The sequence below is a fragment of the Bufo gargarizans genome, chromosome 3, assembly GCF_014858855.1.
Source record: "Bufo gargarizans isolate SCDJY-AF-19 chromosome 3, ASM1485885v1, whole genome shotgun sequence".
Lineage (NCBI taxonomy): Eukaryota > Metazoa > Chordata > Amphibia > Anura > Bufonidae > Bufo > Bufo gargarizans.
This window is the reverse complement of record NC_058082.1, coordinates 90322780-90579310: the sequence shown is the minus strand read 5'-3', so window position 1 is coordinate 90579310 and position 256531 is coordinate 90322780. Positions and strand designations below refer to the sequence as shown.

General features: G+C 44.6%; 1 protein-coding gene across 1 annotated transcript; it reads right to left on the bottom strand.

Moving 5' to 3' along the window:
* Nucleotides 1–91590: 91590 nt before the first annotated feature.
* Nucleotides 91591–213125, bottom strand: ARHGAP20 (Rho GTPase activating protein 20). Its single transcript, XM_044287347.1, has 15 exons — nucleotides 212546–213125; nucleotides 173839–173924; nucleotides 164607–164777; nucleotides 158519–158668; nucleotides 144402–144443; nucleotides 137289–137373; nucleotides 122445–122522; nucleotides 119677–119743; nucleotides 113726–113905; nucleotides 106776–106954; nucleotides 103646–103807; nucleotides 101825–101934; nucleotides 99902–100091; nucleotides 99265–99379; nucleotides 91591–95950 (listed from the first exon to the last, which is right to left on the bottom strand). Exons 1-15 carry the CDS (start codon nucleotides 212645–212647, stop codon nucleotides 94119–94121), a joined length of 3549 nt encoding a protein of 1182 aa, XP_044143282.1. The 5' UTR covers nucleotides 212648–213125; the 3' UTR covers nucleotides 91591–94118.
* Nucleotides 213126–256531: the final 43406 nt, after the last annotated feature.

The following is a 256531-nucleotide window of genomic DNA, read 5'->3' as shown; positions in this document are numbered from 1 at the left end:
GTTTCTTTACAGCTGTTGGCTTGCCCATCGGTCCTTTCATGCGCCTCACTGTACTCTTATGGTCTTGAGCTTAATTATTTTCCGAAGGTCTTCTGAGAGTCAGGAGTCTTACAACGACTGGGAGTTAAGAGCAGTTCTTTGTGTTCTGAGCCAGTGGATTTCACAAATAGCAGGGAGACATGTAAAAATCTTCCTAGACAGTGCAACAGCGGTGGCATTTGTGGACCGGCAAGGGGGGACCAGGTCGCCCTCTCTCATGACCATTACTCCCTTTCAACAGTCGATCTCAAGGGGTTGAAGAACATCTGTGTAGATTGTCATCACACTGTCAGGGAGAGTGGTGATGAAATCAAGAGGTTTTCAATTGGAAGAAGTGTTTTTCGGGTGTTCCCTCCATGGATTTATTTGCCACCCAGAAGAATAGCAAATGTAAGAAGTTCTTCCTGAATCCCAGGGACCGTCCATGGGAAGTGTTTGTCCTGTCTCAGTCTTGGGGGGGGGGGGGAAGCCTGAGCTTTTCCAGGCTCTTGGCTAGCAAAGCCATCTGGGTATTCTACAATACTGGGGATTTACAAATTCATTAATACAGTGCCTTGCAAAAGTATTTACCCCCCCCCCCCCCCCCTTGACTTTTTTCGTATTTTGTTACATTACAGCCTTAAGTTCAATGTGTTTTTTTTAATCAGAATTTTATGTGATGGATCAGAACACAATAGTCTAAGTTGGTGAAGTGAAATAAGAAAAATATATAAATAAAACTATTGGTTAGAAATAGAAAACAGAAAATTGGCATGTGTGTATGTATTCACCCCCTTTGTTAGGAAGCCCAAAAAAAGCTCTGGTGCAACCAATTACCTTCAGAAGTCACATAATTAGTGAAATGATGTCCACCTGGGTTCACACCTGAGTGTTTTACAGCGCGTTCCTACGCGCTGTAAAACGCTCAACAAGGAGAAACCAATGCTTCCCTATGGGAATGGTTCTCACCTGGGCGTTTTACAGCGCGTACGATCGCGCTGTAAGATGCCCTAAGAAGTACATGAGCTTCTTTGGGGAGTCTTGTCGCGCATTCCCGTACATAGACTTCCGGGAACGCACGACAATGGGCGTTCGCTTGTCTCTGTATGCGCGATTGCAAACGCGAACGCTCAGGTGTGAACCCAGCGTAAGTGTTACATGATCTGTCATTACATATACACACCTTTTTTTTTTGAAAGGCCCCAGAGGCTGCAACACCTAAGCAAGAGGCATCACTAACCAAACACTGCCATGAAGACCAAGGAACTCTCCAAACAAGTAAGGGACAATGTTGTTGAGAAGTACAAGTCAGGGTTAGGTTGATAAAAAAAATCCAAATCTTTGATGATGCCCAGGAGCACCATCAAATCATAACCAAATGGAAAGAACATGGCACAACAGCAAACCTGCCAAGAGACTGCCGCCCACCAAAACTCATGGACCGGGTAAGGAGGGCATTAATCAGAGAGGCAGCACAAAGACTGAAGGTAAGGCTACTTTCACACCTACGTTAGATGCGGATCCGTCTGGTATCTGCACAGACGGATCTGCACCTATAAATGCAAACAATGGTATCCGTTCAGAACGGATCCGTCTGCATTCTATGTAAAAAAAAGTCTAAGTCTAATTGTTAGTCCTGACTCTACATTGGAAGTCAATGGGGGACGGATCCGTTTGCAATTGCACCATATTGTGTCAACATCAAACGGATCCGTCCCCATTGACTTACATTGTAAGTCAGGACGGATCAGTTTGCCTCCGCACGGCCAGGCGTTTGGTGTCCGCCCTCCAGAGCGGAACGGAGCCAAACTGATGCATTCTGAACGGATCCGCATCCATTCAGAATGCATTGGGGCTAAACTGATCTGTTTGGGGCTGCTTGTGAGAGCCTTGAAACGGATCTCACAGGTGAACACCGAAACGCTGGTGTGAAAGTAGCAGAGTTCCACAGCAGAGACGAGTATCTGTACATAGGACGACAATAAGGCGTACGCTCCATAGAGTTGGGCTTTATGGCACAGTGAATGAAGAAACGGATATGCTGGCTCACTCCACAATAACAAGGAAGGTGCTACAAAGTCCTATTGATCCACCACATTAATAATGAAAATTATATCAAAACAGCTAGTATGGACCAAGCACTCACATCCAGATTTCAAGGTAAAATAACAATTTATTTAAAAAAATAATAATAATTTGTTTTGTTTTTAATCCTATGCCTTCAAGTCTTTTGTCACATCACTGAATAACAATCCTATAGGTCTAAGACTTACCTACGAAATAAATGAGAGGGAGATCTCATTCCTAGATATCAAAATTTCGAAAAGGAATGGAACACTGTATACTGAAACATTTAGAAAACCGACGGCCACCAATAGCCTTCTACACTGGGGTAGTTTTCATCCGAACCCAGTAAAAAGAGGCATCCCTAAGGGCCAATATATTCGGATCAGGAGAAACTGTACTGATACCCCCACATTTATGGCACAGTCTAGGGACCTTAGGGAAAGATTTCTAAATAGAGGCTATCCTGACGTGACACTAAAAAAGGCGTTTAGGCATTCCCTCACACACAACAGAGATGATTTTCTGAACCCTCATAAAAAGGATGAAACACAGAACCAAGTCATTAGGGTTATTGGAACGTACGATGACTCTCATGAGAGGATATTTGAAATCTTGAGAAGGCATTGGGACATCCTCCGAACAGACAGAGATCTTGTAGATGTGCTCCCACCCAAACCAGGGATCACTTTCAGGAGGGGAAAATCGATAAGGGACCATTTGGTTCATAGTTTTTACACCACACCGAAAACCTCTGGAACCTGGTTGGATAGGAGACCGGTGGGAACATTTAAATGTAGTGGTTGCATAGCATGCCCATTCATCATTACATCAAAATCCTTTAAAAGTGTCACAACGGATAGAACTTTTGAGATAAGGGACTTTGGTAATTGTAGGAGCTGTGGAGTGGTCTATCTCATAACATGTACTTGTCCCTTAAATTATGTGGGTAAGACTAAAAGGGAGTTGAGGAGGAGAGTGGGGGAGCACCTAGGGGATATTAGACATAAACGAGACAAACCAGTGTCGAATCATGTACTTGAGTTCCATGGGGGTGATCCTAAATCCCTGGGATTTCAAATCATTGAAATCATTCCTCCCTCTCCACGTAAGGGAGATTGGGATAAAAAGATTTTACAGAAGGAATGCCAGTGGATATATAGATTAAAAACTTATAGTCCACATGGCCTCAATGAACAATTATCGTTCGGCTGTTTCCTGTAAAATGGGTGCATCCTCCGTTCCTGACTTTTCCCACATAAATATAATTATGGAGTGAGATATACTATCCACAACTCCCACTTAACTACGACTAGAATTCATTCTTATAATCATCGCCTGTTCAGGGCACTTATAAAATCACTCTCTTTTTTTCTTGCTCATCCGCCCACTCTGGCACGACTATTAAATTCTTTATGTCCGGCTGTATATGGGGTTCACCTCCTCGGGTGGCCCCCTTCTCTTTCTTCAATTAAACCAACTACCAATGGCGACTTTATTGCTATCATACATTCTGTCATAAAGTAAAATATCGGATCAGAATTGATCCCATAGTAATTATCATGGTGCCGGAAGGGGGTGTATTTTGTAATTTCTTTCCCCCCTGATGGCTTGTTAATATCTGGTCCAGTGGAACCTTGTCAATATATAAAGTGTCTTAATCCCTATTTTGGGTTGATCCAACTCCCTCCAAGCCTCCACCCTGTGTCCCATTCTCCCCCCCTTCTTTACTGTTTGCCAAATGTTATATCATAATATCCACTTAATAATTGATTCCGGTGGAAATAATATACGGATAGCAATGATACATCAATAAACATGCCATTTATAATGATTGAAACATTATGATGATCGCAAAGTAACTGCACAGCCTCATTGAATATTCAATCGCTTGGTGGAACGCAATTTGCGTTCCAAAACAACTTCCGGGTATCGGGACAGCACTAGATACGTCACTTCCGGTTTCGGACACTACTTCCGGTCTGTGGAACGCATATGCGTTCCAAACTGGCGTTCTGCATGCTGTCTATATGGATCATCAACTGTGAGGTAGTTTATGACTATATAATATGTTTTTCACGAAATGTGCTATCACCATGACTAGGGGGGATGTTAAACAATCCAGGAGAGAATACTCTGAACATCAATGTTCATCTATCTTGGTAACCTAATTATCTAAGAGGGGAGGGACTAATTGGGGGTGGACACTTTATAAGGCGCTGTTTTTGAACAGGACTTGGGGACACCGGTTATTTTTTTGCCTACATCTGGGCTTCTATTCCTGGAGGGTCTTGATTGAGAGACGCCAAACTTGAAAATCTCTATCATGAGATATTGCTGATGGAGTATTGGTCTCCACTTCCCCTGACGAACCAGTCGGAAAATATATGGACTGGGGAAACGTAGCGTTGGGATTTGTATTTTTGTATTTGTTTTTCTAGTGTGTCTAATATGCCTAGCTTTTGGCAATTAGGATAGGGTGATAAAGGGAGAGCCAGTATAGGCACGAGGACAGGGAACCTCTACCCTTAAGGGGTGTCCCTGGGCTGAGTCTATGTAGGGTCATGAAGGGACATTCATAGGATAGGATTATTTCTCCTACTATTGGATATCACAGTTGTGAGCTGTATTATTGCTATCACGACCCACAGACTACCACAATCATCATTAGTGCTTAATAATCATCGTAACGCTTCCTCTACCAGCACCAGATCTCCATCTAGTTATGGAGCACTACACCCCTTGACGACTGAGCTAACCATCTGATTCCATCTGCCCTGGGATTTCAGCAATCGTGAGTAACCAAGTAACCCTCTGACTCCATCTGTTCTGGTATTTCAGCAAATCGTAAGTTACCAAGTAACCTTTGTTGTGGTTCAACAATATGTGAATATTCACGATATACAGATTCGGTAATTCAGCTAACCGTGAACAATCACTGAATGTGTATTATATTTCAGCTAACCGTGAACAATCACGGAATGTGTATTATATTTCAGCTAACCGTGAACAATCACGGAATGTGTATCATATGAACCTATGCAATAAGATCAATATTGGACTACAATATATTGGTTTCCTTAACGATTTCTCTTGGTCCTCAGCTGTGCCCTACACTCAGAGTACCCTGTGTGGGGGTAATTAAAATCCCCAGGATTGCTTATCAGTCGTGTATTTTTACCTATATATAGGTGTAACTGTAGCCATTTTTTGCCATTATAGGACATTGTTTGTCGACCTTCCTTGTATGTGTAGTCCGGCTGTAGGCCAGATTTTAATAGAATATTATTAAAAGGTATATTTTAATTGGGAAGGTGTTCCAGTATATATTATATTTGTTTTTAATCCTAAAACATATATAACAATTATCACTAAGGAACGATCATTCCAACAAGAAACCGGAGGTAATCACTGCAAATTCAAACAATGGAAATAATGTTGCTGCAGGCACATACAGGTGTATATAAGATGGCAGATACAATTTTATCTAGAGCAAGACATTATGTTTTGATATTTATGGCAGAGTGGTGAGAAGAAAGCCATTACTTTCAGCTAAAAACAAAAAGGCATGTTGTGAGTTTGCGAAAAGGCATGTGGGAGACTCCCAAAATGTATGGAGGAAGGTGCTCTGGTCTGATGAGACTAAAATTAAACTTTTCGGCCATCAAAGAAAACTCTATGTCTGGAGCAAACCCAACACATCACATCACCCAAAGAACACCATGTTTTTCAGCAGCCGGGACTGGGAAACTGGTCAGAGTTGAGGGAAAGATGGATGGTGCTAAATACAGGGATATTCTTGAGCAAAATCCGCATGGCTTCGTGAGGGATCGGTCATGTCAGACTAATTTAATCAGTTTTTATGAGGAGGTAAGTTCTAGACTTGACAGCGGGGAATCAATGGATCTCGTATATCTGGACTTCTCCAAAGCATTTGACACTGTACCACATACAAGGTTAGTATATAAATGAGAATGCTCGGACTGGGAGAAAACATCTGTATGTGGGTAAGTAACTGGCTCAGTGATAGAAAACAGAGGGTGGTTATTAACGGTACATACTCAGATTGGGTCACTGTCACTAGTGGGGTACCTCAGGGGTCAGCATTGGGCCCTATTCTCTTCAATATATTTATTAATGATCTTGTAGAAGGCTTGCATAGTAAAGTATAAATTTTCGCAGATGACACTAAACTGTGTAAAGTAATTTACACTGAAGAGGACAGTATACAACTACAGAGGGATCTGGATAGATTGGAGGCTTGGGCAGATAAGTGGCAGATGAGGTTTAACACTGATAAATGTAAAGTTATGCACATGGGAAGGAATAATGCAAGTCACCCGTACATACTAAATGGTAAAACACTCGGTAACACTGACATGGAAAAGGATCTAGGAATTTTAATAAACAGCAAACTAAGCTGCAAAAACCAGTGTCAGGCAGCTGCTGCCAAGGCCAATAAGATAATGGGTTGCATCAGAAGGGGCATAGATTCCCGTGATAAGAACGTAGTCCTACCACTTTACAAATCACTAGTCAGACCACACATGGAGTACTGTGTACAGTTATGGTCTCCTGTAAACAAGGCAGACATAGCAGAGCTGGAGAGGGTCCAGAGGAGGGCAACTAAAGTAATAACTGGAATGGGGCAACTACAGTACCCTGAAAGATTATCAAAATTACGGTTACTCACTTTAGAAAAAAGACGACTGAGGGGAGATCTAATTACTATGTATAAATATATCAGGGGTCAGTCCAGAGATCTCTCCCATCAGCTATTTATCCCCAGGACTGTGACTGTGACGAGGGGACATCCTCTGCGTCTGGAGGAAAGAAGGTTTGTACACAAACATAGAAGAGGATTCTTTACGGTAAGAGCAGTGAGACTATGGAACTCTCTGCCTGAGGAGGTGGTGATGGTGAGTACAATAAAGGAATTCAAGAGGAGCCTGGATGTATTTCTGGAGTGTAATAATATTACAGTATACAGAGTATGGTGGCTCTCTATCGCCTATAACTATGAATGGGTGCTACTAAGCCTAATGACTCACCCGGTCAAAAAGAAGTAAATATAATATGTAGAGAGGCTGAGCACTCTCCCAATGGACCACACAGAAACTGTTCAAAAATTATTATATTTATTACACCAATATATAGATCTAAAATTCAAACGAAATTACAATAAAACTGAATATACAGTAAAAATACTCTATAAAAATACACTTTAAAAATATGATACGAGGTTATACGGATTAAGAGCATAAATGGTTAAGTAGCATTGGCTTACAATTGCATAATATATCTGACTTTGAAGGAAAAGGTATGTCCTGGTTATACAAGAAAATCGATGATGATTCGATGGTAATTCGATGTTTAAATATTCGACAATATGAAGATAAATAATCAACTGTATGATGATATTTTCGAATAAATATTCGAATGAATGTCCAGACTGGAATTAAATGTTTGCTTGCGATAATTAATATTCAGTCAGTATTCCCTGTATGGCAATTTAAAAGAAACACTTACTCTTGCAGACAGCCGTCTGACTATAGCACACGGTGGCGTCCCACGTGGCTAATGGAGTTGGATTCGGCGGTGTCTGTTACTTGCAGTTCAGCAGGAGCAGTGTGAGCGATGTGGCGCTCCGTGTAGAGATTCTTTGGTGAAGAAATTCTAATTGTAGCTCTACTTCAAGGGTCTAAATATTCGCTTTATGCCATCAAATTCCTCAGGGTAAAAGGATCGATTCAGATTGTTAAAATCAGGACGTCCATCAGCTGATGTGCGGGTCTTTTGAAACCAGACGCGTTTCGGGGTCTTTTCCTAGCCCCTTCCTCAGTGGTAGCCCGCAAAGGGGAATAAACCCCTTTTTATACCCAAAATCCTCCATAATTCGGCAAGATAGAAAATCTGGAGTGGATCTAGCGACTTGTTTCAGCCAATCGCATATAAAATCCGGTGTGGAATAAAGGATGAATATGCATGTCAAATATATCTGTAGACGCTAGTTTTCCAAAGATGACTCCTATAAAGAACTTAAATGATATCTCATAAGATTATACATACACATACATTTCGATTTGTGGAACATCTGTACAATTTTCTGAAAAAACGCAGATGCGGTTTGTTCAACTTTTATGCGTTTTTCATGCGTTTTTTCAAAATCTTGTATCTACAGGTTGTGAATATATGTGAGGTACCAATTTTCAAAGAAAACTTTCCCCTAAAAGTGTTTAACAGTATCTTATATATCTATATGTGGGTATTTGTCACTGTCTGTGACCCAACAGTATGATTTTCTAAAAAACGCAACTGCGTTTTTTTGTAACCAATGCGGTTTTCGTGCGTTTTTACATGCGTTTTTGTAGATTTTTGTAGATTTTTCTCTTTTAATTCCACATATGTATATATATTCCATGTGATAATAACAGACATCTTAAATAATTATAACGTATAATATTAAAAATATATCATATAGAATAAATCTTAACATTAAAACCTTCTATATATCAGAGTTTAATGAATTAAAATTAAAATTTTAATTCATTAAACTCTGATATATAGAAGGTTTTAATGTTAAGATTTATTCTATATGATATATTTTTAATATTATACGTTATAATTATTTAAGATGTCTGTTATTATCACATGGAATATATATACATATGTGGAATTAAAAGAGAGAAAAATCTAGAAAAATCTACAAAAACACATGTAAAAACGCACGAAAACCGCATTGGTTACAAAAAAACGCAGTTGCGTTTTTTAGAAAATCATACTGTTGGGTCACAGACAGTGACAAATACCCACATATAGATATATAAGATACTGTTAAACACTTTTAGGGGAAAGTTTTCTTTGAAAATTGGTACCTCACATATATTCACAACCTGTAGATACAAGATTTTGAAAAAACGCATGAAAAACGCATAAAAGTTGAACAAACCGCATCTGCGTTTTTTCAGAAAATTGTACAGATGTTCCACAAATCGAAATGTATGTGTATGTATAATCTTATGAGATATCATTTAAGTTCTTTATAGGAGTCATCTTTGGAAAACTAGCGTCTACAGATATATTTGACATGCATATTCATCCTTTATTCCACACCGGATTTTATATGCGATTGGCTGAAACAAGTCGCTAGATCCACTCCAGATTTTCTATCTTGCCGAATTATGGAGGATTTTGGGTATAAAAAGGGGTTTATTCCCCTTTGCGGGCTACCACTGAGGAAGGGGCTAGGAAAAGACCCCGAAACGCGTCTGGTTTCAAAAGACCCGCACATCAGCTGATGGACGTCCTGATTTTAACAATCTGAATCGATCCTTTTACCCTGAGGAATTTTATGGCATAAAGCGAATATTTAGACCCTTGAAGTAGAGCTACAATTAGAATTTCTTCACCAAAGAATCTCTACACGGAGCGCCACATCGCTCACACTGCTCCTGCTGAACTGCAAGTAACAGACACCGCCGAATCCAACTCCATTAGCCACGTGGGACGCCACCGTGTGCTATAGTCAGACGGCTGTCTGCAAGAGTAAGTGTTTCTTTTAAATTGCCATACAGGGAATACTGACTGAATATTAATTATCGCAAGCAAACATTTAATTCCAGTCTGGACATTCATTCGAATATTTATTCGAAAATATCATCATACAGTTGATTATTTATCTTCATATTGTCGAATATTTAAACATCGAATTACCATCGAATCATCATCGATTTTCTTGTATAACCAGGACATACCTTTTCATTCAAAGTCAGATATATTATGCAATTGTAAGCCAACGCTACTTAACCATTTATGCTCTTAATCCGTATAACCTCGTATCATATTTTTAAAGTGTATTTTTATAGAGTATTTTTACTGTATATTCAGTTTTATTGTAATTTCGTTTGAATTTTAGATCTATATATTGGTGTAATAAATATAATAATTTTTGAACAGTTTCTGTGTGGTCCATTGGGAGAGTGCTCAGCCTCTCTACATATAATAATATTACAGGCTATAGCTACTAGAGAGGGGTCGTTGACCAAGGGAGTTATTCTGATTGGAGTCGGGAAGGAATTTTTTATTCCCCTAAAGTGGGGAAAATTGGCTTCTACCTCACAGGGTTTTTTTTTTGTTTTTTTTCCTCTGGATCAACTTGCAGGATGACAGGCCGAACTGGATGGACAGATGTCTTTTTTCGGCCTTATGTACTATGTTACTATGTTATCAGGGGCGTATCTATCACGAGGCAAACAAGGCATTTGCCTAGGGCGGCACTTGCCAATGGGGCGGCAAAATGCCTTGTTTGCCCCTTGTCCCATCAGTCTCATCTGCCTCCGGTATATTCAGAAGATCCGATGGTATATTCTAACCCCCAGGCGTTCCCATGGTGACAGGGACGCTTGCCTGGGGGTTAGAATATACCATCGGATCTGAGTTTTCACGCTCTCAGTGAGAGCGTGAAAACACAAATCCGATGGTATATTCTAACCCCCAGGCGTTCCCATGGTGACAGGGACGCTTGCCTGGGGGTTAGAATATACAGGGCCCCGCCGCTCACAGGAAAACATTTAAAAACGAATCAGTAACCTAAACTTTATTCATTAGTGATGTCTTTACTGTATACCTTACTCTGTCTTTCAGCTCCGGTAACAGCAGGCAGTGCGGGGGGCGGCGCTCACTCACTGACGTCACGCGCCTGTGCCGCCTAGTGGGAGGAGCAGGCGCGTGACGTCAGTGAGTGAGCGCCGCCCGCCCGCACTGCCTGCTGTTACCGAGCTGAAAGACAGAGTAAGGTATACAGTAAAGACATCACTAATGAATAAAGTTTAGGTTACTGATTTGTTTTTAAATGTTTTCCTGTGAGCGTCAGGGGGAGGAGGAATCTGTGGATGGCACCGTTTAGGGGAGAGGGGGGGGGGGGATCTGTGGATGGCACCGTTTAGGGGAGGGGGGGAATCTGTGGATGGCACTGTTTAGGGGAGGGGGGGGGGAAATCTGTGGATGGCACCGTTTAGGGGAGGGGGAGAATCTGTGGATGGCACCGTTTAGGGGAGGGGGGGAATCTGTGGATGGCACCGTTTAGGGGAGGGGGGGTCTGTGGATGGCACCGTTTAGGGGAGGGGGGGGATCTGTGGATGGCACCGTTTAGGGGAGGAGGGGGGGATCTGTGGATGGCACCGTTTAGGGGAGGAGGGGGGGGATCTGTGGATGGCACCGTTTAGGGGAGGAGGGGGGGGATCTGTGGATGGCACCGTTTAGGGGAGGAGGGGGGGATCTGTGGATGGCACCGTTTAGGGGAGGAGGGGGGGATCTGTGGATGGCACCGTTTAGGGGAGGAGGGGGGGATCTGTGGATGGCACCATTTAGGGGAGGGGGATCTGTGGATGGCACTATTTAGGAAAGGGGGATCTGTGGATGGCACTGATTAGGGAAGGGGGATCTGTGGATGGCACTATTTAGGGGAGGGGGATCCGTGGATGGCACTGTTTAGGGGAGGGGATCCGTGGATGGCACTGTTTAGGGGAGGGGGATCCGTGGATGGCACTGTTTAGGGGAGGGGGATCCGTGGATGGCACTGTTTAGGGGAGGGGGATCCGTGGATGGCACCGTTTAGGGGAGGGGGATCTGTGGATGGCACCGTTTAGGGGAGGGGGATCCGTGGATGGCACCGTTTAGAGGAGGGGGATCTGTGGATGGCACCGTTTAGGGGAGGGGGATCCGTGGATGGCACTATTTAGGGGAGGGGGATCCGTGGATGGCACTATTTAGGGGAGGGGGATCCGTGGATGGCACTCTTTAGGGGGGATCTGTGGATGGCACATAGGAAGGGTGGGGTTTAGAGAGAAAGGGGTTTGGCCTTGACAGGAAGGGGTGGGTCAAATTTATATTAGGGGGGTGCCCGAGTTTAGTCTCGCCTAGGGCAGCACAAAACCAAGATACACCACTGTATGTTATGTTAAAACCTGCACCACTCTGTGCGTGATTTGAGGCTAGGACGGACGTTCACCTTCCAGCAGGACAATGACCCCAAACACACGGCTAAAGCAACACTTGACTGGTTTAAGGGGAAACATGTAAATGTGTTGGAATGGCCGAGTCAAAGCCCAGATCTCCATCCAATAGAAAATCTGTGGTCAGACTTAAAGATTGCTGTTCACAAGCGCAAACCTTCCGACTTGAAGGAGCTGGAGCAGTTTTGCAAGGAGTAATGGGCAAAAATCCCAGTGGTAAGATGTGGCAAGCTCATAGAGACTTATCCAAAGCGACTTGGAGCTGTGATTGCCGCAAAGGGTGGCTCTACAAAGTATTGACTTGTTCTGTAAATTAAATGATGCAAATCCTCAAACAATCCATGTTAATTCCAGGTTGTGAGGCACCAAAATACAAAAAAGTCATAGAGGGTGAATACTTTTGCAAGGCACTGTAGGCTGATCTGGCATTCTGCAGTCTGGGAAAGCTGGATAACTGTCTCTGCAGAGTGGTGGCCAGGGCATATGGGTTATATACAGTCATGTGAAAAAATTAGGACACCCTTTGAAAGCATGTGGTTTTTTGTAACATTTTTAATAAAAGGTTATTTCATCTCCGTTTCAACAATACAGAGAGATTAAAGTAATCCAACTAAACAAAGAAAACTGAAGAAAAGTCTTTTCAAGATCTTCTGTAAATGTCATTCTACAAAAATGCCTATTCTAACTGAGGAAAAAGATAGGACACCCTCACATGTATTCCCTCTTAAATTGGCTCAGATCTCACACAGGTATATCACACCAGGTGCACATAATTAGTAGATCGTTACTCTGCATGTTGAATGAGGCTTGCCCTATTTAAACCTCAGACATTTAGTTTGGTGTGCTCCTGACTGTTGAAGTGAGAGTGAGCACCATGGTGAGAGCAAAAGAGCTGTCAGAGGACTTCAGAAAAAAGATTGTAGCAGCCTATGAGTCTGGGAAGGGATTTAAAAAGATCTCAAAAGATTTTGAAATCAGCCATTCCACTGTCCGGAAGATAGTCTACAAGTGGAGGGCTTTCAAAACAACTGCCAACATGCCCAGGACTGGTCGCCCCAGCAAGTTCACCCCAAGAGCAGACCGCAAGATGCTAAAAGAGGTCTCCAAAAACCCTAAAGTGTCATCTCGAGAACTACAGCAGGCTCTGGCTACTGTTGATGTAGAAGTACATGCCTCTACAATCAGAAAGAGACTGTACAAGTTTAATTTGCATGGGAGGTGTGCAAGGAGGAAACCTTTGCTTTCCAAGAGAAACATCGAGGCCAGACTGACATTTGCCAGATATAAAGTTGACAAAGACCAGGACTTCTGGAATAATGTTCTTTGGACAGATGAGTCCAAAATTGAATTATTTGGACACAACAGCAGAGGACATGTTTGGCGTAAACCAAACACAGCATTCCAAGAAAAGAACCTCATACCAACTGTGAAGCATGGAGGTGGAAGTGTCATGGTTTGGGGCTGCTTTGCTGCAGCAGGACCTGGTCAGCTCACCATCATAGAATCCACGATGAATTCTACTGTGTATCAGAAGGTGCTTGAAGAACATGTGAGACCATCAGTTAGAAAATTAAAGCTGAAGCGGAACTGGACCATGCAACATGACAATGACCCAAAACATACTAGTAAATCAACCAAAAATTGGCTGAAAAAGAAGAAATGGAGAGTCCTGGAATGGCCAAGTCAAAGTCCAGATTTGAATCCCATTGAGATGCTGTGGGGTGACTTGAAAAGGGCTGTACGTGCAAGAAACCCCTCAAACATCTCACAGCTGAAAAAGTTCTGCATTGAGGAGTGGGGTAAAATTTCCTCAGACCGATGTCGAAGACTGGTAGATGGCTACAAGAACCGTCTCACTGCAGTTATTTCAGCCAAAGGAGGTAACACTCGCTATTAGGGGCAAGGGTGTCCTATCTTTTTCCTCAGTTAGAATAGGCATTTTTGTAGAATGACATTTACAGAAAAGACTTTTCTTCAGTTTTCTTTGTTTAGTTGGATTACTTTAATCTCTCTGTATTGTTGAAACGGAGATGAAATAACCTTTTATTAAAAATGTTACAAAAAACCACATGCTTTCAAAGGGTGTCCTAATTTTTTCACATGACTGTAAAAGACACACCCTGATACACTGGGAATCTATCATATGGTACCAGGGCAACATATTCTGTTGTCACCCTAGGGATTTATAGCCAAATAACTAGACAAGTTTGAAGTTCAGCAGTCTGGGAAAGCTGGGTAACAACCTCTGCACAGATGTAGTGGAGGCCACACTTGTTATATACATTCTGTAAACACCAGCATACCGCCACATGCTACCCAGCTTCCCAAAGCTGCTGAAAGACAAATCTGTACAATCAGTGAAGTGGGCAGACTACATATTCAGCTGTATGTACTATGGCTGGCACGATTACTTATGTTGTAGTATTAGTAATTAGGAGACTCCTTCCAACAAAATGGCCACTCTCGTTCTGTAGACAAAAATTATCCATATTAAATCCAGCCTCCCTCCTTCTAAACTTCCTGGCTCACGTGCACTAGCCTCAGAAAGGAGGGGGGGGGGGGGGGGGCATGGTTGCAGTCCGAGAGAACACTGCACTGCTTTTCTAGTTTATTTCTCATGGTCTGCAATTGTGATATCCAACAAAACAAGAGCAAATGCAAATAAGGAGATTATGTTTTTGTTGGCTGTTCTTTTTTGTTTTTTGTTTTGGATTCTGAGTTTAGAGGCCCTTTATTAAAATGCTCCATCCACAACACCTCCTGGGCTGCAGAAGTCACATGCCCATCCACAGTCCAGACCAGAAGGCTGAAGGAGGTGATATCAGTGGATATACAGTTGGATTTCTGAATAGAGGGGCTTCATATCACCTTGTTCCAGAGTGGCCGATCCACACAGCTTCAAGACTTTGTTCTGCAGGCAAGTTATAATTAAGATGGGTTGCTGGGTCCTGGAAAACTTCTTTAAAAGGTAAATAGTCAGCTGGATATCGCCCCAAAGCCCCTGACCATTCTGCTCCTGATGTCTCCAATAGTGTCTTTAATAGCCTTCTCAGAAAATGCACTTTAATCACCACTTGCACTTTATGTAAATGAGTGGTTGGGAGTTGAGAAGGTGGAGACATTGAGAGTGGAGGTCAGCTTGGCTTGCCCCAATACCACCCCATCAGTATTGACTGATGTCCCTGAGGAGATCTTGTATCTTGTGCATATGACCAGCCTAATCTTTTGACTACGTTGCCACCACTCAGGTATTAATTATCTGCATATTATCCGAATGTAATTTTACATGCCAGCTTTTTGGTCATCATCCAGGGCTTATGTGTCACTGAAATTTGTAGAATTTCCCCCCCTTGGTCAATGATAGAAACAAAGATGGTCAATGCAAAGTTCAAAAAAAACAGATCCAGATGTCTACCAAGTCTTCTCTTACTATAGTTCAGTAATGAGGTCATTATGATCTAATTACTTAGCCGACAGTGGGCAATCTCGTCTTTTGTAGTTTTATCCCCTAAGGGCTCGGAGTATCATCTGTTTTGGTGTCTAACTCATGCAGTTTTGTAATTTAAGGTTAAATCTTACTATTGAAGTTGTATTCAGGGGTTGCCGGTAAAGCTGCAGCTGCAGAGCACTGTTTAAAGGAGATTACGAGATTATCTTGTTGATTTTTGCCACTGGATTCCATATTACTTCCAGACAGCTTGGCTCTGGGAGACTGAACAATTACTCAGTGCTTGGTGTGTGGTGGTGTAGATTTGGCTCCAGTCCCCCATGCAGTGCTTGGTCAGGAGCACCATTGTGCAGGAACACGACTGGGCTACAGCACTAAACCAGCACTGTATCCTTTTCATTCTTAGCATTGGTGGTCCTAGAGGTCAGACCCCCCCCCCCCCCCCCCATGCTATCACTTTGTGAAGTCCTTAAAGACCACACCTGGACACATAGCATCTTAGGGAATATGGATGTCATAGAAGGGGTTCCCTGCTTAAGACCTCTCTATAATAGCTGTTCTTGCCATGGTGGATCGAGCCATTTCATGTATCACCTGCACAGTCATTTATTTAGTGCTGATCCTGACCTTGTGCTGCCAAAACCTCGCTGACCCATCGAGGCATGAGCTACACAAGACCTCTGGAGGTGTCCTGTGGGATCTGGCATTAAGACCACAGCAGATCCTTGAAGTCCTGTAAGTTACAAAGCTTGCCCTCCATGGATCAGATTTGTTTTCTCAGGTCATCCCACAGAGGCTCGATCGGATTAAGATCTAGGGAACAATCACTGAACTCTTTGCCATGTTCTTCAAACTATTCCTAAATAATTTCTGTAGTGTGCCATTGGAATTGGGGCTCTTTCAGACGAGCATGTCCTGTGCGGGAATCACTCGACTCTACAGTGTTAGGTAGGTGGTACATATCACATTCACATAAATGCTAGGATCCAAGTTTCCCAATAGAACATTACCCAGGGCATCACACTGCCTCTGTTGGCTTGTCTACTTACTGTAATGCATCCTGATGCCATCTGTTTCCCAGGTAAATTACGCACACACACACCTGGCCATCCACAAGATGTATAAGAAAAGTGATATCAAGCCGTCGTCTTCCATTGCTTAATGGTCCAGTTCTGATGCTTACATGCCCATTGTAGGTGGTGGACAGGAGTCTGCATGGACGCTCTGACCGATCTGCAGCTACACAGCTCCATACACAGCAAATTGGAATGACCTGTCTGTTGCAGTACCTCTTCTGTGGCATTGGACCAGATAATGCCTTCGATGCCCACGTCCCTGTTCACTCGCTTATTGTTCTGCCTTGATTCACCTTACTGCATACGGCGAATGCATCACAGGGCCTGGTGTCAGGTGCGTAGCTAAAGGCTCATGGGCCCTGGTGCAAGAGTTCAGCTTGGGCCCTTCCTCAGTGCTTTGTGGTAAGGGGCAGGGCTGCACCTAGCCTTTCTGCTCATGAGGCAAACATTTAAAAACTTCTCTCCCCCATGCTAAATTTTCAGCCTAACACCTTCCCTCCAGCACTACTGTTAGACATACTTAGAAAACATTACATACAGCGCTACAAAACATACAGTGTAATACAGCGCAGTGACGTGTCCTCTGATGTAGATGTTCTCTTTCCTCATCTTCTCCATTCAGACCAGACCAGCATGATGGTTTCTTTCAGCCATGTCTCATCTCTGCAGAGTTTAACTGACATCTGCTCCTCAATGCTATACTGCAGAAACAGTCCCCCTGAAAATACTAGTACCACGCAGATACTGCCCCTTCAATAATTATTCCGTCCATTCTGCTGTCACACATAGGATTGCCAGTAATAAATTAACCCATGTATAGAAAATAATAAAATTAAAAATATAAAATATATATGGGTTAATTATAAAATATATAAAAAACATACATTGAATATGCCTGGGTTGGGACTGTGGTCATAAGTGTCTGAGTTGGGATTGTGACCCTTATATATCTATGAAGCAGTATAAGAGTATATTTCTTTAAATTGAGTGGGCGAATCTCTCCTGTAGAATATAAAATATAATATAAATGGCAGCAATAATATTCATTCAGAAGAGGTAGTCCCTTAACTTCTTATGTAATATAAAGTATTGGAACCCCCCCCCTCCCTCCCCCTTCCCCCCCCCCCCTCAAATACCATCAGAGTGTGGACTTAGAGGAGAAGGAAGAAGCCGAAAGTAGAAACGGACACTAGGGTCTTCTGAGAATGGACGCATGCGCACTGAGACCATGATTATGTATTTTGGGAGACCAATAAACTAAGTGTGTGGGCATGCGCAGTAGGGGAAAATCGTGAGAGAGCGATGTGGAGATCGAAGCGCAGGCGCCCAGACTTGGTGTCTGGAGGGAAGCGACGGGGAGGTTTTGGGCGCATGCGTCTGGACTTAGCATCGGAACGGCGAAACTATCCCAGCCAGATACTCATTGGAACCCGAAAAGATAGGCGGAACTACGTTGCAGATCCACACCCAGGTATATACACGTCATAAATGCTGGCGAATCCGCGACTGACGAGGAGTGGATTACAATTGGCCAAATTATGTGACTATCAATTGACCGCCTGCAATCCATTGGCAACAGGGGTTGGTAAAGAACCACCCACACGATATATAAAGGCCGAATTGCAGAGCGATCGTGTTGATAGTAGCTCCATAGCCCCTGAAGACGCCACATCTGTGGTGAAACATGTCGGGGGAGCTGCGAGTCTAGATTTTAGATCAGTGTAGTGTGCATGGTGATCGGCCCCTGGTGCGCTGCAGACACTGGGTTTACCGATTGGAACAGTTTTACTCAGTCCTTAAAGAGGAATTTAGGGATAGAGTTACAAGTACTCCATTCACCTCGGTGCAGGGCTGACAGAGAGTATATATCTTGTCACAATCCTAATAGACCGGAGGAGGGAAACATAATAGGATCTATTCCTCAGGACTGAGATACACTATGGGAAAGACTGCAAATATAAGCAGAAACCATTAACAAAAGAAGTTAATACTGTCACCAAGCACCAGAACACTGTATTTTTAGATACCTTTTCTTTTCTATCTTCCCGTTCATCTTAAAGAATACCTAATAAATGTTATATTTTATATTTGACCTTAAACGGGAAACCATTAGCCGTTTGGCTATTTGAACCCTATAAATTAAAATCCCGGGTCCGAAGGGTCCCTGAAGGGAAAAATTCAATAATTATTGGCACACAGTGCTCAAAAAGATAACGGCCCAGAAAATACTGTCCCTGACTCTAATAGTGCCATAAACATAATGTCCTCCAAAAATAATTGTGCAAAGCTGATACTATGCCAGGGTGCCCCCCACAGTAATAGTGCTCCCCAAAGTCTTACCAATAAAAATAACTATCTACAAGAGTGCATAGCGTTAACAGTGCCCCCGACAGGAATAATGTCCTCCATTGTGCCCATACTAGTAATCATGTTCCCCATAGTCCCCCAGTAGGAATATTTCTCCTTATAATGTGTGTCAGTACAAAAAAAAAATGCCCCCTTACCTTTCAGATCAGACCCCCATATCAGATCCTCTTATCAGATCCAAATATCTGTTCCTCAGAACAGACCCTCAACATCAGCCTCCAGATCAGACCCATTTTAGACCTCCATGTCAGCCCCTTATATCAGACCTCAGATCCGACCCAAAAAACGAACTTAACTCTCCTGCTCCGCTATTACTCTGCAGGTCCGACACTCTCTCCTGTAGTCACGCTCCTTGATCTTCTCAGGGCCCACTCTGCAATGTGACCTGACTGCGTATAGTGTTGGGCTCGAATATTCGAATCGCGAATATCGGCACTTTGAGAATTTGCAAATATTTAAAATATAGTGATCTATTCATATTTTCGAATATTCTAGATTTTTTTTCATCTGAACTCATGATCCCTCCCTACTCCACTCATTACATTAGATAGATAGTGTAGAAAGGCGCAAGGGTCCGTCGTTGACGGAAGGTATGTGTCACCAAGTTCTGGCCTCGGTGGAGTAAGAGCTAATTTTTTATGTGTCAGCAGCAGTTACTGTTTGACACCTAGCTATTTAGTATAGCTGATCCGGGACGGCTCTTACTGGGAGTAGTCAAAGTGCTGGGTGGGTGACTACTCCCCACGTTCCAGGCTGGGTCTTGACTGGCCTATAAAAAAAAAACAGCCGGCAGTGTCAGCTGGGTGTGATTACCTCTCTCTCTGACAGAGGAGCTCTGGCAATCGTTGGATTGGGATCTGAGCCATGTGCTAGGCTGCGGCCTGAGTTTGGGAGGTCTGCTCTGTCCTAAGCAATGCAGATCGGGTGTGAACTAACACCTAGAATAACAGGTGACTGTGTTGCTGTATGAACTGTCTAGGTGTGAACGAACACCAAAACTGCAAATGGACCATTGTACTGTTTTGTTGCCATAAGTGTGAATAAAACACTGACACTTTTTTTTGTTACAAACTGGTCATTGCCTCTATACTGCGTCCGCTTGTCCTGTCTACCAGAGCGAATCCTCACAATTGGGAGGCTGGTGTGAAGGCCGAAATTTTTTTTTTTTCTGGGCTTGGTTCTATGTCCTACATCAAACCAGCGAGATTACAACCCGTGTCCCTCGACAAAATGGAAGCTATTGTGAAAGCCCCATGGAGGCTAACCTGCAACAGCGGGAAGCCTATAAGCAGCATCAGGAAACTGTCACGCTGGGGAGTGGGGGAAACCCCCCAGCGTACAATGTAAGAAGGATAACTGATAGCTGCTAGGCCAAGAAGCCAGGAAAAGGAAAGCTGGTCACCTCCTATAGCGTCCCTAATCCTCTCCCTAACTCCTCACCATACCTACCTGGATGGTAGGAGGGCTTATACCCTGAATACCTGAGGCACTAAGTCGCCCTGAGAATCCCTCACAAAGGAGCTGAGGAGAGGTGCCCTGTTCTTCCAGGATACGGAAGAACAGGATTCTCAACAGGCCTAGTAGCAGGGAAAAGGAGAGACCATATACAGCAAGAGGATTGGCAGTTCAGGACACAAGACAACATACTTACCTGCCAAAGTCTCCACGACTGGAACCCGTGCATATGTACAAGAGCCCTACCACCAAACAGGACGCCGTACCAACAACTCACACAGGTATCCAGCACACCAGACTCCGCCAGAACCCCCATGCCGCAAGGTGCATAACAGCCCTTGGCAGCGCTGCATAAAGGCTAGTGGTTCACCCCTCCGGGAAACTAACCTTCTTCCGGAGGACACAGCACACAGGGAAAACATCTACATACATGCAGGGACAAACACCAACAACATCCCAGACATGTAACAACATCAAGGATGTACAACACACCCTGGACATAAACCCACACCTAACATGCAACAAGTGAGGTAGGGTATAAGGAGCATACAAAAGGAAGACAATTTATGTCCAACAACATGGCCCTCAAGAACTGGGCAGAATCACCCAGGAAAGGAGCAGAGCCAGGAAGCCACAGGTAGAATCCACATAGCGGCCACACCCAGGACACACCTAAATCCCCTCCAGCTAGAAGATTAACCCCTCGCTTACCAAACAGCAGGGAGGGGAAATGCACGTGGAAACCGACAACAACACGTTGCCACCGGCAACCGTGTCACGGTCAAAATATGACCGTGACAAAAACAAACTAGCTGCTGTTACAACATGTGATGGCTTTACAAGCAGCAGGAGCATCACAGATAGAGTTGAGCGGACACCTGGATGTTCGGGTTCGGCAGGTTTGGCCGAACTTGAAAAATATATTCGGGTTCGGGACCCGAACTTGACCCTGAACCCGAACCCCATTGAAGTCAATGGGGACCCAAACTTTTGAGCACTAAAATGGCTGTAAAAATGTCATGGAAAGAGCTAGAGGGCTGCAAAAGGCAGCAAAATGTGCTTAAGAGCATGGCAAATGCTCTGCAAACAATGTGGATAGGGAAATTAATAAAACATAAAAGACCTTAAAAAAATAAAAATTAGGAATGATGTAGGAGGAATGATGTAGAAGAGGTTGAGGAGGCGGTGAATAGGTGGATTTGGCCGTGTAGGCTCACGTGGCGGTCTAGGTGGAAGCGGCGGCGAAGGAGGAATAGGTAGCCAACACAGATGTGTGTTATTTTGCATTTTTACATAGGGGTATCCCCCAAAATATTGGTACATATAAAAAAAATAAAGGAATAAGTGCACTTTAGTACAAGGATGGATGGTTGAGGCTGTTAGAATGGTCTATTCTGCACAAGGTACAGACAAGTCTTGTGGGATCCAGGCCTGGTTCATTTTAATGAACATGAGCTTGTCCACGTTGGCTGTGGACGGATGGCTACGTCTGTCTGTAATGACGCCACCTGCCGTGCTAAATACACGTTCAGAGAGTACACTGGCTGCAGGGCAGGCCAGCACCTCCAAGGCATACAGGGCAAGCTCTGGCCATGTGGACAATTTGGAGACCCAGAAGTTGAATGGGGCAGAACCATCAGTCAGTACGTGTAGGCGTGTGCACAGGTACTGTTCCACCATGTTGTTTAAATGCTGCCTCCTGCTAACACGCTCCATATCAGCAGTTGGGGCCGGTTGTTGCGGCGAGGTGACAAAGCTTTTCCACATGTCGGCCATGCTAACCTTGCCTTCTGAGGTGCTGGCGCTGACACAGCTGCGTTGGCGACCTCTTCCTCCTCCCCTGCCTTCGCCTTGTGTTTCCACTTGTCCCCAGGCGTCAGTCGGGAATGCTCTCAGAAGCGCGTCTACCAGCATGCGCGTAACGGGGATCCAGCAGGGTGGCCACCCAGTAGTCAGAACACGTTAAAATGTGGGCAACTCTGCTGTCGTTGCGCAGGCACTGCAGCATGTAGTCGCTCATGTGTGCCAGGCTGCCCAGAGGTAAGGACAAGCTGTCCTCTGTGGGAGGCGTATCGTCTGCGTCCTCCGTATCCCCCCAGCCACGCACCAGTGATGGGCCCGAGCTGCGTTGGATGCCACCCCGCTGTGAACATGCTTCATCCCCATCCTCCTCCTCCTCCAGTAGTGGGCCCTGGCTGGCCAAATTTGTACCTGGCCTCTGCTGTTGCAAAAATCTTCTTTCTGAGCTACTTCTAAAAGACTGGCATGAAAGTGTTAGAGATGACCCCTCTTCCTCCTCCTCGTCCTGGGCCACATCCTCTTCCATCATCGCCCTAAGTGTTTTCTCAAGGAGACATAGAAGTGGTATTGTAACGCTGATAACGGCGTCATCGCCACTAGCCATGAGGCTCACTGGCAGCAACCACTCGTCGGTCTGTTGTTCTATACCCCGCCACAACTCCTACATGGCGTAAGGGCCTGTCCCCTAAACACATCAGTTTCAGAACGGCCTGCTGACGTTTACCCCTGGCTTTGCTGAAGTTGGTGGTGAAGGTCTGTCGCTGACCGGATGAGGAGGTGGTAGAAGAGGAGGAGGAAGCCGAGTAGAAAGAGGAGGCAACAGGAGGCAAAGAATGTTGCCCTGCGATCCTTGGTGGCGGAAGGACGTGCGCCAAACAGCTCTCCGCCTGGGGCCCAGCCGCCACAATATTTACCCAGTGTGCAGTTAGGGAGATATAGCGTCCCTGGCCGTGCTTACTGGTCCACGTATCTGTGGTTAGGTGGACCTTGCCACAGATGGCGTTGCGCAGTGCACACTTGATTTTATCTGATACTTGGTTGTGCAGGGAGGGCACGGCTCTCCTAGAGAAGTAGTGGTGGCTGGGAACGACGTACTGTGGGACAGCAAGCGACATGAGCTGTTTGAAGCTGTCTGTGTCAACCAGCCTAAATGACAGCATTTCAAAGGCCAGTAGTTTAGAAATGCTGGCATTCAGGGTCAGGGATCGAGGGTGGCTAGGTGGGAATTTACGCTTTCTCTCAAATGTTTGTGAGATGGAGAGCTGAACGCTTCTGTGTGACATGGTGGAGATGCTTGGTGACGGAGGTGGTGTTGTTGGTAGCACATCCTCTGTTTGCTGGGCGGCAGGTGCCAACATTCCTCCAGAGGCGGAGGAAGAGGCCGAGGCAGCAGCCGAAGAGGGAGCAGGAGGGGCCTGAGCCCTTTCTTGGTTTTAAAGGTGCTTACTCCACTGCAGCCCGTGTCTCGCATGTAGATGCCTGGTCATGCAGGTTGGGCTAAGGTTCAGAACGTTAATGCCTCGCTTGAGGCTATGATGGCACAGCGTGCAAACCACTCGGGTCTTGTTCTCAGCACATTGTGTGAAGAAGTGCCATGCCAGGGAACTCCTTGACTTTGCCTTTGGTGTGCTCGGTCCCTGGTGACGGTGGCCAGTAGCAGACGAACTGTTTTGGCGACGGCTGCTCTGCTTTTGCACCCTGCTCCCGCTTTTGCTACGCTGTTGGCTCGGTCTCACCACTGCCTCTTCCTCCGAACTCTGAAAGTCAGTGGCACGACCTTCATTCCATGTGGGATCTAGGACCTCATCGTCCCCTGCATCGTCTTCCACCCAGTCTTCCTCCCTGACCTTCTTTTGGGTCTGCACACTGCCGAAAGACGCAGCAGTTGGCACCTGTGTTTCGTCATCATCAGAGACGTGCTGAGGTGGTATTCCCATGTCCTCATCAGGAAACATAAGTGGTTGTGCGTCAGTGCATTCTATGTCTTCCACCCCTGGGGAAGGGCTAGGTGGATGTCCTTGGGAAACCCTGCCAGCAGAGTCTTCAAACAGCATAAGAGACTGCTGCATGACTTGAGGCTCAGACAGGTTCCCCGATATGCACGGGGGTGATGTGACAGACTGATGGGCATGGGTTTCAGGCGCCACCTGTGCACTTTCTGCAGAAGACTGGGTGGGAGATAATGACTAACGCATGTACTTGCTCAGGCCTTACCATCCTTAGAACGGCATTAGGCCCAACCAAATATCGCTGTAGAGTCTGGCGGCTACTGGGACCTGAGGTAGTAGGTTCAGTAGGACGTGTAGCTGTGGCAGAAAGGCCACGTCCTCTCCCTGCACCAGAGGCTCCACCAACACCACCACCACGACCATGACCGCGTCCCTTATTAGATGTTTGCCTCATAGTTAGCGTTCACAAAGCAAAGTAAAAAGCGGTTAAGTCTGTTAAAAATAATTAACCGCCAATAAAAACCCTGATGTAGGGTATTGCACTCAATTTTTTTTTAACTCTTTATGACAGCGGTATTTGTGGCCTAGATTTCACAGTAACTTATGCACGTCTAATCCCAGATGTGCAGTATATCAGAGGGTTTTTTCACCCCAGTAAGCGCAAAGCCGTATTTCTGGCCTTAATGTGACACTCACTTATGCACGTCTAATCCCAGATGTGCAGTATATCAAAGGGTTTTTTCACCCCAGTAAGCACAAAGCCGTATTTCTGGCCTAAATGTGACAGTCACTTATGCACATCTAATCCCAGATGTGCAGTATATTAGAGGTTTTTTTCACCCCAGTAACCAAAAAGCCGTATTTGTCGCCTAAATGTGACAGTCACCTATGCATGTCTAATCCCAGATGTGCAGTATATTACAGGTTTTTTCACCCCAGTAACCAAAAAGCCGTATTTCTGGCCTAAATGTGACAATCACTTATGCACGTCTAATCCCAGATGTGCAGTATATGAAACAGATGTATTTTTTTCACCCCAGTAAGCACAAAGCCATATTTCTGGCCTAAATGTCACACTCACTTATGCACATCTAATCCCAGATGTGCACTATATGAAAAAGATTTATTTTTTTTACCCCACAAAACAAAAAGCTGTATTTCTGGCCTAAATGTGACAATCACTTATGCACGTCTAATCCCAGATGTGCAGTATATGAAACAGATGTATTTTTTTCACCCCAGTAAGCACAAAGCCGTATTTCTGGCCTAAATGTGACAGTCACTTATGCACGTCTAATCCCAGATGTGCACTATATGAAACAGATGTATTTTTTTCACCCCAGTAAGCAAAAAGCTGTATTTCTGGACTTGCAGACATGCAGATAGCCTGTGCTGGTGCACTATCGTTGCATAAAATGGCTGCCGATTATGTATTGATATTGACTAACTGAAGGAAAAAAAGTTCGTTTTCAGTAGTAGTTGGCTCAGGGCAGGCTTAAAAAAAATGTGCACTGCACCCACAAAACACATTTGCTGTAGATCGCTGAGTAAAGAAGCAGTTCTGAATCTTCATAAGATTTCTCCCTGATCTCTCCCTCACAGCAGCTGCAGCCTCTCCCTACACTAATCCGAGCAGAGTGACTGGCGGCGCTACGTGACTCCAGCTTAAATAGAGACTGGGTCACATGCTGCAGTTGGCGAATAGTAGGCATGGCTGTGATGGCCTTTTGGGGCGAGTAGGATGACAATTGTTGATTGGCTGCTTTGCAGCCTTTCAAAAAGCACCATAAAAATCGCTGAACACCGAACCCGAACTTTTACGCAAATGTTCGGGTTCGGGTCCGGGTGCCGAAAACCCTAAAGTTCGGTACGAACCCGAACTTTACAGTTCGGGTTCGATCAACTCTAATCACAGAGCGTTCATGATGCCCGGAAAATGACCCCCGCGGACAACGTCGAGGCCCCAGTATTATACCCTATTACATCTGTTGCAAAAATGGCTGCAATCTGACGTGCTGAGTCCCACTGCTATGTTGGACCGTCTGTTGGCTGATGTGTTCTGGAGGGCCTTGCCGTATACCCTCCAGCACTAGATAGGCCAGGTGTCTCCTGGTAATGCCCTTGAGATGGTGGACCTGGTGGAACGCTATGAGGCTACCAGGAATTTGAAAGGGGGTTTGTTTGGGAGGGGGGCAGCCAAACCCCAGCAATCTCCATCACAGACCCAGAGACTTGTGTCAACCAAGCCTGCCCGGGGTATACCCTTGTAGATCCGGCTCCAATAGTATGCTGGCAGTGTCAGGAGCCTGGCCACGTAAGGGCCGACTGTCCTCATCGGGGTGAACCCATGGAGACTAACTATGGATACCGCAACTCGTTGTACTTCAGGAAGCTGTGTGCATCAGGTATCCCAGAGACTATAGACAATAACCACCTGTGCCAGGTAGAAGTGGGAGACACTCTGGCAGTGGCTTTGTTAGACTCAGGGAGTCTGGTGTCCCTGGTAAGAGCTACCCTGGTGTGGCCCGACGAGTATACTGGCCTAAAAATCGGGGTCATGTGCATATATGGAGATTTAAAGGACTATCCCACCACTCTGGCCAGCTGTGAGAGTTGTTGATGTCCCTGAGTCAGGGGTAACTCCAGCAGAGTGGCCTGGCTCGGGCGGGAGGCCATAGGGGTGGGGTGATTGTCACTTCGGTGGAAGAGGGGGAGACAACCCCACTGAGTGTGTTGGTAGGAAACGTTGAGACGTTGCAGACCTCAATGTCTCCAGTGAAAATTTCGGAACCGCACAACACCGGGACCCAACCTTATCCCGGGCCTGGGGGAATGTTGTAATAATTGATGGTGAACCACAAAAACCTGGGTCCGAGTCGATGCTTCCCTATTTTGTCGTTCACCAGGAAATGCTGTATCGGGTAAACCAACTATGGGGTGAGCATGCGGAACAGCTGGTGGTGCCCAAGGCATATTGCAAGCTCTTATTGGAGCTTGCCCACCAACATGTTCTTGGGGGTCACTTGGGATGGCAGAAAACGCTGGACCGGATACTACAGCGGTTTTACTGGCCCAGTGTGTTCAGAGAGGTAGAGTTTTGTAAATCTTGCCCAACCTGTCAGATATTTAGCCCTCAGCCACATTTCCGGAGTCTCCTGGTACCTCTCCCGATTCAAGCGAATCGCTATGAATCTTATAGGGCCAGTACCGAAGTCCGCTAGAGTGCACCAACACATCTTGGTCGTCCTCGACTACGCCACTCGGTACCCGGAGGCGGTGCCACTGTGACATACATCAGCGAAACTCATAGCTAAGGAGTTAATGGAGGTGTTTTCCCGAGTGGGACTACCTAAAGAGGTTGTAACCGACCAAGGGACCCCTTTTATGTCCAAGGTCATGAGGGAACTCTGTTAGTTGCTCCACATTAAATAGCTACGGACGTCTGTTTATCATCCGCAAATGGATGGCCTGGTAGAAAGATTTAATCAAACATTAAAAAACATGTTAAAAGAGTGGCGTCTAAGGATGGGAGGGACTAGGACCTTCTTCTGCCCTATCTCATGTTCGCAGTGCGAGAGGTGCCCCAGGCCTCTACTGGGTTCTCGCCCTTCGAACTGCTATAAGGCAGACACCCTTGCGGTCTGTTGGACATAGCCAAAGAAGCATGGGAACAACAACCCACACCGCACAAAAGTGTTATTGAGTACGTCACCCAGATGCAAGGACGGATGGAGACAGTGTAGCCTCTGGTCAGGGAGCATATGGAGGCAGCACAGTGAGCCCAGAGTAGGGTCTATAATCAGCAGGCTCGGGTCTGGAACTTTAACCCGGGTGATCGGGTTTTGGTTCTGGTACCAACCATAGATAGTAAGTTCCTATTACAATAATGTTTTTCTGTGGATTATTTCGTATGGTGTTTGGTTTAATTATAGGAGTTCAAAGTTCCTAGCTAGGTGGCAGGGGCCCTACGAGGTACTCAAGAAAGTTGGTAAATTACAAGGTACACCAGCCGGGGCGGCGAAAGCCGGAGCAGGTGTACAATGTGAATTTACTAAAACTGAAGACAGCCCGCGACCAAGTTTTCTAGGAGAAGAGGTTCAGGCCCCTTGGTCTGATGCAAGAGAAGCAGCTGCCACAGTAAAAATTGCTGACAGCCTCTCCTCTAAACAGGCTCAGGAAGCCAGGGAGTTCATTAGTCGGAACACTGATGTGTGCTCGGACCTCCCTGGACGCGCTTCTATAATCCAGCATGACATTGTCACTGAGCCTCAGGCAAAAGTCCGGTTAAAACCATACCCGGTACCAGAGGCTCGGCGACAAGCCATCTCGGAGGAAGTTAATGCTGCAACTAGACATCATTGAGGAGTCCAAAAGTGAATGGGCCAGTCCGATCGTCTTAATACTCAAGCCGGACGGGACGTTACGGTTCTGTAACGATTTTCTCAAACTAAACGAAATCTCCAAGTTTGATGCGGTATCCCATGCCCCGGGTAGATGAGCTTATCAAGAGGTTAGGACAAGCCCGATATTATTCTGTTTTGGACCTCACGAATGGCTACTGGCAGGTGCCCTTAACTCCTTAAGGACCGGACTCATTTTCACCTTAAGGACCAGGCCATTTTTTGCAAATCTGACCAGTGTCACTTTATGTGGTGATAACTTTAAAACGCTTTGACTTATCCAGGCCATTCTGAGATAGTTTTTTCGTCACATATTGTACTTCATGACACTGGTAAAATGGAGTAAAAAAATTTCATTTTTATTTATAAAAAAAATACCAAATTTACCAAAATTTTGGGAAAAATTGCAAATTTCTAAGTTTCAATTTCTCTAATTCTAAAATACATAGTAATACCTCCAAAAATAGTTATTTGGGGGGGGGGGGGGCGGAGCTAGCGGCATCAGGAAATGGCCGCCTGAACTGAGAGCTCCTCACAGCAGCACACTGTCCACAGCTATTTGGCGGGTTCCCACCTTGCTTTATTATGGGGAAACCTAACAGAGACAAGCCTAAAGAGACCCAGATGACGCCTAAACACGCCAGAGGACAATCCGATTTGGATAAATTCCTTAAAAAGAAGTTATCTTTGCCGGCAGTAAGAGCCAAGATGGCGCAGGAAGCTGCCGCCGCCGCTACTTGCACTGAAGACTCCGATGACGAGGGCTCCTGCGCTATGTCTGAGACACGCAGCGAGCGAGGCTCGACACCCATCACCAGAGCCTTCCTCAAGGAGTCCTTGGCCCTCGCTTTTGAGCCAGTCCTGAGAGAATTATCCGCCATCAAAACGGAGTTTAAACAGACGGGGCACAGAGTAGCAGCCCTAGAAGACTCCCAGCTCGCCATAACTAAGCACAGCCGTGCGTTACAATCGAAAGTGGAGGAGATCCGCGAACACATGAATACAACTTACCTGTACCTGGAAGATCAGGAGAACAGGAGCCGAAGAGAGAACGTCCGCATCAGAGGAGTTCCTGAAAGCGTGCAGAGAGATGACATCTTAGACACGGTCAGTCAAATCTTCTCCTCCTTACTGGGTCAGGAAAGGGCAGAGCAAATAGTCATAGAGAGAGCCCATAGAGCCCTCAGACCCAAGCCACCGCCAGACGCACCGCCACGAGATATTATATGTGGCTTGCTAAGCTTTGTCGACACGGCCGCCATCTTAACTGCCGCTAGGCATAAAGGCGAACTATCACTTGAAAACGCCAAAATACAACTGTACCAAGATCTTGCAGCAAGCACCCTGGCGAAGCGAAGGCAATTCAAGCCGCTTACCGACCTCCTTAGGGAGAGAAGACACCCTCTGCGCTGGCTTTTTCCATTTGGCCTCTGCGCTACCATAAACGGAAAGCAGATCACTGTCCGACACCCGGAGGATCTCGCCAAGATGTGGGACGCTTTACAGATTGATCCTCTAGATATCCCCTCCTGGCTACCTTTGACAGGAGACTTGAGGATGCCATCGCTGCCTGCAATTGAAGACTGGAAAGTAGCTAAGAAATTCAAGTCGCCGCAAGCGAAGAAACGACAGGCGGAACTCCAGGACACTTGAATATTCTTTAATGTCTGTTTCTAATACCTCACCTCCTCCTCTGCATATCCTCCCCAGAAGGAGGTCACCAATTGATTGTTCTTTCTGAGTATTAACATGCTCAATTTTGTTTTTATGTGTTCTGTCTATAGTTTTTCAAGATGGGTACTGTTTTCAGGAATTTTTGAACCTCTGGGATGCAACTTCTTGTACGGTCACGCAACCTTCCACACCTCATGGATTCCTTGAAGGTAACTTCACTAAACGTAAATGGGCTTAATGTTCCCCAGAAGAGAAGTCAGGTCTTCCAGATGCTAAGGAGAGAGAGGGCAGACCTTTTGTTCCTGCAAGAGACGCATTTCAGACATAACCATATCCCAACCCTTTTCTCTAAACAATATACAAAATGGTTTCATAGCTCCCACTCAACTGCCTCCAGGTGGGTGTCCATTGGCATTGGAGCCAATATTCCTTTTCAAATCCAGGCGCAATACGTAGACCCTGAGAGCAGATTTCTATTCCTGAAGGGTACGCTCTTTGGTAATAAACTGACCTTAGTCAACATATATGCTCCTAACGCCAAGCAAATACCCTGGTTGATTAGGGTATTAAAATCACTTAAAGACTTTAGAGAGGGAATATTGATCCTTGGAGGAGATCTGAACCTAGCTTTAGATCACCCCATGGACTCTACCTCGGGGGCCCCCAAATACTCTGTTGCACAACTCCGTAAACTACGGAAGTCACTTTCTGATCATCAAATTACAGACACCTGGAGACTGGCTCATCCTAGTGACAGAGATTTCACATTTTTCTCAGCTGTTCATAGGTCTTTTCAGCGCCTTGACTACCTTTTTCTCTCTAATCATGTCCTGGAAAGGATTAAGTCCTCATCTATTGGACAGATTACAGTATCTGATCACGCCCCTGTCTCTCTGGTGTTCCAGTTGAAAGGCCTCCCTCCTAAAGCATGGTCGTGGAGACTTAATGAGACCCTCCTGGAAAATGACAGACAGACTTAGGCTAGAGGGAAAACTTGAAGCCTTCTTTGAACTGAATTCTACCCCTCTTATGGATAAGGCTATGATATGGGAGGCTCATAAGGCGTATATGAGGGGTGAGCTTATATCCTTAGGCACATGGGTATGCAAACAAAGGACGCTTCAAGTGGACTCTATTTTGACCCAAATCTCTGTCTTGGAAAACCTCTCTAAAAGAGATCCCTCAGATACTCATTATAAGGAACTTATTAAGCTAAGAAGTCAGCTGAAGGATTTATTAAACATTAAATCAGCCAAAGCCCTTAGGGCTGCTAAATACAAGGTCTATATGCATGGTGATAGAGGCTCTAAGCTACTCTCACAAATGATTAAAGGACAAAGGGAGAAAACTTTTATACAGGGAATCAAGTCGGAAAAGGGACACCAGCTCACCAACACCCCTGCGATAGCAGAAGAATTTGCTAAATTTTATTCCTCCCTCTACAACTTAGAATCCAATAGCCCAGAACATACATTGGCCAAAATTAAGACCTTTTTAGAGACAACTAAAGTCCCAACCCTAGATTCTATTGAAAAAGATATGTTACTATCCCCAATTACAGTAGAGGAGGTACTAGAGGTCCTAGCAGGTACTCCATCAGGGAAATCCCCAGGTCCAGATGGGTTGCCTATAATATACTACAAAAAGTTTAAGAAAATCCTTGCTCCTCATTTAGCAGACTTATGCAATTCCCTATTAAAAGGAACTTCCCTCCCACCACAATCGCTAATCGCCCCCATAACAGTTATCCCCAAAGAGGGGAAAGACCCCGTTAAATGCAGCAGCTACAGACCGATCTCCCTACTTAACGTAGATGTTAAATTATGGGCCAAACTTTTAAGTCATAGAATAGGGAAGCTACTTCCCAAACTAATTGGCGAGGAACAAGTGGGTTTTGTGAAGGGACGTGAGGGCAAACATAATGTTAGCAGAGTCTTGCACGCCATATACTACGCGAAAAAACACAAGATCCCATTGACCCTGTTAGGAACTGATGCTGAAAAAGCATTTGACAGGGTCAATTGGATTTTCATTGATAGTGCCTTGCGCCACTTCGGTTTTCCACCTCTGTTTATTTCTGCCATTTTTTCGCTTTACTCACAACCCTCAGCTAGAGTCCTTGTCACTGGCACCCTATCTTCGCCCTTCAGTATATCCAACGGAACGAGACAGGGCTGCCCTCTCTCTCCAGCTCTGTTCATCTTGACCCTTGAGCTACTCCTTTGCAAATTAAGAACCTCTGAGGTCATTAAGGGGCTCCAAGTGAAAGGGAAAACTCATTCTTTGGCAGCCTTTGCGGACGACCTGCTTCTCTTCATTACAAACCCAGTAGTTGCAATCCCAGAGGTGATTAAAATTTTTGCGGACTTCGGAGAAATCTCCAATTTTAAGGTCAATTATGACAAATCTGAGATACTTAATATCTCAGCCCCAGATAAATATATGTAGAGAAAAAGGTTTCTGGTCAGGCGCAAAGCACATAGGATCCAATCCGTCTCTTATAGGTGAAACTTCTTTAATTGCATAGGAAATGTAAAACAACGCGTTTCGGGGCTCAAAGTGTCCCCTTCATCAGGTTAACAATAGTCACAGTAGATAATGTAAATACAGGTATGTAAAGGTGCAAAAAAAACGCCAAAAAACGGATTACCTGAGAGCTGCCCACAGATGGGAGGGGCTAAGCTACAGGTAGTGTGTCATAGATGGACATATAATTAGTCAAACTATACATATAGTCACAAAATATAGTTGCAGCCCATCATTGATGATAATCCAGGGGGATATATTCCAAATAATCTGTGGTTATCCCTTAGTTTTAGTTTGATTAGAAGCGGAGTGTCAGAGTCACATGACCGCAGTGATGCGGTCATGTGATCGGAGCAGAGCGGCTCCTGTGTACGGCGCCTGCGCTCTGCCCATCTATCTTACTTGTACGGGCGCCCGGTCATGTGATCGCAACCCTCGCGATCACATGGCCAGTGTCCATGACTACAGGGACGCCGCTCTACGGAGGCACAGAGTATGCGCTCTCACTGTACACACAGAGGGCGGCTGTTTAGGTGAAAGCAGAATGGTGATCGAAATCTATTCAACTGTTGGGAATGGTAATGGGGGGGGGGGGATCAAAGACAATGGGCTTAGTATAGTAATAAAATGCTGTACTATAGGTTTATCCGCACTTAGTATGAAAAGTACATATATTGACCAGGTAGATCTACATATAAATACATATATAGAGAAAGATAAAGATAAAAAGGAAAATGAATATAAATAGATATATATATATATGAAAATGATGCGCTCAAATGATTAAATCTATATAAATAATGAATAAAAAATGAATTAAAAATGAATAAAAAGGGTATATGTATTATTGCTAAAGGAACTAATAGCCAAGAGGACCGTTTTTTTGCCCTGGGGTAAATATATATCTCAACGTCATAAACCATGTATATTGAAAAATATATACATAAATGGAAAAACGCATATAAAAATATATATAGATAAATATACAATGCATAAAAACATATATAAAAAAATATATATATAAAAAAAAAAATATATATATATATATATATATATAAAAAAAAAAATATATCAGACATTCTTCTTGGGTGAGTTCCATAGCCTTTTTCCTTGCGCCAGAAATGATATTAGAAGGATACCCTTTCTGGGTGAACCTGGAGGCCAAAATATCGCACTGCTGGTGAAAATCATCTTCGCGAGTACAGTTCCGTCTGAGTCGTTTGAATTGACTGAAGGGGATGTTCGTTTTCCATTTTCTATAGTGTGTACTCTTGAAGTCTAAATAGCTATTGCTATCTACTTTTTTTTTTTAAAAGTTCGTGTATTTATTCTACTGTCTTGAATAAAGATTTCTAAATCAAGAAACTCAGTTCTTTTGTTATCAGAAGCACCAGTAAAAGTAATGCCCCAATCATTGGTGTTGATATGCCCCAATCATTTGAGCGCATCATTTTCATATATATATATATCTATTTATATTCATTTTCCTTTTTATCTTTATCTTTCTCTATATATGTATTTATATGTAGATCTACCTGGTCAATATATGTACTTTTCATACTAAGTGCGGATAAACCTATAGTACAGCATTTTATTACTATACTAAGCCCATTGTCTTTGATCCCCCCCCCCCCCCCATTACCATTACCAACAGTTGAATAGATTTCGATCACCATTCTGCTTTCACCTAAACAGCCGCCCTCTGTGTGTACAGTGAGAGCGCATACTCTGTGCCTCCGTAGAGCGGCGTCCCTGTAGTCATGGACACTGGCCATGTGATCGCGAGGGTTGCGATCACATGACCGGGCGCCCGTACAAGTAAGATAGATGGGCAGAGCGCAGGCGCCGAGCGCCGTACACAGGAGCCGCTCTGCTCCGATCACATGACCGCATCACTGCGGTCATGTGACTCTGACACTCCGCTTCTAATCAAACTAAAACTAAGGGATAACCACAGATTATTTGGAATATATCCCCCTGGATTATCATCAATGATGGGCTGCAACTATATTTTGTGACTATATGTATAGTTTGACTAATTATATGTCCATCTATGACACACTACCTGTAGCTTAGCCCCTCCCACGACGGGGGGGACTATTGTTTCCAGTCTGTTTTGCTGATTATTCTCCATAGCATATCTGTGTAAAAAATATTTTATGAATTTTGGTGATCCATTGATGATCTAATAAAGTATTTATATTTCTACTGGGCATTCTATGGTTGTTTTTATAGCAGCATTTATAGGTTTAATGTGACTATTGTTAACCTGATGAAGGGGACACTTTGAGCCCCGAAACGCGTTGTTTTACATTTCCTATGCAATTAAAGAAGTTTCACCTATAAGAGACGGATTGGATCCTATGTGCTTTGCGCCTGACCAGAAACCTTTTTCTCTACAAGCATCCTTTGGGGGATTGGGCATCCGATCCCAAAGACACCTCTTCTGCGGCTGCATCCACGGATCCGGAAAGTCTCTCATTTTCTTACATACCTACAATAGAGTTGTGTCTATCATTGCACACACTAAAAAGGTGAGCACCTTAAAACTTGTATAACAATTAAGTTTTTATTGAACCTATTACCCTATTGTGCGCCCCCCATACCCCTTCTTTTGTCTTTTTGTTCCCCTCGTGACCGAGGGGTACTCTAGACTCGCCTGTGGTTATCAAGACCAGATAAATATATGATAGAAGTTAAAAAGCACACTTCCTTCCAATGGCCGAAAGAAGCTATTAAACACTTGGGAATCATGATTCCGGCAAACCCCTTACATCTGTTTAGACTTAACTATGTCCCCTTATTTAGTAAAATCAAAACCTTCCTGGCCTCTATCAAGCTACCTTTCCCTTCATGGTTGGGTAGGAAAAATCTACTTGCTACCTATGTCCTTCCGCAGATCCTTTATACTCTGAGATGTTTACCTATCCCGCTGGCAAACAAGTTCTTCTCTAATTTACGGGTTCTCTTCAGCAATTTCCTCTGGTCCAACAATAAACCACGACTAGCATACCCCCTACTTGTTAGGAAAACAAATAGAGGAGGATTATCCTTACCTGATCTTAAAACCTATCTCCATGCTATTCAGTTGGAGAGGTGGATTGAATTGGCTAGACCCCTTAACGGTTCACTACATGTAGCATTGGAGAAAGCTCTGCTAGGAGAGGACGCTACTCACAACTTTTGGGTCCTCTCTCCAACCAAAAAGAAAAAGAACCCTCTTAGTGCCTTAACGTACTGCATGCTCCAATTTTGTAACAGCTCAGAAGCCCTATTAATGTCTGCTAACAAACTATCCCCCGTAGCCCCACTGTCTGTCCTCCCGTGCTATCTTCACAAAGGTGGAAGTGACTTTCATAAAGCCTGGTCATATCTTTCAGACCTTAAAATTTCCAACCTGGTTAAAGCCAAAAACCTCCAGGAGTTCCTAAAAAAGGTTCATGCTCATATACCTGAGTCTCTGCGTTCCAGGCTAGTTGAATTAGACCTAGTAGTCAGCTGCAAAAAGTATAGGAAAATACATGCGAAACCTCATGATGACCCCACTTGGCTTGAAAATTACATCCTACTCCCTCCCCCCCCCCCCCCCACAAAAACCCTCTCCAAGCTGTACTCCCAACTTATATTAGACTCCTCAAGTGAGAAACCCACCTACTTAAGAGCTTGGGAACGGGAACTGCAGATATCTCTCTCAGACGAGGAAGTCAATGTAATTTTAAAGCACTCCCATGGATTTTCGAGGTGCATTCGCATCCAGGAGAATTCCTTTAAAATTATATCTAGGTGGTACAGAACCCCAGACTTCCTGTACAGAGCCCACTTGTCACCCTCAGATAAGTGTTGGCGCTGTCAAGAAGAATGTGGATCCATTTCACACATCTGGTGGTCCTGTAAAGCTATCTCCAACTTCTGGACAGAAGTGGAACAAATTATTAACAGAGTCTGTGGTTCCCGTATCTCTTTAACGCCAGCTCTCAAACTTCTGTGGCTGCCACATGGGGGTTTCAAACCTCCCCTCAATAACCTGACCACGCATATGATAGGAGCAGCAAAATTTGTTGTTCCCACCAAATGGAAAAATACTGAACCACCCACCAATAAAGAATGGTTAGAGAAAGTACACCAGATTTGCCTCATGGCAGAAATGGTGGGTTGGGAAAGGGGAAGCAAAAATTCAGACCCAATTTTTTCAGGTCTGAAGTCACTTTGTGAGGCTTACATAATAGAAACCACCCAAAAATGACCCCACTCTAGAAACTACACCCCTCAAGGTATTCAAAACAGATTTTACAAACTTTGTTAACCCTTTAGGTGTTGCACAATAGTTATTGCCAAATGGAGATTAAAGTTCAGAATTAAAATTTTTTGACAAATTTTCCATTTAATCAATTTTTTCCAGTAACAAACCAAGGGTTAACAGCCAAACAAAATGCTATATTTATTGCCCCAATTCTGTTGTTTGCAGAAACACCCCATATGTGGCCGTAAACTACTGGACTGGCACACAGTAGGGCGTAGAGGGAAAGGTGCGCCGTGTGGTTTTAGGAAGGCAGATTTTGCTGGACTGGTTTATTTACACCATGTCCCATTTGAAGCCCCCCTGATGCACTCCTAGAGTAGAAACTCCATAAAAGTGACCCCCATCTAAGAAACTACACCCCTCAAGGTATTCAAAACTGATTTTAAAAACTTTGTTAAACCTTTAGGTATTCCACAAGAGTTATTGGCAAATGGAGATGGAAAATTTGCCAAAAGATTTAAATTCTCAAATTTCATTTTAATCAATTTTTTCCAGTAACAAAGCAAGGGTTAACAGCCAAACAAAATGCTATATTTATTGCCCCGATTCTGTAGTTTGCAGAAACACCCCATATGTGGCCGTAAACTACTGTACAGGCACAGGGTAGGGCGTAGAGGGAAAGGTGCGCCGCGTGGTTTTTGGAAGGCAGATTTTGCTGGACTTGTTTATTTACACCATGTCCCATTTGAAGCCCCCCTGATGCACCCCTAGAGTAGAAACTCCATAAAAGTGACCCCATTTTGGAAACTACAGGATAAGGTGGCAGTTTTGTTGGGACTATTTTTAGGGTACATATGATTTTTGGTTTATCTATATTACATTTTTGTGAGGCAAGGTTACCAAAAATAGAAATTCTGAAATTTCATCTCCATTTGCCATAAAATGTTGAGGAACACCTAAAGGGTTAATAAAGTTTGTAAAATCAGTTTTGAATACCTTGAGGGTAGTAGTTTCTTAGATGGGGTCGCTTTTATGGAGTTTCTACTCTAGGGGTGCATCAGGGGGGCTTCAAATGGGACATGGTGCCAAAAAGAAAAGGCCATCAAAATCTGCCTTACAGAAACCATACGGCGTTCCTTTCCTTCTGCGCCCTGCCGTTTGGTCATACAGCAGTTTACGACCACATAAGGGGTGTTTATTTAAACTGCAGAATCAGGGTAATAAATGTTACGTTTTGTTTGGCTGTTAACCCTTGCTTTGTTACTGGGAAAAAAAACTGATTAAAATGGAAAATTTGCCCAAAAAATTGCTGTTTTGGCACCGTTTTTTTTTACTGTGTTTATCTGAGGGGATAGGTCATGGGGTATTTTTATAGAGCAGATTCTTATAGATGTGGCGATACCTAATATGTCTACTTTTTAAAATTTATTTATGTTTTACACTATATTATCTTTTTATAAAAAAAAAAAAAAACATTTTAGTATCTCTGTCACGACCATGTTCATGGCCGTGACTCCTTGGGAGCCGCATGCAGTTGCCCAAGGTCTGGTGTTGTGTCAACCGCAGCTGGGGGCACTTTGTTGTTTGCCTCAAGTGCGGTTGCCGCGGACAACAGGTATGCGTGCGGTTGCCTTTGGTTATGTGTGGGTGTTTGTATGCACTTTGAATGTCTGGTGTGCACTGTGTTTTATGTTATGTGTGCACTCTGACATTTTTCCTTCGCCTGTGGCTGCCCGTGGCAACGTGTGGTGTTGTGTACAAACCGGATTCCAAAAAAGTTGGGACACTTTACAAATAGTGAATAAAAACTGAATGCAATGATGTGAAGATGGCAAATGTCAATATTTTATTTGTAATAGAACGTAGATGACAGATCAAACGTTTAATCCGAGTAAATGTATCATTTTAAAGGAAAAATGCGTTGATTCAAATTTTCACGGTGTCAACAAATCCCCAAAAAGTTGGGACAAGTAGCAATAAGAGGCTGGAAAAAATAAATTTGAGCATAACGAAGAGCTGGAAGACCAATTAACACTAATTAGGTCAATTGGCAACATGATTGGGTATAAAAAGAGCTTCTCAGAGTGGCAGTGTCTCTCAGAAGCCAAGATGGGTAGAGGATCACCAATTCCCACAATGTTGCGCAGAAAGATAGTGGAGCAATATCAGAAAGGTGTTACCCAGTGAAAAATTGCAAAGACTTTGCATCTATCATCATCAACTGTGCATAACATCATCCGAAGATTCAGAGAATCTGGAACAATCTCTGTGCCTAAGGGTCAAGGCCGTAAAACCATACTGGATGCCTGTGATCTCTGGGCCCTTAAACGACACTGCACCACAAACAGGAATGCTACTGTAAAGGAAATCACAGAATGGGCTCAGGAATACTTCCAGAAACCATTGTCAGTGAACACAATCCACCGTGCCATCCGCCGTTGCCAGCTGAAACTCTACAGTACAAAGAAGCCATTTCTAAGCAAGATCCACAAGCTCAGGCGTTTTCACTGGGCCAGGGATCATTTAAAATGGAGTGTGGCAAAATGGAAGACTGTTCTGTGGTCAGACGAGTCACGATTCAAAGTTCTTTTTGGAAATCTGGGACACCATGTCATCCGGACCAAAGAGGACAAGGACAATCCAAGTTGTAATCAACGCTCAGTTCAGAAGCCTGCATCTCTGATGGTATGGGTTTGCATGAGTGCGTGTGGCATGGGCAGCTTGCATGTCTGGAAAGGCACCATCAGTGCAGAAAAATATATTCAGGTTCTAGAACAACATATGCTCCCATCCAGACGTCATCTCTTTCAGGGAAGACCCTGCATTTTTCAACAAGATAATGCCAGACCACATTCTGCATCAATCACAACATCATGACTGCGTAGGAGAAGGATCCAGGTACTGAAATGGCCAGTCTGCAGTCCAGATCTTTCACCTATAGAGAACATTTGGCGCATCATAAAGAGGAAGGTGCAACAAAGAAGGCCCAAGACGATTGAACATTTAGAGGCCTGTATTAGACAAGAATGGGAGAGCATTCCTATTTCTAAACTTGAGAAACTGGTCTCCTCGGTCCCCAGACGTCTGTTGAGTGTTGTAAGAAGAAGGGGAGATGCCACACAGTGGTGAAAATGGCCTTGTCCCAACTTTTTGGGGATTTGTTGACACCATGAAATTCTGATTCAACATATTTTTCCCTTTAAATGGTACATTTTCTCAGTTTAAACTTTTGTTCCATGATTTATGTTCTATTCTGAATAAAATATTAGAAGTTGGCACCTCCACATCATTGCATTCAGTTTTTATTCATGATTTGTATAGTGTCCCAACTTTTTTGGAATCCGGTTTGTACATGTGGTGGCAGTGTCTCGGCCTTTAGGCCGGCTCCCAAGGCACGTTTGCTACGCATGTCGTTGTCGACGGTAACAGCTGCAGCGAGAGTTTGTTTGTGTATTCCCCTTTTTGTGGTTTCACTACACTCCCTGGTTAAGGAAGGGTTAACTCCCTCAGTGTGTGTGCACTGGGTGTGTCTGAGTGTGGGTGTGGCTACTTTGGGCTATAAAGCCTCTGCTGGTTTCAGTTAGCTAAGGGGTTCTTCAGCCATGGTTGCTGGAGACATCCTCCTGATATTTACCTACTGCCAGTGGGGGCCACCCTTGTGGTCATAAAACTCTATGTCTGGTGTTAGATGATGTCTTTATGGTCTATCTGTTTTTTACAACTATGGATGTCCTGGTTACCTGTGTGATATGTGTTGTGTGCTGTGTCCCTTAGTGTTTTGTGGACATCAGTTGTCATGCACGGGTTCCAGTCAGCATGGCTGTGGCAGGTAGGTTTGGAACTGCTTTAGTTCTCCTGCCATATCTATATGTTGTATTTGTGTTCCCCTTTTCCTTGCAGCTTGGCCAGTGAGACTTTTGTTACTCCGTGTCCAGGAGGAACAGGTCGTCTTACCCTGCTCCTAGTTTAGGGCCACCCTGAGGGCTAGCAGGGACTTCAAGGTTCCGGAGTATGAGCCCTCCTACCATCAGGGTCGGCTCATACAGCTAGGAGTCGGGGTCAGATTAGGGATGCGATTAGGAGGTGACCTGCTCCCTAATTCTGTCGTCCTGGTCGAGCAGCGACCACCATCATCCGGCATCGCACGGCTGAGGGTTTTCCCCATCCTCAGTCGTGACAATCTCCATAGTCTGAGTCATTTTTTTTTTAGTTTTTAGCAGGATGAGAAGACGGTTTTATTGGCACTATTTTGGGGGCATATGACTTTTTGATCGCTTGCTATTACAATTTTAGTGACGTAAGGTGACAAAAAAATAAAGAAATTTTTGCACCGTTTTTATTTTATTTTTCAGATCGTGTTCATCTATGTCTATTTTTTTATTTATTCTAGTTTTACAAAATAATATTTTAGAAAATTTTTTGGGGGGTTTTTAGTGTCTCAAGTCTGAGAACCATAGTTTTTTTTTTTTTTATTCTTTATTTATACTTTGCAAAAAGTAAAAAAGGTGACAATATGTTGATTCACACACATCACAAAGGTGAAGTCGGGACCACGCCGACAAATTAACATGGAATACAATCACACATCAATACAGCAATCACTAATGCCAATGTAAGAGATGCCTTCCGCGGTGATACTCGAGCATGTTGACTTATATGGCAGAAAGTAACCTAAACTCAAAGGGCCAAACATAATGCAATCACACATCAATACTGCAATCACTAATGCCTATGTATGACATGCCTTCCGCGGAGATACTCTAGCATCTTGATTTATATGGCATAAAGTAACCTAAACTCAAAGGGCCAAACATAATGTGGCCACAGCATAAAAAAGCAAAAAAAATACAAGACAAATATTAGGTACGAGGGGGACGCAGGACAAAGACACAAAGGGAAAGTAGGGGGACAAGGGGATAAGAGAACTGAGAGGGTGAGTGAAGCATACGGGAGGACACCGGGCAACAATATTACATCAGCAAGGATTGATACTCCGAGGAATCTTGAAAAACAAACCAAGGGGTCCAAGTAGCAACAAAAGCTCTGTTACTTCCTTTCAGAGAGGCTGTGAGTTCCTCCATTCTCCGTATCTCATCCACCTTCTGAATCCACATCCCTACGGAGGGTGGAGAGGAGGATTTCCACTTCGCCGGGATACATGACCTAGCTGCTATAACCAAGTGGCGCAGGCAGGAGCGCTGAAATAGGCTCAATGGCAGATCTGAGAGAAAAAATAAAAATAATTCTGGTGTGTTAAGAATAGAAAAAGCGAAGATGGATGTTAGGGCCTCATGAATTGATTCCCAGAAAGGCTCGATTTTGTCACACTGCCAGAAAATATGTAGGAGTGAACCTTGGTTGAGAGTCGCATCGCCAACACAAAGGGGATGCCGTCGGAAACATTCTCTGGAGACGAGTTGGAACATAATACCAGCTTGACAGTAATTTGTAACTGGCTTACTGATATTTACTGGCAATGGAGGATTTGTGAGCTAGTTGGAGATTTTAAGCCACTGGTCGGTGGAGATATCTCTCTGCAAGTCCTGAGCCCATCTGGCAGAATATGAGGGGAGAAAGTCGATCCTGGCGATACCAACGCATTGTAGAGTTCTGAGAGAGAGTGACGGTAAAGTCCCGCACCTATGCATATCTTTTCGAAAAGAGTGAGAGCTCTATCAAAGCCCTGAGAAGAAGGGATAGAGGAAAGGAAGTGATGCAACTGTCTGGATCTCCATGGACCTAGAGGGCAGGGTTCAGACTGTCCTAGCAGTTCTGAGTACGTGAACGACCTTCCCAAGGTTCTAAAGAATGGCGCTCGACATTTGCCGCCCAGTCTCCATTGTAAGAACGAGCCCCCCGAGAAGTCTGGATGCCCCAGGACAGGAAACAATGGATAAGGCGTAGGGGAGACTGCAGATATTTGTTGGTACTTACAGAATTGAGTTAGGGTAGGGCCTATGATCGGATGAGAGGTAAGAGCACTAGGAACCTTCCTGTCTGTCCATGGCAGAAGAGCTAGAGGGGTCCGGGATGAAAATTGCTCAATGGATATCCATTGTTTGAACGGGAAGTGTCAGCACCGGTCTACAACCCGTTGGAGCATAGAGGCGGCATAATATTTTCTTAGGTCAGAAATCTCCAAACCCCCCCTTTCTTTGGGTACATGCAGTAAGGATCTAGACAGTCTAGAACTCTTCCCCGCCCAAATAAATTTAAAGAGGTCACGATGAGCGGTAGAGCAGACACTAGCTGAGATATGAATGGGGAGGGTCTGGAACGAGTATAATAAGCGTGGAAGGACATTCATCTTAAAAATGGCACACCTGCCAAACCACGTATAGAGGCCTTTAGACCATCTCTTAAGGTCTTCTCTGATCCGACTCAGGAGGGGGGTGTAGTTCCTGGAGAACAGCTCCCTTAGATCCTTGGGAATCAACGTGCCCAAGTATTTAATAGCACCTGTCGTCCAACGGAAAGGTAAGGAGCCCGCCAATTCGGCTTCCATGGAAGTCGGAATGGAGACATTAAGCGCTTCAGACTTCTGTAAGTTATTTTTCAGATTGGACAAGTTGTGGAATTCTTTGAATTCCTCAATTAGGTTGGGGAAGGTGATCCTAGGTTTGGTAATCATAAACATCAGATCATCTGCATAAGCTGCTATCTTAAACTCCTATCCTCCCACCATGAAACCCGAGATGTCGGGATTTTTCCTGATAGTCCTCAGCAGGGGTTCTAACGTGAGGATAAAAATTAAAGGGCATAGCGGACAACCCTGGCGCATGCCATTTCTGATCTCAAAGGGTGCGAGAGGACACCATTAACCTTTGTGGAGGTGGAGGAGTATAGAGATCGGATCTAAGCTAATAGAGGGCCCTCCACACCCACATGGTTAAGTACTGCGAATAACCAGGGCCATCCCACCCTATCAAACGCCTTTTCTGCATCCGTAGATAGGAGACATAGACAGGAGCGTTGAATCTTGGCAATGTGGACCAAGTTCAAGACCTTCGTGGTGTTGTCTCTCGCCTCCCTTGAGGGGATGAAGCCAACCTGATCTGTGTGTATAAGGTCCGACAGGAAAGGGGTTAAACGTGTGGCCAAAACTTTTGCGAATAGCTTAATGTCAACATTAAGTAACGAGATGGGCCGATAACTAGCACAGGCGGTCGGGTCCTTACCTTCCTTATGGATAACTGTGATGTGAGCATGTGACATATCCCTAGGGAGGGGGTCTCCGGAGCTAACTTTATTCAAGGCATCTGTAATGGGTGTCCGCAGAAGTGGGAGGAATCTCTTGTAATAAGAAGCCGGTAGGCCATCAGGGCCTGGGGCTTTACTAGGTGGCATCGACTTCAGAGCCTCCTCAATCTCATCAGCGATGAAAGGGCTATTCAGGCCTTCAAGGGCCCCACTCGAACCATAGTTTTTTTATACGATTGTCAGTGGCTAAATTGGGATATAAATTTAGTACTCCATGGAAGTGTGGTACTCCCTGAAGCAACCGTCAATGCAGAGGCCCAGATGATCGGGACACGTGTCACACTGAGTGGTGGTGTCCTTCCGTATCCCCTTCCTGTTACACACTCTGCACTTTTTTTGGGACCGTCCCTTCTTTCCAGTATGGGGAACCACACCTGGAAAGTGTTGGCCAGGGACAATATGGGCGCCTCCAGTTCCCGAGGTACTCCGGCCTGCTCTTTCCCGGTCAGAAAAGATCAGGGCCTTGAGGACTGCCTCGTAGAACTGAAGGAATGTTCCTGTGTTGCCAGCGCTCCGGGACAGCACAAAAGAGTTGTACAAGGCAACCTGCACCAAGACCGCAACTTTTTGTACCATGGTTTTGCGCATGGCATTATATGGCTTGAGGACTTGATCAGACAGATCAACTCCTCCCATATACCGATTGTAGTCGACGATACAATCGGGCTTGAGGACTGTTGCCGCGGTACCTAGCACAGGGACAGGGGTGATGCCGTTACCGTGAATTGTGGACAGTACAAGTACATCCCTCTTGTCCTTATGCAACACGCCAGACCTGCAGGGGATGACGAAGTGAGGTCACGGTTATGGGCGATCGAGGGTACTCACTATATTTGAAGAACCCTGGGCAGGCGCGTGGCAGTGAAGGAGAGGTAGACACGGTTCCTCTGGGGCACGCTCTGTAGATAGGGACCAGGCCTGATGGTGGATGAGGTGCCCTGGATGTTACAGGTATTTTGTGTGCCTGGGTCAAGGTCCCTGTGGTATTCGTGACGCCAGTGCCTTTGGACGGTGGCACGCCGGTTGGTGGTTGGAATGATGGAGGTACACAAGTATATGGTGAACCAAACGTAACTTTACTGGACAATCCAACTTTGTACAGCAGGTGTAGTACAGTCTTTATATTACAGTTCCACAAGGGGCTCATTCACAAACATGGCAGGCAATAGTCATGCAAGATACGCAGAGGGTAAACTTTATAAGCACTCAGCAGCAGGTTGTACCTTTCCTCAGAATCAATGTACAGTGTCCTTTCTAGAACTCCTGCTCTGGCTTTATATCTCCCAAGGCCCGGATGCCTAAAAGGGTGGCTTAAATCCTTGGTTACTTTCCTCCTCAGGTATTATACTCTTGCTACACTTTTCTAAGGTCCTCTGCCCATCAGGGTCACTTAGCTTACCCTGGGTCGCCTCTTCCTATCAGGTGGATAACTGTAGGTTTCTCCCAGGAGGTGGGTTCCTGCAACTGGGGTATCTTCAGAGCTAACTTAGGCTCTCTTGTTCTCAGGCAGGCTGGAGCTTCTCACTAGCCTCCTGGACATCACTAGCAGCCAGGGCTATCCAGCTGCATGTCAGGAGCAGGCTTCTTAACCTATGTCTTCTCAGACTCCTGGCTCTGCACACACTAACTCTCCCTGTCTGGGCCTGGACATTTATACTAGGGGCTCCCTATCTCCCTCTAGTGTCTGGGATGTCTAACTACACCCAACTAGGCCTGCTATTGCATCATACAGGGGTACATTGCATATAACAACACATTAAAATATACATTGAATACAGAATTAAATATGACATTTCTGTTCCTTGTGAGTAGGAGTAACGCGCACACCAATTGACCCTTGTGTAGTGCCCACCCCTACCTAGTGGGACACTACACTTATATCTGACCAGCAACAGATTTTCACTGGTAAGGGCATGGGTCTCATCCCTGGGGATAGCTACCTGGAGGGGGTGGGTAGGGAGGCAGCGTTGATTTTTCCGCACGGTCACACAAGCGAACGTGGATCTGGCGGCAAAAGACTGGAACAAGGGGATACTAGTATAAAAGTTATCCACGTACAAGTGGTAACCTTTATCTAGCAGTGGGTGCATAAGGTCCCACACAAGTTTCCCACTAACACCCAGAGTGGGGGGACATTCTGGGGGTTGAATACGGGAATCTCGCCCCTTGTACACACAAAACTTGTAAGTGCACCCTGAGGTACTCTCACAAAGTTTGTACAGCTTCACGCCATACCTCGCCCGCTTGGAGGGAACATACCGGCGGAAAAGGAGTCTCCCCTTGAAAGCAATGAGAGACTCATCAGCCGCGACCTCCCTTCCAGGTACATAGGCCTGTACAAATTTGGCCCCAAAGTAATCGATGACCGGCCTGATTTTGTACAGGCGGTCATAGGCAGGATCACCTTGGGGGAGACATGCTGCATCATCTGAATAATGCAGGCATTTCCGGATAGCCTCAAACCGGGTATGTTTTATGGCCATACTGTAAAGTGGGGTCTGGTAGAGGACGTCCCCACTCCAGTAATGCCTGACACTAGGTTTCTTGACTAGGCCCATGTGCAGCACGAGGCCCCAAAATGTCCTCATTTCGGCTGCACTGACCGGAGTCCAGCCATCATCAACGCTAGCTGATGAGGAGGACACGGATGACAAAAGGAAAGTGGGGTCATCCTTGTCCTCACTAGGACTCTCGGAGTCGGAGGCAAGCTGGGCGTATGCCTCCTCGGCCGAGAACATCTGGCGGGCAATAGGGGAGTGTGTGTGCGTGTGTGCGTGCGTGATAAACTTTATTTGGTGTACGTGTGTGTGGGGGCCCGGGTGTTCGCGAATTTACCCTAAATCTAACAGACAAAAAAAATAAAACAATAACTTAAAAAAGGTAAAAAAATGTGAAAAAATAAATAAAAAAATTCTAAATCACTGATCAACCATCCGAAGTTGATCAGCGGTGCGGTGCGCGATGCGCTAACAGTGACCGGACGCTAAGAGTGCCGGCCACCGTCAGCGTACACACAAAAAATAAATAAAAACCTGCTTGCGCCCGAAAAAAAAGTTGTGGGGGGGGGGCAGGGGGGCAAACTGCAGCACCCCTGGGGGGTCTAGGGTCACACAGCTGTGCTGTGGACCCCAGACACCCGATTTAGGGTGATGCAATCAGAAACAGTTTTTTTTTTTCTTCCACTAACTTTCACTTTATATCCCTGCCTAACCTAACCTGTCCCTAACCTTTCCCTAAATACCTGATTGCACAGATGGGGGGTGCTGGGCACAGATGGGGTGATCCCTGGACAGATGGGGGTATTGTCTGAGATCCGACAGCGTGCAGCGCTCCTCTGTCCTCGGCTACCCGGACTGAAAAGGAGGAGGAGAGGAGCACTGCTCTAATTTGAAATGCCCGCCCCTGCAGCCGACCAATCAGAGACGATCCTGAGAGGTGATTTCCCATCACCTCTCAGGATCGCAGGATGGTGATCACTATCCCCAGAGACCCGAATAACCCAGAAACGCAGCAAACCACAGGTCTGAATTGACCTGCAGTTTGCTGCGATCGCCTACACGGGGGGGTCACAGGACCCCCGGCGCATTGTCCCCGAGTGCCTGCTCAACGATTTGTGCAGGCACGGGGTTCCGATCACCACCAGTATAGTGGAGAGAGAGTGTCTGGCCATCAAATGGGCACTCGAGTCTTTCCGCTATTATCTATTGGGGAGAAAGTTCTGTCTGGTGACCGACCACTCCCCTCTTAAGTGGATGAGCCAGGCCAAAGAGAGGAATGCTCGGGTCACTAGATGGTTCTTGTCATTACAGAACTTCAAGTTCTCAGTGGAACACAGGTACACTGTCTGGCAAGTGTTCACTCCCTCAGGGTTGAACAAAGGGGAGAGGTATGTAGGAAGGCGCAAGGGTCCATCATTGACGGAAGGTATGCGTCACCGAGGTTCCTGGTCTCGGTGGAGTAAGATCCAGTTTTCATGTGTCAGCAGCTGCTATTTAGTATAGCTGTATAGCTCATCCGGGACGGCTCTTACTGGGAGTAGTCAAAGTGCTGGGTGGGTGACTTCTCCCTACGTTCCAGGCCGGGTCTTGACTGGCCTATAAAAAACCCAGCCGGCAGTGTCAGCTGGGTGTGATTACCTCTCTCTCTGACAGAGGAGCTCTGGCAATCGCTGGATTGGAATCTGAGCCGTGTGCTAGGCTGGAGGCCTGAGTTTAGGAGGTCTGCTCTGTCCTGAGCAATGCGGATGGGGTGTGCACTAACACCTAGAATAACAGACTGTGTTGCTGTATGACCTGTCTAGGTGTGAACAAACACCAAAACTGCAAATGGACTTTTGTACTGTGTGAATAAAACACTGAAGTTTTTTTGAGTTACAAACTGGTCATTGCCTCTATACTGCGTCCGCTTGTCCTGTCTACCAGAGCGAATCCCCACAATTAGATACCTTATATATGTATAATACAGATAGTTAGTGGGAGATACTCAGTGTAGGTTATATCCTGATATAGTGTAGCTGTTGCAGTGCAGGGTGTTAAGCCTCATGCAGGCTTCCGTGGAGCACGGTCCGTGAGATACCGGACTTGGCATGGCAGGAGCGCACAGAGTCTTTGGTTGCTATGACGCTGTGCGCTCCTGCAATGCCAGTCCGGTATCTCACGGACCGTGTTCCAGGACATCTGCATGAGGCTTTAGGTAGTGTGATAGGTTCTGCTGTCCATACATACATGCTACAGACATAGTGCTGTGATGTCGCAACAATACATAGTGCAACAATCACCAATATGTAGTCAGACCTGCTAAAATGTGAAGTTTAACGTATTGCGCCAAAATATTTGCATCATTAGTGCCGATTAGCGCAATCACGAATTAATTGGAGCACTCTATCTGCATAAAAAGCCATTTTTAACGTTCTGCCATGCCAACCATTTTCTCAGTCTCAGGAAACTTCTAGCAGCTTGGAAAATGTAGCAAAAGTGACCCACGCCTGTATTGCATGTGTATTACTCGAATATTACATTGTTGATTTTCGCAATCAAGAAAATAATCGCACATTCGCAAATATATGACGAATATTGTACAAAATATTTGCGAGATATTGCAAATTCGAATATTGTCCCTGCCGCTCATCACTAACTGCGTACAACGTCAGATCAGAGTGCGCACAGGATGGCTGTAGAAGACCAGGGAGGGTGCTTCCTGCATACTAGTGAGCGATTCCATAATGAAAGCATTCACTAGTATTCTTCTGGGGGGGGAAGTGCGTCCTATAAAGTGAAAATTGTGGTAATTGTCGGTGTGCCACTGGCAAGGGGGCCCCCCTGGCTTAGTGGCCTGATCACAATTGGGACCTCTGTGAACCCTTAAGCTATACCCCTGCCTGGTGTTTTGGAGATGCTACATAGAAACATAGAATGTGTCGGCAGATAAGAACCGTTTGGCCCATCTAGTCTGCCCAATATACTGAATACTATGGATAGCCCCTGGCCCTATCTGATATGAAGGATGGCCTTATGCCTATCCCATGCATGCTTAAACTCCTCCACTGTATTTGCAGCTGCCACTTCTGCAGGAAGGCTATTCCATGCATCCACTACTCTCTCAGTAAAGTAACACTTCCTGATATTACTTTTAACCCTTTGCCCCTCTAATTTAAAACTATGTCCTCTTGTAGCAGTTTTTCTTCTTTTAAATATTCTCTCCTCCTTTACCTTGTTGATTCCCTTTATGTATTTAGCAGTTTCTCTCATATCCCCTCTGTCCCGTCTTTCTTCCAAGCTATACATGTTAAGGTCCTTTACTCTTTCCTGGTAAGTTTTATCCTGCAATCCATGTACCAGTTTAGTAGCTCTATCCAGATAGGAGGCATAGAGGGACAGTCGGGCGGTCACCATACCCAAGATTGTGAGAAGATCCTTCCAGTTTAGTAGCTCTTCTCTGAACTCTCTCCAAAGTTGTGGCCCAGTCATCTAGCCTTCTCAATGTGGCCCTTCTTTATGTCACTCAAATCCTTACCCTAACCTCTTCTTCCTGCTTATAACGCAAAAAGGGCATTCTTAGGCCCCTTTCACACGGGCGAGGATTCCGCGCGGGTGCAATGCGTGAGGTGAACGCATTGCACCCGCACTGAATCCGGACCCATTCACTTCAATGGGGCTGTGCAGATAAGCGGTGATTTTCATGCATCAATTGTGCGTTGCGTGAAAATTGCAGCATGTTCTATATTCAGCATTTTTCACGCAACTCAGGTCACATAGAAATGAATGGGGATGCGTAAAAAAATCGCATAGCATCCGCAAGCAGGTGTCTCGATTTTCACGCATGGTTGCTAGGAGATAATGTTAGTAAATTGATAAAAGTCAATTTACTGTATTATTTTCCCTTATAACATGGTTGTAAAGGAAAATAATAGCATTCTGAATACAGACTGCATAGTACAATAGGGCTGGAGGGGTTAAAAAAATATGTTTGCGTAGTTGGCATCGTCTTCTTTCTTCATCTTTCAGGACCTGCAAAAGGACCTTTGAGGACATAATCACGCTCGCCACGTGGTGAGCGCAGTGACGTCAGCACAGGTTCTGCTGAATGAAGATAGAATCTTCTATCTTCATTCAGTAGGACCTGCACTGACGTCTGAGCGCGATTACGTCATCAAAGGTCCTTTTGCAGGTCCTGAACGATGAAGAAAGAAGACGATGCCGTCTGCGCGATCAGGAGGATGAGGTGAGTAAATTATATATTTTTTTTTATATACCGTTCAAGCAACATTTTACCTTGTATTCTGTATTAAGAATGTTATTATTTTCCTTTATGACCATGTTATAAGGGAAAATACTAAAATGAATAGAACGGCTAACCCAAACCCGAACTTCAGTGAAGACGTCGGGTCTGGGTACCACATTCAGTTTTTTCTCACGCGCATTGCACTTGCACGGAAAAAAATGAACATCGTAACGCAATTGCAGTGCCTACTTGCGCGGTTTTCCCGCAATGCACACACAGCGCATCCGGAGCAGAGGCCTTATCGTAGGGACTGCGCTAATGGGTTATTCTTATTAACAGGGGTCACTAACGAGGCATATCTACTTTGAGGGGGGCACTGTGTGGATCACTACTACTGTGTGCCATTGTCGAAGTCTGTGGGGCACTACTGCTGGGTGAGGGCACCATAGAGACTAAGCATGATTGGGCGTCTATAAGAAAATATGGGCATGGTTAGAGGCATGTCTTAACATTTATTTAGAAAAAAATGCCCCTCTTTGCTTTCTTTGAACGTTAGGAGGTAAAATGTTATCGTTGTCGCTGTCAGTGTTATTAATGTTATGGCTGATTGGTGTATAGAAAACGGAAGTTAAAACTTTGTATGCATTTTATACTGTGACCACTAGAGAGCGCTGTTGGATTAATGTGTATAAAGTTAGAGCCGCTGAATGCAGCTTTCTGTGTGTGGTATGATGTAATGGTACATGCACAAAGGATGAGTGCGCTGAAATACACTGTGGACGATTCCTCAGCATATCCAGCCTGTGCTGATAAACACTTGGGTTATGTTCACCTGATGGATTGTTTCCAAGGCTGTGGTTTTGAGTCTGCATTGCTTAAAGGGGTTGTCCTACAAAAAATATTCAGCAATTTTCAAAACGGCACCGGTATCTGAATACTTTTGCAATTGCATCAAATTTTTTTTTTTTTTACTACACTTGTTGAGTTATTCAATAAGATATGTATAGCGCCACCTGCTGTTTGTTCTTTCCCTTATTTCTCTGTCCACCTCACTGGGGTGGTCACGCATGCTATGTTCCGTCCATCAAATGGCACCAGTCGGATCTTCTGCTAAAAGTTGTGATAGTTACAGAGAGACAGAGAGCTGCAGCAGAAAGGACATTCCCCAGAAAGGACACGCCTACAGAGCTGTGATAGGGACAGAGCTGTAGCCAGCCAGCTTGAAATAAATTAAACAGAGCAATAAATGTGGCTCTCTGGACCCATGTGAGGTGCAGGGCAGGTTCTAGCTTTGCTAGAAAGAGATTGTCATGTACTATATGATGTCTGATTTTCATTTTTTACATTAACCCTGACATAACCCCTTCAAGAGCCGCACGAGGATCCATATGATGATTAGCCTCATTGTCATTCTAAGGAAAGTTTCCTATGTAAGTAAACAGGACTGCAGAAGCCCAAGGGCAGACTGGGGGCTTAACGTGGCCCTGGGAAAAACTAAAAGTGGCCTCATGTTGTAGTCGGGTCTAAATTCACAGACGGTGGCACGAGTAGGCGGGGACAACAGAAGTGGGCAGGGTCAGAATGATCACAGTGCAGCACAAAATACCTCCCCAGCAGAGCCAAATACCACAGTGCAGCACAAAATACCTCCCCAGCAGAACCAAATACCACAGTGCAGCACAAAATACCGCCCCAACAGAACCAAATACCACAGTGCAGCACAAAATACCTCCCCAGCAGAACCAAATACCACAGTGCAGCACAAAATACCGCCCCAGCAGAACCAAATACCACAGTGCAGCACAAAATACCGCCCCAGCAGAACCAATACCATAGTGCAGCCCAAAATACCGCCCCAGCAGAACCAAATACCACAGTGCAGCCCAAAATACCTCCCCAGCAGAGCCAAATACCAGTGCAGCACAAAAGGCCTCCCCAGCAGAACCAAATACCACAGTGCAGCACAAAATACCGCCCCAACAGAACCAAATACCACAGTGCAGCACAAAATACCTCCCCAGCAGAACCAAATACCACAGTGCAGCACAAAATACCGCCCCAGCAGAACCAAATACCACAGTGCAGCACAAAATACCGCCCCAGCAGAACCAAATACCATAGTGCAGCCCAAAATACCGCCCCAGCAGAACCAAATACCACAGTGCAGCCCAAAATACCTCCCCAGCAGAACCAAATACCACAGTGCAGCCCAAAATACCTCCCCAGCAGAGCCAAATACACGTGAAGCACCAAATACCTCCCCAGCAGAACCAAATACCACAGTGCAGCCCAAACTACCTCCCCAGCAGAACCAATACCACAGTGCAGCACAAAAGACCTCTCCAAGCAGAACCAAATACCACAGTGCATGCAGCACAAATACCTCCCCAGCAGAACCAAATACCACAGGTGCAGCACACCAAAATACCTCCCCAGCAGAACCAAATACCACATGTGCAGCACAAATACCGCCGCAGCAGAACCAATACACAGTGCAGCACAAAATACCTCCCCAGCAGAACCAAATACCACAGATGCAGCACAAATACCGCCCCAACAGAGCCAAATACCACAGTGCACGCACAAAATACCGCCCCCAACAGACCCACATTACCACAGTGCAGCACAAAATCCTCCCCAGCAGAACCAAATTACCACAGTTGCAGCACAAAAATACCGCACCCCAACAGAACCAAATTACCACAGTGCAGCACAAATACCTCCACAGCAGAGACCACCTACCACAGTGCAGCACAAATACCGCCCCAGCAGAACCAATACCACAGTGCAGCACAAAATACCGCCCCAGCAGAACCAAATACCACAGTGCAGCCCAAAATACCGCCCCAGCAGAACCAAATACCACAGTGCAGCCCAAATACCTCCCCAGCAGAACCAAATACCACAGTGCAGCCCAAAATACCTCCCCAGCAGAGCCAATACCAGTGCAGCACAAAAGGCCTCCCCAGCAGAACCAAATACCACAGTGCAGCACAAATACCGCCCCAACAGAACCAAATACCACAGTGCAGCACAAATACCTCCCCAGCAGAACAAATACCACAGTGCAGCACAAATACCGCCCAACAGAACCAAATACCACAGTGCAGCACAAAATACCTCCCCAGCAGAACCAAATACCACAGTGCAGCACAAAATACCGCCCCAGCAGAACCAAATACCACAGTGCAGCACAAAATACCGCCCCAGCAGAACCAAATACCATAGTGCAGCCCAAAATACCGCCCCAGCAGAACCAAATACCACAGTGCAGCCCAAAATACCTCCCCAGCAGACCCAATACCACAGTGCAGCCCAAAATACCTCCCCAGCAGAGCCAAATACCACAGTGAAGCACAAAATACCTCCCCAGCAGAACCAAATACCACAGTGCAGCACAAAATACCTCCCCAGCAGAACCAAATACCACAGTGCAGCACAAAATACCTCCCCAGCAGAACCAAATACCACAGTGCAGCACAAATACCTCCCCAGCAGAACCAAATACCACAGTGCAGCACAAAATACCTCCCCAGCAGAACCAAATACCACAGTGCAGCACAAAATACCTCCCCAGCAGAACCAAATACCACAGTGCAGCACAAAATACCTCCCCAGCAGAGCCAAATACCACAGTGCAGCACAAAATACCGCCGCAGCAGAACCAAATACCACAGTGCAGCACAAAATACCTCCCCAGCAGAACCAAATACCACAGTGCAGCACAAAATACCACCCCAGCAGAACCAAATACCACAGTGCAGCACAAAATACCGCCCCAGCAGAACCAAATACCACAGTGCAGCACAAAAACACCGCCCCAGCAGAACCAAATACCATAGTGCAGCCCAAAATACCTCCCCAGCAGAACCAAATACCATAGTACAGCACAAAATACCTCCCCAGCAGAACCAAATACCACAGTGCAGCACAAAATGCCGCCCCAACAGAACCAAATACCACAGTGCAGCACAAAATACCGCCCCAGCAGAACCAAATACTATATTACAGCACAAAATACCTCCCCAGCAGAACCAAATACCACAGTGCAGCACAAAATGCCGCCCCAGCAGAACCAAATACCATAGTACAGCACAAAATACCGCCCCAGCAGAACCAAATACCACAGTTGCAGCACAAAATGCCGCCCCAGCAGAACCAAATACCACAGTGCAGCACAAAATACCGCCCCAACAGAACCAAATACCACAGTGCAGCACAAAATACCTCCCCAGCAGAACCAAATACCACAGTGCAGCACAAAATACCGCCCCAGCAGAACCAAATACCACAGTGCAGCACAAAATACCGCCCCAGCAGAACCAAATACCATAGTGCAGCCCAAAATACCGCCCCAGCAGAACCAAATACCACAGTGCAGCCCAAATACCTCCCCAGCAGAACCAAATACCACAGTGCAGCCCAAAATACCTCCCCAGCAGAGCCAAATACCACAGTGCAGCACAAAAGGCCTCCCCAGCAGAACCAAATACCACAGTGCAGCACAAAATACCGCCCCAACAGAACCAAATACCACAGTGCAGCACAAAATACCTCCCCAGCAGAACCAAATACCACAGTGCAGCACAAAATACCGCCCCAACAGAACCAAATACCACAGTGCAGCACAAAATACCTCCCCAGCAGAACCAAATACCACAGTGCAGCACAAAATACCGCCCCAGCAGAACCAAATACCACAGTGCAGCACAAAATACCGCCCCAGCAGAACCAAATACCATAGTGCAGCCCAAAATACCGCCCCAGCAGAACCAAATACCACAGTGCAGCCCAAAATACCTCCCCAGCAGAACCAAATACCACAGTGCAGCCCAAAATACCTCCCCAGCAGAGCCAAATACCACAGTGCAGCACAAAAGGCCTCCCCAGCAGAACCAAATACCACAGTGCAGCACAAAATACCGCCCCAACAGAACCAAATACCACAGTGCAGCACAAAATACCTCCCCAGCAGAACCAAATACCACAGTGCAGCACAAAATACCGCCCCAACAGAACCAAATACCACAGTGCAGCACAAAATACCTCCCCAGCAGAACCAAATACCACAGTGCAGCACAAAATACCGCCCCAGCAGAACCAAATACCACAGTGCAGCACAAAATACCGCCCCAGCAGAACCAAATACCATAGTGCAGCCCAAAATACCGCCCCAGCAGAACCAAATACCACAGTGCAGCCCAAAATACCTCCCCAGCAGAACCAAATACCACAGTGCAGCCCAAAATACCTCCCCAGCAGAGCCAAATACCACAGTGAAGCACAAAATACCTCCCCAGCAGAACCAAATACCACAGTGCCAGCACAAATACCTCCCCAGCAGAACCAAATAACACAGTGCAGCACAAAATACCTCCCCAGCAGAACCAAATACCACAGTGCAGCACAAAATACCTCCCCAGCAGAACCAAATACCACAGTGCAGCACAAAATACCTCCCCAGCAGAACCAAATACCACAGTGCAGCACAAAATACCTCCCCAGCAGAACCAAATACCACAGTGCAGCACAAAATACCTCCCCAGCAGAACCAAATACCACAGTGCAGCACAAAATACCTCCCCAGCAGACCAAATATACCACAGTGCAGCACAAATACTCCCCAGCAGAGCCAATACCACAGTGCAGCACAAATACCGCCGCAGCAGAACCAAATACCACAGTGCAGCACAAAATACCTCCCCAGCAGAACCAAATACCACAGTGCAGCACAAAATACCGCCCCAGCAGAACCAAATACCACAGTGCAGCACAAAATACCGCCCCAGCAGAACCAAATACCACAGTGCAGCACAAACACCGCCCCAGCAGAACCAAATACCATAGTGCAGCCCAAAATACCTCCCCAGCAGAACCAAATACCATAGTACAGCACAAAATACCTCCCCAGCAGAACCAAATACCACAGTGCAGCACAAATTCCGCCCCAACAGAACCAAATACCACAGTGCAGCACAAAATACGCCCCAGCAGAACCAAATACCATATTACAGCACAAAATACTCCCCAGCAGAACCAAATACCACAGTTGCAGCACAGAATACCGCCCACCCAGCAGAGCCAAATACCACAGTGCAGCACAAAATTACCTCCCCAGCAGAACCAAATACCACAGTGCAGCACAAAATACCTCCCCAGCAGAACCAAATACCACAGTGCAGCACAAAATGCCGCCCCAGCAGAACCAAATACCATATTACAGCACAAATACCTCCCCAGCAGAACCAAATACCACAGTGCAGCACAAAATACCTCCCCAGCAGAACCAAATACCACAGTGCAGCACAAAATACCTCCCCAGCAGAACCAAATACCACAGTGCAGCACAGAATACCGCCCCAGCAGAGCCAAATACCACAGTGCAGCACAAAATACCTCCCAGCAGAACCAAATACCACAGTGCAGCACAAAATGCCGCCCCAGCAGAACCAAATACCATAGTACAGCACAAAATACCGCCCCAGCAGAACCAAATACCACAGTGCAGCACAAAATACCGCCCCAGCAGAACCAAATACCACAGTGCAGCACAAAATACCGCCCCAGCAGAACCAAATACCACAGTGCAGCACAAAATACCGCCCCAGCAGAACCAAATACCATAGTGCAGCCCAAAATACCGCCCCAGCAGAACCAAATACCATAGTACAGCACAAAATACCTCCCCAGCAGAACCAAATACCACAGTGCAGCACAAAATTCCGCCCCAGCAGAACCAAATACCACAGTGCAGCACAAAATACCGCCCCAGCAGAACCAAATACCATATTACAGCACAAAATACCTCCCCAGCAGAACCAAATACCACAGTGCAGCACAAAATACCGGCCCAGCAGAACCAAATACCACAGTGCAGCACAAAATGCCGCCCCAGCAGAACCAAATACCATAGTACAGCACAAAATACCGCCCCAGCAGAACCAAATACCACAGTGCAGCACAAAATACCGGCCCAGCAGAACCAAATACCACAGTGCAGCACAAAATACCGCCCCAGCAGAACCAAATACCACAGTGCAGCACAAAATACCGCCCCAGCAGAACCAAATACCACAGTGCAGCACAAAATACCGCCCCAGCAGAACCAAATACCACACTGCAGCACAAAATACTGCTGCTCCCGCCATACAGTTTAAGTGCCCATTCACCCAAAACACGGATACTGGACATGTGCGTTCTGCAGTTTGCGGACTGCACATGGCCGTAACCATAATAGAAAATGCCTATTCTTGTCCATGATTGGACAAGCTCTATCTTTTCTGCGGAGCTGCAGAACGGAACTACAGATGCAGACAGTACATAGTATGCTGTCCGCATTTATTGCTGCCCCAATGAAATGAATAGGTCCACACCCGTTCCACAAAATTGTGGAACGGATCCGGATTCATATATACGGCCGTCTAAATGTGCCCTAAATCAGGAGGGCCGCTGTGGCCTCTGGCCAGATGCATAGGTGCCTGATGCTCCTAGCATTAAAGGGGTTATCCAAAGTATAAAACATGTCCCCCAATGCCCGGGACCCTCATATAGATTATACTTAGCCTGCTTCCCAGCACCCGCATTGCTCCTGATCACAGCATGGCCGCCGCTGCCTCTCCCCATCGTGCAGATCAAGACATTCGGCGACAGGGGGAGCGGCCAATTGCAAAAAGTGACGGGGATGAGCCTCCCTACCGTCACCCGCGATGTAGTGGGAGATGCAGGGATCAGGAGCAACGCAGCTGCCGGTGTTCCGTGATATTTCCCTACCTATGAGATTTTCCTACCCTCGTCACTTCCTGTTGTGACGCGGCCTCACCGGACATGTCGTTCCAGCTTTGGAAGGAGGTGTGCAGGCGCCGCGCAGGTGCAAAACGGCGGGGTAAGGAAATTTCCCACTAGAGTTGGGGAGAAGAGGCCATCTAATGTGCTTGCGCCTTACCTCTCAGCTGGACACCGGCCGACACTGCGCATGCGCCGGGAGCCTCACCCGAGGTTAGAGGTTAGGGAAAAATTACGGGCCAGTGCGCAAGCGCGACTAACTACTCCCCGATCGTTAGCCTTTGCTGGAGCTAGTCTCATCTGCGCTGGTTCTTGGTTGATCTCTTATTTTTCCCTACCCTCTAACCGCTGGTGAGGCTCCCGGCGAATGCGCAGTGTCGGCCAGTGTCCAGCTGAGAGGTAAGGCGCAAGCGCATTAGGTGGCCCCTTCTACCCAACTCTAGTGTGAAATTTCACTACCCCTTTTTTGTGCGCCTGCGCCTGCACACCTCCTTCCAAAGCTGGAACGTCATGTCCGGTGAGGCCACGTCACAACATGAAGTGACACGGGTAGGGAAATATCACGGAACACCGGCAGCGCAGCGTGGCACACCTCCTTCCAAAGCTGGAACGTCATGTCTGGTGCGGCCGCGTCACAACAGGAAGTGGCGAGGGTAGGGAAATCTCACGGGTAGGGGAAATATCACGGAACACCGGGGCGCGGGGGTGAGTATAATCTATATGAGAGGCCCGGACATTGGGGGGCATGTTTTAGCTTTGGATAACAACTTTAATTAATGCTGAGAACATTAGATCGTTATGCACCTGACCGGCGGCTGTGAGGAGGGCTCGGGCGGCCCCCTGAGCATTGGTCCACCTGGAAATTTCACTGTAGTGTCTCTGGTCAGTCCGCCCTGCAGAAGCCCCATTCACATGCATGAGATGTGGATCACAGATTTAGGCCTGGCATACCCACCAAAATTCCTATGAAGTTTCATGTGAACATAGCTGTAAGGGATTATATAAGGTGCAGCTGATACACCCTGCACTCAGCAAGGAATCTGAACTCTTTACTCCATCAGATCCCTATAAGGGCTCATGCACACGACCGTATGTATTTTGCGAAAATGTTGTATAGAGGTGGCTCACTTCCTGAACAATGATTGAATGGGTGCACCCACAAGGAAGATTACACCCAATCTTCAAATAGAAAAAGGAATAAAAAGTTGTGTAGTGGGGCACACCTACACTTGGATACACATAGGAGATATACTGGAAAATTCAACCATATAGTATATAAATTATACCTTTAATTAAACAGATATTAAACAATCAGTCGCATGCTATAAATTCACATATAAAATAAATAAAATAGATAAAATGCACATTATAAACGGAATTAGGTCTTTCAACTATATAACCGCAATAAATTGCTCACACAGCAAATCTGAAAGGATGAACTCTATTGCACAGTCCGTAATTTATAAATATAGAGTAAAATTCATAGAAAAAGTTCCAATGTGGTCGGATAGAGGTAAAATGTTTCTCGCTTATATTCAATATAATTGGAGTTCCAAAGTTTTTTACTTTCTATGCATATATTGGTTAGATGCTGGTTTCACTACTCACGGTTATGCTGGATGTATTGCGGTTAGCGTGGCGTCCCACGTGTATTCCGCTTGCAAACAGTGATGTAGCTTCCAAAGTAAAGTCCGGGGGATCCTCGGTCATCAATTGCAGGGGTGCCGAACTTAAAAAAAATTTTTTGCGTAAAGATTGCTGCCAGATACTGAGATCAAGCAGAGCAGGCAGCAGGATAGCTTTTACTTCGGCGGTCTGTCTTTGCTTTCTCCTGCCAATTATAGTTGATACCGATCCCTCTCTTTACAGAAGATTTAAAGCGCTTCAATGTTCCGATTGTAGATTCGGTTGCATGGGATCCTCTTTCACCAAACGCGTTTCGGAGTTGGCTACGACTCCTTCCTCAGTGGCTAGTTTTCCCATGAAACTGGTCATCTTTTATAGCTGGTTGTCCAGGTGTGGATTAATTCAGATGTATTCAAAACATGACATGGAGTTTTCTGGACAATCACAATGTCATTATAGCAACCACATTTCTATCTATATTTCCAATATAGAGTTTATAAAATTCAATATAATCTATATGTAAAAATGTACTCCACTCACTACTATAAAATGCATTCATCATTATTTCACGTCCTGCGTTATTTCTGCGGTTTTCCTTAATAAACAATCTATATTCTTCATGCGTTTTCCTCAATATCGAATCTATCTGACCCCATATTGTATCCACATAGACCCAGAATAAAATAGATGGGCCATACATCGAATATCAATTTACATAAAAAATTCGAATAGAAAATTCGCATGAAAAATTCGCATGAGAAAAATTCGCATAAAAAATTCCCATAAAACTTAATGTGCAAACATAATATACACAATTAATACTGTTAAAAGTGAAATGTTATAAAACTATAAATATTTTATTTTTATTTATATACTTTAGTTACATAAGTAGATCCAATCACCTTCTTTCATTGTATACGGATGAGGAGTTACTAGGGAAGTGAGGTCACCCACCGAGGGGAGAGCCTACACAGAAATAATATCTGCGGATCCCCCATCGGTGAGGGGCCCCACCACCCTAGAGGAAACCATATAACTCTAACTCAGCATTCAAACCTGCTGGTAAGAGAGTATTAAATTCAAAAATGTGCCTTGATTCAGTTCTTGACATTTTTTTAATATGGTTCCCACCTCTCCAGTCAAAATCAACTTTTTCTAAAGCGGCAAAGGTTAAACCATTTGGGTCCTGATTGTGTATGGATTTAAAATGGTTGGATAATGTATGTTTTTCATAACCTTTTTTAATATTGGAGATATGTTCCGCTATACGTACTTTCAATAGTCTCTTAGTCCTGCCTACATACTGTCTTTTACAGGGGCATTGGATTATATATATCACGCTACTAGAATTGCATGTGAGGAAATCTTTTATAGTGTGTTGGTGAGTATTAGTAGTGGATTTGACAGATGTTGTTTTTTTGGGGAAGGAAGTGGTTTTACAGCCCATACATTTCCCACATCTGAAAAAAACAGTAGTATTGGTCCATTTTTGTATAGATTGTGTTACAACTTTCTTGTTTTTAGGAATTGATGGTGCCACTAATAAGCCCAAATTTGGAGCTTTCGTAAATGTAAGTAAAGGATAATGTGGTATTAAGTGACCTATTATTTTGTCTTTCCCGATATAGTGCCAATGCTTACCAATAATATATCTCAGTTTTTTGTGTTGTGTATTAAACGGTAAGATTATCCTCATATTGTCACCATCATTTCGTTTGCCTATTTTAATGTCAAAAAAAGTTTTCCGATCCAATTGGCGAACTGTATTTAGTGCTGTATCTAAAATCTCTATAGGGTATTGTTTCTTGAGGAATTGATCCTTCATTACTGAAGCTTCTTCCTCAAAGGTCTCTATCCTTGAGCAATTCCTCTTTATTCGTCTGAACTGTCCTGTGGGTATATTTAATAGCCACTGTGGTAGATGGCAACTACTGTATAAGATATAACTATTTTTTGCGGTCGGTTTGTGGTATGTGTTACAGACTAATTTATCGTTCTCCACCTTAATCTGTAGGTCCAGGAATGGTAGAATTGGATCTACTTATGTAACTAAAGTATATAAATAAAAATAAAATATTTATAGTTTTATAATATTTCACTTTTAACAGTATTAATTGTGTATATTATGTTTGCACATTAAGTTTTATGGGAATTTTTTTATGCGAATTTTTTCATGCGAATTTTTCTCATGCGAATTTTTCCATGCAAATTTTTCATGCGAATTTTCTATGAAGATTTTCCATGCGAATTTTTTATGCGAATTTTTTATGTAAATTGATATTCGATGTATGGCCCATCTATTTCATTCTGGGTCTATGTGGATACAATATGGGGTCAGATAGATTCGATATTGAGGAAAACGCATGAAGAATATAGATTGTTTATTAAGGAAAACCGCAGAAATAACGCAGGACGTGAAATAATGATGAATGCATTTTATAGTAGTGAGTGGAGTACATTTTTACATATAGATTATATTGAATTTTATAAACTCTATATTGGAAATATAGATAGAAATGTGGTTGCTATAATGACATTGTGATTGTCCAGAAAACTCCATGTCATGTTTTGAATACATCTGAATTAATCCACACCTGGACAACCAGCTATAAAAGATGACCAGTTTCATGGGAAAACTAGCCACTGAGGAAGGAGTCGTAGCCAACTCCGAAACGCGTTTGGTGAAAGAGGATCCCATGCAACCGAATCTACAATCGGAACATTGAAGCGCTTTAAATCTTCTGTAAAGAGAGGGATCGGTATCAACTATAATTGGCAGGAGAAAGCAAAGACAGATCGCCGAAGTAAAAGCTATCCTGCTGCCTGCTCTGCTTGATCTCAGTATCTGGCAGCAATCTTTACGCAAAAAAAATTTTTTTAAGTTCGGCACCCCTGCAATTGATGACCGAGGATCCCCCGGACTTTACCTTGGAAGCTACATCACTGTTTGCAAGCGGAATACACGTGGGACGCCACGCTAACCGCAATACACCCAGCATAACCGTGAGTAGTGAAACCAGCATCTAACCAATATATGCATAGAAAGTAAAAAACTTTGGAACTCCAATTATATTGAATATAAGCGAGAAACATTTTACCTCTATCCGACCACATTGGAACTTTTTCTATGAATTTTACTCTATATTTATAAATTACGGACTGTGCAATAGAGTTCAACCTTTCAGATTTGCTGTGTGAGCAATTTATTGCGGTTATATAGTTGAAAGACCTAATTCCGTTTATAATGTGCATTTTATCTATTTTATTTATTTTATATGTGAATTTATAGCATGCGACTGATTGTTTAATATCTGTTTAATTAAAGGTATAATTTATATACTATATGGTTGAATTTTCCAGTATATCTCCTATGTGTATCCAAGTGTAGGTGTGCCCCACTACACAACTTTGTATGTATTTTGCGGTCTGCAAAAAATGGATCCCCAAAAATTACGGCTGACGCCCATGTGCATTCCGTATTTTGCGGAACGGAACAGCTGGCTCCTAATAGAACAGTAATATCCTTGTCCGTAATGCATAGCTATAACCCCAACTCCCCTGACGAAGCCGCATCGCGGCGAAACATGTCGGGTGGGGTAGTGACAATCTACAATTTTTAGACAGGTTGCAGTATAGGGCAAGATCCACAACCAGTAGGGTCGCAATCATTGTCCAGCTCAATACATATTGTGCAAATGTTCGGAGGCAAACTGCCTGATCTCCCAGCGTGTGAGATGTGTGAATGAATGATGGATGTCTGTCGCATAGGGATATAGGAATACATCTCATCTATTTACCATAGAAACTCCTATACTTAGGACCTATAGGGACACAAACAATTCACCATTGAAAACACACCTGCTAACCTGCTAATATTTTTGCTTTAAAAGTAAGGCTACTTTCACACTGTCGTTTCAGGGTCCGCCTGGGAGATCCGTTTCAAGGCTCTCACAAGCGGCCCAAAACGGATTAGTTTAGCCCCAATGCATTCTGAATGGATGCGGATCCGTTCAGAATGCATCAGTTTGGCTACGTTCCGCCTCCATTCTGCTCTGGAGGCCGACACCAAAACGCTGCTTGCAATCCGTAAGTCAATGGGGACGGATCCGTTTACATTGACACAATATGGTGCAATTGTAAACGGATCCGTCCCCCATTGACTTTCAATGTAAGTCAAGACGGATCCGTTTGACTTACACATAGACTTAGATTTTTTTGGGACACAATAATGCAGACGGATCTGTTCTGAACGGATACAAGCGTTTGCATTTATAGGTGCGGATCCGTCTGTGCAGATTCCTAAGAGTTTGCATGAATTCTGATTCCCGATAATTAGCCCGATCCTCGACTCGCGTGAAAGGACCCCTGCTTGACAGGTCTGCCATCTAATAATATCTACATCCTGTATGCAGTTCTCTAATAATTTATTCTAAATATGGGATTCTTGAGACGCATTACCAAAGTCTACAGGAAATGTACCAACAAGTCCCACCATTATTTACAGAGACAAATGTAAGGACTTACAGCCATGAATGTGCAAACATGTAGACATTCCTTGTGCCATAATACTCTGCTTCTGTGTGGCACCATATTCTTCCTCCATAATTTGGTATTTGATGGAAATGCGCTGAAATTTTGTACAGAAAACCTTATGTTTGGCAAGGTTTATATAAAGCAATATGGCCTTTTCCATGGGCAACACATTGGCACTGTGGTATTCATATAGCATAGTCCTACCAGGGATTGTTATGACGTGTACATAAGATATATGCGTTCAGTAATTGACCATGGCTTGGCTTGTTACCCCTCAAGATTATAGGCTAAGTCATCGGTATCTGATTGGTGGGGGTTCGACTACCGGCAGCCCTGCCGATCAGCTGTTTGAAGAAGCTGTGGCGCTTCAGTGAGCACCGCACTCTCCTTGCAGCTTACCAACCACAGCGCGTACATGGTACAGTCGTGGCCAAAAGTTTTGAGAATGACACAAATATTAGTTTTCACAAAGTTTGCTGCTAAACTGCTTTTAGATCTTTGTTTCAGTTGTTTCTGTGATGTAGTGAAATATAATTACACGCACTTCATACGTTTCAAAGGCTTTTATCGACAATTACATGACATTTATGCAAAGAGTCAGTATTTGCTGTGTTGCCCCTTCTTTTTCAGGACCTCTGCAATTCGACTGGGCATGCTCTCAATCAACTTCTGGGCCAATTCCTGACTGATAGCAACCCATTCTTTCATAATCACTTCTTGGAGTTTGTCAGAATTAGTGGGTTTTTGTTTGTCCACCCGCCTCTTGAGGATTGACCACAAGTTCTCAATGGGATTAAGATCTGGAGAGTTTCCAGGCCATGGACCCAAAATGTCAACGTTTTGGTCCCCGAGCCACTTAGTTATCACTTTTGCCTTATGGCACGGTGCTACATCGTGCTGGAAAATGCATTGTTCTTCACCAAACTGTTGTTGGATTGTTGGAAGAAGTTGCTGTTGGAGGGTGTTTTGGTGCCATTCTTTATTCATGGCTGTGTTTTTGGGCAAAATTGTGAGTGAGCCCACGGCCTTGGATGAGAAGCAACCCCACACATGAATGGTCTCAGGATGCTTTACTGTTGGCATGACACAGGACTGATGGTAGCGCTCACCTTTTCTTCTCCAGACAAGCCTTTTTCCTGATGCCCCAAACAATCGGAAAGAGGCTTCATGTGAGAATATGACTTTGCCCCAGTCCTCAGCAGTCCATTCACCATATTTTCTGCAGAAGATCAATCTCTCCCTGATTTTTTTTGGAGAGAAGTGGCTTCTTTGCTGCCCTTCTTGACACCAGGCCATCTTCCAAAAGTCTTCGCCTCACTGTGCGTGCAGATGCGCTCACACCTGCTGCCATTCCTGAGCAAGCTCTGCACTGGTGGCTCTCCGATCCCGCAGCTGAATCCTCTTTAGGAGACGATCCTGGCGCTTGCTGGACTTTCTTGACTTCTTAACAAGAATTGAACCTCTTTCCTTGAAGTTCTTGATGATCCTATAAATTGTTGATTGAGGTGCAATCTTAGTAGCCACAATACCCTTGCCTGTGAAGCCATTTTTATGCAACGCAATGATGGCTGCACGCGTTTCTTTGCAGGTCACCGTGGTTAACAATGGAAGAACAATGTTTTTAAGCATCACCCTCCTTTTAACAGGTCAAGTCTGCCATTTTAACCCAATCAGCCTGACATAATGATCTCTAGCCTTGTGCTCGTCAACATTCTCACCTGAGTTAACAAGACGATTACTGAAATGATCTCAGCAGGTCCTTTAATGACAGCAATGAAATGCAGTGGAAAGGTTTTTTGAGGATTAAGTTAATTTTCATGGGAAGGAAGGACTATGCAATTCATCTGATCACTCTTCATAACATTCTGGAGTATATGCAAATAGCTATTATAAAAACTTAAGCAGCAACTTTTCCAATTTCCAATATTTATGTAATTCTCAAAACTTTTGGCCACGACTGTATAGTGGCTTTGCTTGATATTGCCTGGTATTCACTTGAATGGGACTGAGCTGCAATTAGACCACATTACTGGCCTAGGAAGAGTCCACAGTGCTCACCAGAGTGCTGAGGGCATCTTCAAGCAGCCAGGAGTTGGACCTCCATTCCAGGGGTGCACCTATTCTTTCTGCTGCCTGAGGCGAAAACTGAAACAATGCCCCCCCATGCCAATTTCTTAACCTAGCCCCTTCCCTTCAGCCGATGGGCCTTCGGCTGCCCCCCTCTTGCCCCTACCTGGTACTGCCTGAGGCGATCGCATCACCTTGCCTCATTGATGGTGCACCCTTGCCCCACTGATTAGGATTGGTCTGAGGATCAGTCATCAGTATTAAACACTCAGACAACTTCTTTAGGCCTCATGCACACGACCGTATGCATTTTTAGGTCTGCAAAATAAGGAATGCACACAGGCGTCATCTGTACCTAAAAATACATACGGTCGTGTGCATGAGGCCTAAAGGAGTTGTCTGAGTGTTTAATACTGATGACTGATCCTCAGACCAATCCTGATCAGTGGGGCAAGGGTGCACCATCAATGAGGCAAGGTGAGGCAGTACCAGGTAGGGGCAAGAGGGGAGCAGCCGAAGGCCCATCGGCTGAAGGGAAGGGGTTAGGTTAAGAAATTGGCATGGGGGGGGGGGGGGGGGAACACCTGGCCCCTAATAGAACAGTCCTATCCTATCCTTGTCCGTAATGCAGACAATAATAGGACATGTTCTATTTTTTTGCAGAACAGAAATATGGACATACGGAAACGGAATGCACGGAGTAACTTCATGTTTTTCTTTTGCGGACCCATTGAAGTATATGGTTCCGCATATGGTCCGCAAAAGAAACGGAACGGACACGTAAAGAAAATACGTTCATGTGCATGAGCCCTTAAGAGAAGATCCATTGTCGCCATGAATGGGACCTCTATTCGCCGCCATAGCATTACTTCAGGATGTGACTTATGATGAAGTTTTTGTCATTTCATGTTATGTAATTATGTTCTCTGCCTCCCACACCGTATTCTATACTTACATAAAACCTCACAGACGGCCCAAAATAAAACTAAGGACCGACACCATAAGTGGTGGAACTAACCTGCATTCACACGGTGCTGGTCACAAGGACGCCTTGACTTAATTACAGACTTTTCAGTCACAAGAGGCATTGTGTTGTGTCCATACGGTAAATCACATTATCTGTATTCCACATGAGACGTTTTACCGTGAACGCCAAGCTATTGAAGGAACACATTAATGCGCTGGCTATGGCTCGAGGTCTGAATGATTGCTACTAAAAAGAAATGATTGTAAAGTCATATAATTTCCTTTTACTTATTGCCTAAAAATATTCACTGCCCCCCCCCCCCCGGACTTTTTTATATTGTGTAACGTTAGGTCTTATTTCGTCTTGTAAGAAGTCGATTTAATGTCCAAACTAAAGATAAATCTCTACATTCCTGACCACAAAATAGCTGACTTTGTAAGCATTCACACCTCTTATTATCTAAATCCCATTTAAAGGAATAAAGAAAACTAGTTGGCAGTGGAGTCAGCGGGGTTTGAAATCATAAAAGTAGAGGTACTCATTTCATACATCATTATGATGCTGTGCGGGTCCTTGCTCCTCTCCACTTCCGCCACCCATCTAGAAATGCAGTCTCAGCCAATCAGTGGCTGAGGCGGGTCACCTTTCTGACCAGTGATTGGCTGAGAGGGTGTCTGATGGGATGGTGGGCCGGGTACCATGCATCCTCTGAGCAGGGAACTGCAACGCAGCTTCATTCAAATCATTGAACTGAACCCGCCATTGGGTGGATTGAAAATTGTGTATTGAACTGGAATGGTGACTTCGGTGTAGATTATGTAGATTTTCTGCACGGTTCTCGCTGTATTTCTGCACCAAATCCAATCAAAATCCACTTGTGTTACTTGTGGATTTTGTAACAGATTTGTCCCAGATTTCACTTTTTCATTGCAAAGGATGAAATCTGCGCTGAACATCTGAACAAACAACCAGGCTCGCACTGGGGTTTCTTGGGCCTCGAAGAGGAAATTATTCTTGGCGCCCAATTCCCCTATTATCCAAAAAGACTAATAGGTTTTGTTTCAAAAAAATAGACCCTAGTAGCAAGCAATTGACAGCCAAATGTATTTTTTCTTCTGGACCTTTGGGGCCAACTGTGGTATCAGAGCTTGGGCCCACTAGAGGATCCTCTGGTACTCTGGTGGGCCGGTCCGACGCTGCAAAAAACAGGACAAATTCTGTGCAGAAAATTTCTGCACTGTGTACTTGATATTACAAAAATCTCTCTGTTTAGCTGGTACCGTATTAGGGCACATGAACACAAGCGTAAGCGCTCAGAGCCTGTGCTGCAGACCGCAAATAGCGGTCCACAATGAACGGGCACTGGCCGTGTGCACTCTGAGGATTCTGATCCATTGACTTGAATGGATCAGCGATCTGCAAGATACGGCCAAGGATACAACATGCTCTATCTTTTTGTGGTGCTAAGGCATGCACACGAAAGCCCATGGAGGCGCTTCGTAGTGCTTCTGCGGGTCTCTGCAAAAGATAGGTGAAGTCCTATCTTCGGTCGTATCATTCAAGTCAATGGGTTCACATCCGCACCACGGAGTGCACACGAGCAGTGCCCGTATACTGCGGACCGGCTATCTACGGTCCTCAATACGGGCACTGAACGTTTACACTCGTGTGCATGAGCCCTAACACTGTGTATTTTCCACACAAGAATCCAGGTGTAGTATGTGTGCGTATAGATCATTTTTTGAGTCTTATAAATGCAGTAGATCTGGGCACATTATGTTGTGTCGTATTTTTTTGACTTAGAATTGTTGGTTACTTCTACGATATTCGATATTCTGACCAAATTCTTTCCGCTGGACCTTATTGCTGCTCTCCTAGAATTCAATAACAACCAAGGTTTACACTTTTGATAAAGGAGATGTTGGTTAGGATTGGAAAATCAGACACAAACACAGAAATACAGTGGCAAATCTGGGGGAGCTGCTCAACCCCTAACACTGTAGCGTGTTTATCATTGGGGGAGCACCCCCACCGCATGTGGACCGCAGCAGACGACTATCCCCAGCAAAAAATGCGTACAATGGAGGATCCACATGCACCACAAGGGCATCCTACACAAAACGGAGCATTGTGCGGATGAAAATATAATCATATAAATCACAGAAAAAATGCACCAAACGGATATGACACTGACTATACTGGCTAGTCATAAATGCAGATATTAAAAGCTGAGACTTTTGCCAATATATTCCTGTCAGGAAAATATCGGAGCCCATCATGCACCACGTCACGGTCACTCAGCATGACAAGGGGTCCTACCACTAAGCTACCTATGGTGTGAACACGGTCTGAAGGTGATTGGAAAATCCCCTAGAAAGAACGCCACATCTATCAATAGTCTGTGTCTGGTATTGCAGCTGAAAATCATCACAATAAAGCTCCATGCACAATACCCTTTGTATTTTCCAGTCTGTAAAATATGAATACTGTACGTGTTGCATCCAAATTCTTTACAGAACCATTGACTTCAATAGGTATTGTGGGCATTTGCTCTGGTAGACAGGCTTGCAGGACGCAGTATAGAGGCAACGACAACTGTCTTTAACTTAAACAGTTCAGTGTTTTATTCACAGATAAGGAAAGTGACAACAAAAGGTAATAAGGAAAAAACTGTCACCTTGAGTCTGGTGTTTGTTCACACCAGGCAGCAACACATAAGTCCTTGGGTGAAACAGAAGTCCACGTGCTTTTCATCTAAACAAGATAGCAGGCCTTAATCCCGCCCCAAACTCTCAGGCCCCAACACAGATACTGGCAAAGCTCCACTGTCAGATGGAGGAAAATCCACACACAAAGCTGAGACTGCAGGCTGGGTTTTATATCCCTAACCAAAACCTGGCCTGGAACGTGGGGAACAGCCACCCACCCTGCACTTTGGCTGCTACCAGTACGAGCCGGCCCGGATCGGCTTTACAGGCACACTAAATAACCAGTAGTGTCAGTCAGCACTAGCTGCCGCTGACACTTAAAATTACCGGCTCTCACCTCACCGAGGTCAGGAACCTCGGTGACACATATCTTCCATTAATGACGGCCCCTTGCGCTTTCCTACAGTATGCGGTCCACATTTTGTGGCCAAGTATAGGATCTGTTCTATCTTTTTGCGGAATGGACATATATATGCGAGAAGCACACAGATGGTCCGTGTGCTTTCTGCATCCGTATGTCCCTTCGGCAAATATGTCCGCAAAATGTAGACCACGGACCCACTGAAGTCAATGGGTCCACATAAAAAATGCGAGCACATGGACCGCATCCGTATTTTTCAGATCTGCGGATCGCAAAACGGACATGGTCGTGTGCATGAGGCCTAACTGCAACAGCACTCGAACGCCAAATGATTTGCTATATGGTCGATTGGCGCTCGTTATAGGAAATTTATCTTAAAAGGTCCCTGAGTTGTTAGCATACAAACTATGGGCAGAGTGTGGCGCTATCTGTGAAGGTTACACAATAATCGCACTGGGTTCCAGCAGCGATAATAGGTTTCGTGACCCTCCGTTTTCTTTGATCACATTGACAAGGCTGGATTTTACTCTATGACAGGAGCTCTCGTCTGGAATTCCTTGTTGTGGTGGATTCTGCAGACAGGTGGTGCACACATGGATGGTCAGGGACTAGCTAAAGGGCTTATAACAGTAGATTGTCCATCAAATGAGTCTGGAACGAGAGGATTATATAAGGGCAGTAGGAGACATTGCATCAGAATCCAGCAGCCCATGTACTTGTTATGCAGGTCAGGTACATAGCACATAGTATGAGAGATTGCTGGTGTGCAGAGATGGATCCGAGCACTGTGATTTCTACAGGAGGCTAGAAGTCACTGCGTGACTAGAAGAATGAGATGCAGATGTTTTTGTCTTTTCTAATGTACGCAATGCGATTTTCAAGGATGGTTGCTAACAGATGTTGTTTGTCAACATTCCTGTTTTTTATCACGCGCGTGCAAAACACAGTAAATCGCATTGCACCCGCGCAATAAAACTGAACACGATCGCAAACAAAACTGAATGGCTTTGTTTGCGAACTCACACAGTTTTCACTGAATGCATCCGGAACGCATCTGGACATAATCTGGACACGCTTGTCTGCAAGGGGCCTAATGCCTCTTTCGCACGGGCAAGATTTCAGCGCAGGTGCAATGCGTGAGGTGAGCGCATTGCACCCGCACTGAATCTGGACCCATTAATTTCTATAGGGCTGTGCACATGAGCGGTGATTTTCACGCATCACTTGTGCATTGCGTGCAAATCGCAGCATGTACTACAGTATATTGTGCATTTTCCACGCAACGCAGTCCCCATAGAAGTGATTGGGGCTGCGTGAAAATCGCAAGCATCCGCAAGCAAGTACGGATGCGGTGTAATTTAATGCACGGTTGCTAGGAGATGATCGGGATGAGGACCCGATCATTATTATTTTCCCTTATAACATGGTTAAAAGGGAAAATAATAGCATTCTTAATACAGAATGCTTAGCAAAATAGGACTGGAGGGGTTAAAAATTAATTAAAAATAATTTAACTCACCTTAATCCACTTGTTCGCGCAGCCCGGCTTCTCTTCTTTCTTCTTTTTTGCTGTGCAAGAGGAAAAGGACCTGTGGTGACGTCACTGCGCTCAGCACATGGTCCGTCACACGATCCATCACTATGGTGATGGATCATGTGATGGACCATGTGATGAGTGCAGTGATGTCATCAAAGGTCCTTTGCCCAGGTCCTGAAGAAAGAAGAGAAGCCGGGCTGAGCGAACAAGTGGATTAAGGTGAGTTAAATAATTTTTAATTTTTTTTAACCCCTCCAGCCCTAATTTACTAAGAATTCTGTATTAAGATTACGGATGTGTGCATGGCCCCATAGAAATGAACAGGTCAGTGTGCTATCTGCAAAAAAATGCGTCTAGCACTATGGCCCCTTTCAAACGAGCGAGTTTTCCATGCGGGTGCGATGCGTAACGTGAACTGAATCCTGACCCAATCATTTCAAAGGGTCTGTGCAAATGAGCGTTTTTTTTTCACGCATCAGTTCTGCGTTGAGTGAGAATCGCAGCATGCTCTATATTCTGTGTTTTCCACGCAGCCCTGGCCCCATAGAAGTGAATGTGACTTCAGTGAAAAACACATCGTATCCGGATGTAATGCATTTTTCGGATGTAATGCATTTTTCTCTGATGGTTGATTAGAGATGTTGTTTCTAAACCTTCAGTTTTTTTTCACACACGGTGAAAAACGCATAAAAACGGATTGCACTTGGGCGGAAAAAACTGAAACACTGAACGCAATCGCAGACAAAACTGACTGAACTTGCTTGCCGAAATGGTGTGAGTTTCACTAAACGCATCCTGAACGCATCCTGACACAATTCGTATCGTTCATGTGAAAGAGGCCTAAAGAGGCTATGCTGCAGTTCCCTGCACAGATGGTGGGTAGGAGAATTACTATGGCCCTGATTTTCACTCCAGAATTCTGGCATCAAAAATGTCACAGATGATGTAACAGAAAACAAGAAGTTACAAATAAGGATTCGACTGGCTTGATCCGAAACTAAGGAACAAAAGGGAGACCCCTATTTAAGCCCTGAAACTCTCCCTGTCTTCTCAGCCCATGCAAAGATCTCTATGATAGAAAATTGCATGCCCTCGTGCCTCGACTGTATGACACCTGAACACCCTATAATAGTGAGGGGACACGACCACCGGCTCCCTACACTTAATACGGAGGGAGTCAGGGTCACCTAGGATCAAGCAAACAGGAAAAGACAAATAAAGGAACAGACTTATCTGTAGAAGCATAAGTTGTAGCATCCAGCATGTACACACTCCAGGAAGTTGTATAAACCGCAAAGTGATGCAGTATGGGAGGGGATTTAAAGGGATGCAATCAGTGCAACTAGATGACAGCTGAGAGAGGGAAACGAGATGACAAAACGAAAGCAAAACAAAAGAACCTCAAGCAGGAGGTTCTGAAGAACGTCTGTCAGAGCTTCTCAGATGTCTGGTGGTGACAAAAAAGTCGCGAAATAATGCTTTTGCAACTTTTTACACTCATTTGCACAACATTTTTTGACTTTTTTCAATTTTACACCACTCACTCCAGTTTTGTAATATGGGTGGAAAAGTGGGTGTGGTAGCTATGTTAAAGGGGTTATCCAAGACTAAAAAATGCCCCCCATGTGCCCAGGCCCCTTACATTGAATATACTTACCTAGCTCTCCGCTCCCTGCGCTGCTCCTGGTCCCCGCACCGCCGCTGCAGCTTCTCCCCGTGTGTGGATGAAAACATCCGGCGTCGGGGACGAGCCTCCCTAGCGTCACCTGCAATGCTAGGGAGGCTCGTCCCCATCACCGCCTGCTCCCTCCTGGCTGCTCCCCCTTCCCCCCCAACACCGTATATTTTGATCAGCACACGGGGAGAAGCAGCAGCGGAGGTGCGGGGACCAGGAGCGGCGCAGGGACCGTATATATAAGTATTTCAGTGTGAGGGGCCCGGGCATATGAGGTACATTTTTTTGTCTCGGATAACCCCTTGAATGAGGTTCACTCCAGATTTATAATTGCAACTTTTTTTAAAAGTCGCAAAAAGGTCGCATTCTCACTCCAGGAGGAGGGTGGAGTAGGAAAACTGGAGGAGCTTCTCTAGACAGAAGTGTTAGGTTTAGGCTAGGACTACACGGTGACACTGGTCGCGGCCAAGATTGCTGAGCAGAGATGATCCCATAGAAATGAATGGGATTGCCGTGGCAGTGGCAAGAAATCCAACACGGCTTGATTTCTTGAGACTGCCGCCGCCATCCCATTCATTTCTATGGGATCAACGCCACTTAGCGATCCAACAGCTGTCGCCGTGTAGCCCTAGCCCTAAGGATACATTTATCAAACACGTGACATTTGATAAATGTGCTCCAACACAAGCAAAACTGATAAACTCCCCCCTATGCATTCTGAGAATCGGTAGGACCCCCCACACCAAAAAGAAGAGGATGCACAGGAACCCAGAGGTCGGACCCCAACAATCACAACATAATGGCGTGTCTCAGGGCTATGCCATAAAATTACAAGAGGGGAAGGTCAAACGTTTTTTTCTCTACTCTCCCCCCTCACAGCCTCGTCTTTTGCCCGCAGTTCCACTAATTGACAAGCTGGTGAGGTAAATGCCTTCATTATAGCATCATGTCATTTCAATTCAATTAGAATTCATTATAAAGCGCGTGAGAGAACATCGGAGTCACTTGTCAAAACATGGCTGCAAGGATTTCATCTAGAGCGTCAGTCACACTCGTCCTATTTCATGTATATAAAGCTGCATATAAAACAAACATTGCATTTCATTATGTAGATGGGGCCCGCCGCTCACATGTTGTATCCCTTCCAAAATAAGCAATTAGTTCTGCTCTGCTTATCACAGGGCAATGACAGAGCCACCTCCCTGCTCCCCGGGGCCCTCATTATCCTGGAAGGCGGTCAATAACAAAGATTTGTTTTACGGACTCTGCCATGAAGAAACGTACCACCAACAGCTGCCAAACGAGGGCACCCGGGGCACAGGTGTAAAACAAAGGCTGGGGCTGCACCTAGACTTTTTGTAGCACCTTTGACTTTTACCTATCGAGTGACAGCTGCAGGCACAAGGTTGCGAACAAGTCCGTTTGCTGTGGTGGCTAGAGTTGTAACGCAATAGTTAAAATCAATAAAAAGTCTAGGGGGAGTTTTATCAAAACTGGTGTAAAGGAAAACTGGCTCAGTTTCCCATAGCAACCAATCATATTCCACCTTTCATTTCTCAGAGCTGCTTTGGAGAATGAAATGAGGAATCTGATTGGTTGCTATAGGCAACTGAGCCAGTTTTTCTTTACACCCGTTTTGATAAAACTCCCCCTTGGTGCAGCTCTGGCCTTAAAGGGGTATGTCACACTTTTTTTTATAGATGGCCTATCTTCCATAAAGTAAATGTCTGACACCCTGTGCCCCTGACAATAAGTTTCATTGTAGATCCAGCATCGAAAGTCAGAACAGGAACTGCACAGCTCCTTCCTGGTTACTGCAGCGCTGCTCCCATTCACTACTCCTGAACAGCTGATTTTCTGAGGTGCCGGGTGTTGGACCCCCACCATCCTGGAATACCCTTTAAGTGAATAGTAGCCAATTGTCCAGAATTTGGCAGGACTGTCCCTGATTTTCAGAGACAGTCTGGGCAAATTTGCGAGGTTCTGGGGCTGAAAATGGGTGTGGCTACCTCCGCCCATACATGATTCCTAGGTGGAGTCAGGATGTTCTCAGGGGCGGGGCTTAGATGTCCTTATTTTACAAACTGAAGCGTATTATTGTTTTTTCGGTTTCATTGTTTTTTCAGAATAAACCATCAATATCAGAACAGTGGGGGTTCAACTCTCGGAACCCCCGGTGTCACGCTTCAATGTGGGAGGACAACACCACACCGAGCATAGGAGTGTAGGGTGAAACAGGGAATCAGGCCTGAGAACTAGGGAAGGAAGATGGACACCTCCTAGTGAAGACCCTAACCAAAATCCTTACTGACTGCCAGTATGAACAGACCCCAAAGGTAGGTGACTTCATATGCAGGAATACCTAGAGTTCTATCAATCCCCAAAGGACCCTGGTACTAATGGCAGGGACGAGACTACTTGTTCCTCCAAAAAGGAAGGACGAACAGGAGTCTACTTCAGGCCTAATACAAACAATAGGGAAATGCAACACACAGAACCCAAACAAAATACTAAAGGGAAGGGAAAGACTTAACTTCAAAGAGGCTATGGAAGCACCAGGATCTCAGCCGTGATCCAATCACAAACAATCCACAGGAACAGAAGCTATAAATCGCACAGCATAGTGGGAGAAGCAACTATAAATAAGGAAGGGGTTAAATGACTACATTAGCAACACCTGGAGGCAAGGGGTGTGGCCATTACCAGAAACAACACAGACGCCTATTGATCCACAAGGAAAACCTGTCAGATCAAACCACGTGTTGCCAGTCTCACAGATCTCCTGCCACTCGCTGTCGGGATGTCCGTATGTCTCAGTACGTCTGTGACACCCGGTCAGTCAGCTGTTTGCAGATTGAAGGCACCATACTAGGAATGAAGGCCACATTTCTTGCATGAGGGCCATGGTCTTTTCGAACAGTTGATCGCCAGGAATGCCAGGAGTCAGAGCCCCACCAGTCTGATGCAGATAAACTATCCTAAGGACAGGCCATCAATATGCTAAAACAAGTGTAACGCCCCAGAGTGGCATTACCACTACTGCACCCTGCTACTATCTCTAATGGGCTAACAAAGCATCATCTTGTATTTTGTTTAGGTCCTATACACTGTGCATTTCTAATGTTTGTAACTGTTATGTTCATATGTAATGTGCCTGGTTCACCAGCAGGTGGCAGCAAATATGGAAGAGCTACAGTTAGGTAGAATGAAGCTTTCCATTCTTATAACTCCCCTCTGTAGGAGAGTGGGCGAGGCCCTCTGTGTTCAGGAAGGGTAGGTCCCAGTTTCTAGTCAGCTTACCCCCTGCTTGGAGATGGTGTGCAGCAGGGCACGTCTCTTCTGGACGTGCCCAAACCAAGCCAGCCAGAGCACCCTCAGCTCTGCTTGCCATGGAGGCCAAAGCTTAAAGCCCCAGAAGCCAGGAGTATAGTTCCCTGGCATAAATTAAGAGTCAGACTACAGAGAGAAGGTGCAGCAGACAGAAGAAGCAAAGTCATACAGTCAGCCTGTCAGTACAGCAGAGCCAGAGAGAAGGTGCAGCAGACAGAAGAAGCAAAGTCAAGTAATGTATTATATCACACTCTATTCAACGTATATGGGATTCACTTAAAGCTAACTTAGGAATTACGTATATATTTAAATTTACCCCTATATGGTATAATGCGCACTTCATGGAATTTAATAAGATGGAGGATATTGCATTTTGGGAAAGGAAAGGAATAACTAGGGTTGAGCAATTGATATATCTATGGTAACATTAGGTCGTTAGTGGATATATTTGGGCACATAGATATTAAAATACTGGAGAAGTATAAATACTTTCAGGTTAAGCACGCATATATAAGCACGAAAAATAAAGAGGTGTTTATGGTTAAACCACACAAATTTATAGACTGAAGAGTACGTAAGAAAACACAAGAAGGCCAGATTTGGCGACCGGACCTATTTACTCCCAAGAATTAATGTGATATATGTACTTATCCCCTAGGGGACAGAGGGGTAAGACTTAACATTTAATAAGGTCAATTCTAAAATAAATAGACACTAGAGGATGAGCCTCTGTAACGTACAACATGAAAAACAGCCCAAAATGCCTAGACTGAACACACAAAAACAGTACAGGAACAGTGGTATGGAAAAACAAAAAGGAACGTTCTCACCCGGTTGTAGATGTAGACCAAGGGTTCTCTCTGTGGTTGTTGAGGATAGAGACGGACCTGTGTTGTTAGATCACCGTACTGGATGGTAACAGGCGTAAATGCCCCTTTAAGTGATGGGGTGACGGGGTAAGTTAACCCTAGACATCCCTAAATGGGGGACAGGGGCTAATACGCCCTACCTACCTACACGAGGATCTTGCCCCGCAAGGGGCGTCCCCGTCCGGATGCCTGACCCTGTAAGGGCAGAATCCCTAATATACCCTATAAGGGTGCTCCCTACGTGTCACGTTTCAATTCGTGAAGGAAAATCATCAGGGGAGAGTATGGAAATAACAAGGCTATGGATGGGGCTTGTATAACCATAAAAATAGATGGTAAAGGAGGGGATGTAGGGGTCAGTAGTCAAAAATAGTACAGAGGTGTAGAGTCAGTCAGACAGTGACACCTAAATGACCGCAACAAAGGACCTCCTAATTAGGGTATAGCTGCACCAGTGGGTACCAACTATACTGAACAGAAAATAACCGCAGGATAGTCAAAAATCCAGGGGGGCTACGTCCCTCTCATTAATCTACAGTAAATGGAGACTGGAAGTGGCCAAACTGAACAAATTTAGAAGTGAGAAGTGGGGTCAAGATATCGGTAATAATAAAATAATAAAATGGGAATCAATCTATAGGAATGTTCGGAAAAATTATATATCCGGGAACCACAGATTAATTCAGTTTAGGTTTCTACATCGACTATATTACACACCTAGCGCTCTCTCTCGGTTTTATAAGGATGCGTTACATAGATGCCACAGGTGTCAGGCCCAATGTGCAAATTTCTTACATCTAGTTTGGTCCTGCCCAAATTTTTGGACTGATGTTCGCTCTCAGCTTTGTAGATGCTCTTCTTCTGATTCTCAAATAGACATAACTACGGCAGTTTTAGGCTCCTCTGTATATGATGAGCAGGGACGGGAAAACCTGCTCTGGATGAAGTCACTTATGCTGGCCAGGGTAATAATTGCTAGGAATTGGGCTGCCTTTGCAGGTATCTGAATGGTACCATCTGGTAGATAAAGTGAGAAGATATGAAAAACTGCCTATTCACAACAAGGGTCAAAAAGCCAGATGGGATAGAAGGTGGCAGACTTGGTCGTAAGGTCTAACTCTTGCTGTGGATGTGCACCCCAGACAACGACAAAGAGGGCGGGGGAAGAGGGAGGGAATGGGGAATAATTATGTTTTTACTTGGTATTCATGGTAGAAGAATCCACCTAAGCTATGTTTATTGTCCAATGTACAAACCGGATTCCCAAAAAGTTGGGACACTATACAAATCGTGAATAAAAACTGAATGCAATGATGTGGAGATGGCAAATGTCAATATTTTATTTGTAATAGAACGTAGATGACAGATCAAACGTTTAATCCAAGTAAATGTGTCATTTTAAAGGAAAAATAAGTTAATTCAAATTTTCACAGTGTCAACAAATCCCCCAAAAGTTGGGACAAGTAGCAATAAGAGGCTGGAAAAAGTAAATTTGAGCATAACGAAGAGCTGGAAGACCAATTAACACTAATTAGGTCAATTGGCAACATGATTGGGTATAAAAAGAGCTTCTCAGAGTGGCAGTGTCTCTCAGAAGCCAAGATGGGTAGAGGATCACCAATTCCCACAATGTTGCGCAGAAAGATAGTGGAGCAATATCAGAAAGGTGTTACCCAGCGAAAAATTGCAAAGACTTTGCATCTATCATCATCAACTGTGCATAACATCATCCGAAGATTCAGAGAATCTGGAACAATCTCTGTGCGTAAGGGTCAAGGCCGTAAAACCATACTGGATGCCCGTGATCTCCGGGCCCTTAAACGACACTGCACCACAAACAGGAATGCTACTGTAAAGGAAATCACAGAATGGGCTCAGGAATACTTCCAGAAACCATTGTCAGTGAACACAATCCACCGTGCCATCCGCCGTTGCCAGCTGAAACTCTACAGTGCAAAGAAGAAGCCATTTCTAAGCAAGATCCACAAGCTCAGGCGTTTTCACTGGGCCAGGGATCATTTAAAATGGAGTGTGGCAAAATGGAAGACTGTTCTGTGGTCAGACAAGTCACGATTCGAAGTTCTTTTTGGAAATCTGAGACGCCATGTCATCCGAACCAAAGAGGACAAGGTTAACCCAAGCTGTCATCAACGCTCAGTTCAGAAGCCTGCATCTCTGATGGTATGGGGTTGCATGAGTGCATGTGGCATGGGCAGCTTGCATGTCTGGAAAGGCACCATCAATGCAGAAAAATATATTCAGGTTCTAGAACAACATATGCTCCCATCCAGACGTCATCTCTTTCAGGGAAGACCCTGCATTTTTCAACAAGATAATGCCAGACCACATTCTGCATCAATCACAACATCATGGCTGCGTAGGAGAAGGATCCGGGTACTGAAATGGCCAGTCTGCAGTCCAGATCTTTCACCTATAGAGAACATTTGGCGCATCATAAAGAGGAAGGTGCAACAAAGAAGGCCCAAGACGATTGGACAGTTAGAGGCCTGTATTAGACAAGAATGGGAGAGCATTCCTATTTCTAAACTTGAGAAACTGGTCTCCTCGGTCCCCAGACGTCTGCTGAGTGTTGTAAGAAGAAGGGGAGATGCCACACAGTGGTGAAAATGGTCCTTGTCCCAACTTTTTTGGGATTTGTTGACACCATGAAATTCTGATTCAACATATTTTTCCCTTAAAATGGTAAATTTTCTCAGTTTAAACTTTTGTTCCGTAATTTATGTTCTATTCTGAATAAAAGTTGGCACCTCCACATCATTGCATTTAGTTTTTATTCACGATTTGTATAGTGTCCCAACTTTTTGGGAATCCGGTTTGTATTTCTGGTATATCATGATGTTAAATGTGTTAATGTTTTTTGTTTTTTTTTTCCGATGGAAAATAAAAATGAATTACTGTATATTCCTGCGTATAAGACTACTTTTTAACACAAATCTTCTCAAAAGTCGGGGGTCGTCTTATACGCTGGGTATGGCGGGCGCTGCAGTGCCGGGACGCCCGAATTATCAACAGAGAGAGCCCGGGCTATTGCCTTGTATCCCCAGCAGCTTAGAGCTGCGATGTAACCCACGGCATATGCCCCCCCTGCGCTGTACCTTGTATACCGCCCCTTGCTCTGTACCTTGTATGCCTCCCCCCTGCGCTGTACCTTGTATGCCTCCCCCCTGCTCTGTACCTTGTATGCTCCTTGTACCGCCATCCTCCCGGCCGCTCGCATCTCGCTCCTACGTATGTGCGAGATTTCATGCGGCGAGCGTGGATACACGGGATCCTCACGGCCGCTCGCATCTCGCTCCTGCGCATGTGCGAGATCTCCGTGCGGCGTATCTAAGTGCGGCGCAGATGTGCATATGTGAATGTGAATATGAAGAATAACATAACAAAAACATGTTCAGGGTATAGGTGGCACATGTTTAGGGTCTGGGAGGCAGGGAGGGAGGACAAGGAAGGTGGTGGGATGCAGGGATGGTGGTGATACCATGGGATGGCGGTGGTACCTAGGGATGGTGGTGGGATGCAGGGATGGCAGTGGTATCTAGGGATGGTGGTGGGATGCAGTAATGTACTGCTGTGTGTTGAAAAAGGGGTAGTCTTATACGGCGAATATATCCCAAACTCTATATTTTCAGTGTAAAAGTTGGGGGTCGTCTTATACGCCGGCATATACGGTAATAAAAAAAATAAAAATAAAAATAAAAATTAAAAAGCCTGCTGGGACCAAGATCAAGCTTGAAAATTGTCTTGGATGAACATTTATTCAAGTAAAGCTGCTGTTCAACTTTATGTAAGGTCTGCACTCGATTCTTTCTTCAATCCCTTAATTATTCCCACTATTTATTGCTTCAGAGCCTTAGCCTGGGGTCCAGCCGTATCAAGGTACGAGCGCCGTGACACACATAAAGGGACATTTTAGGCCGCACTATATTACTCTGCATTCCCAGTAACTCTTTATGAATTCTGTTATAGGTTCCAGAGTTATAAAGGAATATAATATAATTTTAGGACTTTTTTTTCCATCATGTATAACAGAACCAAACTGAACCGTTATTTGTCCCCTGTAGGAAGGCGCAAGGGTCCGTCGTTGACGGAAGGTATGTGTCACTGAGGTTTCTGGTCCTCAGTGGAGTAAGAGCCAGTATTCATGTGTCAGCAGCAGTTGCTGTTTGACACCCATCTATTTAGTAGTATAGCTGATTCAGGACAGCTCTTACTGGGAGTAGTCAAAGTGCTGGGTGGGTGACTACTCCCCACGTTCCAGGCCGGGTCTTGACTGGCCTATAAAAAACCGAGCCGGCAGTGTCGGCTGGGTGTGATTACCTCTCTCTCTGACATAGGAGCTCTGGTAATCGCTGGATTGGGATCTGGGCCGTGTGCTAGGCTGGAGGCCTGAGTTTGGGAGGTCTGCTCTGTCCTGAGCAATGCCGATCGGGTGTGAATAAACACCTAGGATAACAGGTGACTGTGTTGCTGGATGTCTAGGTGTCAAAGAACACCACAACTGCAAATGGACTGTTCAGAGCAGACCTCCAGCACTGGACCAGCCAGGTGTCTCCTGGTAATGCCCTTGAGATGGTGGACCTGGTGGAACGCTTTAGGCTACCAGGAATTTGAAAGGGGGTTCGTATGGGAGGGGGGCAGCCAAACCCCAGCAATCTCTATCACAGACCCAGAGACTTGTGCCAACCAAGCCTCCCCGGGGTGTACCCCCCTGTAGACCAGTCTCTGATAGTATGCTGGCGGTGTCAGGAGCCTGGCGATGCAAGGGCCGACTGTCCCCATCAGGGGCGAACCCATGGAGACTAACTATGGATACCACAACTCATTGTACACCAGGAAGCTGTGTGCATTAGGTATCCCAGAGACTATAGACAATAACCATCTGTGCCAGGTAGAAGTGGGAAGAAACTCTGGAAGTAGCTTTGTTGGACTCAGGGAGTCTGGTGTTCCTGGTAAGAGCTACCCTGGTGCGGCCCGACGAGTATACTGGTCGAAAAATCAGGGTCGTGTGTATACAAGGAGATTTAAAGGACTATCCCACGCCCTGGTGTCTCTATCCACAGGAGGAGGCAGGTGGACCCACAAGGTGGCCGTTGCCACCACTTTACCTTATGAACTAATAATAGGGAGAGACTTTCCGGACTTCCCTGCCCTGTGGCCGGCCGTGAGAGTTGTTGATGCCCCTGAGTCAGGGGTAACTCTAGCAGAGTGGCCTGGCTCAAGCGGGAGGCCAGAACTATGGGAACCTGAGGCCGAAGGGCCCAGGGTAGGGGTGATCGCCACTTCGGTGGAAGAGGGGGAGACAACCCTGCAGAGTGTGTTGGTAGGAGACATTGAGGACTTACCGTCGGGTCCTGAATTGGCAGACCTCAATGTCTCTGGTGAAAATTAACACCTGGACCCAACCTTATCCCGGGCCTTGGAGAATGTTGTAGTAGTTGATGGTGAACCACAAAATCGATGTTTGCCCGTTTTGTCGATCACCAGGAAATGCTGTCGGGTAAACAAACTACGGGTTGAGCATGTTGAACAGCTGGTGGTGCCCAAGGCGTATCGCAAGCTCGTATTGAAACTTGCCCACCAACATGTTCTTGGGGGTCACTTGGGATGCCAGAAAATGCAGGACCCGATACTACAGCGGTTTTACTGGCCCAATGTGTTCAGAGAGGTAGAAGAGTTTTGTAAATCTTGCCCAACCTGCCAGATAAATAGCCCTGAGCCACATTTCCAGTCCCCTGGTAACTCTCCCGAATATCGAGGTCCCGTTCGAGCGAATCGCTATGGATCTCATAGGCCCAGTACTGAAGTCCGCTAAAGGGCACCAATACATCTTGGTTGTCTTCGACTACGCCACTCAGTACCCGGAGGTGGTGCCACTGCAACATACATCATCCAAACTCATAGCTAAGGAGTTAATGGAGTTGTTTTCCCGAGTAGGACTACCTAAAGAGGTTCTGACCGACCAAGGGACCCCTTTTATGTCCAAGGTCATGCTCCACATAAAACAGCTACGGACGTCCGTGTATCATCCGCAAACGGATGGGCTGGTAGAAAGATTTAATAAAACATTAAAAAACATGTTAAAAAGAGTGGTGCCAAAGGATGGGAGGGACTGGGACCTTCTTCTGCCCCATCTCATGTTCGCAGTGCGAGAGGTGCCCCAGGCCTCTACTGGGTTCTCGCCCTTCGAACTGCTATATGGCAGACACCCTTGCGGTCTGTTGGACATAGCCAAAGAAGCATGGGAACAACAACCCACACCACACAAAAGTGTTATTGAGTACGTCACCCAGATGCAAGGACAGATCGAGAGTGTTGCCTCTTGTCAGGGAGCATATGGAGGCAGCGCAGCGAGCCCAGAGTAGGGTCTATAAAGGTTAGGTTGGAGAGGTAAATTACAAGGTAAGAGTCCTCTACTGAGGACAGCCCGTGACCAGGTTTTCTAGGAGAAGAGGTTCAGGCCCCTCGGTCTGATGCAAGAGAAGCAGTTGCCACAGTAAAAATTGCTGACAGCCTCTCCTCTAAACAGGCTCAGGAAGCCAGGGAGTTCATTAGTCGGAACACGGATGTGTTCTTGGACCTCTCTGGGCGCACTTTCATAATCCAGCATTACATTGTCACTGAGCCTCAGGCAAAAGTCCGGTTAAAACCATACCGGGTACCCGAGGCTCGGCAAAGCCATCTCGGAAGAAAGTGCAGCTAATGCTGCAACTAGATGTCATTGAGGAGTCCAAAAGTGAATGGGCCAGTCCGATAGTCATAATACCCAAGCCGGACGGGACGGTTCTGTAACGATTTGCGCAAACTAAACGAAATCTCCAAGTTCGATGCGTATCCCATGCCCCGGGTAGATGAGCTTATCGAGAGGTTAGGACAACCCCGATATTTTTCTGTTTTGGACCTCACGAAGTCTACTGGCAGGTGCCTTTAACGGTGGCTGCCAAAGAGAAAACGGCCTTGGTCACCCCTGAGGGGCTGTATCAGTATAAAGTGCTACCCTTTGGTCTGCATGGTGCCCCCGCCACGTTCCAACGACTCATGGACATTGTACTTCGTCCACATCGTCGTCTTACCTGGATGATATAGTCATCCACCGTACCGACTGGGAAAGTCATCTACCCAAAGTGCAGGCTGTAGTGGACTCCCTTAGGAAGGCTGGACTGACCACTAACCCAAAGAAATGCGCAATAGGGTTAGAGGAGACTAAGTACCTGGGGTACGTCATTGGACGTGGAGTTATCAAACCCCAAGTGAATAAAATAGAGGCGATTCGGAATTGGCCCTGACCTGTCACCACTAGGCAAGTAAAGTAGTTCCTGGGAATGGTGGGCTATTATATAAGGTTTGTTCCCTATTTTGACACTTTAGCGGCTCCGCTGACAGGGCTCTTGAAGGGACGGAAGTCCGTGATGGTCTGCTGAAATGACCAGGCGGAAGAGGCTTTTCCGCTTTGAAGTCGGTTTTGGTGACGCCCGACTTCAAGAGGGAGTTTGTGGTACAGACTGATGCCTCCGAAGTAGGCCTCAGAGCTGTACTCTCTCAGGAAATCACGGGGGAGGAACATGGGGGTGAGCCGCAAACTCACCCCAGCCGAGACTAGGTACAGTATAGTGAAGAGAGAGTGCCTGGCCATCAAATGGACACTAGAGTCTCTCTGCTATTATCTGTTGGGTAGAAAGTTCCATCTGTCGACCGACCACTCCCCTCTCAAGTGGATAAGCCAGGCCAAAGAGAGGAATGCTTGGGTCACCAGATGGTTCTTGTCATTACAGAATTTCAAGTTCTCAGTGGAACACAGGGCAGGCCACGTCAGGGAAACACGGATGCCCTGTCCCGGGTACACTGTCTGGCAAGTGTTCAACCCTCAGGGTTGAACAAAGGGGGGAGGTATATAGGAAGGCGCGAGGGTCCGTCGCTGATGGAAAGTAGAGCTAGTTTTCATGTGTCAGCAGCAGTTGCTGTTTGACACCTAGCTATTTAGTATAGCTGTATAGCTGATCTGGGACGGCTCTTACTGGGAGTAGTCTAAGTTCTAGGTGGGTGACAAATCCCCACATTCCAGGCCTGGTCTTGACTGGCCTATAAAAAACCCAGCCAGCAGTGTCAGCTGGGTGTGATTATCTCTCTCTCTGACAGAGGAGCTCTGGCAATAACTGAATTGGGATCTGAGCCGGAAAGACCTGAAGTGTTGTATCGAAAAGCGCCTAACCTACGTGATAAGTTGGTGCATAATCATATCCCCACAAAGGCTGATAAGAAGAAAAAAATCAACTCACATGGTGCGGTTTCTGCATTGTGTGCAGAAATCGCACCGATGAAGAAAAAAACATAAGAAATGTACAGAAAGTAACATCGAGGAACTGTGTAACCTTTATTATTAAGGCTGAAATAACTTGTGAACATATGGGGGTAGTGTATTTGCTAATATGCCCATGTGGGTTACATTACATTGGAAGGACAATGCACAAACTTAAGACAAGGATTCAGGAACATGTAAATAATATAAAAAAAGACCTGGAAAGTCAAAGGCCGAAAAAAGACATTTGTCCATCCAGTTCAGCCTGTTATCCTCCAAGTTGATCCAGAGGAAGGCAAAAAAAAAAAAAAACTGTGAGGTAGAAGCCAATTTTCCCCACTTAAGGGGGAAAAAATTCCTTCCCAACTCCAATCAGGCAATCAGAATAACTCCCTGGATCAGTGGCGTACATACCATATAGGTAGACCACGCAGCTGCTATGGGGCCCGTGAGGAAGGGGGGCCCGCAGTGGAGGAGAGTCCCCGCCCCCATCTATCTTCCTGTCTCCCGCCTGCTAGCTCCGCCTCCCGCCTGTTAGCTCCATCATGCCAGATTTCTCTGGATTGCAACAACCCCGCCAGTAATGAAGTAAGTGACGACTTGTAGGTGAGGAGAGTGCAGAGGTGTGTGTGTGTGTCACTCAGCTTTCCCAGGCTATTCCTCTGCACATATGCCATTCAGAACAGGAGGAAGGCTGGGTGCTATTATGTAATGTGACACCTATTAAGGTAGGTGGGAGTTGTGTTACTCAGCTTTCTCAGACTATTCTCATGTTTCTCCACATGTACCATGCAGGACAGCAGAAAAGCTGGGTGCTATTACATCATGCAATGTCACTCAGATTTCCTGCTATCCTGCAAGGTATAAATGCAGATAATAAGAACATGGAAAGGCAGGGGATGAGGGGTTCACTCAGTTTTCCCAGAGACTCCTGTCTCTGCACATGTGTCATGCAGGATAGCGAGTAATGTCAGTGTCTCCCAGCTGTCCTGCATGACACAGAGAATACGGGAAGGGGGGCACTCACTTCCTCACACTTTTCTCATGTCTCTGCGCATGTGCAATGCTGGACAGCAGGAAAGTTGGTATTACATCATGTAATGCCCCAGATTCTTGTCAATATATGCTGAACAACGCCGGGACCTATCAGATCCCATTCTCTATAATGGGTCTGTTGGGTTCTGGCATGAGTACTGCCATTTTGCAGAACAAAATACTTCTGTATGAGGTGGGGCAGGGGAGAAGTTAGGGAGGGTAGTGAGAGGAGCCAGGGCGCATAGTGGGGGAGACTTGGAACGGGCATGGGGGCCAAATTTAAATTCTTGCTATGGGGCCCAATGATTTCTGTGTATGCCCCTGCTCTGGATCAACGACCCCTCTCTAGTAGCTATAGCCTGTAATATTATTACACTCCAGAAATACATCCAGGCCCCTCTTGAATTCCTTTATTGTACTCACCATCACCACCTCCTCAGGCAGAGAGCTCCATAGTCTCACTGCTCTTACCGTAAAGCAGGGGTGGCCAACCTGTGGCTCTTTTCTTCTTCAAGTGCGGCTCTTTGCTTCTTCAAGTGAGGCTCTAGCTGTGAAGCCAGGAAGCAGTCAGGCCAGCTCACTCTCCATCCCATGCTCAGATCTCTTTTCCTGATAGGGCACTGTTACTACTTTGCAGTTCCAGCTCACTCTTCACTACATCCTGATGCACACAGTGTGAGAACGTAGTATGTGGAGACACGCACTATGACCTGACGTTGTGCTCATTAGGTCACAGTGGAGAGTGTGTCAGACCTCAGAGTAGCAGGAGCCCAGTGCCTGATCAGGAGGGAAGATATATTTTTTTAATTATAGAACTTAGCATTGGAGGTCTGATCTTAGCATGGGAGGTTCTGGTCTGAGCATGGGGGGGTCCTGAGCTAGACAATGGGGGTCTGATCTGAGCATTAGTGGGACGATTGGAGCATGGGGGGAAGATCTGATCATGGGGGTCTTGTTTGAGCATGAGTTGGTCAGGTCTGATAATGGGGGTCAGATCTGAGCATGGGGGGGGGGAGATCTGAGCACTGAGTGTCTGACACTGGGAGTCTGATTTGTGTTGCCTGATCCGAGCAATGGGGGTCTTATTTTGGGGGTCTGATTTGGAGGTCTGATGAGGTTTGGGGATCTTATTGTAGGTCAGATTAGGATTGGGGATCTCATTTAGGAGTCTGATCTGAGGTCTGATGAAAAATATATTTTTAGTTTTTTTTCTCTGCTAATGAAAAATAAAAAAATATTTTAGCAGACCTCAGATCGGATGAAAAAATATTTATTTTATCTTATTTTTCTTTGTGAAAACCTAGGTGCATTTTGTACGGCGAAAAATACGGTGACTCATGTGTAATTGTATAGCTTGTGGCTCCTGGTAGTCATATGTTGTTGTTTTTTGGCTCTTTGTGTATGTAAGGTTGGCCACCCCTGCCGTAAAGAATCCCCTGTGTACAAACCTTCTTTCCTCCAGACGCAGAGGATGTCCCCTCGTCACAGTCACAGTCCTGGAGATAAATAGATGATGGGAGTGATCTCTGTACTGACCCCTGATATATTTATACATAGTAATTAGATCTCCCCTCTTTTTTCTAAACTGAATAACCCTAATGTTGATAATCTCTCAGGGTACTGTAGTTGCCCCATTCCAGTTATTACTTTAGTTGCCCTCCTCTGGACCCTCTCCAGCTCTGCTATGTCTGCCTTATTCATAGGAGCCCAGAACTGTACACAGTACTCCATGTGTGGTCTGACTAGTGATTTGTAAAATCTGCCTTATTCATAGGAGCCAGGCTATGAGCTGTGCGCTGCGATTGGCCAGCAGTGCAGCAAGGGACACGCCTCCTACAAAAAATCAGTCAGAGGGAGCGCAGACACCGGAGCCTATACCGGGCGAACGGAGCGGCGCCCAGACTTACTAGTAAGTGCAGGGGGACCCCTGGGCGCCGCTCTGCCCACAGATAGAGTTAGTTTTTAGTTTGTACCGTAGTGAAAGGTCCTCTTTAAGTGGTTTTCCCATTAACAACATTTATCACCAATCCACAGGATTGCTGGAGATCTGACTGCGGGGCCCCTGCTTTGTGGCTCACCCCTTTTTGGTAGACCTGAACATTTGCAGCGGGTCTTACAGACTAGTGATACATTTTTCGGCAGTGCAGGGGAAAGCTGAAGGAGCCATGGAAGGCTGTAATGACGCAGCCATTGACTGGTTAAAGGCTCATTCACATGACAGTACTTATGTGTCCGCATCTGTACTGCAATTTTGCACTCGCTCCATTCATTTCTATGGGAATTCTGGAGATAGCCATGTGCGACCGGCCACTCTGGTCTTTTCAGGGGAGCTGCAAGGGGTACGGGGCACCCGTTCTCGTGAATGGTGGGGGTCCCAGTGGCAGGACCTCCACCGACCTGATAGTTATCCCCTATCCTGTGGCTAGGGGATAACATTTACCTACCGGAATACCACTTTAATGGAGGAACCCTTTTAAAGGGTTACAGTTGAATTACATAATGGAAGAATCAGTTCAAGGCAATGATATGGGGTACTGGGAAAACTGAGGGGCACTAGTGGCAGCTAAAGAACATCTGTATAATTTGGTACATGTGTTTCAGTTTTCCACTAAAAAACCACATGCATTTATTTCCTTCAGGCTCCATCATCTACCGTCTCATGACTCATTGAAGATAATATATGGTGAACAGCAGAATAATAAGAATAAATGGGGCATAGATACTGCTAAATCAGGCATGCTCAACCTGCGGCACCCCAGCTGTTGTAAAACTACAACTCCCACAATGCCCTGCTGTAGGCTATTCAGGCATGCTGGGAGTTGTAGTTTTGCAACAGCTGGAGGGCCGCAGGTTGAGCATGCCTGTGCTAGATGAATCCTTGTGTCTCCAGTAGAAACATGTGCTGCTTGTTATACTCCCACCAGCTATAATGGAGGCTTTTCAACGTCTTCATGCCAAACAGACATTTAGTCCTTATTACTACATTATATACGGTAATTTCCTTACAAGAAACGCACATTTTCCTCCTGACCTTCTGCAATCACATGCAAGCCAGCCGTAACATTGACTGCGTGGCTCATTAAGTGGCACCTCTCCATATGACCATGCCGCTGCCGAAATTGTCTTACTGGGGTGGAGAGTTTCAAGGTTAGGCTTAGTTCTTTTACACTAGTGTTAGACTTGTCCGGCAGGCTGTTCTGGCAGGGGAACAGCCTGCCGGATCCGTACTAACGCTTGCACACGTGTGCCGGCGAGGGCGGACATTTGGCAGCACACCTGTGCAAGCGTTAGTAGGGATCCGGCAGGCTCTTCCCCTGCACGGCCAGTTGAGGTTCTTAAAATTACAACTGGATCGGAGAATCATGTTACCAGCTGAGTCCCGATCTGGTGCTCTGGCGGTGGCAGGGCAGCTGGAGATGTTCGCTTCCATTGCTTTGCGTGCCGGTAATAGTTTAGCTCTTTACTTGGGAGGTATGTGTGTGTGGTGGTCTATAATTATTACTGTATATATAGCACCAGCATAGTCTGCAGCGCTGTATAAGGACTGTCACCACTCACAGCAGCCCCTGTCCCCATTGGCGGTTAAATATTAACTTTTAAGTAAGTTTTATTATTACACGGCTAGGAGGAGGCTTCTATCTATCTATCATCACAGACCTTGGTGTCCTCCTAACACCAGCACCAGTCTGATACTGATATAGTGTGCTATGATGCCAGGTCATTCCCCTTCCTCTTTCACAGATAAAGAATACCTCTGTTTACCCAGCAGAAAGCTCTCTGCAGTCCTTTCCTGGCAGAGTATGATGTCTGTTACAATGGCTTTATTACTCCATACAATAGAATACATATATTATTCTTATCAGTGCCATAACAAACCGATGAACAAAACCATAGAAAGTTAGCAGCATCTTCCGCAAGTACAAAAATACACATCTTTTGATAATAGCAATAGTATGGAAATGACATCAGGACGATCTGTACAAACTCATGAAGCCGATGAGATTCTTACTTTAAATATAGGAGGACACGTAACATAAATTACACAAGCATAGAGCACACAATATTGCACAGTTAAAATCTAACACTAAGATGTAATAGCATAAACAGGTTAAATTCCATCTCCGGTATATCTTACCTCTAGGTTCTCACTAAAAATTAAGTGCACCCATCAGTAGGCCCCTTTATAGTATTTTGTCTGTAGGCATTTTGTCTTAAGTATACAGAGACCTTCAGGAAAGTGCGTATTTATCTGCCATGTGTATCTCACTGTGCGACTGCGGTAGAGCTCATGTTCTGCACATATTTTCATGCATTAGGTTATGGCACTTGGAGACGGTGTAATATTGCATTACTACAGTTGTAAACTGTGATAACCATGACGTGTATTATCTCCCTGAAATAGAACGTGGTTGGCCAAAGTGCTGATGTCCTTCTGTGAGTGGAAGTTCAGCTCCTCATATTCGGATGTTGTCTCCCTGCGCAACCTAGCAGCATGAGATATCATCCATATATACAATCTATCCTTCCCTTCACCATTTCCAAATATGACCATTTTAAAGGCCATGAACACCTTCGGGGCAATTTCCTTATGATTTAATTTTGCTCATTTTGGGCTAAAGATAATTTTTTCAATTGGTCTTTATTAAAAATCTTCAGCAGTTTTTGTGATACATGGGGTTAAAAACGAGTCTACTGTCCTTCCTGAGTTCGGTCAGCTGACAGCTCATGTGAAGTCTTATCTCTGATCTTCTGACCTCATGAGTCAGGAGATCAGAGATAATACTTCACAATAGCCATCATCTGACTGAACTCAGGAGCAACAGTCTGCTAATAGACTGATGTTTAATCCCATGTATCACAAAAACTGCAGAAAATTATACAGATTTTTAAGCCCATGTATCACAAAAACTGCAGAAAAGGTTTTAATGAAGACTGATAAAAAAATGATTTTTAGCTAAAATCAGTAAATGCAGTCATAAAAATTGCCCTGAAGATGTCCATACTCTTTACATTTCACCCAGGAAGATTATTCTTAAAAAGGGAATGTCCATCCTTATATTCTGTGCTGATTCATTTCATATATCTTTCTTACAGAGTTCAGTTTCTCTGATACAGAGCTTCAAATCCCAAGTATAGGCATAGATTTAAAGGTAATAATATGCTCACTCCCTTTAATTACCATAGGAGCTTCAGAGGCTATAGCATATTGTTATACATTGAACTCGATAATAACCTTGTATGCAGTGAGCATCCTGTCTCCCTCTAGTGGAGGCTGCAGGTAGCCAGCATGTTATATTTTACATCGATATGTATGCAATGGCTTTGAAGCTCTGTTTCAGGAATGCAATCTATGACCATTATAAAGACATATTAAAAAATGAATCAACACAAAATTTTGGGCCTAAAAACTATATAATAAGAGCATAATCATGGTTAGCAATTCCCTTTAACTTTTAGGGTAAAATGTTCTCCTTACAAACCTAATAATATACAGTATAAGGCCTGCAGACAGGGACACTTCCACTTAAAGGGGTTGTCCCATCTTACACATTGGGGGCATATCACTAGGATATGCCACCAATCTCAGATAGGTGTGGGTCCCAAAATGGGACCCCCAAACTCAGTGGAGAGCAGCTTTGTATGCACGGCCACGCTCCATTAATTTCTAGGAGACTGCTAAAAATAGCCGAGCACTGGTTTGGCTATCTCTGGCAGTTCAATAGAAGTGAACGGAGTGGTGGCCGCGCTTGCGCATTGCATTTTCCTTTCATTTCTATGGGACTCCCGAAAATAGCCAAGTGCGTAACTTTACTCAGCTATTTTCGGAACTCCCAGAGAAATGAAGGGAGAGCACACCAAACGCACATAGTGCACTTTCCTTCACTTTCAGGTCCCATTCTGGACATAAGTGTGGGTCCCACCTCTGGCAGTTCCATAGAAATTAATGGACGGCAGCAGTTCATGTGCGGCTGCTCTTCACTCACTTCGGGGGTTCTGTTTTGGGACCCACACCTAGGCATATTTTAGACAACCCCTTTAATTTCCATTCAGACAACACAATACATAACAAACCCATATGTACTTCATAATGAGTATCAATGAATGCTAGTGGAACACTTGTATGAACACTAAGAAAGTCAAATACTGTAAATTTCTCATAAAAAACACACTACACTCATACACATAAATTAGACTCGTCCATAGTCAAAATGGATTCATAATATATGAATAAAACCATTAGTTTGTATGCCAGATGCAGTTCAGGACCACTGAAGAAGGATAGTTGGGTTCTCCTAACCCAACCCTATACATAGGATTCCTCTGCGAAAAATCTTTGGTCAAGGTCTTCAAATTTCGGGTCACTACAAAATTTGGAGGGCCAATCTCTGCCACCCTTAGTAATGGGACTGTCACATTCTTGTGGATTTTTCATTTGTTTGTGAATGTCCGACTGGAAAAATAAGTCTCCAGTACTGGTGCTTAGCTTTGGAGACACACAAAAGTTTTTCTCCAAGTCGCAATTTGCAATCCTAATTCCAGTGTCCACATTAGAAGGTAGCACTTTATTCTTCTTAAAACTGGCCACGCGAATGCTGATATCCCTACTGAGTGAGGTTTTGGTGGTGTCATCCTTTGTGCAAGACGGGTTCTCTTCAGGCTGGTGGATTGAATGTTCACTAGAAGACTTCAGACTTGAATTGAGAAGCACAGGCTCCTCTAAGCTGCAAGAATTAGTAGATTTTCTACGGTTCCTCTGACTAAACAATGAAATATTATGACCGAGAAAAAATGTTTGTGGCAATTGTGTGCTTTCTTGGACGTGTGAAGATATTTCAATGTTGATGGAGACAGGAGATGGGAATATAAATGAGCTACAATCCAAACCGTTGTCACCATTCCCATTTTTATCAAGGACAACCTTATCTCTGCCATGTGGTAAGAGTTTCCGACTACTTACTTCTTCACCATGTTTAGAGGTTTGACTTTGAGGATCCTCCTCCTTGTATTCCTTAGGTCTATGTCCTGTTGGGAGGTACTTGGCTTCACACTCCAAATTTGGCACAGTTATGTGTTCCCTAAATAAGGAACATTCAGAAATTTCCTGTATATTTGCTGATAGTGCTTTTGTGGCATGGCTAGTATCATGCTTGTCTGTCTTTTTTGAGGACCAGATTTTTACAGCAGATCGGCTATTTTTTAACCATGCCATGGGTGGAGCGCTAAGCGAAATTTTATTGTTTGGAAACTCAGCTCCATCTTTTCCAGTAATATAAGCGGAGCCATTATAAGGCTGCTTGCCCTCTTCATCTAGTACAAATCCTGAAAAGGAATTTTCTCCAAGGAAATCTGGACTGAGTTCTACTTGTTTTTTGTGTTGCCGCAATGTGCAGTCCAAGGGTGAAGGCACTTCATTTGAGTTTAACACTGAATAGTCTGAGAACTGAGAAAAAGCACTGTCCAAGGAACTCAATGAAGATCCTGAAGGAGATGTCCCAGGAGAAGACAAGCTAGAACAACTAGTTCGAGAGCAAATATTTAGTCTCAAAGCATTGGGTGGCATGAGTCTATTGGAGGTTCCCTTCTTCTCCCCTGTCTGCTTTTTATTACCATTTTTACCAACGTCAATACCCAAAGTCAAACTGCGATTTATAAGTTTTTGGCCTTCAACTTGAAGATAGCGATGCTGCTTGAGATGATCATCAGCTGACTGAGAAAGAAGAGCATCACAACTTGAGTTGTTCTCATGCGGAGACTCATTAAGTTGACTGAACCTTGAAGCCAAAATTCCAATAGCTGGTTCCGAGCAACGTCTGTGCCGCCTCACATCGGTAGTAGAGGAGTATCCAGAAGTATTGGAACACAGGGAGTCCTCCTCAGACTGCTCATGTAACACTGATCGACGTTGAGACGTTGCTGACATCTTCAAAGGTTGTGCATGGGAGGAGTTATAGGCCCTGTTCTCTTCATTGTAGACGTGATCCAGATCACAATCACTTAGCGTCAAAACAGAATCTCTGCTTCTGTTGTCATGATTCCTCCTTGTAGGCAGACCACTGTACGAGGAATCTCCATCATCATTAAGTTCATTCTCCAGGCTATCGTAAGATGAGTCAATATGCTTGAAAGAACAAATATCTAAAGAAACAAGAACCAGAAAAACTTGGTGTTAGAACAGACTACCGTCACCTACAGCTCTTTATATATTCTATAAACATATTGTAATATGGGGGTCTTCAAATGAACATACAGTAAGGGCTGATGCTATGTAATTACCCCTATTCTAAATTTATAAGGGTAGATTAAAAATTCTATGTCCTACTCTATGTCCTCTTGACCTGGTTCTGTATACATAGCTGAAGCAGTGATGAGCCCGTATACTGAACATAACTGCTGCAGCCAATCACTGGCCTCAGCAGGCATGTGCCATATGCTGCTGAAACTAGTGATTGGCTGAAGCAGTCATATGCATAAATGGGCACATCACCACTACAGCCAAAAAGATGGCAGCACTAGAGCAGGGAAGTTTGAATTGATGAGTATGCATTTTTTTGCTATTTTGCTACCTTCCTGCCTTTCACCAATATATTTAGTTAACTCATTTAATTCCATGGATACCTATGGTCCAAATTGTTTATAATTGTATTTTACTCATTTCTCAATTGGTCTCATAACAATGTTCAGCTATTTCTGAGATACAAGGGTTAAAAAAATCAGTCTATTTGCTGACTGTCACTTCTGAGTTCGGTCAGCTTAAAGGAAACCTGTCACCAGGATTTTGCGCATAGAGCTGGGGACATAGGCTGCTAGATGGCCACTAGCACATCTGCAGTACCCAGGTCCCATAGCTCTTCCCAGTACAGGGAATGAACATGATGCCGACACTGCGCATGTGCTAGCTCGCGCATCGCGAGATTTCGGCGCTCCAGCTCTGTGACGTCAGCCAGCAAGGAGGAGATTCGGAGGACGCGGGGCGGTGCTGGGCTCCTTTCCGCTTGACTCGTCTCCGGCTACAGGACACATATCAAGTCATTTGCATATTAATCAAAACTGTTTTTTAACACAATAAAAGCGCAGAGAGCTATGGGACCTGGGTGCTGCAGATGTGCTAGTGGCCATCTAGCAGCCCATGTCCCCAGCTCTATGCGCAAAATCATGGTGACAGGTTCCCTTTAAGGCTCACATGAAGCCTTATCTCTGACATCCTGACCTCATAAACACTCATTATAGCTAAGCTCTTAACAAACTGTTAAGAACATGGCTCAAAATTAGTGTTTATGAAGTCAGGAGATCAGAGATAAAACTTCACATGAGCCATCAGCTGACAGCACTGAGAATTGATACTCTGCAAACAGACTGATTTTTAACCCTTGTATCTCAAAAACAACTGAACATTTTTAATGAAGACCAATTGAAAAAATGATTTTTAGCGCGAAATGAGTAAAATGCAATCATTTAAAAAAAAATGCCTTAAAGGTGTCCATAGCCTTTAAGGTTCTAGACTGCTTGTTGACGCTCCCCCATGAATGGAACTGAGCGGCAGTACCGTACCCAGTCTATGAACAGTGGCACTGTTTCTGTAAACAAGCAGATATGTTTTTCTTAACATGTAACCCCTTAATACTTGATGTATAGAAGACTAGATGGAGTTAGAGATCATGGCCCGTCTTTCAGGATGGAGGGCAGGCAGCAGAAAGATTCTGATATCCACCCATTCATAGAAAGCCTTCAGTTTCTGCTAATGGCACCAATCAAAAAGAGAGGGGCTGTAATTTTCAGCTAGGATGCTGTGTGCTTGCTGGAACCTGTAGTGCTTTTACTACCAAGTATGTGGCTGCCTCCTTGATAGGGAGTGACTGCTCTGGAGCTCTGTAATTGAGCAGCCATTACTTACTCCCAATTATACTATACATAGGTCTAAGGGAGTAATATACGGTATAATCATGTGGTTCACCGGCAACGTGGAGCTTTAATTTAGAAGAATAAGAGCCCATCACATCAGTGAGCTGTTCCCAAGCAAGACATATCATGACAGGTATAATGTAAGCTCCAACCCTTGAGCGCTAGGTCTAGCACCCCCTATGTTTTGTACTGGTGAACTCCCCGGGTTAAGAGTCCAACCTTTCCTCTAGTGCAAAACAACACAGGCTATTTTGGAATATTCAGCACAGTGTGTTGGGCGTTGTCGCGCAGTCACATTTTTTTCCATGACAGACGACACTTGCGCATTTATATAATTAGGATCTTAATCTTGTTTTTGGTGTTTATTGGCTTGTAGCTATTTTTTTTTTCAGAATTTTTTTTCTTTTTTGGGGATTGGTGCATATAATAGTTAAAGGAACACTCCAGACAAAACTGATACTGTATACTGTCCTATACCTAGAGGGGGCATGCGAAGAGAAGAGTCATGCACCACCCCCTCAGGTCCTGAGATTTTACGTTATAATGTATCAATTATACATATAAAAACTGGCATAAATTTTGGGACCCCATGGCCCCTTTGCTCTCATGATTGATAGGAATCCAAGTGACCAGACCCCCCCAGTGATCACACATTGATGGCTGTCCTATCCTAGGCTGTATGTCTAAGCTCTTACATTTTATTTCCTCCTTCTACTAGGGCTAGACTAAAATAGCGCTGTTTCTAGAAGAAAGCAGCTTTTTATTTATTTTTAAACCCTGGACAACCCTTTTAAAGAGGACCTGTCTCCTCTCCCGACATGTCTGTTTTAGTAAATACTTGCCCTTACTTTGAAATAACTCTCAGAACTATGCCTTGGCCCGTTCCTTTTTTTATTCCCCCTGATAATACCGAATTGGATACTGGGCATTACCATTTTCCCTGTTCAATTAGGTATATTTTTACCCATTTTGATACTGACAGTCTCAAACACATCAGGAGAGCTCACATGCCTTCTTTAAGATTCCTTGGTCATAAAGAATGAGCACCACCCTCTGGAATAAGAAAACCTGATAAACTTTATGATTGTTCCATATAAATCCTTCATTGGCTCTTCCACTGCCTACCATTCTGTTGGGCTGCCGATTGACCGTCTGACTCTGGTATTTGGGCTTTTCCACTGACATGTCGACCAAACCCGAACCAGTTGACAGATCAGAGAAAGAGCCCACATGCCAGTCAAATGAGCAAAGCCCAGATTGTGGAATCGGCCACACAGCAGAATGGTAGTGAAACAATCTTTCTTCTGCAGGTTGTCTGCAAGCTAGAATTTAGCCAAAACCCTTGAGAACCCATTTAGTATTGACCTGTGCTTGTTTTAGGCTTGATAACTTTTGAGCGTTGGCTCGCGGGAGAAGACTTAGTGTGGCGCACAAAGAAGGAGAAAGCAGCCGTTCCAGGAGAATTGGCAAATTGCCACGTATGGCTTATTTACCCCCCCAAAAAATTGTGGGTTTTATCATTTGTGATTATTCATAGGAAAGTTCCTTACCTGAACTATCCTCTCTGTTATCATCCTTCGGTGACAAGTTGGCATATAGCAATGAAATATCATCTCCGAAAACCAAGCAATAATTCTCTATCAGGAACTGCACGAGAACCGACACCTGGAGAGAAGGATGAAACACATTTAGAACTGATTGCATCCAACCAAAAAAATCTGTTTGCAGGGTGTACCTATAGTGGGTACAGGCAGCTTAGGGGGCCCCCAACTTCCACTTATACAAGCCCCTCCCCTATCATGGGCTGCTTTGCAGGATTGTCTTGCCAAAATCGGGACTCTTGGCAAGATTTTGTATTGGGGACCTGTGTCTCTTTTTCATGTCTGTTACTGGGAAAGATAAGTTCCTCTCAGTTTGTCCAGATCTCAAATGGTAGATCTGCAGATTGATGTAAAAAATAGTTGCAGGGGATTTGTTGTTACAGAACAGTGGCTGCTCAGGAGTCTCGGAGAGTTGGATTAGGAACCCTGTGGTAGATGTTATGACGGCCAACATTCCCAGCAAGAATTAAGAAATGGCTGAACAGAAACTTGAACTTAGAAGTAGAAGGAACTCAAGGACATTTCTAATGTTTTTTTCTGTATAACATTTTTAATGTTTTTTTCTGTATAAGAAGACATTTGTTACCTTTCTTGTGAATTCACCCTCAGCCTCTGGGCTGGAAGGGTTGGGCATCCAAAGAAGACTAGGAGAGATGCATACAGCGAGATTGAAGGCTGTCATTTGGTTGTTCTCAGAACGCTGCTCAATGCAACGTAAGACTCCAAACACATAGCGCAGAAGTGTGACGTTCGTCTGCGGGAGCTTCTCTAGTAGTCTGTAATTCCAAAAAGAGCACATCAGATTTACATATTATTTTTTTCAAATTCTTAACTTCTTTTACATAATAACCACATTTAAAACAAACCTTTGGTTTTTGGGTCACTACTTTGCCTGTCAGTGAAAAATAAAAATGTTATGTCTTTCAGCCTTGTAGGCTATGGCTGATATGGAGCCTTATAGCCTTACATAAATGACTGCCATGGAAACTCACTGGTAGTGCACAACTGTATTACATGGAGGAGGAGGAAGATGAGCTGGACTAATGTGTATTGTCTCAAATCTATGGACACCTTCAGGGCAATTTGTTTTATGATTGCATTTTACTTCTTTTGGGCTAAAAATCATTTTTTTCATTTGGTCTTTATTAAAAAATATTCAGCCGTGTCTAAGACACAAGGTTTAAAAATCAGTCTGTTTGCAAGCTGTCATAGTCTGTTTTCTTTGAATTGGCATCTGACGGCTCATGTGTAGCTCTTTATAGCTCAATTATAATCAAATTTATAAGCATATGGCTTAAAGAAGCACTCCCACAATGTTTTTATTCTCTGACCTATTAGAAAGGTACACCATGTAAACTGTAGTGAAAGTAATCTTAATAGAGACTGTATTTGTTATAACCTCCCTTCTGATCCTCAGCTGTGTCATGTTACCAATACTCTGACTCTCCCAATAAAACAGCATCTTATGTGTAGACAGGAAGACAGCTTCTCTATCTATTCCTATGAGAGCCTCAATGTTGGTCGGAATAAGTAGAGAAACTGACTTCCTGTTCTGTGTCAGCTGGAGAACCAGAGTGTTGGTCACATGACACAGCTAAGGATCAGAAGGGAGGTTATAGCTCACAAATACAGTCACCGATAAGATTACCTTCACTACAATTTACATACCTTTCTAATAGCCAGATAATTTGAGGAGTGCTTCTTTAAAGAGGACCTTTCATGGTTTTGTATTAATGGAGATAAATACCTTAACTTGATGCTGCCATCCCTGCCTGATTTTATAAAATATCGCACCTGCACCCCGCTGTGCCCCCCCCCCCCCTTCCCGCAGTTTTCACGCTCAGTATGCTAATACTGAGCATTGGTACAGGGAGGAGAAGACGCCAGGGTTTCTCAATGGGCGTCTCCTTCTACCTGGCTGTGCTGCGATCCAATCACAGCGAGGAGTAAAATGCAATCATAAATAAAAATCTCCTTTCAAGATGCAGCCCCTGGGGTAGTGAGCTGATCATATTAAGTCCTGCTCCTGGAACCCCTGGCAAACAGCCGATTTTGTTAGGGGAAGTCATGGCCAGCCAGGCAGCCTCTCTATGACGTCCATATGTCCTATAATGGACGAGTTGTTTTCATTAGACAATCCCTTTAATTGGATCTCAGAGGTGGCCAAACATGCCATCCGTGCGAATTAAGGAAACCTCACACTTGTAAGTTTCCATGAATGTAAATCATTGTAAACGGAGACTGACTGTGATCCCACTTGGAAATGGTGAAGATCCTTCCCAGCTGCCGGACTCCACCGAATGACTTATGACATGTCAGTTTGACAAACATGTTCCAAGAAAAGCCCTTTTTTTATTGGCTTGACAAACTATGCTAAATATCTTCATATCAGCATTTACGATGGAGAAGTGTGTGGTCAAGAGCAGCCAGGAGAATTTCACATCTCGCTGAAGGACTGCTTTATTGCCACGTGAAATATGTAAACGCAGTGAAATAGGTAAATACTCACTTCTTCACAGCTTTTATTTTCTCCGTTTGACTTCCTTGATTCAGCACAGAAACCCATTTGTCACAGAGTTTAGATGAAAAGACACTGCCGGGAATATTACGAAGGAAATCCTAAGAGGGGGAGAATTTATAATAAAACAGCGGATACCAGAAAGTGTGGAAAGACGTCAACACCTAGACTGCAAACTTGTCTTGTGGGTAAATGGAATCTATCTATCTATCTGTCTATCTATCTTCTATCTATCATATTTTTCGCCTTATAAGATGCACCGGCCCATAAGAGGTTTTAGAGGAGGACAATAAATATTTTTCATTAGACCTCAGATCAGACCAGCAATCAGACCCCCAATGTTAACCAGATCTCAGCTCACAGCCGCAATCAGACCCCCCAATGTTAATAAGACCCCCAATCAGACCTCAGCTAATAGCCCCAATATAAATAAGACCCCCCATTCAGACCTTAGATCAGCCCCCAGCCATCAGCCATATATCAGTCCCCAGCCTCCAGTCATATATCAGCCCCCAGCCATCTATCAGACTCCAGCTAAATATCAGCAAACAGTCAGCCCCAAGCTATCAGCCTCATGTCAGCCCCCAGCCTCAGAGCAAATAAAATAAATCAACTTACCTCTCATGTCACAGCGTCCTCACGCTGTGTACAGCCCCAGCACAGCCGACAGCTGAGGACCAGGAAGCGGTGAGTACAGAGCCTTCACCGGTTCCCGGTCCTCCGGTACTAATGAGCGCTTCCATAATGGAAGCGCTCATTAGTATTTGCCCTATAGGACAGAGGGACATTTTCCCCCAACTTTGGGGGGGGGGGGGAAAATGCGTCTTAGGCCTCATGCACACGACCGTGGTGTGTTTTGCGGTCCGCAAAACACGGATGGCATCCGTGCGCGTTCCGCAATTTGCGGAATGGCACGGACAGCCTTTAATATAAATGCCTATTCTTGTCCGCAAAGCGGGGTCACGGAACGGAGCAACGGAGTGCTGTCCGCATCTTTTGCGGCCCCATTGAAGTGAATGGGTCCGCATCCGAGCCGCCGGCCTTGTGCATGAGGCCTTATGGGGGCGAAAAATAGTCTCTATCATCTATATACTATCTATCTACCTACTTATCATCTATCTATATATTATATCTATTGTGGGGATTCGCTCTAGTAGACAGGGTGTGCGGACGCAGTAGAGGCAAATTACCATTTTTTAAATCAAACTTCCGTGTTTCTTCACACATAAAGCAAAAACAAAACGTCACTTTGCAGTCTTGATGTTAGTTCACACACAATGAAAAGTCCACATAGCAAAAATCACCTTGTTGGCAGTTCTGCCTCCAGCAGTCCATAGCAGGCTTTTTAGGGGGCCCGTTTCCCTTACAGACGGGTCTCAGCCCTCTAGCACGGCACAAGCCTCAGATCCCAGCAACACACACCTCCTGAGCTCCACCTGTCAGACTGAGGTAATCCTCCTCACCTGGCAGTGCTGGCTGGTTTTTAGGCCTGGCAAAACCCGGCCTGGAACATGGGGAGTAGTCACCCACCCAGCACTTTGACTACTCCCAGTAAGAGCCGTCCCGGATCAGCTATACAGCCATACTAAGTATTAAGGTGTCAAACAGCAACTGCTGCTGACACATAAAAACCGGCTATTACTCCACGGAGGCCAGGAACCTCGGTGACACGTACCTATCATCCACTGATGATTCCTTGTACCTTCTTACACTATCTATCTCTGTTTCTGCACTAGTATATATGTCCATTCTCACCCATCTCTTTACATGTATAGCTATAATATTATGGTATCCTCTCAAAGTCACACGTACCTTAAACACAGATGCTGTGACAAAAATAGATTCACAAGCAAAATCAACATGAAATCCAGAGTTGAGCCTTTCTTTCATCTCCTTGCAGGATTTCGCATTAGCAGAACGTCTAAAGATGCCTCTTGTGAATGGTCCATCTTGGCAAAGGACAGATAACATATCCTGAAGATAATGAGAACGATTTACATGCAGAATACAAGCAAGAATGTCAGGCAGCTGCTGCCAAGGCCAATAAGATAATGGGTTGCATCAAAAGGGGCATAGATGCCCGTGATGAGAACATAGTCCTACCACTTTACAAATCACTGGTCAGACCACACATGGAGTACTGTGTACAGTTCTGGGCTCCTGCGAACAAAGCAGACATAGCAGAGCTGGAGAGGGTTCAGAGGAGGGCAACTAAAGTGATAACTGGAATGGGTGGACTACAGTACCCTGAAAGATTATCAACGACTGAGGGGAGATCTAATTACTATGTATAAATATATCAGGGGTCAGTACAGAGATCTCTCCCATCATCTATTTATCCCCAGGACTGTGACTGTGACGAGGGGACATCCTCTGCGTCTGGAGGAAAGAAGGTTTGTACACAAACATAGAAGAGGATTCTTTACGGTAAGAGCAGTGAGACTATGGAACTCTCTGCCTGAGGAGGTGGTGATGGTGAGTACAATAAGGGAATTCAAGAGGAGCCTGGATGTATTTCTGGAGTGTAATAATATTACAGGCTATAGCTACTAGAGAGAGATCGTTGATCCAGGGAGTTATTCTGATTGCCTGATTGGAGTCGGGAGGGAATTTTTTCCCCAAAACTGAGGAAAATTGGCTTCTACCTCCCTTTTTTTTTTTGCTTTCCTCTGGATCAACTTGCAGGATAACAGGCCGAACTGGATGGACAGATGTATTTTTTCGGCCTTATGTACTATGTTACTAAGAATTCTCAAGACTTAAAAAAATATATATTTACCCTAAAATTTCCCCAGTATAACAAGATATGCATCAAGGTTAACCTGCACAGGGGAGGGCAGTGTCCTCTTCTGTAGCTATAAAAATTTCTACCATTCACATAGCAATGGTGTAACTACAGCCAAAAGGGCTCCCATGGTACCAAGAGGGTGAGGGGGCTCAATCAGGTGGGGAAACCACTATGCAAGAAAAGTTGCCCCAGCCACAACACTGAATAACATAATTCTGTCTGCTTGCAGTCACCACTAGGGGAAGCTCCTCACATATAGATTTATACAATTACCATTGAGTTCAGTGGAGATGAAGAAATTTTATGTAGTGAGCTCCTCCTAGTGGTCACTGCAGGCAGACAAAATGTTGTCATTAAAGGGACTCTTGTCATCTTTGGTTTCAGAGTAAGAATACTGCAATGTAAGGTAGGTACCCTGAAACGGAACCCTACCTGTGTTGTAAAATAGGTTATCTAATCCTGATAATTGCTTCTTTTTATTTTTTATACAACAAAGGTTTTCAGTGCATCATGGGTCAGGCTGATCTGTTTGGTGCACCATCACTCCTCCAGTAATACCACCTCCCCCTTTAGTTTGATTCAAGGCTGGTAGAGATGGCATTTGATTTGGCAGCTGCAGTATTTTGTGCTGCGCTGTGGTATTTGGTTCTGCAGGGGTGGTATTTTGCTCTGCACTATGGTATTGCTGGCTCCGCCTACTTTTGTTGTCCCTGCCTACATGTGTTGGCCATGCTTTCTCTTAATTTGGACCCGCCTACAAAATGGAGCCACTTTTAGGTTTTTTTCCAGGGCCACTTCCCAGTTCCCAGTCCGTTCCTTTTTGTTGCCACCCAGCTTTACCCAAAACTGACCTAACCTTGAAGCAGCTGTAAAGCATTCATAAGATCTTGGCAGAGGAGGACGGGAATTTTTTTTTTTTATTGGGGATGTTCTCCTTTAATAATGTTCTTACCATGTACTGGAGAGCAGAATCAGGATCTCTATTTGGATCTTGAATTACCATTAGTAAAGGTTGAGGCTGTACGTGCTCGGCAGTCAGATATACAGTGCTATACAGTGCCGCGGTTTGGCGTTATATTTAAGGTGATGCTTACATTGTCACGTACAGTCAGCGCATTCATACATCATATGACACGAATGTTCACAACACGCAGTGTATAAATCAAAGAATTTTCTGTCTACTTTGTGCCAGTTTCTTAAAGCCACGCTTACGTTTAACAGCTACACTTTTCCAGACACGTACAGCTCTGCAGAAAATGACCGTAAATGAAGATGAATTTCTTATTTTAAAGCCTCTTTGTTTAAATGTTACGGCCGGATCTGTTCTCCTTGTGTCGTATTATAATTTGTCTTCAGTGGCTAGTAAGGAATAAAACATGTGTCATGTAGACCATGATCTACTGCAGCCCCCAGTCCCGGGAGGCCCATAGGCATTTGCCAAGTCATTGGTTAACTTCTAATGGACTTAAAGGCCTTATGTATCAAGACTGTACCATGGAATAAAGTTTTTCCCATTGCAACCAATGCAAGTTCACTTTACATTTTTCCTTTAATCCTGCATCTTTGAAGCCTGATATTCCCCATATTATTCATTATTTTGGAGTATCGTACAACAAAAGTGTATTTTTCATCAGATTTAACTGATATGCTGTTCTCGCACATATGACCACAGAGGCCACTGACTGGCTGCAGTGGTCTTGTCATCAAGAATGGGTCCAATCACCTACGGCATCCATGGCACTGGTATGGAGGGCATTTAAAAAATAATAATTTTCGAACACATTACTGTCTGCCACAGTTTTTTTTTATTATACTGGACAACCCCTTTAATCTCTGCCCCCTGGACCACCCAGGAATGCCCCTTAAAATGACATAGAAGGCCCATAAAAGGTCTCTTTGGACCAGGCCTAGGGATAGGGATTGTCTTGGCAAAATTATAGGTAGGCAAGAGGCACCACTTGTGCAGCCCCTAAGGTGACCCTGATGTTTGTTGCATGTGGTGAAATATGGCTACCCGCATACATACAGTAGGCGCAGTATGATTTATACGGCAGCTGCAGGTACAGTAAAGACGCATGCTCAATCACTCATATAGCTAACGCGTTTCCAGGTTATGGCGCGCTTTAAAGAAAAGGTTTCGGAAATTGCACTCACCATGACAGCTTTAGGCAGGTTGTCATTCTCACATATGGCAGGCAACGAAAGTCCAAAGAGCTTTCCAGGAGCTGAAGAGGTTGGAGAAAGAGGGATGTTATCCAGCTGAGAGTTTGAACCGCGCCAGAAGGTCCAGTTTATGATGGAGCGTTTCCTCTTAAATGGCTTTTGGCTCGGATCTGGAGGAAAAAGCAAGAAGATTTAATGGAAGCGCTATACTGCGGCCATGACTTTTTGATGATGATTTTGGTTCCTGGGCAATGACCACATTTGTATATAAAGGAACAATCCCGCCCGTTGTTTGTTTTGTCCAGGAATCTTCTGCACCAGTAATCAGGACAGGACGCATTCCAGAAACTGACCACAACTGTGTACAACATCATGGAGGGCTTTGTAGCATAACAGATCGGATTTCACAATTCTGATAGATGACATGACTGTAGAGATAGGGATTGACACGCTGGGATCAGATGATACATGATTTAACTAGTTCACGCGTTTTACCTCCTGGATGTCCCCAGTATGATAGGAACATATGGTAGAGTGTTCTGTTTTTATCCCCTTTACAGTTAGTAGAGATAATACTAGGACTGGCAACACTCCAATAGCTAGATACGGTACATTTCTGTTACTTTAAATTCCCAACGCGTTTTAGAGCAAAACTGTGTCTATTTGATGCATTGTTTCTCTTTAGTTTTTTTTTCTTCAGCAAAAACATGGAGTTAATGTAAAAGATCAACTTTTTCTTTCAGGGTCTACTATAGGCTTGAAAATGTTATCAAAACTACAACTAGGTAAACAGTAGCTGGGGCACAGTGTTACTAATACACCTGGTTGCCGAATGTCCTACTAGGGTAATATGGACATCACAGAGGGAGGTCCCCATACCGTTTGGAATAATAATGATTTACAGGATAAAGACAATTACAAACTTTATATATATATATATATTATATATATATATACCTTTCTATTCAGATACTTAAAGGGGTTGTCCGAATTTAAGTGTAAGCATTTTATCAACATAATAAAAATGATACCGGCCTCAGTGGTGACCCAGATATTTGTTGCATGTGGTGAAATATGGTCACCTGCATTAATATAGGGACAGTATAATTTATATGGCAGCTGCATGTACAGTAAACAAGCATGGTTATCCGATCCCTATAATGACCCCCAGAAAGCTTTGGCCCCTCCTCATACTTACCTGCTCCCAGGCACCCGCGTCCCTCCGGATCACTGCACGGCCGCCACTACATCTCCCAGTCGCACGGATCAAATCATCCGGTGACGGTGGGAGCAGCCAATAGCAGGCCACGACGTTGACCAGCCTCTCTAGTGTCCCCCACGATGGGGAGATGCAGCGGTGGCCGTGCAGGGATCTGAAAGGGATGCGGGTGTCGGGGAGGAGGTAAGTATGCTCTAGAGGGCATTCCGGGGGTCATTATAGGGATTGGATAACCCCTTTAATTACTTATAAAGCTAACGTGTTTTTGACTGCAGCAATGATATCCCATATACTTTATGTGACCACTGCAGCCAATCTGTGGCCTCAGTGGTATGCGGCACAGCACAACAAAGGACAATGATTAGCTTTAAACTAAAGCATTACACTAGAAAAAAACAAAACATTGCACTAGAAGGCATTACTATTCACAGTTCACAGCATATATATCTGGCTGGTGTTCCTTGCAATAGGGAGTGCCCCGGAGGATTTAGTGTTGTCTTCCCTATCACTGTACGCCGGCCCAGGGAGGCCCTGCTAACGTAAGTAAATTAACTACTACACCCATCGGCCCACCATAGCCTCACGTGTTGCCCCTGTGGCCTGGTATGTTGCAACTCCGTGATTGTGGACCCATTCAAGTGTATGCGGACCTACCATATGCGGGCTGCAATACGGCCACGGGCACACTTCGGCGATGAGCATGAGGCCTTAGAGGTGAGTTAGGGACACCTCTGTATAGTTAGTGCCTAGCCGGGCAAGCGTTTATTGTTTTGTGTTGATGTAACACGTTGTGATGTGAAGCTGCGACTTCATGGTGCCGAGTGACGCCGAACTTGGAAGTGTGATGGGCTGTGTAACAAATAAAGCACTGTTTGAGCTTGAAAACCCCCTGTTTGATGAGAAGTCTGTCATTGCTGACCCCTGAGAGAGAGAGTGATCCCTTACAGTATATGTTAAATGTGGGACAGAAACGTGATGTGAACAGCTCCCTAGCTCAACTGAAGTGAATGGGACTGAGCTGTAATATCACACACAACCAGTACACAGGTGTGGCGCTGTTTTTAAAAGAAAACCCTGCACACGCCCTTTAAATGTCAGAAAAAAACGCCCTTTAACCACATAACTGTATGCCTTCATCTTACTGTCAGCAGCATGTCTAGTTTACCAAAACGGACCATAAAACTAACGCCGCTGACATGTGAATGCCTTCCCCTGTGAGAGCACTCAGCCAGCGTATTTGTGTAAAGAAATCATCGCTCTCCTGGATCTAGCAAAACAGCCCCACCAAAGAAATGCTGGCCCCGAACGGCCCAGTGTATTGTTACAGCCAGGCCTTACGCGGGGAGGAAAATACTACCCGATTTCGTTAACCCCCTCTCACAGCCAAGGGCTTTCAAGCAGCTTACTTCCACTCACAGAACCTTCTCAGGTTGCACATTCCCGTTTTCGATGTCGGTGCCGAAGCCATATGTAACTGATAAAGTATTAGGGTCCTGGGTGTGACCGTTCCGATATGACTTATAACAATGGCCGCCTGTCTCTTTATACTTTTATTATTCTATATATTTCGGGCCGGGATCTGCTCGTTCCCTCCTGGGACTGGGCGGAAAGACTGAGCTGAAAACTTTGACTTATAAAAATATTTCTGGACGTAACCCTTCAGTAACCCTGAAGGAGCGCAAAATGCGTGATCCTCAAGGTCTGGCAATGGACGCATGCCAGACTAGTAGGTGATTTCCTGGCAGTCCATTAGGACGCCTTCACATGTGGCGGAAAAATCTGCATTGAAATCCGCATGTGTGTCTTTAGGTTCATGCGGATTTAGGAGAACTTCTTTTTTTGCTTATTTCATTATGGATTATGATTTACAGTTGAAACCTATGGAGAAATCGGGGTTCGCAAAATCCGCAATACATTGGGGGTCATGTCCTAAAGGTCTACTAGCTTTTTTGGCGTAGAAAAGACGCGTATGTTGTCGTAAATGACGCGCTATTCCTTTTCCAAAAAGTGGGCAGGGTGTGGACCGGAGGAGGCGCATTTACCAACATGTGCTCCAGAAAACTTTGAGGCTAATTCACACAAACGTATTTTACTTCCGTGTCCGTTCAGTTTTTATTTATATTTTTTTGCGGACCCTTTGCGTAACCATTCATTTCAATGGGTCCGCAAAAAAAATAGAAGTTACTCCATGTGCATTCAGTTTCTGTATGTCCGTATTTCCTTTACGCAATAAAATAGAACATGTCCTATTATTGTCTGCATAACGGACAAGGATAGGACGGTTCTATTAGGGGCGAGCTGTTCCGTTCCCCAAAATACTGAATGCACACGGACATCATCCGTATTTTTTGGGGATCCGTTTTTTGCGGACCTCGAAATACATACGGTCGTGTGCATGAGCCCTTACACAAGAAATCAGCTTCTGGCTGAAGTAGATGTCGGAAAGCAGAAGATACGTCAAATTTACTAAGAGGCGCGCACCTCATGATAAATAGGATAGGTGATCAATGTCAGATCTATAGGGGTCCGACACCCGGGACCCCCGCCGATCAGCTGTTGGCTGCTCCATGAGCACTGCGGTCTCTTCCTAGGCCATGTGACATCACCGTACATCGGTCACATAGCCCACGGATACTGGCTGTGTATGTTCCGCATTTTAAGAACGGAACGTCCTGGATTCTATAGAACTGTCCTATCCATGTCTGAAAAACGGCTGGGCTGCAGAATGGACATACAGATGTGAGTGTGCTGTCCGCATGTTTTGTGGCCCTACTGAAGTGAATGGGTCTGCATCCGACCCACAAAAAATGCAGATTGAAAGCCGACCAAAAATACGTTTGTGTGCATGAGCCCTTACCTGATATGTGCAGGGGCCCGAAATGATGCTTTTAAGCCTCATTCACACGTCCGTGTCTGTGCCTAAATGAGAAGGTGATGCCTCCGTGAAGAGGTCCGTGATGGGTTTATGTGTCATCCATGTTTCAATGTCACTGAGCAGCTTAAATTTTTTTTTTCAAGGCATCTCTTCCTAATGATCTGTGAAACAAGGATGGCATTTATGTTGCATCCGTGGTTTTCACGGACCCATAGACTAAAATGGGCGTGATGGATCAGTGAACACAGACAAAATAGAGCATGCATCCGTGCTAAAACACGGATATGTGAATACACACGTTAAAATGAATGGGGACGTGTGCTGTCCGTGGAAGGGCTCATGCACATAGCGTTTGTTCGGCCGTGCCCATATTGCCGCCCGCAATATGCGGGCACCGTCTGTGATGCGGGGTGCACACAGCTGCGGAACCCATTCACTTGAATGGGTCCACAATCCAGAAGGTCGGTGTGGAATGGAGGCACGGAACCCCACGAAAGGACTACGGAGTGCTTGTGGCCCCCAAATGCACGGAATGGCTGAACAACGGCCGTGCGAATGAGCCCGAACACTGACGTGTGAATGAGGCTTTAGGGTGCTGCCACACATGCAGAGGTTTTAGGTTGCAGTTTTGGAAGCCAAAATCAGGAGTGGATCGCAAAAGGAGAGAAAGTATAAAGGACAAATATGACTTTTTAAACTCCCTCCTGGTTTTGGCTTCCAAAACCTGAGCGTGTGCTCGTACCCTTACACACTCTGCACTGGGCCGCGTTACGTCGCTGTTTGTGGAGTTACTGAACCCCCTGTCCGTTATACGCTATTCGGCTTCTCATTTCTTCTATGTTTGGCTGAGAAGTGCCTGGAAAAAAGTTTTGTGTCTGGGTTCTAGGATGACCTGTGGGTGACCATGGGCTTTACACATCAATCTCAGCTATTATTAGCAGCCCCATGAAAGCTGCTTACCTGCTGCTGGAGGCCACGCTGGATGCTGGCTCTTTAACTATCCCGTCCACACACTACAACACTGGCTGCGGGTACAGACAGTGCACTGACCATCAGCTGTATACAATGTGCCGCCATATTTATTTTTGCAAGTTAAGAAGAAAATTCTTAGTCCTTTAAAATAATCCTTTATAGAGGTAGCTGTAATTTTGTAATATATTTCCTATACTTTTATTGCTTCTATCTCCCATTTTGGGCTGTGGTCACATGACCATGTCCATGCAGCAGTTTCTTATTTCCTATGATGTTATGTCCAAGGGCGGGGCAGTGATAGGGGAGTGTCTATGTAAGTAGCTGGGTGGGAGGAGCTATACGCTAGCTGGGTGTTGTTAGGGGCAGTGCTGGGGCTGTGGCAGGGGAAGCAGAAGTGCATCATGGGTTTGGTTGGATACAGGAACAGGGAGTGCTACATACAGGATGGAAACAAACCAGAGGGATTCGTTTCCATCAGGGATGCCCAACCTGTGGCCCACCAGCTGTTGTAAAACTACAACTCCCACAATGCCCTGCTGTAGACCAATAACTAGGCTGTCTAGGCCTGCTTGGAGTTGTAGTTTTGCAACAGCTGGAGTGCCGCAGGTTGGGAATTCCTGGTACATGGGGAAAATGGGTCAGGAGAGTCCGAATTACAGAAAAAAACATGGGGAAAGATGTACAGTACATGAGGTCAGCAACTACATGGGCTTATTAGTTAAAAACCATAGTTAATCCCCCCAAAAACAGTTTAAGATGGTGGTCTCTCCATCCTGGAACTGCTAGTGCACCGTGGAGTTGTTAGGGTTAGCCATTTGGGACCCCCCATACACACACACACACCCACACCGGCCATCGGTGTACCCCACCAACGTTAACCTACTCTTATTTCAAAAGAGCCAATCCCGTTGGTATCTGTAACAGCGGAGTCGAGACCCACTTTTTCATGTCCATATACCCTAACCTGAGAAACGGGAAGGAATTGTCCACATGGGACACCCTCTGACTCTATACAACTGCATCATTTCTGCATGATGACGGCTAAAAGGTTTGTACAGGATTAAGAAGACATGGCTGCTTTCTTCCAGAAACAGCCCCACTCCTGTCCTCAGATGGTGCATGGTATTACAGCTCACCCCCATTCACTTCAGTGGTGCTGAGCTGCAGTACCAGACACAACCTGTGAATAGGTGTGGTGCTGACTGTAGAAGAAAGCAACTTATGGGGTCATTTATCAAACTGGTGTAAAGTAGAACTGGCTTAGTTGCCCCAAGCAACCAATCAGATTCCACCTCTCATTTTCCAAAGGAGCTCTCAAAAATGAAAGGTGGAATCTGATTGGTTGCTATGGGCGACTAAGTCAGTTCTACTTTACTCCAGTTTGATAAATGACCCCATTAGTTTAAGCCGATTTTACCTGCAGCCCTAGGTAAAAGCCAGGGTGTAACTTCCCCATTAGGCCAGTTCCACATGTGCCTATTGCAGACGTGTGTCCTGGCCTGACCTGGCCTCTATGATGATGTGAGTTAGGGCCAGTAAACCCAAGGCCGGGCTAGACAGGTGTCTGTAATACACATGTGTGAATCTAACATTAAGTTGCAAATGACAAACTCCCTTCTGCTATGTCAGTGCTCAAAACATATGTATTGCAACAAAAATGTAATTATTATTATTTTTTTTTAAACTCTGTTGAAAACCGCCCAAGAGGACGGTTTCCGGAAAATGTTGCTTCGCTCAATATGTGTAAACATGGTGTAATTCTAGGAAAATACCTCAGGCGAGTGGAATGTGCGTTTCTACCCTCTCATTATGTCAGCTGGCAGTAATAACAGGCCAGTCAGGCTGAATGATCCCTCTGTAAGGTGGAGCACTCACCGGCTAGCTGCTGACATACGGCCAGGCGGCTGGGCTTCAGTATGAACTGACACTGCATCTCCCGGGGCAGCTGCTCCATGAGGAAAGCCCCCTCCAGATTGATGGCGTTATTTGCCCCCTGCATTTGTGGCAAAGCGTCACGGATATGGCTCATTTTAATCCCAAATGGAAATTCATGTCCTGAGAGGGGAGAAAAAAAAAAAGAAATTTAACTTTATTACAGAAGTCGAAAATTTCTTTAATCTGGCATCAACGGGACCCGCTAGGCGGATAATCCACTCCTCACGATATAGCAGTGCCGTGCTACAAATGACCAGAAAGTCTAGATTATATCAGGTCCACATCAATTTCCGCTAAAGTTTTTTTTTACTGCTAAAAATGTCCCAGAAACCACTTTCGGTTTAAAATTATTATTTTTTTGTGGCATTTTTTTTTTTTAAAGCAAATGTGTGGGTTTAGTTTTTTTTTTCTATGCATTTTTTCCCCCTATTGAGAGGGTGATGGAAAATAAAAACCTTTAAAACCCCCCTTAAAAAATAGCAGAAACACAAGAGTCACCAAATTGAAAAATTCTAGTAACAGTTTGTCTTGCACTTCATATTTCCCATAGGCTTTCAGCGAACATCTGGAGCTGACTTTTTTTTCCAGCAAAAACCATACCAAAAACAGCAGGTTCAAAAAATTCTAAAATGCCACTAAAATCCGATGTGTGAATCCAGCCTAAGGCCTCCTGCACACAACCATTTTTTTTTTTTTCCGTTTACTGGCCGTTTCTTCCGTTCCGTATACGGAACAATTTATTTCAATGGTTCCACAAAAAAAACGGAATGTACTCCGTATGCATTCTGTTTCCGTATTTCCGTTCCGTTAAAAGATAGAACATGTCCTATTATTGACCGCAAATCACGTTCCATGGCTCCATTCAAGTTAATGGGTCCGCCAAAAAAACGGAACACATATGGAAATGCATCCGTATGTGTTCTGTATCGGTTCCGTTTTTGCGGAACCATCTATTGAAAATTTTATGCCCAGCCCAATTTTTTCTATGTAATTACTGTATAATGTATATGCCATACGGAAGAACGGAACGGAAATACAACGGAAACCAAAAACCGACCAATGGATCGGTGAAAAACGGACCTGCAAAACACTGAAAAAGCCATACGGCTGTGTGCAGGAGGCCTAAGACACACGTTTGTTTGTTTTTTAAGTGTTTTGTGGTCTGCCTTTACTGGTATATTTTGAAGTGTTTTTAGGAAAAATACCAGTTGCAGATGTTACATGAAAGTCCATGGGAAATATTAAATGCAGGGAAAACAGGCATTTTGTAGGACTGGTGTTTTTCCACCCCTGAAGTGAGTTTTTTGGCTCAGTGATTACTTTTTTTTTTCAAATCTAAGCATCGGGGTCTGGCATTTTCCGTCATCGTGTGGCAGTTTTTTTCCCATAGACCTCCAATGTTTTTTTGTTTTTTTTTACATTTTTTTTAGCCACTTCAAAAAAAAAAACTAAAAAAACGTGCAGTGTGTGTGTTTTCTTTGGCATTAGTGCATGCCATTTTTTTATTTTTACCAAGAGGACATCACAGGGGGGTACATATTTTACTCTAGGCATGCAAAAAAATTCTGTTAAGAAATCCCAGGTGGTAAACCTCACTATATGGCCAAAACAGTTAAAAAATAGCTAAAAAAAAAAGTTACAAAAATAGCTGATCAGACATTTTTTGAGGCACTTTTTTTTTTTTTTTGGGTGCGCCAGATGTGTGCAAGGAGTCCTGACAGAATTTTGCAGTATGGTTGTCATTCAGAGCTCTCTAAACCTATGACAACAATTGTGGGGGTTGACTTTAAAAAGGATCTGTCAGCTCTCCTGACGTGCCTGTTTTACAAAATTTGTGTAACCCCCTGAAATAACAAAACTCAGCACGGTGCCATTCCTCAATTATTCCTCCTTGATATTGATACATAAATTGACTGGGTTTTACGATTCCTCTTGTCAATAGGACGTGTCTCTATATAACAGGGATGGCCAACCTGAGGCTCTCCAGCTGTGGCAAAACTACAACTCCCTACAGCAGGGCATGGTGGGAGTTGTAATTTTTTCAACAGCTAGAGACCCGCAGGTTGGCCATGCCTGCTATATAACATGGACAGGGCCGAGTGTTTAGGAACAAGCCAAACGGAACACTAAAACCCAGTCATCAATGTATTCATTCATTTCCAGGAGGAACAACAGAGTAACAATACAGTGCAGATTTCTAAGAAAGGATGCTTGAGAAATGTTATTCTATGGGGAATACAAGTACTTACTGCAGACATGCAAACGCAATTGTACATGTCAAAACGTAAAAAACTAGACTGACGCTAATAAATATGCCTTGTATTATTCCCAATATAAACGGTAATTCAGGGATTTATCAGCATTTGTGTCTTTTCTGTAGTACGTGACAAGGTGATTTGTGTGACTGTATATTTCTAGTGTAATCAGTTTTTTTTCTCGCTGTGCTTGGAATAGCTCACACATCTGCTCAGGCGTAATCCCGATTTGTTTCCCTTGTGTTATCTAATGGGAGTTTTATTTTCCACGTGTTTAGAAGGACACTTCAAGCATTTGGTGAAGGGCCGTTTATTTTTCTATTGACCCCAATGTATCTGGAATACAAAATGAAGCAGCTTTGTAAGGCCGGGTTCACATCACCGTTTCCTGATCTGTCAGAAGAGCAAAAAATAAATAAATAAAAAAAATCCTGTATTTTAGGCACCTGTTATGCACATTTTGCATCAGTTTTAGCCATTTCTGTCTGAAATCCGTTATTTTAGAAAAAAAAAAAAAAGACTTGCAGATGGAAATGGCTAAGGCTACTTTCACACTTGCGGCAGAGAGATCCGGCAAGCAGTTCCGTCGCCGGAACTGCCTGCCGGATCAGGCAAAATGTATGCTAACTGATGGCATTAGTAAGACTGATCAGGATCCTGATCAGTCTTAAAAATGCCTGATCAGTCGAAAAAATGCATTGAAATGCCGGATCCGTCGTTCCGGTGTCATCCGGCAAAACGGATCCGGCATTTATTTTTTCCACCTTTTTTTCAGTCTGCGCATGCGCATAACGGAACGCCGGATCCGGCATTCTGAACGCCGGATCCGGCACTAATACATCCCTATGGGGAAAAAATGCCTGATCCGGCATTCAGGCAAGTCTTCAGTTTTTTTCGCCGGAGATAAAACCGTAGCATGCTGCGGTTTTCTCTTTTGCCTGATCAGTCAAAACGACTGAACTGAAGACATCCTGATGCATCCTGAACGGATTACTCTCCATTCAGAATGCATGGGGATAAAACTGATCAGTTCTTTTCCGGTATAGAGCCCCTGTGACGGAACTCTATGCCGGAAAAGAAAAACGCAAGTGTGAAAGTACCCTAAAACGGATGCAAAATGTGCATAACGGATGCCTAAAGTACAGGATTCTTTTTTTTTTTTTTTTTCTGCTCTTCTGACAGATTAGAAGAATGGAAAACTAACCCGGCCTAATCTTGTCTACAGCTCCTATGGAGACCTACCATATATGTTGCCATAGTAACAGACTACAAACCCTGCAGCCATACTTTCTCTTGTCTGTCCTCTACTAAGCAGACTCGAAAATGGTCTTGATAAAAAAAATAAAAATCCATTAGTGTTTTTGTGTCTACAGCTCCAATGTCCTTTCTGTTGCCGTGGCAACAGACGACAAACAAACCCTGTGTAGTCTGATCCTGCAGTCATACTTTCTCTTATCTGTAGAGCACGGTGAATTCTAGCTTACTGATGTCCCTAACCACTGATCCTGGAGACCTACAGGGGTGGTGTTTATATAGAGGTAATCTATAAGAAAGTCATAGGTGGACCCCTCATATGCCCCAAAAAGGCAGGGGTACAAGCCCTCCCCCACACCTGGAATATATGTAAGGCATCCCCATTGCCTTTATTTCTATCCATGATTATCCCCAAAATACAGTACACTCTTTGTGTTGGGCCACTTGACTGCATTACATGACATCCTAGGATATATAGGTGGGGAGGGAGGGGGATGCAGCTGAACTGTTTGCACCGTGGTAAAAGGGGACCTCTCACCTTTCCTGACATGTCTCTTTTAGCAGCTACTTGCCTTCCCCATGTAATGACAATTCTGGAGCATCTTTTCATATACCTCTGTGTTGTGCTATTTCTCTGCTATTCCTCCTAGAAGTGTGCCAGCAGGTCCACATGGGTGTCACCAGTTTGGGGGGGGGGGGGGGGGTGTTCCCGCACGTTGTGTCACAGTGTCACACTGTACAGGGACACACACCCAACTGGTAACATCCATCTGGACCTTCATCGCAAACTGCTAGCAATTCATTCATAACTTCCTGCAGGAATAAGAACAGATTCTCCAGAATTGTTATTACATGGGGGATGCAAGTAGTTACTAAACCAGACATGTCTGATATATAAGGTTCTGTTCAGTGTCGTCATTTTGATGAGAAATATAGCCTTCTGGCCGGTGCCTCCTACACAGATGTGAACAGAGCCTAAGGGCTCATGCACACGAACGTATTTTGTTCCCATGTCCGTTCCTTTTTTTGGGGGCGGCCCATATGCAGGACTTCAATGGGGCTGCAAAAAAAGGAAATGACTCTGTTTGCTTTCCGTTTCCGTATGTCCGTTCCGCAAACAAATAGAACATGTCCTATTTTTTCCCGCATTACGGACAAGGATAGGACTGTTCCATTAGGGGCCAGCTGTTCCATTCCGGATGCACACGGACGTCATCTGTATTTTTTGCGGTCCACAAAATACATACAGTCGTGTGTATGAGCCCTTAGGCTGTGGAAACATCCATAGAGATCTACATAAGTCCAAGTGGATTAGATGTATGTACAAACACCATGGTCTGATAGCCATCTAGATCAATTTTCCTAACCTGAGTAACCTTAAATACATTACATCAGAGTACCACCACATTCAGGGTCATACATTCAGGTTATGCATAGTTGCCAACTTTCCTGAATTTGCTGGGACTGTCCCTGATTTTCAGAGACAGTTCAGGTAAATTCGGGCTGTGGCGGGCCAAGAAAATGGGTGGGGTTAATGTAAACTCCTCCCATAAGTGGGCGGTCCCAGGTGGGGTAAGTTCTTCATGGGGGAGGGGCTTAAATTATTTTTACCACCTAAAACATTGATAAGTATGCCCTATGCAGCACATTAAAAACACAGCGTGAGGAAGGTCCTAGGTCAGTGATGGCTAACCTCTGACACTGGTGAAACTACAACTCCCAGCATGCTCCACGGAGTTCTGTGAACAGCCAATCATGTGTGTATCTTGGGAGTCGTAGTTTTACCACAACTGGAGTGCCAGAGATTAGCCATCACAGTCCTAGAGACATGCACCACCGGCTGAGAAGACCTTGATCAACACAAGGAGACCATCATAAGAAGGTTAAGCAGTAGAAATCTTCTGTTATTTCAGCATTATTTCTGATATTGCAGAATTATAGGAATTTAGGCTACGGAATCTCAAGAAACACTTGAGGAGATTTTCAAGGAAAGCTACCCTCAAGTTTGACATGTCAACCATGACATATCCCTCATGATGAAATGTTGGCTTTGTGATTGCCCCATCAGCTCGGAGGTTGTCCACTTTGATAAATTTGCCCAACCACCGCCGTCGTGGAAAATCAATGGCTTTTTTTTTTCCACCTTTGTGAAAATTTACAGTCTCAGAATAGTTGGTCGATGACTTGAGACACCTTGGCGGCATGACATTCATGACTCAAAGGATCTGAACCGATAAATCAATGGACTCTAACAATGGCAGATCCGGGCACCCCATAATCAGAGCTGCTATTAAGGCATTCCTGTCATATCACTGTTGACTTTCTGATTGTCTGCATTTAAGATCTTAAGCTAAAACAGTAGCTGACATTCCTTCGGCATACCAATAAGAGGATAAGGTGCATCATCTTTGCCCGAGGTGACCCACAACTGGTAATCTGTTTCTGAGCCCTGGAGAGAGAGAACACAACATAGGAGGATGAGTTAAGTAATGTTCATTGTCCTAAGGCCGTCTTACGACACGTGGATGGCCAAGAAGCCATCAGGGCGGCTGACAGAGAGGTCGTAATCCTGTCAGGGTTATGAAAACAAACTCGGGAGATGGAATTTGTCATCTGTAACACGGTTTTACGGAGTGATCCCCGCTCCACATTACATCATGCTGGACGGATAATATTATGTAAAATGCTGGTCGGTAATTATGAGATGTACAAGAAGCTGCCAGGAGCCAGGAAACCAATCTGATTCGAGTGGAAGAGAAGATGACTGACAGCACAGGAAATATTAATCCTACGTGCTTACTGTCATGAAACCCAGGGAGGAATCTGAGGTCCAGGCTAAAGAAAGCACTGAAGATCTAATGGGATGTGGTCTCCAAAGAAATCACGACCCATACAATAATCTAATAGGATGTCTAAAACGTTTAAGGGGCATTTGTACCTATGACACTGGCTGAGCTGTTACATGTGTACTTGGCAGCTGAAGGGATCTGTGTTGGTCCCATGTTCATATGTGTCCACATTGCTGAGAAAAATGATGTTATAATATATGCAAATGAGCCTTTAGGAGCAATGGGGGCGTTGCTGTTACACCTAGAGGCTCTGCTCTCTATGCAACTGCTGCATCCTCTGCACTTTGGCATTGCCAAGCACTGATTATGTTTATACTGCCCGGCCCTGTCAAGGTGCAGAGGATGCAGCAGGTGCAGAGAGAGCAGAGCCTCTAGGTGTAACAGCAACGCCCCCATTGCTCCTAAAGGCTCATTTGCATATAATAAAACATAATTTTTCTCAGCAGTGCGGGCACATATGAACATGGGACCAACACAGATGCCTTTAGCTGCCAAGCGCACATGTAACAGGTCAACCGGTGTCATAGGTACAAAACTGCTGACAGATGCCCTTTAAAGGCTTCCACATTCATATTATGCTCCTCTGATACTGGCCTAACCCTGTGACTTATGTGTGGATACCTCTAAGATATAGACACGGTCTGCATAAACCAAATGGCGATGGTCCTGCTCCGATATCAGCCTGCCTCATCACTCCTCCTACAACTTCATTTTCTCTTAGGTCACTAAGAAAACTGTATTAGAAGACTTGTATAAAAGCTCTTGGTCGTGGGGGTTTCTAATCCTAGTCCACGGATCAGCAACCTTCGGCACTCCAGCTGCTGTAAAACTAGAACTCCCTAATCAGTGTGAGGAGACTTATAGGCCATACAGGCTCCTCTGAAATTCTGGGAGGGAAGGGATGCAAATGAGCTCTTAACAAGCTTTGCCTCTAATGCCACCAGATGTAAGGCAGCTATCCTAGAAGTCAATGTTCAGCTCTTAAAATAAGCCTTGAGACATGACTTGGATATTAAATAAGCCAGCACCTCATCTGCATCCCTTCCCTCCCATAATTCCAGAGGAGCATGTATGGCCTATAAGTCTCCTCACGCTGATTAAGGTGCTCTCTCCCTAAAGAGAGTTAGTTCCCCCCTGACCCGGACACAGGCCTCCTACCCAGTTAAGCCAGTACTCTCTGCTCTGCACTGAGGAGGGGCAATTACCCCGAAACAGCTGTCTGCAGATGAGGTGCTGGCTTTGTTAATATCCAAGTCATGTCTCAAAACTTATTTTAAGAGCTGAACATTGACTTATAGGATAGCTGCCTTACATCTGGTGGAATTAGAGGCAGAGCTTGTTAAAGGGAACCTGTCACCTGGAAAAGACAATTTACACTAATCACAGTACCTTAAAGTATCTCTCATAGTGTGCCCAAAGATGTATTCATTTCTTCTTTCTGCGTTGTGCGGTCTCATAAAATCGACTTAAAAAACTGTGTTTGGCACCTTTTTGAAGTCGTGCTGAAGTCACGGGGGCAGCGGCCTCCTTGACTCAACCGTCGGAAAATCCCGCCCCTATCCCGCTCCTCCGCATATTGATGGACATTTTTCCCTGTAGCCGTGACCGCGCTCTTCTCGCGCATGCGCATCCTGCCGCAGCGCGATCCCGGCTACGGCTCCCTCCCTGGCATCTGCATGTTCACTGCGCCTGCGCTGCAGTGCAAGCAGACAGTGATCGCGCTCACGCCGCAGGGGAGAATCAATGAGCGCGCTGTATAAAACGGCGCAGGCGCAGTGAACATGCAGATGCCAGGGAGGGAGCCGTAGCCGGGATCATGCTGCGGCAGGACGCGCACGTTGCATGCGTGAGAAGAGCGCGGTCACGGCTACAGGGAAAAATGTCCATCAATATGCGGAGGAGCGGCTTATCCGACGGTTGAGTCAAGGAGGCCGCTGCCCCCGTGACTTCAGCACGACTTCAAAAAGGTGGCAAACACAGTTTTTTAAGTCGATTTTATGAGACAGCACAACGCAAAAAGAAGAAATGAATACATCTTTGGGCACACTATGAGAGATACTTTAAGGTACTGTGATTAGTGTAAATTGTCTTTTCCAGGTGACAGGTTCCCTTTAAGAGCTAATTTGCATCCCTTCCCTACTAGAACTCCCAGCATGCACACTTACTATGCTATTCTTGTAACTCCCATAGAAGTGAAAGGAGGATTCTGGGAGTTGGAGTTTCAGAACAGCTGGAGTGCCAGAGGTTGCTAATCCATAGGCATACATGTAAAGTAGTTAATGACACCAGCTGGGCTCTTACCTCCACTCCAAATTGCTGCAAGGCCATTTTAATGACATCAGTCACAGTATCTTCATTGGTTACAGTCAGAGCTTTTGACTACAAAAAAACAAAAATGAAAGTTAGAACATTCTGCACCAGTAAATGAACGGGTTTATCCCATAACTGATGTATCATATAGTACATAGCAACCTCTTTCTTACAAAGCTAGAACCAGCCCTGTACCTCGCATGGATCCAGAGATCTCCCCATGCATTGCTCTAATTGCTCTGCTAGATTTATTTCAATATGGCAGCTCAGGGGGCGTGTCCTTTCTGCTGCAGCCCAGGAGGTGTCTTTTCTTAGGGGCCTTTTCTTTCTTAGGTGATGTGTCCTTTCTGCTGCAGCTCTCTCCTTATAACGATCACATCCTCTAACAGTGAGAAAAGGCTGGTGGCGGATAAAGGATGGATCTGAGCATGTGCGACCACCTCAGCAGTGTTACTGAGGTGAACAGGGAGAGAAAAAACATGCAGGCAGGTGGCGCTATACAGATACATTTTATTAAATAACTCAGTGGTTATTCTAAATGTTTAATTACATGCAATTACAAAAGTATTCAGATCTAGGTGCTGGTTCGAACAATGTAGAATAATTTTTTGATGGACTGACCCCTTTAAATATTTTATATACTGTGCAAATTTCAAGAGGTCAAAGGAGAGGTGATAAATATATAACCGTTGGGACCCCCACCAATTTATATGCATTAGCTATTTTTGTGAGCCCCATGGGCATTGAATGGAGCAATAGAGTGCATGTCCAGGTTGCATTTTAGCTCAAATTGAACAAGAGGAACTTGGGAACCCACATTATAGTTATCGTGGGGGCCCAACTTGGGTAACCAAAGATGATATATTTATCACTTATCACCTATCCAATGGTTTTCAGGAATAACTACTTTAAAAGTCACAGTTACCTATATTTTTACTATGATTTACTACAACTTTACTAATTCTACTACTATTTTACTATTGTTTTTTGTTTGTTTTACATTTGTATTTTATTTTCTGTATATGATTATGGGGGCAGACATTTTGTCTGAGCTGATGCTCTGCTCTGTTAAAACATTTAAAGATATGCCTACAGCAGCCGCATGGACCACTGAAATTTTAAGGTTTACTTATTTATTTTATGCACTTATATAGCGCTACTATATTCAGCAGCGCTTTACAGACATTAGCATCACGCTGTCCCCAATGGGGCTCACAATCTAAGCTCCCTATCAGTATGTCTTTAGAGTGTGCGAGGAAACCAGAGAAAACCAACGCAAACACGCGGAGAACATACTAACTCCATGCGGATGTCCTTGGTCGGATTCAAATCTAGGACCCCAGCGCTGCATAAGGCACCAGTACTAACCACTGAGCCACCGTGCTGTCCATGATGATTAATTGACGTCTTTGGAAGAGTGCTGTAGGCATCCTCTGTGACCTGTGAAGAGGTAATTGTAGAGGCAAGGGGAGAGGGAGAGCTGTGGCCATCACCTTTGTAAATGGTGGATCCTGTGGTATCTGCCTCCTGTGTCTTAGGATAGGACATCATTATCAAATTGGTCAGGGTTTACTCACAGCAACCACATGGATCAAGGCGGCGGTGCTCATTTTTTACCGGTCACAGTGACATACTACTGGTAGTGACCGTGTCTGGTATTCCAGCTCACTGCAGCTAGGCCCCATTGAATTGAATACAGCACCAGACTGATCCACTATGAAAAGTATCATGCTGTCCCACAGTCCCCGTAGTCTGCTAATTGGCTGAGGTGTTGGGAACTGGACCCCCACCAATCTGATATTGATGGTCTATACTATAGGATAAGCAAGCAATATTGTAGCCCTGGAAAACCTGGGGCCCTCTGAATCTGGCCCTTTGGGCACTGTCCTCATGTCGGGATACCCAGTCCTCCAATGTGGATGACTGTACATATCTATGTGTGCCTGAGAAGGGGAAATTTCATGGTGGTTCCCACTAGGGACAGTAACCAAAGTGAGTGATGTGTAACTGGATAAGTTGGTACTACGTGACCATTGGGTAATCATCGAACATCATCTGCCTTCTGTGTAGCAGGAATTCCTATTCTTCTCACATCCCGCTACGCAGCCCATACAATGGTTGTTCCAGGTTTGATTGTTTTGTAGCTTTAATCTCTGCAAAATTATTACAAAAAGTTTTCGAGGTTTACAAAAGTTCCCAGCAGCAGAGCAGAACCGCACAGAAGATAAATGACCATGTCAGCCTGTAGTAAATCTGTTGGGGAGATTAGAGAGTAGACCATGTGCCACAGAAATGCATTCTTTCCCCCAAGACATATGCTTCAGTTTGCACAGGGTCACTGTTTTTGGATTTGGCAACAAGAAAAGTTTTAAGCCACATTTTTATGCTGAGCTAGAAAAAGCCTGTGGTTAGTGCAAGGGATCAGAAAGTAAAGGCTGACATGCTGTCACGGACGTTCCCGTGACAGGTGGCAGGAGATCGGTGAGACTGGCAACACGTGGTTTGACATGTTTCCCGTTTGGATCATATGCTGTCTGTGTTGTTTCTGGTGCCTGTCACACCTTCTTTCCCCAGGTGTGGCTATTATGGTCATTTAACCTTCTCTATTTATTGTTGTTTCTTCCACTATGCTATGCGGTTTGAGTTGTGGATTGCTGGTGTGTGGATCTCGGCTGAGTTCCTGGTGCGGCCATAGCCACTTGAAGTTAAGTGTTTGCTTTCCCTTTTGTATTTTGTTTGGGTTATTATGTGTGTTGCATTTACCTGTCATTTGTATTAAGGCCTAAGGGAGACTCCTGCTCATCCTTCCTTTTGGAGGAACAGGTTGTCTCACTCCTGACATTAGTACCATGGTCCTATAGGGTGAGTTAGGACATTAGGTATTCCTGTGTATGAACTCGCCTACCTCTGGGGTCTGTTCATACTGGTAGTTAGTCAGGACTTTGATTAGGATTTTACTAGGAGGTGTCCATCTCCTTTCCCTAGTTTCCAGGCCTTATTCCCTCACCCGTTTCCCTCCTATGTTCGGTGTGGTGTTTCCCTCCCACACCTGAACATTACACATGCCCACCATTAGCCCCGAGGAAGAGATAGCTGTCAGCGGGCACTTACCACTTTCTTACAACCGAACTGGGTATATAGAAGAAGCATTTGTTCTACTCGGCTTCTTCTCTAGTGCACTCCCTTACAGTGCAGACAAGGAAATAATGCAAGATTGTGTTGCTAAGCTTCCTCTCTAGTGCACTACCTAGCGGTGTACATGGCAGCGCTCTTTGCCCGCTGCTGTCCCAACATCAGTAGATCAGTATTCCACTCTGGAGGCTGCAGCCAATGACAGTCTGCTGTGCCTCTTCATCGTTCCCTTAGGGCACGTGCATCTTAAAGGGCCTGTATCCAATTGCTGCTATCTCTGCCATCTGCCAACGGCTGGCCATCTACAGTATGGGAATTTAAGGCACTTTCCCCTAGGAGAGGGGCCTGAGCTTTAGGTATTTTAGCCTGTCTAGTCCTAGTGAAGGTGTGCTTATCTCTGTCTGACTTCCCTTGTACCCAAACTTGCATGTATACAGTCTCTGATCCTCTGCTGAGTGCCCTGACAACTGCTTATCATATTGACCCCCTGCTGCCTGCCCAGACCTCTTACTTGTTTTATGGATACGCACATACTCTATCTGCCCTGACCTCAGACGGTTTCATGAGTATTAGATGACCCCTAGGTGCTTTGCACTGGTGTCGCTCACCTCTGTGGATCAGCGGCCAACTACACCGGGACTATTCCAAGAGGTAGCAGCCTGGTAGATCCCCTGAAGAGAAGACCAGATCCCTGTATAGGGGTTAAAGGTTGAAAAACAGGGGTCTACCAGGACAGTACCCTCAAGAATAGCCCAAAGTCAAACTGGTTAGTAGACACAGTGGTTCCACCCTCACTATCCGTTACACTCATGCAATGTAAGACACATAGCATTCCAGCTTGCTGTGTATGGGACTGTGTAGCTGCAGGCTGGTCAGAGTGTCTATGCTGACCCCTTTCCACTACCAAAAATGCCTTCAGTGGGCAAGTTAGCATCAGAACTGGACCATGGCGCAATGGAAGAAGGAGGCCTGGTCTGATTAATCACATTTTTTTTTTACATCATGTGGAAGGAAGGGTGCATGTGTATCACTTACTTGAGGAAGAGATGGCATCAAGATGAACTATGAGACAAATTCAAGCTGGTGGAGGCAATGTTCTGCTGGAAACCTTGGATACTTGCATTCATATTGATGTGACATATACCACCTATGTAACCATTGTACATGGCAGCGGTACTCCCATGTCAGTGGGATGAGCTGTAAAAACAAGGAGGCTGTACCTTGTAACTTACAGGAATTAAAGGATCTGCTGCTAATTCGTGATGCCATGACACCTTCAGACTTCTTAACAGGTAAGATATGTGTTTTTAGAGTTACCTGGGTGTACCTCAGTGACAAAACATAAAATCGTCAGTGCTGCAGGTACGAGTTCATTCGAAGCTATACAGGGTACCTGAAGGCTGTAGACATACCATACCTGAAGAGGTCAAAAAGATGTTGGACCTCATGGCTATTGAGGAATCAAAGAGTGAATTGTCAAGTCTTCTTGTCCTGCTTCCAAAACTGGATGGTGTGTTGCATATTTTGAAACGATTTCTTAAAATTAAATGGAGCCAAAGTTTGATGGGTATCTACTACCAAGAGTTGATGAATTAATGGAAAGATTTGACCATGCTACATATTTCTCTACACTTGATGTAACAAAAGGATGCAGTGCAAAGAAAAAACTGCATTTGCCTCCCTAGATGGTCTATTCCAAAAGGTTTTCCTTTTGGTTTACAAGGGGCTCTGGCAACTATCCAAAGGTTGATGGACATAGTCCTTAAACCCCATCACAGATATGCTTCTGCATATCTGAATGATATGATCACTTTTAGCGATGATTGGGAAAGTGATTCGCCAAAAGTACAATAGGTACTAGATTCCATTAAGACAGCAGGGTTAACAGAGAATCCTAAAAATGTGTTTTGGGTCTTGAGGACTGGGGTGCCTATGGCGCACCAGTAAAATTTATTTTGGGGGCCCACCGTACGGATATATTCAAATATCACCTGCTCACACAGCAGCAAGATGCTACCAGATGACTGAATATGGGGGTGCCGTGCAGCAACTTTGAGAAGGTAGGTCTTGGGGAGAAGAGGACAATGGCAGCTCTCCTGTATACCTAGAAGTAATATCAGCTCTGATCGTGTCTAGAATAATAAACTGGGGAATTTCTTTAATTCTATCAAGTTTTTTATATGAACATAGGCTGGTTGAGGTGCTGTACAGTGAATATATGTATGTAGTGCAGTAATTCTACTGTGTTATGTGCCACTTGTGCAGGGGGTGATAATAGGGGCCCACCTTGATCAGGGGCCCACCGGGGGATTCTCACTTACCCCTGTGGGCCAGTCGAGCCTGCTTGAGGTTGTCAGAGAAGAATACCCTGTCACATATCTGAGCAGGAAGCTTACACCCTTTGAAGAAAACTACAGTATTGTTGAACATGAATGTTTGGCATCAAGTGGGTCCTGGAATCACTGAGGCATTACTTGTTGGGCAGACAATTCAGGATACAGATGATTCCCCACTTGGATGACTCAAGCAAGAGTGAAAACTCAAGAGTCACAAGGTGGTTTATCAAACTACAAATTACACACGGCTTGATGGTAAAGGTGTTTGATCCTAAAGGTTCAAACAAAGAAACAGGGTATGTGAGACAGTGACAGGAAAAGTGATGGAGGATCCTTATATTTTCCCAAGGTTCTTCTCATATGTGTACTAGGCTCCAGGAATTCTATATCTCTTCCAGGGAAAGTTTCGATGAGATATAAATAATCCAAGAAATCTGACAACCCTAGCAAAGAGTTTGCCTAAAGGCTTTCGGTTAATCCTACTTTCGGGTCTGGATTTATATAGAAACAGAGGCAGGTTGGTAGTGGGGCCTATCATTCCCTTCTTGGCCAGTACAAGTTTTCTTTGTAACACAAGTCCAGCTCATTACTAACGCTATTAAGGTGTGCACTACAGAGAGAAAACCATCCAATGAAACAGAAGCTGTCTGGACAGACTGTTACCATGACTGATGGTTTCAAAGTGGACATTTGCTCTTGTTGCGAGGTAAGACAGGCAGTTCCCTCAGGTTCTCCAGATCCGGTTGTTAAAATTACAGCGGTAACTGGAAATGAGCCCTTCCATTCCATAGTTTAGCTCCTTAGGCCTTTGTGTGTAGTGTATATATGGTGTATTTATATATGTCTACCATGTATATGGTGTATTTATGTGTGTTGCATATACACTCACCTAAAGAATTATTAGGAACACCTGTTCTATTTCTCATTAATGCGATTATCTAGTCAACCAATCACATGGCAGTTGCTTCAATGCATGTAGGGTTGTGGTCCTGGTCAAGAAAATCTCCTGAACTCCAAACTGGATGTCAGAATGGGAAAGAAAGGCGATTTAAGCAATTTTGAGCGTGGCATGGTTGCTGGTGCCAGACGGGCCGGTCTGAGTATTTCACAATCTGCTCAGTTACTGGGATTTTCACGCACAACCATTTCTAGGGTTTACAAAGAATGGTGTGAAAAGGGAAAAACATCCAGTATGCAGCAGTCCTGTGGACGAAAATGCCTTGTTGATGCTAGAGGTCAGAGGAGAATGGGCCGAATGATTCAAGCTGATAGAAGAGCAAACGTTGACTGAAATAACCACTCGTTACAACCGAGGTATGCAGCAAAGCATTTGTGAAGCCACAACACGCACAACCTTGAGGCGGATGGGCTACAACAGCAGAAGACCCCACCGGGTACCACTCATCTCCACTACAAATAGGAAAAAGAGGCTACAATTTGCACGAGCTCACCAAAATTGGACTGTTGAAGACTGGAAAAATGTTGCCTGGTCTGATGAGTCTCGATTTCTGTTGAGACATTCAAATAGTAGAGTCCGAATTTGGCGTAAACAGAATAAGAACATGCATCCATCATGCCTTGTTACCACTGTGCAGGCTGGTGGTGGTGGTGTAATGGTGTGGGGGATGTTTTCTGGGCACACTTTAGGCCCCTTAGTGCCAATTGGCCATCGTTTAAATGCCACGGGCTACCTGAGCAGTTCTGAAGGCAAAAGGGGTCCAACACCGTATTAGTATGGTGTTCCTAATAATTCTTTAGGTGAGTGTATATGGTGTATGTATATGTAAACATGACGTGATGTTGTCCGCTTTTGTGTAGGAAACATTTTGTTAAAAATTTAAATCCCACCCCTGAAGACACGTTAATGTAATTTTGACTGAGTAGTTGGTAGCAAGACACTGGTATAGTCAGAGAAACTTATATGTTTGGTTAGCGCTCGGCTAAGCAGTGGTGGTCTTTTTCGACCGGAATGTAAAGGCTATGGGGAGATTTATCAAATCAGATTCTACCTTTCATTCTACCAGAACCAAATTTACCTCCATGAAAAGCCTGACATTCCTATATATTATTATATCATCTTCTTTACTACAAGTCCCAGTATAGTGGGCACAGCAAGTCTCATGTAAGAGTCACTGCTGAGCCCTGAGCCTATATGACTGCAAGTAGAAAAGATTAACTGTAATATAAACTGTGACCAGTCATGTAACGTGGGATAATTATCAGCAAAGGTCCTCACCCCAAGCTAAATCTAGGTAAGTATCTGTGAAGTAGACAGAAAACGTTAATGCTAATTACATGAGGGGAAAGTAAATCTCTCAGCATGTGTACTGCGGCCTGTACACCACAGAGTTAACAAATGGAAACCCATCATGTGGATTTGGTCAGACGAGAGGGGGCTGTTCTGAGCTATACGCAGTGATGTACACGGGAGAGAGGTGGTCCCAAAGGTCAGATGTTTACTTCTCCCTTCATGCCCCTTTCCAACAACCATGGGCCAAATCCCTACCTCCTAACAAAGGAGAGAGGAGTCCTGCAAAGGCTCTCACCATCTAGTGGCAGAGCGATAAGGCACACCAGGGCCAGGGCGCATAGCAGCAGCAAGGTGTGCCCCTATGGTACCTACAGTCTTGTAACCTAGAAGAATAAGAACAAATAATGGAGATTTATCATCTCCCGCAGTGGGAAAAAGTTGCAAACAACGTGTTTTCGACTTTTTTTAAACAAAGTCTTGATGCAAGTGTCATATCTATATCACCCTTGTCACTTTTCCGAAAAGATAGCAAGGTGAGGATAGGGACGAAGTTATCTTGTGGCGTAAAAGATAACTGAAAATATACATCAGCTCGGAGCTGTTGTAGATTTTACTTTAGGCATATGGACTGCCGGGGGATGCGTGGAATTTATGGCTAGGCCTGCGCCTCATCATAATGTAGGTGCGTCCTCTGGCAGTGCAGGGGATATCATAGAACAGAGTAAAATCATGGTCTATGATAAATCTCCTCCATGACAGTATTACGGTGGTTGCAATCATGGCCTCCGCCTCACACATAGACACATATTGAGACTGTCATTTTGTATGCCGGTGATGCTCCAGCATGAGATACAGCACAATTATTACGAGGTGCACGCCCACTGTCCACCTCCTCCCTGTCCACTTTTTAGCAAAAGTGTACAGAGTAGAAAAATTTTGGCTCAAACTGTGATTTGCTACAAAATGTGCAACTATTCTATGCCAGAAAACTGGAACTGAAACTTGATAACTCTTTCCCAATGTGTTTTCAGAGAGTTTGGGAGTTTCCCCTATTACAGATTTTGAAATGACGGATGCAGTATGTTAGATGGTTGGCCATCTCCTGAATGCTACAATATCTTTATGGTGCTAAGCATTAAAGGAGTATTCCCATCTGAGACAATGGGGGCATATCGCTATGATATGTCCTTCATTGTCTTATAGGTGCAGGATCCCACCACTGGGACCCGCACCTATATCGAGAATGGAGTGGGAAAAGTGGTGCCTAGAGGACACCGGGGTTCCCCAGGTCCAACCACCACCAAGAACTCTCCCCATAGAAGTGGATTGCATGGCCGCCACTCCCATTCATTTCTATGAGGCTGACAGAAATAGTCGAGCCGGTGCTCGGCTAATTTTGGCAGTCCCAGTAGAAATAAACTGGAGAGCAGCTGTGCATGTGCGGTGCACCCTCCGAGACTTTACCGGCTGCCTTTATGAGACCCGCACCTATCAGACAATAGGGGCATATCCTAGCGATATGCCCCCATTGTCTGAGATGGAAATACCCCTTTAAGTCAGAGAATTGTTTCCAGTGAATGACCACCATCAGGGTCTTTTGTAGGTCTGCTATTCTGTGCTGATCTTTGCAGCAATCAGAGCTTTATTTTATTCATACAGCATAGACATAGATTTGTTCTAACAGGTAAACTTTTGGCGACCTGCAGTCACCACTGTAGGGAGCTTACAGCTTACTGTACTGTATGGATTTCTATTGAGTTCATTGTATGCAACAAGCTCCTAAGCTCCCTCTTGTGGTGGCTGCAGATGGTCCGGCATGTTACATTTTGATTCTGTATCTATGCAGGCAATTTGGAGCACTGCAAAAAAAACTAAACAAAAAAAACCAAAACAAAGCTCATACTGCTATAAAGATTTATTATTATTTTTATCAGCATAGACTTTTGAATCTATTCAAATAAAGTAAAACTTAAAATGTTAAGAGTGGGCATTCACTGTAAAATAGATCTGTCATAGAATGTGTGCTGCATATATAAAGTCTCAGGTCTCTCTCAGTATATTGGTGTAGATGTAGTCATGCGATCTCCCAGTCAAATTAGGAAAATGTGTTTGAACTACACTCATGTACTCACTACATGTGTAGCAAAATAATTTTTGAGGACTATCGAAGACAGACAGTAAATGACTTTGTACTGTAAATCACTAGGAACATCAGAATCTGAGCCATGAAAATCTTTGTAGTCGAGGCTAGTTATTTACAGTATCAGGAATCCAGAACATGAGTCAAGCATATAACGTACATTGGACAATTGGACATTCATTAGAAGACACAGCTGTATTATTATATACCGTACTTCTATATGCTACCTGAGCACGGAATTCAAGGCACGCAAAAACGTATCAATCTTGTCAATATAGTTGTGTGATGGTTATTTAAATGCATGAAATTATCTTGTATTATCAACGAGTCCCCTTATACATTAACAGGTTTATCTATCTGTCCCTGACCTGACCTGGTCAGTCAGTGGACCTCCTGTAATGGCAAAACAGAAACTTTATCAGTGCAGCTTCTGTAGCTAGTAGGGGTGAAGGACCTGCAATGGTCACATGACTCAGTTTAGAGGTCCTTCACCCAGAAATAATTCCAGCAGCAATCTGGAGGGTAGAACTGCAGAGGAGGTAGGAGATTAAAATACTCTCCCCTCACCTCTAGCATCACCTTTGCTTCGGTTGGGAGGGGAGGTCTGGGAGGTCAGAATGGGAATAGTGTTGCTGCCAGTGGTGAAGTATGGTTTGGAGGAGAACCCTGCTGGGGGAGGGGTCGGAAGGCAAAGAATGCTGTTGCCAGTGGGGGAGAGGTGTTAAAGGGGTTGGCCACCATACGCATAAAAAAATAAAAATAAAGGGTCCAAGATAATAACTAAAGCCACAAGGTATTTGTATCATGAGAGATATACTGTGTACATATAATTTTTTCTAATGTGGTCAGCAAAGCATGCTCCCATTGATGAGAGGCTGTGTGGGCGGAGCAGCTTCAAAGTGAAAGTTAAAATCCCAGCATGCATCACAGCAAGCATCTTCAGAGGAGTGATCACATGACATCCCTGGCCAAACAAAACAAATCATGTTTTTTTGTGTCACCATTTTCTTAAAGCTATACTTTTTTCTTCTTTTTTTTTCTGCCATTTTTTGCAGGAAGAGTCGATGTTTTTATTGGTACCATTTTTGGGTACATATGATTTTTGGATCATTCAATATTACTCTTTATGGGTCAAGGTGACCAAAAAAATTGGTTGTTTTGACACAGTTTTTATTTTATTGTTTTATGCCATTCACCTGAGGGGCTAGACCATGTGATATTTTTATAGAGCAGGTCGTCGTTACAAATGCAGCGATACCTAAAGTCAGTTTTAGACAATGAAAGCAGTTTTGAAAAAAATGTCATGTTTTAGTGTATCATTTTTCTGAAAGATAAATGTTTTATTTTTTGGGCGATTGTCTTATGTAGGGGCTCATTTTTTGCAGGATGAGATGATGGTTTGATTGGTACTATTTTGGGGTACATACGACTTTTTTGATCACTTTTAATACTTTTTTGGGGAAGTGAGGTGGGAAAAATTTAAATTCCATCATAGTTTTTCTTTTTTTATTGCGTTCACCGTGTGCGGAAAGTAACGAGAACCTTTTATAGATAATTTTTAATCAATTATCATTGTGTGGCTATAAGAAGAAATTAGATGTAATTTTTTTTTTTACTTTTTTATCACTTTTTTCTTAACTTTTTTTGACCCAGACCCACTTGGTTCTTAAAGATCCAGTGGGTCTGATGGTTTACAATACACTACAGTACACTGTATAGTGTACTGCAGTGCATTGTCACTCACAGTAAGCCTGATCAGGCAGGAGCCTGATCAGCTATACCAAGGCAAGTCGGATGCCTGTGAAGGTGTCCAGTTGCTATGGTAACCATTGGGATGCTGCCCTCTGTTAACCCATCAAGCATTGGGCCGCTGCCACAGCACAGCAGTAGCCTGATGGGAGAGGGAGCTCCCTCCATCTCTTAACCCCTTCCATACAGCGGTCCCTATGGACCGCAGCATGAAAGGGGTTAAACAGCCGCCATCGGTGCCAACACCGATGTTGGCTGTTTCAAGCAGAGTGTGAACTGTATATTATAGCTGACACTCTGCTAACCTCTCGGCCATCCTGAAACAGATCGGGGCGGCGGAAGGGGGGTATCCTGAAATTAGGGGGGGGGGGGGGAACAATGGGGACTGGAGCCCACGGGGGGCGGTATATTATATACACACTTTTTAGAAGGTGTTTTGATCCCCACAGTCACAGACTGTGGGGATCAGAACCTTTCAGCCGGCATTAGGATCTTGTGATTGACAAGCCAATCAGAGAGATCGCCGGGGGGCAGACTGGACATGCGCTGCTCTTAGGCAGATTAGAAAAAGCAGCACATGTGCAGTTACAATAAAGGCATGGACGAGCTTTCTCCATGTCGCATGCAGCCATGGATGAACTCGCTGCGCGGCAGAGCGGGGCTCAGGGGGCGTGGCTTACTATAAAAAGATTACCAGACAGATTTTTTTAATAAAGTATATTTGGAATCTCTTTTTTACCCAGCCTCCAACAATGTTGTGTAAAGTACTGATATAGTGGCCAACCCCTTTAAGTGGGACAATGATGCTTTCAGCTGGAGCAAGGGTTGGAAGATGAACAATGCTACTTCCAGTGTGCAGGTATGGGAAGGGGGGAAATGCTGCTTCTAGTGGAGGAGGAGGTGGAAGGGGGACAATGATTCTGCCAGTTGTGAGTAGTAGGAAGGGGGCAATGAGGCTTCCAGTTGTGAGTAGTAGGAAGGGGGCAATGAGGCTGCCAGTGGGGGGAGGATGTGAGGGGGAGAAGGATTCTGGCAATTAGGGAGGGGTGGGTAGGGGAACAGTGATGCCAGTGGGAGAAGGGTCGGAAGGGGGACAATGATGCTGTCAGTAGGGGAGGGGTGGAAAGGAGACAATGGGATGGGATGTTACAGTGTTGGCTGCCTAGTGTGAATTGGGCCATTGTGCTTGTATACTGTATTTCCTCAACTGCATTGCTGGTTTGGTTAATCTGCTTTGCTTTGTGTATGTGTACCTTATTGTCTAATTATTTATCCGCCTGCTATATATTCTGTGTTCCTGTTCCACCTGTATGCCTGTGCAATTGAGATCTTGTTCTGTCTCGGTAAACTAAAGCCTGCCACGTCCTCCAGTTTAGGAAGAGGAAACGGGGAACTCCTGAAGCAACACTACATTGATGCACAGAACAGTCTCTATTTAGGAGCCAAACAAAAAAAAGGTATGGCAGCACATACAAACAATAAAACTGAAAAATGAGGATCATTCTAACTTAAAGTGGTATTATACCTACTATAAATGAAAGAAATAGAAACTCTGAGCAATACAATATTCAGGGCAGTGTAGAAACCAGCTACATATTTTTCATTTATAGTAGGTATAATACCATTTTAAGTTAGAATGATCCTTATTTTTATTGTTTGTATGTGAAATGTTGTGCTGCCATACCTTTTTTTGTTTGCTTCCTGCATGTTAGCTTTATGGATATGGATCTGCGATTATGAATGTGCTAGTCAAAATTTTCTTGTAGTATATATTGAGGGTAGCCACTCCCCGCCCATCTGCCTGGGGCTTCTGAGCAGAGTATATATGTAGCTAGTTCCTACACTGCCCTGAATATTGTAGCCTTAGTCAAGTCCAGGTGAGGCAGTTCTGTTAGTGTTAGGGACCCATCTGCAGAAGCCACCTTAACGCCTGGTAGATGGGCCCGACACACGTTTGATCAAAAATGTGCGCAAAAAGCTTCTATTGTTTTTCATTTATAGTAGGTATAATACCATTTTAAGTTAGAATGATCCTTATTTTTATTGTTTGTATGTGAAATGTTGTGCTGCCATACCTTTTTTTTGTTTGCTTCCTACATGTTAGCTTTATGGATATGCATCTGCAATTGTGAATGTGCTAGTCTAAATTTTCTTGCAGTCTCTATTTTGAACAGAATAATACTTTATATGACATTTTCTGGGCAATGAGTTTCAGGGCTAGGTCTTCTAGTCAGCAAGGAGCTTTAATCTGTCTGTCTATGTAAGCAGCTTCTGCACTGTTGCCCTGTTCTGTTTGTCTGTCTGTGTGCTGACTTCTGCCTGTTTGCCTGCATGGGTCCCTGAAGTCTGAATGCCTGAGTTCCTGAAGTATATCTGTCTGCCAGAGTTCAGTGCTCCTAGTACTGCTTCAGGCCTGTATTCTGTGTTTGCCTTGGTACTGCATGTACTCTGCCTGTCTCACCTCCGCCTGCTTCTTTCTGTGTGCATTACCCATTTCTCCGGTGCTTTGCACTGGTGTCTCTGACCACCATGGGTTTGCTACACCGGGACCATTTCAAGAAGTAGTGGCATGGTGGCCACCCTGCAGAGAAGACAGGTCCCTGTATAGGGATTCCAGGATGAAAACCAAGGGCCCACCAGGACGACACCCTCATGATTAGCCCAATCTGGTTGGTTGGCACAGTGGTTTCACCACCATTATCCATAACAGTTTGCACAACAGGGGACCATGAGGCTGCCAAATGGCGAGGTGTGAAAAGGGGACAATGCTGTTGTAATTTGGGAAGAGATGGGAAAGAGGACAGTACTGCTGCCAGTGGTACTTCACTGTAGTATTTGATGTTTCTAGGAGAATATTTTGTTCTGTATTGTGGTATTTACCTCTGCTGGGCAGGTATTTTATGCTGGATTTTGTCCAGCCCTGATCATCTAAAAAATCAGTAATCCTTAACCCAGTAACCTTGGTAACTTTTTGGAATATATGCCCAACTCTTCTCATTAGAAAAGATTTCCATTAAAGTGTCCACATTTCTGCCTAGTGCATACTGTGTAATAAAACATACAAAGATACCAAACACCCATCACTCCACCATAAAGAAACATAGAAAAGAATACATCATGTCCTGAGAAAATGCCTGCAGGCGTGATCCTGAGAAATGTTATCCTAACCAGGGTTACACATGTCAAAATAACGAAGTGCAATATAATGTGGCCACCAAAACACTTACATAGGCACAGTTCCCAATATCCTTGGTAATGATCTTCAGAGGGATTACTTTAGGGTGGTCATTTTCCTTTTCTTCTTTGATGTATCTGAAGGTATAAAATATAATAATAAATTCAATAGATGTTTTTGTGAAGAGAGATCAGAAATCCAGTTCTCTTAGATACTGAAGAAGGTCAAAACCTCAAGATAGAGAAATGTGCGAGTCCCACCTCTGGGATCCAGTCCTATTTCAAGAACAAGATCCTGATGTGAATGAACACCACGCATGCATGGCATTCTCTCCATTCACAGCTATGAGACTTCCGAAAATAGCCAAGCCAACGCTTGGAAGTCACGTAGCATTGAATAGAGGAAGCCACGAAAGCACTGGCATGCTCTCCATTCACACCAGGCCCCATTCTAGAGACAGAGGTGGAACCCACAGTAATTGGACATTTGTCAGTACAATATCCAAGTAGGAATGCTCATTTAAATTAAGCGGGGTAGAAATAGGGGGTGCAGAGGCACCTGCGCTCTACAACCTGAGGGACCTGTCTACCAAATAAGAAGACACCAGAATTATGAAGGGTACATTATATGCCTGCAGCTGTCACATTCCCATGTCATCCTTCACTGGTCGCTATGATACAGAGACTGGTGGAGGACCCAGGAAGCATGGGAGCGGAGCAGGATCAGTAAGGTATTCCTCAGTTAAGATTTTTTTTTAAATCATTCTGAGGTTTTAGTCATATGTAAAGAACAAATAAAAGCGGCCAAACTAGAGACCGAGAGATTAATTGTTAAAGAGAGTAAAACTAACCCTAAAATGTTCTTCAATTATATAAATGGTAAAAAGTATAAATCTGAAGGTGTCGGCCCTCTACAGAGTAAGACTACTTTCACACTTGCGTTCGGAGCGGATCCGTCTGGTGTCTGCACAGACGGATCCGCTCCTATAATGCAGACGATGGGATCCGTTCAGTACGGATCCGTCTGCATTATATTTCAGAAAAAATTCTAAGTGTGAAAGTTGGACGGATCCGTCCAGACTTTACATTGAAAGTCAATGGGGGACGGATCCGTTTGAAATTGAGCCATATTGTGTCAACTTCAAACGGATCCGTCCCCATTGACTTACATTGTAAGTCTGGACGTATCCGTTTGGCTCCGCACGGCCAGGCGGACACCCGAACGCTGCAAGCAGCGTTCAGGTGTCCGCCTGCTGAGCGGAGCGGAGCGGAGGCCAAACGCTGCCAGACTGAGGCATTCTGAGCAGATCCGCATCCACTCAGAATGCATTAGGGCTGGACGGATGCGTTCGGGCCGCTTGTGAGAGCCTTCAAACGGAACTCACAAGCGGAGCCCCGAACGCAAGTGTGAAAGTAGCCTAATGTGGGGTAAATTGCAGAGAGCGATGAGCAAAGCAAAGCTGTTAAATATTTTTTTTTCCACTGTATTCACTGAGGAAAATAAACTGTCAGATGAAATGCAGAATGTAAAAGTAAATTCCCCATTAAAAGTGTCCTGTCTGACCCAGGAAGAAGTACAGCGGCGTCTTAAAAAGATTAAAATAGACAAATCGCCAGGACCGGATGGCATACACCCCCGTATTCTAAGGGAATTAAGTAATGTCATAGCCAGACCCTTATTTCTGATATTTGCAGACTCTATACTGACAGGGAATGTCCCACAGGATTGGAGCATGGCAAATGTGGTGCCAATATTCAAAAAGGGTAAAAAAAACAGACCCCAGAAACTATAGGCCGGTAAGTTTGACATCCGTCGTGGGTAAACTATTTGAAGGTTTTGTAAGAGATGCTATCTTGGAGGAGCTCAATGAAAATAAGCAAACAACCAAATAACGCCATATCAGCATGGCTTCATGAGGGATCGGTCATGTCAGACTAATTTAATCAGTTCCTATGAGGAGGTAAGTTCTAGACTTGACAGCGGTGAATCAATGGATGTCGTATATCTGGACTTCTCCAAAGCATTTGACACTGTACCACATAAAAGGTTAGTATATAAATGAGAATGCTCGGACTGGGAGAAAACGTCTGTAATGTGGGTAAGTAACTGGCTCAGTGATAGAAAACAGAGGGTGGTTATTAACGGTACACACTCAGATTGGGTCACTGTCACTAGTGGGGTACCTCAGGGGTCAGTATTGGGCCCTATTCTCTTCAATATATTTATTAATGATCTTGTAGAAGGCCTGCATAGTAAAGTATCAATTTAAAGTAATTAACACGGAAGAGGACAGTATACTGCTACAGAGGGATCTGGATAGATTGGAGGCTTGGGCAGATAAGTGGCAGATGAGGTTTAACACTGATAAATGTAAGGTTATGCACATGGGAAGGAATAATGCAAGTCACCCGTACATACTAAATGGTAAAACACTGGGTAACACTGACATGGAAAAGGACAGATATTTTAGTGAACAGCAAACTAAGCTGTCGAAACCAGTGTCAGACAGACATAGCAGAGCTGGAGAGGGTTCAGAAGGAGGGCAACTAAAGTAATAACTGGAATGGGGCAACTACAGTACCCTGAAAGATGATCAAAATTAGGGTTATTCACTTTAGAACAAAGACTGACTGAGGGGAGATCTAATTACTATGTATAAATATATTGAGGGTCAGTACAGAGATCTCTCCCATCATCTATTCATTCCCAGGACTGTGACGAGGGGACATCCTCTGCGTCTGGAGGAAAGAAGGTTTGTACAAAAATATAGAAGAGGATTCTTTACGGTAAGAGCAGTGAGACTATGGAGCTCTCTGCCTGAGGAGGTGGTGATGGTGAGTACAATAAGGAATCCAAGAGGGGCCTGGATGTATTTCTGGAGTGTAATAATATTACAGGCTATAGCTACTAGAGAGGGGTCGTTGATCCAGGGAGTTAGTCTGATTGCCTGATTGGAGTCGGGAAGGAATTTTTTTCCCCTTAAGTGGGGAAAATCGGCTTCTACCTGCACAGTTTTTTATTTTTGCCTTCCTCTGGATCAACTTGCAGGATAACAGGCCGAACTGGATGGACAAATGTCTTTTTTTGGCCTTATAAACTATGTTACTATTTTAAGGGGCTAGACAACCCCTTTAATCATTGTAGAGGGAAGATCCATTAAATTGACATTCGATAATCCTTTACCTATCTCTATTTCTGTATTCATGAAATGTTCTGCAACTTTTTGATATACATTGAGCCTTATTCATCAAAACTATCACTCCTTTTTTGACCATTCTCAAGATCACCGCTTGCTGTGAACAAGAACATTATATACAGGAGACCTAACACTTTTCACTGCTGAGGGTAAGGCTCATAATGATGGATCTCAACAGAATAGATGGCCCGCCACTTAGTTATAATAGGGTCCGTTGGGGTTCTGATGTTTTGGCACCAAGAATAATGCTGTAAGGAACTACAGAAGAAGATTTAAAGGGATTGGCCACCTTTTTGGAGGAGTGAGGGGGATGGCAAACCCCATCTTGAGCAGCCCTGCAATGGGAAGCATGCTTACCCTCTCACTGGCACTGTTTACTGGCTCCTTTTCTCCTTGGCCTTGGCTCCCCCCTGTCAAAATTCCGCTTTGATACCGCTGCAGCCAATTGCTGGCTGCAGTGGTGACCCGCTTCACTTGTGTCATGTCAATTGGTCCAGTGAGCAGGTCACCTCTTCAGCCAATCACGGATGTTGATAGCTGAAGGAGTGAGTACCATCGCAGCCAACAGGGAGCAAAGGGGCCAGGCAAGGGCGGACTCGCCATAAACCCTACATTGAAATTTCCCTGGTGGGCTGATACCCAGGGGGCCACTGCCAGCTGGGTACATAACGATCTGATCTTCTCAGCATTAATTAAGGATGCAGCCACGGGACAGTGATACAATTAAATACTGTGGCGGGGGCAGCTAACATTTTCTTCTGCATTGTGGTATTTGGCTCTGTTGGGGAGGTATTTTGTGCTGCACTATGGTATTGCTTGCCCCGCTGACTTCTGTTGTGCCTGCCTAGTTGTGTTGCCCCACCTTCTGCTCAATTTGGCCCCACCGAAAACATGGGGCCACTTTTATTTTTATCAGGACCACTACAAGTACCTCAGTCCACCCAGCGGTGGGGAGCAGGTAAGAGTCCTCCTTCCATTTGCAGGTCTGCCCAGGAAGGAGTTTTTACTTGCACATATATGTAATGTTTAATGGCACATATTTATCTTCATCTCACTATAATGTTTGATACTATAATCTTTAATAGTCCTTTCGACAATTATTTTTCTCAATGTCCGCATTTTGCTTAGGAATACAGCAGCAGATATTGCCCATACACATGACGAAAATAGAGAAATAAAATTAAAAAAAAGGCCTACTTTGCAATTTCAATTTTGATTTGTAGGGAAAATGAGAAACTGATACTCTTCGTTTTGACACAACAATAAAAATGTGGACTTCAGTTTTTCAACCCAAACACCACAAATTCCCCAGACTGTAAATTATAGCCAAAAAGACCACAGGAATCTCACACAGGCTGACTGTCCAACAAGGATCCCCACATCACAATAAAGGCATCCATCATCTGCCTGACATGAAACATTTGTTCTTCAGATATCATTTATCCCCAGCACAGAGGAACAGATTGTTATTATTATAAACTATATAAACATGAAGTACATTACTATTTGTCTAGTGAAATTGTAGAAAATAAATGCGGCCAGGGGTGGGTGCTTATTTAAAGGTTAAGTGTCCTTTCGGGTAATTTTTATCTAACTGAGCAGGTTAGATGTTAGCCCAGCAGTAAAATAAGACAGTAAATCACTTACAAACCAGCAGCAGTCTCTCTGTCAGTCTCTCTGCCTCTGCCTGTCTCTAGCATCCCCTCTGTTCTTATCCTTCTCCCCCCTCTCTTCATAGACTTCTATGCAATCTGATCGTTCATTGAGCAGGCAGCTCATGAAGATGGATCTGAGCAGCGAACTAAGAATTACTGAAGAGGTGAGGGAGCAGGAGAGGAGCCTGATAAGAGGAGAAGGAGCATCTTTCTTTGATAACATATAGTATATTACAATGTTTCTTATAGTCGCCTGTACTATTCATTTATGAGAAAAAATAGAAACAATAATTACTAATTTAAGATATTTTTGGGCCAGACAGAAGGTCACATACATAAACCCTCAACTCCCAACCAAAACATGTCAAATGTAGTGACTTCAGTGTGATTGAAGATATTGTGCCCATGACAACACCCCCTGCCCCTCTTCTCTAGTCGCTCAGTATTATTATGGGGAGACTGGAACGCCTAGCAACCAGTCAGATCTCACTTTACATTTAGTTTTCTGCAAAGTTAAGGGCACATTTATTAAGACCTGCGTTTTAGACGCCGGTTTTAATAAAACCCTGCACTGGCGGTGGATCACTGAAGATATGTAGAGGTGCCGGCCTTCAGTGGATCCAGCGCCGCTTCTAAATATAAAACAGCTTCCTTGCTGTCGTACACTTAGGCCTCCTGCACACGAACGCCCCGTTGCCGTATTGCGGACCCGCAATACACGGGTGCCATTCCGTGGGCATTCCGCATCACGGATGCGGACTCATTCACTTCAATGGGTCCGCAAATCCGGAGATGCGGAATGGTGTGGGATGGAAGCACGGAACGGAACCCTACTGGAGCACTACGGAGTGCTTCTGTGGGGTTTCGTCCCGTACTTCCATTCTGCAAAAAGATAGAACATGTTCTATCTTTTTGCGGAACGGGCTGGATCGCGGACCCATTAAAGTGAGAGGGTCCGCAATTCGCTGCGGCTGCCCCCCGGACGGTGTTTGTGCATTGCGGCCCACAATTTGTGGGCTGCAGCATGACCACGGGGCGCACACGTTCGCGTGCAGGAGGCCTTAGACCATTTTCTACTTCTAAAACAGGCGTCGAAAATAGGTAAATGAGAAGGGTCTGCCGTCCCGTCCCCTTCCCCGCCATGACCACTTTTTTAGACCGGACGTGAGCAGGGAAAAGTAGCAGATTGTGACTAAATGACCCCCTCCAGTTTTGTGCTATGAGGTTCAGAGTCCCTACGATAAATGTGAGCTGCCAGAGCCCATAGACCTGACTTGTTGACATGGGGGCACAGGGGTGGATCTTTTTTCTTACTGACGGTGTGTGATTTCATCCTCTGCTCTAACTTTTAACAACATTTTACAACATGTATTGTGACAGCAAATTGTGGGATATCTTGGATTTTGACCCTTTCATTCCTTTGCTTCTCTGGAGATAAGCGGCACTGGGGCTGTATGGCATATCATTGAAAATCTTTGAAGATGAATTATGCAGCATATTATGGAGGCCTCTATAGAAATAACGCAATCCCTTGGCACAAAGTTTCACTGTACAGGGAGCTTAAAGGGGTTGTCTCACTTCAGCTAATTACATTTATCATGTTGAAAGTTAATACAAGGCACTTACTAATGTATTGGTATTATCCATATTACTTCCTTTGCTTGCTAGGATTCATTCTTCCATCACATTATACACTGCCCATTTTCAGGGATTATGGACCACCACTACAGCGCAGATACAAGGTGGCTGGGACGGGAGCTGGTGTGCATGTGTGCCTATGTGCGCTCCCATGGTTTTGGCCACCAGAGAGGCCGGTGCGAGCCCGACCACTGCTGGATTACAGGGTGGTCATAAGCCCTGTATATAAGCAGTGTATAATGTGATAGAAAAATGAATCCAGCCAGCAAAGGAGACAATATGGACAATCACAATACATTAGTAAGTGCCTTGTATTAACTTTCTCTACATGATAAATGCCATTTGCTGAAGTGACACAACCCCTTAGGTAAGGTATTGCTTAGGATTAGTCAATAGAGGCCTTTAAAATAATCTGTTGTTCACTGTTATCAGCCATTTTAGACCAGGGAGAGACTGTCTGAGTGTTCTCCAGTGGGATAACTGGGAAAATCCCAGTATCCGTGATTACCTTTTCCTCGCCAAAGCTAATAACCTCCGGCAACATTTATATACATATATGTGATTGATGCTAGCAGCTTTTTTTAGATGCCAGATATGTTCATTTTAGGATTCCTAGGAAAAAACGTAAAAGTTATAACATAAAATGAACAAAGAGATAAAAAAAAGATCTTCCTACCTTTCGAATAGCCTGAGCCATCTGTCCTTCTCTTCTGGGGTGCTTTAAAGAAAGAAGAAAGCAATGTGTATGAGGTTACTGAATAGTACTACAACACAACCGGTCAAGAACCAGTATTGAAAACTAGGTAGACAAGTCAGTGGTGGCCAGTCTTCTGAGAACATGATTTTTTAGATAGGAATTTTGGGTTTTCATGAGCTGTATGCCAAAATCATCAATATTAAAAGAATAAAAGGCTTGAACTACTTCAGTTGGTGTGTAATGAATCTAAAATATATGAAAGTCTAATGTTTATCAGTACATTACAGAAAATAATGACCTTTATCACAATATGCTAATTTTTTTAGAAGGACCTGTATACAGTTGCAAGAAAAAGTATGTGAACCCTTTGGAATGATATGGATTTCTGCAAAAATTGGTCATAAAATGTGATCTGATCTTCATCTAAGTCACAACAATAGACAATCACAGTCTGCTTAAACTAATAACACACGAAGAATTAAAGGTTACCATGTTTTTATTGAACACACCATGTATAGATAGGGAATCCCTTAAATAGTCATTGTCCTTTCATACAATTTCATTTAATTTAATAGAGAATGGTGTAATTAATTCTAAATCACTTCGATTTAAAAGATATGCCTGCATACACCTGAAAAAAATCTGCACAGTCATGGCCACTAGGGGTCTCACTCCCACCTATTCTGCAGTCCACTGCCTGTTATCAGGCAAGATCCGTCCCTGGTAACACAGAAGATGTCTTACAGGATGTGGGGGCCTGTCACAGCTAGCTGAGATCCTGAGCCTGATAAAACAACTGCTTCTACACTGCTCCGGAATATCTCAGGAGCCTTCTGCCTGTCTGTAAGTGTAATATCTCGCTCCTTATCTGGTATGTGAGCTCCGGAGCTGAAAACAAACAGTGGGAAGTAAGGGAAACAAAATCACAGCACTACAGTACTTGCAGATTCCACAAAAGGGAGATGCCCCCTGCTTGTGAGAGAAATGCATCTAGCTGTGAAGCTGAAGAGGGTAATAGTTAAGCTGAAAAAGACATTAGGGAAGCCCAAAAAATAAAAAATTCCTTCACAGTTATGATTGTATAAAGAAGCCCACTCAAACTTTTTCGAAAAACTCTGGGGGCGATCCATCAAGCTCCCACCCACATTCAGTTGCCTCAGTGTGTGTGGCCGTTACCTTATAATCTCTTTCTCACTAGTGGTTTAAATATCTGTACTTTATAATTATTCTGCTCTTGCTATAGAACCAATGATGAGAAGGTAGGCGTGTCTCAGACTACTTCAGACTCCTTGCAGACACTGGAGCTGAGATAAAAAGCAGTCAAGGAGCAAGACCTGAGCAGGTGAACATCATCTTGGAGATCATAACTGGAGGGTCACTTTAAATAGTACTTCTTAAATAAGAGCTGTCCGCTCTCCTGACATGTCTCTTTTAATATAAATGTGTATTCTTTCTAAAAATAACATATTTGGAGTATGGTATTCCTCCTGGATATGAACTTGAGACCTGGACAATACCATTCCCCTTGTCAATAGAGTGTGACCCTACACAATTGGACTGGTGTCATTGACTGGGCACTATTAAGGTGTGTAGAGACATGACCCATATACTGGGGAAATGATAAAACCCAGTTGTCAATGTATTTCCAAAAAGAATAACAGAGGGGCGGCACAGAGTTTTACCAGTAATTTGTCATTATTACTTACAAGCCTCCCTGTACATCGAATTAAGAGGGGTCATGAAAGCAAATTAAAATTCTATTTCCAAATCTGTCTACGGTCCTATAGTCTGCCAAAAGACTGCTGTCTGTCTAAAACTAGACCAGGCCAGAAACTAAAGGCGAGAGGGTCATGTAACGACTGCTCTGACAGCCAAGGACACCTTCTTCGTACTTAAAGGGGTTGTCTCAAGAAGAGAACCCCTATTTAGATTGAAACTGGCCAGAAAGAGGGGGGGTTGGTCTTTTTAAATAAATATAATACATTTCCAACTGCTCTGGCACACGGAGTGGGGTTTTGAGCAGGAGATCCCCTTTAGGACATCCATATTATGGAAAGGAGTTGTGAGGATGATACATTACAGACAGTTTAGCATCTATCAGTGAATTTATTTTCAGCAAGATCCTGTATGTAGTCACATGTCCTGATGGAAAGGGTCTAGTCGGAGAGCCCAGCAGAAGCAGCAGGCTGTACCTTCTAACACCGCCCTATAACTGGAAGGAGATCAGCGCTCTTTACTGTGTTATTTCAGGAAACAATCTTCTCCTGCCAGTTTTCCAGCTACAAGAAAGGACTCTCGATAAACATTTGGATTTTATCACATATGTTCCTTAGCAGGTGTTCTTGGCAATCAATCTTTTTCTAAAATTGCTCTCTGGGTATTTAGTGAGCCATACCGCTGTGCATATTAAAGAGAAGCCATAGGAGAATACTGCAGTATGTATATGGCAGCATTATACCTTTTGTCATTTACAGCAATAGCCAGGTTCTCGCATTGGGTCTATGTTCAAAAACATTTCTAGCTGCGGGGTCATTTTTAGCCTTTACAGAATCATCATTTCTTCCCCTCATGAAGGAAATACTTGACCAATTATGACGGCAGTATGGCATATTGCTGCACTGGGGTTCCTATTAAGGAATATATGGGTCACAGTCATGATACAGTATCGTATGGTATTGTTATTGCATTGAAGTCTTATTTTGCCTGTGTGTGGCTCTGTTATATGGGCGCCATAGATATAGCATTAATAAATAGGTATTTCTTGATATGGTTATTTCTATGACAGTACAACAACGGGGAGAGGGTGTCTACAGAAGGGAGAGAACTATAGCTAGAGAACTAGGGGAATAATGAAAGGGGATGTCTTAACAGAGACAAGCCCTTCCAGATACCAGCTGCCGTGGCTCTCAACACCTTTGGCAATCTGTTGGTTTTTCTGGGAAGCTCTTGCTCAACTCAACAACATTCCTGAAGAAGAGCAGAGGGACTGCTCTCTATGATAGGGTCTGTCTTCATGAGACTGCCTCTTTAAGGCCGACCATGGAGTTTTATGTACAATTCTGGGCTCCTGTGAACAAAACAGACATAGCAGAGCTGGAAAGGGTTCAGAGGAAAGCAACTAAAGCTCGTTTGCATGCTCGTTTGACTGACAGCTATCTCTTCCAATCAGTTGGGCCAGGCGTGCATGTGCCGGGAATGGAGAGACGGCTCTAGTGGTTTACAGTTCATCTCCCTAAGAAAATAAGGATCAGACATGTTGAAATCCAACAACCCAATCCTTTTCTCCCACAACATCATTGGCATTACACATTACACAGATGGTTGCCCGGTCCCACCAAAATCAGCAGATATTTATGAAATGTGTAATAGGAAAATTTGCAGAGAAGAGACATTGGAAATTTAACTGGATTGACTTTTGCCTGGAAAATGGTATCTGGTTGCCTTCCTGGAACTCCTGGATCAATCGTTGGAACATAAAAGGCAACACCAGGATCCAGGTAGACGAGATGATGTGATATGGAAGCCCTTTTCTCCTGATGGAATCATCATGAGTAGGTGCTACAACTGCTTAGTGAGGGGCAGCCAGAATCCAAGGAACTCTAGAACACAGGTCCGAGTATTGCAAAATGAGAAAAAGTAATTACTTCAGAAGGTCTTTTTCTTCTACCTCAATTTGGAACCCAGATGCACCATATTGTGATTCTTTAGCTCCATGACCTCCATTATGTCCCGAAAGGTAGTAGAAATCGTTGCAGACTTCCTTCTGATTATTATTTTTCAAAGGAATTGCCCATGATTAGTAAAACATGGCTGCTTTCTTTCAAAAACAGCACCGCACCTTTTCACAGACTGTGTATGGTATTTCAGTTCAGCCCAAACCTCTTCAATGGAGTTGAGGTGCAGTATGAGACAGGAATGTAGCAATCTATCTGAAGAAAGCAGCCATGTTCCTCTAAGGCTACACGCACACGACCATATCCGCTTTACAGTTCGGATATCACGGATGCGCTAATCGCGGATACCTTCTGTGAGCAATCCGGCTGATTCTCAGTCCCAATAATAGAAATGGCTATTCTTGTCCACAAACCAGAAAAAAAAAATGGGACCTGGTCTATATTTTTGGAAAATAGAACAGAAAAAAAGCAGAAGTTAATTCAGCCACTTGGGGATCACACCGTATCCCAAAGGAATAAAAAAATCTGAGCGACGACAGGGGTGGTTCAAATCGTGTAAAAGCAAGAGGTAGAGGAAAAGGGGGAAGGCAGCTCAAACAAAGTGTTCGTGACTACAAACACCTCACAAATTCGTGAATACGTGTGTAGGGTGATATATCTACAGTGTTGAACAGAGTCAGTCACAATATAGACCCCAGGAATGAAACAAGGGAGAAGGAAAAAAGGGGAAAACGAAGCGCCGATCCCCGTTAAGACACAAAGTCGTGGAGAAATGGAAAGACAGGGATGGGAAATAAGGAGTAGGACTGGATGGCACTATAACATGATATACGGATAGTACGTGGTAGCTATAAATTGTGAATGAACACAGCTATAAAGGAGGGATACAAATATATAAATGAATAGTATAATTAATGATAAAAATAATAATAAAAATTAATGATAAAAATGGTGAAATGCCCCTCAGGACAACTTCACGCAAGTGGCATTACCTTACACTAAAATAAATGGTATAAAAAAATATATAATAAATGAAATGCCCCTCAGGACAATTTCACACAGTCTCACTTCACTCCCTAACGGGGATTGGCGCTCATTTTCCCCTTTTTCCTTCTCCCTTGTTTTATTCCTGGGGTCTAAATTGTAAGTGACTCTGTTTAACACTCTATATATATATTACCCTACACACGTATTCACTATATTTTTGGGACAGACATATGGATGCGGACAGCACATGGAGGATATCCTTGGGTTGTCCTTTTTTTTTTAAATTGTGGACCCATAGAAATGAATAGATCCATGCGTGATCTGGATCCAGGCTCGGACTGGCCCACAGGGGTACAGGGGAATCCCCCGGTGGGCCCCTGGTCTCCCACCCCCTGCACAATTGGCACATAACACATTAGACTTAGGGCTCATTCAGACGGCCGTATGCTGTCCGCAAAAAGGCGGATCCATTTTTTTGCGGACAGTTCAGCATGTCCACAAAAAAATGGATTGCATTCCGTTTTTTTTTTTTTTTTGCTGATACATAGACTTCAATAGGGCCATGTCCTGATTTTCATTGACAAGTATAGGACATGTTTAATTTTTTGCTAAGCCATGCAATGGAAGAAAAGGGCCCCATAGAAGTGAATGGGACAGCATCTAATCTGCAAAAAAAAACGGATCCGCATTTATGTGGACAGCATACGGTCATCTGAATGAGCCCTTACTGCACTACATACATACATGTACAGCACCTCAACCAGCCTATGTTCATATAAAAAACTTGGTAGATTATGTATTATATTTGAATGTATCTGTATGGTGGGCCCCCAAAATAAATTTTACTGGTTGGCCCTAGTTACGCCAGTCCGACACTGTCTGGATCAGATGCAGATCCTAAATACTGTCCAGTCGTGTGCATGAGTACTCGTCCTGTACAACCCCTTTAAGGCTGGTATAGACTTGATGTATGCTTACACATTGGACAATTTTCATACCTCCTGCCTTGACCCTACACACGAGAAGTCCCTGTTTTTGCATTATTTGCACTTTATTTTTTCTATTATTTTATTACCATTTTATTTTTTGCTCTAGAATTTCATAACTGAAAATGCATCAGTACTTGGTAATAATAATAATGATAAAAAGTCAGTTCTAGTCAAGGTTGTATGACTTTTTTCCACCCTCCAAATCCAATGTTTACTAAGATTCCTGGATTCTTCATCCTCATTATCGACCACGGTTTGGGCTTTATTCTCATGCAGAACTTTGGATGAACCTTCACCCAGTCGTAAAGCGGTGATCGACAAACCATATGTGGGTTCATTTCACTTTTACTAGAGGGTGTTTTAGGACATCACATACACAGCATTGTATTATTATAATTTTTTTACGCTTAAAGGGGTTTTCCCACAAATTTAAAAAAATGTCTGCAGTAATGCACAGCATTATTTTAACCATGCAAAAAAATGTCACTCTCTAGTGTAATTTTCACCCTCTTTGTCTTTTTACTCACCCCGACCTCTCTATTTCAGTGGGTGGTTAGAAGCTTGTCACATGACAATCAAGCACCTGCATCTGCCAGAAGTGCATTGTAGTCAGATCTTGTTAACCACTTCCTCTTCTGCATATAAAATAGTCCCTCACACACAGCCTCAGTGATTCCACTAATAAATGGCAATATGGTGTGTAATGCCCCCTCCCCCAACTTCCCTCTCCCCTGTCTAGAGAGAGATACAGTTGTATATTTCTATGAATTTAGAAATAGAAGGTGTCTGGACCTCTCCACCTGCTCCACTATGAGATCTCTATGCCAGGACTGAGGGGAAGGGAGCAGGGAAGCTACTGGGCATGTCAGTCCACCTCTGAATGCAGGAGAAGGTGGACAAGATGGATAAATAGCAGGGGGCGCTACCAGAGAGAAAACTGTAATGTACTAAAAAAAACTGAACAAGATTTTATTTTGGTTTAATGCTGTATGGAGATCCGGAAACCCTTTTAACTGTGCCTTTATTTGACCTGGGGAAATACATAACCGAATGTACATGATATTAGGAATTTATTGCTTATGATGTTTGTTATGATGACTGATTACTTATCATCTGACATTTTCCAGACACGTTCTTAAAATAGCCACACCCTTCAGTGACATCATGTATCCCATTAATGATGTCACTCGCTGCTCTTCCCAAAAGGCCACACCTATAGATGCTTGTGAGAAGGGTCTTCAACAACATTCAGCCAACATTTTCACACTAGAATCGCCCGCTCAATTCAATGGGTCAGTGAAAAAAAATGGACAGCACACAGATACCATCTGGGTGTGGTCCGTTTTTCATGCTGTGTGGGCATTCTTCTAGATTTTTCTTTTTCCATACGTGAAAAACGGATGACATACTGATGCCATAAGGATAGAATAATAATGGAAATATGGCAGCTCTTGAAGACCAAACTTATTCACTACAGACTTTTCTCAGCGATGCAGGCACATATGAACATGGGACCAACACAGATGCCTTCAGCTGCCAAGCGCACATGCAACAGGTCAGCCAGTGTCATAGGTACAAATCTGCTGACAGATGCCCTTTAACCCCTTAAGGACACGGCCTTATTTCACCTTAAGGACCAGGCCATTTTTTGCAAATCTGACCAGTGTCACTTTAAGTGCTCATAACTTTAAAACGCTTTGACTTATCCAGGCCATTCTGAGATTGTTTTTTCGTCACATATTGTACTTCATGACACTGGTAAAATGAAGTAAAAAAAAATATTTTTTTTTTGCACCAAAAAATACCAAATTTAACAAAAATTTGGAAAAATTAGCAAATTTCAAAGTTCCAGTTTCTCTACTTCTGTAATACATAGTAATACCCCCAAAAATTGTGATGACTTTACATTCCCCATATGTCTACTTCATGTTTGAATTATTTTGGGAATGATATTTTATTTTTTGGGGATGTTATAAGGCTTAGAAGTTTAGAAGCAAATCTTGAAATTTTTCAGAAATTTACAAAAACTCAATTTTTAGGGACCAGTTCAGGTCTCAAGTCACTTTGCGAGGCTTACATAATAGAAACCACCCAAAAATGACCCCATCTAAGAAACTACACCCCTCAAGGTATTCAAAACTGATTTTGAATACGTTGTTAACCCTTTAGGTGTTGCACAAGAGTTATTGGCAAATGGGGAGGAAATTTGAGAATTTTATTTTTTTGTCTAATTTTTCATTTTAACCCATTTTTTCCACTAAGCAAAGCAAGGGTTAACAGCCAAACAAGACGGTATCTTTATTGCCCTGACTCTGCCGTTTACAGAAACACCCAATATGTGGCCGTAAACTACTGTACGGCCACACAGCGGGGCGTAGAGTGAAAGGTGCGCCGTTTGGTTTTTGGAAGGCTGATTTTTATGGACTGGTTTATTTACACCATGTCCCATTTGAAGCCCCCTGATGCACCCCTAGAGGAGAAACTCCCTAAAAGTGACCCCATCTAAGAAACTACACCCCTCAAGGTATTCAAAACTGATTTTACATACGTCGTTAACCCTTTAGGTGTTGCACAAGAGTTATTGGCAAATGGCGATGAAATTTGAGAATTTCATTTTTTTGCCTAATTTTCCATTTTAACCCATTTTTTCCACTAACAAAGCAAGGGTTAACAGCCAAACAAGACTGTATCTTTATTGCCCTGACTCTGCTGTTTACAGAAACACCCCATATGTGGTCGTAAACTACTGTACGGCCACACAGCGGGGCGTAGAGGGAAAGGTGCGCCGTTTGTTTTTTGGAGGGCTGATTTTTATGGACCGGTATTTTGACACCAAGTCCCATTTGAAGCCCCCCTGATGCACCCCCAGATTATAAACTCCATAAAAGTGACCCCATCTAAGAAACTACACCCCTCAAGGTATTCAAAACGGATTTTACAAACTTTGTTAACCCTTTAGGTGTTGCACAAGATTTAATGGAAAATAGAGATACAATTTCAAAATTTCACTTTTTTGGCAGATTTTCCATTTTAATATTTTTTTTCCAGTTACAAAGCAAGGGTTAACAGCCAAACAAAACTCATTATTTATGGCCCTGATTCTGTAGGTTTACAGAAACACCCCATATGTGGTCGTAAACCGCTGTACGGGCACACGGCAGGGCGCAGAAGGAAAGGAATGCCATACGGTTTTTGGAAGGCAGGATTTTGCTGGACTGGATTTTTTTGACACCATGTCCCATTTGAAGCCCCCCTGATGCACCCCTAGAGTAGAAACTCCAAAAAAGTGGACCCCATTTTAGAAACTACGGGATAGGGTGGCAGTTTTGTTGGTACTAGTTTAGGGTACATATGATTTTTGGTTGCTCTATATTACACTTTTTGTGCGGCAAGGTAACAAGAAATAGCTTTTTTGGCAGCGTTTTTTTATTTATTTACAACATTCATCTGACAGGTTAGATCATGTGGTAATTTTATAGAGCAGGTTGTCACGGACGCGGCGATACCTAATATGTATACAATTTTTTTATTTATGTACGTTTTACACAATGATTTCATTTTTAAAACAAAAAAAATGTTTTAGTGTCTCCATAGTCTAAGAGCCATTGTTTTTTCAGTTTTTGGGTGATTATCTTAAGTAGGGTCTCATTTTTTGCGGGATGAGATGACGGTTTGATTGGCACTATTTTGGGGTGCATATGACTTTTTGATCGCTTGCTATTGCACTTTTTGTGACGTAAGATGACAAAAAATGGCTTTTTTTACACCGTTTTTATTTTTATTTTTTTACGGTGGTCACCTGAGGGGTTAGGTCATGTGATATTTTTATAGAGCCGGTCGATACGGACGCGGCGATACCTAATATGTATACTTTTTTTTTATTTATGTAAGTTTTACACAATGATTTCATTTTTGAAACAAAAAAAATGTTTTAGTGTTTCCATAGTCTAAGAGCCATAGTTTTTTCAGTTTTTGGGCGATTATCTTAAGTAGGGTCTCATTTTTTGCGGGATGAGATGACGGTTTGATTGTTACAATTTTGGCGTACATGCGACTTTTTTGATCACTTTTATTACCTTTTTTTGGGAAGTAAGGTGGACAAAATTTCAATTTCATCATAGTTTTTTATTTTTTATTTTTATGGCGTTCACCGTTCGGGTAAAGTAACATGACCGTTTTATAGATCAGGTCGTTACGGACGCGGCGATACCAAACATGTGTAGGGAATTTTATTTTTTTAATTTTTAATCAGTGATAAATGTGTTTTTTGATTTTTACCTTTTTTTCACTTTTTTTTTGACCCAGACCCACTTGGTTCTTGAAGATCCAGTGGGTCTGATGTCTGTATAATACAGTACTGTACTCTATATAGGGCTCTGTACTGTATTTTACTTACACTGAACAGATCTATGCTTTCAGCACAGATCTGTTCAGCACCATGGACAGCAGGACGCCTGAGCAGGCGTCCTGTTGCCATGGGAACCTTCCCCGTCTGCTCAGAACTGCGCAGACGGGGAAGGGTAAGAACGGGGCTCTGGGGGGCTGTCTGGGGGCTCTCTCCCTCTCCATCGGGTGGCTGCAAAGGCACTGCAGCCCCCCGATCGGAGAGGGAGGGAGCTCCCTCTTACTGTTAACTTTTTCCATACAGCGGTCCGTACGGACCGCTGTATGGAAAGGGTTAAACGGCTGACATCGCATCACCGATGTCAGCCGTTTATACCAGGGTGCCAGCAATGTGCTGGCACCCTGGTATACCCACTGTACACCAACGATTACGCAATAGGAGGCGGGCGGGGGATCGCGATCCCGCCTGCCGCACCGCCCGCCTCCCGCACCGCCCCCACCGCCCGCAACACCCCCCCTGCACCTCCCACCGGGCTAAAATCATTCAGAGGTGCAGGGGGGGGTGATAAATATATATTTTCGCCACACTAAAGTTTCTGATCGCCGCGGTCAGGGACCGCAGCGATCAGAAACTGCAGAAAGCGCAACAAACCGCAGGTCTGAATTGACCTGCGGTTTGTTGCGATCGCGGACATGGGGGGGTCACGGGACCCCCCCGCGCATTTAGCCGAGGTGCCTGCTCAATGATTTGAGCAGGCACCTTGTTCCGATCACAGCCGGCCGCACGGCAGTGATCGGAACAACACATGACGTACCGGTACGTCATGTGTCCTTAAGGACTCGGGAAACATGCCGTACCGATACGTCATGTGTCCTTAAGGGGTTAAGCATCCATGAAATGCCATTTCTGATGTAATTTGGCAAAGCTTCAAACTGAAATATCTTGTAGACTGGTCAAGTCTTCCTAGGCTGGGAGAGCACCCATCTCCTTCTCCTTCAGTTGGGTACCAGTAAACGTGGCTCATCAGGGGTGGATTGGCCATAGACCCTATAGGGAAATTTCCCGGTGGACCAATGCCCAGGGGGCCACCTGAACCCTCCTCACGGCCCACCAGTGGAAGGTTTTGAGGATGTATTTTGTGCTGCTGGTGGCAGTAGTTTGTGATGGATTGTGGTATTTGGTATAATGTGCCAGAACATGGTATTGCTGTCCCTGCCTTCCATCAGTTTTGACCAAACTACAAAATGGAGCCACCACAGTGCCCCTGGTGCTCCTGTCATTTGCCTATTTTTTAGCCACTTAGGCCATTTCGTGGGAGGAATAAAAAGAAATGTTAATGACTCATAGTGTGGATTGTGCAGATGTGTGAATTCCAAGCCTGGGTGGGATTGCTTTTTAAACCAGTAACAAAATGGAAATAGACTGGGATTAACGATGTTCAGATTACGTGAAGGATAAACACTTCAGATCTTGTGTAGACGGCTCATACACAGGCTTTGATATACTGATGGCTATAATAAACTGCCTATATGCCATGCCCATCCAATGGTCGTAAAAATACAAGTAAGGTTTATAACACTAATAATAAGAAATCAAAAATTGCTGCAAGAGTTAACCACGGCCGGCTGTGTGACTCACTTAAATAGCCGTCATTACCATTACTCCAAAATGGAGCGCCAGCCAAGATACTGCTTGTCAGGAAAGTGTTCACATGTGCATGTCTGTTACACTTATACAAATGGATTCTTCAAATACCAGATTGTTAACATTTCATTAAACAGTCGTATATTTTGTGGAGAGAAGAACGGATCTAGTATTATACTATATCTGGTGCATTGGGCCTTGTACATTACATCCCTGAGCAATTTTACATCTTAGTCTTCAAATTATAGAAGGTCTGTACTGTACAAAGGAAGGGGTATGATCAGACCCAAAAATCATGACTGCATATATTGCGATTATATGTGATGTCATTTTTAATATGCAATGCTTCGAAAAGTCTTCAGCCCCTTTCACTTTTTTCATATTTTCCTATCGATGGAGAAAAGTTTTCTTCCATCAATACAAATGAAAACAGAAATTTAATATAAAAGGAAAAACGGAAATTTTGCATGTAAATAAGTACTCAGATCCTTTGGTATGACACTTGAAATTTTGTTCTGGGGACTCCCATTTCTCTTGATCATCTTTGAGGTGTTTCACTTTAATTGAAGTCCACAAGTCGTAAATACAGTTGACTTGGCATGATTTGAAAAGAAACACCCCTGTGTATAAAAGGTCTCACAGCTGACAATGCATATCAGATCAAAAACCGAGCCATGAGGTGGAAAGAACTGCCTGTAGAGCTCAGAGACAGGACTGTGTGGAGGCACAGATCTGGAGAAGGGTATAAAAAACATTTTTGCTGTATTAAAAGATCCCAAGAGCACACTGGCCTCCATAATTCTTAAATGGTAGAAGTTTGGAAAAAACAGGACTATTCCTAGAGCTGGCTGCCCCTACAAACTATGTAATCAGGGGGAAAGGGCCTTCATAACAGAGGTGACCAAGAACCCAAAGATAACTCTGGCTCAGCTCAAAAGATCCTGTGTGCAGATGGGAGAAACTTCTCGAAATTCAACCATCACTGCAGCACTCCATCAATCTGGGCTTTGTGGCAGAGTAGTCAGAAAGAGGCCTCTGGTCAGAAAGAAGACCCATGAAAGTTTGCAAATAAAGCACCTAAAGGACTCTCAGACTTTGAAAAACAAAATTCTCTGGTCTAATAAAGCCAATATTTTACTTTTTGGCTTTATTTTAAGTGTCATGTTTGGAGGAAACCAGGCACTGCTCATATACCATCTCTACAGTGAAGCATGGTGGTGGCGGCATCATGTTGTGGTGGCGTTTTTCAGCGGCTGGAATAGGAGACTGGTCAGAGTTAAAGGAAAGCTCAATGCAACAAATTACAGAGATATTCTTTAATAAAAAGCTGATCCAGAGTGCTCTGGACCTCATACTAGGCCAAAGGCTTACCTGTCAATAAGACAATGACCCTAAGCACACAGCCAAGACAACACAGGATTGACTTAGGGACAACTTTGTGAATGTCCTTGAGTGGCCCAGTCAGAGCCCTGACGAACCCAAAACATCTCTGGAGAGACCTGAAAAATGCTGTCTACCGAAGGTCTTCATCCAATCTGACAGAACTTGAGAGGATCTACAGACAGGAATGGCAGAAAATCCCCAAATCCAGGTGCGCAAACCTTGTGGCATTATATCCAAGAAGACTGGAGGCTGTAATCACTGCCAAAGGTGCTTCAAGTCCTGAGTAAAGGGTCTGAATACTTATGTTAATGCCAGATTTCAGTTTTTCCTTTTCAACAAATTAGCAAAAATTTCTAAAACATTTTGCTTTCACTTTTTCATTATGGGGGATTCAATGCAGAATGATTGGGAAAATTTGAACTTTTCGTTATTTTAGCACAAGGTCACTACATAACAAAATGTAAAAAAAAAAGTCTGAAGACTTTCCGAATGCACTGTATCTTGTTTCCTTTATCTCTAATAGTATTCAAGGGACAATAAAGGTGCCTAATCATCTTACTGATGCCCACAATGATGAGTCCGGAGAGCGTGGTAAAGTCCCTGGCCTCTTCAACTATTTAGAATTACTAGAAAATTGAATTTTAAAGGAAATAATTTGTCTTTTTTTGTTTTGTTTGTTTTTATTTAACAAAAACTCTATTACACTAATCCATATTATTTTTCAAACCTTTTTATTTTCTAATCATCTTGCCTGTGCTCCTGCAACCGCAGTTCCAGGAAAATATTTTACAACAGGCACCTGAACAAAAGAAAAAAAAACTGAAAAGTAAATGACTCATTGACCTCTATGGGCATATGTCGTAGGCATGCTGTGCCCATCACCTACGGTCAGTTGTGTGACCCTGTTTTATCTGCCTCTAACTTTATAAAAGAGATATTAGCTTTCATTGTCATCCTAGGAATATATTACCATATTTGCATTACTAGAATATATGTAAAACAAAAGCTTCATTCTTTTGCCCTCAAACCATTAAAGCATTTCATCGGCAAACATACAGAATTAAAGTGACACACCTGAAAGTGGCGACACAGTTGGTGACTGGCCAGCCGATGACAAACGACCTCTCGGGGTAAGTGCTGCCCTCGCAGACTTCCTCCATGCAAGACGCTGTCCACATCTCGCTCACCCGGACATGGTGCTTCAGTTTATAGTGAGATGGGGACCTGCAAAAATGAATACAATAAATTATGGTTCAATCTGGAGGAAATCTATCAAACATTCTCTATGCAGTAATGTAATGTACTCTATATACCGCAACTGTGAGGTAGATCCACTTTAGGTAGGTGGGACTCAAGTGGCATATGCCATCAAGTGTCCTAGATGGGCAAACCCCTTTAATTGTTAGATTCTAACCCTCAATGCCATTTGCTATTAAATAAGCATATACCCCTTTTTTAACCCCTTAGTGACCAAGCAAATAATTTTTTTATATTTTCTCATCATCGCATTCCAAAATCTATAATTTTTCTTTATTTTTCCGTCTATGTAGGTGTATGAGGTGCCTTTAATGGCACCATTTTGGGGTACACATAACTTGAGTTTTTACATTCTAAATCTTGTGGTATAACATTATAACTTTACTGTCTGGGTTAGTACGATTACAGCGATACTAACTACATCGTTTTTTGTTTTTTTTTACGTTTTACTGCTTTTGCACAAAAAAATAAATGTTTTTGCATCGTCACATTCCAAGACCCATAACTTTATTTTTCTTTCTACAGAGCTGTGTCAGGTCTTGATTTTTGCTGAACGACTTGTACTTTTCATTGGTATCATTTTAGGAACATAAGACTTTTTGATCACGTTTTATTTCATTTTTTTGGTGCCGAATAAGCAAAAACAGCAATTCTAGTATCAGTTTTTTTTCTTACTTATTTTTTTTACAGCATTCACCTTTATGGGATAAATTACATGATAACTGTGTAGTGTGGGTCATTAGAGACGCAGCAATACCAAATATGTGGAAGGGATTTTATTTTAGTAATTTTTTTCCATTGAAGAACTTTTTTTTTTACTTTTTAACATTAATAAAAACTTTTTTTTTAAAGCTACCGAGTAGTCCCACAATGGGACTTTAATAGGAAATCTTTTGATCGCTTCCATAATACATTGCATTACTTATGCAATGCACTGTAATAATCTGTCAGTGCTATACTGAGAGGCACAGCCTGCTAGGTATACAGGCCTGGGCGTTCATTAGCTCCTAGGCTGCCGTGCACAGACATTGGCACCCCACAATCTCATTCATGGGGTGTCAATGGGAGATAGTGGGAGTCTGCTCCCTCTGTAACCACTTAGATAATAGGGTCGCTATTGACAGCAGCATTAAAGGGGTTAAATGCTCAGTATTGGCGCTTCTGCTGGTCCAGGCTGTCAGAGCAGAATCTCAGCTGGGCCCGTGCTTTCTCCTTCACTGGAGACCGGTGCAGCGCTTAGACTAGGCCGCCGTGAAAAGATGGAGGACTAGCCTAAGGCCCTGTAGTCGCTACCATATAAAGGTGTATTTGTGGTCACTAACGGGTAAAATGCTTACACAGTATCTGTCATTACTACCTCATGGGATAGCACATCCCATAGTTTGACTACTCTAACTGTAAAGAACCCTTTCCTATACTGATGTCTGAATCGTCTTTCCTCCACACATAAGGAATGTCCTATAGTCAAACAAATAAATAAATCCGGTGCCAGTTCTTTGTACTGACCACACGTTGATGTAGAATTTTGGTTTGCAACAAAATGGCCCAATACAGGAACGACGTGTGCTGAAATCTCTCAAAACCTGACAAAACATTGCAGGAGAAAACACGTGCAGAAGTTGTTAGAATTGCTCTATTCAGCCCAATTCTTCTCAGGACAGCATCTCCTCTGCCGGAGAAGGGAGTATCATGTTCACGGCAAGAACAGCCAGTTACTTCCTCCAGCGACCAAGGTCATGTTTGTTATATCAGGTTTATAAATAGGGACCCAGTCAAGAAGGAACAGCGTATCCTTCAGCCCTAAACATTCCGCATTCTTCAGTAATAGCCGGGATCATGTCAGAGTGACGGGCTCCTCTGCATGTCACAAGCCACGGCATATTGATCCGCTCTCCCTGTTTATTTACCAGTCATTGTAGAAAAGACCAAGGCTGGAAAGATTTTACCCATTGTTCGTTTTCCTGATGATTCCCATTAGAAAAAAAATATAAATCTCATACAGAAAACATGTCGACTTCCTGAAAAACAAATGGTGCTGCCACGCTTTACTTACAGAGCTGGCAGCCATGGAGGATGCACTTTCCTACGTAATCTTGTTGATGACCGACGGAGGACAACAATGGGATTTCAAGGTCAGATTTTATGGTGCAACTAGGAGGCAAGACTGTTTTCCCATTCAGGTTGCCAAGTTTAGTAAAATTTTCACTGGGAGGATATTATTCACACATTTAGGCCTCTTTCACACGGGCGTCATATTTTTGGCCTGGATAAGAGGCGTGTGCGTTGCGGGAAAATGCGCGATTTTTCCGCGCGAGTGCAAAACATTGTCATGCGTTTTGCACTCGCGTGAGAAAAATCGTGCATGTTTGGTACCCAAACCTGAACTTCTTCACAGAAGTTCAGGCTTGGGATCGGTGTTCTGAAGATTGTATTATTTTCCCTTATAACATGGTTATAAGGGAAAATAATAGCATTCTGAATACAGAATGCATAGTAAACTAGCGCTGGAAGGGTTAAAAAAAAATAAAAAAAAGATTTAACTCACCTTAGTCCACTTGATCGCGGCCCGGCATCTCTCCTTTGTTGAATAGGACCTGTGGTGAACATTAAATACAGGTAAAGGACCTTTGATGACGTCACTCCAGTCATCACATGGTACGTCACCATGGTAAAAGATCATGTGACGTACCATGTGATGACCGGAGTGACGTCATCAAAGGTCCTGTAATTAATGCTCACCACAGGTCCTATTCAACAAAGGAGAGATGCCGGGCCGCGATCAAGTGGACTAAGGTGAGTTAAATCATTTTTTATTTTTTTTTAACCCTTCCAGCGCTAGTTTACTATGCATTCTGTATTCAGAATGCTATTATTTTCCCTTATAACCATGTTATAAGGGAAAATAATAATGATCGGGTCTCCATCCCGATCGTCTCCTAGCAACCGTGCGTGAAAATCGCACCGCATCCGTACTTGCTTGCGGATGCTATGCGATTTTCACGCACCCCATTCACTTCTATGGGGCCTGCGTCGCGTGAAAATCGGACAATATATAGAGCATGCTGCGATTTTCACTCAACGCACAAGTGATGCGTGAAAATCAACGCTCATGTGCACAGCCCCATAGAAATGAATGGGTCAGGATTCAGTGCGGGTGCAATACGTTCAACTCACGCATCGCACCCGCACGGAATAGTCGCCCGGATGAAAGGGGCCTTATAGGGAGCAGTTGGTTACCTGTTTTGGACCGCTTGTGAGAGCCCTGAACGGATCTCACAAACGGAAAGCCAAAACGCCAGTGTGAAAGTAGCCTTAGATACCGGACCAGATTTACTAATGTGTCAGAGGCTGGAATCTTTGGCGTGCTGTTTGTTACATTTGTCACATGGAATGCATAGTTATTTTTCAATCTAAAAAAGGAAAGAAATGGCGCAAAGGCCTACCCCACAGACAAAACTACTCTAAAATTCCAGTACAGGTCACTCGATGTGTTGCCCTCTAAGTTTAAACTATCTAATCTGGGCTACTTTGTATTAATAATGACAATAAATAATAATAGATAATAATTATAAGAATAAAGAAAATAATGGGATTAAGAGAACCCTGGTCCATACGCCTTATTATCCCCCTTCCAGATGAGCGAGTTCCACACTCCGAACTCGCAGAGTCAGTATGTGGCAGCTTCCGTCCTGACCTCCCAGCACTATTATATTGATTTATGACGCTATGTAACCCTTAGGCTGGTTTCACACGGGACGTTGCGGATTGGGGCCGGATGCAGTTCAGGGTGCGTTCAGTGAAACTCGCACCTATTTTGAAAGCAAGTTCAGTCAGTTTTGTCTGCGATTGCGTTTAGTTGTTCAGTTTTTTCCGCGCGGGTGCAATGCGCTTTGATGCGTTTTTCACGCACGTGATAAAAAACTGAAGGTTTACAAACAACATCTCTTAGCAACCATCAGTGAAAAACGCATCGCACCCGCACTTGCTTGCGGATGCAATGCGTTTTTCACGCAGCCCTATTCACTTCTATGGGGCCTGCCCTGCGTTACAAACGCAGAATATAGAACATGCTGCGATTTCAAAGCATTGCAGAAGTGATGCGTAAAAAAAAACCGCTCATGTACACAGCCCCATTGAAATGAATGGTGCCGGATTCAGTGTGGGTGCAATACGTTCACCTACCGCATTGCACCCGCGCGGAAATCTCGCCCGTGTGAACTCAGCCTTAGAGGTCTGGAATGTATTAGATAACACTGACAGCATTAAAGAGGACCTTTCATCGGTCCAAACATTGTAAGATAACTATCAGGCTGTGTAAAGCAGCGCCCCGGGATCTCACTGCACTTACTATCATTCCGGGGCGCTGCTCCGTTCTCCCGCTATGACCCCCGGTATTTTCGATGATTTGGTTATACTGGGAGGAGTCTGCCCTGTTTCTCCCTGGGCGTTCCTTCGCCCTGGATGTGAGCTCTGCACTGCGATTGGACAGCGCTGCAGCCTGGGAGAAGGAACGCCCAGGAAGAAACAGGGCAGACTCCTCCTAGTATAACCATAACAGCGAAAATATCGGGGGACATAGCGGGAGAACGGAGAGGCGCCGCTCTACACAGCCTGATAGTTAGCTTACAATGTTTGGACCGATGAACGGTCCTCTTTAAGTCATTGTTATACAATACATTCCAGCCTTCTAAGGGTTACATAGCATTATAAATCAATAAAATGCTATGCAACCCCAGCAGTGCTGGGAGGTCAGGACGGGAGCTGCCGCATACTCACGCTGCGAGTCCGGAGTGTGAAACTCGCTCGTCTGAAAGGGACCTTACAACCTATGAATGGCACAGAGCAATGCTCGTTTCCACCGATCTGGTGTACATGGCTCATCCACGTATTACATGTGTTTCATTCTGGGTCATTAAAGCGGCTCTCCTTTCCAGAGCAAAAATTTTAGTATACATTTGAAATGTGCAGTCATCACACTTGGTGCCCTCCTTTGAAATTATGGTGCCTTCATTGCTGAGAAATGGTCCTCGAATCGATCTTCCAAAAACGGCCGCTAATGGATGGTTCATTCAAGGCCAGTGTAAGGGGAGGGGGAGGTGTCTCAGACTTGCTGAGAGCCGCTCCTTTGGCAAGTCTAAAGCCTGTATTACCCTGCCCAATTTTTGGGCAGATAATGACTAACGAGTGTTCGTATGAACCCTTGTTAGCGATCATCTGGCAGTGTAATACTGCCACCTATTGCCCGATGAATGAGCAAACGCTCGCTCATCGGGCAATCCAAATCTTTTGACATGTAAAAAAATTATCGTTTGCGGCAGATTGTGCTGTCTAATAGCAATCTGCCCCCGGCAAACCACTAGACAGCATGGGGACGAGCTATGGCACTGTGATCGCTCCTCCCCACGCTGTGGAGGAGATCGCTGCATGTAATAGCAGCGTTCTCCTCCACTAGCTAGCAGGCGATTTCTGGGAGGGAACACTTCCCTCCCGACAGTCGTCTGTCACATCGGGCTGTGTAATACAGGCTTAAGACCGCTCTGCACTGCAAGTCTATTTCTGGACTGCAGGTGTGCCTTAATTTCATTGGGCGTCTGCTGGGCGATTATGGCTGATTCATGCAGTGATCAGAAGATTGCAGGGACAGCTGTCTTTAGAGTGCAGGTGTCTTGTCATGAGACAGACCTTTTATATAAATATTGCACATTATTTTACCTCCATGTACAACATAATAGGAAATATGCAATGCATATCTCCACATATAACCACAATTACAAGACCAACATAATCAACATGCCAACACAACGTCAGTGCCCTCTTTGGCGCCGAGTCATTTTGGCCATAAAGTAGTCACACTCGACTTACCTTTGAGCTAACCCTCAATGGAACCACAAATGGTTGTACTTACTTTGACTTGGCAATGATAAGGATGTCGGTGAAGAGGAAAAGATGGCGCTCCTGTGTCTGCAGACCGGTCTTCAGCTGAACATGGCTGTGCATTATGAATGATCGGCTGGGACAGACGAAGGCTTGGACAAGAGGACAGGATTCCGGGCTTACAGGTGAGAAGCACCCATCCCTGTGTGAGCAAGGAAAAATGGAATTCAATTAACTTGGTCGCTATAATCTGTCATACAGAAATAATAGGAGAACCCCTTTTGGCAGTCAAATAAAGCACTGCAGGACCAGAGATCGCTCAAGTCTCAAATCAAAGTCATAAAAATAAAAGATACCGCTCCGCGGCGCTTAGGTCTTCATACAACAGCCCATCTGTACAGAGATACAAGCCTCTTAAGTGTTCATGTAGTCATAGGGTACCGCAAAGAACTAATCTTCACCTCAAGTCTACGGAATACCTAGGGGTATTACTTAAAGGGGGTGTCTCACTTCAGTAAGTTGCATTTATCATGTAGGGAAAGTTAATACAAGCCACTTACTAATGTATTGTTATTATCCATATTCCTTTGCTGGCTGGATTCATTTTTCCATCACATTATACACTGCTCGTTTCCATGGTTACAGATCACCCTGCAATCCATCAGTGGTGGTCGTGCTTGCACGCAATAGGAAAAAGCATCAGCCTCTCTGGTGGCCAGGACCATGAGAGCGCACATAGGCCAGTGCTTTTTCCTATATTGTGCAAGCACGACCACCACTGATGGATTGCAGTTTGGTCTGTAACCATGGCAACGAGCAGTATATAATGTGATAGAAAAAATGAATCCAGCCAGCAAAGAAGGCGATATGGACAATCACAATACATTAGTAAGTGGCTTGTAGTAACTCTCTCTCCATGATAACTACCACTTACTGAAGTGAGACAACATCTTTAAATACTGCTTAATATAAGGCTGTATTTTGTGGACGGCATATGACAGTATTTCTTGGCACTATATAGCAGTATTATTTGGGTAGTAGATGTATTATTATGCGGATATGGATACAGTATGGAGGTAATTTGAGGCAGTGTATGGCAGTATTAGATGAGTAGCAGATGCATTATTTTGTGGATCTATTATTGAAGTACTTTATGCAGTGTATGGTAGTATCACTTGGCACTATATTGCAATTTTATGTGGGTAGTAGATACATTATGGGGATCCGGCATTGTAGTATTTTTAGATAATGTGTCAAAGTATTTCTTGGCACTATAGGGCAGTATTATGTAGGTAGTAGATGCATTATTTTGTGAATCGAGTATGTAAGTATTTTAGGTACTGTATGTTAGTATTTCTTGGCACTGTATGGCAGGGCTATGTGGATAGTAGGATGTATTATTATGTGAATCCAGTATAAAATGATGTTAGATAGTGTATGACAATGTTACTTGCCACTATATAGCAGTGGGTAGTAAATGCATCATTATGTGGATCCGGTATGGAAGTAATCTTAGACAATGTATGGCATTAATAATTGCCACTATACGCCAGTATTATCTATGTGGGTAGTAGATGCATTATTATGCTAGGAATCCAGTTTTTAGGCAGGGTATGGCAGCATTATTTGAGTAATGATAGGAAAAACAGTGAGTGGGGATGGGCCCCTGCTTTACTTTCTCCCCAGGGCCACATTTTTCATAAAACGGCTCCTGCATTTAGTCATGTCCTACAGCTTTGGAGCATTGTACAGGCCCTTAATATGTTATGCTTATGACATGCCGTGAATACATTCCTGAGTGGAGTCTCCTCATATTTGCGGCGGTAGCACAACCTGTCAGTCTATCAGTGTGTGCTGGTGAGGAATATGTCTGGCACGTGAAGTCCCCATCGCTCATTACGTTACTTTACTGAGACGTATGAGGTAAAACAGTGAGACAGATGGCAAGTGAGAATCATTAGGCCCACGTCTTCTTGCACTGACTGCCGGCGTGACTCACACTGTACTTGGCGATTGCTTACTCACTGGGGAAGATTTATCGAAACTGGTGTCAAGAAAAACTGGCTTAGTTGCCCATAGCAACCAATCAGATTCCACCTTTGCTTTTTTCAGAGCTCATTTTGAAAATGAAAGGCTGAATCTGATTGGTTGCTATGGGCAACTAAGCCAGTATGATTAATCTCCCCCCTAATAGAACAGTCTTATCCTTGACCATAATATGGACAATAATAGGACACGTTTTAGTTTTTTGCGGAACGGTCATGCCGACATATGGACATGGAATGCTCACAGAGTCATTTCCATTTTTTGCGACCTCGTTGAAGTGAATGGTTCCGCAGACGGGCCACAAATAAACGGAATGGACACTGGAAAAAAAATATGTTCGTGCGCATGAGCCCTTAGGTGTGTTATACACATTCTTCTACCCGTGGGGATCCATGCTCTTGTCCATATGGAGGGCACTACAGTGGTCAATGCTTATAGAGTACATATTCTTATTTTACCACAACAATTGCTTAGTAGCACTGAAAAGTGCCCTTAAATGTGCTGCAAATGGTCCTATTTCCCTTCCCCCACTTTTCCAAGTATTATTCAAAGTATCTTCATTACTCGGCAGAGGGTATCAATGACATAAAGAAAGTGAACTGGTATATATAATCTGACAATAATGGCCTATGGCTAGGAAATGCAATCAGTGTTTAGCCCGTAAGGATCCAACTGGTGGGGCACCTAAAAAATACTAAGGGGGGAGATTTATCAAAACTGGTGTAAATGAAACCTAGCTTAGTTGCCCATAGCAACCAATCAGATCCCACCATTTGTTTTTCAGAGCCCCTTTGGAAAATGAAAGTTGGAATCCGATTGGTTGCTATGGGCAACTAAGCCAGTTCTACTTTACACCAGTTTTGATAGATCTCCCCCTTAGTGCATAGGGAAAAGCAAACACCCCCTTCAGCCTTTCTCCTACACAGAGCTTCTCGTGATGTCCACCTGAATAGATCGATGTTTCCATACAGTCCAGTCACATTAGGCACGGTTGGGGGTCCCAGTTTTTTCAGTCATGTTTATACTAGCAATATGTCATTAATATTACAGCAGGATATGCCCTTAAGACTTGTGTACATTTAAAGGGCATCTGTCAGCAGTTGAAGACATCTGTGTTGGTCCCATGTTCATATGTGCCCGCATTGCTGAGAAAAATGATGTTTTAATATATGCAAATTAGCCTCTAGGAGCAACGGGGGCGTTACCATTACACCTAGAGGCTCTGCTGTCTCTGCAACTGCTACGCCCTCTGCACTTTCACAGGGCCAGGCAGTGCAAACATTATCATGCCTGCCTGGCCCTGTCAATCAAAGTCCAGAGGGGGCGGCAGTTGCAGAGAGCAGAGCCTTTAGGTGTAATGGTAACGCCCCCGTTGCTCCTAGAGGCTCATTTGCATATATTAAAACATCATTTTTCTCACCAATGTGGCCACATATGAACATGGGACCGACACAGTTACCTTCAGCTGCCTAGTGCACATGCAACAGGTCAGCTACTTTCTGACCCCCAGTCATGTGACCGTTACTATCCAGCATACACTAATGCGGCATGCCATTCCGTCTGACGCATCACATGACTTTCTCCACTTAGATGAAGCGCGCCTGTCCTCCTGTTTTCTTTTCATCGCCATATTCTAACCTCCACAACTTATTTATAGGTACGTTTAAGGAGCTGTTTGACACCCATTTTTTGGCAGTGTGTATGACTTTTTGACCACTTTTTATTAATTTTTTTTTACAAAAACTGGTGAATCAACCAATTAGATTTTTGAGTAGTTCCAGTGCCGACTACTGGTGCCAGAGCTACTGCGGAACAGACGATTGGTGAGAGTGCGGGTTGTCAGATAACAAAATTCTGGAATACCCCTTTAAAAGCATATGGGCTGTGGACAACCTAAAGTTATACAGTATGTACATAACAGCGGATATGTCCAATTACAGCATGAGTCAAGATATATGATATCCGACCGCATGCATGGAATTCAGAGAATATCTTAATTTAGTTGTGGTTTTCAATGATTTGTAGGAATCCTGTCATCGGACGGTTATTTACTTTCCTGACTGTTTAGGTTTTTGTCCCTCAGATCATAATGAAGACCATCATTAAACCAAAGGCTGCACTTCACTATATACTCACGATGAAAACATTTGTTCTGAAAGTCATTTTTCCGTCTTTCATTATAATGTTTCCTGTAGGTTCAACATCCGGCGCTGCTTAAATTCTTAATGTATTTTTATAAGGGTTGGGGCAAACACAGAATTCCAACAAACGTAAAGTAAGGCTACATGCACACGACCGTTGTGTGTTTTTCGGTCCGCAAATCGCGGATCCGCAAAACACGGATGGCGCCCGTGTGCATTCCGCAATATGTGGAACGGCACGGACAGCCTTTAATATAACTGCCTATTCTTGTCCGCAAAGCGCGGACAAGAATAGAACAGGTTATATTTTTTTTGCGGACCACGGAACGGAGCAATGGATGCGGACAGCACACGGAGTGCTGTCCGCATCTTTTGCGGCCCCACTGAAGTGAATGGGTCCGCATCCGAGCCGCCAAAACAGCGGCTCGGATGCGGACCAAAACAACTGTCGTGTGCATGAGGCCTTACATGATACAATTCTGCCTGCAGCTGCCACTAGGTGGAGCTAAAGAGCTTATTTGATACTGTATTATTATCAAAGTAAATGAATAAATGAATATGCAGTAAGTGCCAAAGCGCCCTCTATTGGATAGCAAGTTACCCTATGAGAATTTATTCCGACAAGTGGTGTCCACGTCTGCGTGCTCTCAGACAGCACACAGACTGAATACTGGACATTATTCCGAATGGGCAAATTCACACATCTTATTTTCTGCTCAGCCCTTTGGTCCAATTCTTGCACTAGGCTCGCCCATTTAAGTCAGTGGATCAGCAAGAAAAATGGGCGCCGACATAATCACAGATGAGTTTTACTGCACTGATCTGAATAAAGCCTAACACCTTGTTAATGCTTTTTAAAAGGTCAGACTCTGACTAATAGAATAGCTGTCTTCTAGCAAGAGGTAAAAGGCACAGCTTTCTTTTACTTCTTAGAAAAAGCTAATTTGCCTTCCCTTTTCCCACAGAAGCATTGCATGGCCTTCTTGTTGCTGTCCACAAGGAGAAATAGTTCCCCTAGATCACTGACAAAGGTTTCTCACCCTGCTAAGTCACTTTTCTGTGCTCTCTACCGAGGAGGGACAATCACCCCAAAACAGCTGCCTGCAGATGAGGCACTGGCTTAGCTATAATCCTAAATTGTGTCTCAAAGTCTGTTTAAAAGGTCAAACATTGATTTATAGGATAGCTGCCTTCCAACAGGTGGCACCAGAGGCACAGCTTTATTCTTTTTTAAGAGTGCTAATTTAACTTTTTTCCCGAGGAGCATTGCATGGCCTATAAATCTCCTTACGCTTACTAAGTGCTCTCCACATCCACTAATTGGCCTAACTGTGGGCAGATACTGGGACATTCCCCAACCCAGCACCCAGTTGTACCCTTATTAATAAACGTCTAGCAGGAATAATAAAGGAATGGTTGCTGTGGCAGCTCTTTTCTAAAAGGAGTTGTCTCTGATAAAACAGCCCCTGAAAAGGGGGTTCTCTGGAAATAATTTTAAATGACTGTCGCAACTAGTTCTAGAATGTGATCAGGACTGGTTGCCACCGTTTGCAGAGCTGTCTAGAGGAGTGAGGGGATGGAGCCTCACTACACTCTGGCACTTGCATATACTAGATATTGGTGAGTGTTCCTGTCAGGCTGCTCAGCCATGATGGCATATATAGGCAGGATCCCATCATCACCATCTATTGTAGAGAAGTGTAGTGAGGCCTCACCCCCTCACTTTCCTAGGGAGTTCTGCAAGTTGAGGCGACTAGACCCGCTCACATTGTAGGACAGGCTGTTGGCAGCCATATTAAATGTTTTCTGGAGAACCCCACTAAGGGTATGCTCAAGCGATATTAAATACATGTCAGAAAAACCTGATGTGTATTTGCCATGACAGATTGTAGTTTGAACGCTGTGGGTAGAAAAGCGGATTAGCCTCATTTCAACACGGATCAACGGCTGCATGACGTGCAATGCAAAACCCCATTGGCGTTTGCTCCGAAATCAGTGTGAAATTTAAAAGGGTTTTCTGAGACTTTTGAACTGATGACCTATTGTCTGGATAGGTCATCAGTATCTGATCGGTGGGGTCCAACACTCCGGACTCCCGGTGATCAGCTGTTTGAGAAGTTAGTAGCGTTGCGGCCTTCTTGCAGCTTTCCCTAGTCCATGTGACAACACGTTCATCGGTCTAGGTGCAGCTCAACCCCATATAAGTGAATGGGGCTGAGCTGTGATACCAAGCACAGCCGCTATACTATGTACGGCACTGTGCTTGGCGAGCTGGCGGCAGCACCGCTGCGAGTGCCAATGCCGTCACAAGCAGCTGACCTGCAGGGGTCCCAGCACTGATCAGATACTGATGACATATCCTGAGGTCTCGCTCAACCCCTATAAGCCATGTAAACATACCCTAATAGTGGCTCAAAAGGGTTTCTTTAATTCAACATATAATAAATGTAAGAAGCCTTAAGGGGAACCTGTCATCAACTTTATGCTGACCTCACTGAGCGCAGCATAAATTAGTGACAGAAATGCTGATGTCAGCGGTGTGTCACTCATGAGCTAAATGTAAGTGGTTGCCGAGAACCAGTCGGAACAGGTGGGCAGGAGAGCAGGAATTCATGAATAACCAGGACTCTTCTCAGGTGGCCGTGACTCTTTTCAAGGCCTAATCTGCAATGATTGTGATGTTGGTTCTCGGCAACCACTTACTTTTACTTATAAATGACAGACCGGTGAAATCATCTCACTGGTCTCTACTTTATGCAGCCGTTAGTATGAGCAGCATAAAGTTTATGACAGGTTCCATTTAAGAGTTCAATACATGGCTGTAGGCCAGCTGCTTGGATAACACTTCAGCTCTATGAGCAGCTCATGAGCAGGTGACATGTCAGCTCTATTCCATAAAAACACATTAGCCGAAGAAATGATAGTTTATGTCTCGGGTCCCTTTAGTAAAAGCAATCGAAATAGTCCGATGAACTGTCAAAACAAATGGCAAAAGTCTCCGAATCTCTGCCTGGGAGCAGCGCTGGGCATGTAACCGAGCGTAGACCTAACAGAGGTAAGACAATGAGTTTTGGATAATATCTGTGTATATTTCCACTGAAGATGATGGTAAGTTACAATGTTTGGCTTGGAGTCGGGCCAGGGCTTAATTCCACTATAAATGAGTCACGAATGTTACCCATGTATTCTCATTGTAAGAATCTGCCGGCTAGCTGCTGACCTTTCATCCACAAGAATAGATCCATTCAATGTGATAGCGAGCTCGATACATTTTCACAGCATTCCTGTCCTTGATTTAAACTAACAGATCAGCTACATGGAGAAGATTCTGCAAAAATGTGCGGAGAGGAGAAGATGGCACTCGCCACATTGTATCCATTTGTTCTCATAAGGGCAACATGATTGCTGGTTATCTTGGCGTACAACTGGGCACAATGGGGCAGACTTACTTATACTGGTGCCAGTCTATGACAGAGGGGGAGAGGGCATCATAACCCTCAACGTGGTACACGTCTGACCTGGTGATGTTTACAACTATTTTAGTGATAAAAAACAAAATGTAGACATATCAGAAGGATAAATAGATACATATGATCGATAGATAGATGTATAGATATGAAATATAGTAGATTTAAAATGTAGATAGATATGGATTGATAGATATTACATAGATATACTGTATATAGCCAATACAGGAAGCGAGTATCTCCAATATGGCCGCCCCAGGGAAATTTTTAAGCATGAAAATGAAATACGTGTATTTAAAACATTAAATGGTGGTTAAACACGTAGTTTCCCTTCATGTAAGTGAACCATGGAATTTGCTGATGAAAAGCGGATAAAGCATTGCTCTGAACTGGGAACGTTCCTCCGGCCTGACCATTGTCAACTCATTCATGGACCTCAAAACACCCAATGTTTGTAGCAGCTCAGACTGTGCCAAGCGATTTCACCAGCCTCTCGCTCTTCGTGCCCTCATTATAACAGGGATCTTATGTTTGTGCCAGACCTTTCTTTCCAAGCATGGCTTCTCTGCCCTCATTAAGAAGCAGCCTCGTCCAGCAAAGAGCTGAAAGCTCCTTCCTTGTATTACTTACCTATCATTTTATAGAGAATACAGATTCCACTATCTCCGCTCTAGGTGGGTACCATATTCAGATAGGATCATAGGACTCAATTGAGCAGGCCTGCAGCAATGTTCTTGGGTGCTACCATATTACTACATAGTTACATAGTTAATACGGTTGAAAAAAAGACATAAGTCCATCAAGTTCAACCAAGGGATACGCGAATCCCAAGTACTACCCTCAATAGACCCCCCAAACTCCCATTTAAAGGGAACCTGTAAGGTCCTGTCTTAGGGCAGCATAGTGTAGTGACAGACATGTTGATTTCAGTGGTCTGTCCCAGAGGTGGGACCCACACCTATCAGTCAATGGGGTCATATCCTAGCGATATGCCCCCATTGTATGTGATAGGAATACCCCTTTAATCATGCGATCACCAAGGTTTGATGATCACCAAGATAAGCCTTGGAGCCTTCACAAGGCCTATCACAACAGATTGGCACGCTTCGATTTTGCTGCAAGGAGGGGCAATGGGTGGTCAGGCCTCTGAGTAACTGCTCGAATGTTACTATTAATCACCCCATCTAAGGGGTTAAATGACCAGGATTGGTGTCCAACCTCTGTCACTGCAGGCGGTTGTCAGCTGTATTACACAGACGGAACCCATCATGTTTGAAGCTGGCTAAGCTCCTGACATTATATGTGACTAAATGGGACCGAGCTGCAATACCAGACACATCCCCTGGAGCAGAGTGGTGCTGTTTATGGAAATAAAGGAGACTTATGGGTTTTCTGCCTCATACAAACCATTTAAATGTGTTGTCCAGCTTGGAAGAACCCCTTCTTCATTTAGCTAATGGAATAGTCTATCCCGTAGGTATTACTTAAGAGTTGGGGCATGGCTCATAGCATTTGTAGGGTCTACCCATAAAAGCTATAGGATAGTTATGCAGTAAACATTGCGATTCAACTCCCCATCTCATCAAAATGAATAGGATTGATCACTTACTTGGTTATGGTTTTCGACTTATTCAGAGCTTTACTTAACACGAGTGATGGAGCAGATTGGCGTCTTTGTGCCAAGCTCTTCATTTTCTGCAAAATATTAAAGAAACAATATTTTTTAGGTAAATTACAGTCTTCAAACTCTTATTTTCCACATACAGTATATACACATGCTCATTTCATTGTACAGATCATGATTCATCTGATATATGGGTTTTCTGTTGCCTTCTTCTGGATCAACACAGCTATATTTTAGATGAGTATGATGTTCTCTAAAGACTGGTGCCTCTTTGATCAGGGTCCAGATCCTGGAACTCCTAACCATCAGCCCCTGCAGGGGAAATGTGGTATTGCTTACCTGCTATTCAAATTAATTCTCGACCGTGTAATATTGTCCATGGACAGATTAAGGCCCATCAGAGACGGAGCTGCTCTTACTTACTTAGGCTCATAGGTAGGCTCTAAGCAAAGGACCCCCGCTATAATGTCCAAATGGCCTACTGGGGGCATGTAGACACAACCTTCATAACCCGACCCCTCACTAACTGCCATATGTAACACTAGGGAGTCACATACCACAATATTCAGGTCAAACTTCATATGCAAAGACACCATTCTCCTTCTCCAGACATAACTGTGTTGACTTTTCTGATGAGAATCAAATCTTCTGCCTCATGTATACTTACAGAAACAAGTCCGCACTACACTAATATTTTGTCTATAGGGTTAAGAAAACTCTCTCACTTAAATGTGCCGTCCAACCCAAGAGAAGAATGTAAAGAGGAAAACAAATGTGCGTATGGAAGCCAACTGGTCCTTCATTTTTGCTTCATAGGCAGACATGGTTTATGTATGTGTAGATGAAACGAGTACTTTTTCTTAAAGATGTGATTTTTCTAGTTGTTGTTCTAATTCGTTTAGCTTTTACTCTGTATTGGTTCAACCAAAAGAATACCCCCTCACCCAAATATCATGTTGTCCCGTAGATGTGTGTGCAATTGCTTTGCACAGATCTGTGTGCCAATGATCCAGTCTGAATCCAAACTGTAGATAAATGTAACATAGGCCAGAAGGTTGAATCCTAGTAATTGAGTGCATATATAAGGATGCCATATCCAGTGTCCGGGACAAGAAGGAATGCAGCACAAACCTCGCACTTTTTAGCAGGGTCCTCCCCTTTGTGCAGACCAACTCCTTTTGCACAGATGCGCCAGTGTCCGAGAATGTGTTTGGACACCACGGTTGAGTCTGATAACGCACCATCATGGTGCCACCCAAATGAAACATACATAAAGCACTGTTGTCTGGGAGGTCATTTTTTGGGAGCCTTCTGGACGTCCCAGGAGAGTTGACAAGTATCAGCCAACATTTCGTCCAATATCTACAATGGTAGGGAGGCTTTCCAACAATTTACTGCACAAACCCTGTATCTAAATACCTTGGTCAAGTTAGAGTGGCTTCGTGGTGCTCCTTCTTGACATCCAGCACCTGTGGATTATGTCCTACCAACCCCTTCCCCCAAGAATTCCCCTGCCAATAAAAGTAGAAATTATAATACTTTTTATTTGGCCTATCATTTCAAGACAAGATTCTGAGAAATGTCCATATACCATCTCGGACATTGAGGGAATAATGATAAAGTGATGTCAAGGTACAAGGGATGATAAACACAGTGATGTCACAGTATAGCGATAATAAATAGTGATGTCACAGTACAGGGATAGAAACATAGAATGTGTCGGCAGATAAGAACCATTTGGCCCATCTAGTCTGCCCAATATACTGAATACTATGGATAGCCCCTGGCCCTATCTTATATGAAGGATGGCCTTATGCCTATCCCATGCATGCTTAAACTCCTCCACTGTATTTGCAGCTACCACTTCTGCAGGAAGGCTATTCCATGCATCCACTACTCTCTCAGTAAAGTAATACTTCCTGATATTACTTTTAAACCTTTGCCCCTCTAATTTAAAACTGTGTCCTCTTGTAGCAGTTTTTCTTCTTTTAAATATTCTTTCCTCTTTTACCTTGTTGATTCCCTTTATGTATTTAAAAGTTTCTATCATATCCCCTCTATCTCGTCTTTCTTCCAAGCTATACATGTTAAGGTCCTTTAATCTTTCCTGGTAAGTTTTATCCTGCAATCCATGTACTAGTTTAGTAGCTCTTCTCTGAACTCTCTCCAAAGTATCAATATCCTTCTGGAGATATGGTCTCCAGTACTGAGCACAATACTCCAAATGAGGTCTCACTAGTGCTCTGTAGAGCGGCATGAGCACTTCCCTCTTTCTACTGGTAATGCCTCTCCCTATACACCCAAGCATTCTGCTAGCATTTCCTGCTGCTCTATGACACTGTCTGCCTACCTTTAAGTCTTCTGAAATAATGATCCCTAAATCCCTTTCCTCAGATACTGAGGTTAGGACTGTATCACTGATTTTATATTCTGCTCTTGGGTTTTTACGTCACAGGTGCATTATCTTGCACTTATCAACATTAAATTTTAGTTGCCAGATTTTTGACCATTCCTCTAGTTTTCCTTAGTCCTTTTCCATTTGGTGTATCCCTCCAGGAACATCAACCCTGTTACAAATCTTTGTGTCATCAGCAAAAAGACACACCTTACCATTGAGGCCTTCTGCAATTTCCCTGATAAAGATATTTAACAATATGGGTCCCAGAACAGATCCCTGAGGTACCCCACTGGTAACAAGACCTTTGGTCTGAATATACTCCATTGACTACAACCCTCTGTTGCCTGTCCCTCAGCCACTGCCTAATCCATTCAACAATATGGGAGTCCAAGCCCAAAGACTGCACTTTATTGATAAGCCTTCTATGTGGGACAGTATCAAAAGCCTTACTAAAGTCTAGATAAGCGATGTCTACTGCACCTCCTCCATCTATTATTTTAGTCACCCAATCAAAAAAATCAATAAGATTAGTTTGACATGATCTCCCTGAAGTAAACCCATGCTGTTTTTCATCTTTCAATCCATGGGATTTTAGATGTTCCACAATCCTCTCCTTAAGTATGGTTTCCATTAATTTCCCCACTATTGATGTCAGGCTTACTGGCCTATAGTTGTCCGATTCCTCCCTACTACCTTTCTTGTGAATGGGCACAACATTTGCTAATTTCCAATCTTCTGGGACGACTCCTGTTGCCAGTGATTGGTTAAATAAATCTGTTAATGGTTTTGCTAGTTCACCGCTGAGCTCTTTTAATAGCTTTGGGTGTATCCCATCAGGCCCCTGTGACTTATTTGTATTAATTTTAGACAGTTGACTTAGAACCTCTTCCTCTGTAAAGACACATGCATCAAAAGATTCATTAGTCTTCTTTCCTAACTGAGGTCCTTCTCCTTCATTTTCCTTTGTAAAAACTGAACAGAAGTATTCATTGAGGCAGTCAGCTAGTTCTTTATCTTCTTCCATATACCTTCCTTCTTTTGTTTTTAATTTGGTAATTCCTTGTTTTAGTTTACTTTTTCATTTATGTATCTGAAGAATGCCTTATTGCCTTTTTCCCCTGACTGAGCTAATTTCTCTTCTGCCTGTGCTTTAGAAGCTCTTATAAGGCTACTTTCACACTAGCGTTCGGGTGTCCGCTTGTGAGTTCCGTTTGAAGGCTCTCACAAGCGGCCCCGAACGGATCCGTCCAGCCCTAATGCATTCTGAGTGGATGCGGATCCGCTCAGAATGCATCAGTATGGCTCCGTCTGTCCTCCGCTCCGCTCAGCAGGCGGACACCTGAACGCTGCTTGCATCGTTCGGGTGTCCGCCTGGCTGTGCGGAGGATAACGGATCCGTCCAGACTTACAATGTAAGTCAATGGGGACGGATCCGTTTGAAGTTGACACAATATGGCTCAATTTTCAAACGGATTCGTCCCCCATTGACTTTCAATGTAAAGTCAAAACGGATCCGTTTGCATTAGCATGAACAAAAAAAAAACAAAAAAAAATTATTATTTTTTTTGTTCATGGTAATGCAAACGGATCCGTTCTGAACGGATCTAAGCGTTTGCATTATAGGTGCGGATCCGTCTGTGCAGATACCAGACGGATCCGCTCCAAACGCAAGTGTGAAAGTAGCCTAACTTGTTTGGCATCTCTCTGCCTAATCTTATAAATTTGCCTGTCATCCTCGTGTTTTTTTTTTTTTTTTTTTTTTTTTTTATAATTCCTAAATACCACAGTGGTCTCTTCATTTTTTTTGCTTTTACTGACAAGCCTAATGCAATTTTCTGTTGCCTTCAATAGTGCCACTTTTAAGTAGTCCCATTTCTCTTGGACTCCAATGAAACTGTTCCAGTCTGATAGGGACTCGTATACCACTAATCTAATTTTAGAAAAGTCAGTTTTTCTAAAATCTCAAACTTTTGTTTTTGTGTGGTGTGACTCAGTCACTGTATTTATAGTAAACCACACTGACTGGTGATCACTAGATCCCAAGCTTTCCCCTACAGTAATATCAGATACCATATTCCCATTTGTGAATACTAAATTTAAAATGGCCTCCTTCCGGGTTGGCTCCTTCACTACTTGCTGTAGAGATAATCCCAGTAGGGAATTTAGAATATCTGTACTCCTGGCAGAACTAGCTATTTTGGTTTTCCAGTTTACATCTGGAAGATTGAAGTCTCCCATAATGATAACTTCCCCCTTCAATGTCATTTTAGCTATTTCCTCAACTAGTAGATCATCTCATTCTTTGACTTGGCTAGGTGGTCTATATATCACACCTACACGAGTTACCTTATGATTATCAAGCTGCAAGGTAACCCAAACTGACTCTAAATTGTTCTCGCTAACTTGTATCAAATTAGATTTTATGCTATCTTTCACATACAGGGCCACCCCTCCCCCTTCTTGCCTTCTCTGTCTTTCCTGTATAGAGAGAACCCTGGTATTGATATATCCCAGTCATTACTCCCCTTGAACCACGTCTCAGTAACAGCCACTACATCTATATTCTCAGATGCCATTATAGCCTCAAGTTCATTGATCTTATTCCCTAGGACTGCGAGCATTTGTAGACAAGACTCTGAGCTTGTCATTTCTTAACATTTGTGCTACTGGCCTCTTCTGGCATTGTTCCGGGGGGCAGTTGGACTGCTGGATTATCACTCTTTTGCCCCCCTTTCCTAGTTTAAATGCTTCTTAGCAAATACTTGGAACTGTTCACCGAGGACATTCGTTCCCTTGAGAGAAAGATGCAAACCATCTTTCTTGTACAGTTCTTTTCCATTCCAACTAAGAGCTAACATGAGACACAAAGCCAAACCCTTGGTTCAGACACCATTCACCAAGCCATACATTGAATTCCTTAATGCGCATCTTCCTGTCATGCTGAAGGTTATGCACAGGCAAAACTGCAGAGAATGAAACAGTTGATGCAACCTCCCTGTATATCCTTTCCAAGTGTGTGAAAAGCTTCTTTCACCTTTGAAACCTCATTGCAAGCCAGATCGTTTGTCCCAAGATGGAGAATAACATCCACTTCCCTTTCCTGCTTTGCTTGCCTAACAATATTAAGGATCCGTCGTCTATCCCTGCTAGCGGTAGCACCAGGGAGACATCTCACAACACCATTCTCCTCAAACTTCACACCTCTTATGATGGAATCGCCCACCAACAGCTGCTTACTATCAATCCTCACCTTGTCCTTTTTGTCTTTGGCTGCAGTCTTACATACTTTAGGCATGGGAGATGATTGTTTCTCACCCACTGTGCTTGAGCCATCCTCCATGTTGCTCTCGCACTCTGAAAGTGCTGCAAATGAATTATGGAGAGCCACAGACTGTGGGACATGCCTTCTATCCACAACTCTCAGTCTACCAGAACCTGTGATGTCACAGTACAGGGAGGATAAACACAGTGATGTCACAGTACAGGGAGGATAAACACAGTAATGTCACAGTACAGGGAGGATAAACACAGTAATGTCACAGTACAGGGAGGATAAACACAGTAATGTCACAGTGAAAGGATAATAGACACAGTGATGTCACAGTACAGGGAGGATAAACAGTGATGTCACAGTACAGGGATGATGAACACAGTGATGTCACAGTATAGAGATAATAAATAGTGATGTCACAGTACAGGGAGGATAAACAGTGATGTCACAGTACAGGGAGGATACACACAGTGATGTCACAGTACAGGGAGGATAAACACAGTGATGTCACAGTACAGGGAGGATAAACAGTGATGTCACAGTACAGGGAGGATAAACAGTGATGTCACAGTACAGGGAGGATAAACAGTGATGTCACAGTACAGGGAGGATACACACAGTGATGTCACAGTACAGGGAGGATACACAGTGATGTTGCAGTACAGGGAGGATACACAGTGATGTCGCAGTACAGGGAGGATACACACAGTGATGTCACAGTACAGGGAGGATACACAGTGATGTTGCAGTACAGGGAGGATACACAGTGATGTCACAGTACAGGGAGGATACACAGTGATGTCACAGTACAGGGAGGATACACACAGTGATGTCACAGTACAGGGAGGATACACAGTGATGTCGCAGTACAGGGAGGATACACAGTGATGTCACAGTACAGGGAGGATACACAGTGATGTCACAGTACAGGGAGGATACACAGTGATGTCACAGTACAGGGAGGATACACAGTGATGTCACAGTACAGGGAGGATAAACAGTGATGTCACAGTACAGGGATAATTCACCACCTGACTAACCACAAAAACATTTACACTTTGACATCACAGCAGAGGCTGAAAACGTACAATATCACAGACCAGCATAATGCAAAAAGTAAGGCTGCACAGAAGTGATAATGCCTGGCCTGCAGAAGCAGGGACCCTGAGTATTCAAACTCTATCTATGGAGCTGCTTATCGTTAAGGGAAACATATCATCAGACTGGAAAAAGCCATCCCTCCCAACCTGCAGTATTGCCACAATTCTTTATCATTAAAATGTCCTTTCTCCAAGCAGCTGAACCACAGGGGTCTCATTCTTAAGATTCTCATTATTCATGCGCTCATTACTCCTTGTGGAGTAGACAGGTACAACTGATCTCCCCCACTGAGCATTTTTTTCAGTGCTGCACACATTTTTCCTGTTAGAGAAGATTTGCACTTCAGTAGGATAAACCAATTCATTATCATTATGAGCATGGAGAGCTAATGAGACATGACTGCTATCTCCAGCTATTGTGCATTAATAACATAGCTTGGACTTCATTGGACTCTTAATGAGCCATGGCTACCTCGGATGCATAGTTGTTTACATCTGCCATTTCTGAAAATTGATCTTGTGCCATCCAGAGTGTTTGATGTCTCCCGACTTCAATGAACATGGCCTTTTTCATCATCAGAATTCAGTTTATGTTCTTAAAGGGAACCTATGTCAGAAAATAACCTATTGCTGAAATCAAGAGTCAGATCATAAAAACATAAAAAATTGCTATTTTTGATTTTCAATGTTCTATACCAAAAAATGCTGCAATAGGTTAAAAAAATATGTTGCAGTAGGTTAACACTTTCTCCTCCCTTCATATTGTATGTCATAGAGCATGCCCACAATATTATACCACATGAGTCTTCCTATGGCTTTCCCTATAATTATGTAAAAAAAAAAATATATATATTGAAAAAAGAAATCTTCAATAAAAACATATAAGAATGTATGTTTCTGTACACATGGATAAATAGTAATAAAAGAAATATAAGGCGATACATTCCCTTTTAACTCATCCAGATTTTTACGGATAAGGACAAGATAGGATTAGGGAACCTGATCGTAGGGAACCTGATCAAACATCTTGTATCGCTTGGAACGTTTTTTGTTAAAATTCCCTAATAAAAAATATTCTTTTATTGACTCAACCTTCCATCACGAGCTGATTGATTTCAGTGAGAGCTGTTGTATGTAATTCCTCATTTCACCTGCGGTAGTGCTGCAGAGAAACTCAACACTTGTTTCACCGCAGATTAACGCCGATCACTGGGGATTCTGACTAAGGGCTCTTTCACACTTGCGTTGTCCGGATCCGGCGTGTACTCCACTTGCCGGAATTACACGCCGGATCCGGAAAAACGCAAGTGTACTGAAAGCATTTGAAGACGGATCCGTCTTCAAAATGCTTTCAGTGTTACTATGGCACCCAGGACGCTATTAAAGTCCTGGTTGCCATAGTAGGAGCGGGGAGCGGGGAAGCAGCATACTTACAGTCCGTGCGGCTCCCGGGGCGCTCCAGAATGACGTCAGAGTGCCCCATGCGCATGGATCATGTGATCCATGCGATCACGTCATCCATGCGCGTGGGGCGCCCTGACGTCACTCTGGAGCCGCACAGACGGTAAGTATGCTGCTCCCCGCTCCCCACTACACTTTACCATGGCTGCCAGGACTTTAGCGTCCCGGCAGCCATGGTAACCATTGAGAAAAAGCTAAACGTCGCATCCGGCAATGCGCCGAAACGAAGTTTAGCTTAAGGCCGGATCCGGATCAATGCCTTTCAATGGGCATTCATTCTTTCCGGATCCGGCCTTGCGGCAAGTGTTCCGGATTTTTGGCCGGAGCAAAAAGCGCAGCATGCTGCGCTATTTGCTGCGGCCAAAAAACGTTCCGTTCCGGAATGGAAGACATCCTGATGCATCCTGAAGGACGGACTGTCCATTCAGAATGCATTAGGATAATCCTGATCAGTATTCTTCCGGCATAGAGCCCCGACGACGGAACTCTATGCCGGAAGAAAAGAACGCAGATGTGAAAGAGCCCTAAGACACCCTGTTATCAGCTTATTTTTGGGGAGACCTTCTAACAAAAAGCAGGGTGGATTTAATTTAAATCAAACTTATTTAAATCACGATTTAAATCACTAGTCAGTAAGGCTTGATTTAAATCATAGTTTTCTACATAAAGACTAATTCTTGCTGGTATAACTTATAATATGCAAGTAGATGAAGATTTTTTGAATAACAACTTTTCATATTAGTTTGATTAGGTTGATTCTGCATTCATAGGTTTGTAGAAGTTAGGATTAGGGTCTTTTTCTCAACTCTGTTCATGTTATAACATTTTTGCTGTGAAGAAGAGGCATGTGATCTCTGCTGAGTCAAATTCAGTTTTGAGAACTGCAAAAGTAAGCCAAGCATCTGTGATAATATCTTGTAGGCAGAGAAACTGCCCAATAATCTTACAAAAACCTCTGGAAGAGCATGACATGGTAAATAAATTCCATTAATCCATTCACTAAAAAAAATTTAACATATACAGCCTTATTCTACATATTAAAAAAAATAATCTTTATTTCATGATGAAATAACCTTTGGATGGTAATATATTTTCCTCAAAAAGCATTTTATATTAAAAAAAAAATCAGATTTTTTTTTTTTTAATCATTGATTTTTATCCACCCTGACAAAAAGGGACTGTCGAAAGCTGAAAACTCCTGTAAGCAGATTTTTTTTTACAAATATCTAGATATTTTGAAGCTGTTTTTCTCAAGGCTGTGCAACGACTCAAGCAGAATTCTTGGCTTCTTTCATCTCCACTCATTCCCTTTAACATGCACAGAGCACCTGAGGTTGAAAAGCGTTTAATGCATGCCATAATAAAATACATTTTTCTTCAATATCGCTGACTTGGAAGAAATCACAGACGTATTTTATTTCCCCAGAGAACTACTATTTGGCAGTAAAGTGGAATCAGCAAAAACAAGCATCCCGAACATACATCAGAGCAGACATCTGTACAGAAAATGACCAGTCTACAGCTCCAGCTAGATTATGGTAGTCTGTGCTATTATGGTAGTCACTGTACCTTCCACTATCCAGGATCAGGTGGTCAATACTTGACCCAATGTGGGATGACCCTAACAATATTCAGCTCTCTAGATTTTGATTTGCAGGCCTGTGGCAAAAATATTAGCAAAAAAATTCCATTTTATCATGACATTAACTGAGCCCTCTAAGCAGAAGAGCTTGAGACCCAATGTAGAGGAGGACAATCGTGAGGGACTCCACATTACATGCTTGCGTTGTTAATTCCCGTATTGAGATCCGGCAGAGAATCTCAATACCGGAATTAAACGGATCCGTTTTGATTTTGCACATCAGGATGCATCTACTCCGTTAGGGTTGGCTTGTGTGAAATCAAAACGGAAAAAATCAAATCCGTCACTAAATGCACTGAAAGTCAATTAGTGATGGATCCGTTTTTTTTTAGGCTCCATTAAGGCCTCATGCACACGACCGTTTTTTTTAAGGTCCGCAAAAACGGGGTCCGTAGGTCCGTGATCCGTGACCGTTTTTTCGTCCGTGGGTCTTCCTTGTTTTTTGGCAGATCCACGGACATGAAAAATGAAAAAAATATCTAAGTCAAGTTTGCCATTGAAATGATAGGAAAAAACGGACACGGATCACTGACACGGATCACGGACACGGATGACAATCTTGTGTGCATCCGTGATTTTTCACTGACCCATTGACTTGAATGGGTCCGTGAACCGTTGGCCGTGAAAAAAATAGGACAGGTCATATTTTTTTCACGGCCAGGAAAAACGGATCACGGATGCGGCTGCCAAACGGTGCATTTTCAGATTTTTCCACGGACCCATTGAAAGTCAATGGGTCCGCGAAAAAAAACGGAAAACGGCACAACGGCCACGGATGCACACAACGGTCGTGTGCATGAGGCCTAACTTACATTGTATTACTTTTTTATTTATTTTTTTCAGTTTTTATGACCAGACACAAAACCGCAGTTTGCAGCGGTTCTGTGTCCGGTCACAAAACGGAATGCTGCCGGAATGCAAGACATCCCGAACGGATCTCTTTCCGTTCAGAATGCATGAGGACTAAACGGAAATGTTTTTTTTCCGGTATTAAGATCCTCTGCCGGATCTCAATACCGGAAAACAACGACGCAAGTGTAAAAGTAACCTAAGAGCTGAAAAATATAGTCACGATATAAAAGGTACTACTATGATTGGGCAAGGCACCATCATAACCCCTTAATGACCAAACCATTTACAATTTTTTTTTTCTTTTTGCGATTTAGCACACCTATAGGTTTAAAAAGGCCTTGTTTTTGTGACTTTTTTTATGTGACACCCTGGGCTCTTTATTGATATGAGGTTTTTATTTAAAGATTTTTTTTCTTTTTCAGTTTAATTTGGAGAAATTGACAAATAAATTAACAGTATTTTTTTTTAAAACTATAGCTCTTTATTCTTCAAACGTGCAAATTGATACCAATTAAAATCTGTTCCCTATACTGAGTCAGTCATTTTTATAAAGAAAATATTTATTTTTGCAGGAACGGAACAGCTACAGTTTTGGTTGGTATGAGGTTTTTATTTTATTTGTATTTTTTTATATTTTTATCTTTCTTTTTTATATTTTTTACTTACTTTTCAATATGTTTTTGGCACATAATATACGTCCCAAGAGGTGATTAAAATAACTCTGGGAGAAATTTACACTTAAAAAAAAAAAATCCTCCAAAGGAGACCCAGGAAAAGCGGCGTACAGCCACCGTGGGGTCGTAGAGCTGATCTGGAGACTCATCCACTCTGCTACACCCAGCCGCTTCCTCACTTCACTGCATAGTGCTCATTGACCGCTATGTACTGAGGATAGGAGAAAGCTCTGGCCTCTCTGGCGGCCCAGACTGCGGGAGTGCATGTAGGCTGGTGCTTTTTCCTTTAGTGTGAAAGCACGACCACTAATGCTGGATTGCAGGGTGGTCGTAACCATGGAAATAAGCAGTGTATAATGTAATGGAAAAACTAATCCAGCCAGGGAAGAAGGGAATATCGGCCATCACAATACTTGTATTAACTTTCTCTACATGCTATTTTCTGATGTAACATGAAAGGTAATGGAAAAAAAAAAAAAAGGGATATAGAAAATGAATAAACGAAAAGGACCAGATGAAGCGGAACATCATACACAAATCTGGAGGGTGACATCTATATTGATTGAAAGTTACTTCTTAATATTTTCAGTGGTCTCATTCAGACCCTATCTGGGTACAGAGTTGAGCTGCCATTTCCAGAAAGACTCTCTATTACGGTTTGAATACCGTACCGTACAGTCATGCACCTGAGGAAGGCGGTGGTCCGCCGCTGAAACGCGTAGTGCTTTTATCATGTACATTTTTTAGATTATGGTTATATTTACCCAATAAATCTGGATTGTTTTACATGGATCTTGTATATTCCTGGTTTTTTTTATACTTATTTTATCAGAGATAAGCTGTCAGCCCCATATAAATGTGACAATGTACAGTCAAACCACCACCCATGTGCCATTCTATTTATTCTGAATATATGAGGGACTGGTAGAAAATGACAAGTGTGCGTCTCGAAATGTGGTTTACAGTCCGCCGTCTTGCATTTCTTTGGAATACAGCCGGCACCATTTCTATCCTCTCCGTGTACACCCTCCACCCTATTGCCTGGGTGGGGACCCACTAAGCTTTTCTCAAGGCAGAAAAAATCTAAATGCTTAAAACATATCCGTAACATATTTTGAATGAGCAGGTCCTATCCTATGTCCATCTTCACGACCAGTTCTGTTTAATTCTTTTTAATCTAAAATGAGAAATGAAGCGACCCTGAAATAGGTAAGAAGTTTTGTTTCTACAGCTCCTACACAGACTTATGTGTTTCCATGGTAACAGACAACAAACAAACCCTGTCGCGTCACACTTCTGCCTGTCCTTTTCTTCCTGCTTACCTACCACAACGTTAGGGTCAAATGGAAGGAAATATGACTGCAGGGCTAAGGTGCCCATTGGAGATGAGTGAATGGATTCGTACGAGCAGCGAGGGGCTGTCCCCGTCACTCAAGATGATTGACAGGGCTGGACATCTCACCCAGTCCTGCTATGCTAGGTCTACACGACGGCAAGTGTAGCGTGACTGACAAAAAGGGTTCAACTATATGGCGACATGTGTCATGCGATATTTATGTCTTAGAAAAGTCGCCCAATGTTTTTTGTAAAGACAGTCAATGGTGTCACCCTTTTGGCGACTGTCGCGTTGCAGTCGCGGCATATAACATGTGGCAGTGCGACACCATTGACTATCATTACAAAAAATGTTGCGTGACTTTTCTGTGACAAGAAATCATGTGACAAATGTTGCTGTGTAGCCCTAGCCAAAATCTCATGCCAAGTAGCGGCGCAATGTGCTGCTACACTCCTAGGTTGTGGGGCATACAGTATATACCAATAAAACTCGTCCTGATACCGCGACAAAAATCAGCAATTATGTCTAACTAGACACACGCCTATGGCCTATATCAACTATAGAACCTGTAAAGAAGCTACCAGACCGCAGGAAAATATAATGACAATTTATTAAGCGCGATTCAAAGGACAATACATAATAAAACAAACAAAACAAGTGCAGGGTCAAGGTGACATCGCCAGAGGAGAGCACACCGGCAAAAATTCACACCGCTCCACGTGATAATAACAGAATAAAGTGCAAGTGCAATTGTGTCAATATGATAGATCCTCAAGGCAGAATGTATTACCCATACTGTGCCTCCTCCGGGATGGCACCAACACCGACGCGCGTTTCACCAACCTCCAGACAAAGGTTCGCCGAAACGCGCGTCGGTGTTGGTGCCATTATGGAGGAGGCACAGTATGGGTAATACATTCTGCCTTGAGGAGCTATCATATTGACACAATTTCACTTGCACTTTATTCTGTTATTATCACGTGGAGCGGTGTGAATGGTTGCCTGTGTGCTCTCCTCTGGCGATGTCGCCCTGACCCTGCACTTGTTTTGTTTGTTTCATTATGTATTGTCCTTTGAATCGCGCTTAATAAATTGTCATTATATTTTCATGCGGTCTAGTAGCTTCTTTACAGGTTCTTTAGGCTGCGGGGCATGTACAGTCGCCGTTCTTAGGCTTAGTTTACACGAACGTGTGTGATCTGTGGCCGTATTGCGGCCCGCAAATCGCGGGCCGCAATACACGCCCACAGTTCCGTGTGCATTCCGCATCACGGATGCGGACCCATTCACTTCAATGGGTCCCGCAAATCCGGAATCGCGGAACGGCCGCACGGGACGGGACCCCTAGGAAGCACTACGGAGTGCTTACGTGGGGTTACGTCCCGTACCTCCGTTCCGCAAAAAGATAGAACATGTCCTACGGCCGGCGATTGTGCATTGCGGACCGCTATTTGCGGGCCGCAGCACGAGCACGGGTCACACACGTTCGAGTAAACTCGGCCTTATGCGGTTACTCGCAGCAACGCTGCAGCCGTGAGGTTGACAGGGTCTGGCGAGATGTCCTGTCAATCAAGTGTAAGGGGTAAGCCTCTTGAGCGGCAAGGACAGCCCCTCACTGGTCAAGAACTCTGTTTGATGAATGAATCGATGTATCGCCCAGGGCTAGGACCTTCCTATACACATTAGAATGCCGGCCAGCCCCGCTAAATAAAGTGGGTTCAACCAACAATCATGCAATAATCTACTGAAAATTTGGATCAGTTTTTATGTTAGAGGCACTGAGACCGTAAAAAAAAAAAAATAAGTTTGATGCAAAAATGGACATACCCTTTAAGAACATCTCTGTTTTCTAATTAGACTTACTCAACATGCTCCTGAAAGCTGAGACGATTCTCATGGAACCTTTGGATTGGGGCAAAAAAAGTTACCACTGGTGAGGTTAAAGGGATTTCTCACTGTGAGCAGCAGAGGAAGTCCTACTACAGGGACGCCAGGCAATATCTGTGGCAGACCTGGCAGCAAAGTAGTTCCCATTCAAGTCAGTGGCCTGTATGACAAATGATGCTCTTTGTAGCCACTATCCTCTCCGGGTAATAGATAAAGGTCCGGAACAGAGGACATTCTGCCTAATAACTTGGCAGAATGTCCAGTAGGGTGTTTAAAAAAACGTGTCTTCATTTTTCTTTTAATTTTTCACAGAATTTATAATCACTTGGTATCCGAATAAAAAAAAGGAAAGACATAGGGGGGGTCATTTATCAAAATGGTGCAAATTAGAACTGGCTTAGTTGCCTATATCAACCAATCAGCTTCCTCCTTTAATTTTGCAAAGGAGCTGTCCAAAATGAAAGGTGGAATCTTTGATTGGTTGCTATGAGCAACTAAGCCAGTTCTATGTTACACCAGTTTGATAAATGACCCCCATAGTGGATAGTACACAACATACATCAAGCTGACAAAAGAATGCCAACTGACCAGTCCCAGTACGACCATCAGCGATCTGAAAAGACTGGAGTATAATTTAGTGATCTGAGCTGGCATTAGATATCACCTCAACTGCAGCAACTGCTCTAGGGGTTATCTACCCCTTTAACCTCCGGAAAGGCCATCAATATGTGATGGGTGGAGGTTCGACACCCCACACCCTTGACGATCATCAGTTTCAGAGTAGCTTCGGCTCAGAAACTACACCGGTCCGACCATTGTGTGGTGCGCTGATCCGCTTGTTGCAGCATTGCTACCATTGAAGTGGACAAGAGCAGCGTTGCACTTACAAGGTCTGTCCGTTGCACAGTGAGCGGAGCTGTGTGGTTCCGGCACCGATTTCTGGAGCTACTGCAGTACAGCTGATCGGCAGGGGTGCAGGGTGTTGGACCCCCAGCAATCAGATATTGGCCATTAATAGTAAAGGAGTGGACAACCCCTTTAGCGTCTGTTTCATAGGGCCATAATTGCATTTTAGGTTCCCTATTAGGGCCACGGCATTGTGGGAATCCTCTGTGATTCCACAGTACGTGGCCTAGGTGTTAGATGTGGCCCACTGGGGTATCAAAGCTAGACCCCACTTAGTGCTCAGTTATGGGACAAAGGGAAAAGCGACAATAAATACAACAAAGCCAAGCAAGCAGATGCTTCCACCTTACAAGACGTCAGTCATAGGGGCAGAACACAATCCTCAGTAAAGTCACAGGGAGGCCAGGAGTTTAAAGGAGGCATTAAGAACAAATCCCCGATGTAAGAACTGAAATCCGGTCCTTCCATTAAGGATCTGGCTCTATGCTAAAACATCAAAGTACTGGAATCTCTGCTATCGCTGGATATGTTATTATGTTTTATGGTACCTGCCTGTAAAAATCCCAAATCAGAGCCGAACCTGCTTCCCACCGACCTTTAGCCTCCAGACAGAGGGGTTCAAACCTCAGGAAGCTCTGCCCAAGACGCGGGCTACTGCCTGAAGATGGAGGCTGGTCGCACAAGAATGTTCACTTATGTAAAGGGGTTATCCCATGACTGATGTAAAATATGGAAGTCATACAAACTTTGCCTAAAAAGCTAGAACCAGCCCTGTACCTCACATGGATCCAGAGATCTCCACATGCATGGCTGAAATTGCTCTTCTAGATTCTCTTCAGGCCAACAGCTCAGGTAGGAGGGGGTGTTCCTTTCTCAGGGGGTATGCCCTTTCTGCTGCAGCTCTCTCCCTATCACAGCTCAGGGGGTGTCTTCTTTGTGCTGCAGTTATCTCCCTATCACAGCTCGGAGAGCATGTCCTTTCAGCTGCTGCCGCCTACCTATGCCAGTTCAGGGGGGGGCATGCCCATTCTGCTGCAGCTATATCCCCATCACAGCTCAGAAAGTGTGCCCTTCCTCTTGCAGCTCTCTCCCCATCACGCTCAGAGGGCATGTCCTTTCTGCTGCAGCTCTCTCCCCATCACGCTCAGAGGGCATGTCCTTTCTGCTGCAGCTCTCTCCCTATCACAGCTCAGGGGTGCACTATTTGTTACAATTGCATCCAGTTTAGAGCGAAATGGATTGGAGATACAAATACAATTTTGAGCATGTTTACCTTCTAACTATGCCGAGCTGATGAAATGTATGTAACATCAGCCCCTAAATACATTAGCGGGCGAGGTAAACAGATATATCTCGCCTTCTCGAGTCATGCAGAACTCATTCACTTCAGAGCTGAAACGAGTCAGCTGCCCGGGTGTGTTTGTCTTTTGGGGGTAAACACGATTCCGTTCCTTCGCTTTAGGCCGAATGCACACGGCCGCGTTTCACGGCCGTGAGCGGTCCGTGGTAACACGGCCTGGATTCCGTGCGCTCCTGCTCGCAGCCGGAATCCAGGCCGTGTTACCACGGACCGCTCATGGCCGTGTGTATTCGGCCTTACTTTACATTTCCGTATAATCTAAAGTTTTATGTATTTAGTATTCTCAAACTCAAAGCACATTCCTTACACCCGCCACATGGTGACAACTAATGCCTATCACACTGGCTAAGTGTGTGGGGGGGGGCATCAATAACTGCTTTGGGATGAGATTTTATGATATAAAAAATAAAATTTTAAGGAGCCTTGCAAAGACAGACCCATGCCATATGCCCTATTGGGGTATATGAACATTATACAGGAGGGGGGGAGGTTAGGGCTCATGCACACGACTATGTACCTTGTGGTCCACAAAACACAGATCTGACAAAAAACGGATGACATCAGTGTGACGTCCTTATTACATCCTTTTTTTTTTTGCGGATCCACTGTAACAATGCCTGTCCTTGTCTGAACGGACAAGAATAGGACACGTTCTTTTTCTTTTGAGGAACGGATTTGCAGACATACGGAACGCACACGGAGGCATTTCCGTTTTTTTTTGCGGCCGCATTGAAATTAATGGTTCTGCATACGGGCTGAAAAAAAACAAAAAAAACATAATGAACACAGACAAAAAAAATACATTTGTGTGCATGAGCCCTTAGACAGATTGGAAAGTGGCAAACAAGGAGCAGCCCCTAAACCTGGCCCACCCCTGCTCCACATTCATGAGAACAGCCGGCATGTAATACTAAATTTTTCCCTGCAGATGACGCTGTCGGGACCACGTATAGGTCCTCCAGTGAGGGTTCACTTGAAGAGACAACCCTTTAAAGTTTTACACTTGTTATCCTTCTGACCACGATGTCGTACTTGCAGGGGTCTAGGAAGCTGAGATATGGGGGCTGTTCGGTGGAATCCTCCCACTGTATATCTGGTAAGATTTCCCTGTGACGTGAAGGGACCATCGCATTGGTAAGAAGCACGAGTCTCATGGGCTTTTGCCAGGAATCAAGGACCGATCAATCCTGTTTCCCTTCTGGATGCAACTTTAGTTTCGCTAACATCCAAGTTGTCTCTTCATTGGCAACAACACATCAACGCCACATGTGAACTCCCACATCAGGAGTGATAAAGACCCCTGTGCGGGGCGATATATGGTGTTCATGTTCTGGCCCTAACTTCAGATGCTGGCAGAACTTCCTTTAGGATGCGGACACATTTTTTTGCAGATTTCGGCGTTGGTTGTCACCCTCTGCGTTGCAAAGGGTAAAATCCAGAGCATGGCCAACATGTGCAACATAAAATGGCACGCTGAAAGGTGAAAGCTGCAGCCGAAATTCGCAACACAAATTGACATGATGATTTAAAATTTTAAAAGATTTGTGAAAATCTCGTCCACTTTGCTGCTGCGGGTTTTCCGCCAAATCCGCCACAGAAAATCCGCAGCATTTATGCCTCGCCAGTAAGTACAGGGTTAAATGACCCATTATGTTATATCATATCTGAAGTCTAAGCTCCCACCAAATAAATGTCATGTCTCTGCCTCCTGGACCACAAGGAGGATGACATTGTAAGGGTATATTCACACATAGTTCTGCGATTGTCCCGTTGAGATGAATAAGCCTTGCAGAAATCCACGGGATTCTCACCCAAAACAACCCCCCTACAGATGAATGGAGCTGATTTTCTGGTGCAGACATTTCCAGGAAAAGTGAACTCTAAGATGCTATAGATTTAAAGGGGTAAATCATCAATCTGAACGGTGGGCATCCAACTGCCAGCACCGCCGCCAGTCAGCGGTCTGAAGAGGCTGCTGAGCGCCATATCCTTAAAGGGGTTTTCTGGGAGCTTTACACTGATGACCTATCCTCTGATTGACACCCAGGACCCCCGCCAAGTGTACATCTTGGGAGTTGTAGTTTTATCACAGCTGGAGTGCCGGAGCTTTGTCTTTTTTTTTTCATTTATCTACTTATCTTTTTAGTGATTATCTGTATTTCATTTCATGTATGTTTAATGCATTAGACTGGATATTTTCATTCTTTACATTTTTATATATTTTGTGGGGCTTCTTTGTTAATTTGCACATCACTAAACACCGGGGAGCCCCCCTTTCTGCATAGTACCTTTTTGAGTAAATTACTTCACTTTCAGTTTATATATTTTATTGATAAGGTATCTTGCATATGGCAATGTTTGGCAAAACACTTCAAAAAAGTGACTTCAAATCTCATGGTACATTACCCCCTTAGACAGACAGTGCTGAATGATTAAAGGGGTTGTCTCATCTCAGACATTGATGGCACATCGCTAGGATATCCAGAAAGTGACCCAAGTAGAGGAGAGCACACTGTGCATGGACACTGCGCATACACGGCCACCACTCCAGTATGGGGCTTCCGAAAACAGCCGAGTCAGCGCTCGGCTATTTTTACAACTTCTTTAGAGGTGAACATAGGGCAGCCGCGCACGCGCGGATGCTCTTCGTTCACTTTGGGGGCCCCGTTCTGAAGAGGTGGGACCTGCATCTAATATTGATGGCATATGCTAGCGATATGCCATCAATGTATGAGATAAGACTACCCCTTTAATCTGGCCCATCTTTATATTGTCTAACGAAATTGAAAAATTTATCACACCCTGAGTTCCAGAATTCTGGCTTCAAAAAGTTGCAAAGTAGGGCTCTGTAACTTTTTGGGCTTATTTGAGCAAAACATTTTGCACGTTTACACCACTCCCTCCACTACTGAAATATGGGTGGGCACTGGGCATAGCTATGTTAATTTGTTTTGCTCCAGATATATCAACTGCAGCTTTTTAAAGTGGCGCAAACTCACTCCAGTAAGGGGGTGGCGTACAAAAAACAGCGTCACGTTTCTAGACAAAAGTGTGATGTTTACCCTGGGTTCACACCTGAGCATTTTACAGCGCGTTCCCTATGGGCATGGTTCTCACCTGCGCGTTTTACAGCGCGTACGATCGCGCTGTAAAACGCCCGACGCCCCAAGAAGTACATGAGCTTGTTTGGGGCGTCTTGTCGCGCGTTCCCGTACATAGACTTTCGGGAACGCGCGACAATGGGCGTTCCCTTGTCTCTGTATGCGCGATTGCAAACACCGGTACAATCGCGCATACAGAGCGCTCCATCGCGAATGCTCAGGTGTGAACCCAGGGTTAGGGATGCACCAAATTTATCAAACAGCGTGCAATGATTACATAAACTTGGTGCAAATTATTACAGAACAGATTCAAGAAAAACTGATTTTAAATACTTCTCCTTGTGATAAATCTCCAGAAGCGCGAGCCAAAATTTTATCCCCTTTTTGGCAAATCTTACCACCCACCCCATCCCCCTTTTCCAGGTAGGACATGCCCCTTGTCGGATGAGAATTCTGGTGCATTTTGGTCAGTAAATCTCCTTTACTGTATTAGATCTGAAAGGACACATGGTCCCCCCAGAAGAAGCAGTGGCGAGACCCGCATTGGTCACGCGGTCATCATTATATATTGACTATGAACCCAAAAAGCTCATGTAATAGCTGAAGATGATAAATAAAGTCCCTGACATGGAGGTGGGTAGGGACATGATTTGGTATCTTTTAGCCTATCTTCTAGATCATGGATGTCAAACTCATGGCCCTCCAAATGTTGCAAAACTACAACTCCCATCATTCCCTTATAGCTGTAGTATGCCCAGGCATGATGGGAGTTGTAGTTTTGCAACAGCTGGAGGGCCACGAGTTTGACATCCCTGTTCTAGATACATAGTAATACTACTACTTATGCCTCTTGCACACGACCGTATGTGTTTTGCGGTCCGGAAAAAACAGATCCGCAAAAAATACAGATGACATCCGTGTGCATTCCATATTTTGCGGAAGGGAACAGCTGGCCCTTCATAGAACAGTACTTAATTCGGACAATAATAGGGCATGTTCTATTTTTTTTTTTTGCGGAACGAAAATACAGAAACGGAATGCACACTGAGTACCTTCTGTTTTTTTTGCGGACCCATTGAAGTGAATGGTTCCGCATACGGTCCTGCAAAAAAAACAAAAAACGGCATGGACATGGAAAGAAAATACATTTGTGTCCAAGAGGCCTTAGGCCTCTTGCACACAACCGTATGGCTTTTTCAGGATTTTGTGGTCCACAAAAAATACTGATAACGCCTGTGTGCATTCCGTTTTTTGCAGAACGGAACAGCTGGCCCCTGATAGAACAGTACTATCCTTGTCCGTTATGCGGACAATAATAGGACATGTTCTATCTTTGAACGGAACGTAAAAAACGGAAACGGAAGGCATACGGAGTACCTTCCGTTTTTATGAGGATTCATTGAAATGAATAGTTCCGCATACGGAATGCAAAAAACGGAACGGAAACAAAAAAAGTTTGTGTGCAAGAGGCCTTCGGATAAGCATTGACCTCAGATCCTTCAGTATTTTACTGGGACCAGATGAAGGTCAGTGATGGTTGAAAGCAAGGACTGAGACATCTTCATGCAGCTTTTAGGTTTTTAAGTAAATGGATAACTATAGCAAGTAAAGGCCATTGTAAAGACCTTGTTAGGCTACGTTAACAGTAGCGTTGGGAATCCGGTAGCCTAATCTGACAGAGGATCAGACTTGTGGAGCTCACAGTATCTGGCATTGTTGGACATGGCCATGTACCACCGGATCCCCATTGACTATAGTGGTGATTCAGCCGTTTTTTGGCATAAAAGCGTCCAGAAAAAAAAAAACGCTGCATGCAACGGTTTTTGTCCGGCCAACAGCCTAATGCCATATGCTGAAACAGCCCATCGGATCAGGCATGCCAGTGATGTGAACAAAACCTAAGTAGCTCAGGTCATCGTGTCTTGTCAAAGGCTGCAAAATAATTCAGATTTAGTAAAAGGCCTCCATATGTGGGAGTGGAATATACAAAGCTGATGCAGCAGAGTTGGACTTGTTATTTACACATTAATCATTTACAAATGTTTATGACATAAGGGGGTGGTTTAGAAAACCCAATTACAAACCTGCACATGTGTGCTTTACATGGGAAACTCATTGACAGTGTAATAGCTAATTTCTCCTGCGGGGGCACTGTAGGGAAATCGGACACTTGCTGCTTGGATCTTCTCCAATAATATCTGATCACCGGGTGGCCAGCAAAGGATACCCTTTAGTAACTTACAAAAATGATTTGTCCAAGGTGGACAACCCCTTTTCAGATAACTTCTAGAAAACTATACACAACTGATCATTATATCACAGGTATCAAAATGACAAATTCAAATTGATTACTGTATATTGTATATACTGTATACTACTCTGTATATCACGGGGCAGATAGGTTTACTTTGCGCCAGAATATTGTGCCTGCACCATTTTAGTTTGCGCCAATTGTGCTTCACAAATTCTGGTGCAAAACAAAACACTTTCCAGGTGCAAAGACATTGATACGTCTCTCTCCCAATGTGCTTTTTTCAAGTGGTGTTCAATCAATATTAAAAGGGGTTATCTGGGTTGCTCCGCGATTCCATACGGCGGCCACTCCCGGGACCACGTGCTGCACATTGGGCAGGTGATCCTAGTAGTGCATGCATGAGTCTGCATCTCTATCTAGCACTGCGGTGAGAGATTCAGACTCACGGTTTCTAACCCCAGGCTAGGATCACGTGCCCAACGTACGTCACGTGATCCCAGAAGTGGCCGCCACACTGGATCTCGGTGCAACTCAGATAACCCCTTTAAGGCTACTTTCACACTAGCGTTCGTCGGTCCGCTCGTGAGCTCCGTTTGACGGGGCGCACGAGCGGACCCGAACGCAGCCGTCCAGCCCTGATGCAGTCTGAATGGAGCGGATCCGCTCAGACTGCATCAGTCTGGCGGCGTTCAGCCTCCGCTCCGCTCGCCTCCGCACGGACAGGCGGACAGCTGAACGCTGCTTGCAGCGTTCGGGTGTCCGCCTGGCCGTGCGGAGGCGTGCGGATCCGTCCAGACTTACAATGTAAGTCAATGGGGACGGATCCATTTGAAGATGCCACAATATGGCTCAATCTTCAGGCGGATCCGTCCCCCATTGACTTTACATTGAAAGTCTGGACGGATCCGTCCGAGGCTATTTTCACACTTAGCTGTTATATGCTAAAATAATGCAGACGGATCCGTACTGAACGGAGCCTCCGTCTGCATTATTATGATCGGATCCGTTCAGAACGGATCCGATCGAACGCTAGTGTGAAAGTAGCCTTAAGGGGTTGTCGCATGAAAACAACCCCTGTCCATATGCTTTGTTACTGCACATGGCCATCATAGAGAGGGTCCCTTTATGAGCCAGAACAGACAGCGGTTCCCATTCTGGGGGACCCTATAGATGACCATTCACCTGAGTTTCCACCGTGTAATACATCTCAGATGTCTCAGTAATACTTTATAGGTACCTGGGGTCCCCAGATTTGCTATAGGGCACTGCAGGAGATGTATAACATAGCAGGAGCCCATTCCAGTTACATTCATGTATACACTGCTGCCATTACACCACATGGATGAAGAGTACATGGCCGGTTCCTGCAGATGGCGATGGCAATGTGGCACTGCTTTCTGGATACCCACAGGATGACTGCTATATAATGAACCTACATGGGAGAACAGATATGGAGATCATATGGCACAGAAGACTGGTATAACAGGTTCCCTCCAAGACTGCTGACATAAATGAGGAAATGTCTGACAACCTCCTCACTTTTATCTACACCAAACAATATATGAAGGTGTTCTGAAAAGCTGAGTCTGGGACCTCCCACAGGAGGCTGAGGGTCACAATCATCAAAACTGGTGTAAAGTAGAACTGGTTTAGTTGCCCATAGCAACCAATCAGATTCCACTTTTCATTTCTCGAAGGAGCGCTGAAAAATGAAAGGTGGAATCTAATTGGTTGCTATGGACAACTAAGCCAGTTCTACTTTACATGAGTTTTGAAAAATCCCCCCTAAGTGTCTGCAAACCTAAATATTGCGGGGGAGATTCATCAAAAGTGGTTCTAAGGAAAATTGTCTTAGTTGCCCATAGCAACCAATCAGGTTCCACCTTTCATTTTCCAAAGAAGCTGTGAAAAATGAAAGGTGGAATCTGATTCAGGGCTTGTTCACACGACCGTGTGAAGCCCGTGCCCGTGCTGTGGACCGCATAGGGATCGTGGCCACATTCACTTGAATGGGTCCGCGATCCCTCCGTTACGCAAAAAGATAGCGCAAGCTCTATCTTTTTGCAGGGCGGAAGCACAGAACGGAACCTCAAAAAAAGCACTCCGTAGTGCTTCCGTAGTGTTCTGTTCCGTGGTTCCGTTCTGCACCGTTCCGCATCTCCGGACCCATTGAAAACGGTCCGCAATACGGGCTTCACACGGTCGTGTGAACGAGCCCTAAGGCCTCTTTCATGCGACCGTATGGCTTTGAGTATTTTGGCTTTTTCACGGATCTGCTATTCCATATTTTTTTCGTTCCTCTGTTCCGTTTTTCTGTATGGCATTTACAGTTTACAGTAATTACATAGAAAAAATTGGGCTGGGCATAACATTTTCAATGCATGGTTCAGCAAAAATGGAATGGATACAGAAGACACATACGGAGTATGTGTTCCATTTTTTTTTGCGGACCCATTGACTTGAATGGAGCCACGGAACATGATTTGCGGGCAATAACAGGACATGTTCTATCTTTCAACGGAAAAACGGAAATACGGACTGCTTACGGAGTACATTCCGTTTTTTTTTTTTGCGGAACCATTGAAATAAATGGTTCCGTATACGGTCGTGTGAAAGAGGCCTAAGTGTCTATAAACCTTAACATTGGGGGAGATTCATCAAAAGTGGTTCTAAGGAAAACTGGCTTAGTTGCCCATAGCAACCAATCAGATTACACCTCTCATTTTTCAGAGCTCCTTTGGAAAATGAAAGGATAAATAATGATTGGTTGCTATGGGCAACTACACCAATTTTCCTTTACACCAGCTTTGATAACTCTCCTCCATAGACCCATCAAAGATCTCACCATCACCACATGGTCCATGAATGAACCAGTAACCCCAACACTGCAGGCAAATCATACTGGAAATCAATGTCTGGTCTGCCAGATACGTCACATCATCTGCCATTACTCAGACTGCAATTTTAATCATAGATTTGACAAATTGGACGTTTCTATCATTTTGGAACCACTGATGCAAGGCTTATTACACAGGAAGATAGTCAATGGAAGGGCTGACGCAGTGTCCATGACTGAATCATTTATAATACGGTTTCCAAAGTTTTATGGTATGAGAAAGGTGAGCAGGATAATAACATAGAGGTAGACTTGACAGCTTCTATGGGGCCCCTAGAGAGAGGGGCCAGCTATGGCTGGTACTGTCCACTTTGGTATTGGGTGAGGAGAACCTTAGCTGGACTCCCCTCTCAACCAAGGCAGATGGGTGAAAAATTGACCCAAGGGTATGGAGGTGGTAGAATCAACCGCTAAGCCTCCTGTCCTGGCTGGTAAAACCCTGGTACCATAATGGTGAGGAACATTTGTTATGGTGCCCATTTTCTTCTATGTACGCTAGAAACCCATCAATAAAAGCTCCGGTTTGGTGTAAGTTTACATGTATAATTGCCTAATATACAGTATTTGTGTTGTTGCAACCATTTAATTTACAGGTTCGGTCAACACAGGGCAGATTTTTCTATGATTCCGTGGCAAAATGTACGATTTGCCAAAGATATTTTGTCTAAGTTCGTGGAAATCTGAAAATTAATTCCACAGCATATATTGACCAATCCGCAGTGTGTAAAATCTCATCCACTTTGCAGATTTCCTGTGCTCAATATGGGAGTGGTAGTGGCTCTGATGAGATGATGTGTCATGGTGGACTCCCTCAGGCCGTTGGTCCTGGGGATCAGTGCAGTGAAATGGTGGTATAAAGAATAAGGCCAGAAGTCACTTAGCAGTAGTTGTACACAGTGTCTGACTGGGATACTTAGGGCCCACCAGTGTAACTGATTCTGGGGGCCCACCTTAGGGCTCCTGCACACAAACTTATGTTTTTTTCCGTGTATGCGAAACCATTCACTTCAATGGAGCCGCAAAAAAACGGAAATGACTGCATGTGCATTCCATGTCTGTATGTCCACATGTCCGCAAAATTATAGAACATGTCCTATTAGTGTCGGCATTACAGACAAGCAGGGGTGTGCATAGAATTCATTGGGCCCCATAGCAGGAATCTGAATTGGGCCCCCATGGTCCTTTCCAAGCCCCGCTGACTACCCATCCCTGGTCCCTCCAACCTTCTACCCCAGCCGCTCCCCTCCCTCACCCATGAACTGTAGGTACATTGGGGCTACATTACACATTACTACTGTTTTTGCTTATGAAACAACATGTACACAAGGGGTCACATTAGTAGGTATAATGTACTATATAGCACTACCGTCCAAGCCCGCGTTCACATCACTGTTAGTTTTCTGTTTTTCTGATCCGTCAGAAAAGAAAAGAAAAAAAAAGCAATAAAACAGAGCCTGTATTGTAAGCATCCGTTATGCTCATTTATGCACATTTTGCATCCATTTTAGCCATTTCCATCTGAGATACGTTATTTTAGACGGTAAGAAAAAAATACTTTGTGCAGAACTTTTTTTTACATAAAAAAAAACTGATATCAGATGGAAATGGCTAAAGAGCATACAAAATGTGCGTAACTGAGCACAACAGACGCTTAAAATACAGGATCTGTGTTTTATTAATTTATCTCTTCTTCTGACGGTATAGATAGAAGAACGGAAAACGGAACAGTGATGTGAACCCGGCCTAAGGCTTCATTCATATCTCAGGCGACTGCATCCGGCAGAGAACATCCTGCCAGAGTTCACTGGATCCAGCATTGCTAGATTCTGCCCTTCACCAGGAATGCCCAACCATCACCCTCCAGCTGTTGCAAAACTACAACTCCCAGCATGCCTGGACAACCTAAAGCTTTCCTGCCATAGACTATGGCAGACTTCCAGCAGGGTTTCAGCCTGACAAAAACTGTTCTACTGCAGAAACCAGCAGTGGTGGATTAGTGAACTCTGGCAGGATGTTCTCTACCACAGGGATCAGCAACCTCCGGCACTCCAGCTGTTGTGAAACTACAACTCCCAACATGCTCCACTCACTTCTATGGGAGTTCTGAGAACAGCCAAGCAAGTGTGCATGCTGGGAGTTGCAGTTTCACCACACCTGAAGTGCCGAAGGTTGCTGACCCCTGCTCTACCAGATACCAAAGATGTGAACGAAGACTAATACGGCATCAAAGTGCAGCGATCAGATGGCTTTATTTTGTCCGGGTTCAGAGCTGAACCCCGGACATATCCCTTCTTTCCCCACTCAGCCCCTGTGACATGAGCATCAGAGCATTTCCCTTGCCCTGCGCCGAATCTGGAGAATTTTTCTGGAGATTCGGTGACATCACTAGATCTGCAGAAAAAGCCCTTGCCCTGCGCAATTCAGCGCAGGACAAGGGAGAGCATTGGGGTATGAAATGTCAGAGGGGCTGAGTGGGGGGGGGGGGGGGAATATGACAACGTTAACAGTCACAGTCATAACTAGTGTTGAGTGAACTTGTATTTTCAAGTTTGGCGTACAAGGTTCAGGTTATCTAAGAATTCCGTTATGGATTCTGCTACCACGGACCATAGGAGAACTCTATGACGGCATAGCATGGTCAACATAGTCTTCTATTATGACACAATGTAATACGGAAAGCCTCTTATGGGCTTCCGTGGTTCATGCTATCATAGAATTCCGTTGTGGTCCGTGGTACCGGAATTCATAACGGGATTCTTAGAAAACCCAAACCTTGTACGCTGAACTTGAAACACAAGTTCGCTCAACACTACTCATAACGCATTAACTAAATGTGAAAACTCATCAAGTGTGTGTTAGCTCTGCTATATCTGAGTGTATGTATATATACACACACACACACACATCATATATACTGTACATATAGTACACACATATACATTTACTCATTCACATATATACAGGTACATTAGATAATTACACACACATAGCACATACATATGTACAGAATACAGTACACTACATATGTATATATATGTACACACACACCTATTACACTGGCACACACTTACCTTCTGAGCAGGGAGTACATCTCCTCAGCAGGCAGTGCAGCAGGCTCTCTTCCCCCCTTCCTCTGTCCCGACTGCTGCACATGAATTACATAACAGTAGAGGAGGACTCTGTGCCAGGACAGGGAAGAGGAGCAGAGTAGAGGAGGGGAGCCCTGGGGAGGCTTCTGATGGCAGCAGCACATCCTGCCGGACCTCTCCTCAGCAGTGCAGCCCCTGAGGACAGGTGCAGGCTGCTGCTAGAGGCATCTCCTCAATTCTGGCTCTCAAAGACCTGTTACTGCGCCTTTAAAAAGTCCACCTCTACTCCACTCATTAATCTAATTTAGTAGCACCTGTCTGAGCTCTTTAAAGACACCTGTCCACCCCACAGTCAGTCAGACGCCAACTACTACCATAGGCAAGACGAAAGAGCTGTCAGAAGACACATGAGACAAAATTGTGGACCTCCACAATGCTAGAAGGGGGTACGGGGCAATTGCCAAGCAGTTTGGTGAAAATAGATCAACTGTTGGAGCAGTTGTTAGAAAATGGAAGAGGCTAAAGACGACTGTCACTCTCCCTCGGACTGGGGCTCCATGCAAGATCTCACAAGGGGGGAGCTGGTCAATGACATGAAGAGAGCTGGGACAGCAGTTTCAAAGGTCACTGTCGGTAGAACACTATGCCGTCATGGCTTCAAATCATGCATTGCACGGAAGGCTCCCCTGCTTAAAGGATAACTGTCACACTTAGACCCTAATTTCGATTTTCATATATGTAGTTACTAATAACATGATATTCCAGAATCAGTTACTATTAGACTGACTTACCCCATATTTAATAAGATTCAGCCCTTAGCAACCAGTCTGCATAAAACTGCAATTTCACTATTTAGTTAAGATGGCCGCCACTGCCCTCCCCCTGAGGCTAATCCCGCCTGCCCTCACTAGCCAGTAACAACAGCCCCCCAAAAGTGTTAGTAACCACAGCCCTCCCCCTAAAGGGTTAATCTCCTGCAGCACAAAGGGGTCCTCTTACCACATGTTGCTTTCATTTATACACTGAGCAGATGGCAGATCTCCCTTCCCTGCTCTGCGCTGCTTCAGCTCTGCATTGTCCCAGTCTGCTGAGTGAGGGAGCGTCTGCCAAGCGCAGGGACAGAAAGAAGTGCACACAGCCCAGGCACTGGTATCAGCTGCTGGGGAGGACCTGGCTCTAATCATTTACTTACAGTCCCTGGCTGTCTGTAATCTGACCTTGCACGCTGCGTGCTTCTGCGTCCTCCGTCCTTCAACACATAGACGGACCCTGCCTAGCAACACATAGACGGACCCTGCCTAGCAACACATAGACGGACCCTGCCTAGCAACACATAGACGGACCCTGCCTAGCAACACATAGACGGACCCTGCCTAGCAACACATAGACGGACCCTGCACAGCAACCTGATTTTAAGCACAGGTAAAAGTAGGCAGTACAGGGAACAAAACTGTGGAATTAAGGGGTAATTGAATACACAGTGAAAAAAAGTTGAAATAGGGCCAACAAGGAGATATTAATCACCACAATACAATACTCCAAAAAAAGAAAATATGACAGTTATACTTTAAGTCATCACATGTCCAGGCCCGTCTGAAGTTTGCCAATGACCATCTATGATCCAGAGGAGGCATGGGAGAAAGTCATGTGGTCAGAAGAGAGCAAAGTAGAACTTTTTGGTCTAAACTTCACTCGTCGTGTTTGGAGGAAAAATAAGGATGAGTTGCATCCCAAGAACCCCATCCCTACTGTGAAGCATGGGGGGGGAGGGGGGGGGTAACATCATGGTTTGGGGGTGCTTTTTCTGGGGGACAGGATAAATGGGGCCATTTATTGTGAGATTTTGAGCAACAACCTCCTTCCCTCAGTCAGAGCATTGAAGATGGGTCGTGGCTGGGTCTTCCAACATGACAACGACCCGAAGCACACAGCCAGGAAAGCAAGGAGCGGCTCCGTAAGAAGCATATGAAGGTTCTGGAGTGGCCTAGCGAGTCTCCAGAACATCTTTGGAGGGAGCTGAAACTCTGTGTTGCTCAGCGACAGCCCCGAAACCTGACAGATCTAGAGGAGATCTGTGCGGAGGAGTCGGCCAAAATCCCTGCTGCAGTGTGTGCAAACCTGGTCAAGAACTACAGGAAACGTTTGACCTCTGTAACTGCAAACAAAGGCTTCTGTACCAAATATTAGCACAGATTTTCTCAGGTGCTCAAATACTTCTGTTCAGCAGTGCAGGACAAATACATTCTTTAAAAATCATACAATGTGATTTCCTGATTTTTTTTTATTTTGTCTCTCAGAGTGGGAATGCACCTACAATGTGAATTTCAGACCCCTCCATGATTTCGAAGGGTGTTCAAATACTTCTGTTCCTCGCTGTATATAGCACACACCAATACATTTATGCCTAACCCTGTTAGGTGTAGCACACTTAAAGGGGTTCTCTCCCTTCAAATAGCATTTATCATGTAGAGAAAATTAATACAAGGCACTTATAATGTATTGTGATTGTCCATATTGTCTCCTTTCCATCACATTATACACAGCACGTATCCATGGTTATTACCACTGTGTAGCCCAGCAGCGGTGGCCGTGCTTGCACACTATAGGTAAAGGTGTTGGCCTATGCGCACTTCTAGCCTTTCCCTATAGTGTGTAAGCACAGCCACCGCTGCTGGATTACACGGCGGTCGTAACCACGGATATGTGCTGCGTATAATGTGATGGAAAGGAGGCAATATGGAGTATCACAATACGCTAGTGGGTGCCTTGTATTAGCTGCATGATAAATGCAATTTACTGAAGTCAGACAAACTCTTTAACCCCTTTATGCATAAATGTCTGGCATGAAATTTGCCAAATCGTAACCTCCTCAGATTGCACATAATCTACAGTATATTTAAAAGGGTTGTCCTACCATAATGACCTATCGCCTATCTACAGGATAGGTGATAAATATCAGATTGCTGGGGTCTAACTGCTGGAACACCCACTGATCATGAAAAAAGGGGCCTGAGACATTCAATTACATTACCGCCAATCTATGTACACAAGAGTCTTAAGACCCTGTTCCCTTGATCATGGGGGTCCCAGCAGTCAGACCCCACCAATCAGACACTTATCACCTGTCGTGTCATAGCTGTTTCACCTTTTCACATTCCCTATCTTTAAAGTTTTTTTGGGGGTTATAAAAAAATCTAATCAAATAAAAATTAAAAATCTGGCCAAAAATATGTGTCAAACTAAAATAGAAATGATGAAAAAGCAGAAGAAAAAGCGGCAATCACCGAAAGTTCACAAATCGCAGCATTATTGTCGGTTAAAACACAGCGGATGCGGGTCACAGATGCAGCAATGTAAGGCAAAATAGAAATGCTCGCCTGTTAAAGGGCCTGTGTCCACTTTTCTAGTTATCCTCTATCCACAGGATCAGCAATAACTAAGTGATCCGTGGGGGTCTGAATGCTGGAGCCCCCACTGATCCCCCTTCTTGACTTAGTGGCAGGTCGGGCATATGCCCTGCCTCTCCATCCATTCTCTATGGGGTCACCGGAGATGGCAGAGTACAGCGCTGGCTATTTCCTGTGGTCCCAAAGAGAATAAATGGAGCAGCAGGACATGTGTGACCTGCCACACCATCAAAACGGGGGAACAGGACCCATTTCTGGGATCAGTGGGGGTAGCAGAATCGGACCCCACTAATCATATAGTTATGCCCTATGGTGTGGAGAGGATAACTTGAAAACTTGCAGAAACCTCCACCAGTATGTCTATGCATGGCAGCATTGAGCAAAGGGCACAAACGGAGGGTCATAACTGAAGCAGAGGCATTAGGGTCACCTGAGGCAGGGTGGCAGTGTGGATCCTGGAGCAGGGATAACTGGAGAAGAGGTAATATTAGCGGTGCATTTAGAGTGGGGGCACCTGGATCTGGGGCACTAATGGGGGTGCAACTAAAGCAGAGGCATTAGGGTCACCTGAGGCAGGGTAATAGTGGTGATCCTGGAGCAGAGTTATTAGGGGAGGCAACTGGAGAAGAGGCAATATTAGGGGTGCATTTAGAGTGGAGGCATTAGGGGGCATCTGGAGCTGTGGTACAAATGGGGGTGCACCTAAGGCAGAGGCATTGGGGGGGGGACCTAGGGCAGAGTCCCCCCAATGCCACTCTGAACTCTGCAGAGTGCAGCACACATTCACAGATCTGAGTCTGCTATTTAAAAAAAACTATTTCCCCCTACAGTCTCCTACAGCTCACTACTGTCACACACCTGGGAAATCAGCCCGACACCGCAGAGGAGTCCTTCTCTCCAGCAGCCACAGTTTTCTGACAGCAGGGAGGGCAGGAGGATGGCCAGACATGTTCTCTCCTGGGTCCTCCTTCACTGCCAGCAGCCCCGGAGGTCTAGAAGATACCGTGGGGCCTCCTGTACAATTTACACCAGTAGAAAGCTGCATCACTGTGCAATACTGCCACCTAGTGGCGACAATAATTATCTCTCCTGAGAAAAGAGAAATAATAACTCCTCCATCTTATCTCCGGGCGCAGGAGACTGGGGGGCCCACCGAGGAATCCCCCCGCCTTCCTGGTGGGCCAGTCCGAGCCTGGTTGTACACAATGCCATTTTTCTCTCTCCAGATGATAAGGTATGGTGACTGGCAAAGTAGCTGATAATTGCACCTCTGAAGTTCTATCTTTCTGATCTCTTCTGACCTGCTGGCACTTGTGGCTGTAGATATCCACTATTTAATGCAGGCTTTGAGTTGGTCTTGCCAGGATGTAATGTGGGTAATGGGTGTCTCAGCCGTAGTCCCTCATCTGCAGCAGGGCCTGGATAACTGTGGATGCTGGTCACTCTGCTGACTGAACACTGTAGCTGTGAAGATATCTGTAGTTGTGTTTTCTTGCAGTTTCTCTGGAATAGTAGTCTCACAGATCAGCTAGATCTAATGCTAGTCCCTAAGACCCTTGGGACAGGAGCAATTGGATGCGCTTCCTCACTCCTCACAGTCCTAGCTAGAACACCCCCTGCTGGCAGGAAATAGGACCAGCCCACTCCTACCGGGACGGGAGGAATAGGGTGGTTAGTCCCATTCCTAATGCCAACCATACCTCAACTGCTGGGGTACAGGGTATAGATCAGGGGTGCACAACCTTTTCTGGTTGAGGGCCACATTGTCAACCTGAACCAATTCCAAGGGCTGAAAATAAAACTTTAAAGGGGTATTATCAAGTAAAATACTATATTTATGGCATATTGAACATGCAGTACATATTATAAATGTCGAGTTACACTTCTAGTACTCCCATCTAATGGGACAATACATGAAAGATTCATGTGAGCAGCCACAAGACATAGACATACAGTCATGTGAAAAAATTAGGACACCCTTTGAAAGCATGTGGTTTTTTGTAACATTTTTAATAAAAGGTTATTTCATCTCCGTTTCAACAATACAGAGAGATTAAAGTAATCCAACTAAACAAAGAAAACTGAAGAAAAGTCTTTTCAAGATCTTCTGTAAATGTCATTCTACAAAAATGCCTATTCTAACTGAGGAAAAAGATAGGACACCCTCACATGTATTCCCTCTTAAATTGGCTCAGATCTCACACAGGTATATCACACCAGGTGCACATAATTAGTAGATCGTTACTCTGCATGTTGAATGAGGCTTGCCCTATTTAAACCTCAGACATTTAGTTTGGTGTGCTCCTGACTGTTCAAGTGAGAGTGAGCACCATGGTGAGAGCAAAAGAGCTGTCAGAGGACTTCAGAAAAAAGATTGTAGCAGCCTATGAGTCTGGGAAGGGATTTAAAATGATCTCAAAAGATTTTGAAATCAGCCATTCCACTGTCCGGAAGATAGTCTACAAGTGGAGGGCTTTCAAAACAACTGCCAACATGCCCAGGACTGGTCGCCCCAGCAAGTTCACCCCAAGAGCAGACCGCAAGATGCTAAAAGAGGTCTCCAAAAACCCTAAAGTGTAATCTCGAGAACTACAGCAGGCTCTGGCTACTGTTGATGTAGAAGTACATGCCTCTACAATCAGAAAGAGACTGTACAAGTTTAACTTGCATGGGAGGTGTGCAAGGAGGAAACCTTTGCTTTCCAAGAGAAACATCGAGGCCAGACTGACATTTGCCAGAGATAAAGTTGACAAAGACCAGGACTTCTGGAATAATGTTCTTTGGACAGATGAGTCCAAAATTGAATTATTTGGACACAACAGCAGAGGACATGTTTGGCGTAAATCAAACACAGCATTCCAAGAAAAGAACCTCATACCAACTGTGAAGCATGGAGGTGGAAGTGTCATGGTTTGGGGCTGCTTTGCTGCAGCAGGACCTGGTCAGCTCACCATCATAGAATCCACGATGAATTCTACTGTGTATCAGAAGGTGCTTGAAGAACATGTGAGACCATCAGTTAGAAAATTAAAGCTGAAGCGGAACTGGACCATGCAACATGACAATGACCCAAAACATACTAGTAAATCAACCAAAGATTGGCTGAAAAAGTAGAAATGGAGAGTCCTGGAATGGCCAAGTCAAAGTCCAGATTTGAATCCCATTGAGATGCTGTGGGGTGACTTGAAAAGGGCTGTACGTGCAAGAAACCCCTCAAACATCTCACAGCTGAAAAAGTTCTGCATTGAGGAGTGGGGTAAAATTTCCTCAGACCGATGTCGAAGACTGGTAGATGGCTACAAGAACCGTCTCACTGCAGTTATTTCAGCCAAAGGAGGTAACACTCGCTATTAGGGGCAAGGGTGTCCTATCTTTTTCCTCAGTTAGAATAGGCATTTTTGTAGAATGACATTTACAGAAGATCTTGAAAAGACTTTTCTTCAGTTTTCTTTGTTTAGTTGGATTACTTTAATCTCTCTGTATTGTTGAAACGGAGATGAAATAACCTTTTATTAAAAATGTTACAAAAAACCACATGCTTTCAAAGGGTGTCCTAATTTTTTCACATGACTGTACATGTCTGCTACCAGATGGCTGGGGGCCGCATTGAATGGTATTGAGGGCCGCATGTGGCCCCCGGGCCGCAGGTTGTGCACCCCTGGTATAGATGAACATAGCAATTGCACAACAAACAATTTCAGACACCCCCAGGGCTGGGTTACTGCATACACCCTACAAGTAGGAACCATTTTCATAATAAGGGCTGATAGACAAGTGATGTTAAAAGCTACCATTGGTTTTTTTTGTATCAGGATACCTACCCAGCATTTCCTAGCAGCTATCCGTGAAAAAAAAAAACGACCACACATGGGTGGCAGCCCTGTGTCGTTGTTTTTATTTCACAGACCCATTGACTTGAAGGGCAAGACTTGCGTGAAAAACGGACCAGAATAGAGCAAGCAGGGATTTTTATCTGAAAGGACCAATGGTCCATGAAAACAGGTGAAATGGCGCATTGACTATAACGTGTCGTTGTTCTGCTACGCTCGGACGGCACACGTATGCGAAAATTGCTTGTCTGAAGGTGCCCGGTGTCTGCACTGGAGGCACTACAAGCATGGACGGGGGCTCTTACCGGCTACAAGAGAGTGCGGTCCTGTAGATTTATTGCGTGCTTGTAAGGGTATGTTCACATGCAGTTCGTTCAATGTGGATTTTGGTACAAAAACCCATCCGAAAACGCTTGCGAATCATCCTCATTGAATTAAGTGGGGGAAACGCTTGTTAATACATAAGGCTCGTTTTTTCCGCTTACAGTTTTAAAAACCATGCTGAGGGGGAAAAAAATGGGGTGGCCATTTTTTTATGCAAATTCTGCACGGAATCTGCGTACGGAATAATTAAAGCAGGATGAAAAACCACATCGGAATAATAACCATATCCTAAAAAAACATAAGGCATCCTGAAACGGACTCCACGTCAGTTTTTTTCAACATAGAGACAACTCGGCGCGCACATCCCCTAAAGGGGGCGATCCTGAGACCGGAGAACTGCTCAGAATACAACTCCATAATCTCATAATAGACTTTGACTTAAAGGGGTCCTGTCATCTCATACATTGGTGGCATATGTCAGATAGGTGAGGGACCTGCTCCTATCTCCCGAATCAGCCATCCAAAGTGAACTAGAGAGCACCGCGCATGCCTTATAGAGCAGGAGGAGCAGAGCAGATTAATTTATAGTTTTATGGGAAAAGATTCAGTAATTTATACATTTAGGGGGGAATTTATCAAACTGGTGTAAAGTAGAACTGGCTCAGTTGCCCATAGCAGCCAATCAGATTCTACCTTACATTTTTCACAGCTCCTTTTGAAAATGAAAGGTGGAATCTGATTGGTTGCTATGGGCAACTCAGCCAGTTCTACTTTACACCAGTTTGGTAAATCTCCCACTTTAAATCTCTGCTCATTCTGGGCTGTGAAGTCCAGGAGGCGGTCCTATCAGTGATTGACAGCTCTCTCTGTATACACAGTCATAGAGGGAAGGCTGTCAATCACTAATAGGACCGCCTCCTGGACTTCACAGCCCAGAATGAGCAGGAATGTAAATGAATGAATTAGAAGTTCTGAATCTTTTCCCATAAAGCTATATATCAATCTGCTCAGCTCCTCCTGCTCTATAACTTGCAGCTCAGACACCATGTTCATAGTGACAAGTTCCCTTTAAGATACACTGAACAATCTTGACCACCTCAGTTTTTATGGAATTTCTAGAATCTCCACCCGCGCAGGTAAAGTTTATGCTTGTGTCAATAAATGACCCGTAATCCAGAAGCTTTGAGAATTGGTCATTAAAGCCGGATTACATTTATTTTCAGGTATAAAAAGGTAGATTACATGTTAGTCATCTAATACTAATGGCCGTATAAGAACCATCACAATGCGTCATGGATGAGAAGGAACTGTCTGCACACGGTGTATGGTGTATACTGTGAGATCTTCTAATAATGTCTGGTCGCTAAGGAGTTAACGGTGTCACCCAGCCACACAGCATGCCGCCATACGGTATCAGCCTCCGTCTACTGACAGTTTCCCTTTTTCAATTGCATAAGTCGGAGATAATAGAGGAAATGCATTTGCTAACTAAGCACTAATACAAAATACTGTATATCGCCTTATATATAGAGCCCGGACCCGATGTGTACAGAGGCAGCAGAGGCGTCCGGACCCGATGTGTACAGAGGCAGCAGAGGCGTCCCTGGAGACTTAGCATCGATGCATCTATATCTGTCTACATATATCTATATCTGTTATCTATATCCATCTCTCTATATCTATCTAATATCTATATCTATCTCCTATCTATAATGTATCTATATATCTCCTATCTATCTATCATGTATCTATATAATATCTGTCTATCTCATATCTATCTTTCTTTCTACCTACCTGTCTATAATAGTGCCATCGTTTATTGTATGTATATTTCACATATATCCCGTATAGAGCTCCTGGTAAGGGCTCATGCACACAACAGTATTTTGCGTTCAGTATACTGTCCGTTTTTTTAGTTCAGTATGCGGTCCATATACTGAACCATTCATTTCAATGGTTCAGCAAAAAATACTGAAGTGTCTCCGTGTGCATTCCGTTTCAGTATTTCCGTGCCGTGAAAAGATAGAACATGTCCTATTCTTGTCTGAAAATCACAGTGCTTGGCTACATTCAAGTCAATGGGTCCGCCCAAAAAAACGGAACACATACGGAAATGCATCCGTATGTCTTCCGTATCCGTTCCGTTTTTGCTGAACCATCTATTGTAAATGTTATGCCCAGCCCAATTTTTTCTATGTAATTACTGTATATTGTTTATGCCATACAGAAAAACATTACAGAAAAACGGAAAGGAAACGGAAACAAAAAAAACGGAACAACAGATCCATAAAAAACACTGAAAAAGCAATACTGTCGTGTGCATGAGCCCTATCTCCTATCTATATCTATCCATCTCTCATATCTATCTCTGTCTATCCCATGTCTATCATGTATCTATATCTGTCTACCTATCTATCTTTCTTTCTACCTACCTGTCTATAATAGCGCCATCGTTCATTGTATGTATATTTCACATATATCCCCTATAGAGCCCCTGGTAAACCTACTGAGATATCACAGTGCATAAAGGGAATTCAGCTCTGCTACATCTGCCAGTACATGATGTGTGCTTGTGATGGATCTGAGTTGGTCAGATGAAGATGTCATTTCAGATTATATGCATGGCACAGCACACAAACAATCCAGCCTCCAAGAGTTAAATGACACACTGCGCTCTGCTACATCTATAAATACACGCAGACGCCTGTCCATAGACGAGTCCCCGCAGGACTCGGGTATTGACTATGTGACAGGCGACATCACTGGCAGCCGACTGTCACCGACCTGATCACTGATCTGCCTCCGAGCTGTAATGCAACTACAACTCCCAGCATACCCAAAGAGCGACAGCCCCCTGGCAGGTTGCAATAGTCAAGGTGAATGGCCAACGCTGGAATGAATTACCTTGCGATTTTCGTTGCCCCCGGATATTTTGGGCTCCCCGGTCAAGGACGACGATCGGGGCTGTTGTCCACCATTGTCCTGTTGAGGTGACATAGCTTCCATTAAGAGATTTCCGAATAATCCCGCAATTGGTCACTCATGCCCGGCAGCTTGGCAGGAGAGGATGGCGAGCGCCCAGCTTCATTCACTCTGGGAGTGATGGGGTTAAAGCCAAGTCTTACGGCTTCAGCGGAACCTTCTTTTTAACTCTTCCCTTCCCAGCAGCAGGCGGGCGAGCAGCGGGCAGGTCGGCATTGCTGGCTGCTCTGAGCTCTGCAGGAGGAGCGCACGTCCTAGTGCTGCCTGAGCCGCCGGCCCCGCCCCTCCTGACGCAGGACTCGTGTGCGCCCCACTAATCCGTCCCCGGCCTCACACCCGGCTGCGGGCCACATGCGGCGGCGGGGATGGCCGTACGGATAGTTCTGGAAATCAATTTCCTCCCGTACAATAGTCACGAGGATGCTGTGGGTAGTAGTGCTTTTTTTGTCCTAGTTTGCGTTATCCCATGACAAGTATGGCTGCAATGAATAGAGCGTTATTACTATGTACAAGCAATATAAATATTGTAAGGTTTTTAATGCACATGACATTTACCAAATAAACACCACCATGCAGCACAGCAGTACCGACTACCATAGTGCCGCACACAGTAATATCCAGGAATTACCACATCTCTCCCACTGGCAGCAATATCGTCTCCTGACAACCCCTCCCCCACTAGCAGCAGTATTGTCCCCTGAAACCCCTTTGCCACTGGCAGCAGTATTGTCTCCTGACAACCTCTCCGAAACTAGCAGCAGTATTGTCCCCTGACACCCATATGCCACTAGCAGCAGTATTGTCCCCTGACAGTCTTCTGCCACTGGCGGCAGTATTTTTCCCTAACTACCCCTCCCGAATGGCAGCAGTAATATCCCCTGACAACCTCTCCCCCACTTGCAGAAGTATTGTCTCTTGACAACCCCTCACCCCACTGGCAGCTGTATTGCTTCTTGACAACCCTTCCTTCACTGGAAGCATTAATATGCTCTGACAACCTCTCCCCCACTGGCAACTAGGGATGACCGAACCCGTGGAAGTTTGGGTTCAGCCGAACTTCACGTCAAAGTTCAGGTTTGGGATCCGAACTTGACCCCGAACCCGGACCCCATTAAGTCAATGGGGACCCAAACTTGACTTTATTATTTTCAGTTATAACATGGTTATAACTGAAAATAATAGCATTCTTAATACAGAATGCAAAAGAATATGGCCATTGAAGGGTTAAAAAACCCTCACCTCATCCACTTGATCGCGCAGCCGGTATCCTCTTCTTTCTTCAGGACCTGCGATGACATCACCGGGCTCACCACACGGTGCGTCATCACAGGTCCTGCAAAAAGAAGAGGATACCGGCTGCGCGATCAAGTGGATGAGGTGAGTTTTTAAAAAATTATTTTTAACCCCTCAATGGCCATTTTATTTAGCATTTTGTCTTAAGAATGCTATTATTTTCTGTTATAATGGAAAATAATAAAATCACCAAAACACCGAACTTCAGTGAAAAAGTCCGGGTACCCGAACTCGCAAAGTTCAGTACGAACCCGGACTCTGCAGTTCGGGTTCGCTCAACCCTACTGACAACCCATCCCCCACTGCAAAAAAGTACCTTTTGCCTAAAAATAGTCATCAGCATTGAAAAATATAAATGCAAAGCCCCTCAAAAAGGTTAATAAAAATATGTTTATCACTGTTTTTTGTGGTTGAAAAGGCCTTGTTGTAGCAATTTTTAACACATCTTTGGTATTTTTCAAGTCCTTCAAAAACTACATGCAATAAAAATACCACAAAATACTAAAGTTACAAAAAGCACCAAACATGCAATGCAAACATACCAAGAAAAAATGTCATAAAAAAAGCATAAAAAATTAAATAAAAAGCACATGATTTTCATGAACATGATCATTAGCAAACATGTAAAATCCCATGTGATGTGTCAAAAAACACTTTAAACCAAAAGCCAATAAACTAGTACGGTGTCACAGAGCACAACATGTCAATCCCACTCAGGATATTTGTCCATCATCTGAAAGGCCACTTTCACACGAGTGTTTGATCAGTGATTATCATTAGGCCTCATACACATGACCGTATTTTGTTTCCGTGTCCGTTCCGCTTTTTTTTTCAGTATGTCCGTTCCATTGCTCCGGAAAAAAATAGTGCATGTCCTATTTTTTTCTAGTTTGCGGACAAGGATAGACATTATTACAATGGATCCGCAAAAAAAAAAAACGGATCCGCAAAAAAAAACAGATGCCATACGGAACATCATCAGTTTTTTTTGCGGATCCACAATTTGCGGACTGCAAAACACCTACGGTCCTGTGCATGTAGCCATAGTGTTGAGTAAATCGAGCTTCAGATCCAAGATAGGCTATTTTCACACTCGCGTTTTGGGCGGATCAGTAATGGATCTGCAAAAACAGATCAATTACAATAATACAACCGCATGCACCCGTCATGAACTGATCCGTTTGTATTATCTGTAAGGCCCCTTTCACACGGGCGAGTATTCCGCGCGGATGCGATGCGTGAGGTGAACGCATTGCACCCGCACTGAATCCTGACCCATTCATTTCTATGGGGCTGTTCACATGAGCGGTGATTTTCACGCATCACTTGTGCGTTGCGTGAAAATCGCAGCATGCTCAATTTTGTGCGTTTTTCACGTAACGCAGGCTCCATAGAAGTGAATGGGGTTGCGTGAAAATCGCAAGCATCCACAAGCAAGTGCGGATGCGGTGCGATTTTCACGCACGGTTGCTAGGAGACGATCGGGATGGAGACCCGATCATTATTATTTTCCCTTATAACATGGTTATAAGGGAGAATAATAGCATTCTGACTACAGAATGCATAGTACAATAGCGCTGGAGGGGTTAAAAAAAAATAAAAAAAAATATGTAACTCACCTTAGTCCACTTGATCGCGCAGCCGGCATCTCCTTCTGTCTTGATCTTAGCTGTGTGCAGCAATAGGACCTGTGGTGACGTCACTCCGGTCATCACATGATCCATCACATGATCTTTTACCATGGTGATGGACCATGTGATGGCCGGAGTGATGTCACCACAGGTCCTGTTACTGCACACAGCTAAGATGAAGACAGAAGGAGATGCCGGCTGCACAATCAAGTGGACTAAGGCGAGTTACATTTATTTTTTATTTTTTTAACCCCTCCAGCGCTATTTTACTATGCATTCTGTATTCAGAATGCTATTATTTTCCCTTATAACCATGTTATAAGGGAAAATAATACAATCTACAGAACACCGATCCCAAGCTTCTGTGAAGAAGTTCGGGTTTGGGTACCAAACATGCACGATTTTTCTCACGCTAGTGCAAAACGCATTACAATGTTTTGCACTTGCTCTGAAAAATCGCGCGTGTTTCCGCAACGCACCCGCACATTTTCCCGCAACGCCCGTGTGAAAGAGGCCTTACATAGCCAAGACGGATCCGTCATGAACTCCATAAAAAGTCAATGGGAGACGGATCCGTCAATGGGAGACGAAAACAGATCTGTCCCCATTGACTTACATTGTGTGTCAGGACGGATCCGTTTGGCTCAGTTTCGTCAAGCGGACAGCAAAACGCTGCAGGCAGCCCCCAGAGCGGAATGGTGACTGAACGGAGGCAAACTGATGCATTCTCAGCGAATCCTTTTCCATTTAGAATGCATTAGGGCCAAACTGAGCCGTTTTGGACCGCGTGTGAGAGCCCTGAACGGATCTCGCAAACGGAAAGCCAAAACGCCAGTGTGAAAGTAGCCATACAAAGTCAATCGTTTTAATGCTGTACGGAGACCTGGCGAGGTGAAATTCGTTATCATGGAAGTCTTTCGGGACTTCGGTGAATAACTTTGGACTTCGATTTTAAACTTGAAAATCATTTTAAAACAGGAATCCAAAGTCGGCTTCGGATCCAATTTTTAAAATGACTTCTGATTTCCTAACCTAATCCCTTCCCTTCAGCCCATGGCCCTTTTGCTGCCGCCCTCTTGCCTCTACCTGGTGCTTGCCTCTACCTATTCTGTTCCCCCCCCCCCCCACCTGGTTTTGGCTCAGAATCACTGATGGAAATCACTGATCAAACACTGTGTAAAATCAGCTTTAGGCCTCATGCACACGACCGTTGTTGTGTTCCGTTCCGCAAAATGGGGTTCTGTTGTTCCATGATCCGTTTCTGTTTTTGTTTCCGTGTCTTCCTTTATTTTTGGAGGACCACCAGACATAATGAAAAGTAAAAAAAAGTCTAAGATAGGTTTGCCATGCAAATGATAGGAAAAAAACGGACGCGGACCCATTGACTTGAATGGGTCCGCGAAAAAATAATAGGACAGGTTACATTTTTTTTGACGGACTGGAACCACGGATCACGGACGCGGATGGCAAACGGTGCATTTGCCGAGTTTTTAACGGACCCATTGAAAGTCAATGGGTCCGCAGAAAATCACTAAAAACGGCACAACGGACACGGAATAAAACAACGCATGGTGTGCATGAGGCCTTACTGTACAACAATTATAGGACTTGTATTCCATTGCTATCACTCCAGATCTCTGTGCTTTATACCCCTCCCCCCCTCTGTATGGAATTACAATATGCCAATTATATTCTGATAAGTTCTCGTCTGGATAAGGCATGAATTGACATTCTGGATATTTTGCACAGTCTTAGCATAACCTTTGTTTAATCTCTTATCCACTTTGTAATGAAGTTGTAAAGGGGTTAAAAGTGGTTGAAAACCAGGTTTGGGTGTTGCTGAGTGCATGGAAAGGATAGCTTAAAGGCTATGTAGACATTTGGAGGCAATTTGTGTTTATAATTGCATTTTACTCATTTTTGGCTGAAAATCATATCTTCAATTGGCCTTCATTAAAAATATTGAGACATTCTGTTACAAAGGGTTAACTGTTTTTCTAACTGTGTGACTGGTACGTTCACTTTGTTGGTCATCTAATTACTCTTATCTCTAAACTACTAATTTCAGCCACATTCTTATCAGTAAGATGAGAAACTAGCTTTAATGAGTGTTTATAATGTCTGAGAGCAGAGAGAGATAAGGAGCCCGTCTGCCCCCCTAGATGACGGAAAAGACTAAAAATCCACAGGCAGCTAGTAGAGCATGTCTTAATAGAAAAAAAAGATTCCATACTTTTAATAAAGACTAGGGTTGAGCGAACCCGAACTGTAAAGTTCGGGTCCGTACCGAACTTTAGGATTTTTGGACCCCGAACCCGAACTTTTCAGTAAAAGTTCGGTGTTCGGCGATTTAATAGCGCTTTTTGAAAGGCTGCAGAGCAGCCAATACAGAAGCGTTTAACTTGTGTGCCCTTAGAAGCCATCACAACTATGCCTACTATTGGCATGGCTGTGATTGGCCAGTGCAGCATGTGACCCCGCCTCTATATTAGCTGGAGTCACGTAGCGCCGCCAGTCACTCTGCTGTGCTTAGTGTAGGGAGAGGATGCAGCTGCTGTGAGGGAGAGAATCTATCTGTTATCAGAACTTGTTAACTCTGCGATCTACAGCGATTTTGTTTTGTGGGGGCAGTGCAACATTTGTTTACCCTGCCTGAGCCCAGTGACACAGAAAAATAACATTTAGGCCTCATGCACACGACAGTTTTTTTTCACGGTCCGCAAAACGGGGTTCCGTTGGTCCGTGATCCGTGACCGTTTTTCCGTCCGTGGGTCTTCCTTGATTTTTGGAGGATCCACGGACATGAAAAAAAAGTCATTTTGGTGTCCGCCTGGCCGTGCGGAGCCAAACGGATCCGTCCTGAATTACAATGCAAGTCAATGGGGACGGATCCGTTTGATGTTGACACAATATGGTGCCATTTCAAACGGATCCGTCCCCATTGACTTTCAATGTAAAGTCTGGAGTTCTGTTATACCATCGGATTGGAGTTTTCTCCAATCCGATGGTATATTTTAACTTGTAGCGTCCCCATCACCATGGGAACGCCTCTATGTTAGAATATACTGTCGGATATGAGCTACATCGTGAAACTCATTTCCGACAGTATATTCTAACACAGAGGCGTTCCCATGGTGATGGAGACGCTTCAGGTTAGAATATACAAAAAAACAGTGTACATGACTGCCCCCTGCTGCCTGGCAGGTGCTGCCAGGCAGCAGGGGGCAGACCCCCCCCCCCCCTGTTTTTAACTCATTGGTGGCCAGTGGGCCCCCCCTCCCCTGTTGTTAACTCGTTGGTGGCCAGTGTGCGCACCCCCCTCCCTCCCTCTATTGTTTTAATACATTGGGGCCAGTGTGCGCGCGCCCCCCCAACCCCCCCCCCCCTCCCTCCCTCTATTGTTTTAATACATTGGGGCCAGTGTGCGCGCGCCCCCCCAACCCCCCCTCCCTCTCTCTATTGTTTTAATACATTGGGGCCAGTGTGCGCACCCCCCCAACCCCCCCCCCCCCCCTCCCTCCCTCTATTGTAATCATCATCGGTGGCAGCGGAGTAGAAGATTTTCATACTTACCTGCTTCTTGCTGCTGCGATGTCTGCGTCCGGCCGGGAGCTCCTCCTACTGGTAAGTGACAGCAATGCGCCGCACAGACCTGTCACTTACCAGTAGGAGGAGCTCCCGGCCGGACGCAGACATCGCAGCAGCAAGAAGCAGGTAAGTATGAAAATCTTCTACTCCGCTGCCACCGATGATGATTACAATAGAGGGAGGGAGGGGGGGGGGGGGGGGTTGGGGGGGTGCGCACACTGGCCCCAATGTATTAAAACAATAGAGGGAGGGAGGGGGGGTTGGGGGGGCGCGCGCACACTGGCCCCAATGTATTAAAACAATAGAGGGAGGGAGGGGGGGTTGGGGGGGGGGGCGCGCACACTGGCCCCAATGTATTAAAACAATAGAGGGAGGGAGGGAGGGGGGTGCGCACACTGGCCACCAACGAGTTAACAACAGGGGAGGGGGGGGGCCGCACAATGATATTCAAACTGGGGAGGGGGGGGGGGTCTGCCCCCTGCTGCCTGGCAGCCCTGATCTCTTACAGGGGGATATGATGGGGTTAATTGTACTATCATATCCCCCTGTAAGAGATCGGGTGCTGCCAGGCAGCAGGGGGCAGTCTTGTACAAAGTTTGCAGTGTATTCTAACTAGAAGCGTCCCCATCACCATGGGAACGCTTCTGTGTTAGAATATACTGTCGGAAATGAGTTTTCACGAAGTGAAAACTTAGATCAGAAAAAGCTTTTATGCAGACGGATCTTCGGATCCGTCTGTATGAAACTAAAACCTACGGCCACGGATCACGGACACGGATGCCAATCTTGTGTGCATCCGTGTTCTTTCACGGACCCATTGACTTGAATGGGCCCGTGAACCGTTGGCCGTGAAAAAAATAGGACAGGTCATATTTTTTTCACGGCCAGGAAACACGGCTCACGGATGCGGCTGCCAAACGGTGCACTTTCCGATTTTTCCACGGACCCATTGAAAGTCAATGGGTCCGTGAAAAAAAACGGAAAACGGCACAACGGCCACGGATGCACACAACGGTCGTGTGCATGAGGCCTTATCCGTCTGTTAGTTAGGTGGCGGTCAGCGGCCATTTTGTGCAAGTTCAGTGCACCAGCACAGCATATGTGCCAGGGACAATTATTTAACCCTGTTCTTTTAGTTCAGTGGGCAACATATACCCATTTTTTAAGTGCACCTGCACTGCATATGTGCGGGGGGAAGGGAACATAATATAGGTAATCCGTCTGTGAGTTCAGGGACCCAGGGGGTGACATATTCACATTTTCTTCTGTAAAGTACAATCCAAGTAAATCCATCTGTTAGATTCTGTGGGGACAAATTATTATTATTTTTTTGCTAAAAAGTACATTTGCGCCCTGCCCTGCCTTTGTGACAGTCTAATACAAGCGTTAAATACAGCGGTTATATTCTGGTTTAAAAAAACACCCATTTTGTGTAAGACCCTACATTTTGGGCCTTTGCTGCATTTCTGACAGTCAAATACAAGCGTTAAATACAGCAGTTATATTTTGGGTTTAACCCCTTCAAGACCAAGCTAGTTTTCACCATAAGGACCAAGCCACATTTTGCAAATCTGACATGTTTCACTTTATGTGGTAATAACTCTAGAACGCTTTTACTTATATAAGCGATTCTGAGATTGTTTTCTCGTGACATATTGTACTTCATGTTAGTGGTAAATTTGAGTCAATATGTTTCACCTTTATTTATAAAATAAAAATCCCAGATTTACAGAAAATTTGGAAAAATTTGCAATTTTCTAAATTTGAATTTCTCGTGTTCTCTGACAGACAGTGGTAACTTACAAAATAGTTATTACTTTACATTTACCATATGTCTACTTCATGTTTGCATCATTTTGTAAATGTAATTTTTTTTTTTGGGGATGTTAGAAAGCTTAGAAGTTTAGAAGCAAATTTTAAAAAATTTCTGAACATTTCCAAAACCCACTTTTTAAGGACCAGTTCATGTCTGAAGTCACTTTGTAATGCTTATATAATAGAAACCACCCAAAATTGACCCCGTTTTAGAAACTACACCTATCAAGGTATTTAAAACTGATTTTACAAACGTTGTTAACCCTTTAAGTGTTCCACCAGAATTAATGGAAAACGGAGGTGAATTTTTAGAATGTCACTTTTTTTGAAGATTTTTCCATTTAGATCCATTTCTTCTGCAACCCAGCATGGGTTAACAGCAAAATAAACCTCAATATTTGTTACCCTGATTCTTAAGTTTACAGAAACACCCCATATGTGGTCATAAAGTGCTACATGGGGGCACAGCGGGGCTCAGAATGAGAGGAACACTGTGTGGCTTTTTGAAGGCAGATTTCACTGGAATTATTTTCAATCACCATGTCTCATTTGAAGACACCCTGAGGCACCCCAACAGTAAAAAAAAAAAAAAAAAGTGACCTCATTATGGAAAATACACCCCCCAAGGAATTTTTCAAGGGGTGCACTGAGCACTTTGGCCCAATAGCCGTTTCAAAAGATTTTGGAAAGACTTGGCAGTGACAATGAAAAATTTCATATTTTACAAGAATATCTCGCTTTAGGCCCAAATTTTTCATTTTAACAAGGGGTATAAGGAGAAAATGCACCCCATAATCTGTTACCCATTTTCTCCTGAGTACGTCAACACCCCATATGTGGTTGTAAAGTGTTGTATGAGCACACAGCGGGGCTCAGAATGGGAGGAACACCGTGTGGCTTTTGGAAGGCAGATTTTGCTGGAATAATTTTCAAGCACCATGTAGCATTTGAAGACACCCTGAGGCACCCCAACAGTGAAAAACGCAAAAATGAGGCTCTAGGGGTGCCAGAACATAAAAGGAAATTGAAGAAATGCCTCATTTAATAAAATGACACCTTTCAATGTATTCATCTATGGGAATTTTTAATTATTATTATTTATTTTTTTTTTTGGGGGGGGGAGCTATTATTGGATTGCCAAATGGAAAAATGCTCAACTGAAAATGTCTTGCCATGGATTAGTTAAGAAATGAGTGAAATGGACTTAATGGATATCAGTGGAGGTGTGATAAACTTGAAAGCACTCTCCAATGCAGAGGCCCGGTTTAGAGGGGCAGGTCTGACAGTAGTGAGTGCTGTCTTTCCTAATCCCTTTAACCGAGCTAACTCGACACCTTTTTTGGGGTCCCCCTTTTTTTTTTCTGTGGGGCGAAGTACTCCAGGGAAATGCTGCCCACGTATTATTCTTGATACCCCAGAAGCACTGCTGGATGAAAAACTGCCCTCTCCTTCCTGAACGCCAAAAATCAATTTTTTTTATTATTTTTTCCTGAAATTCCAAGAAGGTCCCCCCATCACCAGCTGTTCTGTGGATGACAAAGGCATTATATAGTGACATTTGGGTTAGGTACACAGCAAATTTTTTGTACCACACCTTAGATTTTCTTAAGGCACTGTAGGGCTGTAGTACCCGGTCTGAAAGATCCACTCCACCCATGAACTTGTTGTAATCCTGGAGACACACAGGCTTGATGTTCTGCTCTGTGGTTCCTCGGACTGGGACTGGGGTGGACTGGTCTGCATGGATGGTAGTCAACACAAGAACATCCCGTTTGTCCTTGTATTTTAGCAGCATCAAATTTCCTGAGCAAACAGCCCTGCTTTCCCCACGACGCACTGTCTGATCTATAAAGGATTTAGGGAGCCCTTTTTTATTTCTTCTAATTGTGCCACATGTGCCTATGCCTCTGGCAGCAAGGCACTTCAGGAGAGGGACACAATGTAAAAGTTGTCCAAATACAGATGGTATCCGTGGTCCAGCAGGGGTGGACTAAATCCCATACTATCTTCCCACTTATACCCAGAACTGGGGGACAATCGGGTGGCTCAATTTTGGAATCTTTTCCCTCGTAAATACGAAAGCGCAGTGTATACCCAGATACACTTTCACAGGCCTTATACAACTTCACACCATACCTAGCCCTTTTATTGGGCAGGTACTGGCGGAAATGCAATCGGTGTCACGGACGGTGTACAGGAAACAAGGCAAAACAACATGCATAAATGACTCGCTGGATCCAGAAGCTAAGGAACAAAAGGGGGACCCCTGTAGAAGACCTGGGACTTTCCCTGGCTGCTCAGCCTATGCATAGATCCGAATGGTGGAGGTATGCATATCCACGTACCTTGACTATATAATCCCTGAGCACCCTGCAATAGTGAGGGGACACGACCACCGGCTCCCTACACCAGACACGGAGGGAGTCAGGGTCACCTGGGATCCAGCAAACAGAAAATAACAGATAACAGTATAACACTTAACTTTGTAGAGGAGAGGAGAACCAGATGGGCATGCACACATACTCCAGGAAGAAATATAAGCCGCCCAGAAAAGCATTCTGGGGAAGAATTTAAAGGGAAACAATTAGTCCAACACATAACAGCTGAGAGACGCTAATGAGAGGAGGAGCTGAATACCACAACACAGAACTCAAGGAGGAGGTTCTGAAAGGCCTCTGTCAGAGCTTCTCAGCTGTCTGGTTGTGACAGTACCCCTCCCTCTACGAGTGGACTCCGGACACTCAGAACCCACCTTCTCAGGATGGGACCTATGGAAAGCCTTGATGAGACGAGAGGCTTTAATGTCCGTCACTGAGACCCACATCCTCTCCTCAGGACCATACCCCTCCCAGTGAACAAGGTACTGAAGAGAACCGCGGACAAGACGAGAATCCACAATCCTAGAGACCTGAAATTCAAGATTCCCATCAACCATAATCGGAGGAGGAGGCAAAGGCGAGGGTACAATGGGTTGAACATAAGGTTTCAATAAGGACTTATGAAAAACATTATGGATCTTCCAAGTCTGAGGAAGATCAAGACGGTATGCAACAGGATTGATGACAGACAGGATTTTGTAAGGCCCAATAAACCTAGGACCCAACTTCCAGGAGGGAACCATCAATTTGATATTCTTGGTAGACAACCACACCAGATCACCAACATTCAGGTCCGGACCAAGCACACGTCTCTTATCAGCCACACGCTTATATCTCTCACTCATGCTCTTTAGATTATCTTGAATCTTTTGCCAAATAGATGACAAAGACGAGAATCTGTCCTCATCAGGTAAACCAGAAGACCCCTCTCCCGAGAAAGTCCCAAACTGTGGATGAAACCCATATGCACCAAAAAATGGTGACTTATCAGAGGACTCCTGACGACGGTTATTTAAAGCAAACTCAGCAAGGGACAAAAAAGAACACCAATCCTCTTGATTCTCCGCCACAAAACAGCGCAGATATGTCTCCAGATTCTGATTGACGCGCTCTGTCTGGCCATTCGACTGCGGGTGTAAAGCAGAAGAGAATGACAACCGAACCCCCAAGCGAGAACAGAAAGCCTTCCAGAATCTGGAAACAAACTGCGTGCCCCTATCAGAGACTATGTCTGAAGGAATACCGTGCAATTTGACAATGTGATCAACAAATGCCTGCGCCAGCGTCTTAGCATTGGGCAAACCAGGAAAAGGGATGAAATGCACCATTTTGCTAAAACGGTCCACCACCACCAGAATCACAGTCTTCCCCGAGGAACGAGGCAGGTCCGTGATAAAGTCCATGGACAGATGTGTCCAAGGACGGGAAGGAATGGGTAAGGGAAGGAGAGGACCTGATGGCCGTGAATGAGGGACTTTGGCACGAGCGCAAGTCTCGCAGGCTGCCACAAAACCCTCAACCGACTTACGAAGCGCAGGCCACCAGAATCTCCGAGCGATGAGATCCAGTGTGGCTCTTACCCCCGGGTGCCCAGCAAGGACCGTATCGTGGTGTTCTTTAAAAATCTTGTGTCTTAAAGCGAGAGGCACAAACAACCTCCCAGGAGGACAAAGATCAGGAGCCTCTGACTGGGCTGCCTGCACCTCTGCCTCCAATTCAGGAAAAAGAGCAGAGACCACCACACCTTCAGCCAAAATGGGACCCGGGTCTTCAAAATTCCCGCCTCCCGGAAAACAACGTGACAGGGCATCTGCCTTCACATTCTGAACTCCAGGGCGGAACGTGACAACAAAATTAAACCTAGAAAAGAACAACGACCATCTGGCCTGTCTCGGGTTCAGACGCTTGGCTGACTCCAAGTAGGCCAGATTTTTATGGTCAGTAAATACGGTAATAGGGTGTCTGGCTCCCTCTAGCCAATGGCGCCATTCCTCAAAAGCCAACTTGATGGCCAACAATTCCCTATCTCCCACATCGTAATTTCTCTCTGCGGAGGAGAGTTTTCTTGAGAAAAAGGCACACGGTCGCCAATTGGCAGGAGAGGAACCCTTAGACAAGACCGCCCCCACACCCACCTCAGAAGCATCAACCTCAACTATGAAGGGTAACGAAACATCAGGTTGCACCAAGATGGGAGCGGAAGCAAAACTCTCCTTGATATCAGAAAAAGCCTTACGCGCCTCTACTGACCAAGAAGAAAAATCTACCCCCTTTCTGGTCATATCAGTGAGTGGTTTAACAATAGAAGAATAATTCAAGATGAACTTCCTGTAATAATTGGCAAAGCCCAAAAAACGCATCAGCGCCTTTTGATTCTCAGGAAACTCCCACTCAAGCACAGCGCGGACCTTCTCGGGGTCCATGCGAAAACCAGAAGCGGAGAGAAGAAACCCCAGAAATTGAATTTCTGGAACCGCAAACACACATTTTTCCAGTTTCGCATATAATTTATTCTCCCGCAGGATGAGCAAGACCTGACGTAAATGTTCCTTATGAGTTTTGAAATCGGGAGAAAAAAATCAAAATGTCATCCAAATACACCAATACAAATTTTCCCATCAAATGATAAAAAAATGCTGTTCACGAAATGCTGGAAAACGGCTGGGGCATTCATCAAACCAAAAGGCATAACCAAGTTTTCAAAATGGCCCTCAGGGGTATTGAAGGCCGTCTTCCATTCGTCCCCTTCTCTGACCCTGACCAGGTTGTATGCCCCTCTTAAATCTAATTTGGAAAAGACTTTAGCCCCAACAACCTGGTTAAATAGGTCCGGGATCAGAGGAAGCGGATAAGGGTCACGAATTGTGATATTGTTCAGCTCCCTGAAATCCAGACAAGGTCTTAAAGAACCATCTTTTTTCTTAACAAAGAAAAAACCAGCGGCAACAGGTGACTTCGAGGGTCGTATGTGTCCCTTTCTCAGACTCTCAGAGATATAAGCACGCATAGCGATCCTCTCAGGTTGGGAAAGATTGTATAAACGAGATTTAGGCAGCTTGGCGTCTGGGATGAGATTAATAGGGCAATCGTACTCCCTGTGCGGGGGCAAATCCTGAACTCCACTCTCAGAGAAGACATCCGAAAATTCAGAGAGAAAAGATGGTACAGTCTTAGTAGCAACCTCAGAAACAGATGTCATGAGGCAATTCTCTCTGCAAAAGTCACTCCAACCATTTATTTGCTTTGCTTGCCAATCAATGGTGGGGTTATGCTTAGTGAGCCAGGGCAGCCCCAACACCAGCGGGGTGGGCAAACCGCTAAGGACGAAACATGACACATCCTCAACATGAGCATCACTCACAATTAAACGGATATTGTGAACTATGCCCTTTAATGATTTCTGAGAAAGTGGAGCGGAATCGATGGCAAATACAGGAATATCCTTTCTCAAAGCGCACACCTGGAAACCATGAGTTATCGCAAAGTGATTATCAATGAGATTGACCGCTGCTCCACTATCCACAAAAATCTCACAAAAAATGTTCTTGCTCTCTAGCGCCACCCTAGCCGGCAGGACAAAACGGGAACTACAAGCAAACGGAAAATCTTCAATCTCCGCCTCAATCCTGCCAATAGTAACAGACGGAACATTTTTCAAAGATTTTTTCCTCTTTGTTTCTTTATTATACCCAGAGAACTGCCTGAATCTCCTAGAGGGACAAATATTTGCCAAATGATTAATACCTCCACAACAAAAACAAACCCTCCCATGCGGGCTGAATCTTCTATTGTCAGAAGCAATCAACCCCAGCTGCATGGGCTCCTGCTCAGAAGGGGCTGACAGCGACTGAGACCCCTGCGCAGAGAATGGGACCGCTGCACAGTCCTGGGACCGAGTATGACAGGAAGGAGAGATCTCTCCTCTCTCTCTAAGACGCCTGTCAATACGAACGGCCTGAGACATAGCAGAGTCCAAAGAAATAGGCCTTTCATGAAAGGCAAATGCATCTTTCAATCCCTCTGAAAGACCATGGCAAAATTGACTTCGGAGTGCAGCATCATTCCAACCAGTATCAGCTGCCCAACTCCGAAATTCTGAGCAGTATATTTCTGCGGATTGTTTACCCTGGCATAGGAGACGTAGTCTAGACTCCGCCAGAGCAATACGATCCGGATCATCATATATCTGACCCAGGGCTAAAAAGAATTCATCCACTGAACGGAGGGGCCGTGCCCCCTCCGGCAGCGAAAAGGCCCAGGACTGAGAGTTACCCCTGAGCAGCGATATAATGATCCCCACCCTCCGTTCCTCATCACCAGAAGAATGGGGAAGAAGGCGAAAATGGAGTTTGCAAGCCTCTCTAAAACGCACAAAATTCTCACTACCCCCGGAGAACGTATCCGGGAGCGAGATCTTAGGCTCAGAACAAACTCCATGAACGCCAGCTGAACCGGTCACTTGAAGCTGAGAAAAAGTCCTGCGGAGATCAGCTACCTCCAATGAAAGACCCTGAAGGCGTTCAGCCAAAAGTGAAACCGGATCCATGCTTGAGACGGTTATGGCGGCTTATAATGTCACGGACGGTGTACAGGAAACAAGGCAAAACAACATGCATAAATGACTCGCTGGATCCAGAAGCTAAGGAACAAAAGGGGGACCCCTGTAGAAGACCTGGGACTTTCCCTGGCTGCTCAGCCTATGCATAGATCCGAATGGTGGAGGTATGCATATCCACGTACCTTGACTATATAATCCCTGAGCACCCTGCAATAGTGAGGGGACACGACCACCGGCTCCCTACACCAGACACGGAGGGAGTCAGGGTCACCTGGGATCCAGCAAACAGAAAATAACAGATAACAGTATAACACTTAACTTTGTAGAGGAGAGGAGAACCAGATGGGCATGCACACATACTCCAGGAAGAAATATAAGCCGCCCAGAAAAGCATTCTGGGGAAGAATTTAAAGGGAAACAATTAGTCCAACACATAACAGCTGAGAGACGCTAATGAGAGGAGGAGCTGAATACCACAACACAGAACTCAAGGAGGAGGTTCTGAAAGGCCTCTGTCAGAGCTTCTCAGCTGTCTGGTTGTGACAATCGGCCTTTGAAGTGGACCAATGATTCATCCACTGAGAGACATTTTTGGGGGGTATATACTTGACCAAATTTGGAATTGTAGTGGTCAACCACTGGCCTGATTTTAAAGAGTCTGTCATAACTGGGGTCGCTTGGGGGTTGGCATTCATTATTATTGCTGAAGTGTAGGAATCTTAGAAGAGCTTCGAAACGGGCCCAGGGCATGGCAAGACTGTGAAGAGGGGTGTGATATAAAATATCTTTGTTCCAATACGAACGTATTGTAGTTTTTTTTATAATGCCCATGCTTAGGAGAAGTCCCCAAAACTTTTGCATTTCAGTCGTGTTAGTAGGGGTCCATTTGCGGGGCCTTAAGAGATAACTGTCTGGATGGGAGGCAATAAATTGCTCTGCATATATATTTGTTTGTTCCACCATCAAGTTAATTAGGTCATCAGTGAAGAATAATTGGAAAAAATTAATTTCACTGAAACCTGTTGTATCTACATTGATGCCTGGAGTGGCACCTGGGGCACATAGTTATCTGCGGGGATCCATGAAGAGCCACTTGTACGGGGCTGCGACTGCGCACTACCCCTAGGACGCCTACGAGGGGGTTCATCATTAGATGAATCATTTGAGGAAGATGAAACTAAAAATGTCACTTCATCTCCACTGTTGGAGTCAGTGTCCTCAAAAAGTACGGCATATGCCTCTTCGGCAGTGAAAAGCCATTTAGTCATTTTAAACTGTAAATGATTAAATGACTAAAAGTGACTAAAATACTGTATATCCTTTAGGATAGGATAAAAACTCCCCGAGTCACTTGGAAATTATTGACAGGTTTCACAGGTAGCACAGATGGCTGGCGATGAGCCAGGGGTCTAGTATGGGGCACAGAGTAGTGCCAATATCCTTACTGGGGCAGAAAAGGGGTTAATAAATGTATTATTTTACAGTATTAGGTGGCACAAATCCACATGGGGCATAAGAGACTTATATTTTACAGAATGGTGCCACTCAAGCACAGGACGCGAGTATATACACACAGGAGGATGGCACACCTATTGACGGTTATTTTTTGTTATTTTTTTATGTAACTTGGGAGTGTGTGACAGGTGACTTGACGGACAGACAGGCTAGTGTGACAGGTGTCTTTATTGAACGGACAAACTGGAGTCACAGGTGTCTTGATGGACAGACAGACTTTAGTGACAGGTGTCTTCATGGACGGACAGACTGGAGTGACAGGTGTCTTCATGGACGGACAGGCTGGACTGACAGGTGTCTTCATGGACGGACAGGCTGGACTGACAGGTGTCTTTATTGAACAAACATACTGGAGTGACAGGTGTCTTGATGAACGGACAGACTGGAGTGACAAGTGTCTTAATGGACGGACAGGTGTCTTGACAGACGGACAGGCTGGACTGACAGGTGTCTTGATGGGCAGACAGTTGTCTTAACGGACGGACAGTTGTGACAGGTGTCTGGATGAGGTGATGATGACAGGACTGGACAGGACTAATCTCACTGACTGGGGCAAATCAGGCACAGAAGAGTGGCAAATTGGTACTGAAGGGGTTAATTAGGGGTTAATTATGTACGAGGCAGGGGATGAGGCACAGAACTGACTACAGATGACAGATAACAGGCTGCTGATGAGGCACAGAACTGATCTGTGTCACTGACTGGGTCACAGAAGCAGCTTTTCGGCACAAAAGGGGTTAATTCCATCTGGTAGGTATTAATGTACAGCAGCTTATCACACTCTCTCCTTCTCTGATCGCTTCCCTGACAGGAATTGGGACGATCAGAGAAGGAGAAGCACATAGTCCCTCCCTAACCTCCCACTTACCTGCCCCGATGCGCTGCGATTGGTCCCTCTGCAGTATTGGACCAATCACAGCGATCGCGGACGGGTCAGAGCTCCGATGCAGTTCCCGCCGGCTTCTCTGGTTGCCATTTTGGGCAAGATAATACATTTGCGGCCTTTGCTGCATTTCTGACAGTCCATACTGCTGTTACATTGTTCGTTGACAAATTAAAACATTTTTGTGACCGTGAAGTAATTGTATAAAATTCGTCTGTTACACTGTTGTGTGACCTCAAGAACTTTTTCCTCTTTATGACACCGGCACTGCCTTACTCTCAGTGAACTTATTGGTTGACGATTGGCAGTTACATTGTCGCCTGACATAAACCATCTGTTAGTTTGGTGGGTGAATGCAAAGAATGAGAAGAGCGTCAAATAAGGGACGTGGCCCCGGTCGTGGTGCTGTTGCAGGGAGAGGACGTGGTCGATCTGTGCCAGCTACACGCACAAGTGAAACACCTTCCTAAGGTGCGAGTAGGCGACAGAACCTTCAGCGTTATTTAGTCGGGCCTAATGCGGCTCTACGAATGGTGAGGTCTGAACAAGTACAGGCGATAGTAGATTGGGTGGTTGACAGTGCCTCCATCTCCCACCCAGTCTCCTGCTGGAAGATCAGAGTTGGCACCTGCAGCCGATGTCCATCAGTCTTTCACCTCACCCCCTTGCAAATCAGCCAAGCAGTCTGAGCCCCAAGTCATGCAGCAGTCTCTTCTGCTTTTTGATGACTCTGTTAGCAGGGTTTCCCAGGGCCATCCACATAGCCCTGCCCCAGAAGTGGAAGAGATTGAGTGCACTGATGCCCAACCATTTATGTTTCAGGATGAGGACATGGGAGGACCACCGCAGCACGTCTCGGATGATGACGAAACACAGGTGCCAACTGCTGGGGCTTTCTGCAGTGTGCAGACCGACAAGGAGAGCAGGGGTGAAGACTGGGTGGAAGATGATGTGGAGGACGATGAGGTCCTCGACCCCACATGAAATCAGGTCATGCGAGTGACCTGTCTAGTTTGGAGGAAGAGGCGGTGGTCGCACAGAGCCACCAGCACAGCAGAAGAGGGAGCAGGGTGCAAAAGCGGAGCGGCCGTCCCCTAGACAGTACGCCTGCTACTGCCCACCGCACCAATGGACCGAGCACACCAACGCCAGCTCCAAGGAGTTCCCTAGCATGGCAGTTCTTCAGACAATGTACTAACGACAAGACACTAGGATCTGCCAGCAACGCCACCACCTCGGTCACCAAGCATCTCCACAATGTCCCATGGAAGCGTTCAGCTCTCCATCTCCCAAACACTGGAGCGAAAGAGGAAGTACCCCCCTACCCACCCGCGATCCCTGGCCCTGAATGCCAGCATTTCAAAATGACTGGCCTTTGAAATGCTGTCATTCCTTCTGGTGGAGACGGAGAGTTTTAAAAGCCTTATGGCGGTGGCTGTCCCACAGTACGTCGTGCCCAGCCGCCACTACTTTTCCAGGCGACCCATCCCTTCCCTGCACAACCAAGTAGGGGACAAAATCAGGTGTGCACTGCGCAACGCCATCTGTGGCAAGTTCCACCTAACTACGGATACGTGGACCAGTAATCACGGTCAGGGACGTTATATCTCCCTAACAGCACACTGGGTAAATACAGTGGCGGCTGGGCCTGAGGCGAATAGCAGTTTGGCGCATGTCCTTCCACCACCGAGGATTGCAGGGCGCTTCAGTTTGCCTCCTGTTGCTTCCTCCTCCTACTCCGCTTCCTCATCCTCTACCGCCTCCTCATCTGGTCAGCGTAACACCTTTACCACCAACTTCAGCACAGCCAGGGGTAAACGACAGCAGGCAGTTTTAAAACGTATCTGTTTGGGGGACAAACCCCACACCGCGCAGGAGCTGTGGACGGGCCTTGAACAACAGACCAATGAGTGGTTGGTGCCAGTGAGCCTCAAGCCCGGCCTGGTGGTGTGCGATAATGGGCGAAATCTCGTAGCAGCTCTGGGCCTAGCCAGTTTGACGTACATCCCTTGCCTGGTGCATGTGCTGAATTTAGTGGTGCAGAGATTTCTTAAAAATTATCCAGATATGTCAGAGCTGCTGCAGAAAGTGCAGGCCGTCTGTGCGCGCTTTTAGCGTTCTCACCCTGCTGCTGCTCGCCTGTCAGCGCTGCAGCGTAACTTCGGCCTTACCGCTCACTGCCTCATATGCGACGTGCCCACAAGGTGGAACTCCACCTTGCACATGCTGGCCAGACTGTGCGAGCAGCAGCAGGCCATAGTGGAGTTTCAGCTGCACGGGTGAGTCGCTCTGCGGAACAGCACCACTTCACCACCAATGACTGGGACTTCATGCGAGACCTGTGTGCCTTGTTGCGCTGTTTCGAGTACTCCACAAACATGGCCAGTGCCGATAACGCCGTTCTCAGCATAACTATCCCACTTCTATGCCTCCTTGAAAAAACGCTTCGGGCGATGATGGAAGAGAATGTGGCATGGAGGAGGAAGAGGGATCATTTACAAGGGTTTCAGGCCAGTCATTCACAAGTGGCTCCAAGGGTGGGTTCCTGCACCCACATACGCCAGTCACACACTTGTCCAGCCAGGGCACAGTTCTGGAGGATGACGAGGTGGAGGAGATGGAGGAGGAGGAACCGTGTTCACAGCAGGGTGGCACCCAAAACAGCTCATGGCCATCACTGATGCGTGGCTGGGGGGATACAGAGGACACAGGCGATACACCTCCCACAGAGCACAGCTTGTCGTTGCCTCTGGGCAGCCTGGCACACATGAGCGATTACATGCTGCAGTGTCTCTGCAACGACTGCCGAGTTGGCCACATTCTAACTTGTGCTGATTACTGGGTGGCCACGCTGCTGGATCCCCGTTACAAGGACAACGTACCGTCCTTAATTCCGTCACTGGAGTGTGATCGTAAGAAGCACGAGTACAAGCGCACGCTGGTAGATGTGCTGCTGATGGCATTCACAGCTGACAGCGGGGGCACAGTGCAAGCACAAGGGGAAGCTTGCCCTTTATGCCTTGGAGGTGCTGGCCTGCCCTGCAGCCAGTGTTTTGTTTGAACGTGTGTTTAGCGCGGCAGGGGGCGTCATCACAGACTAGCGCAGCCGCCTGTCCGCAGCCAATGTGGACAAGCTCACGTTCATTAAAATTAACCAGGCATGGATCCCACAGGACTTGTCCGTACCTTGTGCAGAATAGACATGTATACCGGCACTAACCAGCCATTGTTATACTCCAGCGCACTTGCTCATTGTTGTATTTTTTATATTTCCCACTCTTTTGGGGTGTACCCTAATTTAAAAAAAATTATAATAATGTAAACCAGTGTTGGCTACCTCCTCCTCCTTCTCAACCTACTACTCCATATGGACCTCGACCTCCTAGATAAAGATTACTATTTTTAAATTTTACGTATTTTATTTTATTTTAAGTCATTTCACTTATTTGTCTGATACATTGTTGGTTGACATATCCCAAATTTTTGGCTGTGATATACCCCTGCTCTACATTGTGGACAGGGAAATACATTTCACTAAGTTGTCTGTTACATTGTTGTCACGGACGGTGTACAGGAAACAAGACAAAGCAACATGCATATATGACTGAGTGGATCCAAAGCTAAGGAACCAAAAGGGAGACCCCTGCACAAGACCTGAGACTATCCCTGGCTGCTCAGCCTATGCAAAGATCCGAAAGGTGGAGGTTTGCATATCCACGTACCTCGACTACATACCCCTGAACACCCTACAATAGTGAGGGGACACGACCACCGGCTCCCTACTCCAGACACGGAGGGAGTCAGGGTCACCTGGGATCCAGCAAACAGAAAATAACAGATAAATGTTCAGCACTTAACTTTGTAGCAGACAAGAAAACAAGATCAGCATGCACACACACTCCAAGAGGAAGTATAAGCCGCCCAGAAATGCACCATGGGGAGGGATTTAAAGGGAAGCAATCAGTCTAACTCCATGACAGCTGAGAGAAGCTAACGAGATGAGGAACTGAACAGTACAACAAAGAGAACTCAAGGAGGAGGTTCTGAAAGGCCTCTGTCAGAGCTTCTCAGCTGTCTGGTTGTGACAGTACCCCTCCCTCTACGAGTGGACTCCGGACACTCAGAGCCCACCTTCTCAGGATGGGACCTATGGAAAGCCCTGATGAGACGAGAGGCCTTAATGTCCGTCACTGGGACCCACATCCTCTCCTCAGGACCATAACCCTCCCAATGAACAAGGTACTGAAGAGAACCGCGAACAAGACGAGAATCCACAATCCTAGAGACCTGAAATTCAAGATTCCCATCAACCATAATCGGAGGAGGAGGCAAAGGCGAGGGTACAATGGGCTGAACATAAGGTTTCAATAAGGACTTATGAAAAACATTATGGATCTTCCAAGTCTGAGGAAGATCAAGACGGTAGGCAACAGGATTGATGACAGACAGGATTTTGTAAGGCCCAATAAACCTAGGACCCAACTTCCAGGAGGGAACCTTCAATTTGATATTCTTGGTAGACAACCACACCAGATCACCAACATTCAGGTCCGGACCAAGCACACGTCTCTTATCTGCCACACGCTTATATCTCTCACTCATGCTCTTTAGATTATCCTGAATCTTTTGCCAAATAGATGACAAAGACGAGGAGAACCTGTCCTCATCAGGTAAACCAGAAGACCCCTCTCCCGAGAAAGTCCCAAACTGCGGATGAAACCCATATGCACCAAAAAATGGTGACTTATCAGAGGACTTCTGACGACGGTTATTTAAAGCAAACTCAGCAAGGGACAAAAAAGAACACCAATCCTCTTGATTCTCCGCCACAAAACAGCGCAGATATGTCTCCAGATTCTGATTGACGCGCTCTGTCTGGCCATTCGACTGCGGGTGGAAAGCAGAAGAGAATGACAACCGAACCCCCAAGCGAGAACAGAAAGCCTTCCAGAATCTGGAAACAAACTGCGTGCCCCTATCAGAGACTATGTCTGAAAGAATACCGTGCAATTTGACAATGTGATCAATAAATGCCTGCGCCAGCGTCTTAGCATTGGGAAAACCAGGAAAAGGGATGAAATGCACCATTTTGCTAAAACGGTCCACCACCACCAGAATCACAGTCTTCCCCGAGGAACGAGGCAGGTCCGTGATAAAGTCCATGGACAGATGTGTCCAAGGACGGGAAGGAATGGGTAAGGGAAGGAGAGGACCTGATGGCCGTGAATGAGGGACTTTAGCACGAGCGCAAGTCTCGCAGGCTGCCACAAAACCCTCAACCGACTTACGAAGCGCAGGCCACCAGAATCTCAGAGCGATGAGATCCAGTGTGGCTCTTGCCCCCGGGTGCCCAGCAAGGACCGTATCGTGGTGTTCCTTAAAAATCTTGTGTCTTAAAGTGAGAGGCACAAACAACCTCCCAGGAGGACAAAGATCAGGAGCCTCTGACTGGGCTGGCTGCACCTCTGCCTCCAATTCAGAAAAAAGAGCAGAGACCACCACACCTTCAGCCAAAATGGGACCCGGGTCTTCAAAATTCCCGCCTCCCGGAAAACAACGTGACAGGGCATCTGCCTTCACATTCTTAACTCCAGGGCGGAACGTGACCACAAAATTAAACCTAGAAAAGAACAAAGACCATCTGGCCTGTCTCGGGTTCAGACGCTTGGCTGACTCCAAGTAGGCCAGATTTTTATGGTCAGTAAATACGGTAATAGGGTGTCTGGCTCCCTCTAGCCAAAGGCGCCATTCCTCAAAAGCCAACTTGATGGCCAACAATTCCCTATCTCCCACATCGTAATTTCTCTCTGCGGAGGAGAGTTTTTTCGAGAAAAAGGCACACGGTCGCCATTTGGCAGGAGTGGAACCCTGAGACAAGACCGCCCCCACACCCACCTCAGAAGCATCAACCTCAACTATGAAGGGTAAAGAAATATCAGGTTGCACCAAGATGGGAGCGGAAGCAAAACTCTCCTTGATATTAGAAATCCTTACGCGCCTCTACTGACCAAGAAGAAAAATCTACCCCCTTTCTGGTCATATCAGTGAGGGGTTTAACAATAGAGGAATAATTCAAAATAAACTTCCTGTAATAATTGGCAAAGCCCAAAAAACGCATAAGCACCTTCTGATTCTCAGGAAGCTCCCACTCAAGCACAGCGCGGACCTTCTCGGGGTCCATGCGAAAACCAGAAGCGGAGAGTTGAAACCCCAGAAATTGAATTTCTGGAACCGCAAACACACATTTTTCCAGTTTCGCATATAATTTATTCTCCCGCAGGTTGAGCAAGACCTGACGTAAATGTTCCTTATGAGTTTTGAAATCAGGATAAAAAATCAAAATGTCATCCAAATACACTAATACAAATTTTCCCATCAAATGATAAAAAATGCTGTTCACGAAATGCTGAAAACGGCTGGGGCATTCATCAAACCAAAAGGCATAACCAAATTCTCAAAATGGCCCTCAGGAGTATTGAAGGCCGTCTTCCATTCGTCTCCTTCTCTGACCCTGACCAGGTTGTATGCCCCTCTTAGATCTAATTTGGAAAAGACTTTAGCCCCAACAACCTGGTTAAACAGGTCCGGGATCAGAGGAAGCGGATAAGGGTCACGAATAGTGATACTGTTCAGCTCCCTGAAATCCAGACAAGGTCTTAAAGAACCATCTTTTTTCTTAACAAAGAAAAAACCAGCGGCAACAGGTGACTTCGAGGGTCGTATGTGTCCTTTTCTCAGACTCTCAGAGATATAAGCACGCATAGCGATCCTCTCAGGTTGGGAAAGATTGTATAAACGAGATTTAGGCAGTTTGGCACCTGGGATGAGATTAATAGGGCAATCGTACTCCCTGTGCGGGGGCAAATCCTGAACTCCACTCTCAGAGAAGACATCCGAAAATTCAGAGAGAAAAGATGGTACAGTCTTAGTAGCAACCTCAGAAACAGATGTCGTGAGGCAATTCTCTCTGCAAAAGTCACTCCAACCATTTATTTGCCTCGCTTGCCAATCAATGGTGGGGTTATGTTTAGTGAGCCAGGGTAGCCCCAACACTAGAGGGGTAGGTAATCCGCTAAGGACTAAACATGACACATCCTCAACATGAGCATCACTCACAATTAAACGGATATTGTGAACTATGCCCTTTAACCACCTCCGGACCGCCTAACGCACATGTGCGTTCCGGAGGTGGCAGGCTGGCGCACAGTCACGCATATACGCGTCATCTCGCGATACGCGAGATTTCCTGTGAACGCGCGCACACAGGCGCGCGCGCTCACAGGAACGGAAGGTAAGCGAGTGGATCTCCAGCATGCCAGCGGCGATCGTTCGCTGGCAGGCTGGAGATCCGAATTTTTTAACCCCTAACAGGTATATTAGACGCTGTTTTCATAACAGCGTCTAATATACCTCCTACCTGGTCCTCTGGTGGTCCCTTTTGTTAGGATCGACCACCAGAGGACTCAGGTAGGTCAGTACAGTCGCACCAAACACCACACTACACTACACCCCCCCCCCGTCACTTATTAACCCCTTATAAACCCCTGATCACCCATGATCACCCCATATAAACTCCCTGATCACCCCCCTGTCATTGATCACCGCCCTGTCATTGATCACCCCCCTGTCAGGCTCCGTTCAGACGTCCGTATGATTTTTACGGATCCACGGATACATGGATCGGATCCGCAAAACGCATACGGACGTCTAAATGGAGCCTTACAGGGGGGTGATCAATGACAGGCGGGTGATCACCCATATACACTCCCTGATCACCCCCTGTCATTGATCACCCCCCTGTCACTGATCACCCCCCTGTAAGGCTCCATTCAGACGTCCGCATGATTTTTACGGATCCATGGATACATGGATCGGATCCGCAAAACACATGCGGACGTCTGAATGGAGCCTTACAGGGGGGTGATCACCCATATACACTCCCTGATCACCCCCTGTCATTGATCACCCCCCTGTAAGGCTCCATTCAGACGTCCGCATGTTTTTTGTGGATCCGATCAATGTATCCATGGATCCGTAAAAAATCATACGGACGTCTGAATGGAGCCTTACAGGGGGGGTGATCAGTGACAGGGGGGTGATCACCCTGATCACCCCCTGTCATTGATAACCCCCCTGTAAGGCTCCATTCAGACGTCCGCATGTTTTTTGTGGATCCGATCCATGTATCCATGGATCCGTAAAAAATCATGCGGATGTCTGAATGGAGCCTTACAGGGGGGGTGATCCGTGACAGGGGGGTGATCACCCTGATCACCCCCTGTCATTGATAACCCCCCTGTAAGGCTCCATTCAGACGTCCGCATGTTTTTTGTGGATCCGATCCATGTATCCATGGATCCGTAAAAAATCATGCGGATGTCTGAATGGAGCCTTACAGGGGGGGTGATCAGTGACAGGGGGGTGATCACCCTGATCACCCCCTGTCATTGATAACCCCCCTGTAAGGCTCCATTCAGACGTCCGCATGTTTTTTGTGGATCCGATCCATGTATCCATGGATCCGTAAAAAATCATGCGGATGTCTGAATGGAGCCTTACAGGGGGGGTGATCAGTGACAGGGGGGTGATCACCCTGATCACCCCCTGTCATTGATAACCCCCCTGTAAGGCTCCATTCAGACGTCCGCATGTTTTTTGTGGATCCGATCCATGTATCCATGGATCCGTAAAAAATCATGCGGATGTCTGAATGGAGCCTTACAGGGGGGGTGATCCGTGACAGGGGGGTGATCACCCTGATCACCCCCTGTCATTGATAACCCCCCTGTAAGGCTCCATTCAGACGTCCGCATGTTTTTTGTGGATCCGATCCATGTATCCATGGATCCGTAAAAAATCATGCGGATGTCTGAATGGAGCCTTACAGGGGGGGTGATCAGTGACAGGGGGGTGATCACCCTGATCACCCCCTGTCATTGATAACCCCCCTGTAAGGCTCCATTCAGACGTCCGCATGTTTTTTGTGGATCCGATCCATGTATCCATGGATCCGTAAAAAATCATGCGGATGTCTGAATGGAGCCTTACAGGGGGGGTGATCCGTGACAGGGGGGTGATCACCCTGATCACCCCCTGTCATTGATAACCCCCCTGTAAGGCTCCATTCAGACGTCCGCATGTTTTTTGTGGATCCGATCCATGGATCCGTAAAAATCATGCGGATGTCTGAATGGAGCCTTACAGGGGGGTGATCCGTGACAGGGGGGTGATCCGGGAGTCTATATGGGTGATCACCCCCCTGTCATTGATCACCCCCCTGTCATTGATCACCCCCCTGTCATTGATCACCCCCCCCCTGTAAGGCTCCATTCAGACATTTTTTTTGGCACAAGTTAGCGGAAATTTTTTTTTTGTTTTTGTTTTTTCTTACTAAGTCTCATATTCTACTAACTTGTGTCAAAAAATAAAATCTCCCATGAACTCACCATACCCCTCACGGAATCCAAATGCGTAAACATTTTTAGACATTTATATTCCAGACTTCTTCTCACGCTTTAGGGCCCCTAAAAAGCCAGGGCAGTATAAATACCCCACATGTGACCCCATTTCGGAAAGAAGACACCCCAAGGTATTCGCTGAGGGGCATATTGAGTCCATGAAAGATTGAAATTTTTGTCCTAAGTTAGCGGAAAGTGAGACTTTGTGAGAAAAAAACCAAAAAAATCAATTTCCGCTAACATATGCAAAAAATAAAAAATTTCTAGGAACTCGCCAGGCCCCTCATTGAATACCTTGGGGTGTCTTCTTTCCAAAGTGGGGTCACATGTGGGGTATTTATACTGCCCAGGCTTTTTAGGGGCCCGAAAGTGTGAGAAGAAGTCTGGGATCCAAATGTCTAAAAATGCCCTCCTAAAAGGAATTTGGGCCCCTTTGCGCATCTAGGCTGCAAAAAAGTGTGACACATCTGGTATCGCCGTACTCAGGAGAAGTTGGGGAATGTGTTTTGGGGTGTCATTTTACATATACCCATGCTGGGTGAGAGAAATATCTTGGTCAAATGCCAACTTTGTATAAAAAAATAGGAAAAGTTGTCTTTTGCCAAGATATTTCTATCACCCAGCATGGGTATATGTAAAATGACACCCCAAAACACATTCCCCAACTTCTCCTGAGTACGGCGATACCAGATGTGTGACACTTTTTTGCAGCCAAGGTGGGCAAAGGGGCACATATTCCAAAGTGCACCTTTCGGATTTCACAGGCCATTTTTTACAGATTTTGATTGCAAGGTACTTCTCACACATTTGGGCCCCTAAATTGCCAGGGCACTATAACTACGCCACAAGTGACCCCATTTTGGAAAGAAGACACCCCAAGGTATTCCGTGAGGGGCATGGCGAGTTCCTAGAATTTTTTATTTTTTGTCACAAGTTAGCGGAAAATGATGATTTTTCTTTTTTTTTCTTTTTTCCTTACAAAGTCTCATATTCCACTAACTTGCGACAAAAAAAAAAAAATTCTAGGAACTCGCCATGCCCCTCACAGAATACCTTGGGGTGTCTTCTTTCCAAAATGGGGTCACTTGTGGCGTAGTTATACTGCCCTGGCAATTTAGGGGCCCAAATGTGTGAGAAGAACTTTGCAATCAAAATGTGTAAAAAATGACCGGTGAAATCCGAAAGGTGCACTTTGGAATATGTACCCCTTTGCCCACCTTGGCAGCAAAAAAGTGTCACACATCTGGTATCGCCGTACTCAGGAGAAGTTGGGGAATGTGTTTTGGGGTGTCATTTTACATATACCCATGCTGGGTGAGAAAAATATCTTGGTCAAATGCCAACTTTGTATAAAAAAATGGGAAAAGTTGTCTTTTGCCAAGATATTTCTCTCATCCAGCATGGGTATATGTAAAATGACACCCCAAAACACATTCCCCAACTTCTCCTGAGTACGGCGATACCAGATGTGTCACACTTTTTTGCTGCCAAGGTGGGCAAAGGGGCACATATTCCAAAGTGCACCTTTCAGATTTTGCAGGCCATTTTTTACAGATTTTGATTGCAAAGTTCTTCTCACACATTTGGGCCCCTAAATTGCCAGGGCAGTATAACTACGCCACAAGTGACCCCATTTTGGAAAGAAGACACCCCAAGGTATTCCGTGAGGGGCATGGCGAGTTCCTAGAATTTTTTATTTTTTGTCGCAAGTTAGTGAATATGAGACTTTGTAAGGAAAAAAGAGAAAAAAAAAAAAATCATCATTTTCCGCTAACTTGTGACAAAAAATAAAAAATTCTAGGAACTCGCCATGCCCCTCACGGAATACCTTGGGGTGTCTTCTTTCCAAAATGGGGTCACTTGTGGCGTAGTTATACTGCCCTGGCAATTTAGGGGCCCAAATGTGTGAGAAGTACCTTGCAATCAAAATGTGTAAAAAATGGCCTGCAAAATCTGAAAGGTGCACTTTGGAATATGTGCCCCTTTGCCCACCTTGGCAGCAAAAAAGTGTGACACATCTGGTATCGCCGTACTCAGGAGAAGTTGGGGAATGTGTTTTGGGGTGTCATTTTACATATACCCATGCTGGATGAGAGAAATATCTTGGCAAAAGACAACTTTTCCCATTTTTTTATACAAAGTTGGCATTTGACCAAGATATTTTTCTCACCCAGCATGGGTATATGTAAAATGACACCCCAAAACACATTCCCCAACTTCTCCTGAGTACGGCGATACCAGATGTGTCACACTTTTTTGCTGCCAAGGTGGGCAAAGGGGCACATATTCCAAAGTGCACCTTTTGGATTTCACCGGTCATTTTTTACACATTTTGATTGCAAAGTTCTTCTCACACATTTGGGCCCCTAAATTGCCAGGGCAGTATAACTACGCCACAAGTGACCCCATTTTGGAAAGAAGACACCCCAAGGTATTCCGTGAGGGGCATGGCGAGTTCCTAGAATTTTTTATTTTTTGTCGCAAGTTAGTGGAATATGAGACTTTGTAAGAAAAATAAAAAAATAAAAATCATCATCATTTTCCGCTAACTTGTGACAAAAAATAAAAAGTTCTATGAACTCACTATGCCCATCAGCGAATACCTTAGGGTGTCTACTTTCCGAAATGGGGTCATTTGTGGGGGTTTTCTACTGTTTGGGCATTGTAGAACCTCAGGAATCATGACAGGTGCTCAGAAAGTCAGAGCTGTTTCAAAAAGCGGAAATTCACATTTTTGTACCATAGTTTGTAAATGCTATAACTTTTACCCAAACCATTTTTTTTTTGCCCAAACATTTTTTTTTTATCAAAGACATGTAGAACAATAAATTTGGCGAAAAATTTATATATGGATGTCGTTTTTTTTGCAAAATTTTACAGCTGAAAGTGAAAAATGTCATTTTTTTGCAAAAAAATCGTTACATTTTGATTAATAACAAAAAAAGTAAAAATGTCAGCAGCAATAAAATACCACCAAATGAAAGCTCCATTAGTGAGAAGAAAAGGAGGTAAAATTCATTTGGGTGGTAAGTTGCATGACCGAGCGATAAACGGTGAAAGGAGTGTAGTGCCGAAGTGTAAAAAGTGCTCTGGTCATGAAGGGGGTTTCACCTAGCGGGGCTGAAGTGGTTAATGATTTCTGAGAAAGTGGAGCGGAATCGATAGCAAAAACAGGAATATCCTTTCCCAAAGTGCGCACCTGGAAACCATGAGTTATCGCAAATTGATTATCAATGAGATTGACCGCTGCTCCACTATCCACAAAAATCTCACAAAAAATGTTCTTGCTCTCTAGCGCCACCCTAGCCGGCAGGACAAAACGGGAACTACAAGCAAACGGAAAACCTTCAATTTCCGCCTCAACCCTGCCAATAGTAACAGACGGAACATTTTTAAAAGATTTTTTCCTGTTTGTTTCTTTATCACTCCCAGAAAACTGCCTGAATCTCCTAGAGGGACAAATATTTGCCAAATGATTTATACCTCCACAACAAAAACAAACCCTCCCATGCGAGCTGAATCTTCTATTGTCAGAAGCAATCAACCCCAGCTGCATGGGCTCCTGCTCAGAAGGGGCTGACAGCGACTGAGACCCCTGCATACAGAATGGGACTGCTGCACTGTCCTGGGACTGAGTATGACAGGAAGGGGACATCTCTCCTCTCTCTCTAAGACGCCTGTCAATACGAACGGCCTGAGACATAGCAGAGTCCAAAGAAATAGGCCTCTCATGAAAGGCAAATGCATCTTTCAATCCCTCTGAAAGACCATGGCAAAATTGACTTCGGAGTGCAGCATCATTCCAACCAGTATCAACTGCCCATCTCCGAAATTCTGAGCAGTATATCTCTGCGGATTGTTTACCCTGGCATAATAGACGTAGTCTAGACTCAGCCAGAGCAATACGATCCGGATCATCATATATCTGACCCAGGGCTAAAAAGAATTCATCCACTGAACGGAGAGGCCGTGCCCCCTCCGGCAGCGAAAAGGCCCAGGACTGAGCGTTACCTCTGAGCAGTGATATAATGATCCCCACCCTCCGTTCCTCATCACCAGAGGAATGGGGAAGAAGGCGAAAATGGAGTTTGCAAGCCTCTCTAAAACGCACAAAATTCTCACTACCCCCGGAGAACGTATCCGGGAGCGAGATCTTAGGCTCAGAACAAACTCCATGAACGCAAGCTGAACCGGTCACTTGAAGCTGAGAAAAAGTCTTACGGAGATCAGCTACCTCCAATGAAAGACCCTGGAAGCGTTCAGCCAAAAGTGAAACCGGATCCATGCTTGAGACGGTTTTGGCGGCTTATATTGTCACGGACGGTGTACAGGAAACAAGACAAAGCAACATGCATATATGACTGAGTGGATCCAAAGCTAAGGAACCAAAAGGGAGACCCCTGCACAAGACCTGAGACTATCCCTGGCTGCTCAGCCTATGCAAAGATCCGAAAGGTGGAGGTTTGCATATCCACGTACCTCGACTACATACCCCTGAACACCCTACAATAGTGAGGGGACACGACCACCGGCTCCCTACTCCAGACACGGAGGTAGTCAGGGTCACCTGGGATCCAGCAAACAGAAAATAACAGATAAATGTTCAGCACTTAACTTTGTAGCAGACAGGAAAACAAGATCAGCATGCACACACACTCCAAGAGGAAGTATAAGCCGCCCAGCAATGCACCATGGGGAGGGATTTAAAGGGAAGCAATTAGTCTAACTCAATGACAGCTGAGAGAGGCTAACGAGATGAGGAACTGAACAGTACAACAAAGAGAACTCAAGGAGGAGGTTCTGAAAGGCCTCTGTCAGAGCTTCTCAGCTGTCTGGTTGTGACAATTGTTGGGTGAAATTCACCAATTTGTGGCTGTGATATACCCCTGCTCTACATTGTGGACAGGGAAATACATTTCACTAAGTTGTCTGTTACATTGTTCGGTGAAATTCACCTATTTCTGGCTGTGGTATACCCCTGCTCTACCTAGTGGACAAGGAAATACATTTCACAAATTTGTCTGTTACATTGTTGGGTGACAAATGCTCATCTTTTGCGCTAGAAAGTACATTTGCGGACTACACTGCATTTAGGACAGTACAAATGGTGAGGCCAGAACAAGTACAGACGATAGTAGATTGGGTGGCTGACAGTGCCTACATGTCACGGTCATATTGGTGTTTGACCGTGACGCGGTTGCCATGCAGACTGGTTGCCGATGACAATGTGTTGTTGGCAGTTTGCATATGCACTTCCCCTATAAGGTGTGCCTCCCTGCTGTTTGGTGAGCAAGGGGTTAATCTTCTTGCTAGTGGGGATTAAGGTGTTTCTTGGGTGTGGCCGTGGGCTTAATATATACCTGTTGCTTGCTGGCTGGGGGCAGTTGTACTACAGCCTTGCTCGGTGTTGGAGCTTTGCTCCTTGCCTGGGTGTTTCTGCCCAGTCCTTGAGGGCCACCTCATGGAACATAAATTGTCTCCCTTGTATCCTATATGTACCCAACCTCACTTGTTGAATGTTTGGTGTGGGTTTATGTTCAGGGTTTGTTGTACATCTTGTTTGTTGTTTCATGTCTGGGATGTTGTTGGTTGTCCCTGCATGTGTGCAAGACGTTTCCCTTTGTTGTACCTCTGGAAGGGGGCTGATTTCCCGGAGGGGTGAACCATAAGTCTGGATGCAGTGCTGCCTGGGGCTGCCGTGCACCTTGCTGTATGGGGCCCAGGCAGTATCAGGTGTGCTGGATTCCAGTGTGTGGTGTTGTTTGTACGGTGTCCTATTTGGTGAGTGGGCATCTGTACTTATGCACGGTTCCAGTCGTGGTGGCTGCGGCAGGTAAGTGTGTTTCTAGTGTTCTTACCGGCCGACTCTGTTGCTGAATTCAGTTGTCCACTTTTCCCTGCAGCTAGGCCTGTGGAGACTTTGGTTCATCCGTGTCTTGGATGAACCTGGTTGTCTCTTGTCCCTGTCTCCTAACCTCAGGTATATTCAAGGATTTCAGGGTTCTGAGGTTCCATTGTATGGGCCCTCCTACCTTAAGGGTCGGCTCATACAGTTAGGAGAACAGGGCCAGATTTAGGGATGCTATAGGAGGTGACCAGCTCCCTTTTCTTGGCAGCCTGGTCTAGCTGCTACCCCTATCCCTTTTACATTGTATGGTGGGGGAACACTGATTAGTTTCATCACTAGGCGGGTGAAGAAAGCTGCTGCTCATCAGTGACTCTAGGCTCAGGTTGCTGCTGATGGAGCTGGAACTGCTCCTAGCACCCCACCCTGCCACAGCAGCCATGGCAGAGGAACGTGAGCGCAGAGGGCCCCCCCCGGTCAGACCTGTGAGAGGATGGACGATGGCTGTCACTACGCAAGCAAGTGAGCATGCATCGGGCCATTTGTGCAAGTGACTCGGAGGGACTCCCTGCCTCCATCTCCACTGCATATTGCCACGGTGTGTCTGGGTCCTCTGCCTCATCTTCCTCATCACCCTGTAGCTCCTCTGGATGCTCCTGCTCCTCCTATCCTGTCATCTGTGTCTAAAAACCACTAGTGTTGAGCGAGCATGCTCGGCCGAACTGCTGTTTGGCTCGAGCATCGCTATGCTCGGCAGATCCGAGTGCTCGGCCGAATAATTCGGGTGCTCGAATACAATTTAATACAATGAAAGTCAATGGGAGAACCCCAGGCACCCCCTGCTCGGAAGAGAAGAGAGTGTCTGGTTCATAAAAAAAGGTTAGAAATTTATGGAAACCCCATGAAAATGGTTTGGAAACAGCATTAAGAGGATAGCTGGATGCATCTTAGACTCCTATTATGTACGACATACAATAGACAACCACACAAAGGCTACATGCCAATAGCCAGGTATATGCAAGCCATCAATCTATCCATGAGACAGATAACAGCCAGCATACCTTAGGCTACTTTCACACTAGCGTTCGGGTGTCTGCTTGTGAGCTCCGTTTGAAGGGGCTCACAAGCGGCCCCGAACGCATCCGTCCAGCACCAATGCATTCTGAGTGGACGCGGATCCGCTCAGAATGCATCAGTCTGGCAGCGTTCAGCCTCCGCTCAGCAGGCGGACACCTGAACGCTGCTTGCAGCGTGCGGAGGCGTGCGGATCCGTCCAGACTTACCATGTAAGTCAGACGGATCCGTTTGAAGATGACACACTATGGCTCAATCTTCAAACGGATCCGTCCCCCATTGACTTTCAATGTAAAAGTCTGGACGGCCGTCTGAGGCTACTTTCACACTTAGAATTTTTTTTCTACAATATAATGCAGACGGATCCGTTCTGAACTGAGCCACCGTCTGCATTATATGAGCGGATCCGTCTCAGACGCTAGTGTGAAAGTAGCCTTACAATGGCAGCCTTGTGCACTATGAGATATTCCAAACCAGCTCTCATCTGACTGAGAACCAGTAAATCTTAAAGTTATTTTGCATCTGTTGGATGACTCATAAACAGTGCCCTCGATTAGTTGCGTAGTGTTATGACAAGACTATTCGCTGAGATCATATTCGTTATTTTGCTCTATATTAGTTTTTAGTTCATAATATTCTAAAAAAAACTAATATATAGTAATATAGCCAATATTATGTACCGTAATAATTATGTAGTAAGTCAGTGATAATATCTGACACTGGAAAAGCTGGGTAATAACTCAGTGTAGATTGCTAGTTATTACCCAGCTTTCCCAGTGTCAGATATATTCACTGAGTTATTACCCAGCTTTCCCAGTGTCAGATATCATCCTAGTGTAGATTGCGAGTATTCTAATAGTGAATTTTTATCGTGAATTTTCCATGCAAAAGGCTATTACCCAGGCAGTGACCTCCCCTACTGAACCCTGTTCTACATAAATACTGTGGATTGATTCCTCCTTATCCTTTCCCTACACCTTGAATATGCTTTACCTAAACTTGTAAATTGTTCTTTTAGCACAATGAAGTCTTTCCTATCACTGTCCCTAGCGCCTGCTGATGTCTCTCGCTGCACTAAGTACACTGGAAAATGGCAGAATCCAAGATGACTGAGGCTATTTATAGGGCTGTGACATCACAGGGCTGGCTGGCTGCTGATTGGCTGCATGCATGGCATTATGGGGGATCCCACGTTCGCAGAGTTCCTTGCTCAATGTCCTCACACGTGCAGCAGCCATTTTTGGAATAAATGTGATTCGTTACCACGAAGCGTGAGGAAATTCGGAATCAGTGCAAATATTTTTTCCTGAAATTCGGATCGAATTCCACTTCGTCATCTTCTATTCGCTCATCTCTAGCTACTATAAAGGGGGCACAGAGGGCATCACTACTATAAAGGGAGCACAGAGGGCTTTACTACTGTGAAGGGGGCACAATAGGCATTATTACTATGAAGGGTGCACAATGGGCATTGTTATTATGAAGAGGGCACAATAGGAATTACTACTGTGAAGGGGCACAGAGGGCATTACTACTGTGAAGTGGGCTCAATGGTTATTACTACTATGAAGGGGGCACAATGGGCATTACTACTGTGAAGGAGACCCAGAGTGCATTACTAATGTGAAGGAGGCACAAAGAGGGCATAACTACTGTGAGGGGCATAACTATTATGGGGGCACAGAGTGGGCATTACTACTGTGAAGGGGGCACAGTGGGCATTACTACTGTAAAGGTGGCACAATGGGCATTACTACTGTGAAGGAGCCACAGAGTGCATTTCTACTGTGAAGGGGGAACAGAGAGGGAATAACTACTGTGAGGGGGCACAAAAAGGGTAATTACCACTGTGAAGGGGACACAGATGTGTCTGTCCCTGTGTCTGTCTGTTCCCATCACCATGCCCACAGTCTTCCTATGTGTTGACGCAGCTGTATCAGGACATTCTGTGCGGGGCAAGAAGAAGGAAGAGCAGGCAGCGCCACCAGCATGGAGTCCTGAGGGGGAGGCACACTAAGGACGAAGGTAACAGTACCACATGATCTACACTACTGTTATCTGTGGTTTTACATAGGACTGCAGGTAACACTACCATATTATCAGCACTAGTATTATCTGTGGTTTTACATAGGACTGCATGTAACACTACTACATGATTTGCAATAGTGTTATCTGTGATTTTACATAGGACTGCAGGTAACACCACTATATTTTCTGTACTCAGAGATTTATCACTGTGTTACCTGTGGTGTTACATAGGACTGCAGGTGATATCAACATTATCTTTACTTGTACCGCCCCAGATCTGGCAGGACGGTCTCTGAGTTTGGTGGCTACTTGATTTTCATACTATTTTTTAATGGGAGGGGGCGCAATTTAAATTTTTGCCTCAGGCAGCAGAAGAGCTAAAATCGGCCCTGCTTCCAGCACTGGTGATGGAGACAATTCATCTCTTGCTCATTCACAGTGGAAATTCCCTCCGCCCATGACAGAGTGTCACGGAAGGTGTACAGAAACTAGAAGACACAAAATGAAGATCCGACTGACTGGATCCAAAACTAAGGAACCAGAGGGTAAGCCCTGTAACAGACTTGGCTCTCTCCCTTACTGCTCAGCCTATGCAAAAATCTCTATGGTAGATGATTGCATATCCTCGTTCCTCGACAGTATGACACCTGAACACCCTATAATAGTGAGGGGACACGACCACCGGCTCCCTACACTTAATACAGAGGGAGTCAGGGTCACCTAGGATCCAGCAAACAGGAAAACACAAATGAATGAACAAACTTATCTGTAGAAGACTCAGTAGTAGCATCCAGCATGCACACACTCCAGGAAGTTGTATAAACCGCAAAGTGATGCAGTATGGGAAGGGATTTAAATGGATGCAATCAGTGCAACTACATGACAGCTGAGAGAGGCTAACAAGATGAGAAAACGAAAGCAAAACAAAAGGAACCTCAAGCAGGAGGTTCTGAAGAACGTCTGTCAGAGCTTCTCAGATGTCTGGTGGTGACACAGAGCAGGCCCACAACACTTTTGCTGAGAAGTCAAGAAGTGAAAAGTTTTCTTTCCATGTTCCTGCTCTGAAGCTGTTGTTCAGGTAAGGCTACTTTCACACTTGCGCTAGGTGCGGATCCGTCTGGTATCTGCACAGACGGATCCACACCTATAAATGCAAACAATGGTATCCGTTCAGTGCGGATCCGTCTGCATAACAGCTTTTTCAGATCTGAGTTTTCATGATCGTGAAAACTCAGATCCGACAGTATATTCTAACACAGAGGCGTTCCCATGGTGATGGGGACGCTTCAAGTTAGAATATACTAAGAACTGTGTACATAACTGCCCCCTGCTGCCTGGCACCACCCGATCTCTTACAGGGGGCTGTGATCCGCACAATTAACCCCTCAGGTGCCGCACCTGAGGGGTTAATTGTGCGGATCTCAGCTTCCTGATCGGGTGCTGCCAGGCAGGGGGGGCCGCACTGGCCATCAATGCTTTTAATACGAGGGAGGGAGGGAGGGGCTGCACTGGCCACCAATGCTTTTAATACTGGGGAGGGAGGGGGGGGCCGCACTGGCCACCAATGCTTTTAATACTGAGGGGGGGCGCACTGGCCACCAATGCTTTTAATACTGGGGAGGGAGGGGGGGCGCACTGGCAGTGGATCTTGGGTGAGTTCCTACACTTTTTTTCCCAGGCCTTGACCCCTGGAGTCGTCCCGCAGTCTGGGCGGAAGTTCTGTGTTTTGTACCGCACAGCCGCAGTGGAAAGGGACAGGGGAGGGGAGTGAACGGGCGGGCAGAGGCGCACGGAGGGCGGGGTTATGAGCCGTTTAGGAGGTGCCTGCCTGGGGCTCCGAGGATTGAGAGACCGCCCTGGGCACTTGAGAGGGCTCAGAAGATAATCTTATAAGTTCGTTTTCTGCAAATTGAAAAGTCCGTTTTCTACCACAAAGGTACCGTTTTTATGTTCTGGCTGGATCACATAACCCTATTTTAACAGTCTAACATGCTAAAATGTGGTGACAGACTCCCTTTAAGGAGAATAACCCGAGGTCTTCAGGTTCTATAGGTCTGTCATTTTAGTCTTGCTTTATTTTGGAGACTTCACACCTCTACATTATTCTATCTTCATTATTCCTCAGTCTATTTCTCTAGATTTTTCCATATTAGCCCATCTCAAAGAGACACATATTTTAATACCGCTTTGTGTCAGATCAGTCAATTGGGTATTTAAATACCTGTGACAATATCCTTAAACTAGAGTTCCCCTCCACATCTGGATGTGGCCCTCCGAGTTGTTGTAGTTCTTTGAAGAACACAGTATATTGGCTCCTTCTCCTATAGCGCATCGTTCAAAACCCCTTTATGTCTTTCAAACAGTCCACCCATAATTTTGAACCATGAAATTCTATACTTAAGTTTCCAACATTCTCAAAATGTTCAGGAGGCACCCTGGAAAAGGAGAGACCTCTTGGACAAGTCTCCTGGCACATACCAAAGATTGGCTCCTAGCTATGTGTGGTGCCAGGGTGGCATCATCAGTTGAGCAAGGGGGCTATGGCACAGAAAAAACAAGAGTGTGGCCTGAACTCTATATGGGCATGACGGGAAATAAAAGGGTTGTGCCCTGAAATTTTATAAGGGTGCACATAACCACATGCCACTATCTCCCATAGGCATCTGCCAAAAAGTTAGCAAATTTTCCTAATAGCAGGGTTTGAATAGCCCCCTTTACCTACGGAGCCCCTCTGTAACTGCACAGGTTGAAATTATCGTGTGTGTCTAAGATGTCTTCTCAAAATTCAGAAACTGAATTCACATTGTGTATTGGGCTTTTTAAGGGTTTACATTACATTTGAAGTGCTCTAGATCTTTCGGTTTCACACTTTCCTGAGGAATGTAGAAATACATACAGCACATTCCAGGATTTGGACGGACACCGCAAAAACGCTTTATGTCGTCGGGCTGGTATATTTGCAGACGTTGTTCATTTACAGTATAAAGGAAGCTTATATGTGAAATATTTGGCCAGACGCTTACTGAAAGTAACACATTTTTTCACTTTCCTGAATTCCTGAGACCTGAATATTGTGACATAGACTCTTCCAAAAGCCAAAAAGTCATCAGTTGCTAGCTGCAAGCTATACCTATCGCCTGCGTCTGTCTGCTTCTCCCATATACTTTCTGCATAAATCCATAATCCATTTATAAAATACAATCCAAATATCTACTGTTCTTGGAGCATTTCAATGTGAGGAATGTGTCTGCTATTTCACCTTTACATATACAGTAGTTTAACCCCTTTCCACTCTACGCCATAATGGTATATTGGAGGGTGAGAGTTTCAAGATGCTGAAAGGGGTTGTGCCATCATTAATGGCATATCACTGGTATCTACAATAAATGCCAGGTAGGTATATGTACACCTCCTGGGACTCACTCCTATCTCCAGAACGGGAGCCCCTGAAGTGAACAGAGAGCAGGCTGTACATGCATGAAATCCTCTCCATTCACTGTTATGGGAATTCCAAAAATAACTCAGCATGCACGGTCGCCTATTTTTGGAAGTCTCTATAGCAGTGAATGTAAAGCAAGTCATGCAAGTGTGACGCATGGCAGTGGCAAGGGGTTCCTTTAAGAGAAATAGGTCTACTTGTTTTCGTGACGCCAGTTGCAGTGAAACAACAAGGGCACAGGGCCCCTTTTAGTGATGTAGTAGATGGTACCCAGGTATGCCAGAGTGGTGTAGGGTGGCCTAAATGTCCCTTAATGTTGGTGCACGTGTCACAGTGCTCCTACCTGGATGCGCTGGACCCCAGGCGTTGTCGTCCGAAGCAGAGCAAGGGGGTAGGTGATGAAGGGGATGAAGAAATAAATAAAGTCCAGACCTTGTGATGAAGTTGATAACAGCTTTACTTGAATAAACGTTTCTCCAAACAGACTCAGGCTTTGTCTTGGATCCAGCAGGCTTTGGCATTAACTGTGGCAGGCAAACTCCTCTCTGCTACATCTGTTGCTCTCTGGCTCTTCTGTACTATCAGGGTAGCTGTATAACTTAGCTTCCTGTGGATGCTACAACTTCACTTTGTAGTCTGTCTCTACACTGGTCCAGGAAACTTTACTCCTGGCTTCAGAGGCTTCCAGTTTCTGCCTCCATATCCAGCTGAGCTGAAGGTGCTCTAGCTGGCCTGGGAAAGGCCACGTCCAACAGGGATATGCACCTTCTGTACACCCTCCCTTAGCAGGGGGTAAACTGCAACTGACTCTAAACTAAGGGTTAAAATTTAAATCTTAGAGAGGGCTCACCAGCTGCTCCAGAATGGTATGGGTGCACCTGCAGGAGGATTCACCCAGTCCTCTGGAACAATTAAAAAAGCAGGTAACAGTAGCAGGGCACACCAGACACTTAATGTCACACGGAGGGTTAATTTACAAATTATTTATTAGAGATAGTGACATATGATAATTAAAACATATTCAAAAATGCTAAAATAATTTTAGCATTTTTGAATATGTTTTAATTATCATATGTCACTATCTCTAATAAATAATTTGTAAATTAACCCTCCGTGTGACATTAAGTGTCTGGTGTGCCCTGCTACTGTTACCTGACTCTAAACTAAACTCCTCCCTCCCTGCAGCAAGTGGGAAAACGCCCACCACAGAGAGGAAGGGGGGTGTAAGAATGGAAGGGAAGGTTCCCCCTCTATGTCCCTGTAGCTCTGCCATTTACGCTGCCACCTGCTGGTGAACCAGGCACATTACATGATAACATAACAATTGCAAAATAGACAATGCACATAGTGAAGAACCTGCAATAAATATGTATGATGACGTGAGGTTAACCAATAAAGACAGTTGAGGGGTGCAGAAGTGGTAATGCCACTCTGGGGCGTTACACAAATGCATCCACCCCTCTATTCACTGCTATGGGACTTCCAAAAATTGCAGAATCAGCATGGCTGTGCTTGCATGGGTTGTTCTTCCTCCATTTTTGAGTCCCATTCTTTAGATAAGAGCAGGTCCCAGAAGTGGGACTCGCACCTATCTTTTATGACATATCCTAACGCCATACTATGACAACACAGTTATAACGTGGGCTCAGGAGCAGGTGTCCATCACTTGCTATGTTAAACAGCTGCCACTGGCTCTAACAGCTGAACTCAGAGATAACTGTAATCCTGACTGTTGTGCAGAGGACCTTTCACCTGGATATCCTTAATCTAATTATTATCCTACCTTATAGTGCGGCCCCCACTGATGTCTTTGTAATGGAAATTGAGGCAAACAGATTGCTAGGTTTTGCGTTTCAAAAGAATATATTTATTCACACAGTGGTTTCATGATCCAGTTGCCCAATATTTTACATTGAAAAGAACATAAATCCTTGACCGTACGTTCCGGTCTGAATAGGCCTTCTTCAGAGGTCACATATTATCTGCAATTACATTGGATCTTTTTAGTCAACCAGTACAGAAACTCCAAAGTGGTGTAAAAAAAAAAAAAGGAAAAAGGAGGGAGGGGGAGAGGGGCAAGCACATATTAAGCTCTATAATATCTCATGCAAAAAAAAAAAGTTGTAAATACATTAATACATAAATTCATGGTAAAGAAAACACATATTGAGCTAATTGCAAAAAATGGGGTAGTACATAATAAATTCATGATAAAGGGGGGATTATCGGTAACCAAGTCCTTCAATTCATTATTCCCATGATTCAAAGGTATCTCAAGAAGTATCATAAATCGTGACACATAAATATAAGCTCTACCGGGGGATTGTCAGTAACAAAGTCCTTTAATCAGTTATTCCCATGATGTAAAAGTCTCTCAAAAGGTATAATGAATAAGTTGCTCCTAGAGGCTCATTTGCATATGTCCAAACATCAGGGACATGGGACCACATATGAACATGGGACCAACGCAGATGCCTTCAGATGCCAAGTGCGCATGTAACAGGTCAGCCAGTTTCATAGGTCCAAATCTGCTGACAGATGCCTTTCAAAAATACGTTTTTTTTTTCTGGAGAACATAAAAAACTACACAAATTTGGTACCATCCCACAGTATAAAGCCATCATGCTATTTACACCACACGGTGAACTCAATAAAGCAAAACCCAAAAAGTGGCGGAATCAGTGTGTTTTTGCATGTTAATGCAAACCAGAAAAACCCTTTAAGCGTTCAGCATGCAAAATAATGTGACTCTTAACTGCATTTAAAGAGGACCCGTCACCACAAATCGCAGTGCAATCTGCAGGCAGCATGTTACACAGCAGAAGGACCAGATTGATATATAGTTTGGTGGGAAAACAGTCAGTAAAACTTGTAATTGATATATTTCTATCTCTGCTTTTCCTGAATTTAAGTCCAACCCTGTGTACAATTATCAGTGACTGACAGCTATCTCTGTATACAACCTTACACAGAGAATGCTATCAATCACTGATAAGACCTCCTCTGTGTACAGCTATCAGTGACTGACAGCTATGGGGGGATTGACATCGTAACATCCCAGAGTTATGTTATATAAAACTCTTTTACCCCGCTACAACCTGTTAAGTGTATCTGCATTGTCATCCTGTGTAATTTAACATCACATCCTCACTAATGTGCATTGAAATCCTTGTAACATATTTTGCTGTAATTTCCATGTACACCGGCAGGTGGCAGTAATGTGTTTACCAGGGACTTAGTTCAGTTTAGCATTTCTGAACTGGAATAGTACATTCCAGTTCAGCGCCCCCCCCCCCCATCTTTGAGGAGGTGTGGAATGTTCCTACATCCTGCCTCATTGGTGGGGAAGGAAGTTAGAGTTAGTGTGCCAGCCACCCCGGCTAGGGGAAGGCTGTGCAAGTAGGAGCTCCCAGTTCTAGGGATCCAAGCCAGTCTCTTGTCTCGGCTGAGACAAAAGATCATCATTCCCAGTCTGAGCCCTTCAGCCTCAGCTGGTGAGAAGCAAGCGGCCACCTCCAGTATTCCAGGAAGAAGCATACCCTGTGAGCACAACTGTGAGTACCGTCCAGAGACCAGGAGAAGCCAAATTCCTCCTCAGCTAGTCAGTCCCCAATACAGCAGAAGACAGACAGTGCAGAAGATATAAATTCCTGCCACATTACAGAGCCACAAGCAGACGACTTATCCTGTAGAGAGCTCCAGGCACATGATAGAAACAGAAGATAGATTCCTGCCATACATTGCCAATACCTCCTGGGACTTCAGACTATTGCTGTACCTCATATGGATTGCTGCTGCATCAAGTAAAGACCAGTTTGAATTATATTCCAAGTCTGGATCTCAATTATTGCTACTAAATCCCTCAATTACTCCTACTAGCAACACACTTATTTTATTGCAAGTGAGCCAGGATCCAGGAGTCCACCGTACCAAGGTAGCAGACACCGTTGACACTATTACTATTACCACACAGAGACATTACACCACTCTGGCATTCCTAGCCTAGTAAGTGATCTACAACATCTTCAAGGGCCCTGTATTAGTACCCTGCGCATGCTGCAATTGGCGTCACAAACAAAAACTATAGACTTCTATACCCATATCCGGACCCACTGCATAATTTTGGCGTCCGCCTAACCGTACCACGGTCCTGCTCATTGCAACATCAGCATTTCCCTTTCCGTTATAGCATTCTGTTCGAATGCGATTAAAACAGAAAATAACAGAATTGCTATAAGGGAAAGCCAAATGGAACACTTTAAAAGGCATTCTATTTTAATTTGTACTACTAGAGTTGAATATACAAAAAAAACGGAAACCAGCTTTCTGTCACGGTTCAGTTATTTTGTACCGAAATCAATTGGCCTCCCTTTCAGCAACAGTAAAACATTCCCCCATTTTGC

Coding starts and splice junctions, on each gene's coding strand:
- ARHGAP20 (XM_044287347.1), bottom strand. CDS start 212,647: ATGGAAGCTATGTCACCTCAACAGGACAATGGTGGACAACAGCCCCGA. Junction 164,778..173,838: donor AAGTCGAAAACCATAACCAA/GTAAGTGATCAA, acceptor TTGCTCACACAG/GGATGGGTGCTTCTCACCTG. Junction 103,808..106,775: donor ACCTGCCTAAAGCTGTCATG/GTGAGTGCAATT, acceptor CATTATCTTCAG/GATATGTTATCTGTCCTTTG.